The sequence below is a fragment of the Triturus cristatus genome, chromosome 9 (assembly GCF_964204655.1).
Source record: "Triturus cristatus chromosome 9, aTriCri1.1, whole genome shotgun sequence".
NCBI lineage: Eukaryota > Metazoa > Chordata > Amphibia > Caudata > Salamandridae > Triturus > Triturus cristatus.
In genome coordinates, this window is record NC_140592.1 from 580,765,133 (window position 1) to 581,053,490 (window position 288,358).

At 47.5% G+C, this 288,358-nt stretch overlaps 1 protein-coding gene across 1 annotated transcript; it reads right to left on the bottom strand.

The window, feature by feature from the left end:
- Positions 1-3,224: 3,224 nt before the first annotated feature.
- LOC146798345 (radial spoke head protein 6 homolog A-like) lies at positions 3,225-202,815 on the bottom strand. The gene is made up of 6 exons (XM_085625608.1): positions 201,527-202,815; positions 194,223-194,457; positions 176,498-177,247; positions 76,230-76,377; positions 36,765-36,882; positions 3,225-3,839 (listed from the first exon to the last, which is right to left on the bottom strand). The coding sequence occupies exons 1-6, from the start codon at positions 202,798-202,800 to the stop codon at positions 3,599-3,601; spliced, it is 2,766 nt and encodes a 921-aa protein (XP_085481734.1). The 5' UTR covers positions 202,801-202,815; the 3' UTR covers positions 3,225-3,598.
- Positions 202,816-288,358: the final 85,543 nt, after the last annotated feature.

A 288,358-nucleotide genomic window follows, 5' to 3' on the forward strand; every position in this document is an offset into this window, starting at 1 on the left:
TGAAAGCCCTGTAGCCCCTTTTGTATGCTGCAAAACAGCTGTTTATATTGTTCCTTTTTTGACAAAATCTGGTGATATCTGCTCAATTTAAAAAAGTAGTCTTACTCTTGATCCCTGAACTATTAAAACTGGTGTTTTCGTCCCTCCTCCTTATTATCTTGGTCCGTATCTTCATGCTCCACACTCTCCAGGCCCTAGACCTACTGGTCCTGGTTTCCTTAGTAATCATCATGGCCCCATCTACTTGGTCCCGTTTCCCCTGATCCTCTCCATGGTCCATGCACTGCACGTTCTTGCCATGCTGGCCTCTACCTGGTAGACCTGCTCAAGATCATCCTAACTCTACTGGTGTCCCAGGTACTCTCGGTGGTCATGGTCCTCCTACTGGTCTCAATCCTCTGGTTCATGTTCCTCCTCTTCCACTGTTCCTCCTGGTCCTTTTCCTCACTTGACTAACTTCAGACGTCTTGGTCAAAGTTACTCTTCTCCTGTCTTTGTTCTCTTCCTATTTGTCCTTCACCTGGTGGCCTTCCTCCTGGTTCCTCGCTCACCTGGTGCATGATCACTTGTGTTTGGCCCCTTAGGTAGTCTCCTACTTGATTCAACCCACTCCTGTTGATGCCGCTCAACCCTCCTGCCTCGTGGAAAACTAAGTACCTCTTCCTTCTTGAGGTGATACTCTCCTTTGTCTCATACAGCCCCCTCATCATGCTTGTTTTCCTTGGATCATTGATTTGATTCTTCTTGCATCCACCATTGAGAGGTGTGGTGCAGCGGCCGGGGCAACTGACTTCGGAGCACAGGGTTCACGATTCGATCCCCGGCTCCGGAGGCAGCTCAGCTCAGCACCATGTGACTCTGGGCAATAGCTCACTTAATTTCCACTACGGCCCCCAGCGCCTTGAGACCCGTAAGGGTGAGTAGTTCGCACTTTACAAATACAAAATACAAATACCATTCTAACCCACAGGTCCACCGATGCTTTGCTACTTAATGGACCATGGGCTCTGTCACAAGCATTTTTTTAAATTGGCACCAGTCTCAAAGAGCCGCTTCTTGCTCCTAGGCCAGCAATTAGAACTGACACACTTCTGGCCAACTAGAGTCCCCTGCTCGAGTTGTAGTACTGTAGTACACCAGAGCAGCTGCTAATTGGAGTCAGCATAATATGGGTAAATGACAACTGTAGCAAAAAACGAATCTAGAAAGAGTTGTAAGGCATTGTTTCAATCTGTTGCTCTGCTATTAGCTAGGCTAGATACACCTGCCTCTTCATTGTAAGGAAGTGTGACATCCCTGGCATTTTATGTGCTGTTATGAATCCAATGCAGTGGCATTGCCATTTAAGATGTGCACCTTTTCCTACCCATGTACATCCCTGTGTCAACTAGTATGACTAGGATAAAAAGATCAGGTAAAATTCCCAAAGGACATATATACTAATATCTGCTCGCGTTTACTGGTCACAATTTGTGACCAGTAAATATTTGTATGTTTCGACCATTGTCATTACTAAAAGGTCCGTTCTCAAAAATCTAAATCAGATTGGATCGGAATATGACATACCTCATACATATTAATGAGGGGGTCGCAAACTGCAACCCACTACAATTTGTTCCAATCAGAGGTATTGTGGCCTGCTGGGGTAAGCAGACCACCACAGCTGTGATTGCTGTTAAATAAGTCAAATCTTGTTTTACCTATTCCCTCAGGGACCCCTTTCCATTTCCAATGGGCTATCACTACCTTTCACTAGTTGGTAAAATTGTAATGATTTGCAACGGGCTGTCAGTCCCAAAACATTAATACATACCATAAGGCATCTGTATTTGAAGCGACGCCCTAAACATGCTCCTTCCAAATTCTGAATGGGTATGGTTTCCTAAACCTATTTGGTGATTTAGTAAACTGTTACCAAGTCACTAAATGGCTTTATTACATTCAAAAAACAAATTCACTGGTTGCAAACCCTGCGATTTACCTAATCACAGGGTCTGCGACCAGTAAATGCATTTGTACACCTGACTCTAGGCTGTTAAACTGTTAGATGTGCATGTGAAAGGAAAATCATAAATATATATCAGGAGAGAATATTTTTGACTGGAAAGACTTCATATGATGGATGCACTGATTGCAAGAGATTTGCCTGAACATGATTGGAAAGAAAGCTAGAGGAGAGCATTTGAAATATGTGTAGAGTTAAAATGTTGTTGCTCTATCTCATGTCACTTTCCTTACTCCACCTTACCTCTTATACCTCACACTTTCCCTCTCTCTTTAACCCCTCTATCAGTACTTACCTAAACATTTCTAGGTACTTACCTCTCTGCCTCAACCCTCTTAACTTCACCTAGGTCTACCTCATTTCTCTATCCCACCTCTCTCTATCTCATTCAGGAACTCATCTTTCGCTATCACTTTTTGCCTACTGCTTCATCTACACACCTCAAACCAATCTCCCTACCTCAGCCCTCCCTACCTCACCCTCTCACCGTAGAGCTCTACTGTTTTTCTCTCACCTCTCTGTATCTCTCAACCATCTGCCCAAAAAATCCTTAAAATTGCACGGTTTCAAGCTTGTAAAGAGAAATGAGAGGCGCTCCCTGGGTTAGTTATTTTTGTGTTGATCTTTGACAGTGCTTAATTTGTGCTGAAGGTTGCAGGTGGTGGACACCTGCAATAAGCTTTTACGGGGTCCAGACATATCAGACTGCATGAGAGAGAAATGGGCAAAAGGAAGAAAGGAGGAGTAAGAGAAAGGCTGGGAAACAATGACAAGCGAAGAAAGCGACCACAGGATAGAACATAAAAGAGGGAGCTAAACAGACAGGGCGTGTAGTTAGAAAAGAGGTAGAAAGAGGCACACCGTAGTTTTTGGCAAAACCATCTAAGATGAGCTCATAAGGAATCTTTGGGCTTCTGAAAATATTGTTTGTAAACTATGCACAGACTCTGGTATGTATCTTTGGGGGCTAAACTTAACTTTATGCTCTTCGAATTTGTTAATAGACAGCCGCCTTAGTTATACATAGGTAGCTGGTAGGCTTCTGGCAGCAACAGAGTTAGACCGACATTCAGTATTAGCAAAGGACTGACCGCACATTGTATGGCATGGGCTAGTGTGATAGAGAACTAAAAATGGAGATGGGTTGATTGGTTGCCCTTGTGGTAGCCCAATTTCATGCTCTGTATTAAGATGTAAATATACATACCATGCTGCAGCATTTATTTTAATATTTTATTTTCAAATTAATCCATAACAGGAACAGAGATAAGGCACAGTGTAAAAGGGCTAAGGTCTGATTTAGGAACACCCTTGGTGTGGTTCTAATGCAGAGTCTGCAAAACACACTGTTTACCAAAAGCTAGTCTTACTTTGGTCTCAGCCAGGAAAATGTAAAGAGATAGATAAATAGAACTGTAATCAGGTATCAAAGAGGAAACTTTCTCTGCAGTATAAACAAATCATTTTAAAGGGCTCTTTCAAGAAAGATACTTTTTTTTTTAAGTGCTTACGAGATGGGTTTAAAATGTAAAGATCTTGTCAGTTATAATACAGATAATTTCTTATGGCACGAGACCCCATCCTCTCCAGTATCTAGTCATCATCCAAATTCTCTTCTTCTTCTTCTTCCTCCATTTCCTCCAGCTCCTCGGCTGCAGCCAGGGCCGCTTCCTGGGCAGCTTTTAAGGCCTGCTCTTCCTCCACAGTGGGGTCGGTGGATTCTGTGATCTCTGGCCCACTGGGGTACTCCATTTGAATAGGGGGTGGCAAGGGTGGGCTGTAATTGTCCGGGCTGTACTTCAGGCCCCAGCCGTAGTACACATTCTCAAATCTCCTAAGAAGGCAGAAGCGAGAAAAAGGAAAAGCAATGTTTTAACTTTTTAATGACAACCGTAATCAATAAGGCTACATATGAAGGGCACCGTTACATATACGTGAACGCTATATCACTTAGAAGGAGCTCAAACGATACCTTATAACAATTTAGCCAGGCACAGGCATTACAACACACTGCATCAAATTCAATGAGCTTCAGTAATTCAGCTGATCGTGCATCTTCATGACATAAGTTAGAGCAAAAAATCCAAAAGGCATAACTTTTTACTGCATGGTCTCTCGTCTTATACACGGAATTCAAATGCTCACCTTAAGTAATGTACGGATGTTTCAAATAAAATGCATTCATGTTTAAGAATGAAGCCACCATCATGCAGAAGCTTTATACTACCATATTTAATCTCTCTGCACCGCCTCTTTGAGATGTCATGGCTTATGCTCCAGAACGCAGGAGTAGCACATCAGTGCAGAGCATTTCTTGGATGCCAAATCTGCAAACTTGATCTGGCGTGACTGTGCTGAATGAAATGGGCGCATCCTGGAACTCCAGTATTCATCCAGCGTCATCACCTACAGGGCCAGAGTGACCATGTGGGAGGATTCCAGTAAAGGCTATGGATCTAAAATATGGGTATCTAACACAAGCCTGACGTCCTACAGTTTTGGTGGCAGAAGAACAAGTTACTTACCTTCGGTAACGCTTTTTCTGGTGGATACAGTATCTGCCTGTGGATTCATAACCTTGTGAATAACCCCTGCGCCAGCATTCCACTGAACTTTTTTCCCCAGCTCTCTACGCCGACGTGGACGACGTCATAATGCATCGGCTCCGCTCGCGACCCCGTATGACGTCACCGGAGCCATAAGAGAGCCACGTCGGCGTGAAGACGTCAGTTACACCCACTTTTTCCGTGCCCCCGAGGCACACAGGTGGACCAACGACAAATTCAAAGTATACACAGTATACAACATACAATCAAATATACATAGTACATAAACAAAAGGAAAGCTAAATAAAACAAGCATTTCCTACCAATGTACCAGAAAGCATAACAACATCTCAAACAAGACAACTTTTAAGGTATACAAAGGTGGACAACGGGGAGGCGGGTGGGCCAGTCAGGAATCCACAGTCAGATACTGTGTCCACCAGAAAAAGCGTTACCGAAGGTAAGTAACTTGTTCTTCTGATGGATACATCTGCCAGTGGATTCCTCACCTTGTGAATAGATTCCCACAGCAGTCCCCACCCCCGGAGGAGGGTGTCCACCTTCCTATACCAAAAAGTCTTGCAAGACAGAGCACGCGAAGTGGCCCTCCCTCCTCATCTCAGAGTCCAAGTAATAATGTTTCCAAAAGTATGGAGGGAGGCCCAAGTCGCGGATTTACAAATATCTGCCACAGGAACACCCCTGGCCAAAGCAGATGTAGATGATTTAGCTCTAGTTGAATTAGCCCTAATACCCTCAGGAGGAACCTTACCAGCCAGGGCATAGCAGATCTTGATGGCAAGGATGATCCATCTCGATAAAGTGCGCTTGTGCACCGCTCTTCCCTTAGAATGACCAACATAACCCACGAAGAGCTGATCGTCCAGACGAAAGTCCTTCGTTCTGTCCAAGTACAAGCTCACAGCTCTCTTTGGGTCCAGGCGATGAAGTCTTTCCTCCTCTTTGGAGGGATAAGGAGGCGGATAAAAAACAGGGAGAGTAATAGACTGCCCCAAATGAAACAGAGTAACTACTTTAGGCAGGAAAGCAGCCCTGGTCCTAAGTACCATCCTTTCAGCATGTAATGTTAGAAAAGGGGGTTTAGAACTAAGAGCTTGAAGCTCACTCACCCTCCTTGCCGAGGTTATGGCTACAAGAAAGACCGTCTTAAAGGACAAAAGCCTCAGAGGACAGCTATGAAGAGGTTCAAATGGGGACCCCATCAGAAAAGTTAAGACAAGATTAAGGTCCCACTGTGGCATTACAAAAGGAGTAGGAGGAAACTTGTTTGTAAGGCCCTTGATAAACCTTAGTACAATCGGAGATTTAAATAATGACGGTTGATCAGGAAGACATAGAAAAGCCGATAAGGCCGAAAGATAGCCCTTGACCGTGGCCACAGCACAGCCCTGCTGAGCCAAGGAAAGAGCAAACTGAAGCACATCAGAAAGATGGGCTTTTAAAGGGTCAATGGATCGCTCTCCACACCATTTAACAAACTTAGACCACCTATATGAGTAAATGGACTTGGTGGAGTGTCGCCTGGCCGATAAAATAACATCCACCACATCCGGCGGGAGAGAGAAGGAATTCAGGTTGCCCCGTTCAATCTCCAGGCATGAAGGTGTAAGCTCTGGAGGTGGGGGTGTAGAACCTGCCCCTCCGACTGCGAGAGGAGGTCTGCCCTCAGAGGGAGACTGAGCGGAGGGCACGGGGAGAGGTGGAGAAGATCTGTATACCACACCCTTCTTGGCCAATCCGGGGCGACCAAAATAACTTGGGCCCCGTCTTGGCGAATCTTCCTCAGAACCCGAGGAATCAAGGGTATGGGAGGAAACGCGTAAAGGAGTTGTGAGCCCCAACTCAACTGAAACGCGTCCTCCAACCCCCCCTGCATCGGAAACTGGAGACTGCAGAATGATGGGCAGAGCGTGTTCTCACGGGTGGCGAACAGGTCCACCCGAGGGGTTCCCCACGTCTGAAAGACGTAACGAACCACCTCCGGATGGAGCCTCCACTCGTGGTCGGCGGAGAACTGCCGACTGAGACTGTCTGCACGTACGTTCAGCACCCCGGCCAGATTTGCCATCAGACAAATCCGATGGTCCTGAGCCCAGGACCATAGACGCAGAGCCTCTCTGCAGAGACAATGCGACCCTCAATCCTCCCTGCTTGTTGACATACCACATCGCGGTAGTTTTGTCCGTCAGGGCTTGAACCGACTGACCGCGAAGGGAAGGGAGGAAGGCCTTGAGCGCCAAACGAATCGCCCGCAATTCCACAAGGTTGATGTGAAGCAACCTTTCCTCTAGAGACCAAAGACCTTTGATCTCCAGATCCCCCAGATGCGCACGCCACCCTAAAGTGGATGCATCTGTTATCACTGTGGCCACCGATGGAGGTAGATGGAAGGGCTTTCCTTGGGACAGATTGCCCTCCACGCTCCACCAAGATAGATCTGCTGCAGCTTCTCTGGATCGACTCCCCGAGATCTCTGTTGTGCTGATACCACTGCCTGCGGAGGCACCACTGGAGCACCCTCATGTGCCAGCGTGCATGGTTGACCAACAGAATGCAGGAGGCGAACAGACCGAGCAGGCGAAGGACCTTCAGAACTGGAACAACCGCTCCATAGTGGAATAAAGGGAACATCTCCTGAATGTCGAGAACTCTTGAGGTGGAGGAAATGCTCGACACACAGTAGTGTCCAGTACTGCCCCTATGAACAGGTTGCGTTGAGAGGGCACCAGGTGAGATTTGGGCACATTAATCGAAAAACCCAAGTCGTATAACAGTCGAGATGTTACCTGCAGATGATGTTGCACCATCTCTGGGGACTCTGCCTTCAGAAGCCAGTCGTCCAGGTAGGGGAAAACCGGAATCCCCGACCTCCTGAGATGGGCTGCCACCACTGCCATCACCTTCGTGAAGACTAGAGGTGCGGTAGTAAGACCAAACGGGAGGACCGCAAACTGGTAATGTTGCGACCCAACCGTAAAACGGAGATACTTCCTGTGCGACTTCAGGATTGGGACATGGAAGTACGCGTCCTGCAAGTCGAGCGACACCATCCAGTCTCCTTGCTGCAACGCTTGAAGAACCTGCGCAAGGGTCAGCATCTTGAACTTCTCCTGTTTCAGGTAAAAGTTCAAGACTCTGAGGTCCAGTATCGGACGCAATCTGCCGTCCTTCTTGGGAATCAGGAAATACCGGGAGTAGCATCCCTGACCCCTTTCCTGCTCTGGAACCACCTCTATCGCACCCTTTTGAAGCAAAGCTAGCACCTTCTTCTGCAGAAGAAGTAGATGGTCCTCTGAGCAGTAACCCTGGCAAGGAGGGTAAGGGGGAGGAAACTCCCGAAAGGGAAGGGCGTACCCAGTCTCCACGAGGTTTAAAACCCAAAGGTCGGTTGTAACAGATCTCCAACCTCGCAGAAAGTGGGACACCCGACCCCCCACAGGTCTTACATGTTCCAGGATGGGGGATCTAGGGTTGCTTCCCTGAAGCTTCATTGGGAGCAGAGGAGGTAGAAGATGAAGAGGGGTTGCGGCCAGAACCTCTCCGACCTCTTTGTCTTCCTCTATAGGACCTATAGAGGGGATTCTGCTGCTGCTGTTGCTGCTGCTACTGAGGCTGCCGGAAGGAGCGAAATGAAGACCTCCCAAAACCTCTGAACTTCTTAAGCCCAAATCCTTTAGCAGGAGCCTGCAGACCTAAAGATTTCACCATCACCCTGCTCTCTTTAAACCTCTGCAAGGCGGAATCAGCCTTTTCACCAAAAAGCCTCTGTCCGTCAAATGTCAAATCCACGAATGTGGCCTGAACGTCCGTAGAGAAGCCAGACGAACGAAGCCACGCTTGCCTCCTAGTGGCTATAGATGACCCCATTATCCTTGCCACCGAATCAGCTGTATCAAGCCCCGACTGAATCACCTGCCTTGCAGCAGCCTGAGTGTCCATGACCACTTCCATAATGGACGCCTTATCACCTTCTGGCAACTTAGGGGCTAACGATTTCATTGAGTCCATAAGAGCATATACATAGCGCCCTAGCAAGCAGGTGGCATTAGTGGACTTAAGCGCCATGCTCCCAGAAGAAAAGGTATTTTTGGCCACCTGATCCGCCTTCTTAGACTCCCTATCCGCAGGGGTCTGAGGAAAAGCCCCTGAAGCATGCTTCGAGCATGAGGTCTGTACCACCAGACTTTCTGGGGAAGGGTGTGAAGATAGAAAACCTGGATCCCCAGGTGCCACCCCATATCTTCTCGCCACCTGCCTGGAGACTGCCGGCGAAGAGAGTGGCTTACGCCAGACGTCCATAACTGGCTCCAAAATAGCCTCATTAAAGGGCAGCAAAGGCTCACTGGTCGAGGTAGGCGAATGTAACACCTCCGTCAGAAAGTTAGGTTTATACTCTGCAGAGGTAACTGCAAGTCCAGCAACTCTGCGGCCTTCTTTATCACAAGATGGTAAGGAGCCAGTTCCTGCGGTGGAGAGGACCTAGGGGAAGAATGCTCCCACTCCGGAGTCGTATCCAGGCCACTAGCCTCTTGAATCCCTTGAAATTCGTCGGAAGATGTATCCACCTCACCTTCTTCCACCTCCACTCTATAACGCTCCTCTTCTAAGACCCTCTGGGCCTCTCTCCTTGAACGGATCCGAGGAGCCGGCGTCGGCGGCGCCGTACACGGAGTCGGTGGAACCGAACGTGGAGCCGGAGGTGTCGGGGTCAGCTGCGCCGGAGTCGGCGGCGCCGGACGCGGCGCCAAAGGAGTCGGCAACGGCGTCGAGGAAGGCTCCGAAGAAGGTCGATCCAATCGAAGCCGAGATGGATCCCCAGACGGCACCGGAAACTGCCACGAAGGCGCCATCGGCAGAAAGGGCATAAACGGGGCCTGAGCATAATGGTGCGGCACTCCCAGAGTATATGACATAGGACCCACGGGACCAGTAGGTGCGCCGAATGGGAAGGCAGCCCGTTGGAAAATCCCATACATTGCATTTAAAAAATGCGTTGAATCCGCACCCGGAGTCGGGAACTGCGGATAAGGGAATAATCCCAGATCCTGCTGAGGAGTACCTGGTACCGGAGCCGCAGTGTCCTAAACAGGCGCCGCAGGATCATCCGGCTCTGGAGAAGGCTCTTTTTCTTGCTCTTGTTCGGTCTCCGAAGCCGAAGCCTCCACTGGAACCGGTGACTGTGCCGGTGACTGCGCCGGGGACTGCGCCGGGGACCGCGCCAGGGACCGTGCCGGAGTCCGCTTCGGCAAAGGAGATCCCTCTGGAGACTTAGATGGAGAAGGAGACACATCCTTACTTCGACGTCGAGGCAAAGTCGATCTCGACGCCTTGCTCTTCGAAGACCGGCGCCGAGAGGAATGCTTCCTCTTCTTATGATGTTTCTTTGACTTCGAAGAATGCGAAGTCGACGACTCCGGTCTCGATCTTTCCTTCTTCCTACCTCTCTTCTTTCAAGGTCTTGGGATTCATCCTTCTGCAGCTGGAACAATCTTCCACGTCGTGGTCAGATGAAAGGCACCACAAACAATCTTCATGGGGGTCTGTCATTGACATGTGGCCCCCACATTCCCTACAGGGTTTAAAACCGACTTCCTAGTCGAAGACATGACAATTTTCTCCAACAGTAACACACTACACGACTACAAAGTAGCAGGAGAGTGCTGGAAAAACCGTTGCGCGTCGACGGCGCGGAAAAAAGGGAACTGACGTCTTCACGCCGACGTGGCTCTCTTATGGCTCCGGTGACGTCATACGGAGTCGCGAGCGGAGCCGATGCATTATGACGTCGTCCACGTCGGCGTAGAGAGCTGGGGAAAAAAGTTCCGTGGAATGCTGGCGCAGGGGATATTCACAAGGTGAGGAATCCTCTGGCAGATGTATCCATCAGAACTGAAGTATCTGTACCATGATGCACAAGAGACAATTTTTTCCGATCTTCTTGAATAGTTTTCGGGCCGTATTATACAAAGTGCCTTGGGGACGCAACAGGCGTTTGCCCCCACTTTGCGTGCCCCTGCTGCACTTTGGTATTACAGAAGGGGCTGTAGACACTTGTGCGACCCCTTCTGTAATATAGAAAGTGATGGTACACATATAGCGCCAGCGCTATCATCAGAGGGAGTTCCCTTATTTGCATCGGACCATAGCCCCACGCAAATTAGGTAATCTCTTTGCCTCTGCACCCACGCCATACTATAGATGCGGGCACAGAGGTAAAGAAGCTGTAAGGAGGCACACTGATAGTGTGCCACCTAAAAGGTGGCACACTTTAAGTAAGCCCCCTGATGACAGCCCTCTGAAGGGGGTAAAGGGGGAACTATTGACCCACCTAGACATTCCCTTGGAAACAGGTGCAGTCACACACTGCACCCGCCTGCAAGAGGGTCTCTCACCTCTCTTAAAAGTGCAGGCAGGTTGCCACCTGCTCAGTGAAACTTGGTGTGGCTACTTCAACGCCACTTTGTATTTCACTAGAATGTGCTGCCCCAGGGCAGCACGACTTTGTGGCTGCCCTGGGGGCTGCGCATTCAATACAGTAGGGCGCATTTTCCTTCTTTTGCACAGGGCACATCTTTTGAAAGGTGCGCCTGGCGCAAAAAAGGAAAATCCATTGCATAGTGTAATATGGGCCATGTAGATTTTTTTTATATTCTAGTGGAAAAGCAGACTGAAGTGTACTAAGGGTGAATTAGGCACATACCTTTTTTTATAATCAGAACCACTGATGCTATTGAATCTGAGACATTTATGGTGGTACATAAAACATCTCCCTCTCCATACTGAGGAAATATTCTCCTTGTGTTGTGTAGTGCCGGAAAAAGCTGTACTGTGGGCAAAAGATTGGCTGTTCTCTTAGTTAACATTGGAGAAGACAGCAATTGTTGGTGTTGATATGAAGCAAATTCAGCATTGTGTTTGTGTAGGAAAGTGCCCCTTTTTGACATGGTCTCCCCCACTTTTTGCCTGGCATTTGATGCAATTGTGACTGAAGTGCACTGAGGTCCTGCTAACCAGGCCCCAGTGCCAGTGCTCTTTTCCTAAAACAAGGTAACGTTTTAGTTGTTCCCCAACTGGCAAGACCTTTAGCACCTCAGTAAGTCCCTAGTAGATGGTACCCCCGGTACCTAGGACAAAGGTACTAAAGAGGGTCCCTAAGGGATGCAGCATGTATTATGCCACCCTAAGGAAACCACCACCAAACTCATGCAGACTGCCATTGCAGGCTGCGTGAAATGTTGCAGACAAATGTGAAAACACAACTTGGCACAAACCCTGTGTGCCATGCCCACAGACACTGAATGCAATATATGTAAGTCACCCCCACAGCAGGACTTATAGTCCTAAGGCAGGGTGCATTATATTACATGCAAGGACATATCTGCATGAGCAGATATGTCCCTGTGCTGTCTAGTTCAGTTACTAGATTGTACAAGTGAATAGGAAAGCCATCTTAAGTGGACACTATGAAGCCGGCATAGAGGGGACTGCTCTAGACTGGATCGCATCCTACCTTCAAAACAGAACTAATGTCATCCATACCCCACTTTTCTAGTCAAAACCATACTTCACAAAAGCGGGGATCCTTCAAGGCGATCACTTCGCCCATGCTTTTTAACATCTACGTGAAGCCATTACCAGTACTAATCAATCAATGTCACCTCACGAGCTATAACTATGCAGATGACACACAAATACTGCTTCAACTGGAATGCCCCAAAGACATTGGAAACTCAACAATTTTCAGTTTTCTCAGAGCCGTGGATCAATGGATGACTTGGAGCCATCTCAAATTGAATGCTTCCACAACGGAAATACTCACGTGTGGCGATTTAGCCTGTTGAACTTGGATCATCACCTAAGTCTCGAAGGAAGTAAGAAAACTCGAAATGACCATGGACTGCAAGCTATCGATGAATGCCCAGGTGGACAAGATCAAGATCAAGCTTTGTTACTATAAAAACTCTGCGACAAATATTCCCCCATTTGGGATCTCCACACAAGGTCCAAGCTATCATCTCCCTTGTTCTGTCCAAACTCGATTACGCAAATAGCCTGTACCACGGATCACCTCTAACGACCATGAAAAGACTACAACCGATTCAGAACTCGTCTGCCAGACTACTCTTGCATATAAAACCGTGAGACCACATCTCCCCTGCCTTGAAGGCCCTGCATTGGTTACCGGTTGCCAGAAGATCCACGTTCAAGCTGCTTTGTATCACCCACAATGCAATACATGGAATGGAAACACTCTTCATCAGGAATAAAATCACCAAACACATTCAACAAAGGAACCTCCTCTCTAGAGTGGCACCTTGCCTCAAAATCCCAAGATACAAAAAAAAACATGGGTGGCACATCCTTCTCTGTTCAAGCAGCCAAACTATGGAACTCTTTACCGCCCAAAATAAGATCCACGGACAACCACCTTATCTTCAGAAAACTACAAAACCACAAAAGCACCATACGCAAACAGAAATATACAGCATATCCCTCTGTATATAAGCAATTATTTGTACTATAGATATGTACCTATATATATATGTGTACTGCTTTCCCTAAACATGTAGAATAATTGTTTTAAAACAAAATAATAAAATACATTTTTAAGTACAACAACACATGAAAGCCAGAGTTTATCTAATACATCTTTAATCTACATATACTTACATCCTTTATGCATCGATATACTTTCCATTATGGATCTATATATGTATTACTTTCTTCTAATTCAGCATACCCAATGCACTGCCCTTTTTCTCACCCTATACCTCCCTCAATGTATCTTCTACCTGAACTCTCTGACTCATCTCAAACCTATTTCTGCTACTCTTTCCAATGCACTAACTATCATATTTCTCACCCTATACTTCTATCAATATATCCTCTACATCCACTCTCTTTCATTCCAAACTCCATACCACTACTATGATACCCAAAATAACCCTTTCTAGTCTCTCCCCTACTCTACCCCTCCTTGCATCATCTGACACCCCTTTACTATACCGATCCCCTAAAACAAGCCTTTCTAAACTTCCATCTAACTCTTCCCCTACACATCCCTTTTTACTCATCCCAAGCCTCCTACTGCAATGACCTCCAAAACAAAAACAAAAAAACAAAAATGTCTAAATAACTGACTAACATACCCACTTATCATAATTTCATGTTTCAGTATACTAACTCACCACTAAGCCTTTATGGGTTCCAGAGTAGCGTTCTACTCATGGAAAAAGCACTTCAACACCTCATCAGGGGCAGCAAGCACTATATAAATGCTAACCTTTTTACCCCTTCTATCCCTTCGCTACCCTTCTCTATCCAAATTACTGAATTACATACCCACCACTCAAATTACTTTCATATTTCACTATACTAATTCACCACTAATCCTTTATGGGTTCTGGAGTAGCGTGCTACCCGCCAATAAAGCACTCCGACGCTTCATCAGGGGTAGTAAGCGCTCTATAAATGCGATTACAATACAACACAATATTCTGTTGAACTTCAGAAGCCAATAAGCTGGGAACATATGAGGAGCAATAAATGATCAGTAGGCCTTCGATGGACAGTACTAGATGAGTAGATATTCTGAGCACAGTACGATAGACTACGATTGATGGCTTGAACATTCTTTATCATGGTAAATTAGGTGCACATTCTCCGGACACAATAACTCCGAGGGACATGTTCATGTATGCAAATGTTTTTATAAATATACACTTGCTTCATAAACATTAGTAATTATGTCATTTATTATATAGTATTTATTCATCATATGACCTGCATAGTGTGTCATCATGCTGTTCTCAGAGTACGGAGCCTCTAAAGAGCATAGTAAATCTGGATTGGCATATTCCGTAGCGCTCGAATTTTCATGGACATAGTCTCTGGCAGAGTTATTTTATGATACAATATATTTCTTAAAAATGATGTATGATGGCTATTAATGCTCTAAGCATGTAGCCCGTGATTGTTTTTTTTTTTTTACTAGTGGCAATATTTTTCAGTAATGCGCGTTTTCATAGCCGGCACAAAAATAATTTGCTGCTGTGATTGCCTTTTTTGTACTGAGCTTAGAGTGCTTCTGATGGGAACCTATTTTTAAGTGCTTGTAACATATATAAGGATTTCTCCAAAGTATAAGCACATTGCCAACATGATCTGATCCGTAAAATGTTGGTATAGGTCCACAGCATTTCTAGGGCGAAAATCTGAGGGCATCTGGTAGGGGGATAAAAGAAGGGGTTAAGGTGGGGTGTATGTAGGAGATGATGGCAAATTCCGACCATCACAAGCAATTAAGAGGCCGGTTGAAATTCAAAGAATCATCTATGGTGGGCCTTTGTTGAGCGCTCCTGGCTATGTACAGTCAGATGCATTGTTCTTTGGTTATCGGACTGTGCGACCAGGACATGAAATTCAGCCCTAGTAGTTCTTGCACCAGCACTCCACCTCTTTGGGGTTCAATGTTGAACATCACGGACAGGTGTGGGAGCAACTGAACAGAACAGGCCTTATGAATCACATTTTACTGATCGCTTTATTGCTGCTTATTGACTGGTACATTAAGATGATGACAGTTTATTAAATATCTCAATGAGTAATTATGCTTTTAACAGTTTCTGAACTGAATATGGCTGGGCTCTGCTCTTGGATGGAAATTGTCCCTAAATGTTGGGATCCTATCGATCTGTCTCTGTGCTTCAACTATTTCTAATTTTTGTTGGAGGTCATATATCTTCATGCTTTACAGCACTGGCAGGTATGAATTGTGGCACAATGGCTCTGGGATAACCTGTAACTTTGTTCCAGTAGGACTAGCAAATGGTGTGCATGTCTCAGTCGAACTAAGGATGCAGAATTTACTCCAGGCAGGGGGCCCACAAATTTTTTATTTGCTTTAATGTAGATAAATGTCATTTGTGAGAGATCCGTCCGATAATAAGCGTATCATTATTTAATAAGCTCCCGTACAAATGTGTCTCTAAAAATGTTTTTAGAACTAATATTGTTAAATATAACACTCCTGCATCAGAGCCGGGCTTAGGTGATGTGATCGGTGCCACTGTACTTGGTGCCAATTTCAAGGCGGCACCATTGGACAGGAGTGGGGGGACAGAACAGACACGCCTGGAGAGACAAAGGCAGCCTGCAGAGATCTTTCTATGCCCATCAATTTTTAGGGCATGATAATAATTTTTAAGATAACTCTTGTGATTAAGGTTTATTGCAGGAAAGATCTGTATTTGTCTAGTCAAAGTTTTGAGCCTACACAAATTAGCAGAGAGTGCCTGCTGAAAAGCAAGACATAGAGTAGTAGAAAATACCAGCTGCAGACCACAGACAGGGGCCCCTCCGTTAAGGCGGAGGAGCATCGGCCCACTGAGCAGGTCAAAAAGGAAAAAATAAAATTGTTAGAAAAACCCACTCCCACACCGGAAGGGTGGTGGTGGTGTTCTCCCAGACACGCTGTGGTAGCTTGGCTCGAGCGGTAAGGAAAGCATACGACATACCCACACAATAACCATGCGTGCATCCGTTCCAAAAACGACACTACACCTTAAAAATTATATTGAAAATATATCTCTTGATCTTCTTTTCTCTTAGTTGCTGATTAAATAAATAATAATACAATCACAGTACACAAGGCTTTTCCTGTGGAAGGGTACGTCAAATGAATAATACTTCAACGATTCAATAAATAAGGTAGATCATAAATAATCAAGGCATAAATATAAGTGCATTACATAACAGGCAATTAAATATTATGAGGCAATAAATACTGCGAGACAATAAATATTGTGCGACAATAAATACTGTGAAACAATAAATACTGTGAGGCAATAAATAGGATAAATACAATAAATACAGTGCTCTCAATAAATAATAAAAGCCAACAGTGACACTTGAAAATCAGTTCACATTCCTGAGGTACTATGGGATGATTTGACCCAATCCCAGCTTGTAGAGATTTGGATGGCCTGAGGGGTATACTCCCTGGCTTGGACAAGGCTGAGGCCTAAACTGAGGTAGATCAAGGGGGAATCTAGAGATCTGGCTCTCCCACACTACACAACCCCTCTGTATTAGTCTCAGCTCACCACTGGCACAATCAAGCTGGTTCCAGCACCTCTCTAGCCCCTAGGATAGTCTCTTAGGGCTTCACAGGGCCTTAGGCGCCCTCTATTCCACTTACTGCCCTTTTTATGAAGCTCCGACGCCGCTGGAGTCGTGTCGACGCCGTGAGGCGGTTCCGGTTCGATGTCGGCGGCCTCGGCGCAATGTCAGTTCTTGACGACGTCGATAGGCGGTTCCGGTTCGATGTCGGCGGCCTCGGCTCGATGTCGACCTCCGGTTCGATGACGTCGGGCAGTCTTGGCTCGATGTCGACTTCCGACGGCTCCGGTTCGATGTCGGCGGCCTCGGCTCGATGTCGACCTCCTGTTCGATGACGTCGGGCAGTCTTGGCTCGATGTCGACTTCAGTCGGCTCCGGAGTGCGATCTCCACTCCCGACCTCCGGTGCTCCTTTCCTCAGGTTCCGGCGACTCCGGAGTGCGACCTCCACTCCCGACCTCCGGTACGATTCTCTTCAGGTTCCGGCGACTCCGGAGTGCGATCTCCACTCCCGACCTCCGGCACGCTTCACCTCGGTCTCCGGCGACTCCGGAGGGCGGACTTCACTCCCCCGTCGACGCCGCACACTCGACCTCGGGTGACTTCCTCCACGACCTCTGGTACTCTCCACGACCTCCGTCGGCGCCCTCTCTCGACCTCTGGCGACTCCGGGTACGACGTCTGCTTTCCAGTCAGCGCCGCTTCTCCACCTCGGGCTCCAGGTCTCTAGGCTTCTCGACGTCGGACTTCAGGTAGATACCAGTAACCAGGTCAGGTACTTGCTGTTCTTTACTTTTAAGGCCTGTTCCTGCTGTCCAAGTCCTTAAGATGGTTTTTCTTGCTTTCTCCCACACAGGGCTCCAGGCTGGGCTCAGTCAGTAGGGACTAGTATCAAGGGTGGGTTTATGGACCCCACTCCAGGCACAAGTTTCCACCCCTGCTGCCTCACTCCTTCCTCCTTCAGGTTTCTGCTGCTCTCTCTTCACCAGTCAGGTGCCAACTGCCAGCTCCAACTGTCAACTCTGGCTTAGCTTCCCAACATTCCAAACCGCCTCCAACTGTCACAGGGTTCCAGAATGTTGCAGAAGGTTCTAGTAGGTTCCAGTGATGTCACAGGTGACAATGGGTGGCCACCATTTTGTGCTCCAGGCCCTCAGACAGAAGTTCCAGGGGTAGATAAAATGGCTCCCTGAATCTGCATCAATACTAAAAAGTCTGGTGGTTCCCAAAAAGGAAAAATACTAACAGGGTTTGAGGCAAAAGTGGGACAAAATAAATAATGATGAGGAGGGACCACCCAAAGGGCTGACAGGTCTAACAAAAATGATTGTTATTATCATTTTATTTTTACGTTGTTGCTCAGCTAGGTAGGGGCCGGGGAGAGCTGGGCTCTCATAGAGGAGCTGTAGGAGAAGTGGTTCGCACTCTTTTAAGTGCGCATTACGGTTTGGCCAGCTGTAATTCATTAGACTCAATTCATTATGACAAAACAACCCCAACACCATATCATTATCAGATAAAAAAACATCCACTAGGTCCTTTCGCTTTTTACACTGATAAGTGTTTGTCTAGTATTAATCACCTTTGAAAAGAATGTAGCTACATGGTAGCAGACTGCCACATCTTTTAGGTCATATGGATACTAAAATTCCGTCCGATGGTTACAACTTATTTATTTGATAAAAAAGCGGTTTAAGATATTGCTTTCTATGTGTCAAATAAAATCTGCAGAAAAGTACTATGTGCTGGGTCGACTGTTCAGATCTGTCATCGCAGGGACATTTTCGGGTCAAGGTGCTGCAACCCTTTCTTTCTTGGAAAAGAAACTATGCAATGAATAATGAGGAAATAGAAGCATGTTAAAAGATATCTGTGGTAAGTGTTATGGGTTAAACTTAGGTAAGATTTACATCCGGACTGGTCATTCAGTGCCAAATCTCTTCCCACAGATGCCTCATGGTGGTCTAACAGGACCCTTTTTCTCTTGACAAGCTTTAAGTGTATACTCCCTAAGATCTCTTTTGGGGTGACCAATGATGTCCACCGGGTGTACCCATGGATCCCTCTCTGTCTGTCGAAGCCCCCTCAAAGTGTTCTTGATGTACCATAGCCAAAGGATTTTGCAAGCCTGGTGAAGTCCTCGACAGTCTTTTAAGATTAATCTAGGGAAGTGGGTTTCTTCTTTGGACCATACAGAGTGCCATAATAAAAGGGGTTTGATTTCTAATGTGTCTATTATAAAAACCCACTCCTAGCTTACTATGGATGATGGTGTTTGGTATTGATTGGGGTACCACTAGGAGTCTTCTAAGGAACTTATTTTCATGTGTTTGTATTGTTTTATTATTCCCGCACCACAAATTCCAGCTTATAATTGTATTTATTTAGTGCTTACTACCCCGATGAGGCGTTGAAGCGCTTTTTCGTCAAGTAACACGTATGTTATCGCTGAGACCGATTTGGCCTTTTTAGGGAATACTATGATGTCTGTTTCTTTCCATGAGTTTGGAGGGACTCCATTATACTGTATACCTAAAAATAAATCCAACATTAGGGGGGTAATAATTTCCTTCAGCAATCTGTAAATCTCCAGGGGTAATTTATCTGAACCAGGGGCCTTACCTGCCGCTAATTCATTCATTGCCAAATCTACTTCTTCAATGGTTATCTCTTTTTCCAGTTCAGCTCTCTCAACTTCCCCTAACTTTCCCACTGAATCTATTTCCGCTATTCTATTCAGTAATGCTTCAATTTCTTGTGGTTTTTCAACCTCCTTATTCTCATAAAGTACCTGATAATATTTTTGGAATTCTTTGACAATCCCTGCTGCATCTGAGATAATATGATCTCCCTGCTTGATATTGGTTATTATATTCTGGGTCTGGGTCTGTCTCTGCCGAGTAATGAACGCCAATCTCCTTCCTACCGTCTCTCCATTTTCAAAGGCTTTGTTTCTTGTTAAAAAAGATTTCTCCGCGGCTTCCTTCGCCAAATAACTATTGAGTTCAGCTTTTAGAGTCATTTTTTGCTGATGTGTTTCGGGTACCCTTCTTCCTTCTGCAATTTCCCTTATATGTTTTTCCTCCACTTGAGTGAGTTGGCACATAAGCGTTTCCTTTCTATTAGCTTGAGCTTTTCTTTCCGTTGCTACAAAGCTCACAGTCTCCCCCCGAAGTGCAGCTTTAAAAGTATTCCAGACCGTATTACGGCCAGCACTAAATCTATTACAGTTAAAGAACTCTAATGCCCATACTCTGATGTGGTCGACATATTTAGTGTTAACCAGAAGTCTTTTATCGAACGACCATCTACTTCTTTTCTTAGAATGGCCATGTAACTCCAAGGTAATAGTCAGGGGGTTATGATCAGATATTACTTTTGGGAGTTTTTTAATAACTGCTTCACTAACCAGGCTCCTAGAGATTAAGAAATAATCAATCCTCACATACTTACTATGAGGGTGGGAAAAATAAGTATAGCCAGCATTCTGGGGTTTCTTAACTTTCCATACATCCTCTAGGCCATGGGTTTCTTTTAAATTTGTTAGTGCACTAAAAACCTTAGGCTTCCTACCCACATAACTAGTCTTACCAAAGCCATGTAGAGAATCATTAACCGGATCTATAGATATATTAAAATCTCCGCATAGGATTACAGGGGTAGGCCAACCTGCTAATTCAATCTCCAGTGACTCCAAGACTACGGGATCGTCTTGATTAGATGCATATATAGTGCCTATTGTAACCCCGATCTCCAACTCAACCAGGGCCCATCTACCCATACAGTCGGCTGCCTTTCTTTTAACCAATCCCAATGCAGATCTCATCAAGATAGCCACCCCTCTAATCTTAGAGGACTGGGACGAGCAAACCACGGTCTTATAGCCCAGAATGTCTATCAAGCTTCTGCTAGCCCAAGGAATATGTGTCTCCTGAAGACATACTATATCGTAATTGATTAGTCTAATATAGTTACGAAGGCGGTCTCTCTTAGCCCTGTCATTCATCCCCGCCACATTAATCGTACAAATTGTTACACTCCCCGTATTTTCACGTAGTATTGTCCTGACTTCTTACCTTTCCAATTCTTCCCAAATTTAATGTGCTTTGTTGTAGGTCTACTGATCCTCACTACCTCCATCCTCATTTTCTTTTCCAAAAACGTATTTCTTGCTCTTTCTTTTTGCCCCCCTTACCAACCCCACCTCTCCCAGACCCCTCACCCCGCTCACCCTGCCCCACCCCCACCCTTTCCCCGACCCCCCAACCCCCCTCCCTTTTGGTGAAGCACAGACAAGGTCTGTGATTTGATGGTCGCTGAGCACAGATTTGAGAGCCCATCCACCCATATAACCCAATTCCTAACCCTTCTTTACAATCTTAATGAATATAACTATTTCACGTTGTTACTTAAGTACAATAATCAGGCCAAGTTATCTACAGGCTAACTAAAAACTCCTTAGCTTTGACCTCTGATGAAAAAAAATGTGTTTGACCCCCCACTATAACCTTGAGTCTTGCTGGGTTATTCAAATAGGCCTGGGCATTCTTATCCTGAAATGATTTGATAAGCTGGCGAAGATGCCAGCACCTCTCAACCGTAGCGTGACAGTAATCAGGGCGTACAAAATATGAGATATCTCCTCTAACTCTTTTTGCCTCTGGTCTAGCCTTTTCATAAATCAGCTGCTGTAATAAGTAATTGCCCACATAGATCAAAACTGCCCTAGGGAAGGCTCCTTCCCTCTCGGATTGCTTCTGTTCAAAAGGAAATCGGTGCACACGTTGCAATTCGGTATTCCAGTTCCAATCTTTTAACTCCGGGAGGGTGTCCTTAAACAAAGTCAGCATATATCCCCGGATGTCTCCCCCCTCGACCCCCTCGGGAATGCCTAATACACGGAGATTGTTTTGCCGCTGGCGGTTTTCAAATTCTTCTAATTTCCAATTTATATCAACCAGCTGTGCTTCGTGGGATTTATTTCTCATCAAGGTAATAGATATCTCTTCCTCTGCTGTTGCAATTCGCGACTCCATCTCCGTTACCCGGGCCCCCATTGCACTGCAAGTTTTGGACAGTTTTATTGCCACATCCTGAAATTTTCTTAGGGCGATCTGCATCTTGCGCCCCCCCATGCGTGTCTCCTCCCTGTGCATAGTTATAGCTTGAAGAATGACATCTAGAGATGGAGGTGCAGGGCTAACATCCGAAGTTTCTTTACCTAAACCGGTAAGTTGTGTTGGGGAACTATAGTCTCAGTCCAACTCCTCCTCTCCAGCTTGCTTTTTCAGCTTCTTTGTAGTCTTTAGACCCGTTCGACCATCACACTTTCCCTCCGATCCCTCACTGTCATTACTCTCCTCTTGACTACTGCTGGTAATGGATGGAATACCTGACTGCGTATCTGACCAGCCTCCTTCATCCGAGAGAGAAAAGAAAGTGTCACTATATATTTTTTCCCCATGTTCGTTATTCTGTTCACATGGTTTATTAGTCAGGAGCGCCCCTTGCTTTGTCGTGGGTCCAGATTTCTCTATCGGTGCTGAGGAGGCACTATGATCAACCGAGACCCCTGCACCCCCCACAGCTAGTGGGGTATCAATCTCCAGCTCCAGATCAGGCGTAATTGATTTACTCAGCCCTCCACTCCCAACATCCACTACCTCGGCTATAGTATGTATCATTGTACCGGATAAGGATTCAAAGATGTTGTGATTTACTTCGGAGCCAGGAATGACAGAATTGGGTATAGTAACCTCTAAGCCTTTCCCCCCTTGATTAGAGTTCTTAATTACAGCAGGGGTCTTAGAACTGCTCACCGTGTCGTTGGCTTGGGTCACAGAGTCATTCTCTCCTGGTGCCTCTCCTAGATCCGCTCCAGACCCAGTCCCAGGCTCTGCTCGCAGCCCTCCTCGGGTGTCACCCTCTGCCTTGTCACCTTCAGCTCCGGCACCAGCTCCAGTATTATCGCCTGTTCGCTTCAGCATATCTATTACAGACCGAATGGGTTGACGAGGCTTGCTCACCGCCCCTCCTCTGCTTTTTTTCTCTACCGTTTTGTCAGCAACCTCGACGGCTGCAGCTGGCCTCGGCATGCCCGTCTCGGCGTAACTAGTGAGGCCATTTCCTCCGTCTCCACAGCCGAGTGAGCCGGCTTCGATTTCCCGGTCACCTGCACTACCTTGTGATGAATTTTAGGAGCCATAGCCTCGTGTCTCCTCCTCTCTTGCCAAGACCTCTCTGCACCGCAAACACAGCACATGCCGCCCGGGAGCTCCTTCGCCTTCCCCACACACAGCAGAAGAAGTCGGGCCAGAACAATCAGCGACTCCGCTGCCTCTTGCAACCTCAGGTGCGTTCCCGCCAGTCCTGCGGGATTGAACAGAGCTGCGCTGATGCTGCCAAACGGCCTCAAGTATTCCAGGTACTCCTCTCGGCCCCCTGTAACCGCTGCTGCCATCATATTTCTATAGTAAATATTCACTATCTCGGCCTCCTCCAAAATCCAATGTTAAGATATTACGGCATCATCCGCTATTCTTTTCCCAGCCCCACTTCAGACGGGCTCTCAAAACATGCTGTGTCTCAGCTACGGTCTCAACAGACCGCCATCTTGCCTCCCGACACCCCGTCCTCATATCGTCCAATTTCCCTGATAAATTCAGATAACAAAGTATATTCTAAGATCTTGGCTAACCGATTAGGGAGGATCATGGATACCTTGGTCTCCCCCTGGCAGCATGGATTTGTCCCCGGAAGGGACACGACGGACCATGTTCGCAGAGCAATCACGCTTTTTGACATCATGATGACGGGGGGAGGCCGATGGCCATGATCCTCCTTGATGCGGAAAAAGCATTTGATAGGGCGTCATGGTCGTTTCTCTGGGAGGTACTTCGATATAAAGGCCTCGGCCCCAACTTTATTGGAGCCATAAGAGCAATGTATGACAAACCTACAGCACGGATCCAACTTATGGGTTTGGAGTCAGGGAATATAAATATCTCCAGAGGAACAAGGCAGGGGTGTCCCTGTTCCCCTATACTGTTTGCTCTGTACCTAGAACCGTTGTTGACAATGATGATGGCTAGCGAGAAAATTATTCCTGTTAGAACGGGGGAATATGAAAGTAAGATATTCGCATATGCGGATGACGTAGCAGTGATTATGACCCATCCTACGGAAGCCATACAAGAAGTAGAACAGTTGGCGGAAGAATTTGGAGTTTTATCAGGCTATGCACTGAATAAGGGAAAAACAATATTTTGTTTGTACGCAGAATTTAATATTTAACGATACTAGGAGAACCGATAGAGCAACATATTTAGGGGTCTGTATCTGTGCCAATGTTAAAGATACTATGGAATGTAACTATGAACCCCTTATTGAGACGATCGGAAAGGATCTCCGGCGGGTCAATAACTTACATCTAACACTTATAGGGCGGGGTAATTATATAAAAATTAATGTTCTTCCTAAGCTGCTCTATCTTTTTCGTTGTATACCGTTAGCTATGGATGAATCAACTATGAAGCGGATAGAGGTTATAATATCAGGATTTATGTGGCAATATGGGAAAATAAGGCGTTCCCTACAATTTCTGTCGCTGCCCTTAGATAGAGGAGGTCTACAAGTGCCAAATATTAGGCGTTATTACTATGCTGCCTTTTTGCAACAGGTGGCACCATTATTCTCATATTCTAGTATTAATATGTCGACCATAGGTGTTAGAATACCACCAACCTTTGAGCTATCAATGGGAAAAACATATAGGAAGCTTTGTTTAAAACATATGGATAGAGGTTTTATAAACAAACAAAGCTACAGACAATACAAGGAGTTTGGAAAGTTTGGAAATGTGTGATCAATCTGATAGAAATTCCTAAGTTAAATAGGTATACCCCCTTATGGGATTTGCCAATGCTCTCTGTGTTATCTGGAGACGTAGTCAGTAAAAGGTGGGGGGGAAAGGGTATAAATACAATCGCGGATCTCTGTGATCAACAAGAACTGATAACTTTTCCAGAACTGCAACAGAGATATGGCCTACCAGGTGGCCACTTTATAAAGTATTTTCAATTTATGAGCTGCATAACAATAAATCGATCAACAGAGAAGGTTGGCGAAAAAATAAAACTACTGGAAATATTGAGCAAGAAAGAAAGAAGAAAACAAGTTACTTACCTGTAACTTTGGTTCCCCAGTATTGGTAACTTTCATAGATTCTCATGCTTTGTATCATTCCCCGTCGTCGGAATGGGAGCCTCGGTAAACAAAAAAAAATATATATATATATCATAACCATAGAAACAAAAGAGAAAAATAGGCCTAGGCCTCATCTCCTTTTGTAGTATATGTCATGCCCCGGAGTCCTGCCTGCCCCGGAGTCCTTTCCTGACGAGGTTAGGGGCGTGCATAAAAGGAGCGTAAACGCTCCCGAACGCGCTTAGCGTTCTAGTTCTGGGCCCCATTTCCGTCCTCAGTCACTTGCCTGACTTCCGTTAGCTGATTGCTTCCTGTTTTCGTCGTGGGTACGCGTTGCCGGCGTTTCCTTCGTCGGAGCGCGTGTATTCTCCTTCGAGCCTGTTGATTGTTGGTGCCATCAGTACAACTTTAGGTCTCCTTAGTAGCCACCATTCCCTCCAGCTGTCTTCCCCCTGCTAGTAGGAGACATCAGTTACACCAAACGCGGTATCCGCGTTCGAATCTCCGCCCCTCGGGTGTTTCACCCGGAATTTCGGAGCCATCGAAGCCATCACCTTCCAAAACAGGGCTCCGTATCCCCGCCTGTTGTGACAAACAAAGAGGCAATTAATTCCTCGCCTCGCATCCATTCCCCTTTTTGTTTCGCTTCTTGATAGTTTTGATTTCTCCTTTGTTAGTCCTTCCTCGGCCCCGTCTACACTTGTGGGGTTCCTACTTTAAGTACTTATTTGTGAGAAGACTTGGGAAGACTTGTGTGAACCACTCGGTGATAACGGATTGCAGCTTCTGAATCACGGTAACGGCGCTTTTGCGCTGCCTTTTGTTTCTACTTTAATGACAGCCCCGATTTATGTGTGAGAAAGGACAAAGAACTGTGTGAAGATTACTTGTGATTCACTGACCTATATGCTTTACCTCTACATTAGGTGTAATCCATCCACTGGTAGCTGAGGTAATCCTAACACGTTTCCTGTTTCATCATATCATAGTGGGGGTAAGTGGGGAATCTTACACATACATGAGTCATAGTGGTGAAAGCAACGTCAGCCTTAATACAGGTCTTTCTTTTGTGCAGGATCCTCTTTAAGGGTGTTCTACGCATGTCCTGGTCATCTGGAATAGACAGCAGGATACAGTAGTGTTCTTACCGGCTTAGCAGTAGAATGGTATGTGAGACAAGGGGTTGGAATTAAGACATTGGAGAAGTCTCATGCTTGCAATACTGCATTAACCTTTCTTTCTCTGCAGTAATATTCAGCCTCACCTGCACCAGACGTGGAGCTCTTGGTCTTCCTGAGGTTTTCCCGCCTTCCCTTGTTTTGTTTCCCTGTTTTCCCCGGGTGTATCCTCCGTTTCTCTAGAGTTTGATAGAGTCGGGGGGTCGCCGGGGAAGGCTGTGGTATTCTCTCCGGATTCCTGGCGCTCCTGCGGAACCTACTGGTATTCCTTACATATATCACCCTCTTTGTGCAAAAGAGCCCAAACTTTTGCCAGGACCAATCAGCACAGCCTCACCCTCTGGAACCTTCCTGAGAGAGCTCAGAGCCTCAGATTTTCGTAGCCGTTGTGGCAACAGCCACTACCTCAGTAAACCGGCAGAGCTTTCCCAGGGGAGGTGGGTGGGCGCATGAGAATCTATGAAAGTTACCAATACTGGGGAACCAAAGTTACAGGTAAGTAACTTGTTTTCTTACCCCAGTATTGGAACTTTCATAGATTCTCATGCTTTGTATCAGAATAGTTAGCAGTACATCAGAAAAGCACATTTGGAAGACACATGGCGTTACCCAACCACCTCAGTGTACATGAAAAAACAATCATTACTGAAACCAAATGTGCTTACCAGGATGGCGGGATTGTAGGGAAAGCTCACCTCTCATTGAAAAAGATTCCGGAGGACTGCTTGACCAACAGCAGCTTCATCTCGTCCCACCGATTCCAGGCAGTAGTGCTTCGTGAAGGTGTGTACACTGCTCCACGTTGCTGCCCTGCAAATGTCCTTGATCGCCACTCCAGCAAAGAGAGCCACTGAAGACGCCATCGCTCTCGTAGAATGAGCCCGGGCCCTTTTATCCAAAGGTTTGCCCGCAGCCTGATGACAGTATTGAATTGCACTGGAGATCCAGCGGGAAATGCCACTCTTGGCGAGCGGCAACCCCTTCCGTGGTGCACTGTAGGCAATAAATAGCTGAGTAGACTTTCTGAAAGAGCGTGTGCGCTCGAGATAGAATTTCAGACATCTCTGGACATCCAAAGAATGCAATGTTCGTTCCGCCTGGGTGGAAGGACGCGGAAAAAAGGAGTTCAAAATTAAGGGTTCATTCAGATGAAACTCCGAAGGCACCTTCGGGATGAATTTTGGGTTGGTTCTCAAAATCAGCACATCCCTCTTGAACTGCAGAAAAGGCTCCACTATAGAGAGAGCCTAGAGTTCACTAACCCTCCTAGCCGAAGTTAATGCCAAGAGAAGGGCTAGTTTCCACGACAGGAACTTCAAGTCCGCCCTGTGAATTGGCTCAAAGGGCGCTTTCATCAGTTGAGCCAGTACTAGGTTAAGCTGCCAGATAGGAGGGGGTGGTCGGACCGGAGGAAACATCCAAAATAACCCCTTAAGGAACTGCTTAACAATCCTTGCGGACCATAGAGATGGCCCCGATGTCTTCCGTCGAAAATGGGATATGGCAGCCAGATGTACCTTGACCGAAGAGTGCGCCAGACCTGATTTAGCCAGAGACAGGATGTAAGGCAAAACCTGATGTGGCCGGGACTTATAAGGATGGAGTTTATTCCTGTTGCACCATAGACAAAATCTCTTCCATTTTGCCCTATATGTCTTATTAGTGCTTGGCCCCCGCGCCTGAGATAAAACATCCCTGCACTCCTTGGAGAGATTCAGATGACGGAATTCTCTGTGTTCAGGAGCCACGCTGTCAAGTGAAGTGACTTCGGATCCGGATGGAGCACCTGCCCCTGATCTCGCGACAACAGAGATGGAATCAGTGGCAAGCGAATCGGGCGATCCTGGGAGAGAAGCAGGAGTTCCGTGAACCAGAACTGCCGCGCCCATGCTGGAGCAATGAGAATCATCTTGCATGGTTCCGCCCTGACCTTCCTGAGAACTCGAGGAATGAGGGGAATGGGAGGAAAGGCGTAGCAAAATGCGCCAAACCAAGCAATCGAAAGGGCATTCCCCAGAGACCCTTGATGGGGAACCTTGCTTGCGTAAAACCGGCACTTGGCGTTCTCCGGAGACGCAAAGAGGTCTATGGTCGGAGTACCCCATCTCTTGAACACTGCCTCCAGCGTGGCCTGATGTAACTCCCACTCGTGAGTCACTTCCGCTTGTCGACTTAGAGCATCCGCTGTGATGTTGAGACACCCTGCTAGGTGCTCGGCTTGCAGAGTGAGCTTGTGAGAGATCGCAAAATCCCAGATCGTCTGAGCTTCCTTGGACAGAGTCCGTGACCTTGTTCCCCCTTGCTTGTTGATATAGTGCATGGCCATCGTGTTGTCTGTCCGGACCAGCACTGCACGATTCTGAAGTCTGGGAAGGAACGCCAGCAAGGCTAAGTGAATGGCCCTCAGCTCCAAGAGATTGATGTGGCGTAGTCTGTCTGCTGGACTCCAGTGACCGCTGACCTGAAGCTCCTGGAGAACAGCTCCCCATCCTTCTAAGGAAGCATCTGTGGTCACCACCATAGAAGAAGGAGGGATCCGAAACGTTAATCCTCCTGCGATGTTCTCCTTCACCAGCCACCATTCGCAGGCTTTGCGCATAGCAGGTGTTATCGACACCTTGTCGTTAAACGACCCTTCTGCCTGGCGCCATTGTTTGTCCAACTCCTCCTGCAGAGGGCGCATATGAAGCCTGCAATGCGGTATTAAAGGTATGCAGGATGAGATCGATCCGAGTAAGGACTTGTACTGTCGAACCGATACATGTCTCCTGTGCAGCATTTGACGAGCAGAGGTGGTCAGTTTGTCTTGACGCTCCTCCGATGGACGAGCCGTGCATAGGTTCGTGTCCAGAATAGCCCCAAGGAACTTTCGTGACCTGGAGGGTATCAGCACCGACTTGGACCTGTTGAGCTGAAGACCCAAATGGGCAAACAACCGTATGCAAGTTGACACGGCCTGAGACGTTGCCTTGAACGTCAGGAGCCTTGACGAGCCAGTCGTCCAAATATGGGAACACTTCCAAGGACTGCTTCCTTAGAAAAGCAGCGACTGGTGCCAGCATCTTCGTGAATATTCGAGGTGCCGACCGAAGGCCAAACGGAAGCACCTTGAACTGGAAATGGCTCTTGCCTACTGTGAAGCGTAGATATTGCCTGTGAGCTGGGTGGATCGGAACGTGGAAGTATGCATCCTCCAAATCCAGGGACGCCAAAAAATCTCCCGGATTCAGTAGTCGTAGAATATCTTGGAGAGTGACCATCCTGAAAGAGAGTTTGATGAGATAGGTGTTGAGCTCCCTTAGGTCTAGTGTAGGACGCCATGCATCTTCCGTCTTCCGAACCAGGAAGAACCTGAAATACAACCCGTTGCCCCTCTGCGAAAGAGGTACGGGCTCTATCGCCCACTTGATGAAAAGTTGGTGGGCTTCGAGATGCAACAGTCGGAGATGTTTTGATGGACGGGCGTCCGGAGCTCTTGTTGGAGGAAGATCTTGGAACTCCAACGTATGGCCACTCTGAGCAATATTTAAGACCCACCGGTCCGATGTTAAAAGAACCCAGCTGTCCAGACAAAAAGAGATCCTGCCCCCAACCGGTGTTCTTGGTAGGGGAGGAACAGTAGCCAGAGCCAGGAGGCCGCTATTGCCTCTTGGCGTTGTCTCGTCCCTGACGATTCTGACGTCCTCTCTGGGACTGACGAGAGAAAGACGCCGAATGACCTTGGCGCTGACTGGAGTATTGACCTTTATAGGACTGTCCTGATTGTGTGGAATATTGACGTTGGTTTCCTCTGTAATTAGAAAACCCCCGACCACGTGCTCCTCTGAATGGCACCTTGCGATAGTTCAAAGACCCCAAGGACTTAGCTGTGTCCGTGTCCTTCTTTATGCTTTGGAGGGCGTCATCCACATGCTTACCAAAAAGCATCTCCCCGTCAAAGGGATGGTCCAAGATCTTATTCTGGACCTCCTGGCGAAACCAGGTCGCCTTCAACCAGCCTTGACGGCGCAAGACCGCTGACCCTGCCAAAGCCCTGAAAGCAGTAGAGGCTATGTCCATCGCACAGTCAATGACTTCCGAAGAGCATCTTTCCCCTTCCATCAGAACCTGCTTGGCTTCCTCCTGACTCGACTCTGGTAGCTGGTCCATAAACGGCTCCATGTCGCACCACATCTGGCGGTCGTACCTGCCTAGAATAGCCAGAAAATTAGCCGCACGCACCAACAAGCTGGCCATGGTGGAGAATCTTTTTCCCACATTGTCCAGCCTCCTGCCTTCTTTATCCGGAGGCGTGGTTAACGGAGTGGACGGATTCTTTGACTTGCTCTGTGCGGCCTGAGATATTACGGAATCCGGCTTAGGTTGTCCTAGGAGACATGCAGGACTGCCCTCAGGGGCCTTGTATTTCTTCTCCAGCTGGGGAAGAACCGGGATGACCGTCGCAGGATTCTGCATCGTTTTAATTCCCTCATCCCAGACATGTTCTATGATGGGAATTGATCTGACCGACTTCCTATATTGTGCTTTAAAGTCATAAAGGAAACAGTCGGACTGCTCCACTGTAAGGGGCAGACCAAACCTCTTGGCTGCCCGTTCCATCAAATTATGGAAACCACCAATATCTGCTGGAGGCGATATATTTGTCTCCCGACCCACAGCATCCGGATCCTGCATACCAGTGTCATCAGGGTCCCCATCCGGATCCCCTGGATCAGTAAGGGGGATCACATGCCCCTCATCGTCCTCATCTGTATCCAAATCTTGTGTGTCCTGATTGGCAGGTTCCGAATATGAAGGCTGAGGAACCACTAACGGTACCACCGCAGAAGTGGTACGAGGTATGTCCTTAGGCAGAGGTGGCAAATCCATTGCCATGTCTCATGGCACCACAGACGTAGAAGGACGCACCGGTGTGAGGTCTGGTAATGACGGAAAACGAGCTTTATAGTCTTGCAGCATCATTTGCAAATCCGTCACTAAAGCCACTGGCAAGGCTATTATATCCTGCCTCAGAGAGCGGGACTGTATTTCCTGTGAAAAGCTTTGTCGGCCTTCCTGCACTTCAGGACCATAAAAGTCCTCAGTATCCGTGTCCTGCTGTTTCACATTCACGTCTGAAGGGCTGTAGGCGTCCCCATACTGCCCATCCTCTTCCTCCTCCTCCTCCGAGTCATCGAGAAGCATGGATGGTGGCAAAGGCGTGACCCGCCTAGGGGAAGTCATGTCCGGCGTAATTTTTAACCTCTGGATGGCAAATCCCGAATTCTTCGTCGTCGACGGTCCCGTCGACGGAATCGTTGGCAAAGGGATTCCATGCATCGACGAACTCGACGACGACATCGTCGACTGAAGGGTAACTGTTGTCGACGGGGCGAGAATTGTCGTCGACGATGAGAATCTCGACGATACTGGAATCGTCGTCGACGGTAAGGTCGTCGACGGAGCCTTCTTCTTCGTCGACGGAGCATGTTTCATCGTCGACGGGACAACCGTCGACGCTCTCGTCGACGAACTCGTCGTCATCAACATCGACGAACTCGTCGTCGTCGTCGTCATCGTCGATGTGGTCTTCGTCGTCGACACCGCCGTCGAAGACGAGAAAGAAGCCATCGTAGACGATGAAGTAGATATCGTCGACGGTCCCGTCGACGACCCCATGGAAACAGTCTTAACTATGGAGATCGTCGTCGACGTACCTGCTTTAGCCAGCGTCGACGGGCGCTGTTTCTTCACTGGAACTGTCTGAGGAGTTCCTGCAGCATGTTTCTTCACAGGTTTCTCCTTTTGGGACGGAGGAGAGGATGTTGTAACCTCCTTCTTGTCCCTAAGGGCTACGTCCACACCAGCAGCCCGTCCCTGCCTCTCCTTTACACTTCCGTGAGGAGATTTCATGGGACCAGCCTCCTCAGACCTATCTGAGATCCCGTGAGGGGCTTTGAGAGGGGGTTCCGCAGAGGTGGAGGGAGATGACCTACCCCTCTTCCTAGATCTCCTGGAGGAGGTACCAGAGATTGAATCCTCCTCATCCGAAGAGAGAACCTCCGTCCTGGTCTTTAACTTCTGCAGCCACGTCAGCAACCGACCCTCTCTGTCTCTCAAGGTTTTGGTAGAGAAGGTCTGACAAATTTTACAGTCTGTGGCCTTGTGCTCCGGGTATAAGCATTATATGCAGTTTTCATGCTTATCTTCCACAAACAGTCTCTTCTTCCCACAAGAAGCACAAGGTCTGAATAAGGCTTTCTTCTCCTTTTCTGACATTATGTCACAAAAGATAGCAAATAAAGATGTCCAATAGTAAAGTTCTGAGAAACTGAGCAGAGCTCAGTGGAGACTCCCTAGCACAACGTGCGGTAGAAAAATCTGAGGCTCTGAGCTCTCTCAGGAAGGTTCCAGAGGGTGAGGCTGTGCTGATTGGTCCTGGCAAAAGTTTGGGCTCTTTTGCACAAAGAGGGTGATATACTACAAAAGGAGATGAGGCCTAGGCCTATTTTTCTCTTTTGTTTCTATGGTTATGATATATATATATATATATATTTTTTTTTTTGTTTACCGAGGCTCCCATTCCGACGACGGGGAATGATACAAAGCATGAGAATCTATGAAAGTTCCAATACTGGGGTAAGTAGGATTGGTTAATTGTATAAGTGCTTACTGGAAAAAATTCCTGATGACTTAGACAAGAATGAGATAGCCTGGGCTAGTAAATTAAATAATCCGGACGTGGATATCGACAAGTCCCTTGCCCTATCCAGGCATATTTTATTAAGCACCAATTTGAAGGCCCAACTCTATAAAACGATATATAATCTATACTATACCCCGGCAAAACTATATAGCTGGGGAAAGAGAAACGATGACAAGTGTATTAGATGTGGCGAAGGGCCGGCAGATCTTAAACATATGGTATACGATTGTGATAAGTTGAAAGTTATATTGAAAGAGATATCAAGGTTTTATGGCGGATTATTCGAACAGCCATTGGAGACAACACCAACCCTAATGATTCTAGGTTATGATTGTTCTGTGGGCCTGGATAGGAAACAGGCATACATCTTATTTATAGGGGCAGCAGTGTATAGGATACTTTTAACCGCACGCTGGAAAGATGTGGAACCCCCAAATTGTCAAATGTGGCTGTCTAGACTGTTGGGAATTTATAACCAGGAAAAGGCCCTGTATGCATGTAGAGGGGTAAGATGTAATGTACGGGGGAGGGAGGTTTGGGCTTACATCTCAGAATGGTATAGGGAAAGATTAGGGATTGGATAAGCAATAATATATATATAAGGATAGAGTGTCATCACGCTGCTTTACAGGGGCCTATTCAGCATGAACTGTAAATTGGTAATTTTGCGTATTTGCACATATGTATTCTCTACCTCTGAATCATGGAATCTTGAAGTCCGAATATATGTATTGTACTTATACATTTTTTGTGCTCTTTCAATAAAATTATTTAAAAATTTTTTTAAAAAGAGACCGATTTGACATTGTATAGGATTAGCATCACTCTGATTGGCTTAGAACCTAGCTTGAGCCCAAAATGTCTTCATTACTTCTGATCAGGTTAGAAACGCATGTTTCCCTGTGATGCTTCCAGTCCCCTTTTGAAGAGAACTGTATTCCTAGGTAGATAAAAGTTTTTGTACTTTTTCTTTTACTCCAATTGATGTAAAAGGTGTTAGTCTTTTCCCTTGTTTGGCCACAACTCATGGTAAAAGTTTTCTCTAGGTTACTATTCAGATTCAGGTTTTGCAGGCTTTTGGGGGTTAATGCCAGGATGGCCGCATCGTTGTTATATAAAAGTATAGGTATTTGCCACTTACCGACTCTAGGGGTCTCTGCTCCTACCGACTGCAGTTTGTCGTCTACACCATTTATATATAGGGAGAAGAGGAAGGGTGCCAGCATGCATCCCTCCAGAACCCCTCTCCCTATATTATAAGATGGGGTTAGTTCTTCCTTTGTCCCAAAGCAGACTTTGGCAGTTAAGTTACTGTACATGTATGCAAGGAGAGAGTTTATTTCTTTTAGCACCCCCATTTTGTTCCATACAAACCCATAGTTTATTGTGGTTAACCAAGTCAAATGCACAGAGCCCTTTTTGGCAAGGGTGTATTTCCCCATCAGTAAGTTTAGGATGAGAGACTGCTCAACCGTCCCCAAGCCTTTAATGAACCCGTATTGGGCATTTGTTAGGATTTCGTTTTCTTCAGCCCAGCTTTTCCAATCCCTAGCAGGACCCTCCCCAGTAATTTGGCAGAAGAGTTAAGTAGAGAGATGGGTTGGTAACATTTCGGGTCGTTCCTTAATCCCGTCTTGAAGATTGGAATAATGGGTTGGCCCAGGATGGGGGTAAGTGTCCTGCTCCTGCTGCATTTATTATCTTGGTCATGAGCGGGGACCAGAGGGGAAGTTCAGACCTATGTTATGTTATGTTAATAATGTTTTGTAAAGCGCTCGTTCACCGGTTGGTTTCTTGGCGCTGAATCTAGAAAGTGCCGGAAGGTTTAAAAGATCAATTGTAAGCCTGAATGTACAACCAAGTTTTAAGCAATTTTCTGAATTTCAGTAGAGGACCTGATTTCCAGAGGGATAGAATTCCATAACTTAGGGGCCTGAGTTGCAAACCTGGCTCCTCCTTGTCGCTTTAACTTAAAGGTAGGTGTCTATAAGTGTCTATTGGGTCCTGTTGGGGCCGGGGTGCCTTCCCTCTAAGGGCTTTTATTCAATGCTCTTACTACCTCCTGCAAGGTAAAAACCATATTGGTTAGCGGAATAACCACAGAAAGTCCTAATCTGTTCTCCTGCGTCTCTGGTATAAGAAAAACTGTACCAAAATGGTCCACCCATTGTGCAGGAGTGATTGAAGATTCCAAGTCAGGTCCTAGCCCCTTGGTGAACAGTGGGGAGTTAATAGTTCTCCAAAACATGGTGCTGGTCTATGCAGCTTTTACTAAGTTATCCCACGCTTCCGCTTTCAGTTCTTTCTTTCTGTTGTTATTGCCTTTTTGTAATTAAGTATAGCTTTCCGGACTGCCATGGATCCCTATGACTCAGGAGAAATATTTGAATGAGGTCACTTCATGCCTGAGAGCATGGGTGGTTAAACCAGCCTTTATTATCCCTCTTTTGTCCATTTGACCTCACTGTTAGTATTTCGTTGATTTAGTTAGATATGGAAATATGGGATTCCAGAGTTTCCACATAGTTGTTTTTGGTGCCAGGCCTATCATGAAGGATTCCAGGTTCCTAGCTACCAGGTCATTTCAAAAGCTGGAAGGATCAACACCCGCCCATTTTATTTGTATGCCTTTCAGACCAGCTGGAATAATATTGTTGGTTTTACCTGCATCAGGAGTTATGTGCAAATTAATCCTGAGTTAATTATAAGGGGGGTATGGCCACTTATACAGTTTGCCACCACCAGTGATTCCTGTAGAATATGTCTGCCACTATACGAGGAAAGGAAGTGGTCGATGTTACTATTACAGCCTCTCCCTATGAAGGTTGGAGGCTAAAGATGGCTATTAGGGCTGCAAGGATCTGCTATTTTCAGATTGTAATTCAGCATAAAATCATTTAATGCTCAACCACAAGATTTTTTTTTAAAGTGGGCCATATCATTTCCCCTGATGTTAATGAGACCGCACACCTGTTTAGACGGAAGAGGGATGTTAAAATCCACAGCCCAGACCACATAGTAGTCTTTGCTGGACTGGGCAATGAAATAGTCCAGACCTAATTCAAGGGCTTTGAACACATCGGCCCTTGTGGAGTCAAAGACGTTATTGTAAAAATGAATTATTAAAATGTCCATGTTACCTTCTGATGTAAACAAAATAAATTGGTAATACGGACAAATTAAGAAACCTTTTTTGACTCTTGGTGCAAAGCTGATAGAGATTAGTGCAAGAAGGCCTCCCTTGGCCATACACAGATTTGAAGGTTTAGCAACGATACAAAATGACACAAACCCATCGAAATCTATTGATTTTGTAGACCAAGTTTCTTGAATACATACTACATGAGATTTTTTACATATTTTACCCAGTCCTCTAAATCAATTTTGTTAGCAAGACCAGCAATATTCCATTCAGTAATGGTAAATTCACAAAGGTCGGGATTATTGAATGAGAGATTCTCTTCCCCTTGTATAATGTGTCCAACGATTGTGGGTTGTGCACTATGTCTTAGGTAACATTTCCCATACAATGATTTGCACCCTTGTATAAATCATTACCTCTGTATAATATCTATGTGATGTAAAGCTCAATGATACCCTACATTAGGATGAGTAGGGCTATAAAAAAATGTGAGAGAGAGGCAGGAGGGGCACCACGGGAGGGTCATTAGTGAGAGAATCAGTAGTGTAGGCGGTCACTTGGAGGGTGCCATCAAAGGAAATCCCACCAGGCGACGCCAACACTAAAGTAGCACTCTTCAGCAATCACCCTTTGCTCCATTTCTTCAAACTAATCTTAGCAATGTTACTCACCCTGCAAACATCCCTCAAAGGGCCTGTTTTGTTCACAGAGCTTGTTCACTCAATGGCTCAGCAACTCTTAAAACCGTTTGTGCTTTGGGTGCAATGCCATTGGTCTGTGGAGTAACTTCTTATTATGTGTTGCCCCAATTTAAATACATTGGTTTACTACATCCATTCTGCATTCCACAAGCAGCTACTTACTTGCCAGAAGCGAAGGCAAAGGCACCAGGCCACAGATTGGATTGAAGAACCGCTATAGCATATTGAGGAATTATATGTGTAGAAAGTTTTGCCGTCCATGGAGGAGTGAGCTTAATCTCTGTCAAGAAAACAAAAAAAATCATTCTGAATGACAAATGGGCAGTAATATAGCCAGGGGTAGAAACAGAGGGAGAGACAAGATAATTAGGGTTAAAACTTCCTCTGGCAATCACATCGCTAAATTCCCTCAAACATTAAAATAAAAGGCCAAACAAAAATACTAAAACGAATTATACAATAAAAAATACCGGTTAAAATTATGCATGGACGTCTTTCAGGGGTCTGAATCATCTCAACATGAAAATGACAACAAGTCATAGAAAATACTCTACAGGAAAGTAAATCGAGAATACTCCAAGAAGGCGGCATCAACAACATCACTTTCTCCAGAAATGTACAGGTTTCCATGACTTCTTTTTTTATGCTGATACCAGAAATATACAACATATGATAATGAGATGGTACATTTAGATCATGGCCCATTTAGTTTTCTTGGTATTTTTCATATTCTTACTACAGGTTTATTCCAACATGGCCGCTGCTTTTCTCTGCTTGTATGACCGTTTCAGAATGTTCTTACATCTCACACCATTGCACATGTAAACAATGTGCCATGCAACATTATTTATATTATTCTATAAACTAATTGGAAAAATAAATCACGGCACAAGATTAATAGATTTTGCACCAGAGTACTATATTCAATACTTCTTACACAACTACAAGATGGCTGCCCCTTTGCCCTACATCCCCACATGACCTTCCACTTTTTCCTTTGACCCCATCCAATAGTTCTTTTATTAGCAACCTCATTCCTTCCTCTAAATCTCTTGATATAACTACACTGCATGACCGCATTTTTTTCTGCACTTTGCATTGCAGAGACTTGTTGCGCTCTCTTTCACAGACTTAATGAGTTAAGTGTTCGCTCACGTTTATTGATTTACCATAATGGGGCACCCCCTCATTTTCAAATGCCAGAATTTTCGTTCCCCTTTTTACAGTGGCGGCTCCTCCGCTATGACAGAGGTGTGCCGCCCCACTGCTTTTCGCAGTGAAAAATGGGAAAAACAAAAGGATAATAGCTCTACGTTTTTATAATTTTATTTGTTCCCGCTGCGATATCTCCACGGGGCGGGGAGGAGTGGTGGGCACTATGTAAGTTCGCATGAATGTTTGACTGCCCTCTCGGGCTAGCCAAACATTCATGATTACTTTGCGTGTTCTGCATGCAGGCGTCATTACAGCCTGCGTGGAGAACATACCCAGGCCCCCATTCAGTGGCTGAGCGCCGAACCACGGTTGCTCAGACCAATCAAAACCCCGCTGCCTTTTTAAGTGTCACCTGCACAGCGTTTGTGAAATCTCCTGTAAATTAAAAACAAGCATTGGCAAAGCCAATAGGTCTCGGCAATCTGAGAGATATAGGCGTTAGCAAGGTTAATGTCTTTTAGCTATGTGTATGGAGTGGGGTGGATGTATATGGTGTGGAGTGGAATTATGTGGGCTGGAGTGGAATTGTAGAATTGTGTGGCATGGAATTGTGTGGTGTTGAGTGGAGTTATATGTAGTGGAATTATGTGGCATGGTGTGCATTGAAATTATGTGGTAAGTAATTATGTGGTAGTGACTGTACTGGAAATATTTGGAGTGGGATTGTGTGTTATGGAGTGAAATTATGTAGAGTAGTGTCATGTGTCATGGAGTGGCATGTAGTGGAGTGGAATTATGGTGTGTGGTCAATGCTTAATTTGAGCTGGTGGTTTCCATGCTGTTCGATACTGGCACTTAATTGTCAACACCGTCGCTTGTAACAGTCTGCCACAGGTGGCACTGTCTACCTAATTTAGATATGACCACAACAACAGGTAATTTGTAATTCAATATACATTAAAAATCACTATTACCTGCCACCCAAGCTGTTCTTATAGCTTTGCGGACCTGGAATGGTCACAATTGTCACACTTCTAGAAGTGTGATGGTTAGCAGTTGTGTGGTTACTATCATTGACAGCATGTGGTGCAAGATGCAGTGGCCTCCTGACGAGAGCCCTGGCACTTATTTGTTCTCCAAATTAAGCACTGGATGAGGTGCTGAATTTTGTGGAATCATGTGGAATTCTGTGATGCCGTCAACTTGAGTGTTATCACTGCAAAGAAAGGATTATTTCGGAGAAGCCGAAATGATATGCACAAAGTAATTTGGGACAACAGATCTTAAACTGAGCTGAGACAAATGAAAACTAATTCAAAGTAATCAGCTCTATATCTGTGATAGACTCGCTTTCAGATTTCAGAAGCTTAAGCATAACATTTTGAGCATCAATTTAGTGTGCTTCCTAAGGGATGGCAAATGAACTGCAAATAAACATATGGCAAAAAACACAAGCTGGGGGAAGCCAAGCTTCCTTGGGTCTTCCACTGCAATGATCCAATAAAAAAACATTGTAGATGGCCCACATGTAAGCGTATACGATTATAACCGGTTGGGCCATTTTGTCTTATAGCACGCCACTGCCAACCATAGCAACAAGACCTTCGACCAAGCTTCTGGGTATGCTTAATGAGCATATGTGAGTAGTGGAGGGTTATTTAACAAGTCAACACGTGTGAATACCCCAAAGATATTAAGGTGAAAAGAATCCAAGTAACAAACGCTTTGGGGCAAAAAGGAAAATATTGAACAATTGTTTTCTGTAAGAATCAATAATATTCCGTCTAAATTAGCAGGCTTAGAATGTATGCCTGAGGATATTAACTTGCAAAGCAGCAAAATAAGGCTTAAAGTTAAAAAAAAAAAAAGCGCTATGATAAATTAAACAAATGTCTCCATATTTTTAGCTGAAAACATTTAGGTGGATTAATTAAAGTATATTTTTATTTAAGGAAAGTGTGCCTTGAAGCAAAGCTTGTGAAGGATAACTGTGGTAGGATAGAAAATAAAATAAATAATAAGCAAAGTTTGCCCCTTCCTACTTCGGCAGATTGTAAAAAAAATATATATATATATAAAGTTACAAAATTGGCGAGTCTGTTTTCTTGCCAGTGTAAGATTGATGAGCTTGCGTTTGGCTCCGACTGTAGCAGTCATTACAACAAGCATTGGCAAAGCCAATAGGTCTTGACCATGTGAGATGTATTGGCTTGCTAATGTTTTTTAACTATATTGCAAATGGGTGAAAGTAATGTATAAAAACTGTATGACACAGCCAGTATTGTCTGTTATAGAGCTTTTTTTATTTTTAGTTATGCTGCACTGAAGGTAGCACTGCCGTATAATATGGCTAAAAAACATTGACAAAGAAAACAGATCTCACATAGGTGAGACCTATTGGCTTTGCCAAAACTTGGTATGGAATGTCATATTGTGAGTTATAAATATTTATATAGTAATTACAACAGCTGAAGTGCTAATGTAATAGAATGGAGAATGCCCTTGCCAAGGTGTTAGTGTGTTCAGATTCAGAAGCATTTTAGGACCATACAAAAATTGTGAAAAGGTGCCATACAAATTCTCTGAATGTTACATAAGTTGTAGGTAGAAAGAACAGTCCAATAGATTACAGCTTTTTTCATTGATTTTTTAGGCAATGAGTTACTTTGGCTGCATTGGTTACAAAAGAACCAAAAAAGCACTCCTGGCTGCTCGTTCTTCAGTGGGTTTCCTAGACCTTTTGGTCCCGGTGCAACAGCACCTCCTGCATCATTCAAATCATGACCCTAGTGCCTGCAGGGTAACTGCACTTGGCTTGTTTAGCAGTAATATATATAGCAATAATCAGTGTTCAGTGGATTTCCTAGAGCTTTTGACCCCTGTTCCACTGCACCTGCTGCACCATTCAAATCATGACCCAAGCGCCTGCAAGGTAGCTTGACTTGTGACTTCTTGTTTAGCAGTACAATATTGCAATAATCAGTGCTCAGAGAGTTTCCTAAACCTGTTGGCCCTTGTGCCACTGCACCTGCTGCACTATTGTAATCATGACCCTAAAGCCTGCAAGGGCAAATTAGGAAATTGTTTATTATCAGTAATATATGTGTTCCAAAAAAGGCACAGTTGCAGACGGAATACATAATTATTGTGTAGCTAAACAAACAAAAAAGAACACAAAAGCTTTCATAAAAAGTGCATTTAAACTTCTCCAACTCTCCTAAATGAGTGCCACACATTTTACAGACATATGCTTTACACATCAAAGTGAAAACCAAGCTTTGTTAAATTGTGTGTTGAAATATGGTTGGCTCTTTCCAGTGAAAAGATCTTATCCTGTGCTTGACAGTGAATGGGTCATAAACAGTGTAAATTGCCCAAGATCACCATATGTTTGGCTGAGACTGAAATGCGGTTTTGTACTTTGTTCCTCAAAAGGCAGATTCACAAATTAAATGGACTCATCAAAGAAGAGTAGTTTTTCAAAAAATGTGCAAATGTTTTGTGCAGCTGAAGAAAGATATACCATTTCAGATGGCTATGTTTAAAATAAAATTAAGAAAAAGGGCACAAGCAGGCTCCATTGAGAAAGTAAGCTGAATTTCTCTTTCCTATAAACGTTCTCACTTTGAAGTCAGCCGAAAGCAAAATACAAACAAGGCTCCCATGGAAACACAGCTTGACATTTGACCTTGATCTTTGAATGCCAAGCAAATGTGTCAAAATAGCCAAATTTAATGGCCTGTTTATTACGGAATACGAGTTTGTGGAAGAATACTGTGAAAATGACTTTAGCATGGGGAGGTACAAACTCAATCTGCACAGCCAAAAGCATAAAAAAAACAGCAAATGGAAAACCACAAAGGCAATAGCAAGCAATGGGCGGGATGCATTCCCAGGTCAATTTTCTGAAAGTCCTCAAGATGTCTTTCACATAGCCAGAGAGCTGAGCTGTTTGGTAGGCGGCATCCTAAAAATGTAAACAAAGTGCCCGAGCAGCAACTGGTTGAGCCCAGCCCCCACAACTGCTCCCCAGCCTGGACAATTCCTTGGTGCGTGCCAAACCCCCACAGCATCCTGATTATTAAACAACATGCCTCGTGGAAGAAGATTAGTTGAACATTTATTAAAGCCGTAACCGTGTCCCCAGAGGAAGAGTCAGCACAAGTCGTGCACAACCCGCGAAACAGCAGGTAACGAACTTCCTGGCCACCCGATGAAGCATAGACAATAAGACTAAAGGTACCATTGGACCTCATTAGAATCTGGTTAATATACCTTGATCCATAGAGACCCCGGCAAATATCCAGTCTTTATCCACAAGAGACCCCTACACACAAGGTCTCCATCACTTTTCTTCTTTTTAGGTCGTGAAGAAAGCCCACTTGACCCGCTTGGGCAACCACGAGGGCTGAAACATGTTGACCTTTTTTATGGACACCCCAAGTGCTTTAGATTCCTAATTAATCTTCCCACCCACAAAATAATTTTAAAAGTATCTCGAACCCAGGTCTAATAAAATTACAAATCTGGTTATACAAGCTTTTTAACATCACTATTTTGTAACTCACTGCACTAGGAAACTCAATTTTTTCCCTGATCACTACTGTACTAACCAGTGGTTTACCTCCAGGTGGAGGAAGCATAACAACTAACCCGATGATGACGCTGTCACGTTCGTAAGAGCTAGGTGGAGAATCAAGATATACCGCCCATCCAACCTCTGTACATGAATGAGGGTTTATATCGGTGTACTACACGAAAACTTACAAACCCTGGTTACTCAGGTCAAGTGATCCATTCCCCATTTGATTTTTCATTTATTAAAGCCTTCACTGGTGCAAACAGCCTCTCTCCTCTAAGTCTGGTGACGTACACCTAGGGAAAAATCCGATATGAAAGATAGCGGTCCCATTAAAGTAAAACTCCATGGACAATTGCTGCAGGTATTCTGATCCACCTACCCTACTTATAAAACACACTCCTGAAAAACTCACTAAATGTATTTGGGCTCATGTTGGTGCAGGGAAGTCTAAATCATGATGTACCATTAACACAAACCAGAGGAAGTAAGTGCCACCGAAACTAAAGCTATGTAACAAAAGCAATGGGTGTTTTGGGACGGTGGGGGCGGGTGGGAGGACCCAGCTGGTAAAATAAGGAGCACTCTTCGCGTAAATTTGAAGAGACTGAAATTTTGTTAGAAACCACAACCATAATAAAACAACTCCATTAAAAAATGCAGAACACACGGCCGAATATCACTGAAGCTCTCCGACTATGGAGGCACAGAGAGGATCTGCAAGAAGACTGGTGTGTAGCTGTTTTATGTCGGATGTTTTAAGGAGCTGAGATGCTGGTTCCAGAGTGGGCTCTCTTTGTTGATTGAACAGTTGGGGGAGTGGGTGAGGAGGGACTACAAGAGCCACTTCAAAGCACTCTTTGTCAAGGACCTCTTGCAAAATTGATGTCGAGCCCCAAATCTGCCGGAGATCAGTGTCCCCTGATCTCCAGCTCGCCCAGATGGCCGCGTAGTCCCAGGAGTGATGCATCTGTCACTGCTGTGAGATCTGGTTGGGGAAGGGAGAGCAGTCTGCCTCTGACCAAATCATGGTTCATCAATCACCACTGTATAGTTTTGGCAGTTCCCTCCGAGATCTGGACCACGTCAGAGAGATTCCCCAGATGCTGCGCCCACTGGAACTTCAGGTCCCACTGCAGAGCCCGCATGTGCCATCTGGCGTGTTTTACCAACAGGATGCAGGAGCCCATGAGACCCAGTAGCCTCAGAGTCAGTCTCACTGAAATCCAGGTTAGAGGCTGAAGAACAAGTTACTTACCTTCGGTAATGCTTTTTCTGGTGGATACAGTATCTGCCTGTGGATTCCTCACCTTGTGAATATCCCCTGCGCCAGCAACATTCGGAAACTTTTGTAGCAGTCCACGCCGATGAGGTCGAAGACGACGTCACAGAGACACGGCACCGCTCGCGACTCCGCTGACGTCACCGGCTCCATAAGAAGACCTCGTCGGCGTGATGACGTCAGTTCCGCCTTTTTTCCGTGCCTTCGAGGCACACGGACGGACTGACAGCAATATATACACAGTATACACAGTACATGATATGCAAAGCACACACACAGTGTGGAGAATAAATAGCAAGGCACAAGAAATAACATAATGCCTTTGTCAGTAACAAAACACATTTGAAATACCATCAATAGAATTACAGGTATAGAAGGATGGACAACGGGGAGGCGGGTGGGTCAGTGAGGAATCCACAGGCAGATACTGTATCCACCAGAAAAAGCGTTACCGAAGGTAAGTAACTTGTTCTTCTGATGGATACATCTGCCAGTGGATTCCTCACCTTGTGAATAGATTCCACAGCAGTCCCCATTCCCAGAGGAGGGTGTCCACCCTTTTATACCAGAAAGTCCTGAAGGACGGATCGCGCAAAGTGTCCGTCCCTCCTCACCTCGGTGTCTAAGCAATAATGTTTTGCGAAGGTGTGGAGGGAGGCCCAAGTTGCCGCCCTACAAATGTCCTCCATAGGAACACCCCTAGACAAAGCAGACGTGGAAGACTTTGCTCTAGTGGAATGAGCTCTCAAACCCTCCGGAGGTTCCTTACCAGCCAGGGAGTAGCAAATCTTGATGCACAAGACAATCCACCTGGAAACGGTGCGCTTGTGCACCGCTCGACCTTTCCTGCAGCCAGCAAAGCCCATGAAGAGCTGGTCATCAACCCTGAAGTCCTTTGTCCTGTCCAGGTAGAAGCTCACCGCCCTCTTAGGGTCCAAGCGGTGTAGCCGCTCCTCCTCCTTGGAAGGGTGAGGGGGAGGATAGGAGGAAGGAAGGGTAATGGACTGCCCCAGATGGAAGGGAGTTACCACCTTAGGCAAAAATGCAGCCCTGGTCCTGAGTACCATTCGTTCAGCATGAACAGTCAAGAATGGGGGTTTTGAACTTAGAGCTTGAAGCTCACTTACCCTCCTTGCCGAGGTGATTGCAATGAGGAATACTGTCTTAAAGGACAACAGCCTCAAGGGACACTTGTGTAAGGGCTCGAAGGGAGAACCCATAAGATAAGTTAATACAAGGTTTAAGTCCCATTGAGGCATAATAAAGGGAGTTGGAGGAAACTTGTTTGTAAGGCCCTTTATAAAACGAAGAACAATAGGTGATTTGAATAATGACGGCTCATCCGGCAAACAAAGGAAAGCTGACAAAGCAGATAAATATCCTTTCACAGTTGCCACAGCAAAGCTTTGCTGAGCAAGAGAAAGGGCAAACTGTAGAATGTTAGATAGACGAGCCTTCAAGGGATCAATGGACCTCTCTCCGCACCAAAGCACAAATTTAAACCACCTATATGAATATATAGATTTGGTGGAGTGTCGCCTGGCCGATAAAATAACATCCACCACATCTGGCGGGAGAGAGAAAGAATTCAGGTTGCCCCGTTCAATCTCCAGGCGGAGGTGGGGGTGTAGAACCTGCCCCTCTGACTGCGAGAGGAGGTCTGCCCTCAGAGGGAGACGGAGCGGAGGGCACGAGGAGAAGTGGAGAAGATCTGTATACCACACCCTTCTTGGCCAATCCGGGGCGATCAATATGACTTGGGCCCGGTCTTGGCGAACCTTCCTCAGAACCCAAGGAATCAAGGGTATGGGAGGAAACGCGTAGAGGAGTCGAGAGCCCCAACTCAACTGAAACGCGTCCCCCAACGCTCCCTGCATCGGATACTGGAGACTGCAGAATGACGGGCAGTGAGCATTCTCGTGAGTGGCAAACAGGTCCACCCGAGGAGTTCCCCACACCCGAAAGACGTGACGAACTACCTCCGGATGAAGCCTCCACTCGTGATCGGCGGAGAACTGCCGACTGAGACTGTCCGCACGTACGTTCAGCACCCTGGCCAGATGATTTGCCATTAGACAAATCTGATGGTCCTGAGCCCAGGACCATAGACGCAGGGCCTCTCTGCAGAGACAAAGAGACCCCACTCCTCCCTGTTTGTTTATATACCACATCGCAGTAGTGTTGTCCGTCAGGACTTGAACAGACTGACCGCGAAGGGAAGGGAGGAAGGCCTTGAGCGCCAAACGAATCGCCCGCAATTCCAGAAGGTTGATGTGAAGCAACCTTTGCTCTGGAGATCAAAGACCTTTGATCTCCAGACCCCTAGATCAGCACCCCACCCTAAGGTGGATGCATCCGTTATCACTGTTGTCACCGATGGAGGTAGATGGAAGGGCTTTCCTTGGGACAGATTGCCCTCCACGCTCCACCAAGATAGATCCGCTGCAGCTTCTCTGGAGATCCTCACAGACTCCCTGAGATCTCCCTTGTGCTGATACCACTGCTTGCAGAGACACCACTGGAGCGCCCTCATGTGCCAGCGTGCATGGTTGACCAACAGGATGCAGGAGGCGAACAGACCGAGCAGGCGAAGGACCGTCAGAACCGGAATCACCGCTCCGTTGTAAAATAAAGGAATCATTTCCTGTATGTCGAGAATCCTTTGAGGAGGAGGGAATGCTCGACAAACAGTAGTGTCCAGTACCGCACCTATGAACAGGTTGCGCTGAGAGGGCACCAGGTGAGACTTGGGCACGTTTATCGAAAAACCCAATTTGTACAACAGCTGAGTTGTATCCTGCAGATGACGCAGCACCTTCTCCGTCGACTCCGCCTTGATCAGCCAGTCGTCCAAATAAGGGAAAACCGAGACCCCCGACCTTCTGAGATGGGCTGCCACCACTGCCATCACCTTCGTGAAGACTCGAGGTGCCGAAGTAAGACCAAACGAAAGGACCGCAAACTGATAATGTTGCGACCCTACCGTAAACCGGAGATACTTCCTGTGCAACTTCAGGATGGGGAGCGACACCATCCAGTCCTCCTGATTCAGCACTTGAAGAACCTGCGCAAGGGTGAGCATCTTGAACTTCTCCTGTTTCAGGTAAAAGTTCAAGATTCTGAGGTCCAGTATCGGACGCAATTTGCCATCCTTTTTGGGAATCAGGAAATACCGGGAGTAGCATCCCCGACCCCTCTCCTGCTCTGGAACCACCTCTATCGCACCTTTTTGAAACAGCTTCAGGACTTCCTCCTGTAGGAGAAGACGGTGGTCCTCCGAGCATGCACCTTGACAAGGAGGGTAATTCGGAGGGAACTCCCGAAAGGGAAGGGCGTACCCATTTTCTACAAGATCCAGAACCCAGAGATCTATAGTTACAGACTCCCAATCTTGCAGAAAATGGGTAAGCCAGCCCCCCACAGGACCAGCATGATCCGGAATGGCGGATCTAGGGCTGCTTTGCGGTGGTGGGAGGGGCTAAGGAGGAGGAAGAGGAGGAGGAGAGCTGACGGCCACGTGAGCGACCCCTGATTCTTCCTCTGTAACCTCTAGACGAGGAACCTTGCTGCTGCTGCTGCTGGGTCTGCCTATAGGTTCAAAAAGATGTCCTTCCGAAACCTCTATATCTTTTAAAAGACCCCCTCGACTGAGACTGCAGGCCCAGAGATTTAGCTGTCGCCTTGCTGTCTTTGAATCGCTCCAGAGCAGCATCTGTCTTTTTGCCAAACAGGCCAGAACCATCAAATGGCAGGTCCAATAGAGTCGATTGCACATCCTGTGAAAACTCCGAAGATCTTAACCATGCACTCCTTCTGGTGGCGACAGAAGATCCCATGACCCTCACCACCGAATCCGCCGTGTCCAATCCACTCTGGATCACCTGGCGTGCAGCCGCCTGGGCATCCGACAAGATCTCATTGAATCCAGCCCTATCCTCCTCAGACAGTTTCGGCGCCAGTTTCTTAGCCGAATCCATAAGCGCATGCACATATCGTCCCAAAAGGCAAGTTGCATTTGTCGATTTAAGTGCCATGCTGGCCGATGAAAATACCTTCTTGGCCGACTGATCTAGTTTCTTAGCCTGGACTTCCCCGAACAAGCTGCCTGAATCACCAGGCTCTCAGGCGAAGGGTGTGATGTTAAAAACTCAGGGTCCCCTGGGGCTGCTCTGTATCTCCTAGCAACAGTCCTGGAAACTGCAGGAGCAGAAAAAGGCTTACGCCAGACCTCTAACACAGGGTCAACAATAGCCTCATTGAAGGGAAGCAATGGCTCTGACACTGCCGTAGGAGAATGCAATACCTCAGTTAATATATTTGACTTAAACTCCGTAGTTGGCAACTGGAGATCAAGCAGCTCTGCAGCCTTCCTGATAACCGCATGATACGGCGCTGCATCCTTTGAGGGCTCATCTGATGGAGGAGTGATCTCCCACTCCGGAGACAAATCCAAACCACTTGCGTCCTTTAGCTCCTCATACACCTCATCTGACTCAACCAACTCTCCCTCTTGAGGTTCAGCTTCCTCCAAAAGATACCTCCTTTCATCCACCACTCTCTGTGCCTTCCTTCTGGATCGAATCCGCACCAGCGGCGTCGGCGGCGCCGTGTTCGAATCCGACGGCGCCTGCAGCGGCGTCGAACGTGGATCCACAGGAGCAGCCGGCGTCGAACGAGGTCGAGCCGGTAAAGAGGGAAGCGGAGTCGACGTCCTCGGCGCCGGCAGATGCCAAGACGGCGTCGCTTGAAAGAACGGCATGAATGGAGCTTGAGGATAGACCTGCGGCACTCCCAAGTTAAAAGCCATTGGACCAATCGGACCCGCAGGTGCACCAGTGGTATACATGGCCCTCGAAAACACCCCATACATCGCATTCAGATAATGCGAGGGGTCCTGACCTGGTCCAGGGAAGGCAGGGTACTGGTCAGGCATCACCGGACTCGGGCCTACCGGCGCCGACGGTGGAATAAGCGGCGTCGCAGGCTCACCCGGGACTGGAAGATCCTCAACCGGGGCTGGCGACGGAGCCGGAGATGAATCCGGAGCCGGAGATGAAGCCGGCGTCGGGGATATCACCGGAACCGGAGATGAAGCCGGAGCCAGCGAAACCACCGGAGAAGAAGGAACCAGAGGTGAGGCCGGGACTGGAGAAGGAGACACGGATTCCCTCCGACGCCGAGCCGGCGACTTCGACTTCAGAGCCGAACCCTTATCGGAGTGATGCCGTGAAGAATGCCTCCTCTTCTTCTTATGCATCTTGCCTCTCGAAGCATGTCCCGAAGTCAATTTGGACGCCGACCTCGACCTCGACTTTCTCCTTCCTCTCTTTTCTTTCTTCATCCTGGCGATGAAAAGCTTCGCCTCCCTTTCTTTAGAACTCATCTTCCGGCAACAAGAACAACCATCCACATCATGGTCGGACGAGAGACACCAAACACAGTCTTCATGTGGGTCTGTAATTGACATGTGCTTGCCACATTCCCGACAGGGCTTGAAGCCCGACTTCCTTGTCGACATATTTCTCGAAAGAGAAACAGAGAAAACCAGAAAAACACAAAGTAACAGTGAAGCTACCAACAGCAATTCCCGAAATCCTTGGCGTCGACGGCGCGGAAAAAAGGGAACCGACGTCATCACGCCGGCGAGGTCTTCTTATGGAGCCGGTGACGTCAGCGGAGTCGCGAGCGGAGCCGTGTCTCTGTGACGTCGTCTTCGACCTCATCGGCGGACTGCTACAAAAGTTTCCGAATGTTGCTGGCGCAGGGGATATTCACAAGGTGAGGAATCCACTGGCAGATGTATCCATCAGAAACATCTGTATCATAACCTGAATATGCTAGACTCACTGCTCGGGAGGATAAGCCTGAACCTACAGTGTCCAGAACAGCTCTGATGAAAGGAAGCATCTGAGAAGGAGTCCGGTGTGACTTTGGCAAATTTAGAGAGAATCCCAGCGAATGCAGGAGGTCCGCAGTAATCTGAAGGTGAGAGATAACAGCCTGGGGCAAGGATGCCTTCAACAGTCAGTCGTCGAGGTAGGGGAGGACTGGAACCCCTAACCTGCACAGATGAGCTGTGACCACCGCCAGCCATCACCTTAGTGAACACCGAGGGGCGATGGTAAGGCGAAAGAATAGCATGGTAAACTAAAATTACTCGTGGCCTACCCTGAACCCCAGGTGACGGCTGTGGCCCGGCAGGATTGGGATGTGAAAATACGCATCCTGCAAGTCCAACGCTACAAGCCAGTGTCCTTGATCTAGGGCAGACAAGACCTGAGCCAACGTGAGCATCTTGAACTTCTCCTTTTTGAGGAAGCAACTGACGGTCCAAAGATCTAAAATGGGTTGTAACCCTTTGTTCTTCTTTGAAATCAGAATGTAGTGGGAATAACAACATCTGCCTACTTCTGAAACCGAAACCCTCTCTATAGACCCCTTGGCCAGGAGAGCTGTAACTTCCTCTTGGAGTAAAGTCAGATAATCCTCCGCTAGCTGTTCTTGAAGTGGCCTAATAGGAGGAGGAAAAGAAAGGAAAGGCAGAGAATAGCTCTCCTGAATAATCTGCAAGCCCCACTTGGCCGATGTTATGGACCTCCAATGGAGGAGATGATGATGATGATTTCTCCCTCCAACTGGAATAGCATGGTCTTGCAAACTCAAACTAGGTGTGCTTGGAGGCTGTGGCTGCCGAAGGCTGGGTGGCACATGACTTCAGGCTTCCATTCCGAGGTCGGAATGAGCCGCGTCAAAGTCCTCGCACAACTTGGGAAGTCTGAGCAAGATTGTGGCTGGGATACAGTTGGTGTGGCTGAAAACCCCTTCTGTTGCCACAAAAGGGTCAAGAGATAGACTAGTCACAGGGTGTTACTGAGAGGCCAAAGGATCTGGCCATAGCACAAGAGTCCTTGAAGCTCTCCAAGACCAAGTCTGCCTTCTCTCCAAAGAGACGAGAACTGTCAAAAGGCATGTCCATCAGATTAGCCTAGACATTGCCAGAGAAACCAGTTGTTCTTAGCCAGGCTTGGCACTTTATGGACACCGTCCACGAAACCGCTCTGCCCAGCATGTCAGTCATGTCAAGGTCACACTTAGTGGTGAATTTTGCTGCATCTTTCCCGCCCTTCACCGACTGGGACAGTACAGCTCGGGGCTCCTTTAAGACCTGTGGCAGCACTTGCGCAACCGTCTCCCAAAGGGAGTGGGAGAAACGGCCCAATAACCATGTGGTAGTCACCAACCGCAATGCGAGGCTGGGGGAAGAAAACATCTTCTTCCGAAGTGTGTCCAGCCTCTTGGATTAATTATCCGGAGGAGCAGAAGGGATAGCGCCATGGGAAGTTGAAGCCTGTACCCCCAAGCTCTCAGGGGTGGGGTGTTGGCTGAGAAACCTTGGGTCGCCCGGAGCCGGGCGATGGTGGCGTGCAATCATCTTATTCACAGGAACCCCTGTGCTAGGCTTAGACCATGAGCCTATGTTAGTGCTTCATCAAAGGGCAATAGGGGTTCAGAGATGGAAGCCCTAGGCTGAAACACTTCAGTCAGAAGATTAGTTTGTGACCTGCGCGGAGGGCAACCCCAGTCCAAGGACCTTACCATCATAGTATAAGAAGCCTCCTCCTCCGTAGCCAGTCAACGGAGAGAGCATTCGCCAGTATCTGGGTATGTATACAGTCCACTGGCTTCCCCAAGTTCCTTATACAAGTCCATCTGTTCTAAAGGGTCCATAGAACCATTCCTAGTCCTCCATTGCGCTTGAAGAACAAGTTACTTACCTTCGGTAATGCTTTTTCTGGTGGATACAGTATCTGCCTGTAGAATCCTCACCTTATGAATATCCCCTGCGCCAGCATTCCGCGGTAACTTTTTCCTAGCTCTCCACGCCGACGAGGTCGTCACAATGCCATGGCTCCGCACGCGGCTCCGCATGACGTCACTGGAGCCATAAGAGGGCCACGTCGGCGTGATGACATCAGTTCCACCCATTTTTACTGTGCCACCGAGGCGAAACGGGAGGACCGACCATATAGACAATGCATATATAGTACACAGTATTCACACAAATACACACAGTGTGAAGTGAAAAAGCAAAGCAAAAGAAAGCAGGCATTTCCTATAAGCCTACACAAAGGCAAATAGAGGCAATACAGAATAACAATATGAAACAACAATATAAACCAATACCTCTTTCAATGGTATAAAAAGGTGGACAACGGGGAGGAGGGTGGGTCAGTGAGGAATCCACAGGTAGATACTGTATCCACCAGAAAAAGCGTTAGCAAAGGTAAGTAACTTGTTCTTCTGATGGATACATCTGCCTGTGGATTCCTCACCTTATGAATAGAATCCCACAGCAGCCCTACTCCCGGAGGAAGGTGTCCACCCTTTTGTACCAAAAAGTCCTGCAAAACAGAGCGCGCCAAATGGCCGTCCCTCCTCACTTCGGAATCTAAGCAGTAATGCTTCGGGAAAGTGTGGAGAGAGGCCCAAGTTGCGGCCTTACAGATGTCCAGCACAGGAACACCCCTGGACAAAGCAGAAGTAGATGATTTAGCCCTGGTGGAATGAGCTCTAATGCCTTCAGGAGGCTCCTTACCAGCCAGAGTGTAACAGATCTTGATACACAAGATGATCCACCAGGATAGAGTGCGCTTGTGCACCGCCTTGCCCTCCAACGTAGTGCACAAAGAGCTGATCGTCCAATCGCAGGTCCTTCAATCTATTGAGATAAAAACTAACCGCCCTCTTAGGATCCAAGCGGTGCAGCCTCTCCTCCTCCTTGGAAGGGTGAGGGGGAGGATAGAAAGTAGGGAGGGTTACGGACTGCCCTAGATGGAAGGGAGTTACCACCTTAGGCAGAAAAGCAGCCCTGGTCCTGAGAACCATCCTTTCAGCATGAATAGTCAGAAACGGAGGCCTAGAACTCAAAGCCTGAAGCTCACTCACCCTCCTGGCTGAGGTGATAGCCAAAAGGAAGACCGTTTTGAATGACAGCAGTCTCACGGGACAACTATGCATAGGTTCGAATGGGGAACCCATTAAGAAAGTTAAAACCAGATTTAAATCCCACTGGGGCATAATGAAGGGAGTAGGTAGAAACATATTAGTAAGACCCTTAATAAACCTTAAAACAACCGAAGATTTGAAAAGAGACGGCTGATCAGGCAAACAAAGAAATGCCGACAAAGCCGACAAATAACCCTTAACAGTAGCCACAGCAAAACCCTGCTGGGGCCAAATGCAGTGAAAAACAAAGAACATCAGAAAGATGAGCCTTTAAGGGATCAATAGACCTCTCTCCACACTATTTAACAAATCTTGACTGTGAGAAGTTGGCCTGATATATGATGTCACAAATTCTAGTGTACACCCTGTATCAGTCCAAACAACCCTTATGGTGATTGGTTGTAAAGTCAACCTTATAGACCAGCTATCCTAGTGGTAGCATGGACAAGAGCAGTCTTAGGCTAAACTCTGAATGGCATGTGAAGCCAGCTGTTATACCATATGTAATCCCTTGAATACCAAATGAAAGGACACCACAACAGATATATATAAAAATAGAATGTATTTATTCTAGGCAAACCTTCAGCACTCTTTATGAGATTCGAGGTAAGTACAACACAGTCTTATTTAAGCATACATTAAGTCACACAGGTAAGTAATACAGTTAGGCCCTAGGGGCCACGCAAACCATATACTAAGTAAGTGCTATAAGAACCACTGTCACGAACACAGGATAGGCCTAGGGAATCGCTGGGGCTACACTACACTACCAAAGGTTAGGAAGTGGGAGGCCCACGGGATTCAGGTGCAGAGTGGAAACACTCACGCGTAATGCGTAAAAGTCGATAGAATCACTAGCAGTTAGAAATAAGCAGTTTTAGGACACTTCTGGTATAGCTAGAAAGTCGAGACTCGGAAACTAGACCCTAGGATAGTCAATACCCTTGTGAGCACCGAAATACCCAAGTTACCTAGCCCACGGGCTGCGGGTGCATAGGTGTGAACTTGCGTCGGGTTTCGTTGTGGACTTCTATGGATGCCTGAAGGAAAGTTGCTGACAGGCAGTCAGTGAAGAGTGTCCGGTGGATCCCAAGGTGGGGATCAAGAAGGAAGGAACCTGCAAGCAGAAGGGACAGAGTCTAGGTCACCAGCCAGGAGCCGGGAAGGAACCAGGCGATGTCGTGAAGATGCAGGTGAAGAGGTGAAGCTTGTCACAGCAGCCACGGGTACCAGGAGACGTCGAGGATGACCAGCACCAGGAGGTGAGCTGTCCCACGAAGGCTCTTGCTGTCGGCGGCGTCGAAGTCGAGTCAGGACCCAACAAGCCTTGGCAAGCGGAACCCACGCAGGATGGAGGACTTCCTTCTGGTGCAGACCAGGAAGGTCTGGGGTGCTTCTCTTTCACAGAGGAGCGGGTGCCAGTCTGGCCATGTCTGAACTGGGGTGGCAGAGTGGGCTAAAGAACGGTGATGGATCAAACCCAGATCTGTTGACTGGGTGTGAGTGTTTGATTGGTTCTGATGCTCCGTCCATCACCAGCCCTTTTTGTACCGCCAGTCTGGAGGAGCCGGACCAGCAAGATGAAAACAAAGGTTCGTCGTCGCAGAGGCTACTAGCCAACGGGCCAGCAACCGGACAACACGTCGAGCAACCCAGGTGCAGAAGGGCCACACGCAGAACACGTGAAGTGTGGGGAGCTGATCTTCTTTGCAGATGGTGCACGGGAGTGGGGCTTCTCAATTCCCCATGCACAGCCTCGAGGGAGCCTCGGAAGTCGCGCTGGTCAGTTACTAGCCACTTTTCCCAAGTCGCCGGTCCCACGTCCTTAGTCGCCTCCACGGGTCTCAGCTTCGCTGGAGATGTGGATCTGGTTCAGGGGTGTCTGGAAGTCTCGGCGCTGGTCAGTCTCTGCAGTCGTCCCTCGTAGGATTCAGTCGCAAAGCAAGCAGCGGTCGCCGGATGGTGCCTGGTTGCCCAGGGTGGTCACTCCTTGGCCACTAGGGAGATTTCTTCAGTCTTCTTCCTGAGGTCGAATGTCGAAGGTCCAGAGTTTCTGTTCAAGTTGCAGATTCAGGTTAATCTAATTTAGCAGGGCCCAACTAGCTACTAATATACTGGGCTAGTGGGCTGGGCTACCTGCGAGGTCCCTCCTATGGGTGGGACCAGGAAGGGGAGTGGCTACACCCCCTTTCCTTTGTCAAGTTTCGCGCCAGAGCTGGGGCTGGAGTGCCCCAGTACCGGTTTGAACTGGACTATGCATGGGACACCTTGTGTGCCCCAGGCAGTGTCTCGTTTCATTCAACCCTCCCTGCCCCAATACACTAAATCCTGTCTAGGGTGGTGCTCGCACCTCCCAAGGCAGGAAACCTATTGTCCAAGCCTCCCTCGCTGGAAGGACTCCCAGCAGCAGGAGGTCAGACTTGTGTCTGTGGCAGCAGCATCCATTTTGTGATGCTGGGGCTCTGGTTAACTTTAACCGCGTAAGTAGGTTTCAACATGTCTTCTCCCTCTAGAAGGGGGGAATAATATCCTCATTGCCAGAAATGGTATGGGGGTATTATTCCAAAGTGTTAGACACCTTACACGACATGTTTCGATAAAGCCAAACCATAGTTACCATAACCGTTTAAGATTATAAGGTAAGAGTATATGGTAGGCTATATCATAGAAAAAGCTATAAGGACATGGTTCCGAAAGCTGCAGACAGGCTCAGCTCAAGTTAGAGCACCATCTCACATGTTACCAAGCACTATGCCTCCAGGATTGTTAAGGCCTGCCATAGGAGTGGCTGATAGGTACACATGTGTCTATATATAAGGTAGGTATAGGAATACTACACCTAAGCAAGGGGTGATTACACGACCTTGCCCCAGCTGAGTGATCAGCCAGTTGTGTCATAATGGAAGGCCAGGCCAGGGGTGGCATAATACATGCTGCAGCCCCTGGTAGGCCTAGGGTACACCTATGCCCTGGGTACCTAGGGTACACTGTACAGGGGCCAATAAGGTGATCCTATCCAATTGGGTTATGCACCTAAAGTACATAGTATCAGTTTAGAGAGAGAACAGCTGGGCTGTGGTTCTGATTAGCAGGCCCACAGCCACATCTAAGTCGAAAACCAGTGGAGCAAAAGCAAAAAGTGGGGGTGAACATAGAAAGCAGACCCTACTCTCCTACATTGACCACCTGTAGGAGTAAATCGATTTGGTGGAGTGTTGCCTGGCCGATAAGATAACATCCACCACGTCAGGAGGGAGAGAGAAGGAACTCAGGTTGCCCCGTTCAATCTCCAAGCATGAAGGTGCAGGTTCTGGAGGTGGGGGTGAAGAACTTGCCCTTACGACTGCGAGAAGAGGAAACTGGAGACTGCAGAATGAAGGGCAATGTGCGTTCTCGAGAGTGGCAAACAGGTTCACCCGAGCAATCCCCCACGTCCGGAAGATGTGTCGAACTACCTCCGGTTGAAGCCTCCACTCGTGGTTGGCGGAGAACTGCCGACTGAGACTGTCCGTATGCACATTTAGCACCCCGGCCAGATGAATTGCCATCAAACAAATCCGATGGTCCTGAGCCCAGGACCAAAGCTGCAACACCTCCCTGCTGAGAAAGTACAACCCTACACCTCCCTGCTTGTTGACATACCACATTGCAGGAGTGTTGTCCGTCAGGACTTGAACCGACTGACCGCGATGGGAAGGGAGAAAAGCCTTCAGCACCAAACGTATCGCCCGCAATGCCATAAGATTGATATGACGCAATCTTTCCTCTGGAGACCAAAGACCCTTGATCTCCAGATCCCCCAGATGAGCACCCTGCCCTAGGGTAGAGGCATCCGTTATCACCGTGGCCACCGATGGAGGAAGATGAAAGGGCTTTCCTTGAGACAGATTGCCCTCCACGCTCCAGCAAGACAGATCGGCTGCAGCTTCTCTGGAGATCCTGACTGACTCCCTGAGATCTCCGTTGTGCTGATACCACTGCCTGCGGAGGCACCACTGGAGCGCCCTCATGTGCCAGCGTGCATGGTTGACCAACAGAATGCAGGAGGCGAACAGACCGAGCAGACGTAGGACCTTCAGAACTGGAACAACCGCTCCATTGTGAAACAAAGGGATAATTTCCTGAATGTCGAGAATCCTTTGCGGAGGACTAAAAGCTCGACACACAGTGGTATCCAGTACTGCCTCTATGAACAGGTTGCGCAGAGAGGGCACCAGGTGAGACTTGGGCACATTTATCGAAAAACCCAATCTGAACAACAGCTGAGTTGTTACCTGCAGATGACGACGCACCATCTCTGGCGACTCTGCTTTTAGAAGCCAATCGTCCAGGTAGGGGAAAGCCGTGATCCACGACCTCCTGAGATGGGCAGCCACCACCGCCATCACCTTGGTGAAGACTCGAGGTGCAGTAGTAAGACCAAACGGAAGGACCGCAAACTGGTAATGTTGCGAACCAACAGTAAACCTGAGATACTTCCAGTGCGACTTCAGGAATGGGATGTGAAAATATGCAACCTGCAAGTCGATGGACACCATCCAGTCCTCTTGTTGCAGCGCCTGAAGAACCTGTGCTAGGGTGAGCATCTTGAACCTCTCCTGCTTGAGAACCAGATTCAAGATTCTGAGATCCAGGATGGGTCGTAACCTGCCATCCTTCTTGGGAATCAGGAAATACCGGGAGTAGCATCCCTGACCCCTTTCCTGCTCCGGAACCACTTCTATCGCACCTTTTTGTAACAGGACAAGAACCTCTTTCTGAAGAAGAATTAAATGATCCTCCATGCAAAACCCTTAGCAAGGAATGTAAGGAGGAGGGAATTCCCTGGAGGGAAGGGCGTACCAATTTTCTACCAGATCGAAAACCCAAAGGTCCGAAGTGACCAATTTCCAATCCTGTAGAAAATGGGTAAGCCGGCCCCCCCACAGGACCTGCATGATCCAGGATGGCGGATCTACGGCTGCTTTCCTGCATATCCAGGAGGGGTTGGGGAGGTGGAGGAGGAGGAGGAGGGGGGAAGAAGGCTTACGACCCGCTCCACGAAGGCGACCTCTGCCCTTACCCCCGTAGGACTTGTACAAGGGGTTTTGTTGCTGTTGCTGCTGCTGCGGCTGAAGGGAACCACGAAAGGAAGATTTCCCAAAGCCATGGTATCTTCTATAGCCATAACCCCTTGCCTGAGACTGTAGACCCAAGGATTTCGCTGTGGCCTTACTGTCCTTGAACCTTTGCAAAGCAGAGTCAGTTTTTTCTCCAAAAATCATAGATCCGTCAAAGGGAAGATCTAGAAGGGCAGCTTGTACATCAGGTGAGAACCCAGAAGACCTTAGCCAAGCATGTCTTCTCGTAGCAATGGATAAGCCCATCACCCTGGCCATTGAATCTGCCGTGTCCAGGCCAGACTGGATGACTTGGCGAGCCACAGCCTGCGAGTCCGCCAGTACCTCACTTAAATTTCCCCGGTCTTCATCAGATAATTTTGGAAGAAGCTGCTTGGCAGAGTCCATAAGGGCATGAATGTATCTATCCAAGAAACAGGTAGCGTTGGTGGATTTTAGAGCCATACTCGCTGACGAGAAGACCTTCTTTGCAGATTGTTCAAGTTTCTTTGAATCCCTGTCAGCAGGAGCCTGAGGAAAAGTGCCCGTAGACTGCTTTGAACATGCAGCCTGTACCACCAAACTCTCAGGTGAAGGATGAGAAGAAAGGAACACAGGATCTCCAAGGGCAGGCCTGTACCTTCTGGACACTGACCTTGAAACTGCAGGAGCAGAAAGAGGACTGCGCCAAACTTCAAGGATCGGCTCCGTCAGGGCATCATTGAACGGCAAGAGTGGTTCAACCACAGAGGACAGAGAATGAAGCACCTCTGTAAGAAAATTAGGCTTATACTCAGCCATAGGGAGCTGCAGATCCAAGAGCTCTGCAGCCTTCCTTATCACAGTATGTTAAGGTGCAAATTCCTTCTAAGGAGAAGCTTTCTGAGAAGCAAAGTCCCACTCTGGGGAGGTGTCAAGTCCACTTGCCTCACACAGACCCTCGAACTTATCCTCAGGCTCATCAATTTCCTCTATAGCTTCAGCCTGGTACTGTTCTTCCTCTAGCAACCTTTGCGCTTCTCTCCTCGAGCACATCTTCGGTTGCAGCATCGGCGGCGCCACACGCGGCGTCGATGGCTTCAGGAGTGGCATCGAAGGCGGATCCGCAGCAGCAAACTGCGTCGAACGAATCCGTGAAGAAGGTTCGCCGGATGGAGCCGGGGACTGCCCATACGGTGTCGACATCCTCAATGCCGGAATTTGCCATGACGGCATCATCGGCATGAATGGCACAAAGGGGGCCTGAGGATATTGATGATGCACACTCAAATTAAATGCCAGAGGACCCACGGGACCCGCAGGTGCACCAGAAGGGTAGGTGGCCCTGGAAAACACACCATACATCGCATGTAAAAAATGCAAGAGATCCAAAACTGGCGCCGGGAATTAAGGATACTGAGCCGGCTCGAAATCCAAACGAGGCACCTCCGAAGTCGAAACCACCGGGGCCACAGGAGCTGAAGGTGTCTCAGCATCAGCCAGATTTGATGAACCTTCCGGAGCCGGAGAAAACCTCAGCGTCGGAGACTGCGCCAGAGTTCCCTTATACGAAGGAAAATGGGCTGGAGTCACCTGAGGAGACACTGAAGGTGAAGGAGAGACGAAGTCCTTAACACAACGTCGAGGAGCCAGAGAAGGCGACATCGAAGCCACAGGCTTTGTCGAACGGCGTCGAGATCCATGCCTCCTCTTCTTCTTGTGCTTCCTCCTCGAATCATGTGAAGTCCACGACCTCGACTTCGAACGTTTTCGACCCCTTTTTTCTTTTCTTACTTTAGCAATGTACAGCTCGGCTTCTCGTTCCTTCAAGGCCTTCGGGTTCATCTTCCTACAACAAGGACAGCCCATGACATCATGATCTGAAGATAGACACCACAGGCAGTCCTCATGGGGGTCAGTGATCGACATATGCCCCCCGCATTCCTTACAGGGCTTGAAACCAGACTTCCTTGGAGCAGACATGTCAAAACCACAGAAGGAAACCAGACAAATACAAAGTATCCAGGAGAAAGTATGGAGAGTCCGTAGAAAAACCGTTAGCGTCGACAGCGTGGAAAAAAGGGAACTGACGTCATCACGCCGACGTGGCCCTCTTATGGCTCCCGTGACGTCAGGCAGAGCCGCGTGCGGAGCCATGGCATTGTGATGACCTCGTTGGTGTGGAGAGCTAGGAAAAAGTTTCAGCGGAATGCTGGCGCAGTGGATATTCATAAGGTGAGGAATCCACAGGCAGATGTATCCGTCAGAAAGGTCCTCAAAATGACCAGGTGACAACATAGAACCTCTGGGTTTTGTCAGCGCTAGTGTCGAGTGACGTCGATCCAACTCTGAGTCGTCGGGAATAAGGATGGGGCTGCCACTGTTGGTGGGCGCCAGTGGCGCTGATGGCACTGACTTCAGGTCAGAAGTTAGGAAGGAGGCGTTGGCATGACAGGCGTCATACTGGATCATATCCATGAAGCCCCACCGGCGCCGTGGCCAGAGCTGACAATGTTGAATACAATGGGGTACCTTCAGACCCCAGGAGGCCCGAAGGCTCATCAAAGGGGTTGGCCCGAACAAATATGCGCATAGCCTCGTAAAATTAATTCATTTGAGCTAGGGCCGCTCCGGCTCCCGGAAACAGAGGGATGCGTGGAATCGAACCTGGCTCCTGCTCCGTAGAACCGTGAATAGAGTGTCGGTGCTCCTTATCTCATTCATCGACGGACAACAGCTTAGGCGAAGATGAAAAAACTAGTTAGTTATCTTTACACTATGGTTCTCCAGTATTATCTTTCATAGATTCACATGCTTGTATCTTCCCCGTCGTCATGATGGGAGTCTCACGGTAACAGAATGACCACAGCAGTACTAGAAAAAACTGCATAGGAAAATCCCATAGGGAATCATATTATTTGGTAACCAAACCCCATCATTATTTTGTCCAAAACTCAGCCAATCAGCTGCCAGCCCTGACATCACACTCCCCAGCAGAGCCATCCTACCTCAGATTTCCAGCCCCGAGTGCGAGACAAGGGTATATCTAGAGATAAAGAGGTTCTACCTGAGAAATGGGGAAGTGGGTGGGCCATATGTGAATCTATGAAAGATAATACTGGAGAACCATAGTGTACAGGTAAGTAACTAGTTTTTTCTCCATTATTCAATCTTTCATAGATTCACATGCTTGTATCAGAATAGCAAGCAGTACTTATCCCAAACTGCATTTCCAGGATAGAACCCCAAATAGTCTGTGGACTCTGCTCTTCTGTGTAGAACATTAATGTATATTACAGGCTCCAAAATATATCAGAAAATAATTAGATGAGAAGACATATAAACATTTGTAATATGTGAACTAAAACATTTACATATATATATATATATATACACATCCATATATATTTTAATAAATATCTTATTGAAATAGATGCTGTAGAACTGCCTGTCCCACCGCTGCATCTTTTTTCCATGCTGTGTCTAGACAATAGTGTCTAGTGAAGGTGTGCGCATTTTTCCACGTCGCAGCTCTGCAAATGTCCGGCAACGACACCCCTGCAAATGCAGCTGTAGAAGTTGCCATCTTTCTTGTGGAATGCGCATGTTCCTTGGCGTGTAAAGGTTTTCCAGCTTTGACATGACACAAGGAGATCGCCAAAGTTATCCACCTTGAAATACTGGATCTGGAGAGTGCTAAACCTTTCCTGGGACCAGAAAAGGCTACAAAGAGCTGGTTTGTTTTTCTGAACGATTTTGTTTTATCGATGTAGAATTTCAGACATCGTTTAAAGAGTGTAGTGCTCTTTCTGCAGATGATGAAGGATCTTTAAAAAATATAGGTAAAACCACTGGTTCATTCAGATGAAAGTTGGAGGGGACTTTAGGAATGAACTTTGTGTTCGTTCTCAGAATAACTCAATCTTGTCTGAATTGTAGAAATGGTTCTGCAATTGAGAAGGCTTGGATCTCGCTGACCCTTTTGCCGACGTGAGAGCTAATAATAATGCCGTTTTCCATGAGATAAACTGTAAATCAGCCTTATGTACTGGTTCAAATGGCGGTTTCATGAGCTGTGCAAGAACCTTATTAAGCTGCCAAGTAACCACTGGTCTTTGTACTGGGGGAAACATCCTGAAAAGCCCTTTTAGAAATTCTTTAATAACTCTTTGAGACCAAAGAGATGGGTGGTCAGGAACTCTCGTGTACCTTGATATAGCAGCCAAATGTACTTTTATAGACATATGAGAAAGTCCAGATTTGGCCAACTTTAATAGATATGGAAGAATTTGTTCCGAGGAAACGTGAAAAGGATGCAGATTTTTAGATGCACACCAATGACAAAATCGCTTCCATTTAGCCGAATATGTTTTATTTGTAGAGATTGCTCGAGATCGTGACAGAATCTCCCGGCATTCCTGAGGGATAATCAAAAGTTGGAACTCATGTTCGTGAGGTTCCATGCTGACAAGTTCAGCGATTTCAAATTTGGATGCAGAATTTGACCGTTGTTCATAGTAATTAGATCCTGCACTAATAGAAACTGTATCCTGGGTGTCACTGATAATTTGAGAAGTTCTGAGAACCACGCTTGTCTCGGCCATGCTGGGGCAACTAGAATCAGATGGCACGGCTCCGATTTCATCTTTCTCAAGAATTTTGATATTAGTGGAAATGTGAGAAATGCATACGCAAACATCCCTGTCCAGCACATCTGCAGAGCATTGCCCCACGACCCTTTTTGTGCAAACCTGCTTGCAAAGTGTTTGCATTTTGAATTGTGGCGATCCACGAACAGATCTAGCGTTGGAGTGCCCCATAGCTGGAATACTTTGAGAAGCTGTCTTTGGTCCAATTCCCACTCGTGAGAATCCTTGGACGATCTGCTCAATACATCTGCTCTTGTGTTGTCCACTCCTGGAACGTGTTGGACTTGAAGTGATATGTTGTGATTCAGAAGCCACTTCCAAATTTCTTGCGCCTGCTTCGACAATATTTTTGATTTTGTACCCCCTTGTTTTAGAAGGTAAAACATGGATGTTGAGCTGTATGTCTCGACAAGTACTGTTGAATCGTGAATCCTGGGGAGAAACGCTTTTAGACCCAAGAAAATAGCCTTTAGTTCCAGCAAGTTGATGTGGAGCTGAGCTTTGCGCTTTGACCAGTGACCCTGAATTTTGAGCTCCGGGAGATGCGCTCCCCAACCTTGTAGTGAAGCGTCCGTCAGCATCACGAAACTGTAGTTCTGTGGTTCGAAAGTCAGTCCTTCCGTTAAATGATCTCTGATCTTCCACCATGACAGGACCTTTAGGATCTGAGGAGTGATAACTATTCGATCTTCGAAGGATCCCTGAGACTGAATCCATTGCTTGTCTAGCAGTTCTTGAATAGGCCTAAAGTGAAGTCTGCAATTGGGAAGTAGGGGAATACAGGAAGACATCATCCCCAGCAATGATTTGTAGATTCTCACTGAAACGTACTTTTTCATTTGCAAATGCGACGCCAGATTTAAGATTTTTTTAATACGCTCCTCTGAAGGATAAGCTTTCGCCTCCTTTGTGCGAATTATAAGTCCCAGAAATTGAAGGGACTGCGATGGCATGAGATGCGATTTTTCTAGGTTGACTCTCAGACCTAGATGACTGAAAAGGTCCGTGCACACTTGTAAAGAATTTTGGGTTTCCCTGAACGAAGAACCTTTTATGAGGCAATCGTCTAGATAAGGGGAAATTTGGTGACCTTGAAGTCTTATATGTGCCGCTACTGGCGCCATACATTTTGTAAAGATTCTTGGCGCCGACTTTAGACCGGAAGGCAATACTTTGAATTTATAATGGCGCCCCGCCACCATGAAACGAATAAACTTTCTGTGATTTATATGAATTGGGAAATGAAAATAAGCATCTAAGAGGTCCAGGGATGCCAAATAATCTCCCTTGCAGACCAGAAGAAGTATTTCCTGCAGGGATAACATTCGAAAAGATTTCTTTTTGATGAATTAGTTCAAACCTCTCAGGTCCATTACCTGCCTCCATTTTGATGTGTCTTTTTTCTTGATTAAGAAGAAATGCGAATAAAGCCTTTCCCTCGTTGAAGGCGCGGAACTTCTTCTATTGCTTCCTTTTGTAGAAGAGATAACATTTCCGCCTTGAGGGCTGAAAGATGTTCTTGTTTCCTGCGTATAGGAGGAGGATTTGGAGGCTTTTGTATGAACTCCAGGATATGGTCTTGTTGAATCACATCCAAAACCCATTTGTCTGTTGTTATTGACAGCCAAGCCGGAGGAAAGGTAATGATTGTTGATGTTTGAACATGTGGCGGGCGCCTTGACAGAGTCACTATCGTCTATTAGATTGTTGCGATTTACCTCTCGCAGATGATCTCCCTCTGGACTGTTGCTGGTATGTGTTTGAGGAATGAAATTGTTGATTACTGGAAAATTGGCGCTATCCCTGCTGATTGTACAGCTGATATCTATTGGATTGGAAAGAAGATCTTTGCATATTTTGTCCTCTAGATCCTCTTCTCCGAAAGGACTGGAATCTGCCCTGCTGAAGAGACCTCAATCCACGCGCTGTATCCGTGTAAGTTTTGATACTTTGGAGGGCATCATCCACATGCTTTCCAAATAGGTTCTCTCCGTCAAATGGCATGTTCACTATTTTCGCGGCCATTCTTGCCTTCGTAGGGCCACTGCACCTGCCATTTGCCTGAACGCCACTGAAGACAAATCCATCGCAATGTCTATGGATTCCGAGGCCGCCCTAGCTCCATCCTGTAAAATGGCAGCCGCTTCCTCTTTCTTATCCTCTGGCACATGAGCCAGTAAAGGTGCTATATCTGACCACATCTGCCGAATGTATCTGCTAATGAGAGCTAACGCATTTGAGGCCTTTATGGAAGACCCTGCCATCACAGCAAAACGCTTCCCCGCACCATCCATTCGCCTCCTTTCTTTATCCGGGGGAGCTGCAGAAGTGGAAACCGGATTTTTGGAGTGTCTTTGAGCGGCTTGCATCACTACAGACTCCGGCCGCGGATGTCCAATTAAACAAGCAGGAGAAGATTCTGGGGCTCTATATTTCTTCTCTATCCGGGGCACTGAGGCAGCTACCGAAGCCAGGTTCCTCATTATTTTTAATCCTTCATCCCAAATGTGAGCAATAATTGGAATAGAGCTAATGGATTTCCATGAATCCTCTTTGAAATCATAGAGGAAACACGCAGCTTCTTGCACTGGAAGCGGAAGCTCAAACCTTCTTGAAGCTTTCTCCATGATATCATGGAAACCTTCAATATCTTGTGGCAGAGAGTTCGCCGGTGAAGGAGATGGAGACGGAGTAGTTGGAAGAATGCATTGATCCCATTCATCCCCAAACTGAGAATCCTGAAGAAGTTCCCCTTCTTCCGGTTGATCTGCGTCACTCTCCTCTAAATCATCCCTAATTGTAACAATAGGGGGAGATTGTATTTTCTGAGTTGAAATTTTGGGAGATGAATGAGGTGGTTGAACTTGAGCAGGCGTAGATGAAGTTTTAGAGGTTTGAATGTTAGCATCAGGAAAACGTAGATCATAATCGTTTATCATAAGCCGTAAGTCTGTTACTAGAGAAATTGGCATTGAAATAGTGTCCTCTCTCAAATCAGATTGAGGTTCTTCCTCCTCCTCGTAGTCATATGACTGCTGAAACGATTCATATCTTCTTGATTCTTGTGCAGGACGATCCTGGAAAGAGAATACTTCCTGAACCTCCTGATATTCTTCATCATCAGTCTCCTGGCTCTTTATTTGAAGTTGAGACGGACTATATGCCACTCCTGATGATTCTTCATCTTCTGACTGTAATTCCAGCAGATAAGATGGAGGAAGCAGAGAAATCTTTGTCCAGCCGGTAAAATCTGAAGATTTCTTCATCGTCGAAGAGCCCGTCGACGATGGAATAGATTTTAATGAAATTGTCGCCTTTGCCTTGGGAGACTTAAAAGATGCCGTCGATGGAGCTCCCGTCGACAGAGTTCTTGTCAACGAGGAAAGATGAATTATCGTCGACGAGGTGGTCGTCGACGAAGTCATCGTCGACGGAGTTGTTATCGCTGTCGCGGACTATGAAGTCGTCGACGAGGTCGAAACCGGCCTCCCTGTCGACGGGGTCTTCGATGGGCCTTTCTTTGATGATGATGTCTTAGTCGTCGCCGTCGACGCAGCTGTCGTCGTCGATATGGTGTCGACGTTTTTATTGAAATCAATGCCGGCGACGTCCCAATTGTCGTCGACGGAGCTGAAGAAACGTCTCTGGACTCTGTAGATTTTTAAAGAGGAGTATGAGGAAGCGAAGACGAAGAAGCCTCTTTGTCTTTTGTTTTCTGCTTTTTAAGCTCTATCTTCTCCTCAGAAGCAGAAGATTTCCTCTTTGTAGATGATTTGGATTCCTCTTCAGAGTCAGAATCTGAAGTGACCTTCTTCTTTTGAAACCACAACAGTAATCGTGCCTCCCTGGCACGCAGGGTTTTCGCAGAAAAGGTTCTGCAATGCTTACAGTCCTTAGGCACATGTTTTGGGTGCAGACAATACAAGCAGTCCTTGTGGGGATCTTCAGAAAACAGTCTAGGTTTTCCACAGGATCTGCAGGGCCTGAAGAGCCTCTTTTTAGAGCTTTCAGCCATAGTTAGCAAAAATATGAAGCACAGTACCTCAAATCCTGTAAACAGAAAGAACTTCCAGCTCAACAAGAGGTCAAAAGTTCACACAGGAATAAAACTGAGCAAGGCTCAGGGAGACTCCTCCTCACACGAAGGCGGTTGGAAATCTGAGGTAGGATGGCTCTGCTGGGGAGTGTGATGTCAGGGCTGGCAGCTGATTGGCTGAGTTTTGGACCAAATAATGATGGGGTTTTGTTACCAAATAATATGATTCCCTATGGGATTTTGCTATGCAGTTTTTTCTAGTACTGCTGTGGTCATTCTGTTACCGTGAGACTCCCACCATGACGACGGGGAAGATACAAGCATGTGAATCTGTGAAAGATTGAATACTGGAGAAGTCTGCTTAGACTTCTTCTTTTTCTTGTGACTCTTCGCTTAATGTTCCAAAGACCTCGAGTGGGAGAAAGAGGACTAGGGGCTCGGGAAGCAGTCCTGCGACCTCCTCTTCTTTGATCAGGACCAGGATCTCAGCGGAGTCTCGCTGGTTGGTTTCGACTTCTGGGCTGCAAGGAGTTTCATAGCTTGCTCCCGCAAGGCCTTCGGAGCCATAGACCGACAGTCCGAGCACGACTTAAAGTCGTGGTCTAGCTTGATACACTAGAGACAGATAACGTGGGGTCCGTTACTAACATGGGGCGGTGACAGGCGACATACGGTTTAAACCCTGACTTTCTAGAAGATATCACTCGACACACAGAAAAAACATTGTTCAAAAAAAATCAAAAAAGCCTGTCAAAAAGAGTCAGAGGGGTAGTTCTTTTTTAGATCAGCGCTTAACTGGAGCGGAAATAAAAGAACTGACATACTATTGCCTTTGTGGAGCCTGTATAGGTGACCACAATGTCATAATCTGCGATGTCACACAGAGCCAAATGGAGCCACCCGACAGCACTCACATGGGGTACTGCTCAGTTTCCAGATTCAGCCTGACGCCTGGGAAATTCAAAGGTAAGGAATCTGCGGCTAGAAGTCTCTATCAGATAATTTATGTTTCAATGTCCTTATTGAGCTAACAAAACCGTGATTTTAAAACCCTAACCTTTTAAAGCCCTAAGGACCTTCAGCCCTTTCTGATAGCTGAAAGATCAAGCTGGTGTGTGCAGGAATGGTGTGTAGCACTGCAAAAGCACTTCTGCCGATTTTATGGCTGTGATGTTCTGTGTTCTAAAGTGGTGCATATTCACTGAGATGCATGAGTTTTGGGTGATTTGTGCCCTTGTGAACTGTGATGTGTGTTACTTGCATACCTTTCTTGCAATGTTTGTTATGCGCATTATATGTGGTGCGTGGATTGTGTGTGCAACGTTAATGTATGTGGTCTGTTTTGTGTGTACGCAGTGTGGATTTTCACCCACCCTTTTTTTGGTACTTTAAGCCATGTTGCACAGCCGCTAACCTGCTGTGCAACATGAAAAAAAAACATAGCCAAAGCCAATAGATTTTGCATAGGCAACACCTATTGGCTTTGCCAATGCTTGTTCCTTTCCATCAGTGGGACATGTTGCCAGTAGGCTATGAAGATCAGGATAAGTAGTATGACCAACACTGCAAGTATAATAGAGCTTATTTTAGGACTGCCATGATGGGATATTCTTTAACAACACCACACTGCTTTGCTCATTTGGTATGCCCAACCTAAATAGTGTCTTAAACTTCAAATTTCATGACTACATTATAATTACTTTTTAGGTTTCAACTGCACACCGCTTGCGCTGTGCTTGTGAAATCTCTTGTATTTAATATATCTTAAAAGGGGATCTTATCATTTCCCAAAGCCAAATTAATGTGTTCAGAGGCGTTTGTGTGGAACTTTTTTTTTGTTAACTTCCCATGGCTGCATGCATTTACAATACTTCTACTAGAGCTGGTTACACTGTTTGAGACCCATTCACTGTCAAGATTGGATCTCTTCCCAGAGAAAAGGCAGACAGCTTCTAACAGTATGCTGGAATGCTTGTTTTTTTTTGCTTAGTTGTGTAAAGCAGATGATTTAGCCTTAGAACTTTTGTGGCAATTCCTATTCACGCCTCAGTACCTTTCTTTGTACTTTGTAGGCATTATCGGATTGGATTTTTGCAACTTATTCTATTTGGTCAATATTTATGATCAAATTCTAAATGTTGTTATAAAAATTGCACATTAAAAATAAGGTTAATATACAAGAGCAATGCTATATTTTACTACTAAACCGGCAGCAGCAAGTGCAGTTACCTTACAGACAACAGGGATATGATTTGAATGGTGCATCAGGTGCAGTAGCACTGAGCTCAAAAGTTGTCAGAACTAATCTAAACACATAATATTGCTATATTTGACTACTAAACAGGCAGTCACAATTGCAGTTACCTTGCAGTTAAAAGGGACTTGATTTGAATGGTGCAGGAGGTGCAGTGGCACTGGGGCCAAAAGCTCTCGGAACCTCACTAAACTCAGATTAATGCTAAAATTGGAAACTAAACAGGGAGTCACAAGTGAAATTACCTTGCAGACAACAGGCTCATGATTTCAATGGTGCAGCAGGTGCAGTGACACCAGGACCAAAAGCTGTAGGCACCCCACTAAACACCTAAACTTGCTATATTTTACTACTAAACAGGCAGTCACAAGTGCAGTTACCTTACAGACAACAGGGTCATGATTTAAATGGTGCAGCAGGTAAAGTGGCACCGTGCCCAAAAGTGGTCAGAACTCCTCTAAACACATAATTTTGCTATATTTTACTACTATACAGGCAGTCACAATTGCAGTTACCTTGCAGTTGAAAAGGACTTGATTTAAATAGTGCAGCAGGTGCAGTGGTACCGGGGACAATAATCGTCAAAACTTCACAAAACACCAAATATTGCAATATTTCACTAATAAACAGTCAGTCATAAGTGCAGTTATCTTGCAGGCAACAGTGTAATTATTTGAATGACGCAGTAGGTGCGGTGACACCGGGACCAAAAGCTCCAGGCATCTTACTAAACCCAGATTATTGCTAAAATTTAAAATTAAACAGGCAGTCACAAGTGCAGTTATTTTAGAGTCATGATTTGAATAGTGCAGCAGGTGTTGCAGCACCAGGCACAAAAGTTTTCAGAACTTCTCTAAACATATAATATTGCTATATTTGACTACTAAACGAACAAGTTACTTACCTTCGGTAACGCTTTTTCTGGTGGATACAGTATCTGCCTGTGGATTCCTCACCTTGTGAATATCCCTTGCGCCAGCAACATTCGGAAACTTTTGTAGCAGTCCACGCCGATGAGGCCGAAGACGACGTCACAGAGACACGGCTCCGCTCGCGACTCCGCTGACGTCACCGGCTCCATAAGAGGACCTCGTCGGCGTGATGACGTCAGTTCCGCCCCTTTTTTCCGTGCCTTCGAGGCACACGGACGGACTGACAGCAATATGTACATAAACAGTATACACAGTACACAATATGCATATCAACACACTCGGTGTGGAAAATAAATAACAAAGCAGAAGAAATAACATAATGCCTTTGACGGTGATAAACACATTTGAAACCCATCAAAAGAATTACAGGCATAGAGTCACTGGTATAGAAGGATGGACAACGGGGAGGCGGGTGGGTCAGTGAGGAATCCACAGGCAGATACTGTATCCACCAGAAAAAGCGTTACCGAAGGTAAGTAACTTGTTCTTCTGATGGATACATCTGCCAGTGGATTCCCCACCTTGTGAATAGATTCCACAGCAGTCCCCACTCCCGGAGGAGGGTGTCCATCCCCCTATACCAGAAAATCCTGAAGGACGGAACGAGCAAAATGTCCGTCCCTCCTCACCTCGGTGTCTAAGCAATAAAGTTTTGCGAAAGTGTGGAGGGAGGCCCAAGTTGCCACCCTACAAATGTCCTCCACCGGAACACCCCTAGCTAAGGCAGATGTGGAAGACTTTGCTCTGGTAGAATGAGCCCTCAAACCCTCCGGAGGCTCCTTACCAGCTAGGGAGTAGCAGATCTTGATGCAAAGCACAATCCATCTTGAAAGGGTGCGCTTGTGCACCGCACGACCCTTTCTGCAGCCAGCAAAACCCACAAAGAGCTGGTCATCAATCCTGGAATCCCTTGTCCTGTCCAGGTAGAAGCTCACCGCCCTCTTAGGGTCCAAGCGGTGAAGTCTCTCCTCCTCCTTGGAAGGGTGTGGGGGAGGATAGAAAGAAGGAAGGGTAACGGACTGCCCCAGATGGAAGGGAGTTACCACCTTAGGCAAAAATGCAGCCCTGGTCCTGAGTACCATTCGTTCAGCATGAACAGTCAAGAATGGGGGTTTTGAACTTAGAGCTTGAAGCTCACTTACCCTCCTTGCCGAGGTGATTGCAATGAGGAATACTGTCTTAAAGGACAACAGCCTCAAGGGACACTTGTGTAAGGGCTCGAAGGGAGAACCCATAAGATAAGTTAATACAAGGTTTAAGTCCCATTGAGGCATAATAAAGGGAGTTGGAGGAAACTTGTTTGTAAGGCCCTTTATAAAACGAAGAACAATAGGTGATTTGAATAATGACGGCTCATCCGGCAAACAAAGGAAAGCTGACAAAGCAGATAAATATCCTTTCACAGTTGCCACAGCAAAGCTTTGCTGAGCAAGAGAAAGGGCAAACTGTAGAATGTTAGATAGACGAGCCTTCAAGGGATCAATGGACCTCTCTCCGCACCAAAGCACAAATTTAGACCACCTATATGAATATATAGATTTGGACCATAGACGCAGGGCCTCTCTGCAGAGACAAAGAGACCCCACTCCTCCCTGTTTGTTTATATACCACATCGCAGTAGTGTTGTCCGTCAGGACTTGAACAGACTGACCGCGAAGGGAAGGGAGGAAGGCCTTGAGCGCCAAACGAATCGCCCGCAATTCCAGAAGGTTGATGTGAAGCAACCTTTGCTCTGGAGATCAAAGACCTTTGATCTCCAGATCCCCCAGATCAGCACCCCACCCTAAGGTGGATGCATCCGTTATCACTGTTGTCACCGATGGAGGTATATGGAAGGGCTTTCCTTGGGACAGATTGCCCTCCACGCTCCACCAAAATAGATCCGCTGCAGCTTCTCTGGAGATCCTCACAGACTCCCTGAGATCTCCCTTGTGCTGATACCACTGCTTGCGGAGGCACCACTGGAGCGCCCTCATGTGCCAGCGTGCATGGTTGACCAACAGTATGCAGGAGGCGAACAGACCGAGCAGGCGAAGGACCTTCAGAACTGGAACAACCGCTCCGCTGTAAAACAAAGGAATCATTTCCTGTATGTCGAGAATCCTTTGAGGAGGAGGGAATGCTCGACACACAGTAGTGTCCAGTACCGCACCTATGAACAGGTTGCGCTGAGAGGGCACCAGGTGAGATTTGGGCACGTTGATCGAAAAACCCAATCTGTACAACAGCCGAGTTGTATCCTGCAGATGACACAGCACCTTCTCCGACGACTCCGCCTTGATCAGCCAGTCGTCCAAATAAGGGAAAACCGAAATTCCCAATCTTCTGAGATGGGCTGCCACCACTGCCATCACCTTCGTGAAGACTCGAGGTGCCGAAGTAAGACCAAACAGGAGGACCGCAAACTGATAATGTTGCGACCCTACCGTGAAACGGAGATACTTCCTGTGCGACTTCAGAATGGGGATGTGAAAATACGCATCCTGCAAGTCGAGCGACACCATCCAGTCCTCCTGATTCAGCGCCTGAAGAACCTGAGCAAGGGTGAGCATCTTGAACTTTTCCTGTTTCAGGTAAAAGTTCAGGATTCTGAGGTCTAATATCGGACGCAATCTGCCGTCCTTTTTCGGGATCAGGAAATACCGGGAGTAGCATCCCTGACCCCTCTCCTGCTCCGGGACCACCTCTATCGCGCCTTTCTGAAACAACTTCAGGACTTCCTCCTGCAGGAGAAGACGGTGGTCCTCCGAACAAACCCCTTGGCAAGGAGGGTAATTTGGAGGGAATTCCCGAAAGGGAAGGGCGTACCCATTTTCTACAAGATCTAGAACCCAGAGATCTGTAGTTACAGATTCCCAATCTTGTAGAAAATGGGTAAGCCGGCCCCCCACAGGACCAACATGATCCGGAATGTTGGATCTAGGGCTGTTTTGCGGTGGTGGGAGGGGCTGAGGAAGAGGAAGAGGAGGAGGAGAGCTGACGAGAGCCACGTGTGCGACCCCTGATTCTTCCTCTGTAACCTAGCAGTTGCCTTGCTCTCCTTGAATCTTTCCAGAGCAGCATCTGCCTTTTTCCCAAATAGGCCAGACCCATCAAACGGTAGATCCAGTAGGGTCGACTGTACATCTTGAGAAAACTCCGATGTTCTCAACCAAGCATTCCTCCTGGTCGCAACAGCCGACCCCATGACTCTTGCCACAGAATCAGCAGTGTCCAGACCACTCTGAATCACCTGCCGCGTAGCCGCCTGAGCATCAGCCAAGATGTCGTTAAAACCAGATCTATCGTCCTCAGGCAATTTCGGCGCCAGTTTCTTAGCCGAGTCCATCAGCGCGTGAACATAGCGTCCCAAGAGACATGTGGCGTTAGTCGACTTCAAAGCCATGCTGGCTGATGAAAACACCTTCTTTGCCGATTGATCCAGCCTTTTTGCCTCTCTGTCCCCAGGGACCTGTGGAAAAGCACCTTTAGACTTCCCAGAACAAGCCGCTTGAATCACCAGACTCTCTGGTGACGGATGGGACGACAAAAATTCAGGATCTCCTGGGGCCACTCTGTATCTCCTTGCGATCGTCTTTGAAACCGCAGGAGCAGAAAAAGGTTTGCGCCACACCTCCAATACAGGCTCCACAATGGCCTCATTAAATGGAAGCAAAGGCTCTGACACCGCTGTGGGAGAATGCAAGACTTCAGTCAAGATGTTTGACTTAAACTCCGTTGTTGGAAGCTGGAGATCAAGCAACTCCGCAGCTCTCCTTATGACTGCATGGTAGGGTGCGACATCCTTGGATGGCTCATCAGATGGCGGAGTAATCTCCCACTCAGGAGAAAGGTCCAAGCCACTAGCTTCCTTAAGCTCGTCAAAAGCCTCATCCGACTCTACCAATTCTCCATCCTCCGCCTCCTCTTGAAGGTATCTCTGCTCCTCAATAATCCTCTGAGTCTCCCTCCTGGAGCGAATTCGAATCCTCGGCGTCGGCGTCGGCGGCGCCATAATCGACTCCGACGGCGCCGGTGCCAGTGGAGCCATCTGCGTCGAACGTGGATCCAGCGGAGCCTTCGGCGTCGAACGAGGTCGAGCCGGAGCCAGCGAGGATGGAAGCGTCGTCGACGTTCACGGAGCCGGAGGATTCCAAGACGGCGTCGCCGGATAAAATGGGTAAAAAGGAGCCTGAGGATACACCTGCGGCACTCCCAAGTTAAAAGCCAAAGGACCCATCGGACCCGTAGGTGCACCAGGGGCTTACATGGCACGAGCAAATACCCCATACATCGCATTTAAATAATGCGAAGGATCCTGACCTGGCCCAGGAAAGGCAGGATACTGGTCAGGCCCCACCGGACTCGGGCCAACCGGCGCCGACGGTGGATTCAACGGCGTCGCAGGCTCACCCGGGACTTGAAGCTCTTCCGGGGCCGGAGATGGAGCCGGAGCCGGAGCCGGGGATGAGACCGGCGTCGGAGTCCGGACTGGAACTGGCGAAGCCGGAGACAAAGGGACCACTGGAGATGAAGGACCAGCTGGTGAACCCGGCACAGGAGAAGGAGAGACGGAGTCCCTTCGACGCCGATCAGGTGACTTCGACTTCGGCGCCGTACTCTTGTCAGAATGACGCCGAGAGGAATGCCTTCTCTTTTTCTTGTGCTTCTTAGCTCTCGAAGCATGCCCCGACGTCGACCTCGAAGCCGACCTCGACTTTGATCGAGACCTCGATCTTGTTTTCCTCCTCCCTCTCTTCTCCTTCTTCATCCTGGCAATAAAAAGTTTTGCCTCCCGTTCTTTCAAAGCTTTTGAGCTCATTTTATGGCAGCTGGTACAACCATCCACATCGTGGTCTGAGGATAAACACCACACACAGTCCTCATGTGGGTCAGTGATGGACATATGCTTGCCACACTCCCGGCAAGGCTTAAATCCAGACTTCCTCGATGACATCTTCAAAGAAGACAGGAAACAGCAATGAAAATACACAAAGTATCAACGACGCTAACAACAGCGATTCCCGAAATCCGTTGGCTTCGACGGCGCGGAAAAAAGGGAACTGACGTCATCACGCCGACGAGGTCCTCTTATGGAGCCGGTGACGTCAGCGGAGTCGCGAGCGGAGCCGTGTCTCTGTGACGTCGTCTTCGGCCTCATCGGCGTGGACTGCTACAAAAGTTTCCGAATGTTGCTGGCGCAAGGGATATTCACAAGGTGGGGAATCCACTGGCAGATGTATCCATCAGAAAGGCAGTTACAATTGCAGTTATCTTGCAGTTAATAAAAGGGACTTCATTTGAATGATGCAGTAGGTGCAGTGGCACTGACGCCAAAAGCTCTAGGGACCCAGCTAAACCCAGATTATTGCTAAATTTTACTACTAAACAAGACAGGCACAAGTGCAATTATTTAGCTGGCAGTAGGGTCTTGATTTAAATTGTGATGCAGGTGCAGTAGCACCAGGACCAAGAGCTCTGGGCACCCTTCTAAAGACCAAATATTGTAATATTTATTACTAAACAGGCAGTCACAAGTGTAGCTACCTTACAGGCAATAGGGTAATGATTTGAATATTTGAACGGTAGAGCGGCACTGGGGCCAAAAGTTGTCATAACTCCTCTTAACACCAAAGATTGCTATATTTCACAACTAAACAGGCAGTCACAAATGCAGTTATCTTGCAGGCACTAGGGGCATGATTTGAATGGTGCAGCGGCACCGGGCCCAAAAGGTGTCAGAACTCCTCTAAACACATAATGTTGCCATTACATCAATTAGCTCCATTATTTCCCTCTTTCATTTTTCCAAGTTTTGCTATTACTTACCCGTACTATACCACTAGTAACAGCACAATATATTGCCTTTATGTACATAAACAAGTCCTAACACTTTAACAGACTTTCTATAACTATTATTGCACAACTACTCGGCAAGCTACAACTTACAACAAAAAACAGATTATTATTAATCACTTTGAGTGAAACCTAATGCATTTAACAATACTTGTTCTATAGGCCAATGTATTTCTTTTAGGTTCAAACACTCTGGAAACATGTCTATGATCTGAACCAATACGTGTTGACATCACACACTCCAGCGCCCGAGGATCAGAGGATTGGAGCCACAACGAAAGTTCCCAGCTCTCGGCTCCCAGCTTTTCAATGCCCCGATTGACTCCCTGGGGTCGCAGCGAGCTAGCTGGACGGAGCTGGGCAGAACAGGTTCAGGAGACTTGGGAGACAAGGTGTCTTGGTCAGCTTCAGTGTGCGATGGAATGCAGGTGAGGCCCTAGGGCTGCTTTCCTGTCTGTGTAGGCGGCAGAAGCGGCTGGCGTTAGGCAGGTGCAGCTTTCTCCCATTGGAGGGCCGTGAATATTTTTTCTGTCTTTTAGCTAAGCATCCTGTTGGGTAACCATAAGCTTTAGATGTTCATCATTCATTCAGTCATTTAGAGTGGTGAACACATCCTCAAAGAAAAATCAGCACACTTGGGGTACCATCATCCTCGAAGAAGCTAGTGGATAAGGTATACTCTGAAGCAAGCATGCTGTTAGATAGGCCTTTACATATTCACACAGAAAAAAGACCTGGAGAGAGAATTTACATTGCCCGAGAGAAGGACTATCAAATGTAATATACACATGCTCTGAGAAAGAGGCCAGAGGATTTTGTACCTGCATCCTCAGAAAGAGGGGTCAGCAGAGGAGGTCCCACTTCTGGCTGTGGTTCATCAGGCTCTTCCCCTTTCTCTTCTTCCTCACCCTCCTCTTCTTCCATCTCCTCTTCAGATTTCTGGGCAGTGTTGACCCAGACACAGCGGCCCTACAAACAGCATGAGGGAATGTTAGGCAGAAGCTGGAACACCTTAATTTACTATTGCAACTCATCCTCTATCTTGTGTATCCTCATACATATACACGGCAAAGGATGACAATAACACCTCAAAATTCAGTTGAAAAACATCATGCTCCACACACCATATTGTATCTGCTGGTTATCATCCACCTTTGAAAACTCAAATTAATTATTTTTTATGACAGCCGAGAAAAATGGTTTATTGCAAAGACAAATTGCCTAAGTGGACCGTGCCTGAAACGTTATGTTACAATTACTGAGGAAAAACACTGGTTCTCCATATGGAAATGTGCAATTCCTGCACATATATTATGCTACAGGGGGGTGGAGTAAGAGAGCCAGCTCCCAAGATGGCTGTGTGAATGTCAGTTATTAGAATGCTATCCGTTACTGCAGGTTAACAACATAAGCTTTCACAACGTAGTATGTTTACATCGCAGTTTAGTTGGTAAGTAATATTTTTAATGCACACATTATACACGCACACACTATATATATATATATATATATATATATATATATATATATCTATATACACATACATATATATATATATATTCTTGCTCCAACTTCACCTAAAACCAGCGCACTTGTGGACGGGTGCTCATAACGCGGAGGTGCATCCGCGTACAATGTGCACGCTCACTCCCTTCTCCTCTGTCTCGAGAAAGCACTCACAGAGGTCTTTGCCTTTTCCAAAGTTGCTTTAATTCATACAATCTACAGTCAACATGACGCGTTTCGGCTTACGCCTTAGTCAAATGTTTAGAAGTTACACGCAGAAATGCGGCAAACTTTTAAAATACACGTATAAGGTCACATGATGCATTTCTCATTGGAAACCAAAGAAGGACCATCCTACTTACAAAATCAGGCGTCATATTGGAGTGTATATTGGCAAGTTAAATCCCTGTAACTAAAGCAAAAGTTGTATACATTGCTAAGCTACCAAGACTACATACTCTGTAATCTCATCTAAATGTGTGCAAATCTCGTAATTATTCCATATCCAGAATTAAAATTGAAATCCAATAACACACAATTTTATCGGGATAAAAAACAATTCCTAAATTATGCCGTGTATCGGCTAAGGTTCCCGAACCAAAGTCCTTCAAATTATGCCGTGTATCGGCTTAAATTTACAATTGGTGTCATTCCTAAAATCATAAAAGACCATAAAAAAGGTACACAAATCTGACATCATAGTTACATTGTACAATCATTAATCAAATTTAAATTTAATCCTCTAGATGGATTGCTAACTGTTCCCCTATATTCATGCCTTTAGGGGATTAAATTTAAATTTGTCTTTCTCGAGACCATAGAGGAGAAGGGAGTGAGCGTGTATATATGTATATATATATATATATATATCTCCAAGAAAACAGTGTGTCCATGCACAGAAGCGCACTCGAGCCAGCGTCGGTTTGAGGAAACCTTTATTCCGGGAAAACTGCTGATGTCACGGGAAGTTAATAAAAGCATAATAGTGGCGCCAAGTTCACGACGCGTTTCGGGCTTATCCCTTCTTCCTGGTGAGACGCCACTGCAGCTACCCACACCTGCATACATTTAGTCAAATCGGCCCTCCAATGGGCCAATCAGGTAAGTAGACCTCTTCATATATATATATTACCTACTGGCAGTCGCCAGTAGGTAGTTATAGTTAGGACCTAATTTCGATAGGAAATCCGCAACATTCTATTTGGAATAATGTTGGCGCCGATTGACGAATCTTCGCAAAATCTTCCAAACTTTTGGCTAGCTCCGGGTCGCTCCTATCCTGAAAATTTCACGGTGATTCGTCAAGCGGGGGCAGAGAAAAAAGGGAGGTCCCAAAACGCGTTTTCCCCATGCATTTTCCCATAGGACCTGTTGACGCAGCTACAGCCCGAACTGCTGAACGGAATTACACCAAATTTGGCAAAGAGGTTATCCTCAGTTCAGACTCGTGCCTTTTGCTTAAATGGTGTAAATCCGTTCAGTAGTTCCTGAGAAAATTAGAGTAAAAAAGATAGATATATCTGGGCGGAGCCTAACCACACATCTCATCGTGAGATCTGATTGGCTGTCAGTAGTACTTCATCCAAGAAGTGTTGGCAGCCATCTTGGGACCAATATACATGATAGCACCTCATTAAAAAGCATTGCAGTTAATAGAAGGTTTTAAGACTTTAGTTACATTATAAATCATTTGTTGATGGTACCATGCTCATTTTAGGAATTGTGGTATGTTCTAAGGTGATTTTACCATGTGAAAAAGCCTTCTGCTGGGATATCATGAATCATGTTTGAGAGAAAACTATTTTTTCATGCTTTTCCCACAGAGGTTTGGAAGGTGATCTATAAGCTAAACTGAGAGCATAGTTTCTGTAAATTCACATTATCTTTCTCAGTCATGTGAGAATGAAGTCTGACATTCTCAGTAAAACATGTACATCCAACAAGGGCAGAGACTGTCAGTTGATTCCTTTGTGTTCTACTGCAGCTTCCCAGAGTGTTCCAAAGAACAACTAGAGCGCTACCACTCCTACTTATGATAAACGTATGGCACAACTGAAGCCATCTTGATTGGAATAAAGTGGTAACTCTTAAAACATTTCATTTAAAAAGGAACAAAATGAGAGGGTTCATTTTGCCATAGAATGTATGATTAGTGCTGCAGAAAGAAACATTAGGGCACATTTTGAATGACTTCTCAAATTCTCTTCTATTTCATTAAAGAATTCTGACATGCAGACTGAAACATGCACTTTGAATACCAGCAGCAGACTTCCCTGGTGAGCAGTAGCTTTACTACAGTGATCTAATGAGGAACTAGAGTGCTACCATTCAGAATTTATGGCAAATGTGTCACATCTGAATGCCTTCTTGATGGAACCAAAGTAAACAAGCATTGAAAATGCAATAGGTCTCGCCCTCGTTTAAGTTAAAACAATTCTGTTTGTAATTAGGTGGCTTTTTAGCTTTGCATTTATTAGTGTTTTTCAAAATTTCATGTACATAACATGCATATATGTATATGTATGCATGCATTTATATTTGTATTTATATAGATATGCAGATTATATATATGTTTATATATGTATGTATATATATACACATACATATATATAAATGCATATGCATATATGTGCATATGTGTGCGTGTAGAGAGGTAGAGAGAGGTAGAGAGAGGTAGAGAGAGGTAGAGGTGTAGAGGTCTAGAGGTAGAGACGTAGAGGTAGAGAGGTAGAGGTAGAGAGTAGTAGAGAGAGAGGTGGAGAAAGGTAGAGAGGTAGAGAGTAGAGGATGAGTATTAGAGAGTAGAGAGAGAGTAGTAGAGAGTAGTAGAGAGAGTAGCAGAGAGTGAGTAGGAGAGAGTAGTAGAGTGAGTAGTAGAGAGTGAGAAGTAGAGAGTAGTAGAGAGTAGTAGAGCGTGAGTAGTAGAGGGAGTAGTAGACAGTAGTAGAGAGTGAGTAGTAGAGAGTGAGTAGTAGAGAGTAGTAGAGAGTGAGTAGTAGAGAGTGGTAGAGTGAGTAGTAGAGAGTAGTAGAGAGTGAGTAGTAGAGAGTAGTAGAGAGTGAGTAGTAGAGAGTGAGTAGTAGAGAGAGAGTAGTAGAGAGTAGTAGAGAGTGAGTAGTAGAGAGTGAGTATTAGAGTGAGTACTAGAGAGTAGTAGAGAGCGAGTAGCAGAGAGCAAGTAGTAGAGAGTGTGTAGTAGAGAGTGAGTAGTAGAGAGTGAGTAGTAGAGAGAGTAATAGAGAGTGAGTAGTAGAGTGAGTAGTAGAGAGTAGTTGAGAGCGAGTAGTAGAGAATCAGTAGTGGAGAGTGAGCAGCAGAGAGTGAGTAGTACAGAGTGAGTAGTACAGAGTGAGTAGTAGAGAGTAGTACAGAGTGAGTAGTAGAAAGTGAGTAGTAGAGAGGGAGTAGTAGAGAGGGAGTAGTAGAGCGAGTAGTAAAGAGTAGTAGAGAGTGAGTAGTAGAGAGTAGTAGAGAGCGAGTAGTAGAGAGTGAGTAGTGGAGAGTGAGTAGTGGAGAGTGAGTAGTAGAGAGCGAGTAGTAGGAAGTGAGTAGTAGAGAATGAATAGTAGAGTGAGTAGTAGAGTCAGTAGTAGAGAGTGAGTAGTAGAGATTAGTAGAGAGAGAGTAGTAGAGAGTGAGTAGTAGAGTAGTAGAGAGTGAGTAGTAGAGAGTGAGTAGTAGAGAGTAGTAGCAGAGTGAGTAGTAGAGAGTAGTAGAGAGAGAGTAGTAGAGAGTGAGTAGTAGAGAGTGGTAGAGAGAGTAGTAGAGAGAGTGAGTAGTAGAGAGTGAGTAGTAGAGAGTGAGTAGTAGAGAGTGAGTAGTAGAGAGTGAGTAGTAGAGAGAGAGTAGTCGAGAGTAGTAGAGTAGTAGAGAGTGAGTGGTAGAGAGTAGTAGAGTGAGTAGTAGAGAGTGAGTAGTAGAGAGAGTAGTAGAGTGAGTAGGTGAGAGTGAGTAGTATGGAGTGAGTAGTAGAGAGTAGTAGAGAGTAGTAGAGTAGTAGAGAATGAGTAGTAGAGAGTAGTAGAGTGAGTAGTAGAGAGGGAGTACTAGAGAGAGTACTAGAGAGAGAGAGTAGTAGGGAGTAGTAGAGAGTGAGTAGTAGAGAGTGAGTGGTAGAGAGTAGTAGAGAATGAGTAGTAGAGAGTGAGTAGTAGAGAGTAGTAGTAGAGAGTAGTAGAGTAGTAGAGAGTAGTAGAGTAGTAGAGAGTAGTAGAAAGTGAGTAGTAGAGAGTGAGTAGTAGAAAGTAGTAGCGAGTGAGTAGTAGAGAGTGAGTAGTTTAATTTAAAAGGAACACAATGAGGAGGTTCATTTTGCCATAGAAATTATGATTAGTGAGGAAAAAAGAAAAATTAGGTCACATTTTGAGTGACTTCTCAAGTCCTCTTCTATTTCATTAAAAATTCTGACATGCAGACTGAAACATGCACTTTCAATACCAGCACAGACTTCCCTGGTGAGCAGTAGCTTTACTACAGTGATCTAATGAGCAACTAGAGTGCTACCATTCAGAATTTATGGAAAATGTGTGACACATCTGAATGCCTTCTTGATGGAATCAAAGTAAACAAGCATTGAAAATGCAATAGGTCTCGCCCTCGTTAAGTTAAAGCAATTCTGTTTGTAATTAGGTGGCTTTTTAGCTTTGCTTGTATTAGAGTTTTTCAAACTTTAATGTACATACCATGCATATGTATGCATATATGTATATGTTTGCATGAATTTATATTTATATAGATATGCAGATTATATTTATATGTTTATACACCGTGAACAAGCTTATTGCGAAACGCGTTGGTGAAGGTTATCACTTACCTGGATTAAAAACTTGGTGAACAGCAGCCTTGGGTGTCCTGGATTTCTTTTCGTGATTTTCGGAAAGGTGCGTGTGTAATATATATATATATATATATATATATACACAAATACATATATATAAATGCATATGCATATATATATGTGCATATGTGTGCATGTACAGAGAGGTAGAGGTGTAGAGGTAGAGAGGTAGAGGTAGAGAGGTAGAGAGTAGTAGAGAGAGAGGTAGAGAGGTAGAGAGCGAGTAATAGAGAGTAGAGAGTGAGTAGTAGAGAGTAGTAGAGAGTAGTAGAGAAAGTATCAGAGAGTGAGTAGTAGAGAGTAGTAGAGTGAGTAGTAGAGAGTGAGTAGTAGAGAGTGAGTATTAGAGAGTGAGTAGTAGAGAGTAGTAGAGAGTGAGTAGTAGAGTGAGTAGTAGAAAGTAGTAGAGAGTAGTAGAGAGGGAGTAGTAGAGAGTAGTAGAGAGTGAGTAGCAGAGTGAGTAGTAGAGAGTAGTAGAGAGAGTAGTAGAGAGTGAGTAGTAGAGAGTGAGTAGTAGAGAGTGGTAGAGAGAGTAGTAGAGAGTGAGTAGTAGAGAGTGAGTAGTAGAGAGTAGTAGAGAGTGAGTAGTAGAGAGTGAGTAGTAGAGAGTAGTGGAGTAGTAGAGAGTGAGTAGTAGAGAGTGAGTATTAGAGTGAGTACTAGAGAGTAGTAGAGAGCGAGTAGCAGAGAGCAAGTAGTAGAGAGTGTGTAGTAGAGAGTGATTAGTAGAGAGAGTAGTAGAGAGTGAGTAGTAGAGTGAGTAGTATAGAGTAGTTGAGAGCGAGTAGTAGAGAATCAGTAGTGGAGAGTGAGCAGTAGAGAGTAGTAGAGAGTGAGTAGTAGAGAGTGAGTAGTAGAGAGTGAGTAGCAGAGAGAGTAGCTGAGAGTGAGTAGCAGAGAGAGTAGTAGAGAGCAAGTAGTAGAGAGTGAGTAGTGGAGAGTGAGTAGTAGAGAGTGAATAGTAGAGAGTGAATAGTAGAGAGTGAGTAGTAGAGAGTGAGTAGTAGAGAGTGAGTAGTAGAGAGAGTAGTAGAGAGTGAGTAGTAGAGAGTGAGTAGTAGAGAGTAGTAGAGTGAGTAGTAGAGAGTAGTAGAGAGAGAGTAGTAGAGAGTGAGTAGTAGAGAGAGAGTAGTAGAGTAGTAGAGTGAGTTGTAGAGAGTGAGTTGTAGAGTAGTAGAGAGTGAGTTGTAGAGAGTAGTAGAGAGTGAGTGGCAGAGTGAGTAGTAGAGAGTAGTAGAGAAAGTAGTAGAGAGTGAGTAGTAGAGAGTAGTATAGAGTGAGTAGTAGAGAGTGGTAGAGAGAGTAGTAGAGAGTGAGTAGTAGAGAGTGAGTAGTAGAGAGTAGTAGAGAGTGAGTGAGTAGTAGAGAGTGAGTGAGTAGTAGAGAGTAGTAGAGAGTGAGTAGTAGAGAGTGAGTAGTAGAGAGTGAGTAGTAGAGAGAGTAGTTGAGCGTGAGTAGTAGAGAGTGAGTAGTAGAGAGTGAGTATTAGACTGAGTACTAGAGAGTAGTAGAGAGCGAGTAGCAGAGAGCAAGTAGTAGAGAGTGAGTAGTAGAGAGTGAGTAGTAGAGAGTGAGTAGTAGAGAGCGTAGTAGAGAGTGAGTAGTAGAGAGTGAGTATTAGACTGAGTACTAGAGAGTAGTAGAGAGCGAGTAGCAGAGAGCAAGTAGTAGAGAGTGAGTAGTAGAGTGAGTAGTAGAGAGTAGTTGAGAGCGAGTAGTAGAGAATCAGTAGTGGAGAGTGAGCAGTAGAGAGTAGTAGAGAGTGAGTAGTACAGAGTGAGTAGTAGAGAGTAGTGCAGAGTGAGTAGTAGAGAGAGAGTAGTAGAGAGAGAGTAGTAGAGAGTGAGTAGTAGAGTAGTAGAGAGTGAGTGGTAGAGAGTAGGAGAGAGTAGTAGAGTGAGTAGTAGAGAAAAGTAGAGAGTGTGTAGTAGAGCGAGTAGTAGAGAGTAGTAGAGTAGTAGAGAGTGAGTAGCAGAGAGTGAGTAGTAGAGAGTGAGTAGTGGAGAGTGAGTAGTGGAGAGTGAGTAGTAGAGAGTAGTAGCGAGTGAGTAGTAGAGAGTAGTAGAGAGTGAGTAGTAGAGTAGTAGAGAGTGAGTGGTAGAGAGTAGTAGAAAGTAGTAGAGTGAGTAGTAGAGAGTGAGAAGTAGAGAGTGAATAGTCGAGAGTAGTAGAGAGTGAGTAGTAGAGAGTAGTAGAGTGAGTAGTAGAGAGTGAGTAGTAGAGAGTAGTAGCGAGTGAGTAGTAGAGTAGTAGAGAGTGAGTAGTTGAGAGTGAGTAGTAGAGAGTGAGTAGTAGAGAGTAGTAGAGTAGTAGAGAGTGAGTAGTAGAGAGTAGTAGAGAGTGAGTAGTAGAGAGTGAGTAGTAGAGAGAGAGTAGTAGAGAGTAGTAGAGAGTAGTAGAGAGTCAGTAGTAGAGTAGTAGAGAGTAGTCAGTCAGTGTCAGTCAATGTCAGTCAGTCAGTGTCAGTCAGTCTGTCAGTGTCAGTCAATCAGTGTCAGTCAGTGTCAATCAGTGTCAGTCACTGTCAGTCAGTCAGTGTCAGCTAGAGCAGCTCTGCTGACCTGGTTCTCTGGCTCTAAAACAGCTCTGCTGACCTGGTTCTCTCTCTAAAGCAGCTCTGCTGACCTGTTTTCACTGGCTCTACAGCAGGTCTGCTGACCTGGTTCTCTGGCTCTAGAGCAGCTCTGCTGACCTAGTTCTTATGCTACAGAGCAGCTCTGCTGATCTAGTTCTCTGGCTCTACAACAGCTCTGCAGACCTGGTTCTCTGGCTCTAAAGCAGCTCCGTTGACCCAGTTCTATGGCTCTGAAACAGTTCTGCTGACATGGTTCTCTGGCTCTATAGAAGCTCTGCTGACCTGGTTCTCTCCCTCTAAAGCAGCTCTACTGACCTGGTTTCTCTGGCTCTGCAGCAGCTCTGCTGACCTGGTTCTCTGGCTCTAGAGCAGCTCTACTGACCTGGTTCTCTGGCTCCAAAGCAGCTCTGCTGACCTGGTTCTATGGCTCTAAAGCAGCTCTGCTGATTTGGTTCTCTGGCTCTAGAGTAGCTCTGCTGACCTGGTTCTCTGGCTCTAAAGCAGCTCTGCTAACCTGGTTCTTTGGCTCTAAAGCAGCTCTGCTGGCCTGGTTCTCTGGCTCTAAAGCAGCACTGCTGACCTGGTTCTCTCCCTCTAAAGCAGCTCTGCTGACCTGGTTTCTCTGGCTCTACAGCAGCTCTGCTGACCTGGTTCTCTCCCTCTAAAGCAGCTCTGCTGACCTGGTTTCTCTGGCTCTACAGCAGCTCTGCTGACCTGGTTCTCTGACTCTAAAGCAGCTCTGCTGACCTGGTTCTCTCCCTCTAAAGCAGCTCTGCTGACCTGGTTCTCTGGCTCTACAGCAGCTCTGCTGACCTGGTTTTCTGCACTCACGACGCACGCACCCGACTTCGCGAAAATATATTTAAAAATAATATAAGTTTCTTATAAGTACAAATATATTATTTTGATGAATATCTTACATAATCTCTTGCCTTAATATGTGTATTAAAGACACATACATATAATTTTGGAACATAATTTTTTTTTGCGGGAGTCGCGCACCCAGCGCGCTCCAGCACGTATATGATTCACGCGGGACCCGCAAGCGCACAAACATCTCGTGCCGTAATGCGCATGTGTCGCGAATGCGCAGGAGTCGCAGACTGGTCGCATACCAATCGCGCCTATCACGTGATATTAAATGTATATGATGTAACTGAAAAACACGCAGCCGTTGCACACCATACGCGGATCCTTCATGACTTTTCTAAAATGGCGGCTAGAATGCACGCACCCACCGTGATGTGGACACTTTGAGTGCGCGACTGCGAAAAAAATTAAGAAAATGATATAAATATATTAAAATAAAAAATGAAAACAAGAAAATTAATCAATATTTCAGTTTTAATTAAAAAGTGTTTTTTTGCAATTTTCAGAAAAATATATGTTATTTAATGAATAAAATATTTATAAATAAACAGTTAAAAAACTGTAGAAAATCAGTACAAAAAAATAGATATAACTACTATCACACTTAAAAGTTAGCATTTAAAAAACCTTTGAAATTCACTGAAAAAAAACATAGGTTTCAGAGACGTTATAGTTAGAAATTAGCATTTAAAAAACCTTATAAATTCACAGAAAAAACCATAGGTTTCAGGGGTGTTATAGTTAGCTGCCCATTTCACTCGTACAAAACCATAAAAATTCCTCCGTTATAGTTAGTTCTGCTAACTATAACTCATGCGCCCGCAATGCACTGCTGATGATGTCACATATTGCATCATTCATGACATGGTCAGTGACATCACTGATGACATCACTGATGACATCTCAAATGACATCACTGATGACATCATCCACTTGACAATCCGATACACCACATCATACACTAGTATAACCTTTCATCACTCACTGTAAAATACAGAGTACCATATTTGAAACCATTGACACACCAATACCAGTTACTACATACCCACTCACTGATTCCTAAGTCTACACACACAACTACCCATTCAACAACAGAATCATCTATACATGCAGTCATTAATTAATAGAACACTATCAAATGCACTTATACACATATATAGACATTGACACATCAGCAGTCATCTTAGTCGGTTATGTAGTCATCCTACTCACTCATGAAAAAATGTATCGCACTTAAATTTACTCACTTACACAATTATCCAACGACACCTCATTTATTCAAACACATAGTAACTCATCGTTAATATGTTAAAAAAGCACCATTACAATTATACACTCATTCATATATTTACTCTCACAATCACTGACTCTTACACAAACTTATTTATATACACCAACTCTCACATACAATGCCTTTTATTTTTTCACTTTGTTGAAGATGTACAACTAAAACATATATTCGCTCACCAACACACAAATAAATACACTCAGTCACCCAAACAACTGTTTCCACATGCACTCTTAAACCTATACACCTAGTCAATCAACCATTCACACATCTATGCATAGAGTTACACACACCTCATCCAACCACACACAAACTCAGTGTCCCATATAAATACTCACCCAACTAATCAATAACTAATATACACACTCATGTAGTTAGTGACCAACTGAGGCAGCATGTTATACAACAACAGAGACAGTGCTGCACACATTCACATAGTTTAGTTACTAATCCATGTATTAAGTGAGACACTTTTAATTACTCACTTAAAAAGACAGTCAGACAGCTACTAAATCTTCCATCCAGACAGTTATATATCCACTCAATCTTCAATACAGATTGGTATATATATAATACATATTTAAATTTCAAAATAAACCACATTCAGTGGATGATGTCATCAGTGATGTCATTTGAGATGTCATCAGTGATGTCATCAGTGATGTCACTGACCATGTCATGAATGATGCAATATGTGACATCATCAGCAGTGCATTGCGGGCGCGTGAGTTATAGTTAGCAGAACTAACTATAACAGAGGAATTTCTATGGTTGTGTACGAGTGAAATGGGCAGCTAACTATAACACCCCTGAAACCTATGGTTTTTTCTGTGAATATATATATATATATAATCTACTGGCGGTCGCCAGTAGATAGTTATAGTTAGGACCGTGTTTCCATAGGAAATCCGCAACATTCTATTTGGAATAACTTTGGCGCCGGTTGACGAATCCTCGCGAAATTTTCAAAATAGGTGGGGCGCTCCGCTCCGCTCCTACCCTGAAAGTCTCGGGGGGATTCGTCAAGCGGGGGCTGAGAAAAAAGGGGGTCCCAAAACGCGTTTTCCCCATCCAATTTTCCATAGGGACCTTTAGTCCAAGGTACAGCCCGAACGGCTGAACATAATTACTTGAAATTTGGCAAAGAGGTAGTCCTCAGGTCAGGCATGTGCCTTTTGCATATATGGTGTAAATCTGTTCAGTAGTTCCTGAGAAAATCAAAAGTAAAATCACATACGTATCTGGGCGGAGCCTAACCACACATCTCATCGTGAGATCTGATTGGCTGTCAGTACTTCATCCAAGAAGTGTTGGCAGCCATCTTGCGACCAATATACATAATAGCGCCTCATTAAAAAGCATTGCAGATAATAGAAGGTTTTAAGACTTTAGTTACATTATAAATCATTTGTTGATGGTACCATACTCATTTTAGGAATTGTGGTGTGTTCTAAGGTGATTTTACCATGTGAAAAAGACTTCTGCTGTGATATCACGAACCATGTTTGAGAGAAAACTTTTCTCACACTTTTCCCACAGAGGTTTGGAAGGTGATCTATAAGCTAAACTGAGAGCATATTTTCTGTAAATTCACATTATCTTTCTCAGTCATGTAAGAATGAAGTCTGACATTCTCAGTAAAACATGTACATCCAACAAGGGCAGAGACTGTCAGTTGATTTCTTTGTGTTCTACTGCAGCTTCCCAGAGTGCTCTAAAGAACAACTAGAGCGCTAACAGTCTTATTTATGACAAAAGTATGGCACACCTGAAGCCATCTTGATTGGAATAAAGTGGTAACACTTAAAACATTTAATTTACAAAGGAACAAAATGAGGGGGTTCATTTTGCCATATAAATTAGGATTAGTGCTGCAGAAAGAAAAACTAGGGCACATTTTGACTTCTGAAATCCTCTTTTATTTCATAAAAACATTCTGACATGCAGACTGAAACATGCACTTTGAATACCAGCAGCAGACTTGCCTGGTGAGCAGTAGCTTTACTACAGTGATCTAATGAGCAACTAGAGTGCTAACATTCAGAATTTATGGAAAATGTGTGACACATCTGAATGCCTTCTTGATGGAATCAAAGTAAAAAACTGAAAGTATTTCCTACTGAGGAGACTGCAGTAAATGAGGAAATTAGGAAACTTCATAACAAATAAATCTCCCAAGATGGCCACCAGAGACAAAAGAGCCCAAATATCACCCAGATGTAGCCCAAGTATAGCCCAATGACAGAATGTCCCAGAGTGTTCTTAAGAACAACTAGAGCGCTTACTGTCTTACTTATGACAAAAGTATGGCACACCTGAAGACATCTTGATTGGAATAAACTGGTAACACTTAAAACATTTAATTTAAAAAGGAACACAATGAGGGGGTTCATTTTGCCATAGAAATTATGATTAGTGCTGAAGAAAGAAAAATTAGGGCACATTTTGAGTGACTTCTCAAATCCTCTTCTATTTCATTAAAAAATTCTGATATGCAGACTGAAACATGCACTTCTAATACTAGCAGCAGACTTCCGTGGTGAGCAGTAGCTTTACTACAGTGATCTAATGAGCAACTAGAGTGCTAACATTCAGAATTTATGGCAAATGTGTGACATATCTGAATACCTTCTTGATGGAATCAAAGTAAAACACTGAAAGCATTTCCTACTGAGGACACTGCAGTAAATGAGGAAATTAGGAAACTTCATAACAAATAAATCTCCTAAAATGGCCACCAGAGACAAAAGAGCCCAAATGTAGCCCAAATATCACCCAGATGTAGCCCAATGACAGAAGTGTGCAAAACATTTATTTTTTGTATATTTGCAGTTTTATATAGTGCAGACTTGTCAGGTATTGGAGTGCTTTACATGAACATTGGTTACATCACACAAGATCAAATTCATTTTGGTTGTAGACATGGGGAAATTAAGTGATTTGACTAGAATCACAGAATGTTGAGCTGAAGCAGAAACTCCAACCTGTGTCCCCAGTTGCAAAGTCTGCAGCTCTGGAAGTAACACCACACCCTCTCCCCTTGGATGCAACATTTAATCAAGTGGTCAACTGGATAAAAAAACTAAGATTACAAATAATTTAAAAGTTCTTTGTCGCTATTTGAAAACTCAGAAAATATGTCCTCATTTTAGTTTTTTAGAGCACTAACCATAATTTTGATGCAAATAAGACCCTCTCATATATGTAATTTCTAAAGGAAATGCTCTAGGCATTACAGTTTTGATTACATCAAGATGACGTCAGGCATTCCACACTTTTGTAATAAATATAGAATGTTAGCAATCTAGTTGTTCATTAGGATACTGTTGAGAGGCAGAGGCCAGGGGCACGGACTCTGAAAATTGAAGGCAGGTAGGAGAGTGCAGAGGCAACAATTTGACCACACTAGGCAGGCAGGAAGGGCAGTGGCAGCACAACAGACTATGGAGGGCAGTGGAAAGGGGGGCAGGGGCAACAAACCAACAATACAGGACTGGCAAGAGAGGCTGTGGCAATATAATAGACCATTGCGGGCAGAAGGAAGAGGCAGTGGTCATACAACCATACATGCCAACAGACCCGTTTCAGCCAGGAAACGTCCAATGTTTTTAAGCTCAAATGGGCTTTACTTGATCTGTTTCCTGTCTACAATTTTCTCTTTTTCAATGTAACTCAAAGGGGAAAATCAGTACCCCAGTTTTATTTCAAAATCTCCCTCTTACCAAGTTCAAAATGTTTGCAAGTATGGTACATTGGATCATGGTAGGCAGGAGGAATTGGGGTAGGGACATGGACTCGGATAACAGAGGACAGGAGGGACATTGAGAGGTGCACCAAACTGACCCTACAGGGCAGGCATCAGGGTTTGCAGCAGCACAATACACCACACAGGGCATGGGGGATGGGAGTGCAGCACAACAATCCATAGAAAGCAATAGGGAGGGGACAGGACCATGCACATGGACAACAGACAACAGAGGGGAAAGAGGCAATGGTAGCTAGCTGACCATAATGGACAGACAGGAGAGAAAGCTGCAGCATAACAGACCATAAAGGGCAGGAGGGATGGATCAGGGGCATTACAATGGAACCGACAAGCCAGGAGGGAGGGAATAGGGGTCTGCACATGGAAACAGAGGGCTGGGGGCAAGGGGGCAGGGCAGGAGCAGCAAGATGACCATGGAGGTCAGGCAGGATGGGCACTAGAAACAAGACACACCATGGAGAGCATCAGTGAGACTATGATGGCATACACACAGACCATGGAGGGAAGGTGGGAGGGGGTCAGGAGCAGCTAGCTGGCCACACAGGGAAGGTGGGAGGGGCCATGGCAGCACAGAAGACCATGCATGGCAAGCGGGAGGGTTAGTGGCAGCACAATGGCTATGATGGGCAAGAAGGAGGGTGCAGGGGCATGCACAAAGGACCATGGAGGATAGAAGGGAGGGTCAGGACCTGGGCACAGACAAGAGAGTTCAGGGGAAGGGGCCTCACAACAGACAGCGCGGGGCAGGCAGGAGGAGCAGTTGCAGCACAACAGACCAGGGAGGGCAGAAGGGTGTGGCAGTAAAATGGACCATGGAGGACAGGAGGAAGGGGATAGGGGCATGGCATGTGGACAGGCAGGGTGGAGGTGGCAGGGACAGGTTACAGTCATCTGACAATGCTAGGCAGGTGGTAAGGGAGTGGCAGCTCAACAGAACACTCAGAGTAGATAGGAGTGGCAGGTCCATGGAACATGGTGGTCAAAAAGGATGGAGCAGGGCCATGCACAAAGACATCAGAGGGCAGGGGGAAGGAGAATAGGGGCAGCAAGCAAAGCACAGAGGCTAAGCAGGAGGTCAATGATGGGCCATAGAATTGGGCAATGGAGGGCAGGATGAGTGGACTGGTACATCATGCTAAATGCAGGGCAGTGGCAGCACATCAGACCATGCATGGCAGGAGGGAGGAGGCTAGTCCATGGATTCAGACAAAAGAGGATAGGGAGGAGGTGGATGGGCCAGCAAGCTAACTGTTCATAGAAGGTAGGTATTAGGAACTTTATTGTTTTTAAAATGTGTGTCTGTGCGAACTACTTAAAATATGAACAAGTATGCAGCATAATCTCACTTTTATTCAGGAAGAAGAGGACGTTTGGGACTGTGACTCCGGGCTCACTTGGCAGAAACATCCCCTGACCCTCCACCCCCCATCGCAAAATGTAATGCCCGCGAAAAGGGTAGGTGGACGCAGTGTTATATAGAACATAGTCCTGAGAGCACGATTGAAAATGAAAACTAGATATAGTATCTGGTATAAACTATGCACCAAAAAGTGTGATATAAGATGAACCGGGCGTGAAATATAATATGCAATACATTGTGCGCAATGACAGATTCATTGGAGAGCGCAAGATAGCACAGGCACTAGCGCTTGCTATGTGATATGCGCCTTGGAGTGTAATATGCACAGGGCAGTGTTGTGTAACCTAAGTAGTCTCTAAAGTTGTAATATAAAATATGTGCTGGGTAGTGTAACATTGCATATGCACTGTGACAAAGATATGGATCCCAGATTGTAATATGTATGGCATAGCGCTGTGCTTTATAACATAGGCATCGAGGAAGGCACGTTAGATGGGGCAATATAACCTGTGCGAAGGCAAGTGTGGCATGACATATTCACGGGGTGGTGTTACAGTGCACATGGGCTAGAGAGTGTCATAGCATACGCACTAGCTGGTGGAATACAACACAGAGGTGTGTGGCACTCGGCGGGCACTAGTGGGTGTAACACAGCATTGGGCTCAGCCAGGAGCACGCTGTGACTCTCAAGTGAGGTTTGTCTCCTTTCCAGAGAGTAAAATAAAAAGTATTACACATCCGACGGTGGATGTGTGTTTTATTAACCGTGAGGGGGTTTCTTGCATAGTTTGGTCTAATTTTTGTCGAATCCCCTTTGAATGGCTTGGTGTGCATGTGTATTAAATGTGCCCGTCAATAGCTACCCATGTTTGTATAAATAAACGACAAGGGTGTCTACTTGGAGAGTACCCACCAGCGGGGGCGCCGGGATTAGGCACGGTAGGGTGTCAGACATGTCAGAGCTTCACTAGCGGTGTGAATACATTCTACGTGGATTCATTGTATGCATAGTCGCCTTTTAATGAATATCATGCAAATCGTCATGGTGATAGGTACATACGGTTTGTCCAGCATGTCCTAGGTGTTTCTAAAAATAATTATTTTTGTAAAAAAATAAAAAACAAAGGCTGGCCCCGGGGGATGGGGTCCCGAACCATAAGTGGCCTGAGGAGGGGGGCAACACAGCCCCCCTCCTAAAGAATAAGAAAATAAATAAAAGGCCATGACCTGGGGGTTTGGGTCCCCGGGGCTAATGAATTAGAAAAAGAAAGGGGGCCACACAGCCCTCCTTCTTAAAAATAAATAAATAAAAGACCGGCATCGCGCCGGAGCCCACGCCCCCTCCTTGCAGCACTCTGCAAACGCGCCCCCTGGCCAGTTGTAAGTTGAGGAATTAATTCCCCTTCAATACTGAGGGTCCCTGAGGGCCAACTAGCCCAACAGGTATCTCCAGTATGCGCCAGGGAGCTGCGTTGCAGACACGTGTTCTGAGGCCACGCCCCTTTTTACACCTCCATGCAACGCAGCTCTGTGGCGCTTACTGGAGGTACCTAGTGGGCTAGTTTGACCCTAGGGACCCATAGGATTCAAGGGGACTTAATCTCTCAACTCAGAACGCCCACAGGCCCTGTGGCGCGTTTTTCTGTTGGGGAAATAATTCCCTTTCAATCCTGAGGGACCCTGGGGTCCAACTAGCCCACCAGGTGCTTCCAGTAAGCACCACTGCTCTGCGTTGCAGAGAGGTGGTGCAGGCCGTGCCACTTTTTACACCTCTCTGCAACGCAGCTCTGTGGCGCTTACTGGAGGTACCTAGTGGTCTAGTTGGACCCTAGGGACCCTCAGGATTCAAGGGGACTTAATCTCCCAACTTAAAACGGCTACAGGGCGTGTTTACACAGTGGGGAAGGGAGGGGACGGGGCATGAGGTGACGTGTTCAAACACGCCCTGTGGTGCGTTTTAAGAGGTAGTTTTAATCCCCTGCCCTATTATATACTAGGGGCTTACAGAGGAGGTCATGCTAATCACAGGGGGACCCCAACACATAGTGTGCCCTAGTGTATGTAGGTGTTTTCAATGTATTCTGAGTGTCTTTTAACATAGCACTGGCTCTAGGACTGGTTAGTCAGACTCAGTTACCACCAGTATCCGTCTGAAAAAGTTGAGGGTACAGGATGATTTTGCAACAAGGCTCGTTTCTGCTCTTCTGTTTGTTCTTTCTGCACGTTATACTTCTTCCTGCACTTTTCTTCATCTTTGAGGACTTCTGTTGCTTCTTTCTGCATTTCTTTTTTTTCTTTCTGTGCGTTTTTCCTTCTTTCTTCACATGTCCTATCTCTGTAGGCATAGCTAAAAATTAGCATTTAAAAAACCTTTGAAATTCACTGAAAAAAAAATAGGTTTCAGGCACGTTATAGCTAGGAATTAGCATTTAAAAAACCTTAGAAATTCACTGAAAAAGCCATAGGTTTCAGGGGCGTTATAGTTAGCTGGACTTTTCACTCGTACAAAACCATAGAAATTCCCCCGTTATAGTTAGTTCAGCTAACTATAACTCGCGCGCCCGCAATGCACTGCTGATGATGTCACATATTACATCACTCATGACATGGTCAGTGACATCACTCATGACATCACTCATGACATCACTGATGACATCATCCTTGTGATAGAGTGGCAGACCTCCTCTCCCCCTAATATAACCTTTGATACACACATTCAAAAATAGAAATTAAAAATTTCAAAACAATGGATATACCAATACCAGTTACAACAACCTATTCAGTAATTGTAAGATCCACATCCACATCCACTCATTCACCAACAGTCCTATACAGTCACTCATACATGTACTCACTCATCATATGTACTCATACACCTATACATCCTGTTACACAACGCCACTCATCCATAAAGTTACTCACACACATAGTCACTCATGCTAATAAAGAATCAAACATCCGTTTACCTGCATATACAGTTATACACACACCACCACACTTACTTCTACAGAAACTTACACATACTTAGTCTTTTTAACAATCACTTATAGAAACACATACTTATTCATACAGGAACTCTTTCAATCTCTCACTCTCACATATACTCACTTATATACACCAATAGTCACATATACTAGTTTAAAACATATGTAGTTACTCATAGAGACACTATTGAGACAGTCATTCACTCACTAACACACCCATGCACACACTCATCCACCCATACAGTCCTGCACACATGCTGTCTTCAACACATACAAACAGTGAGTCACTCATTCATGCACCTATGCACTACGTAATACCCCCCACCGAACCATACAGACATCAGACACTTATACTGATACTCAAAAAACCAACTAATAACCTATATTAACACTCATGTAGCTACTCACCAACCCATGCAGCCACTTATACACAAAGTGAGAGACTGATACAGATATTTACATATTTAAACATTACTCACTAAGCCATGTATTCACTAAGATACACTTAATCAGTCAGTTATACAATAAATTTTTCAAAAACAAATCATCCATTTAGACACTTATATACCCATTTATTCTTCCATCGACCTTGAGATATACATATATAAAACATATGTAATTTTCAGAAAAACACACATTCACTGGATGATGTCATCAGTGATGTCATCAGTGATGTCATTTGAGATGTCATCAGTGATGTCATGAGTGATGTAACTGACCATGTCATGAGTGATGTAATATGTGACGTCATCAGCAGTGCATTGCGGGCGCGCGAGTTATAGTTAGCTGAACTAATTATAACGGGGGAATTTCTATGGTTTTGTACGAGTGAAAAGTCCAGCTAACTATAACGCCCCTGAAACCTAAGGTTTTTTCAGTGAATATATATATATATATATATATATATATATATATCCTCCCAGGTGGTTCCGTTGTGCTTCGCTCCGGGCGCTACTCGGCGGGTGCGTTGCCTCGCGGTTGAACCAAACCGCCAATATTGAAACAAATCCTCCCTACGGAAGAAGTAGGTCGCACACCAACAGCTTTCCAGTTGCTTTTCTTTATTTTCAGAATTCCATAGTTTTAGCAAAACCAATAAATTGACCAACGCGTTTCGGTAAACTCCGCTACCTTGCTCACGGTCGTCGTTTTTACTAATGTTAAAACAAACTATTTTAAATAAAGATATTTGAAGGAAGTCCTTTGACACCAATTTCCTGTTCCCACCCTTGTGATGTCCCACAGGTTTATGGGTCTTGTAGTTCATATTGGAACAATCAAAAAGGTGCATGATAACATTTCAATTTGTTAGTTATTGTCCATCTATTTACTTTGCCAGTTAAGAGGTGTTACTCGTTATTGTAACGGATTTATTCTGGCCCGAGAGTGGGCATTGCAACAATTCTTTTACATGTCTTCAGTACGCAATTCACTTTGTTGACGAAGCCCTCCAGTGGGCCTTCCTGTATAATGTGTTTTCTGTACACACATGTTACACTGTTGCAACCAATTTAATTTAGTCCTTTTAGGGAGCCTTGCGTTAATTTTACGTATTTTCCAGACTCCGTTAACTTTTTTGTGTCCCAATATGCAATTGTTCTCATTGAATATTTTAGTTTAGTTTGACTACGCCAAAAAGAATCGTGTCATATTTTGAACTTGCGGTCCATGACCCCATATGGATTAAACCAATCAGAAGAATTGTACATTCATTTATGAAAGTCACCTTCCCACAGTAGGAAAAGAACCACATGACAACTGCCCACTGGAGGGCCACAACTAAAATATTCAATGAGAACAATTGCATATTGGGACACAAAAAAGTTAACGGAGTCTGGAAAATACGTAAAATTAACGCAAGGCTCCCTAAAAGGACTAAATTAAATTGGATGCAACAGTGTAACATGTGTGTACAGAAAACACATTATACAGGAAGGCCCACTGGAGGGCTTCGTCAACAAAGTGAATTGCGTACTGAAGACATGTAAAAGAATTGTTGCAATGCCCACTCTCGGGCCAGAATAAATCCGTTACAATAACGAGTAACACCTCTTAACTGGCAAAGTAAATAGATGGACAATAACTAACAAATTGAAATGTTATCATGCACCTTTTTGATTGTTCCAATATGAACTACAAGACCCATAAACCTGTGGGACATCACAAGGGTGGGAACAGGAAATTGGTGTCAAAGGACTTCCTTCAAATATCTTTATTTAAAATAGTTTGTTTTAACATTAGTAAAAACGACGACCGTGAGCAAGGTAGCGGAGTTTACCGAAACGCGTTGGTCAATTTATTGGTTTTGCTAAAACTATGGAATTCTGAAAATAAAGAAAAGCAACTGGAAAGCTGTTGGTGTGCGACCTACTTCTTCCGTAGGGAGGATTTGTTTCAATATATATATATATATATATATATATATATATATATATATATATATATATATATATATATATATATATATATATTTTTTTTTAGAAACAAAGGTAGGAGCACACAGGGGTCTTTTACCTTGATTTATTGAGCCAACAGACGCGTTTCAGCACATTTGCCTTTCTCAATGTTGGTTTCCTCAAAATTAGATGAACACATGATCGGATTTTAAATGCGTGCTGGCTGTCTTTGATTGGATGACTGCTTAAATAAGCACAAATGAAAAGTTCAATGTTCCAACGTTATTTCGCCAGCCCACACTGATTTACTCGCAGCATTTTTAATCTTTTAGTGGATGTTCTTGCTCCAGTAGCTTGCGAGCACAACAGATTATTTCCACAGAAAGCCCATCATGTCTTTTAAATCACAGTTCAATTACCCTTGTTTGCCGATATTGCCGTTTCACATCACATACCTGTTGGCAATGGTTTGGTAACCGTTATGTTCCTCATTTCGTAATGAATTACTCCGTGGTAAAACAGGAATGTATAGCTTGCAGGCTGCGGCGGTTCTGGCAGTAAAATGAAAATGTACTCCAATGGCCACTGAATGCTGCCGAACACTTCGTAACGGGTGCTTCCTCGGTGAGAGTGGCTTTCACAATACATTTTTTAGAAACAAAGGTAGGAGCACACATGGGTCTTTTACCTTGATTTATTGAGCCAACAGACGCGTTTCAGCACATTTGCCTTTCTCAATGTTGGTTTCCTCAAAATTAGATGAACACATGATCGGATTTTAAATGCGTGCTGGCTGTCTTTGATTGGATGACTGCTTAAATAAGCACAAATGAAAAGTTCAATGTTCCAACGTTATTTCGCCAGCCCACACTGATTTACTCGCAGCATTTTTAATCTTTTAGTGGATGTTCTTGCTCCAGTAGCTTGCGAGCACAACAGATTATTTCCACAGAAAGCCCATCATGTCTTTTAAATCATTGAACTTTTCATTTTGCTTATTTAAGCAGTCATCCAATCAAAGACAGCCAGCACGCATTTAAAATCCGATCATGTGTTCATCTAATTTTGAGGAAACCAACATTGAGAAAGGCAAATGTGCTGAAACGCGTCTGTTGGCTCAATAGATCAAGGTAAAAGACCCGTGTGTGCTCCTACCTTTGTTTCTAAAAAATTTATTGTCAAAGCCACTCTCACCGAGGAAGCACCCGTTACGAAGTGTTCGGCAGCATACAGTGGCCATTGGAGTACATATATATATATATATATATATTCACTTAAAAAACCATAGGTTTCACACATGTTATAGTTAGGTGGACATTTCACTCGTAAAAAACCAATGACATTCCACCGTTATAGTTAGTTCAGATAACTATAACTCGCGCGCCCGCAATCCAGTGCTCATGACGTCACATATTTCATCACTCATGACATGGTCAGTGGCATCACTCATGACATCACTGATGACATCATCCTTGTGATAGAGTGGCGGTCGCGCGAGTTATAATTATCTGAACTAACTATAACGGTAGAATTTCATTGGTTTTTTACGAGTGAAATTTCCACCTAACTATAACATGTGTGCAACTTATGATTTTTTAAGTGAATTTGCAAGGTTTTTTAAATGCTAATTCCTAACTATAACGTGTGTGAAACCTATGGTTTTTTAAGTGAATTTGTACGGTTTTTTAAATGCTAATTTTTTTTAATTTTTTTTTTTAATGGTTTTTCACCGTGTGCGCACCGTGCGCGCACCCCGCGATTTAAAAAAAAAAATAATAATGTTTTTTCACCCTTCGGGGTCCTTTAGGGACCCCCTGACAAAGGCCAGGGGGTCAGGAACTCTCTACCCTGCCCCCTTTTCACGTTCGCCACCTCTCTTTTTCACTCTCGCACCCACAACAAACAAAATGGCGGCCAACACTTCCTGATTTCGACAGATTCGAACGTTGACTGACATGTAACCACCAATCAGAATTACGCTCGAGCACGTTAGGGTGCACGCACGGTGCGCGCACGGTGCACGGCTATAGATATTTATGTGCTTTAACTGCAATTTTCTCAGGAACTACTGAACAGATTGACTCCATATATGCAAAAGGCACTTCCCTGACCTGAGGACTACCTCTCTGCCAAATTTCAAGTAATTCTGTTCAGCCGTTCGGGCTGTACCTTCGACTAAAGGTCCTATGGGAAAATGCATGGGGAAAACGCGTTTTGGGACCCCCCTTTTTTCTCGGCCCCCGCTTGACGAATCACCCCAAGACTTTCAGGGTAGGAGCTGAATGGAGCGCCCCATTAGTTTTGAAAATTTCACGAGGATTCGTCAACCGGCGCCAAAGTTATTCAAAATAAAATTTTCAGATTTCCTATGGAAACACGGTCCTAACTATAACTATCTACTGGCGACCGCCAGTAGATAATATATATATATATATATTTATATTCACTGAAAAACCATAGGTTTCAGGCACGTTATAGTTAGGAATTAGCATTTAAGAAACCTTAGAAATTCACTGAAAAAAACCATAGGTTTCAGGGGCGTTATAGTTAGCAGGACATTTCACTCGTACAAAACCATTGAAATTCCCCCGTTATAGTTAGTTCAGCTAACTATAACTTGCACGCCCGCAATGCACTGCTAATGACGTCACATATTACATCACTCATGACATGGTCAGTGACATCACTCATGACATCACTAATGACATCTCAAATGTTTTTTTCTGTGAATTTCAAAGGCTTTTTAAATGCTAATTTCGTACTATGCCTACAGAGATAGGACATGTGAAGAAAGTAGAAAAAAACGCACATAAAGAAAAAAAAGAAATGCAGAAAGAAGCAACAGAAGTCCTCAAAGACGAAGAAAAGTGCAGGAAGAAGGAAAATGTGCAGAAAGAACAAACAGAAGAGCAGAAAGAAGCCTTGTTGCAAAATCATCCTGTACCCTCAACTTTTTCAGACGGATACTGTTGGTAACTGAGTCTGAGTAACCAGTCCTAGAGCCAGTGCTATGTTAAAAGACACTTAGAATACAGTGAAAACACCTACACACACTAGGGAACACTATGCATTGGGGTCCCCCTGTGATTAGCATGACCTCCTCTGTAAGCCCCTAGTATATAATAGGGCAGGGGGATTAAAACTACCTCTTAAAACGCGCCACAGAGCGTGTTTGCACATGTTACCTCCGGCCCCGTCCCCTCCCTTCACCACTGTGCAAACATGCTCTGTGGCCATTTTAAGTTGGGAGATTAAGTCCCCTTGAATCCTGAGGGTCCCTAGGGTCCAACTAGCCCACTAGGTACCTCCAGTAAGTGCCACAGAGCTGCGTTGCAGAAAGGTGTAAAAGGGGGCATGGCCTAGTCCACCTCTCCGCAACGCAGCGGTGCTTACTGGGAGCACCTGGTGGGCCAGTAGGCCCCCAGGGTCCCTCAGGATTGAAGGGGAATTATTTCCCCAACTTAAAACGCGCCACGTGGCGTGTTTGCACACGTCTCCTCAGGCACCGTCCCCTCCCTTCCCCACTGTGTAAACACGCCCTGTGTCCGTTTTAAGTTGGGAGATTAAGTCCGCTTGAATCCTGAGGGTCCCTATGGTCCAACTAGCTCACTAGGTACCTCCAGTAAGCGCCATTGCAGAGAGGTGTAACACAGGTTATTTTCTTTTTTTTAAAAAGCCCCGAGGGGTGGCAGTCCCCGGGGCTGCAGGGGGGCAGTGTGCCCCCCGCATTCACAATTAAGTAGAGCCTCGGGGGTTGGCGGTCCCCGGGGCTTAAGGCCGCCTAACATTAAACTAAGAATCCCCGGGGTGTGGCGGTCCCCGTGGCTGCATCACAATTAAGTAGAACCCCGGGGGTGGCGGTCCCCATTACATAAAAATATTGCCCCCGGGACTTGGCCCCCGGGGGCTAAACAGTATTGAAACGCGGAAGCCCGCACTTCGTTTTTTTTTCCCCGTGGCTGGATCCGCGGATCCTCCGCAGATTTTCCAGTTTAAAAAAAAAAAAACTTTTTAGGGGACCCCCTAAGCAGGCCTAGGGGGTCAGGGTGTTTCTACCCTGCCCCCTTTTTGCGTTTAGTGCACTTGTATGACTGATTTTTTGTGCCTCAGTTTTACCGAGGCACAAGATGGCTGCCAACAGTTCCTGGTTGGAGTGTTGATAGCCAATTAGCATACAACTCGTGATCGGGAGGGTGCGCAGATCCTGAAAGTTTCGGGGTGATTTGCCAAGCAGGGCCCGAGAAAAAAGGGGGGTCCCAAAACGTGTTTTTTCCATGTTATTTTCCATAGGAAACTTTAGACACGGCTACAGCTCGAACTGCTGAACGGAATTACACCAAATTTGGCAAAAAGTAGTGCTTGCTTCAGAAATCGTCCTTTTTTTAAATGGTGTTAATCCGTTCAGATTTTTTTGAGATATTAAAGGAAAAAAATCTTTATATATCTGGGCGGGACCTAACTACACAAGCACAACTTGGCTCTAATTAGCTGCCAACACTTCAATCCAGGAAGTGTTGGCAGCCATCTTGGTGCAATGCTTTTTAGGTCTCGCCTAGCGACGCAGCGCATGCGCTGCCCACTACAAAAACACCACTGCACTACCCTAAACACTAAAACAATACCCCAGCATGACCCCCTACACTACCCAAACACTACTGTACTACCCTAAACCCTAAAACACGACCCCTGTACTACACAAACACCACTGCACTACACCAAACCCTAAAACACTACCCCCAGCATGACCCCTACGCTACACAAACACCACTGCACTACCCAAAACCCTAAAAAACTACCCCCTACACAAACTGCACTACCCTAAACCCTAAAACACTACCACCAGCACAACCCCCTACACTACCCAAACACCACTGCACTACCCTAAAAACTAAAACACTACCCCCAGCATGACCCCCTACACTACACAAACACCACTCCACTACCCTAAACCCTAAAACACTACCCCATACACTCCACAAACACCACTGCACTACCCTAAACCCTAAAACACTATCCCCAGCACGAACCCCTACACTACACAAACACCACGGCACTACCCTAAAACCTAAAACACTACCCCCAGCATGACCCACTACACAACCACTGCGCTACCCTACACCCTAAAACACTACCCGCAGCACGACCCCCTACACTACCCAAACACCACTGTCCTACCCTAAATCTACCCCTGGCACAACCCTCCATTCCTACCCAAACACCACTGCGCTACCCTAAAACATTACCCTCACCACGACCCCCTACGCTAACCAAACACCACTGCGCTACCCTAAACCCTAAAACACTACTCCCAGCACGACCCCCTATGCTACCCAAACACAACTGCACTACCCTAAAACACTACCCCAGCACAACCCCCTACGCTACCCAAACACCACAGCGCTACCCTAAACCCTAAGACACTAGCCCTAGCACGACCCCCTACACTACCCAAACACCATTGTGCTACCCCAAACAATAAAACACTACCGCCAGCACGACACCCTACACTACACAAACACCAGTGCGCTACCCTAAACCCTAATACACTACCCCAGCACAACCCTCTACACTACACAAACACCACTGCGCTACCCTAAACCCTAAACTACTACCCCCAGCACAACCCCCTACGCTAACCAAACACCACTGTGCTACCCCAAACCCTAAAACACTACCCCAGCACGACCTCCTACACTACCCAAACACCACTGTGCTACCCTAAAACACTACCCCCAACACTACCTAAACACCACTTCACTACCCTAAACCATAAAACTCGACCCCCTACACTACACAAGCACCACTGCACTACCCTAAACCACGACCCCCTACACTACACAATCACCACTGCACTACCCTAAACCTACCCCCGGCATGACCCCATACACTACCAAATACCACTGCACTACCCTAAACCCTAAAACACGACCCTGTACACTACAAAAACACCACTGCACTACCCTATACCCTAAAACACTACCCCCAGCATGACCCCCTACAGTACACGAGCATCACTGCACTATCCTAAACCCTAAATCTTCCCCCAGCATGACCCCTACACTACCCATACACCACTGCGCTACCCTCAACCCTAAAACACGACCCCCTACACTACACAAACACCACTGCACTACCCTAAACACCACCCCAGCACTACCCCCTACACTACACAAACACCACTGCACTACCCTAAACGCTAAATGTACCCCAGCATGACCCCCTACACTACTAAACACCACTGCACTACCCTAAGCCCTAAAACATGACCCCCTACACTACACAAACACCAGTGCACTATCCTAAACCCTAAAACACTACCCCCTACACTACACAAACACCACTGCACTACCCTAAATCCTATATCTACCCCCAGCACGACCCCCTACACTACCCAAACACCACTGCACTACCCTAAACCCTAAAACACTACCCCCAGCACAACCCCCTACACTACACAAACACCACTGCGCTACCCTAAACCCTAAAACACTACCCCCAGCACTACCCCAACACTACACAAACACCACTGCGCTACTCTAAACACTAAAACACTACTCCCAGCACTACCCCCTACACTACCCAAACACCACTGCACTACCCTAAACCCTAAAACACTACCCGCAGCATAACCCCCTACACTACCAAAACACCACTGCGCTACCCTAAACCCTAAAACACTACCCGCAGCATGACCCCCTACATTACCCAAACACCACTGTCCTACCCTACATCTACCCCCCCGCACAACCCCCTATACTACCCAACCACCACTGCGCTACCTTAAAACTCTACCCTCAGCACGACCCCCTACGCTAACCAAACTCCACTGCGCTACCCTAAAACACTAGCCCTAGCACGACCCCCTACACTACCCAAACACCACTGCGCTACCCTAAACAATAAAACACTACCCCCAGCACGACTCTCTACACTACACAAACACCACTGTGCTACCCCAAACCCTAAAACACTACCCCAGCACGACCTCCTACACTACACAAACACCACTGCACTACCCTTAACCCTAAAACACTACTCCCAGCATGACCCCCTACACTGCCCAAACACCACTGCACTACCATAACCCTAAAACACTACCCCCAGCACGACTCTACACTACCCAAACACCACTGCGCTACCCTAAAACACTACCCCAGCACAACCCCCTACGCTACCCAAACACCACTGCGCTACCCTAAACCCTAAAACACTAGCCCTAGCACGACCCCCTACACTACCCAAGCACCACTGCGCTACCCTAAACCCCAAAACACTACCCGCAGCACGACCCCCTACACCACCCAAACCCCACGGCGCTACCCTAAACCCTAAAACACTACCCCCAGCACGAACCCCTACACTACCCAAACACCACTGTCCTACCCTAAATCTACCCCCCGCACAACCCCCTATACTACCCAAACACCACTGCGCTACCCTAAACCCTAAAACATTACCCTCACCACGACCCCTACGCTAACCAAACACAACTGCGCTACCCTAAACCCTAAAACACTACCCCCAGCACGACCCCCTATGCTACCCAAACACAACTGCACTACCCTAAAACACTACCCCCAGCACAACCCCCTACGCTGCCCAAACACCACTGCGCTACCCTAAACCCTAAAACACTAGCCCTAGCAAGACCCCCTACACTACCCAAACACCACCGCGCTACCCTAAACAATAAAACACTACCCCCAGCACGACACCCTACACTACACAAACACCAGTGCGCTACCCTAAACCCTAAAACACTACCCCCAGCATGAGTCCACACTACCCAAACACCACTGCGCTATCCTAAAACACTACCCCCTACACTACCCAAACACCACTTCACTACCCTAAACCCTAAAACAAGACCCCCTACACTACACAAGCACCACTGCACTACCCTAGACCACGACCCCCTACACTAAACAAACACCACTGCACTACCCTAAACCCTAAATCTACCCCCAGCACGACCCCCTACACTACCAAACAAGACTGCACTACCCTAAACCCTAAAACACGACCCCCTACACTACACAAACACCACTGCACTACCCTATACCCTAAAACACTACCACCTACACTACACAAACACCACTGCTCTACCCTAAACCCTCAATCTACCACCAGCACGACCACCTACACTACCCATACACCACTGCGCTACCCTAAACCCTAAAACACTACCCCCAGCATGACTCCCTACAGAACACGAACACCACTGAACAATCCTAAACCCTAAATCTTCCCCCAGCACGACCCCCTACACTACCCAAACACCACTGCACTACCCTCAACCATAAAACACGACCCCCTACACTACCCAAACACCACTGCATTATCCTAAACCCTAAAACACGACCCCCTACACTACACAAACAACACTGCACTACCCTAAATGCTAAATCTACCCCAGCACGACCCCCTACACTACTAAACACCACTGCACTACCCTAAGCCCTAAAACACGACCCCCTACACTACCCTTACACTACACAAACACCACTGCACTACCCTAAATCCTAAATCTACCCCCAGCACGACCCCCTACACTACCGAAACACCACTGTACTACCCTAAACCCTAAAACACTACCCCCAACACTACCCCCTACACTACACAAACACCACTGCACTACCCTAAATCCTAAATCTACCCCCAGCACGACCCCCTACACTACCGAAACACCACTGCACTACCCTAAACCCTAAAACACTACTCCCAGCACGACCGCCTACACTACCCAAACACCACTGCACTACCCTAAACCCTAAAACACTACCCCCAGCACGACCCACTACACTACACAACCACTGCACTACCCTAAAACCTAAATCTACCCCCAGCACGACCCCCTACATTTCCCAAACACCACTGCACTACGCTAAACCTTAAAACACTACCTCCACTATGACCTCCTACACTACACAAACACCACTGTGCTACCCTAAACCCTAAAACACTACCCCCAGCACTACCCCAACACTACACAAACACCACTGCGCTACTCTAAACCCTAAAACACTACCCCCAGCACTACCCCTACACTACCCAAACACCACTGCGCTACCCTAAACCCTAAAACACTACCCGCAGCATAACCCCCTACACTACCCAAACACCACTGCGCTACCCTAAACCCTAAAACACTACCCGAGCATGAGCCCCTACACTACCCAAACACCACTGTCCTACCCTAAATCTACCCCCCGCACAACCCCCTATACTACCCAAACACCACTGCGCTACCCTAAAACTCTACCCTCAGCACGACCTCCTACGCTAACCAAACACCACTGCGCTACCCTAAACCCTAACACACTACCCCCAGCACGACCCCCTACGCTACCCAAACACCACTGCGCTACCCTAAACCCTAAAACACCAGCCCTAACACGACCCCTACACTACCCAAACACCACTGTGCTACCCTAAACCCTAAAACACTACTCCCAGCACGACCCCCTACACTACACAAACACCACTGCGCTACCATAAATCCTAAACTACTACCCCAGCACGACCCCCTACACTACCCAAACACCACTGCGCTACCATAAACCCTAAAACACTACCCCCAGCACAACCCTCTACACTACCCAAACACCACTTCACTACCCTAAAACACTACCCTCAGCACAACCCCCTATGCTACCCAAACACCACTGCGCTACCCTAAACCCTAAAACACCAGCACTAACATGACCCCTACACTACCCAAACACCACTGCGCTACCCTAAACAATAAAACACTACCCCCAGCATGACACTCTACACTACATAAACACCACTGCGCTACCCTAAACCCTAAAAAACGACCCCAGCACGACCTCCTACATTACACAAACACCACTGCACTACCCTAAACCCTAAAACACTACTCCCAGCACAACCCCCTACATTACACAAACACCACTGCGCTACCATAAATCCTAAACTACTACCCCAGCACGACCCCCTACACTACCCAAACACCACTGCGCTACCATAAACCCTAAAACACAACCCCCAGCACAACCCTCTACACTACCCAAACACCACTTCACTACCCTAAACCCTAAAACATGACCCCCTACACTATAACAAGCACCACTGCACTACCCTAAACCCTAAAATACTACCCCAGCTCTATCCCCTACACTACACAAACACCACTGCACTACCCCTAAACCCTAAAACACGACCTCCTACACTACACAAACCCCACTGCACTACCCTAAACCCTAAATTTACCCCCAGCACGACCCCCTACACTACCAAACACCACTGCACTATCATAAACCCTTAAAACACGACCCCCTACACTACACAAACACCACTGCACTACCCTATACCCTAAAACAATACCCCCAACACTACCCCCTACATTACACAAACACCACTGCTCTACCCTAAACCTACCCCCAGCATGACCCCCTACACTACCCATACACAACTGCGCTACCCTAAACCCTAAAACACTACCCCCAGCATGACCCCCTACAGCACACGAACACCACTGCACTATCCTAAACCCTAAATCTACCCCCAGCACAACCCCCTACACTACCCAAACACCACTGCACTACCCTCAACCCTGAAACACGACCCCTACACTACCCAAACACCACTGCACTACCCTAAACCCTAAAACACTACCCCAGCTCTATCCCCTACACTACACAAACACCACTGCACTACCCCTAAACCCTAAAACACGACCTCCTACACTACACAAACCCCACTGCACTACCCTAAATTTACCCCCAGCACGACCCCCTACACTACCAAACACCACTGCACTATCATAAACCCTTAAAACACGACCCCCTACACTACACAAACACCACTGCACTACCCTATACCCTAAAACAATACCCCCAACACTACCCCCTACATTACACAAACACCACTGCTCTACCCTAAACCTACCCCCAGCATGACCCCCTACACTACCCATACACAACTGCGCTACCCTAAACCCTAAAACACTACCCCCAGCATGACCCCCTACAGTACACGAACACCACTGCACTATCCTAAACCCTAAATCTACCCCCAGCACAACCCCCTACACTACCCAAACACCACTGCACTACCCTCAACCCTGAAACACGACCCCTACACTACCCAAACACCACTGCACTACCCTAAACCCTAAAACACTACCCCAGCTCTATCCCCTACACTACACAAACACCACTGCACTACCCCTAAACCCTAAAACACGATCTCCTACACTACACAAACCCCACTGCACTACCCTAAACCCTAAATTTACCCCCAGCACGACCCCCTACACTACCAAACACCACTGCACTATCATAAACCCTTAAAACTCGACCCCCTACACTACACAAACACCACTGCACTACCCTATACCCTAAAACAATACCCCCAACACTACCCCCTACATTACACAAACACCACTGCTCTACCCTAAACCTACCCCCAGCATGACCCCCTACACTACCCATACACAACTGCGCTACCCTAAACCCTAAAACACTACCCCCAGCATGACCCCCTACAGTACACGAACACCACTGCACTATCCTAAACCCTAAATCTACCCCCAGCACAACCCCCTACACTACCCAAACACCACTGCACTACCCTCAACCCTGAAACACGACCCCTACACTACCCAAACACCACTGCACTACCTTAAACCCTAAAGCACAACCCCCTACACTACACAAACACTTCTGCACTACCCTAAACTCTAAAACACTACCCCCAGCACTACCCCTACACTACACAAACACCACTGCCCTACCCTAAACGCTAAATCTACCCCAGCACGACCCCCTACACTACTAAACACCACTGCACTATCCTAAACCCTAAAACACTACCCCCTACACTACACAAACACCACTGCACTACCCTAAATCCAGCCCCAGCACGACCCCCTACACTACCCAAACACCACTGCACTACCCTAAACCCTAAAACACTTCCCCCAGCATGACCCCCTACACTACACAAATGCCACTTCACTACCCTAAACCCTAAAACACTACCCCCAGCATGACCCCCTACACTACCCAAACACTGCACTACACCAAACCCTAAAACACTACCCCTAGCATGACCCCTATACTACACAAACACCACTGCACTACCCAAAACCCTAAAAAACGACCCCTACACTACACAAACTGCACTACCCTAACCCTAAAACATTACCACCAGCACAACGACCCCCTACACTACCCACACACCACTCCACTACCCTAACCCCTAAAACACGACCCCTTACACTACAAAAACATCACTGCACTACCCTAAAATCTAAAACACTACCCCCAGCATGACCCCCTACACTACACAAACACCACTCCACTAAAACCTGAAACACTACCCCCAGCACGACCCACTACACTACACAACCACTGCACTACCCTAAACCCACCCCTAGCACGACCCCCTACACTACACAAACACCACCGCACTACGCTAAACCCTAAAACACTACCCCCACTATGACCCCCTACACTATACAAACACCACTGCGCTACCCTAAATCCTAAAACACTACCCCCAGCACTACCCCAACACTACACAAACACCACTGCGCTACCCTAAACCCTAAAACACTACCCCCAGCACGACCCCCTACACTACCCAAACCCCACGGTGCTACCCTAAACCCTAAAACACTACTCCCACTATGACCACCTACACTACACAAACACCACTGCGCTACCCTAAAACACTACCCCCAGCACCACCCCAACACTACACAAACACCACTGCGCTACCCTAAAACACTACCCCCAGCAGGACCCCCTACACTACCCAAACACCACTGTCCTACCCTAAATCTACGCCCTGCAGACCCCCTATACTACCCAAACACCAATGCGCTACCCTAAACCCTAATACACTACCCTCAGCACGACCCCCTAGGCTAACCAAACACCACTGCGCTACCCTAAACCCTAAAACACTACCCCCAGCACGACCCCCTACACTACCCAAACACCACTGCGCTACCCTAAACAATAAAACACTCCCCCAGCACGACCCCCTACACTACACAAACACCAGTGCGCTATCCTAGACCCTAATACACTACCCCCAGCACGACCCTCTACACTACACAAACACCAGTGCGCTACCCTAAACCCTAAAACACTACCCCCTACACTACCCAAACACCACTTCACTACCCTAAACCCTGAAACACTACTCCCAGCACGACCCCCTACACTACACAAACACTACTGCGCTACCATAAACCCTAAAACACTACCCCCAGCACGACCCCTACACTACACAAACACCACTGCGCGACCCTAAACCCTAAAACACTTCTCCCAGTACGACCCCCTACACTACCCAAACACCACTGTGCTACCCCAAACAATAAAACACTACCGCCAGCACGACACCCTACACTACACAAACACCAGTGCGCTACCCTAAACCCTAATACACTACCCCCAGCACGACCCTCTACACTACACAAACACCACTGCGCTACCCTAAACCCTAAACTACTACCCCCAGCACAACCCCCTACGCTAACCAAACACCACTGTGCTACCCCAAACCCTAAAACACTACCACAGCACGACCTCCTACACTACCCAAACACCACTGTGCTACCCTAAAACACTACCCCCTACACTACCTAAACACCACTTCACTACCCTAAAACTCGACCCCCTACACTACACAAGCACCACTGCACTACCCTAAACCACGACCCCCTACACTACACAATCACCACTGCACTACCCTAAACCTTCCCCCCCGGCATGACCCCATACACTACCAAACACCACTGCACTACCCTAAACCCTAAAACACGACCCTGTACACTACAAAAACACCACTGCACTACCCTATACCCTAAAACACTACCCCCAGCATGACCCCCTACAGTACACGAACATCACTGCACTATCCTAAACCCTAAATCTTCCCCCAGCATGACCCCTACACTACCCATACACCACTGCGCTACCCTAAACTCAAAAACACTACCCCCAGCATGACCCCCTACAGTACACGAACACCACTGCACTATCCTAAACCCTAAATCTTCCCCCAGCACAACCCCCTACACTACCCAAACACCACTGTACTACCCTCAACCCTAAAACACGACCCCCTACACTACACAAACACCACTGCACTACCCTAAACACCACCCCAGCACTACCCCCTACACTACACAAACACCACTGCACTACCCTAAACGCTAAATGTACCCCAGCACGACCCCCTACACTACTAAACACCACTGCACTACCCTAAGCCCTAAAACATGACCCCCTACACTACACAAACACCAGTGCACTATCCTAAACCCTAAAACACTACCCCCTACACTACACAAACACCACTGCACTACCCTAAATCCTATATCTACCCCCAGAACGACCCCCTACACTACCCAAACACCACTGCACTACCCTAAACCCTAAAACACTACCCCCAGCACAACCCCCTACACTACACAAACACCACTGCGCTACCCTAAACCCTAAAACACTACCCCCAGCACTACCCCAACACTACACAAACACCACTGCGCTACTCTAAACACTAAAACACTACTCCCAGCACTACCCCCTCCACTACCCAAACACCACTGCACTACCCTAAACCCTAAAACACTACCCGCAGCATAACTCCCTACACTACCAAAACACCACTGCGCTACCCTAAACCCTAAAACACTACCCGCAGCATGACCCCCTACATTACCCAAACACCACTGTCCTACCCTACATCTACCCCCCCGCACAACCCCCTATACTACCCAACCACCACTGCGCTACCTTAAAACTCTACCCTCAGCACGACCCCCTACGCTAACCAAACTCCACTGCGCTACCCTAAAACACTAGCCCTAGCACGACCCCATAGACTACCCTAACACCACTGCGCTACCCTAAACAATAAAACACTACCCCCAGCACGACTCTCTACACTACACAAACACCACTGTACTACCCCAAACCCTAAAACACTACCCCAGCACGACCTCCTACACTACACAAACACCACTGCACTACCCTTAACCCTAAAACACTACTCCCAGCATGACCCCCTACACTGCCCAAACACCACTGCACTACCATAACCCTAAAACACTACCCCCAGCACGACTCTACACTACCCAAACACCACTGCGCCACCCTAAAACACTACCCCAGCACAACCCCCTACGCTACCCAAACACCACTGCGCTACCCTAAACCCTCAAACACTAGCCCTAGCACAACCCCCTACACTACCCAAGCACCACTGCGCTACCCTAAACCCCAAAACACTACCCGCAGCACGACCCCCTACACCACCCAAACCCCACGGCGCTACCCTAAACCCTAAAACACTACCCCCAGCACGACCCCCTACACTACCCAAACACCACTGTCCTACCCTAAATCTACCCCCCGCACAACCCCCTATCCTACCCAAACACCACTGCGCTACCCTAAACCCTAAAACATTACCCTCACCACGACCCCTACGCTAACCAAACACAACTGCGCTACCCTAAACCCTAAAACACTACCCCCAGCACGACCCCCTATGCTACCCAAACACAACTGCACTACCCTAAAACACTACCCCCAGCACAACCCCCTACGCTACCCAAACACCACTGCGCTACCCTAAACCCTAAAACACTAGCCCTAGCAAGACCCCCTACACTACCCAAACACCACCGCGCTACCCTAAACAATAAAACACTACCCCCAGCACGACACCCTACACTACACAAACACCAGTGCGCTACCCTAAACCCTAAAACACTACCCCCAGCATGAGTCCACACTACCCAAACACCACTGCGCTATCCTAAAATACTACCCCCTACACTACCCAAACACCACTTCACTACCCTAAACCCTAAAACAAGACCCCCTACACTACACAAGCACCACTGCACTACCCTAGACCACGACCCCCTACACTACACAAACACCACTGCACTACCCTAAACCCTAAATCTACCCCCAGCACGACCCCCTACACTACCAAACACTGCACTACCCTAAACCCTAAAACACGACCCCCTACACTACACAAACACCACTGCTCTACCCTAAACCCTCAATCTACCACCAGCACGACCACCTACACTACCCATACACCACTGCGCTACCCTAAACCCTAAAACACTACCCCCAGCATGACTCCCTACAGTACACAAACACCACTGAACAATCCTAAACCCTAAATCTTCCCCCAGCACGACCCCCTACACTACCCAAACACCACTGCACTACCCTCAACCATAAAACACGACCCCCTACACTACCCAAACACCACTGCATTATCCTAAACCCTAAAACACGACCCCCTACACTACACAAACAACACTGCACTACCCTAAATGCTAAATCTACCCCAGCATGACCCCCTACACTACTAAACACCACTGCACTACCCTAAGCCCTAAAACACGACCCCCTACACTACCCTTACACTACACAAACACCACTGCACTACCCTAAATCCTAAATCTACCCCCAGCACGACCCCCTACACTACCGAAACACCACTGTACTACCCTAAACCCTAAAACACTACCCCCAACACTACCCCCTACACTACACAAACACCACTGCACTACCCTAAATCCTAAATCTACCCCCAGCACGACCCCCTACACTACCGAAACACCACTGCACTACCCTAAACCCTAAAACACTACTCCCAGCACGACCGCCTACACTACCCAAACACCACTGCACTACCCTAAACCCTAAAACACTACCCCCAGCACGACCCACTACACTACACAACCACTGCACTACCCTAAAACCTACCCCCAGCACGACCCCCTACATTTCCCAAACACCACTGCACTACGCTAAACCTTAAAACACTACCTTCACTATGACCTCCTACACTACACAAACACCACTGTGCTACCCTAAACCCTAAAACACTACCCCCAGCACTACCCCAACACTACACAAACACCACTGCGCTACTCTAAACCCTAAAACACTACCCCCAGCACTACCCCTACACTACCCAAACACCACTGCGCTACCCTAAACCCTAAAACACTACCCGCAGCATAACCCCCTACACTACCCAAACACCACTGCGCTACCCTAAACCCTAAAACACTACCCGAGCATGACCCCCTACACTACCCAAACACCACTGTCCTACCCTAAATCTACCCCCCGCACAACCCCCTATACTACCCAAACAGCACTGCGCTACCCTAAAACTCTACCCTCAGCACGACCTCCTACGCTAACCAAACACCACTGCGCTACCCTAAACCCTAACACACTACCCCCAGCACGACCCCCTACGCTACCCAAACACCACTGCGCTACCCTAAACCCTAAAACACCAGCCCTAACACGACCCCTACACTACCCAAACACCACTGTGCTACCCCTAAACCCTAAAACACTACTCCCAGCACGACCCCCTACACTACACAAACACCACTGCGCTACCATAAATCCTAAACTACTACCCCAGCACGACCCCCTACACTACCCAAACACCACTGCGCTACCATAAACCCTAAAACACTACCCCCAGCACAACCCTCTACACTACCCAAACACCACTTCACTACCCTAAAACACTACCCTCAGCACAACCCCCTATGCTACCCAAACACCACTGCGCTACCCTAAACCCTAAAACACCAGCACTAACATGACCCCTACACTACCCAAACACCACTGCGCTACCCTAAACAATAAAACACTACCCCCAGCATGACACTCTACACTACACAAACACCACTGCGCTACCCTAAACCCTAAAAAACAACCCCAGCACGACCTCCTACATTACACAAACACCACTGCACTACCCTAAACCCTAAAACACTACTCCCAGCACAACCCCCTACATTACACAAACACCACTGCGCTACCATAAATCCTAAACTACTACCCCAGCACGACCCCCTACACTACCCAAACACCAGTGCGCTACCCTAAACCCTAAAACACTACCCCCTACACTACCCAAACACCACTTCACTACCCTAAACCCTAAAACACTACTCCCAGCATGACACTCTACACTACACAAACACCACTGCGCTACCCTAAACCCTAAAAAACAACCCCAGCACGACCTCCTACATTACACAAACACCACTGCACTACCCTAAACCCTAAAACACTACTCCCAGCACAACCCCCTACATTACACAAACACCACTGCGCTACCATAAATCCTAAACTACTACCCCAGCACGACCCCCTACACTACCCAAACACCACTGCGCTACCATAAACCCTAAAACACAACCCCCAGCACAACCCTCTACACTACCCAAACACCACTTCACTACCCTAAACCCTAAAACATGACCCCCTACACTATAACAAGCACCACTGCACTACCCTAAACCCTAAAACACTACCCCAGCTCTATCCCCTACACTACACAAACACCACTGCACTACCCCTAAACCCTAAAACACGACCTCCTACACTACACAAACCCCACTGCACTACCCTAAACCCTAAATTTACCCCCAGCACGACCCCCTACCCTACCAAACACCACTGCACTATCATAAACCCTTAAAACACGACCCCTACACTACACAAACACCACTGCACTACCCTATACCCTAAAACAATACCCCCAACACTACCCCCTACATTACACAAACACCACTGCTCTACCCTAAACCTACCCCCAGCATGACCCCCTACACTACCCATACACAACTGCGCTACCCTAAACCCTAAAACACTACCCCCAGCATGACCCCCTACAGTACACGAACACCACTGCACTATCCTAAACCCTAAATCTACCCCCAGCACAACCCCCTACACTACCCAAACACCACTGCACTACCCTCAACCCTGAAACACGACCCCTACACTACCCAAACACCACTGCACTACCCTAAACCCTAAAGCACAACCCCCTACACTACACAAACACTTCTGCACTACCCTAAACTCTAAAACACTACCCCCAGCACTACCCCTACACTACACAAACACCACTGCCCTACCCTAAACGCTAAATCTACCCTAGCACGACCCCCTACACTACTAAACACCACTGCACTATCCTAAACCCTAAAACACTACCCCCTACACTACACAAACACCACTGCACTACCCTAAATCCAGCCCCAACACGACCCCCTACACTACCCAAACACCACTGCACTACCCTAAACCCTAAAACACTTCCCCCAGCATGACCCCCTACACTACACAAATGCCACTTCACTACCCTAAACCCTAAAACACTACCCCCAGCATGACCCCCTACACTACCCAAACAACACTGCACTACACCAAACCCTAAAACACTACCCCTAGCATGACCCCTATACTACACAAACACCACTGCACTACCCAAAACCCTAAAAAACGACCCCTACACTACACAAACTGCACTACCCTAAACCCTAAAACATTACCACCAGCACAACGACCCCCTACACTACCCACACACCACTCCACTACCCTAACCCCTAAAACACGACCCCTTACACTACAAAAACATCACTGCACTACCCTAAAATCTAAAACACTACCCCCAGCATGACCCCCTACACTACACAAACACCACTCCACTAAAACCTGAAACACTACCCCCAGCACGACCCACTACACTACACAACCACTGCACTACCCTAAACCCTAAATCTACCCCTAGCACGACCCCCTACACTACACAAACACCACCGCACTACGCTAAACCCTAAAACACTACCCCCACTATGACCCCCTACACTATACAAACACCACTGCGCTACCCTAAATCCTAAAACACTACCCCCAGCACTACCCCAACACTACACAAACACCACTGCGCTACCCTAAACCCTAAAACACTACCCCCAGCACGACCCCCTACACTACCCAAACCCCACGGTGCTACCCTAAAACACTACTCCCACTATGACCACCTACACTACACAAACACCACTGCGCTACCCTAAAACACTACCCCCAGCACCACCCCAACACTACACAAACACCACTGCGCTACCCTAAAACACTACCCCCAGCACGACCCCCTACACTACTCAAACACCACTGTCCTACCCTAAATCTACGCCCTGCAGACCCCCTATACTACCCAAACACCAATGCGCTACCCTAAACCCTAATACACTACCCTCAGCACGACCCCCTAGGCTAACCAAACACCACTGCGCTACCCTAAACCCTAAAACACTACCCCCAGCACGACCCCCTACACTACCCAAACACCACTGCGCTACCCTAAACAATAAAACACTCCCCCAGCACGACCCCCTACACTACACAAACACCAGTGCGCTATCCTAGACCCTAATACACTACCCCCAGCACGACCCTCCACACTACACAAACACCAGTGCGCTACCCTAAACCCTAAAACACTACCCCCTACACTACCCAAACACCACTTCACTACCCTAAACCCTAAACCCTAAAACACTACTCCCAGCACGACCCCCTACACTACACAAACACTACTGCCCTACCATAAACCCTAAAATACTACCCCCAGCACGACCCCTACACTACACAAACACCACTGCGCGACCCTAAACCCTAAAACACTTCTCCCAGTACGACCCCCTACACTACACAAACACCACTGCGCTACCATAAACCCTAAAATACTGCCCCCAGCATGACCCTATACACTACCCAAACACCACTGCGCTACCCTAAACCCTAAAACACTACCCCCTACACTACCCAAACACCACTTCACTACCCTAAACCCTAAAACACAACCCCCTACACTACAAAAACTTCACTGCACTACCCTAAAATCTAAAACACTACCCCCAGCATGACCCCCTACACTACACAAACACCACTCCACTAAAACCTGAAACACTACCCCAGCACGACCCACTACACTACACAACCACTGCACTACACTAAACCCTAAATCTACCCCTAGCACGACCCCCTACACTACACAAACACCACCGCACTACGCTAAACCCTAAAACACTACCCCCACTATGACCCCCTACACTATACAAACACCACTGCGCTACCCTAAATCCTAAAACACTACCCCCAGCACTACCCCAACACTACACAAACACCACTGCGCTACCCTAAACCCTAAAACACTACCCCCAGCACGACCCCCTACACTACCCAAACCCCACGGTGCTACCCTAAACCCTAAAACACTACTCCCACTATGACCACCTACACTACACAAACACCACTGCGCTACCCTAAAACACTACCCCCAGCACCACCCCAACACTACACAAACACCACTGCGCTACCCTAAAACACTACCCCCAGCACGACCCCCTACACTACCCAAACACCACTGTCCTACCCTAAATCTACGCCCTGCAGACCCCCTATACTACCCAAACACCAATGTGCTACCCTAAACCCTAATACACTACCCTCAGCACGACCCCCTAGGCTAAACAAACACCACTGCGCTACCCTAAACCCTAAAACACTACCCCCAGCACGACCCCCTACACTACCCAAACACCACTGCGCTACCCTAAACAATAAAACACTCCCCCAGCACGACCCCCTACACTACACAAACACCAGTGCGCTATCCTAGACCCTAATACACTACCCCCAGCACGACCCTCTACACTACACAAACACCAGTGCGCTACCCTAAACCCTAAAACACTACCCCCTACACTACCCAAACACCACTTCACTACCCTAAACCCTAAAACACTACTCCCAGCACGACCCCCTACACTACACAAACACTACTGTGCTACCATAAACCCTAAAATACTACCCCCAGCACGACCCCTACACTACACAAACACCACTGCGCGACCCTAAACCCTAAAACACTTCTCCCAGTACGACCCCCTACACTACACAAACACCACTGCGCTACCATAAACCCTAAAATACTGCCCCCAGCATGACCCTATACACTACCCAAACACCACTGCGCTACCCGAAACCCTAACACTACCCCCTACACTACCTAAAAACCACTTCCCTACCCTAAACCCTAAAACACAACCCCCTACAAACACCACTGCACTACCCTAAACCCCAAAACACTACCCCCAGCACTACCCCCTAAACTACACAAACACCACTACAATACCCTAAACCCTAAAACACTACCCCCTACACTACACAAACACCACTGCACTACCCTAAATCCTAAATCTTCCCACCAGCACGAACCCCTACACTACCCAAACATCACTGCACTGCCCTAAACCCTAAAACACTACCCCCAGCACGAACCCCTACACTACCCAAACACCACTGCACTACCCTAAACCCTAAAAACACTACCCTCAGCATGACCCCATACACTACCAAAACACCACTGCACTACCCTAAACCCTAAAACATGACCCCCTACACTACACAAACCACCACTGCACTACCCTAAACCCTAAAACACTACCCCCAGAAGACCCCCTACACTACACAAACACCACTGCACTACCCTAAACCCTAAAACACTACCCCCTACACTACACAAACACCACTGCACTACCCTAAATCCTAAATCTTCCCGCCAGCACGAACCCCTACACTACCCAAACATCACTGCACTACCCTAAACCCTAAAACACTACCCCCAGCACGAACCCCTACACTACCCAAACACCACTGCACTACCCTAAACCCTAAAAACACTACCCTCAGCATGACCCCATACACTACCAAAACACCACTGCACTACCCTAAACCCTAAAACATGACCCCCTACACTACACAAACCACCACTGCACTACTCTAAACCCTAAAACATTACCCCCAGCACGACCTCCTACACTCCACAAACACCACTGCACTACCCTTAACCATAAAACACTACCCCCAGCACGACCCCTACACTACACAAACACCACTGCACTACCCTAAACCCTAAAACGCTACCCCCTACACTACACAGACACCGCTGCACTACCCTAAACCCTAAAACACCACCCTCAGCACGACCCCCTACACTACACAAACACCACTGCACTACCCTCAACCCTAAAACACTACCCTCAGCACGAACCCCCAAACACTACCCAAATACCACTGCACTACCCTAAACCCTAAATCTACCCCCAGCACGAGCCCCTACACTACCCAAACACCACTGCACTACCCTAAACCCTAACTTTACCCCAGCACGACCCCTTACACACTAACCAAACACCACTGCACTGCCCTTAACACTAAAACACTACCCCCAGCATGACCCCCTACACTACACAAACACCACTGCACTGCCCTAAGCCCTAAAACACTACCCCCAGCACAACCCCCTACACTACACAAACACCACTGCACTATCCTAAACCCTAAAACACTACCCCAGCATGACCCCCTACACTACACAAACACCACCGCACTACCCTAAACCCTAAAACACTACCCCCAGGACAACCCCCTACACTACACAAACACCACTGCACTACCCTATACCCTAAAACACTACCCGTAGCACAACCCCCTACACTACACAAACACCACTGCACTACCCTAAACCCTAAAACACTACCCCAGCATGACCCTCTATACTACCCAAACACCACTGCACTACCCTAAACCCTAAAACACTACCCTCAGCACGACCCCCTACACTACCCAAACGCCACGGCACTACCCTAATCCCTAAAACACTACCCCCAGGACGACCTCCTACACTACACAAACACCATTGCACTACCCTAAACCCTAAAACACTACCCCTAGCACAACCCCCTACACTACCCATACACCACTGCACTACCCTAAGCCCTAAAACAGGACCCCCTACACTACACAAACACCATTGCACTACCCTAAACCCTAAAACACTACCCCCAGCACGACCCCCTACACTACACAAACACCACTTCAATTCCCTAAACCCTAAAACACCGCCCCCAGCATGACCCCCTACACTACACAAACACCACTGCACTACACTAAACCCTAAAACACTACCCACAGCACGACCCCCTACACTACAAAAACACCACTACACTAACCTAAGCCCTAAAACACTATCCCAGCACGAACCCCTACACTACAAAAACACCACTGCACTACCCTAAACCCTAAAACACTACCCCCAGAACGACCCCCTACACTACCAAAACACCACCACACTACCCTAAACCCTAAAACACTACCCCCAGCATGACCTTATATGCTACCCAAACACCACTGCACTACCCTAAACCCTAAAACACTACCCCCAGCACGAACCCCTACACTATACAAACACCACTGCACTACTCTAAACCCTAAACACTACCCCCACCACGACCCCTACACTACCCAAACACCACTGCACTACCCTAAGCCCTAGAAAAGTAACCCCACCCCATGCCCAATCCCCCTTACCTGTAATTTGCCATTTGTTAGTCTTTATTTCGATCAAATTGATCATAAAAGACAAAAAATATTAACATCATTACAAAGTACATATATCAAATCCATATCTCAACAAGGACTGTACACTTGTTAAAAAAGACAAACAAATAAATAACTATTAAAAGACTAATCAATAAATGTCCCCTATTCCAGTAAAAAGCTGAGATCTATACAAGCTAAAAGAACAATTCATAAAAAATTCATAAAATATTTTGTACTGACTGGGCCCAATCCAAGGTGAAACTAATTTAAAAAAAAATATGTAGATATAAAAATATAAAAGGTAGTATAAAACAGGGCTGAAGAACTAAGCAGAAGACAGAGCATTGTTGAGCACTGTCGCAGTCTGCTTGTTTACAATCTTATATCTTATTCTCCACGCCCACCCGAAGAACTTCGCTATAGCGATCACAATTGCCTCTTGTGTACTGGTCTTTAGTAATCGTAGCGCTGTGGCACTCGACCTAGTACCCAGATTCTGACAAATTGGTTTGAGCCATTTGCTCCGTGGAGAACTATATGCAGGGCAAGTGAATAATATATGAGGAATTGTTTCATCCATACTCTGACAGAATAAGCATTTGCTATCTTGAAAATGATGCCAGTTTTTAGAGAAGACTTTGGTCGGTAATGTTCCTATCTGGAACTGAAAAAAACGTTTCCTAACATTGGGGTTGGTTATAAGGTCCCAAAAATCTTCATACAGTGGTTCGGGCTTATGATCCAAGAAGGTACTGGTCAAAGATGGAGATTTAGAATGGCTCAAAACACCCGAACTGATCGTGGCCCAGTACATTTCTTTAAAAACTTTTTTTGAAGGAAAAGTTTTATGTTCTGGATCTTCCCATAAATGTCTCATGCCCATATTTACCAGGGAACTCTTCACCTGTTGTAGCCATCTAATCTTAAGGGAAGTATCGGCTCCTCTAATATCTTTGAGAGCTAGTGCAAAATGGGCTAATTCCAGGGTGGACCAGAGTCTTCTCCAATAGGCCAGTGGTTTAAACCTAGTAGCCTCTGTCAGAGAATAGAATCCCATATCAAAATTTAAGGGGGGTAAGAGGGGAACTTTGGGGGAGGCCAACCAGACCTCTCAAAAAACTATTTTGAGCCTTAGCTATTGAGGACAGATTTTCAAACCCCCCCCCCCACAGTTCCGCCCCATACGGAATAGACCCACAACCTTAATATTATATATCTTGTGTGCAGGGCCAACTGGCATTGTCTGAGAGAGACTATATTCTTTCATGATCGCACCTGCTAGCTGGGAGTGCTTAAGCGCCATTAATTCTATCTGTGGTTTCCAATAATTTACGACTAATATTCACTCCAAGATAAGTAAATAAGTCTGTTTGCTCCAAAGACTCATTGTTTATAGAAACCCTAGATTTAACAACTTTACGGTTATGCAGCACCATGAATTTAGTTTTATCCACATTTACCAATAACTCATGTTCCTTACAAAATGTCTCAAAGCGTGTCAATGCTTTCTGCAGACCTACTTGGGATTTAGATTAAAGTATCATCCGCGAACATGAGTATTGGTATTTTAATGCCAGCAACAGAGGGAGCATAGGTTGGATAATCAGAAAAATAATTAACCACACCATTTATAAATAATGAAAACAAAGTGGGGGCTAGTACGCACCCTTGGCGTACCCCTTTAAGAATTGGACATTTCGGGGTAATATTCCCTTGCGCACCCCAACCAACCTGTGCATAGTTGTGTTTGTGCAATTTAACTACAAGTTGCAAAAGTTCAGAGGGTATTCCTAGATCTCTCAATACTGCCCAGAGTTTGTTTCTCGGGACCGTATCGAATGCTGCTTTGAGATCTACAAAGGTGGCATAAATAGTTCCACCCGCTACAACAAGCCAATAGATTAATACAAAATAAAAGACTTGGGGCCATATGTAGGTAGCCCAATACCGGTCGGTAACGGCCGATTTTCGGTAATTATACCGTTACCGACCGGTATTTAGGCTTTTGATATGTAGGGGGATCATTTCTGTATTCGGTAATTTACCGAATCGGTAATTTTACCGATTCGGTAAATACCGAATACAGAAATGAGATGTAGGGGGAGTGTGTGGTGGGTGTGGGGATTCGTTATTTACCACCAACTGAAAGTTGGTGGTAAATGACGAATGACTCAGTAAATGCATGTTTTGGCCCTTAGATGTGTGCAATGTGGCAGACACACATGCCCTCAGGGCATGTATGTGTGCCACATGTGCACACATGCAGGAATCAGGGGTGCAACAGGGTGTCAATGTGACACCCTGCCACCCTTGATTGAGCTCCCCCCATTACCGATTCGGTATTTACCGATTCGGTAATGGTAACTGGCTTCCCATTGATTCCTATGGGCCTCCTGGCCCATAGGAATCAATGAGATACAGGTTACCATTACCGAATCGGTAAATACCAATTCTAAAATACCGACACTTACCGAATCGGTATTTTTTTACCTACATTACATTTACCGATTCATAAATACCGAATCGGTAAAATTCGGTATTTAAGAATCGGTAAATGTAATTTACCTACATAAGGCCCTTGATCTATAGTACTTACAAGGGCCCTAAAACCTGCTTGGAAGGGGGATAGTATGTTGTTCTCTGTTATTCAAATCTGGATTCTATTCAGAACCAGCCTAGCCATGATCTTTTGGGTGGAGTCGATCAGGCTGATGGGCCTGTAATTAACAGGACTATAACGGTCCCTCTTCTTATCGATAGGCAGGATCTCGGCCCTTCGCCAGGAGTCGGGAATGGATGCACCACTGGCAATCACATTTGCAAGGATCAAAATATACTTGAGCCAATTATCTTTGTCGGACAAAAATAGATCCGCCGGAATGCAGTCAGGTCCGGGGGCCCTTCCTTTTGGTGCTGAAATCACAGCGATTTCAACTTCCCTTAAGGAAAATATTACCGGTGTCACTACATTAGGGACTATAAATGGAAATGAGTTCTCAGCTACAGCGAATTGATGCTCAAAGAAAGATATCCATTTGTCAGGGGCAATATGATTTGACCTGCTCTGCCCCATTTAACAAGCTGTCAAAACGATTGTGTGTTTCTCATCTTGCTAGCTTGCAAAAGCTCCATCCACCTTTGTTCGGCATAGACCTTTTTTGCTAATGATTGCGTAATTTTGTACTGCTTACGAGCTGTTCTTATCCTATCAATGTCGTTAGTTTTTATAGCCTGGGACAGCTGCTTATAAGCTGCCATACATGCCTTGTTGTACCAATGGCCATGGATTGATGACTGTCTCTTGTGGGTCTTGTGAGGTTTGACAAAAAAGCGTCTGATGTTTTCAAACATAGTCTCATGGGTGAGTATGATATTAGAATTAATTTCCTCCTTGTTATTACATTTTTCAAAGAGTTCTAGCGTGTTTGTCACCTCCGCTTTCATGTTTGTGAGAGAACATTCGTTCTCAACCACCCGGGACCATTTGACCCTCATCATATCGTTACTGATTATAACATCAGCAGTCTCAGTTACATCAGCTAGGGGCAAGAGTACAGCATGAGCTGGGCTATTGAGTTTTAACAATAGTGGATCATGGTCACTTTCGTTCCTTGGGCAGACCTTCATGTCCACTAAAGATGACCAGTTTTCTATATTAATGAAAATATAGTCGATTTGGTTATTTCTAAGGCCACTATTATAAGTGTGAGATCCTAAGCGGTCTGAGGCTGTACGACCGTTTACTGCTCTCACACCCCTCTCTAGACTAAAGTCTTTCAACTGAAGTGCTGCCTCTGTCCATTTTTTAATTGGTGGGATTTCTAACTGGGGGATACCCCACTGGGCATCTTCATTTGCACTTAGGTTGCCATCTTCATGATCCAATGGCTCAAATGTAGTATTCAAATCACCAGCAATATTTATATTATACCCTTCACCCTTGCTAGCTAAAAAATTGAGATAAGTGATTGTCTTCGAGGACCTACCACCCGCAAAGCCCCTGACATAAACATTAGCTATAAGTAAATTTGGAGAATGCTTAGAGCTAATAAGAAATACCATAATGTCGATATTTTCAATCTCCAATTCAACTATCTTGAAGGTGGGGCTCTGCCTTACACATATTGTTAACCCTCCAGAGGGTCTGCCTTTATGACCACCTACCGCAGATTTATGGAAATTTAAGTAGCCAAGATGAAAAACCGGAGCCAATGCCCAGGTCTCCTGAAACACTATAATGTCCTGTGTTCCTATAAAATCTGTCCAATCGGATGAGTGAATCTTATAGGACAGCCCTGCTATATTCCAGGATACTAGTTTCAGTAAGGATGTATCATAGCGGTCCATAGTTTTGACTGGGCTAGCCTCCACTATGATGCTTGTTTTGGGGGTAACTGGAAGTGAGGTAGGATTTTCAGTTTGGCTAGAATTGCCTGTTTGACTTTAGGGAGCAATTAATGGTGTCACTAGGGTCCGAGACAATTCTCTTTCACAATCCGTCCCATCATATTCAATTCTGGGTGTAAAACTTAAACAAAAGCTTTCAATCCTTCCTGTTGGAATTGTTGCCATAGATCTTACTTGGGAGCGTGGATCAATCAAGAGTCAATCTATATTTTGAAGGGACACATCTCCAATTCACATGGGTTCGGGGACATTAATAGATGAATGATGGGCAGAATCAGGAGGGTTCAATTTCAACCTAATATTTGTGTGTATCAGATGGGAGGTTCTTAATTCGAAAGCCAACAGGTTTTCTACCAGCGATGGTGAGGCTAGGGTAAGACATACATAATCGAAATCGAAGGCCATCGAAGAGTGTCGTACAGCAGAGGATATATCCTCCCTGATTATTGATCTACACTTGTGCACGTGTCTTAGCCACTGTGTGCACTTGTTAGTCAGGGACTGCTCATCCTCCTTAATTAGAGTTGGCAAAACTTTAGGAACATTAGTTAAGAAAATTTGCGACATAGAAGGACGGTGACCGGAATTACTTACAATTTAGTCCTAGGTTGAAATTTGGGAGCATGCGGGGTATACATTTCACTTCTAGTATAAGCCTTGGACAAAATGGTAGGTCTACTCACTGCCTCTTTGATAACCATAGATTTTTGCAGGATATTTGGGTCAATAATCGATTTTTTTGGGAATTCTCTCTATTTGTCCAATAGCTATGTTTTTAGTAGTTAAACAGCTTACATTTCTTTTGTTGATATTAGGTATACTACTAACTTGTGTCTGGGTCAAGGCTTCTGTGGCTGCATACTCCTTGCTTGTACTTGTTTGCAGTACTAAGTTAAGACTTTCTATCAAGCTCTTTAGCTCCTTAACTTCCTCCATAAGGTGCCTAGTCTGATCTTTTAGTTCTGTTATCTGATTTTTAAACATAGCTGGACAAGAACACTGAACCCTATTATTTATGTCATCGCAGTTAGTGCTTACACCATCAGACCCCTTTGGGTGTTGCTGAACATTTTTATTCCTGGGAAATTTGCAATAGGGGTAAAAATCTATTTGAACATATAATAGCAGGCTCATTTACACAAGTTGTTGAAAGACATGGGCTTAACAGCGAAGAATTAATATTCTCTTCAGAGTGAGAATGTTCACAATTGGTAGTTTGTTGGCCCTTTAGGGGAGGTTTTTTAAACATATCAGGAATAGCCAGGACAGTTTTTTTGATGGGTGATGTCGATATAAGGGGTGATACACTGGTCGTAGTAGAAGAACTACACAAACCGGATGAAACAATTAATATCTCCTCACAATCATCAATAAGATTGGCAATACGATCCATGACAGCATGGGTTTTGCTTAACAATTTGGAAGTTTTGTTTTCCTTTTTTTCCATTCTTTGTAGGCCCCCCATCCCTGGTTATCCAAGGCTTTCCTTTTCCCCATTGTATTCAGCCAAAATTAAATGATTAAGATCAAACAATTATAAAGTAATTGAAAACAGAAATTAAATAATATATATAGGCAGTAATAACAAGTGATAAGAAGCAGTAAAACAATATTCAAAATACCAATATGTGCCTCACAGTTAGGTTAAAAAGCTTAAATCTTTGATCGTCCATCGCTTATGGAAATCTCAGTATAAAAGAGGACAAAACATATGGGTCCAGTGCTCGTTAGAAGGAAAAAAAGTACCTTTAGGGTGGATGTTCAGAACTGCCGATGGTTTAAAACACAGGGGGAGTAACCCTGCCCTGTCGCGTCTGGCGCAGGCCATGTATATCCGCGTGCGTCCCGCGCTGCGGGAGGCCGTGGCAGATTTTATAGCACCTCCAGGCGCTTTCAAGTGCTGCATGTGATGCGTGCAGGCAAGGCAGGCTGGGCGATTAAGTCCCCCTGGACCTCACAGCAGAGATGATTGCAGGAGTGGGACCCCGCGGCAGATTTTATAGCGCCCCTGGGCGCTTTCAAGTGATGCAGGTGATGCGGTGCAGGCAAGGCAGGCTGGGTGATGAAGTCCCCCTGGACCTCACAGTAGAACTGATTGCAGGAGCGGGACCCGCGCTGTGGGAGCCCGCGGCAGATTTTATAGTGCCTACGGGTGCTTTCAAGTGATGCAGGTGATGCAGTGCAGGCATGGCAGGCTGGGCGATGAAGTCCCCCTGGACCTCACAGCAGAGATGATTGCAGGAGCGGGGATTTGTTCAGCATTAAGTCCATCATTTGTGCAGCATTTTTCTACAACTTTTTGACTGCTTAAGGGCAGAGTTGCCATGCCTCAGCTTCCGCAAGATTACCCGGGCAATCAGTGTCCCTGCATACATCATGCAGTCCTCCGGGAGTGCTGCCTGGCTGTCAGGAAATCACAAGGACACCCACGTCTGGGAAATGGCTGAGTGCCCAAATGCCAGCCGGGGCATGCTTCAAGTGGGAGGGATGCAATGCCTGTTCAACACCTTCCAAGCCACAGCAGCTGCTCGTACAGGGAGGCCTGGCTTAGCTCCTCGTGGTTCCTACTTCACGCCGTCTCTGAGGGGCGGTGCATGCCGTTGTGAGGAAAAGGAACAGCCTATGTTTCCTTACAACGACGTGGTGCGTCTACATTTTTTTAGAACGTATGGTCATTTACCATCCATACCGTCACAACGAAATTCGTTGTAAAGCCATGCGTGGTAAATGCTCATGCGTTCTAAAAAAAATGCATAGTAATGACTTCGCGATGTACAACGCATGCATGGTAATGCATGCGTTGTATTGGTATTGGGAAGTAAAAAAGTCGAAGAAGGCCCCTGTTCTTCAGTGATTCTTTTATTTGATTAGAAGGAAGGAATGTGTTTTTTTTGCCGAAAAGTGCATTCCTGGCTGTTGTATTGTGAAAGTGTCCGCGTGGCCTGGTTTCACTTCCGGTGAGAGAGTGGAAGAGTCGGTTTCGATCTAAAAAGTTCTGTTGTTGGACGGGGCCGGCGCGACACGTCATCAGAAAACACAGCTAATGGAAAGCGTCCTCCCCGTAGTGTGGAGCAGTGCCATGAGAGGTCAACGAGTGTGCGTCCCACCGCAGTTTGACCGTACTGTGCCGTTCTAGGTTACGGGAGGCAGAAGCGGCATCCATCACAGGTCCTCTTGTACACTAAAAAAGGACCAAATGATGCTTTCCTTTATTTTCTTCTTCTGCTGCACCATCTGTTCTTCCTCCTCTACTGCAAGTGGATCAACTTCGGCAAAACTAGAAGCCATAGTTGTATTAAAAATAAACACAAAAAAGGTATATCAATATAAAGAGAAGCAAGAAACAGGTCTTCTCTCTATCAAGGACAAAAAGTAAGGGAAATATCAGAAGGATGGATCCTCCCTCTTCAATCAGATTCCTTTTTTCTTTTGCTGACATGAAGTCGCTTAGGGTGCACGCACTCGTCACGCACCCGCGAAAATCATATATATCATTATACACTATAAATAAAAATTTCTATAAACTTTTAATAAGTATATTAGCAAAACTGTTCAGTCTAATATCATATTCAAACTTTCTATCGTAATTTTTTCAACTTTAAAATTATGCCGAAGTCTCGACTTCGGCTCGATCTCAGCGCGATCACGGCACGAATCCGGAAATATACGTGGGGAGGTGTTGCGCACATTAAGCGGCTACACCGCGCATTTCGTAACTTTACTTTCATCAAAATTATATTGAAAATAATACTTTAAAAATACTTTTATTAATAAATTTAGACAAACACTTTAAGGAAAACATTTATTTATAATTAATTTAAAGATATTTCATACTTTACAAACTACGCCAAAGTCGCGACCCCAGCGCGACTTTTCAAAATGGCTACCGGAATGTGCGCAGCCATCGTGTAGGATGCGAGAAGTGTGCGTGACTTCTGTATAATATTTTGTTTTTTAAAAGAATGAATATAGTTTTCCTAAATATAAATTATTCACAATTTTTTTTAACCCCTTCAGTGCCACGCCCTTTCCCCCTCCTGTGCCGGGCGTTGCACTAGTGGGTGGGGTTCATGACGAGATAGTCTCGTCATGGGCACAGCGCAACCGTGCTCCATGACGAGACTATCTCGTCATGGGCACTGAAGAGGTTAAATTATATATGTATAGAAAGTAAAAAAAACATAGGATTGAGGTACATTAGACTTACACATTTTCATTTAAAAAACCTTTGAAATTCACAAAAAAAAAAACCTAGGTTTCAGGCACATTATAGTTAGAAATTAGCATTTAAAAAACCATAGAAATTCACTGAAAAAAACCATAGGTTTCAGGAACGTTATAGTTAGTTGGACATTTCACTCATACAAAACCATAGAAATTCTGGTGTTCTAGTTAGTTCAGCTAACTATAACTCGCGCCCCCGCAATGCACTGCTGATCACGTCACATAATTACATAATTCGTGACATGGTCAGTGACATCACTGATGACATCACTGATGGCATCTCAAATGACATCTCAAATGACATCACTGATGACATCATCCACGTGAAAATCTGATGCAACTCCTCACACCTGAATATAACCTTTGATACACCCACTCTAAAATACAGACCACCATTTTCGAAAAAATAGACACATCAATACCAGTTACTAAATACGCGCTGACTGATTCCTAGGTCTACACACACATCCACTCATTTACCCATACAGTCACTCATACATGCAGTCACTCATCAATACAACACTATCATATGCACTCATACACCTATAGAGACACTCACACACTGCCACATATCCAGAGTTACTCAAACACCAAGTCAGTCATGCAAAGAATCAATCATACCTCCATTTACTCACCTATCCAGTTATACAGACACCTCCTCACTTATTCATACAGATACGAACACATAATTACTTATAGAATCACTGATACAAATACACACTCATCCATGCAGCCACTCTCACAATTACTGACTCTCACATATAGTTATTTATATACACCATAACTCACATATACTGCCTTTTACATATGTACTTACTTGCACATGTACCACTGAGACATCCATTCACTCACCAACACACCAACACACCCATACACACACTCACCCACCCATACAGCTGTTTCCACATGCACTCTTGAACCCATACACCCAGTAAATCAACCACTCACACATCTATGCACACAGTCACACACCTCCCACCCACCCACACACACAATCGGGCAGCCATACAAATACTCAGGCAAGCAATCAATAGCCCATATAGACACTCCTGCAACTACTCACCAACCCATGCAGCAGCTTACACAACAACAGACTGACTGATACAGACTTTCACACAGTTTGGTCACTAACCCATGCATTCAGACAGACACATTTAACCACTCACTTATACAGTCAGTCATGTACCTACTAAATCCTCCATATAGACACTTATACACCCACTCATTCTTCAATACAGCTTGGCATATATATAAAACAAATTTAAACCTACGGAAACACACAGTCACTGGATGATGTCATCAGTGATGTCATTTGAGATGTCATCAGTGATGTCATCAGTGATGTCACTGACCATGTCATGAATGATGTAATATGTGACGTCATCAGCAGTGCATTGCGGGGGCGCGAGTTATAGTTAGCTGAACTAACTATAACACCGGAATTTCTATGGTTTTGTACGAGTGAAATGTCCAACTAACTATAACGTTCCTGAAACCTATGTTTTTTTTCAGTGAATATATATATATATATTTTTTTATATGTGACAATATAAGGTGGCAGTTGTGACTGTGTACTTATAGTTAGGTCAGAGTTTCTACATGAAGAGCGTTTTCCCCTGTTGGAAAACCACACTCCCACTCTGGAAGGGTGGTGGAGGTCTTCCGGACACACTGTGGTAGCTTGGCTCGAGTGGTCAGGAATCAGGCTCCGTGCTAAGCATACGACATACCCAAACAATAACCATGCGTGCATCCGTTCCAAAAACGACTCTACACCGTAAAAATTATGAAAATATCTTTCTTTATCTGCTTTTTCTCTTAGTTGCTGATTGGATAAATAAATAACAATCACAATATACAAATAGTGCAGGTCAAATAAATACTGGCTTAATGATTCGATAAATAGAGGTGATCATAAATAATGAAGACATAAATATAAGTGCAATACATACAGGCGATTAAATATTCTGAGGCAATAAATACTGTAAACCAATAAATATTGTGCATCAATAAATACTGTGGACCAATAAATACAGTGGAACAATAAATAGGTTAAATACAATAAATACAGTGCCCCTAATAAATACTTAAAAGCTGACAGTGACACTCATGGAATCAGATCACTTTTAAACTCCTAAGGGCTGATTTGGCCCAGGCACAGCTTGTGGGGATGTGGAAGGCTTGAGGGTGTCTACTCCCTGGCTTGGACCAGGCTGAGGCCTAAACTGAGGTAGATCAAGGGGGGAATACCAGAGTCCTGGCTCTCTCTCTCCACACAACCTCTCTAGATTAGTCCCAGCTCACCCCTGGCACAGTCAGGTTGGTTCCAGCACCTCCCTAGCCCCTTAGAGCAGTCTCTCAGGTCTCCACAGGGCCTTAGGCGCCCTCTACTCCACTTACTGCCCTTTTTCTGATGCTCCGACGCCGCTGGAGTCGTGTCGATGCCGTGAGGCGGTTCCGGTTCGATGTCGGCGGCCTCGGCACAATGTCAGTTCTTGACGACGCCGGTAGGCGGCTCCGGTTCGGTGTCGGCGGCCTCGGCTCGATCTCGACCTCCGATTCGATGGCGTCGGGCAGTCTTTACTCGATGTCGACTTCGGGCGGCTCCGGTCCGATGGCGACCTCGGATTCGATGACGTCGGCCGGCCTTGCCTCGATGTCGACTTCCGGCGGCTCCGGAGTGCGATCCTCACTCCCGACCTCCGGTGCTCCTCTCCTTAGGTTTCCGGCGACTCCGGAGTGCGACCTCCACTCCCGACCTCCGGCACGATTCTCACAGGTTCCGGCGACTCCGGAGTGCGATCCTCACTCCTGACCTCCGTTACACTTCACCTCGGTCTCCGACGGCTCCGGAGGACGGACTTCACTCCTCCGATGACGCCGCTCACTCGACCTCGGGTGACTTCCTCCTCGACCTCTGGTACTCCTCACGACCTCTGACGGCGCCCTCTCTCGACCTCTGGCGGCTCCGGGTACGACGTCTGCTTTTCCAGTCAGCGCCGCTTCTCCACCTCGGGCTCCAGGTCTTAGGCTACTCGACGTCGGACTTCAGGGAAACCAGTTTCCAGGTCAGGATCTTGCTGTTCTCTTGTTTCTAAGGCCTGTTCCTGCTGTCCAGGTCCTTAGGATGGTTGTTCTGACTTCTTCCCACACAGGGCTCCAGGCTGGGCTCAGTCAGTAGGGACTAGTATCAAGGGTGGGTTTATGGACCCCACTCCAGGCACAAGTTTCCACCCCTGCTGCTTCACTCCTTCCTCCTTCAAGTTTTTGCTGCTCACTCCTCACCAGTCAGGTGCCAACTGCCAGCTCCAACTGCCAACTCTCTGTCTTAGCTTCCCAACATTCTAAACCGCCTCCAACTGTCACAGGGTTCTGGAATGTTCTGGAAGGTGCTGGTAGGTTCCAGTGGATGCTGGTGATGTCACAGGTGGCCACCATTTTGTGCTCCAGGCCCTCAGACAGAAGTTTCAGGGGTAGCTAAAATGGCTCCCTGAATCTGCAGCAACACTAAAAAGTCTGGTGGTTCCCAAAAAGGAAAAATTCAAACAGGGTTTGAGGCAAAAGTGGGACAAAATAAATAATGATGAGGAGGGACCACCCAAAGGGCTGACAGGTCTAACATCCCCCCAGTAATACCTTTGGTGCAAACTGACGAATTTTCACAAATCTTTCAAAACATTCATCCACCTCAGCTCCCTCCTAGAAAGTTTTGCCTGCATCAGTCAAGCGGGGCTAAGAAAATGGTGTTATACCAAAACATTGATTCCCATTTCAAATTTTGGGAAGCAAGAAAGAAAAAACTGCTGACAAGACTACACCCATTTTGGCAGAAAGCTGGTGTCTAGATATTCTCCGATTGGCCATTTTAAAGGGGACTAGTCAATCCTGATTGGCTGACCACAACATGAACAATATATTGTGGCAGCTATTACTGGACTCAGTGGCATGATCTTTGCATGCTGAAAAAAAAAATAAGGGGGCAAGGTGAGCACAACCTACCCCAAGGGGCATTTGGGGGTTCCCAAAGTTAACTGTCCAAATATTGGTAGGTGATAACGTGGACAACATATTGTGGCAAACATTGCAGGTCTCAGGGATGTTGTCCCCACTGAAATACATTGTAGTGAATGCCACGTTTTGAGGGTCACAAAAAGGAAGACACATAAAGGGCGATAACAGATTTTGGTCACAAAATAAATTAAACGAAACTGAAACTCAGTTTCACAGTTTTGGTGCTCGTGGGGCTATTTCAGCCCCCCGACCACTGAAACACATGGGAGAGGTATCGTTGGAAAGGGGAGAATCTCCCCTTACCAATTGTACTCTTCCCTAGTGGATCCCAGCTTGGAGATCGCCCAAGGAGGGCAATCCCCAAGCAGAGATCCACCCACTAGCCACCAGAGAGGTGGGAGCGGCTCCTCGGGCAAGAGCTTTGCTTCCCTCATTTTATTCTGCCACAACCAGTCTTTCTGCATGGGGGCAGTAGTCCCCAATCTGCCCCCCTGGGGGGCAGAATGCACCCTGGACACCAGGGATTATGTTTTTTATAGGCCAGGGGTGGGGGCGGCCCAAAATGGCCATGCCAATGCCCCCACCCTTCCTCCCCAGATAAGGCAAAATAATCCCCCCCAGGAGGCAGATGGGGCAGTAGGCCCTGATCTGCCCCCGGGGGGCAGAAAGCCCACTAGGCACCAGGGATTGTCTTTCTTTTATACGTAGGGGTGGGGGCTTCCCAGAATGGGCCTGGCAATGCCCCCACCCCAAAAAAAATTGCCACAATCTTTCTGCCCCCCGGGAGGCAGATTGGGCAATAGCCCCATATCTGCCCCCCTGGGGGGCAGAAAGGCCACTAGGCACCAGGGATTTTTTTCCAAAGTTCGGGGTGGGGGCTGCCTAGAATGGGCATGCCAATGCTCCCACTCCCCTCAAAAAATGCCAGACTTTCTGTCCCCCAGCAGACATTTCGGGGCAATAGACCCTGATCTGCCCCGGGCCCACTAGGCGCAAGGGATTACACTGTCTTTTTTGTACGTAGGGGTGGGGCCTGCCCAGAATGCGCATACCAATGTCCCACGCCCCCAAAAAATAGTCACAGGTTATAGACAGGTGAGCACCTGTATTTTTGGTCCCTGGTTTGCAGACTTCTAACAGAATCCCCTGCAAACCTCAAATTTTGCTGAAAAAAATCAAATTTTTCTCAAATTTCTGTGTTGGAAAGATGTGGGATCAACAGGCTGGCACAAATTTCCTACCACCCAGTGTTCCCTCAGGTCGCCGATAAAAATGGTATCTCACTTGTGTGGGTTGGCCAAGTACCCGCGACAGGCAAGGGCCCAAAACGTATTGTGGAGACATCAAAATTACCTATCACAAAGTGACCTGGCTTTGCAAGGGGGGCACCTGTGTTTTTGGCCCGTGCTCAGCGGCCATCTAGGGAAACCTACCAAACCCACACATTTCTGAAAACTAGACACCATGGGAAGTCCAGGGAGGTATGGCTTGCGTGGATCACCCAATGTTTCCCAACCCAAAACCGCCTGCAAACCTCTAATTTAGCTGAAATAAATCACGGCACAAATTTCCTACCACCCAGCGTTCCCCTTCTTCTCCAGATTTTAAATTATACCTCACTAGTGTGGGTGGGCCAAGGACCTGTGACTGGGAAGGGCCACAAACATAGAAATTAAGAGTCTAGCACAGCAAATTCTAAGCGCTACATTTTTTTTAAAATACGTCTTTTGCCGATTCTGCATTGGACAGCCACACAAGTGAGGTTTTCAGGTTACTCTGAAGAGGAAGAAGTAATAGGAGAACAGGTTCCACCAACGCAAACTCCTTTTCACGAGGAATTCTGTTTAATCCGCCAAACGTGGTTGCGCGGGGGCAAAGGCAAACCTCTGGAGCAAAAAGGAAACGAAAGACGAGAAGAGGAGGATGGAGGCGGCACTGGAAACATTCCCAATCGCAATACTCGGAGCAAGAGGGGAACGAAGAAGTAGTAAAAACTGAAAATCTATCTATTGTGAATTTGACAATGAAACAACACAATAAATCAGGGGAACAAATTGGGACTTACCTTTAGCCCCGCATCAAATTTGGAGTATACACAAACAAGAATTGACCTGTTTAAGTTTTCAAGGAAATTGAAACTTTATAAATATTTCAAACTGAAAGGATTACATAGACAAAGAACAACACAAAAACAAGTGGGGACGCCACAAGATAATCTAACAGGGAATGATCTTGACACATTGGCACTATTAGAAGAATTACAAATGGAAGCAACATCATAAGTTGAGGACATTCGAGACAACATCGATAGAGTGGAGAGTTTGCGAATAATACAAGTAGGAGGATGTACTGCTTTTAAACCAACATCAAAGTTTATGCCTCAAACAACCACAAATGCAATCGATGTTTTCTCCAACAGTGTGAACAAGAAGCTTTTGTCCCTACGTATGGGGAAGGACAAGAATAAAATTAAGACCAATGTAACAAAAGAACAAAGACAGGCTCTAACTGATTACAAAAACGATCATAGGATTGTCTATAAACCCTCAGATAAAGGAGGGAATATTGTCTTGCAAACGAAGGACAATTACTGCAAAGAAGGCTTAAGACAACTAAGTGATAAAAACAACTATATAACAGTCACTAATCAACATTATCAAAACAGTATAAGGAATTGGCATGCCTTGATCCAAAAGTGACATCAGAGAGGCAAGAAAAGGTTTCTATTAATGTCTCTTCCTATACAAATGAACAGGGGATCCACCTCTATATATATATACATTTTGAAGTCACAATTAATTTGAAACTATTCGTTTCCTGCCTTTAGATTGTATTAAAACAATGTATTTAATTCCCCACAGATCAACCCCAGCTTTTTATGGGCTTGAGATTTTCTTGCCTTTTTTCTGGTCCTGAGGAAGGTGGTTCTCCACCGAAACGCGCGTAGACCAAGACCATCTGTTATCCTTGAGGAGTGGCCCCTCGAGACACATTATCATCAGATTTAGTCCTTTGATCTGTTTTGCCTCCATCCACCAATTTATTGGACCCCCTCTATGATTGAATTGCTCATTGTTGTTTTTAATAAGTATTAGGATGTATGAAGAATGATTGCAGTAGTGAATGTTATGAGATTGTACTTTGGTTGGTAGCTGTGGGGTTGTTTCATTCAATTAATGATTATTTTGTTTACGATATTGTGCTATGTGAATCTGAGATTTTTGATTAATTATTAATTGTAATTTGAATGTGCATTAATGTGTATTTTTTCAATTGAATTTATTTAAATAATACTAAGTGTTAATATTTGTGCTTTTTTGATAAATTTAAAAAAAAGGAAAAAATAACAAAAAATGAATAATAAACATGAATTTAAAGTAGCTTTTTTTTATTTATTTTGATGTATTTAGTGTCAATGATTATTTGCTGGCAGGATAGAACCTGAATAGGTCTGATTGAAAGCAATATAGGTCTAGATAGAGGTCCCTTGTTGGTTTTCCTCTTGTTCCTTCCCCCTTCCTCTTAGACCTAAAAGTACTTTTAGGGGGAGCCTTTTTCTTTATAGTATTTCTACTCGGTTTTTACCGCAGGTTTTTCTTTTCACTTAGAGCAATCTTGTGACTTCATTTTACTTGGTGTGATCCCGTTTTTGTTTTGTACGTTTGTTGGTTCTTTTCAGTGGCGCACTTGCTGTTTTTCAACTCTTACTTTGAACTTTCTGGGGGAAAAAAGTTTTTTAGTTAAGATGGAAGGTTTAAAAACTTTTGGGTTCACTGATGAACTTTTTTCAACACTCAATGGGCAAATAGCAGGCGCCAATGGAGATAGTAAAGGTAAAATAGGTGACAATAGCGAATGGATGAAACTTCAGAATTTGAGGAAAAAAGCTAGGAGAATGGAATCTCACGCCCACTTTATGCTAGAATATTTAAAAGCAGGGGCTATACCAACTGGTTTGAGGGTTAGAAATGTTCCAGCCTTGTTTGTTGAAGTACGCCAGTTCCTGCAGCGGTGGTCGCATATTGCCAACCGCTGCTCCAGGGACTGGATGATCCTCATTATTGAGACAGTTAAGGAAATTATACAGATCCTTAATAAAGAGATCTTGGAATTGGAAGAAAAACTGAAAATGAATACTAGTGTGGATGAAGCTAAAGATAAACTACACAGTATTAATCAAGAGCTTTAGGAATTCGAAGATTATCTGATAAAGAAAAAAACTGATAAATTGAAAAAACATAATCGTTGGTTCACGCAAGAAAAAGTATATCCTTATCTTCAGAGCTCTTATTATCAGGAGGATCATTTTGATAATGGTACATTTAACTCACGTACTTATAGAAGACAGACGATACCAACTCGTCAGATTCAGATTTTGAAGGTCCGAATATCAGCGATGACACACCGAACAATTATAGACAACATAGAGGCAATTTCCACAATCAATACGCACAGGGACAGCTACCTTTTTTTACAGGTGGGGAGGGGCAGAGGTCGGGTAAGATTCCAGAGACAGGAGAGGAATCATTACCCTCAGGCAGAGCCAGTACATCCACATCCATATATGAGGACCCGAAACCATCAATATTGGAAATTGTAGAGAATTCGAAACATGACAATATCCCTATTTTTAATCTGTCTAGTCATCTACTATCCTCAGCAGAAGTTAATATTCTGAGCAGAGGATTGTCATTTGTTCCCAGCACACAGCCAGACATTTTTAAGCTCAATAAAGATCTTTTTTCTTTTTTTCGTAAAATTCGGTTGAAAAAGTATATGTCTGGTATTAATCCACCAGAACAAGAGACTAACTACTCTGGATGTAAGCCTCCTTCTAAATTCACTCCATCTTTAGAGATGGTAGGCCCGGAAGTGGCAGTCTTTGAAAAATCTGTTCTTAGGGAAATCGAAAGGATTACTAAATATGTTCCGAGATCTATACCCAATTTGACAGTCTCTGAGAGAAAAGCTCTTAACAGCTTACAAAATAATTCACGTATTACCATCAAGCCTTGTGATAAGGCTGGAGGTATAGTGATAATGGATAGTGACATTTACACAGTTAAAATGGAAGCCATGTTGGCAATAACAGAACATTACCAACGTACCCATAGATCGGTCTTGAAAAATTTGTCAACATTGATTAAAACTAGTACAGCTAAAGCTTTTAGTGATGGTGACATTTGCCAAAAGGAATTTGATTTTCCTAATAAAAACTCTACAGTCGTTCCTGCACTATATGGGCTTACCAAGACAAATAAAAATACTACAGACCCACCTATGAGACCTATTGTTTCATCGATTAATTCCTGTACTGAACCACTTTCCCAATACGTGGACTCATTTTTGTGTCCTTTGACTAAAATCTATGCCTCCTATATAAAAGACACGGGGCACATGATAGAGACCATAGAGCACAAACCTTTTGATAGTAATACTCAATACCTGGTCACTCTAGATATAAAATCATTATATACTAACATCCCTTAAGACCTAGCAATAGAGGCAGTGGCAGCCCTACTAGCTAGAACACCTGGAGACAGACCTAATGATTTTATTCTGGAATGCCTTGATATTGTACTATAGCCTTATAGCCCGCCGTAGCGGGCTATACCGGCTGTTAAAGGCCCGCTGCAGCGTTAAAGGCCCGAGCCGAAGGCGAGGGACTTTAACAAAGCAGAGGGACTTTAGAAGCCGGTATAGCCCTGCTACAAAGGGCTATAAGGCTATTAGAACATTCTGCCACTAGAGGGCAGAATGTTCTAACAAAACAAAGCCTTCAGGGAGCGTGAGGGGATTGAAATCCCCTCAGGCTCCCTGAAGCCTTTGTTCACAGCCAGAGCTGTGAACAAAGACACATTGGAATGTTGGTGCTCCAGGCTTATACCAGCCATTAGAAGCCCGGAGCACTCCATTGTTTTCGATGGAGCTTCCAACGTTCCAATGTTCTAATACATCATAATTACTTTGAATTTAAAGATAATCTTTTCCATCAGATCAAAGGTACCAGTATGGGCGCTTCGTGTGCGCCGAGTGTAGCGAACATGTATATGGGTGAGTTTGAACTTAAACATATTTTTAATGAGGTTGCCCCTTTTTATGAAAACATAGAGGTTTGGCATAGATTTATTGATGATATTTTTTTCATTTGGTCAGGTGATGAACAAGATCTTTTGCAGTTCATAGAGTGGCTCAATCTCAGTGATAGCAACTTGAAGTTTACTGCAAAATACTCATCAGAGAAAGTAGAGTTCCTGGACATTTGGATTATTAATGTAAATGGCAATATTGAAGTGAGACTATATAGAAAACCTACGGCCAAAAATATGATCTTACAGCATAGCAGCTTTCATCCAACATGCCAAAAAGACTCTATCCCCTTTGGGGAATTTTTAAGAATCCGGCGCAATTATACCAATATACATGAGTTTAACACACATGCGGAACAGCTCTTTAAGAGACTCCTTTTGAGAGGTTATCCCAGACGGTTGGTCCGACAATCTATGAAGCGCGCTAAATATTACAACAGAGATGCTTTGATTGCCGGGAGAGACAAACAACCTCTGGACAAAATAGTCTGTGTAGTAAATCACTCCAGTCTGAATAATAAAATTCAACAGGTACTTCACAAAAATTGGAAAATCCTTAACGTCAACGAAGATGAGGAAACTCTGTCTCAACCTATTGTGGCCTTTAGGGGAAATCCTAATTTAAGAGACAAACTGGTACACAGTAGACCAGTCCTACATAAGAAGGAGGACCAGAGGACAATAGACGGACTCCCTCCTATTCTAGGCAATCATAGATGTGGCAATTGCCATGCCTGCTCTTCAGCAATTACTACTCAGACCTGGACCTATGGTACTAAAACAGGCAAATTGAAAAGTCATACCAACTGTAGGAGTAGTATTATAGTCTATTTGATACTCTGCCCTTGCGGATTAGGGTATATAGGAGAGACAGGGAGAGAGTTTAGATTCAGATTTTCAGAACATAAATCAGCTATTAGGACTGGCAAAACACAGGCACCTATGCTAAAACACTTTGTTGACATGAAACATAGTGAAAATGAGCTTGAATGGCTCATTTTAGGGAAAGTTGTTCCTAAAGCTGGACTGGATACAGACAAAGTTAGAAAAAACAGAGAAATTGTTTATTGCACTTTTGTACTAACAGATGACATTAGAAGATCGTATTGTCATAGTATGAGCCTTTATTTTATTCCATGTTTCCATACTTTTAGATTTTTAAAGTCAATTTGGATAACCAACCTATGTATGATTTATGGCATGCTATTGTCTATCTAGCATATCTTTTTCATGTCGACCTTATTTGATTGACTAATATCTGCTACAAAAAAGAAAAAATAATTTCTTTGATGTTTTTCAACATCGAGGATCAAATAGGTTATAAAACCATTCTGAAATAATTTGATGATTGTTAGACCTGTCAGCCCTTTGGGTGGTCCCTCCTCATCATTATTTATTTTGTCCCACTTTTGCCTCAAACCCTGTTTGAATTTTTCCTTTTTGGGAACCACCAGACTTTTTCGTGTTGCTACAGATTCAGGGAGCCATTTTAGCTACCCCTGAAACTTCTGTCTGAGGGCCTGAAGCACAAAATGGTGGCCACCTGTGACATCACCAGCATCCACTGGAACCTACCAGCACCTTCCAGAACATTCCAGGAGATTCCAGAACCCTGTGACCGTTGGAGGCGGTTTAGAATGTTGGGAGGATAAGAGAGGCAGTTGGCAGTTGGAGCTGGCAGTTGGCACCTGACTGGTGAAGAGAGAGGAGCACAACAGTGAAGGAGGAAGGAGTGAAGCAGCAGGGGTGGAAACTTGTGCCTGGAGTGGGGTCCATAAACCCACCCTTGATACTTGTCCCTACTGATGGATCCCAGCCTATAGCCCTGTGTGGGAAGAAGACAGAAGAAAACCATCCTAAGGACCTGGACAGCAGGAACAGGCCTTAGAACCAAGAAAACAGCAAGTTTCTGACCTGAGAACTGGTTTCCCTGGAGTCCGGCGTCGAGTAGCCTGAAGACCTGGAGCCCGAGGTGGAGAAGCGGCGCTGACTGAAGTAGCAGACGTCGTACCCGGAGCCGCCTGAGGTCGTGAGAGGGCGCCGACGGGGGTCGAGAGGAATATCAGAGGTCGAGGAGGAAGTGAACCGAGGTCGAGCGAGCGGCGTCATCGGAGGAGTGAAGTCCGCCCTCCGGAGTCGTCGGAGACCGAGGTAGAGGTGAACCGGAGGTCGGGAGTGAGGATCGCACTCCGGAGTCGCCCGGAACCTGAGAGGAGGAGCACCGGAGGTCGGGGGTGAGGATCGCACCCCGGAGTCGCCGGAAGTCGACATCGAGGCCAGGCCGGCCGACGTCATCGGAGTCGAGAGCGCCATCGGACCGGAGCCGCCCGAAGTCGACATCGTGAAGAGACTGCCCGACGTCGTCGAATCGGAGGTAGAGATCGAACCGAGGCCGCCGACATCGGACCGGAACCGCCTACCGGCGTCGTCAAAGAACTGACATTGTGCCGAGGCCGCCGAGACCGAACCGGAACCGCCTCACGGCGTCGACACGACTCCAGCGGCGTCGGAACATCAGAAAAAGGGCAGTAAGTGGAGTAGAGGGCGCCTAAGGCCCTGTGGAGACCTGAGAGACTGCTCTAAGGGGCTAGGGAGGTGCTGAAACCCACCTGACTGTACCTGGGGTGAACTGGGACTAACCTAGAGAGGTTGTGTGGAGAAGGAAAGCCAGGGCATTGGTATTCCCCCCTTTGATCTACCTCAGTTTAGGCCTCAGCCTTGTCCCAGCCAGGGAGTAGCCTCCCCCCTCAAGCCTTCCACAACCCTACAAGCTGTGCCTGGGCCAAATCAGCCCTTAAGAAGTGAAGTGTCATCTGATTATATGAGGGGTGCTGTATACTTTTAATTATTTATTGGGGATACTGTATTTATTGAGTTTTTACCTATTTATTGCTGCACTATATTTATAGGTCCACAGGACTTGTTGGTGTACAATATTTATTGATACAGTATTTATTGCCTCAAAGTATTTAATTGTCTGTATATATTGCCCTTGTATTTATGCCCTGTTATTTATGATCACCCCTATTTATTTCATCAAACAGCCAATATTTATTTGACCTGCAGTATTTAAAATGTGTATATTGTGATTGACCTATTTATTTTTCCAATCAGCAACTAAGAGAAAAAGATAAAGAAAGAATATTTTCATAATTTTTACGGTGTAGAGTCGTTTTTGGAACGGATGCACGCATGGTTATTGTATGGGTATATTGTATGCTTAGCACTGTGCCTGTTTCCTGACCACTCGAGCCAAGCTACCACAGTGTGTTCGAGGAGTCCACCACCACCCTGCGGAGTGGGAGTGGGCTGTTTCCAACATAAATTGGTGTTCAGTGGTGGGATAGAGCTGTGCCTACATATACTCAACAATAACTGTGGGTAGTCCATAGGCCTACACCGGGAGTTTTCTCACAGCGGCCTTCCAAATTGTGGGTTTTTGTTTTTTCCAAATTTACTCTGGTGGTGGGAGGAGGTATTACTAAAGGTACCCCCCTGCATTGTTACTGCACAAAACCTGACCTCTAACCTGAGTGGGCAAGATGGAGTTTGTACTGGAAGATTTAGAAACGTACACTGTGGCCCAACTCAGGGAGTTTTGCCAGCGGGAGGGGGTGTACTGTCCCCCAGGAGCAAAGAAGGGTGCACTCCAAACCAGCTTAAGGGCTTGGGGGGAGGCACGCCGAGAAAGCAAGGCTGAGGAGGAAGACAGGGATGGAGAGCCTAACCCCGAGGGGGCTGAGATGTACCAACCTGAAGTGGGGAACCTGTCAGCAGGGCCCAGGACACTTTCTAGGAAGGGCAGCACTGTCTCTAGTGGGGGCTTATCCAGCGTGGAGTTAGCAGATCGGAGAGAGAAAAGACAGCTCACATGGGATTTAGCCAAGCTGGAGAAGGAGAAGGAGGAACAGAGGTTGGCTCATGAGACGGAGAAAGAGAGGATGGCTCATGAGATAAGACTGAAAGAGATAGAGCTTCAGATCCTAAGAATAGGGGCACAACCTGTTCCTAATGGTGGCAGCCAAAACCAAGAGGTCACCAGGGAATCCAAACCTTACCTGCCAAAGGACATAGTAGCTAGCTATGGGGCGGGTGACGACATCGCCAAGTGGCTAGCAGCCTATGAGGTCTCGTTGAGGGCCCATGGGGTTCCAGTGAAGTACTGGGGAGGGGGATTGTATAAGTACATGCCTCCAGCTGGTAGGGATGCTTTATTGGCCCTCGAAGAGGATGAGCAGACCCACTACCCCGCCATGAAGCTGGCGCTCATCAGAAAGTTTGGACTAACACCTGAAAAGTACAGACAGAAGTTCAGGGGTAGTCACAAGCTGGGCACACAGAATTGGGTGGACTTCCTGGACTATGCAAAGAAGGCACTGGAAGGTTGGATTCAGGGCAGTGAAGTAAGGAACTACGAGGAGCTGTTTGACCTAGTACTGAAGGAACACCTACTCGAGAAATGTTTCCCTGAACTGCGGCAACACCTGGTGGATAGCAAGCTGACCAGCCCCCGGAAGCTTGCTGAGGAGGCGGACATTTGGGCTAGTACCCGGGTGTCCACAAGGGGGACTGGAGGGGACACTCAAAAGGCCGGACAGGGCGCCCCCCAGAAGAAGGAAGGAGGGGAAAAGAAAAAGGAGTTCTCCAAAGGCCCCCAAAATAACTTCCAAGGGAAGGGAACAGGATTCACCTCTAAGGCTAACCCACCCAGAAACCCTAATCCTGGCCAGAGTCAGCAGCCAAGGGTTGTCCATTGCTACGAGTGCGGTGGCGTTGGACACTATAAAGGAGATCCGAAGTGTCAGAAACGATCACCCCCTCCCACTGGAGGAAAGCCCCCCGGAGTAGCTAGTGTAGTGCTCGGGGAGGAGATGCCCTTAACTAAGGGAAGGGAGTGGGCGGGTGTCACTTTAGTGTCCCTGGGAGAACGGGAGATGGTTCCTAAGATCCAGGTGCCCGCAAATACCGCGAAGTATGGGCAGTGGATCACCATCAACGGCCAAAGAGGGGAGGCTCTGCGAGACACAGGAGCCAGTATGACTATGGTGCGTAGTCAACTGGTGTCTCCAGAGCAGGTAATTCCCGATGTACTCCACCCAGCCGCGATGGCTGACGGCAGAACCGGTCACTATCCAGTGGCCGAGGTTCCCTTTGAATGGGGGGGGGTTGCAGGTTCACTTCGAGTTGCCGTAAGCCCTGCCGTGCCAGTCGATTGTCTGCTGGGCAATGACATGGAGCACAACGCTTGGAAGGAGGTGGAATACTGGACTCACACCGAGATGCTGGGTACACCTGACTGGGCCTGTGTTAGCACAAGGTCCGTGACTACCCGAAGAGGGAGTTCATTTCGGCTGGAGCCTGGAACAAAGGCCCAGCCGGCTGCCAGTCAAGGGAAGAACCGAGGACAGGAGGAGCCTGCCTCGGCGTCTCCACCCCGTAGGACGGATAGGCCACCGGAGGTGGTGGACCAGGAGTCTGCGGAGGGGGACGTTACCAACCTGGAGGACCTACCCATCCCGGCCGAGTGGCACGTGGAGGGAGGCCCGTCCAGGGAGGAATTCTGCCAGGGCCAGAGGGAGTGCCCTACCCTTGAGGGGCTGAGGCGACAGGCCGAAGCCCAGGCAGCAGGGAACGTTGAAGGGAACTACAGTGTTTACTGGGAGGATGGCCTCCTCTACAGTGAACCCAAGGCACCCCTACATGGATCGTCACGAGCCTTGGTAGTTCCTCAACGTTATCGAGCCTTCCTTTTAGAGTTGGCTCACGAGATCCCCTTGGCAGGACACCTGGGGCAAGACAAGACCTTCGCCCGTCTTGTCCCACACTTTTATTGGCCTCAGATGAAAGTGTCGTCCGATACCTACTGCCGGACATGTGTGTCTTGCCAAGCCAGTGGGAAAACAGGGGTGAAGCTGAAAGCTCCCCTGGAACCACTTCCTGTCGTTAGCACCCCCTTTGAAAGGGTGGGCATCGACATTGTGGGTCCATTAGATCCACCGACTACAGCTGGTCACAGGTTTATCCTGGTTCTGGTGGATCATGCCACACGGTACCCAGAGGCAATACCTCTGAGGACCATAACAGCACCTGTTGTGGCTAGGGCCCTGATGGGAATCTTTACCCGAGTGGGTTTTCCCAAGGAAGTTGTGTCCGACAGGGGGACCAACTTCATGTCAGCGTATATGCGGGCAATGTGGAAGGAGTGTGGAGTGACATACCGGTTCACCACTCCTTACCACCCCCAGACAAATGGTCTGGTGGAGAGGTTTAATAAAACCTTGAAGGGCATGATCAGAAGTCTGCCTGAAAGCCTGCGGAGGAAATGGGACGTCCTCCTACCCTGTTTACTTTTTTCTTACAGGGAAGTGCCACAGAAGGGAGTGGGCTTCAGCCCCTTCGAGCTTCTGTATGGGCACCCTGTACGTGGACCTCTCAACCTGGTGAGAGACGGATGGGAAAGAACTCCCAGAAAGCTCCCCCAGGATGTGGTGAGCTACATGCTGGCCTTCCGGAGCCAAATGGCTAAGTTGTGGAAGCAAGCTTCTGACAACTTGGAAGCCAGCCAAGCAGTGATGAAGGCGTGGTATGACCACAACGCTCACCCGGTGGAGTTGGAGCCTGGCCAGAAGGTGTGGGTGATCGAACCCGGAGAGCTTAGTGCCCTCCAGGATCGCTGGTCAGGACCCTTTGAGGTGTTGGAGAAGAAGGGTAAGGCTACCTACTTGGTGGACCTGAAGACCCCTCGTCAGCCCCTGCGGGTGCTGCATGCCAACCGCCTCAAACCCCACCACGAGAGGCCCGAAGTCATCTTGATGATGGTGACTGACGGAGGAGAGGACGTGGAAAGCGAGCCTCTCCCTGATCTGTTTGCGTCTCAAGAGAAGGATGGGTCGGTGGAGGGAGTGATTCTCTCCCCATCTCTAACTCCTGAACAGCAGGAGGACTGTCGCCAGGTCCTGGGGCAGTACTCTTCGTTGTTCTCCCTTGTCCCGGGTAGGACTCACCTGTGCGTCCATGACGTGGACACAGGAGACAGCCCACCTGTGAAGTCCAAGATCTACCGGATGTCAGACAAGGTGAAGGCCAGCATTCATAGTGAAGTCACTAAGATGCTGGAGCTAGGAGTGATTGAACCTTCTAGCAGCCCCTGGTCTAGTCCGGTGGTGTTAGTACCGAAAGCTGCACCACCGGGTGCCCAACCAGAACTGAGGTTCTGTGTGGACTACCGGGGACTGAATTCAGTGACAAAAACTGATGCTCATCCGATCCCTAGGGCGGATGAATTGATTGACCGGCTGGGAGCTGCCCAATATCTAAGTACCTTTGACCTTACTTCTGGGTACTGGCAGATCTCTTTGACTGATGGAGCAAGGGAAAGGTCAGCCTTCTCCACGCCCAATGGCCACTACCAGTTCTGTGTGATGCCCTTTGGGCTCAAGAACGCGCCTGCCACGTTTCAGCGCCTGGTAAACCAGATCCTCACCGGAATGGAGAGTTTCTCTGCTGCTTATCTGGATGACATAGCCGTCTTCAGTAACAGCTGGGAGGATCACTTGCGTCACCTGCAAGCTGTTCTCCAGGCCCTGAGACAAGCTGGATTGACGATCAAGGCCAGCAAGTGCCAGATCGGGCAGGGGTCGGTAGTGTACCTTGGACACTTGGTGGGTAGGGGAACGGTGCAACCCCTCCAGGCGAAGATCGAGGCCATCATGGCCTGGGAACCCCCCAAGACACAGACTGAGGTCCGAGCATTTTTGGGCCTCACGGGATACTATCGCCGCTTCGTGAAGGGGTACGGTACCATCGTAGCCCCTCTCACGGAGCTCACGTCCAAGAAACAACCTCGACGGGTAGTCTGGACGGAGGCTTGTCAGCAAGCCTTTGAGAAATTGAAGAAAGCCATGTGCGAGGCCCCGGTCTTAAGGGCCCCAGACTTTTCCAAGAAGTTCATTGTCCAGACAGATGCATCAGAACATGGCATTGGGGCAGTGTTATCGCAACTCAACGAAGAGGGTCTGGATCAACCCGTGGTCTTCCTATCCCGGAGACTACTTCCCAGGGAACAGAAGTGGAGTGCAATAGAGCGCGAAGCCTTTGCAGTGGTATGGGCTCTGAAGAAGTTGCGGCCATACCTGTTTGGAACGCACTTCCTGGTTCAGACCGACCACAGACCCCTTTGTTGGCTGATGCAAATGAAGGGGGAGAATCCCAAGTTGTTGAGGTGGTCTATTTCCCTACAGGGGATGGACTTTCAGGTGGAACATCGGCCTGGAGTGGACCACGCCAATGCAGACGGTCTCTCAAGGTATTTCCGCCTTAGTGATGAGAACTCCCAAGGGGTTGGGTAGCTCTCCCCACTTTCAGCTGGGGGGGACGCGTGTTAGACCTGTCAGCCCTTTGGGTGGTCCCTCCTCATCATTATTTATTTTGTCCCACTTTTGCCTCAAACCCTGTTTGAATTTTTCCTTTTTGGGAACCACCAGACTTTTTCGTGTTGCTACAGATTCAGGGAGCCATTTTAGCTACCCCTGAAACTTCTGTCTGAGGGCCTGAAGCACAAAATGGTGGCCACCTGTGACATCACCAGCATCCACTGGAACCTACCAGCACCTTCCAGAACATTCCAGGAGATTCCAGAACCCTGTGACCGTTGGAGGCGGTTTAGAATGTTGGGAGGATAAGAGAGGCAGTTGGCAGTTGGAGCTGGCAGTTGGCACCTGACTGGTGAAGAGAGAGGAGCACAACAGTGAAGGAGGAAGGAGTGAAGCAGCAGGGGTGGAAACTTGTGCCTGGAGTGGGGTCCATAAACCCACCCTTGATACTTGTCCCTACTGATGGATCCCAGCCTATAGCCCTGTGTGGGAAGAAGACAGAAGAAAACCATCCTAAGGACCTGGACAGCAGGAACAGGCCTTAGAACCAAGAAAACAGCAAGTTTCTGACCTGAGAACTGGTTTCCCTGGAGTCCGGCGTCGAGTAGCCTGAAGACCTGGAGCCCGAGGTGGAGAAGCGGCGCTGACTGAAGTAGCAGACGTCGTACCCGGAGCCGCCTGAGGTCGTGAGAGGGCGCCGACGGGGGTCGAGAGGAATATCAGAGGTCGAGGAGGAAGTGAACCGAGGTCGAGCGAGCGGCGTCATCGGAGGAGTGAAGTCCGCCCTCCGGAGTCGTCGGAGACCGAGGTAGAGGTGAACCGGAGGTCGGGAGTGAGGATCGCACTCCGGAGTCGCCCGGAACCTGAGAGGAGGAGCACCGGAGGTCGGGGGTGAGGATCGCACCCCGGAGTCGCCGGAAGTCGACATCGAGGCCAGGCCGGCCGACGTCATCGGAGTCGAGAGCGCCATCGGACCGGAGCCGCCCGAAGTCGACATCGTGAAGAGACTGCCCGACGTCGTCGAATCGGAGGTAGAGATCGAACCGAGGCCGCCGACATCGGACCGGAACCGCCTACCGGCGTCGTCAAAGAACTGACATTGTGCCGAGGCCGCCGAGACCGAACCGGAACCGCCTCACGGAGTCGACACGACTCCAGCGGCGTCGGAACATCAGAAAAAGGGCAGTAAGTGGAGTAGAGGACGCCTAAGGCCCTGTGGAGACCTGAGAGACTGCTCTAAGGGGCTAGGGAGGTGCTGAAACCCACCTGACTGTACCTGGGGTGAACTGGGACTAACCTAGAGAGGTTGTGTGGAGAAGGAAAGCCAGGGCATTGGTATTCCCCCCTTTGATCTACCTCAGTTTAGGCCTCAGCCTTGTCCCAGCCAGGGAGTAGCCTCCCCCCTCAAGCCTTCCACAACCCTACAAGCTGTGCCTGGGCCAAATCAGCCCTTAAGAAGTGAAGTGTCATCTGATTATATGAGGGGTGCTGTATACTTTTAATTATTTATTGGGGATACTGTATTTATTGAGTTTTTACCTATTTATTGCTGCACTATATTTATAGGTCCACAGGACTTGTTGGTGTACAATATTTATTGATACAGTATTTATTGCCTCAAAGTATTTAATTGTCTGTATATATTGCCCTTGTATTTATGCCCTGTTATTTATGATCACCCCTATTTATTTCATCAAACAGCCAATATTTATTTGACCTGCAGTATTTAAAATGTGTATATTGTGATTGACCTATTTATTTTTCCAATCAGCAACTAAGAGAAAAAGATAAAGAAAGAATATTTTCATAATTTTTACGGTGTAGAGTCGTTTTTGGAACGGATGCACGCATGGTTATTGTATGGGTATATTGTATGCTTAGCACTGTGCCTGTTTCCTGACCACTCGAGCCAAGCTACCACAGTGTGTTCGAGGAGTCCACCACCACCCTGCGGAGTGGGAGTGGGCTGTTTCCAACAATGATATTATCCATTTTCGCTTATTAGCGGCATTGGAACAATAATTTGTTTTATTAGTTGGGTTTTTGCGCCAGATTTAGACACTCCAATATGGCGTTTGTGCTTTCACAATGTTGCTTTTCTGCATGTAATCGCATTATGAATTTTCTCCGCACCATCGCGATCTTTCCTGGAATAATAACTTGTTTATTACTTGGGTCTTGGCGATAGATTTAGACACTCCAATATGGCGCCTGTTTTTATTTAAACATTGTTTTTGTGCGTGCTATCGCATTACGAATCTTTTTCGTACCATCGTGATCTTTCCTCGTCCAATCAGATCCCTCTATTAGTTTTAAAATCAGCCGAAGTTTGAATTTCTCTGATGGTCGTCCCATATTTATCATACGCGGTGCGGATAATTTGATGGATGAGTGCCAGACGCAGGTAAGCATATCCAAAGACTTGAGTAGAAGCCATCTTTAAATTCTCGGTTTCCTAATATATACTTAGAGCTATGCTTTTGCATAGTAATGGCGGTGATTTCTAACTTTGTTTTTTTCGCCATTAGTGAGGGGTGTACTGGCATTAGTTATTACGTTGTTTAGTAACTTTGTTTCTACACTATTAGTGATGAATAGTGAGTCCTAGTACCCAACAAATCTGTCTGTGCATCATCGGTTCTGATACAGAGACCTTTCTGTGAACTACTGCATGCAAGCGAGGCTATTATCAATTCGTCTCTTGAGTCAGTCTTTTCCCTTGTATTCACTAAGGATAACATAAAATAACAAGAGTAATCTTGTAGCTTATAATAGCATCAGATCTGAACAGTCAAATTCTATGTCCTAGAGGAGTCATTTGATAGCTATGACCGTGTTATTATTTTTAATAAAATGCAACTTTATATCTTAAGGGACACAAACAACTGTTTATTAATAATGGAGTACTAGCTGTTTGTTGTTGAGATAATTAAATGCGCTTTTGCGTATGAGAGGAGTGACGATTAAATAAAGATATAATTTGTTTGTGCTAACATCCCAGTGATTATATCTTACTAAATTTCAAGCTAAATAGATATCGTGAGGGTCATTGTTTCACATATCAGTAGTAGCTACTCTTCTAAGAGTATCTTTACATGGGACAATATTCATTCTATGATAGAAACATATCATAGGTTTATGACAGTGACAAGCCGGTTTTGTTTATTTCTCCCGTAGCGGGCAGCTCAACTGATTTATCTTTCATAATAGAGTGCCTACCTAAGCGGGGACAATAAATTCGACACAGACTATGATCTGATTTGTCAACTCTGGACATATCTAGTTTGACTCTCATCTTAAAAAGGGTAAGCAGAATCCACCAACAGAATAGATACATCAGTGATATATTATGAAGGATAATTATGCATATCTGCCTTCTCTTTTAGAGGCGGATGCGAGTTTTTCCGGTTTGGTTAAAATTTCAGTTTTTGGGCATTTAAACTGCAAGGACGATTAGAACCAGTTTTACATGACGTTTGCTGATTATAATATGGTATAATATATGGAGTATTAGTATGTCAGTTATGGGTATTGTTAGACCTGTCAGCCCTTTGGGTGGTCCCTCCTCATCATTATTTATTTTGTCCCACTTTTGCCTCAAACCCTGTTTGAATTTTTCCTTTTTGGGAACCACCAGACTTTTTAGTGTTGCTGCAGATTCAGGGAGCCATTTTACCTACCCCTGAAACTTCTGTCTGAGGGCCTGGAGCCCAAAATGGTGGCCACCTGTGACATCACCAGCATCCACTGGAACCTACCAGCACCTTCCAGAACATTCCAGAACCCTGTGACAGTTGGAGGCGGTTTAGAATGTTGGGAAGCTAAGACAGAGAGTTGGCAGTTGGAGCTGGCAGTTGGCACCTGACTGGTGAGGAGTGAGCAGCAAAAACTTGAAGGAGGAAGGAGTGAAGCAGCAGGGGTGGAAACTTGTGCCTGGAGTGGGGTCCATAAACCCACCCTTGATACTAGTCCCTACTGACTGAGCCCAGCCTGGAGCCCTGTGTGGGAAGAAGTCAGAAAAACCATCCTAAGGACCTGGACAGCAGGAACAGGCCTTAGAAACAAGAGAACAGCAAGATCCTGACCTGGAAACTGGTTTCCCTGAAGTCCGACGTCGAGTAGCCTAAGACCTGGAGCCCGAGGTGGAGAAGCGGCGCTGACTGGAAAAGCAGACGTCGTACCCGGAGCCGCCAGAGGTCGAGAGAGGGCGCCGTCAGAGGTCGTGAGGAGTACCAGAGGTCAAGGAGGAAGTCACCCGAGGTCGAGTGAGCGGCGTCATCGGAGGAGTGAAGTCCGCCCTCCGGAGCCGTCGGAGACCGAGGTGAAGTGTAACGGAGGTCGGGAGTGAGGATCGCACTCCGGAGTCGCCGGAACCTGTGAGAATCGTGCCGGAGGTCGGGAGTGGAGGTCGCACTCCGGAGTCGCCGGAAACCTAAGGAGAGGAGCACCGGAGGTCGGGAGTGAGGATCGCACTCCGGAGCCGCCGGAAGTCGACATCGAGGCAAGGCCGGCCGACGTCATCGAATCCGAGGTCGCCATCGGACCGGAGCCGCCCGAAGTCGACATCGAGTAAAGACTGCCCGACGCCATCGAATCGGAGGTCGAGATCGAGCCGAGGCCGCCGACACCGAATCGGAGCCGCCTACCGGCGTCGTCAAGAACTGACATTGTGCCGAGGCCGCCGACATCGAACCAGAACCGCCTCACGGCATCGACACGACTCCAGCGGCGTCGGAGCATCAGAAAAAGGGCAGTAAGTGGAGTAGAGGGCGCCTAAGGCCCTGTGGAGACCTGAGAGACTGCTCTAAGGGGCTAGGGAGGTGCTGGAACCAACCTGACTGTGCCAGGGGTGAGCTGGGACTAATCTAGAGAGGTTGTGTGGAGAGAGAGAGCCAGGTCTCTGGTATTCCCCCCTTGATCTACCTCAGTTTAGGCCTCAGCCTTGTCCAAGCAGTTATTAGGGGCACTGTATTTATTTTATTTAACCTATTTATTGTTCCACTGTATTTATTGGTCCACAGTATTTATTGATGCACAATATTTATTGGTTTACAGTATTTATTGCCTCAGAATATTTAATCGCCTGTATGTATTGCACTTATATTTATGTCTTCATTATTTATGATCACCCCTATTTATCGAATCATTAAGCCAGTATTTATTTGACCTGCACTATTTGTATATTGTGATTGTTATTTATTTATCCAATCAGCAACTAAGAGAAAAAGCAGATAAAGAAAGATATTTTCATAATTTTTACGGTGTAGAGTCGTTTTTGGAACGGATGCACGCATGGTTATTGTTTGGGTATGTCGTATGCTTAGCACGGAGCCTGATTCCTGACCCATCGAGCCAAGCTACCACAGTGTGTCCGGAAGACCACCACCACCCTTCTAGTGTGGGAGTGGTTTTCCAACATAAATTGGTGTTCAGCGGTGGGATAGAGCTGTGCCTACGTATACTCAACAATAACTGTGGGTAGTCCATAGGCCTACACCGGGAGTTTTCTCAAAGCGGCCTTCCTAATTGTGGGTTTTTGTTTTTTCCAAATTTACTCTGGTGGTGGGAGGAGGTATTATTAAAGGTACCCCCCTGCATAGTTACTGCACAAAACCTGACCTCTAACCTGAGTGGGCGAGATGGAGTTTGTACTAGAAAATCTAGAAACGTACACTGTGGCCCAACTCAGGGAGTTTTGCCAGCGAGAGGGGGTGTACTGTCCCCCAGGAGCAAAGAAGGGTGCACTCCAAACCAGCTTAAGGGCTTGGGGGGAGGCACGCCGAGAAAGCAAGGCTGAGGAGGAAGACAGGGATGGAGAGCCTGACACCGAGGGGGCTGAGATGTACCAACCTGAGGTGGGGAACCTGTCAGCAGGGCCCAGAACCATTTCTAGGAAGGGCAGCTAACAGACCGGAGGGAGAAAAGACAGCTCACATGGGACCTAGCAAGGCTGGAGAAGGAGAAGGAGGAGCAGAGGATGGCCCATGAATTACGACTGAAAGAAATAGATCTTCAGATCTTGAGAATCGGGGCACAACCTGTTCCTAATGGTGGCAGCCAAACCCAAGAGATCACCAGGGAACCTAAACCATACCTGCCAAGGGACATAGTAGCTAGCTATGGTGTGGGCGACGATATCGCCAAGTGGCTAGCGGCCTATGAGGTCTCGTTGAGGGCCCATGGGGTTCCAGAGAAGTACTGGGGAGGGGGATTGTACAAGTACATGCCTCCAGCTGGTAGGGATGCATTATTGGCCCTCGAGGAGGATGAGCAGACCCACTACCCCACCATGAAACTGGCGCTCATCAGAAAGTTTGGACTAACACCCGAAAAGTACAGACAGAAGTTCAGGGGTAGTCACAAACTGGGCGCACAGAATTGGGTGGACTTCCTGGACTATGCACAGAAGGCACTGGAAGGTTGGATTAAGGGAAGTGAAGTGAGGAACTACGAGGGGTTGTTTGACCTAGTACTGAAGGAACACCTGCTCGAGAAATGTTTCCCTGAACTGCGGCAACACCTGGTGGATAGCAAGCTGACCAGTCCCCGGAAGCTTGCTGAGGAGGCGGACATTTGGGCTAGTACCCGGGTGTCCACAAGGGGGACTGGAGGGGATACTCAAAAGGCCGGACAGGGCGCCCCCCAGAAGAAAGAGGGAGGGGAAAAGAAAAAGGAGTTCTCCAAAGGCCCCCAAAATAACTTCCAAGGGAAGGGAACAGGATTCACCCCTAGGGCTAACCCACCCAGAAACCCTAATCCTGGCCAGAGTCAGCAGCCAAGGGTTGTCCATTGCTACGAGTGCGGTGGCGTTGGACACTATAAAGGAGATCCGAAGTGCCTGAAACGACCACCCCCTCCCACTGGAGGAAAGACCCCCGGAGTAGCTAGTGTAGTGCTCGGGGAGGAGATGCCCTTAACTAAGGGAAGGGAGTGGGCGGGTGTCACTTTAGTGTCCCTGGGAGAACGGGAGATGGTTCCTAAGATCCAGGTGCCCGCAAATACCGCAAAGTATGGGCAGTGGGTCACCATCAACGGCCAAAGAGGGGAGGCTCTGAGAGACACAGGAGCCAGTATGACTATGGTGCGTAGCCAACTGGTGTCTCCAGAGCAGGTAATTCCCGATGTACTCCACCCAGCCGCGATGGCTGACGGCAGAACAGGCCACTATCCAGTGGCCGAGGTTCCCTTTGAATGGGGGGGGGTTGCAGGTTCACTTCGAGTTGCCGTAAGCCCTGCCGTGCCAGTTGATTGTCTGCTGGGGAATGACATGGAGCACAACGCTTGGAAGGAGGTGGAATACCGGACTCACACGGAGATGCTGGGTACACCTGACTGGGCCTGTGTGAGCACAAGGTCCGCGACTACCCGAAGAGGGAGTTCATTTCGGCTGGAGCCTGGAACAAAGGCCCAGCCAGCTGCCAGTCAAGGGAAGAACCGAGGACAGGAGGAGCCTGCCTCGGCGTCCCCACCCCGTAGGACGGATAGGCCACCGGAGGTGGTGGACCAGGAGTCTGCGGTGGGGGACGTTACCAACCTGGAGGACCTACCCATCCCGGCCGAGTGGCACGTGGAGGGAGGCCCGTCCCGGGAGGAATTCTGTCAGGGCCAGAGGGAGTGCCCTACCCTTGAGGGGCTGAGGCGACAGGCCGAAGCCCAGGCAGCAGGGAACGTTGAAGGGAACTACAGTGTTTACTGGGAGGATGGCCTCCTCTACAGTGAACCCAAGGCACCCCTACATGGATCGTCACGAGCCTTGGTAGTCCCTCAACGTTATCAAGCCTTCCTTCTGGAGTTGGCTCACGAGATACCATTGGCAGGACACCTGGGGCAAGACAAGACCTTCGCCCGTCTTGTCCCACACTTTTATTGGCCTCAGATGAAAGTGTCGTCCGATACCTACTGCCGGACATGTGTGTCTTGCCAAGCCAGTGGGAAAACAGGGGTGAAGCTGAAAGCTCCCCTGGAACCACTTCCTGTCGTTAGCACCCCCTTTGAAAGGGTGGGCATCGACATTGTGGGTCCGTTAGATCCACCGACTACAGCTGGTCACAGGTTTATCCTGGTTCTGGTGGATCATGCCACACGGTACCCAGAGGCAATACCTCTGAGGACCATAACAGCACCTGTTGTGGCAAGGGCCCTGATGGGAATCTTTACCCGAGTGGGTTTTCCCAAGGAAGTTGTGTCCGACAGGGGGACCAACTTCATGTCAGCGTATATGCGGGCAATGTGGAAGGAGTGTGGAGTGACATACCGGTTCACCACTCCTTACCACCCCCAGACAAATGGTCTGGTGGAGAGGTTTAACAAAACCTTGAAGGGCATGAACCGAAGTCTGCCTGAAAGCCTGCGGAGGAAATGGGACGTCCTCCTACCCTGTTTACTTTTTTCCTACAGGGAAGTGCCACAGAAGGGAGTGGGCTTCAGCCCCTTCGAGCTTCTGTATGGGCACCCTGTACGTGGACCTCTCAACCTGGTGAGAGACGGATGGGAAAGAACTCCCAGAAAGCTTCCCCAGGATGTGGTGAGCTACATGCTGGCCTTCCGGAGCCAAATGGCTAAGTTGTGGAAGCAAGCTTCTGACAACTTGGAAGCCAGCCAAGCAGTGATGAAGGCGTGGTATGACCACAATGCTCACCCGGTGGAGTTGGAGCCTGGCCAGAAGGTGTGGGTGATCGAACCGGGAGAGCTTAGTGCCCTCCAGGATCGCTGGTCAGGACCCTTTGAGGTGTTGGAGAAGAAGGGTAAGGCTACCTACTTGGTGGACCTGAAGACCCCTCGTCAGCCCCTGCGGGTGCTGCATGCTAACCGCCTCAAACCCCACCACGAGAGGCCCGAAGTCATCTTGATGATGGTGACTGACGGAGGAGAGGACGTGGAAAGCGAGCCTCTCCCCGATTTGTTTGCGTCTCAAGAGAAGGATGGGTCGGTGGAGGGAGTGATTCTCTCCCCATCTCTAACTCCTGAACAGCAGGAGGACTGTCGCCAGGTCCTGGGGCAGTACTCTTCGTTGTTCTCCCTTGTCCCGGGTAGGACTCACCTGTGCGTCCATGACGTGGACACAGGAGACAGCCCACCTGTGAAGTCCAAGATCTACCGGATGTCAGACAAGGTGAAGGCCAGCATTCATAGTGAAGTCACTAAGATGCTGGAGCTAGGAGTGATCGAACCTTCTAGCAGCCCCTGGTCCAGTCCGGTGGTGTTAGTACCAAAAGCTGCACCACCGGGTGCCCAACCAGAACTGAGGTTCTGTGTGGACTATCGGGGACTGAATTCAGTGACCAAAACTGATGCTCATCCGATCCCTAGGGCGGATGAATTGATTGACCGGCTGGGAGCTGCCCAATATCTAAGTACCTTTGACCTTACTTCTGGGTACTGGCAGATCTCTTTGACTGATGGAGCAAGGGAAAGGTCAGCCTTCTCCACGCCTAATGGCCACTACCAGTTCTGTGTGATGCCCTTTGGGCTCAAGAACGCACCTGCCACGTTTCAGCGCCTGGTAAACCAGATCCTCACCGGAATGGAGAGCTTCTCTGCTGCTTATCTGGATGACATAGCCGTCTTCAGTAACAGCTGGGAGGATCACTTGCGTCACCTGCAAGCTGTTCTCCAGGCCCTGAGACAAGCTGGATTGACGATCAAGGCCAGCAAGTGCCAGATCGGGCAGGGGTCGGTAGTGTACCTTGGACACTTGGTGGGTAGGGGAGCGGTGCAACCCCTCCAGGCGAGGATCGAGGCCATCATGGCCTGGGAACCCCCCAAGACACAGACTGAGGTCCGAGCATTTTTGGGCCTCACGGGATACTACCGCCGCTTCGTGAAGGGGTACGGTACCATCGTAGCCCCCCTCACGGAGCTCACGTCCAAGAAACAACCTCGACGGGTAGTCTGGACGGAGGCTTGTCAGCAAGCCTTTGAGAAATTGAAGAAAGCCATGTGCGAGGCCCCGGTCTTAAGGGCCCCAGACTTTTCCAAGGAGTTCATTGTCCAGACAGATGAATCAGAACATGGCATTGGGGCAGTGTTATCGCAACTCAACGAAGAGTGTCTGGATCAACCCGTGGTCTTTCTATCCCGGAGACTACTTCCCAGGGAACAGAAGTGGAGTGCAATAGAGCGTGAAGCCTTTGCAGTGGTATGGGCTCTGAAGAAGTTGCGGCCATACCTGTTTGGCTCGCACTTCCTGGTTCAGACCGACCACAGACCCCTTCGTTGGCTGATGCAAATGAAGGGGGAGAATCCCAAGTTGTTGAGGTGGTCTATTGCCCTACAGGGAATGGATTTTCAGGTGGAACATCGGCCGGGAGTGGACCACGCCAATGCAGACGGTCTCTCAAGGTATTTCCGCCTTAGTGATGAGAACTCCCAAGGGGTTGGGTAGCTCTCCCCACTTTCAGCTGGGGGGGACGCGTGTTAGACCTGTCAGCCCTTTGGGTGGTCCCTCCTCATCATTATTTATTTTGTCCCACTTTTGCCTCAAACCCTGTTTGAATTTTTCCTTTTTGGGAACCACCAGACTTTTTAGTGTTGCTGCAGATTCAGGGAGCCATTTTACCTACCCCTGAAACTTCTGTCTGAGGGCCTGGAGCACAAAATGGTGGCCACCTGTGACATCACCAGCATCCACTGGAACCTACCAGCACCTTCCAGAACATTCCAGAACCCTGTGACAGTTGGAGGCGGTTTAGAATGTTGGGAAGCTAAGACAGAGAGTTGGCAGTTGGAGCTGGCAGTTGGCACCTGACTGGTGAGGAGTGAGCAGCAAAAACTTGAAGGAGGAAGGAGTGAAGCAGCAGGGGTGGAAACTTGTGCCTGGAGTGGGGTCCATAAACCCACCCTTGATACTAGTCCCTACTGACTGAGCCCAGCCTGGAGCCCTGTGTGGGAAGAAGTCAGAAAAACCATCCTAAGGACCTGGACAGCAGGAACAGGCCTTAGAAACAAGAGAACAGCAAGATCCTGACCTGGAAACTGGTTTCCCTGAAGTCCGACGTCGAGTAGCCTAAGACCTGGAGCCCGAGGTGGAGAAGCGGCGCTGACTGGAAAAGCAGACGTCGTACCCGGAGCCGCCAGAGGTCGAGAGAGGGCGCCGTCAGAGGTCGTGAGGAGTACCAGAGGTCGAGGAGGAAGTCACCCGAGGTCGAGTGAGCGGCGTCATCGGAGGAGTGAAGTCCGCCCTCCGGAGCCGTCGGAGACCGAGGTGAAGTGTAACGGAGGTCGGGAGTGAGGATCGCACTCCGGAGTCGCCGGAACCTGTGAGAATCGTGCCGGAGGTCGGGAGTGGAGGTCGCACTCCGGAGTCGCCGGAAACCTAAGGAGAGGAGCACCGGAGGTCGGGAGTGAGGATCGCACTCCGGAGCCGCCGGAAGTCGACATCGAGGCAAGGCCGGCCGACGTCATCGAATCCGAGGTCGCCATCGGACCAGAGCCGCCCGAAGTCGACATCGAGTAAAGACTGCCCGACGCCATCGAATCGGAGGTCGAGATCGAGCCGAGGCCGCCGACACCGAATCGGAGCCGCCTACCGGCGTCGTCAAGAACTGACATTGTGCCGAGGCCGCCGACATCGAACCGGAACCGCCTCACGGCATCGACACGACTCCAGCGGCGTCGGAGCATCAGAAAAAGGGCAGTAAGTGGAGTAGAGGGCGCCTAAGGCCCTGTGGAGACCTGAGAGACTGCTCTAAGGGGCTAGGGAGGTGCTGGAACCAACCTGACTGTGCCAGGGGTGAGCTGGGACTAATCTAGAGAGGTTGTGTGGAGAGAGAGAGCCAGGTCTCTGGTATTCCCCCCTTGATCTACCTCAGTTTAGGCCTCAGCCTTGTCCAAGCCAGGGAGTAGACACCCTCAAGCCTTCCACATCCCCACAAGCTGTGCCTGGGCCAAATCAGCCCTTAGGAGTTTAAAAGTGATCTGATTCCATGAGTGTCACTGTCAGCTTTTAAGTAGTTATTAGGGGCACTGTATTTATTGTATTTAACCTATTTATTGTTCCACTGTATTTATTGGTCCACAGTATTTATTGATGCACAATATTTATTGGTTTACAGTATTTATTGCCTCAGAATATTTAATCGCCTGTATGTATTGCACTTATATTTATGTCTTCATTATTTATGATCACCCCTATTTATCGAATCATTAAGCCAGTATTTATTTGACCTGCACTATTTGTATATTGTGATTGTTATTTATTTATCCAATCAGCAACTAAGAGAAAAAGCAGATAAAGAAAGATATTTTCATAATTTTTACGGTGTAGAGTCGTTTTTGGAACGGATGCACGCATGGTTATTGTTTGGGTATGTCGTATGCTTAGCACGGAGCCTGATTCCTGACCCATCGAGCCAAGCTACCACAGTGTGTCCGGAAGACCACCACCACCCTTCTAGTGTGGGAGTGGTTTTCCAACAGGTATGTTTGGGCTATAGACTATCCCTTCTTTCTTTTTTTTCTCATCAATTCTTCATGTGTAGCTGTTTAATTGGCTCACTATGTTCACACTAAGGTGTTGGCTTTTGTTGTAAATCTTATCTACTCATTTTTCCCTTCTTTAAGCACACTTGATGTGGAAGCTTTCTATTAATGTCTCTTCCTATACAAATGAACACGGGATCCACCTCTAAATATATATACATTTTGAAGTCACAATTAATTTGAAATTATTCCTTTCCTGCCTTTAGATTGTATTAAAACAATGTATTTAATTCCCCACAGATCACCCCAAGCCTTTTATGGGTTTCAGATTTTCATGCCTTTTTTCTGGTCCTGAGGAAGGTGCTTCTCCACCGAAACGCGCGTAGACCAAGACCATCTGTTATCATTGAGGAGTGGTCCCTGGAGACACATTGTCATCAGATTTAGTCCTTTGATCTGTTTTGCCTCCATCCACCAATTTATTGGACCCCCTCTATGATTGAATTGCTCATTGTTGTTTTTAATAAGTATTAGGATGTATGAAGAATGATTGCAGTAGTGAATGTTATGAGATTGTACTTTGGTTGGTAGCTGTGGGGTTGTTTCATTCAATTAATGATTATTTTGTTTACGATATTGTGCTATGTGAATCTGAGATTTTTGATTAATTATTAATTGTTATTTGAATGTGCATTAATGTGTATTTTTTCAATTGAATTTATTTAAATAATACTAAGGTGCCGATTCCGATCCGCTAAAAAAATTTACCGTCCGACTCGTATCCGTATTTTTTTACGTACGAATCGTACAAGTCCCGTATAAACGGCGAAGTACGATCTGTACGTGAAAAATACATACAAAGGACCTCGGGAAAAGTCTATGAGACGTCGCCGGACAGTTTTACGTACGAGTCATAAAACTGAAGTCCGAGTGCACAAGTCCGATCCGTACCGGCGCCCCAATACACAAGCGTATGGAAAACGTCCCGTACAGAGCGAACTGTGCACGACCCCTACCCCGGGTACACTTGTGCCCGGGGTACGAGTCGTACAGCCCCCCCAGCCTCCCACCCCTCCCGCGTACGTATGTACGGTGCGTACCCCCCACCACCCGTATGTATGCGCCGTACCCCCAGCCCTGTATGTACGCGCCGTACCCCCAGCCCCCCCGTATGTACGCGCCGTACCCCCGGCCCCATATGTAAGCACCGTACACCCAGCCCCCCCGTATGTATGTGCCGTACCCCCAGCCCCGTATGTACGCGCCGTACCACCAGCCCCATATGTACGCGCCGTACCCCCAGCCCCCCCGTATGTACGCATCATACCCCCGGCCCGTATGTACGCGCCGTAACCCCAGCCCCCCGTATATACGCGCCGTACTCCCAGCCCCGTATGTACGGGCCGTACCCCCAGCCCCGTATGTACGCGCCGTACCCCCAGCCCCGTATGTACGCGCCGTACCCCTGGCCCCGTATGTATGCGCTGTACCCCCGGCCCGTATGTACGCGTCGTACCCCCAGCCCCCCGTATGTACGCGCCGTACCCCCGGCCCCGTATGTACGCACCGTACCCCCAGCCCCATATGTACGCGCCGTACCCCCAGCGCTACGCACTGGGTGTACGGCACGTACATACGGGGCCGGGGGTACGGCGCGTACATACGGGGCCGGGGGTACGGCGCGTACATACGGGGCCGGGGGTACGGCGCGTACATACGGGGCCGGGGGCACGGCGAGTACATACGGGGGGGCTAGGGGTACGGCGCATACATACAGGTCCGGGGGTACGGCGCGTACATACGGGGGGCTGGGGGTACGGTCCGTACATATGCAATGTTGGGGTACGCACCGTACATGATGACACGTACGATGTGGGTGATGGCATGTACAGCGCGTACCGGGCCCCCTTTTCCTCGTGCATCGCGGCGTACTTAGCTTTTCCGGTACTTTTTGGCTCCCGTAAAGATATAGCGGTGCGGAGTGCTGTGGGTACGAATCGTACTTGCTGGTCCGTAAAACGCTGCCTGACTCCATGCGGACGTCGCGGACGCGCTGTCCAGGATCGAAATTGTATGTATTTTTTCGCCATACGATGTTTTTTACGATTTGTACGGAAATGGTATTTCTGTACGAATCGTACTTGCTGGTTTGTACGGTGGAATTCCCGGGTACGAGTCGTACGGAGAAAACGCTCCGTACGACCATTTGTACCCGGGTTTTACAGGATCGGAATCGGCACCTAAGTGTTAATATTTGTGCTTTTTTGATAAATCTAAAAAAATGAAAAAGAACACAAAATGAATAATAAACATGAGTTTAAAGTAGCTTTTTGTATCTATTTTGATGTATTTAGTGTCAATGATTATTTGCTGGCAGGATAGAACCTGAATAGGTCTGATTGAAAGCAATATAGGTCTAGATAGAGGTCCCTTGTTGGTTTTCATTTAAGTAGAGGAACCTCAAAGGGTTCCTAGGAGTCCGCAAATTTACCAGGCAGCGGACATCACTTTTACGCTCCACCACCTCAAAAGGCCCAGTCCACTTGTTCTGCACTGCACAAGGTTCCACTGGGACCATGATCCACACTTTCTGGCCAGGATGAAACTCTACCAGAGTGGCATTCTGGTCGTACCAGTGTTTCATCTCCTCTTGGCTTGCTTCCAGGTTCACCTGAGCAAGATTCCTGAAGTGGGCAGTTTGGTTCCTGAAGGCCAGCATGTAGCTAAATACATCCTGGAGAGTTTTCCAGGGAGCTGCCTGCCAGCTGACCTTGACCAAACTAAGAGGTCCTCTCACAGGGTGCCCATACAGAAGCTGCAAGGGACTGAACTCTAGAGACTTCTGTGGTACCTCCCTGTAGGCGAGGAGAAGGCATGGCAAGAGGAATTCCCACTTAAGCCTCATGGGTTCTGTTAGGCCCTTGATCATGCCCTTCAAGGTTTGGTTGAATCTCTCCACCAAGCCGATACCATGTGGGTGGTAAGGAGTGGTAAACTTGTAGGTTACACCACTCTACTTCCACAGGGATATTATATACTTCGATATGAAATTGATTTCACTGTCAAAAACTACCTCTCTGGGGAAACCCACTCAGGAAAAGATCCCCATTAATGTCTGGCCCACCACTGGTGCCGTCATTGTCCTGAGAGGAATTGCTTCTGGGTACCAGGTGGCATGGTTCAACAAGACCAGGAAGTACCTGGTGCCCATGGCTGTCGTTGGATCCATTGGCCCCACAATGTCCAACTAAACCCTTTCAAAAGGGGTTCCAACAACTGGAAAAGGTTGGAGAGGAGCCTTAAACTTCCTCCCATCACTTGCCTGGCAAGTTTGGCAAGACCTGCAATGTCCATCTGACTGCCTTCGCATCTGGGGCCAAAAGAAGTGGGTGACAAGCCTGTCTAAGCTTTTCTCTCGCACCAAATGTTCTGCCAAAGGCACGTCATGAGCCAGACCCAGTAGGAAGGTCCTGAAGCACTGGGTTCCACCAGCACACGGGATGACCCAGTCTCAGCGGCCTTAGGCTCGTGTACAGAAGACCATTCTCCCAGTAGATCCAGTGTGATCCAGACTGATCACCAGCTGCCTAGTTAGCAGCCTGCTGCCGCAAATCCTCCAGAGAAGGGCATTCTTACTGCTCCCTGCAGAATTCTTCCCTGGTGGGACCACCTCCTTGCTGCCAATGGGTCAGCTCAGATAGATCCACCAGTTCAGCTACCTGTTCCCCTGTAGGTACCGGGGCGTCCCCCTCAAGGTCAGCCTCCTCCCGGACTGTGGAAACCCTCAAGGAAGGGTTTCCCACACCCCCCTGCCTTTTCTCTTAGCAGGAACTGTTTCAGGCTCCAGGTCCTTCTGACCACCCTTTCCGATTGCCATAGACCGAGTCGTCACGCATGCCCACTCTAGCAACCAAGCACCTCCAAGTGAAACCTGAGATAAACATCATTCCACAAGGACTAATCCAGGTCATTACCTAGCAGACAATCTACAGGCATAGCAGGGCTCACAACCACCCTCAAGGGACCTGAGACCCCCATTCAAAGGGAACCTGCACCACCCTACACTGGTGCTCTGAGTTGTCCACAGCAACTACTTGGTGGAATGCCCCGGGTACTACTTGCTCTTCAGAGACCAGGTGACACCAGACTGAGGTCACACTGGCTCCAGTATCTCTGACAGCCTCTACCCTTTTCTCATTGATTATTGTCTGAAGAGTAGGATTTTGAATGTGCCAGGAAGTGTGGCGCCTTGCTATGTTTGCGTTTGATATGTTTGCTATAACTGTGACACAGTGCAACCAGGTTTGGGAATCACCCTATAACCCCTAATGTGTGTGGGTGGAGACCAACACAAATTTCAGAAAAATAATGTCCCGGGCACACGTTACAGGATAAACATTATGGTTAGTAAAGTTCTTGCATCTGGAAAGTTTTCAAATACTGTCCACTCAAGTAGTTTAGAATTTCTTCAGTTATTTAATCTTAATCATTAATGGACACAACCAGCCAACACGTGTTTCGTCACAATGGGGAGTATCCTGTGACTTCTTCCGGGCTGTATGGGAAAGCGCGGATGTCTTTGAGAAATCGATCTGCCGGTGATAATTCCGACCTGGCTGGTCTGGTTTCAGTATAAAATGATAAGGAATAGTCCTTAGAAATGTAGAAAAGAAATAGGAAGCTCCGGTGTTCCGGAGATCCCAGGAAGCAATGTTACCGCATTTGGGCTAAAGTCGCACAGGCTCCAGGATATTTAGGGAGGCGTGGAATAAACTCTTGTAAATGCTCCTTGTTAGAATGGGGAACCCCTGGTTGGCACAGGTAGGTACTTGTGACAAGCAGCGGTCCCTTCTTCTATTCAGGGCGAGGGAATTACCCCTTCAGAACAACCCCTGCTCACCCTATAGGTAGTGTGGCGCGAGCAGTCAGGGCTAAACTTCAGGGCGCTAGTCAGTTAAGCATTTATGATAACACACAGTAAATCACAACGATCCCCCACAAACGGACACCAGGCGTAAGTTGTATCAAAAATACGGATGCTTTATATAAAAGATTCTTTGTTACGCAGGCATGTACAAGACCATCAATAACGGTTGCGAAATGGAAGCCACAAGATGATAATTAGGCACTGTTCTTGTCTTTGGTAACTTATTCGATCACGAGCGCTTCACAGGGCTCGGTTGAGTCGGTCCAGTCACGAGGATGCGCAGGGCACCCAGGGTACAGGGATACGGGGAAATCAGAACGTTGCGGACCCCGAGTCCGATAGAGAGTTCACTGTACCTGGGAACGTGCGATGTGCTTGGACGAGACTTCAGGAGAGATGCAGGTTCTGCACCTCGTGGGTCTTCCGGATCAAGAATTCAGCGGGCGGCTCTCGGTAGACAGGTGCGGCCCAGGGCCTCCGACACAGACTGTGCGGGAGGTCACTGCGGAGGGCGGCACGGTCAGACTCAGGCTGGGAGGTGAAGCGGGGCGGCCGGATACGTTACGACGTACGGGCGGCCGTCCGAGGCTGGATTTCACTTCCCCACTAGAAATCCGGCGGGAGGGCGAAAGGGCACCAAGCGCGCTCCAGTAGCAGGCAGGTGACAGGGAAGCGGGACGGCCAGACTCGATGGGTCCAGAGCGACTCAGGTAGAGCGGGGCTCTCGGCGAGTGGAGGCGGCCAGGCTTCTGGGTGTCACGGCCCTAGGAGGGATGCGAAGGTGCGCAGGGCACTCCGGCGGGAGAAAGCACACGGCTCGTATTCTCAGACGAGCGGAGACACGGTGAACCCACTGGTCCTGGGGTTCAGTTCAGGGGGCAAGCTCTTCTTCCAAGCCCTTGGAGATAGTTGAAGAACAAAGTGCAAAAGTCTCTTTCAGTCTTTTTTCCTCTCCTTCCTTAGCAAGGCACCTACTGCAGGCCAGTCCCTCAGGTCAGGGAAAGTTACTCCTCCTTCAGCTTCTTCCAGGTCCTTCTAGTCAGGCAGAGTTCCTTCGTGGTTCAATCTGGATCTGATTTCTTAGGAGCCAGGCTCCTACTTTTATACAGGGATTCTTTTGTTCTTTAGCGCCAGGGGGCCTGGGCCTGGCTCAGTCCAGTTTTGGAGCACTCTGTTGTGGTGACTTGGCTTGTTCCTTTCAGCAGCAGGGCAGAGACATCAGCCGCTCCACAGGGGGCGGCGCCGGCTTTGTGGTGGCAGAGCACAGGTCTATTCAAGAGTCAGGGTGCACTCCTCCCACCCATCCTGGGGTAATCTCCCTACCCACCACCTGGCAGCCAACCTGTCTCCTGGAATCCCCCAGCCCTGCTCCTGTACTGTTGCTAGGCAGAACACACACACACAGCAGAGGCAGACTGAGATGGTTAGGCACGCAAAGGCTAACTTTCTAAAAGTAGCATTTGCAAACCCAGGATATTAAAATAACCTTTACTAAAAGACGTATTTTATTATCCTGAGTTCAGGCATACTAAACATGACTTTCTACCATGCTCTCTGAGTCCACTGGGGTCACAGCGTGTAGCGATCCCAGCAGCCCATTCTGGCCTATGGAGAGCAGGTAGCCTTCAATAGTGAAAAACGAAAATGGCTGTAATTCACTATTAAGACATGCCACACCATCAGGGCATGTCCTACCTTATACCTACAATGCACCCTGCGCTCAGGCCTACCAGAGGGGTGACTAACATGTAGTTAAGGGAAGGTTTAGGGACTGGTAAGTGGGGACACTTGCTCAGTCAGCGCGACGGTACCAGACCGCGCGCAGGGTCTGCCGTGGCAGACCCTAGACACATTTTACCCCGCTGCTTCGGTGGGTGGCACAACCAGTGCTGCAAGCCCACTAGCAGCATTTGGATATACGAGCCCTTGGCACCCCTGGTGCACTCTACTAGGGACTGATAGTAAACCAAATAAACCAAACGTGGAAGTCAATTCACATAATACATTTTACCATAGGGAGCACTTGCACTGTGGCACTGGATGGCAGTGGCACAGCGCCCTGAGCAGCTAACACCAACACAAAAACACATTGAGGCACAGACAAAAATGGAAGGGTGACCCACGCCAATGGTGCCAGGTCTAACACGTGTCCCCTCCAGCTGAAAAGTGGGGAGAACTACCCTACCCCAGGGAGTTCTGCATCACTAAGGCGGAAAAACCTGAACAGACCGTCAGCATTGGCGTGATCTGTGCCAGGGCGATGCTCCACCGTAAAGTCCATACCCTGTAGGGAGATGGACCACCTCAACAGTTTTGGGTTCTCACCCCTCATTTGCATCAACCATCTGAGGGGCCTGTGGTCGGTCTGAACCCGGAAGTGAGACCCAAACAAGTAGGGTCTTAGCTTCTTCAGCGCCCAGACCACAGCAAATGCTTCTCGTTCTATCGCACTCCACCTTTGTTCCCGGGGAAGTAGCCTCCTGCTAATAAAGGCTACGGGTTGGTCAAAGCCCTCCTCAGTGATCTGTGAGAGAACAGCCCCTACACCATGCTCTGATGCATCCGTCTGCACCAGGAACTCTTTGGAGAAGTCAGGAGCCAAGAGCACGGGCGCCGTGCACATGGCAGTTTTCAGGGTGTCGAAGGCTTTCTGACAGGTGTCAGTCCATATCACTTTTCTGGGCTGCTTCTTCGAAGTCAGCTCTGTCAAGGGGGCAACGATGCTGCCATACCCCTTGACAAACCTCCTGTAGTACCCGGTGAGTCCTAAGAAGGCCCTCACCTCCGTCTGGGTCTTTGGGGGCTCCCAAGCCAGGATGGTTTCAACTTTGGGTTGGAGGGGCGCCACCTGGCCGCTCCGGTGTCCCAAGTACACCACTGAACCCTGCCCGATCTGACACTTGCTTGCCTTGATCGTGAGGCCTGCCTTGCGCAGCGCCATCAACACTTCCCAGAGATGTTGCAGGTGTTCTTCCCATGTGCCGCTGAACACTGCGATGTCATCCAGGTAGGCGGCGCTGAACTCGGTCAGCCCAGCCAACACCTGGTTGACCAACCTCTGGAAGGTGGCAGGGGCATTCTTCATCCCAAAGGGCATCACCCGGAACTGGTAATGCCCATCTGGCGTAGAGAATGCGGACCTCTCTTTGGCCCCATCAGTTAAGGCGATCTGCCAGTACCCAGACATTAAGTCAAACGTGCTGAGGTACCGTGCAGCCCCTAACCGATCGATGAGCTCATCAGCTCTGGGGATGGGGTGCGCGTCAGTCTTCGTGACTGAGTTGAGTCCTCGGTAGTCCACACAGAACCGGAGTTCGGGCGTGGCACCCGGCGCTGCAGCCTTTGGGACCAAGACCACTGGGCTGGCCCAAGGACTGCTGGAGGACTCAACCACCCCTAGGGCAAGCATCTTCGAGACCTCCTCTTTGATGCCGGCCCTGACCCTGTCAGTTACCCGGTAGGCCTTGTGCTTCACAGGTAAGCTGTCTCCCGTATCCACATCATGGACGCACCAAGTTGTGATACCAGGAACCAGGGAGAACAGGTCAGGGAACTGCCCCAGCAGCTGGCGACAGTCACCCTGTTGCTCAGGGGTCAGGGTGGGTGAGAGGTTAACTCCATCCACTGACCCGTCTCGCTCTGAGGCTACCAAGAGGTCAGGAAGAGGCTCGGACTCCTCTTCCATCCCGTCATCGGTGGCCAAGAGCATGCCCACTTCGGACCTCTCCAAGTGGGGCTTCAGTCGATTGACATGTAGGACCCTTAAGGGGTTCCTAGGAGACCGCAAGTCCACCAAGTAGGTGACAGAACTCTTGCGCTCCACAATCTCAAAGGGTCCTGTCCACTTGTCCTGGAGTGCACAAGGCTCCACAGGGGCCAGGACCCACACTTTTTGGCCAGGTTGAAGCTCAACCAGAGTGGCATTCTGGTCGTACCACCGCTTCATTTCCTCCTGGCTGGCTTCCAGGTTTGCCTCAGCAAGTTGCCTGAAACGCCTAGTCTGGTTCCGGAAAGCCAGCATGTAACTGTATACATTCTGGGGAGGTTTCCTGGGAGATTGCTCCCAGCCTTCCTTGACCAGACTAAGAGGTCCTCGTACTGGGTGGCCATACAAAAGCTCAAAGGGACTGAACCCTAGAGACTTTTGTGGCACCTCGCGGTACGCAAAGAGAAGGCATGGTAAGAGGACGTCCCACTTACGCCTCATGGGTTCCTCGAGACCCATAATCATGCCCTTCAGGGTTCGGTTGAAGCGCTCAACCAACCCGTTTCCTTGGGGATGGTAAGGTGTGGTGAACTTGTAGGTTACACCACACTCTTGCCAAAGGGATTTCATATATTTCGATATGAAGTTGGTCCCCCTGTCAGACACCACCTCTAGAGGGAATCCTACTCGTGAGAAAATTCCCATCAGTGCTCGTCCCACCACGGGGGCCGTCACTGTCCTCAGAGGGATGGCTTCAGGGTACCGGGTGGCATGGTCCACCAAGACCAGGATAAACCTGTTGCCCATGGCTGTCTTGGGGTCCAGCGGCCCCACAATGTCAATCCCCACCCGCTGGAATGGGGTACTGACCACAGGGAAAGGTTGGAGTGGAGCTCTCAGCTTCCTTCCACTCTTGCCACTTGCCTGGCAAGTCTGGCATGTCCGGCAGTGAGTGTCAGAACTCCTGCGCATTTGGGGCCAATAAAAGTGGGTGACAAGCCTTTCAAAGGTCTTGTCCTGCCCCAAATGTCCTGCTAACGGTACGTCGTGAGCCAGCCCCAGTAGGAAGGCTCTGAACTTCTGGGGTACCACCAGCGCACGGGCTGACCCAGGTTCAGCAACCTTAGGCTCGGAGTATAGGAGGTCGTTCTCCCAGTAGATCAAGTGAGTCCCGGACTGATCACCATTGGCCTGGGCTGCAGCCTGCTGCCGCATACCCTCTAGAGAGGGGCACTCTTTCTGCTCCCTGCAGAATTCCTCCCTGGTGGGGCCTCCTTCTTGCTGCCAATGGGTCAGCTCAGGCAGGTCCCCCAGTTCGGCTATCTGTTCCCCGGTAGGCTCCAGGGCATCCCCCTCAAGGTCTGCTTCCTCCTGGGCCGTGGGAACGTCAGGAGCCGGATTCCCGGGCCTCCCTTGCCCTCTCTCTAAGGCCGGTTCCTGGGCCTCTCCCTCAGGCTCCAGGGTTCCTTCAACACCCCTACTGGCTGCCATCGACCGGGTGGTCACGCACGCCCAATCAGGCAAGCCCACCATCCGCAGGTGAGTTGTCTTCTCCACCTTTTCCCAAGGGGAGCTCTCCAAATCGTTACCTAGGAGACAATCAACAGGCATGGCCTCTCTCACAGCCACTTGCAGAGTACCAGAGACCCCCCCCCACTCAAAGGGAACCTGAGCCATTGGACACTGACTCTCTGTGTTGTCAGCGTTGACAACACGGCAGAATGCGTGCGGGACAACCTGCTCTTGAGACACCAGGTGTTGCTTGACAGCAGTCACACTGGCTCCAGTATCTCTAAGAGCCCCCACCCTCTTGCCATTTATGGTCACCCACTGCCCATACTTTTGAGTATTGGGGGGCAGCTGGGCCTCAGCGACCATCTCACTGTCTCCTAATGAGACTAGGGTCATCTGTACGGGATCCCCCGCCCCTTGGACGTCTATCTCCCTCCCCAAGGCTACACTATTCACCTGCTTGGGGGGGGGAGCACCAGAGGGTGCTGGTTTACCATACAGTGGGCACTTGGGATCCACGGAAATGTGCCCCAGGTTGTTACACTTGTAACATCTGAGGGGCCCTCTTTGAACAGGGTTACCTGTCGGGGCCCCGGTCTGCTTCGGGGGTGGGGGTGGCTGAGAACCTTTCCCTTGGTTCCCTTGGGAATTACTTTGGGGCCCTTTGTAGAACTCCCTCTGTTTACCCTTGTCCCCCCCACTCTTCTGCTGGGGACCCTGAACACCTTTGGCGGGGCCTCCCACGGGACCCTTGTGGACCCTGGTGCTGATCCAGCGGTCCGCCTCCTCGGCAAGCTTCCTCGGGTTGGACAGCTTGCTATCGATCAGGTGTTGGCGTAGCTCAGGAAAACAATTATCCGACAAGTGCTCCCATGCGATTAAATCAAACAGCCCTTGGTAATCATCCACCTTGCTACCCTTCACCCAACCATCCAGCGCTCTGCAAAAAAAGGTCACATATTCTACATAAGTGGTACCAGGTTTCTTGGTGCAATCCCTAAATCTCTGTCTGTACAATTCAGGAGTCAACCCATACCTTGTCATAAGAGCCTCCTTCATGTGTGGATAGGATGTGTGGACATCAGAGGGGAGGTCTAGCAGTGTGTCCCGCCCCTCACTCAGGAACCTTCCCCACAACCCCGCTCCCCAATCCTTCTCAGGGACCCGGTGGGAGGACATGGCTACTTCATAGGCCCTAAACCACTGCCCAATATCATCCTGCTTATAATATTCTTTGACTACATCTTTAGGAATGTGCACCCTTGACTCTGTTAAATTGCTGCCACCAGAGGGTGAGTTGTCTAAACTCCTGGCCTTGAGATCCAACTCCCTCATTTTTACCTCATGCTCCATGGCCAGTTTCTGCCTTTCTCTCTCCATTTGCAGTTTTGCCATCTCCACCTCATGTGCTCGGGCGGCACTCCTGTCGGCCAACTCCTCTGGCGACAGGCCTCTGCTAGGCTCAGAAACACCTTCTGGGGGTATCACCTCCCGGGCATTCTCTGGGAACTTTGATTCGTGCCAGGCTCTCAGCGCCTTTACGTACTGATCCTTAGTGGTTAGTCCGCTTTGTTTAATTCGGTACTTGGAGAGATATCCTTTCAAGATATCATTGTTGCACTTCCGCAGTGCGCCTTCCTCCCAATCGATGTCATCAACTCCAGAGAATACGGAGGACGCTCTGCTCCCACTGACTGAGCTAGGCATGGTTTCGTAAGGTGGAGATTCTTCTTTAGCAACAACTGTCAATCAATCTGTGGCTGCGTTATAGGTCTGCTCTACGTGGTGATCAATAGTTCACTGTATGTAAATCATAAATGCAAATTCGAAATCCCACCGCTGCCACCAATGTTAGAATGGGGAACCCCTGGTTGGCACAGGTAGGTACTTGTGACAAGCAGCGGTCCCTTCTTCTATTCAGGGCGAGGGAATTACCCCTTCAGAACAACCCCTGCTCACCCTATAGGTAGTGTGGCGCGAGCAGTCAGGGCTAAACTTCAGGGCGCTAGTCAGTTAAGCATTTATGATAACACACAGTAAATCACAACGATCCCCCACAAACGGACACCAGGCGTAAGTTGTATCAAAAATACGGATGCTTTATATAAAAGATTCTTTGTTACGCAGGCATGTACAAGACCATCAATAACGGTTGCGAAATGGAAGCCACAAGATGATAATTAGGCACTGTTCTTGTCTTTGGTAACTTATTCGATCACGAGCGCTTCACAGGGCTCGGTTGAGTCGGTCCAGTCACGATGATGCGCAGGGCACCCAGGGTACAGGGATACGGGGAAATCAGAACGTTGCGGACCCCGAGTCCGATAGAGAGTTCACTGTACCTGGGAACGTGCGATGTGCTTGGACGAGACTTCAGGAGAGATGCAGGTTCTGCACCTCGTGGGTCTTCCGGATCAAGAATTCAGCGGGCGGCTCTCGGTAGACAGGTGCGGCCCAGGGCCTCCGACACAGACTGTGCGGGAGGTCACTGCGGAGGGCGGCACGGTCAGACTCAGGCTGGGAGGTGAAGCGGGGCGGCCGGATACGTTACGACGTACGGGCGGCCGTCCGAGGCTGGATTTCACTTCCCCACTAGAAATCCGGCGGGAGGGCGAAAGGGCACCAAGCGCGCTCCAGTAGCAGGCAGGTGACAGGGAAGCGGGACGGCCAGACTCGATGGGTCCAGAGCGACTCAGGTAGAGCGGGGCTCTCGGCGAGTGGAGGCGGCCAGGCTTCTGGGTGTCACGGCCCTAGGAGGGATGCGAAGGTGCGCAGGGCACTCCGGCGGGAGAAAGCACACGGCTCGAATTCTCAGACGAGCGGAGACACGGTGAACCCACTGGTCCTGGGGTTCAGTTCAGGGGGCAAGCTCTTCTTCCAAGCCCTTGGAGATAGTTGAAGAACAAAGTGCAAAAGTCTCTTTCAGTCTTTTTTCCTCTCCTTCCTTAGCAAGGCACCTACTGCAGGCCAGTCCCTCAGGTCAGGGAAAGTTACTCCTCCTTCAGCTTCTTCCAGGTCCTTCTAGTCAGGCAGAGTTCCTTCGTGGTTCAATCTGGATCTGATTTCTTAGGAGCCAGGCTCCTACTTTTATACAGGGATTCTTTTGTTCTTTAGCGCCAGGGGGCCTGGGCCTGGCTCAGTCCAGTTTTGGAGCACTCTGTTGTGGTGACTTGGCTTGTTCCTTTCAGCAGCAGGGCAGAGACATCAGCCGCTCCACAGGGGGCGGCGCCGGCTTTGTGGTGGCAGAGCACAGGTCTATTCAAGAGTCAGGGTGCACTCCTCCCACCCATCCTGGGGTAATCTCCCTACCCACCACCTGGCAGCCAACCTGTCTCCTGGAATCCCCCAGCCCTGCTCCTGTACTGTTGCTAGGCAGAACACACACACACACAGCAGAGGCAGACTGAGATGGTTAGGCACGCAAAGGCTAACTTTCTAAAAGTAGCATTTGCAAACCCAGGATATTAAAATAACCTTTACTAAAAGACGTATTTTATTATCCTGAGTCCAGGCATACTAAACATGACTTTCTACCATGCTCTCTGAGTCCACTGGGGTCACAGCGTGTAGCGATCCCAGCAGCCCATTCTGGCCTATGGAGAGCAGGTAGCCTTCAATAGTGAAAAACGAAAATGGCTGTAATTCACTATTAAGACATGCCACACCATCAGGGCATGTCCTACCTTATACCTACAATGCACCCTGCGCTCAGGCCTACCAGAGGGGTGACTAACATGTAGTTAAGGGAAGGTTTAGGGACTGGTAAGTGGGGACACTTGCTCAGTCAGCGCGACGGTACCAGACCGCGCGCAGGGTCTGCCGTGGCAGACCCTAGACACATTTTACCCCGCTGCTTCGGTGGGTGGCACAACCAGTGCTGCAAGCCCACTAGCAGCATTTGGATATACGAGCCCTTGGCACCCCTGGTGCACTCTACTAGGGACTGATAGTAAACCAAATAAACCAAACGTGGAAGTCAATTCACATAATACATTTTACCATAGGGAGCACTTGTACTGTGGCACTGGATGGCAGTGGCACAGCGCCCTGAGCAGCTAACACCAACACAAAAACACATTGAGGCACAGACAAAAATGGAAGGGTGACCCACGCCAATGGTGCCAGGTCTAACACTCCTCAACAGACAGTTGGGAGACGGTGTCAGACTTACATTTAGCCCGTTGGGTTCTCGGAGCCCTCCTTGACATCGACAGAGGTGATCCCTCAGCCGAACAAACTCCTTGGCCGGGCCCCGGTCTTTGGTGAGGAGTGATGACGAGGCGGTTTCTCAGAAAAGCGTGGCACCAGGATTTCCGTACGGCACTCTTATGATGACTTCAGTCAAAGACGTTGGCAGAAACCAAAGTCCTCAGAGTCGCGATGTTAACCGAGGCACCACAATTAACCGAGGCACCACAAACAAACGGTATGCAGATCCGTGATCGACATTTGTCTATTAAAAGATCCACAGGTTTTAAACCCAGATGACATTGCTTAAAAAAGCACACTGTTCTCTGAACAATACATCAAGATGGGCCTGAAAAATAGCCTCTTAACAACTCTGGATCTGCATTGCAAGTGCAGAAAAGAAGGAACTGACGTCACCTAGTCGGCGAGGGAGTTCTATGGACTCCATCGACGACACATCCGATGGCCGAAGTCAATAAGGAATTGCGTGACTCTCTCTGCCAGTGTGTGGACGTGCTGTGGGAAACAAATTCTAGATCCAGTCTCGCACCTGGGGAGGATTCTAAAGTAAGGAATCTGCAGCTAGATGTCTCTATCAGATATCACAGTTTGTACTTCCCCAAAAAAAGTTCTGTTTAAAAGGCGAATCTTTGCATATTTTTGAGGGTGTTTGCTTTAGGTTTCTTGAGAGCTGTGCATAGATATATTGTTTTCTCACATGATGTTCTACATCCCATGTTATAGTTTGGTTATGTAGTTATATTTTGGAGCTAAAGTATAGTAAAATGTGCTTGCTTTTAATGGATTTCCACTTTGCTTCTAAATGTTTTTGGGAACCTTACATTTAAATATAATTTATAGTTGGAAAGCAGTTTTCTGTAAGCATTTACTGCACATTAAAACTGAGGAGGTTTCGCAGTGGGATAGCACATTCTGCATACCACTATTTGCAGAAGCAAGATAACAGGACTCAATAATGAGTCTACTGTGACGTTATTGCAAGGGCATTAGCTGCAGCTGCAACATTCAAAACCGGGAACAGACAGAACAGGGTTTCACAGCAGTGTTGAATAGCCAGTAATGTGTTTTCTCCCCCGAAGAGCCAACAGGGTTTTGTAAACAGCCTCAATGCTGCATATATTCTTGCAGGGAATGTCTACTATGATTTGTAGGTAAAGGGAAACATTGTGTGTCAGATCCTGATAGTGTTCTTGATGGATACATCTTGGGTCTGCCCCCTTCCAAGCAGAAGTTGGTTTATGAGATGAGTAAGTTGACACGAATATGAAAGCAGCCTTAAATTAGAGGTTAGAGCATTAAAAAAAGAATAGTTATAAAAGCCTTATTCATTTGAACTCAGCCCTTACCTGTGGTAGGATATGCTGCACATGATGCACCCAATTAGAAAGTCCATCAATCATCTCCGGAGCAGAGATACCTTCAAAGTCAGGATTTTCTTCATAGGTGTCTCGGACTGCGCCTTCCTCCTCCTCAGCTTCTTCTTCACCAAACTGAAAGAATCCCAAAGGGCTGACCTGGGTGCCAGCGGAGATTCGGGCAATTTGAGCCCGCAGATAGTTACTTTCATTACCTGGGAAAGGGGGGTAACTCACTATGGGGGCATCAAGCCGACCAGTGAAAAACTTTTTGATTTGCCTGGCCACAGTAATGTGGGTGGGCAATACAAGAGGGAGTCTCACCCAAGGTTTGCCTGGCTCATTGCAAACCAGGTAGGCATACTTGTTGGCCCCGGTCCGGTTTTCTTCCTTGGGGACAACTGGTGGGGGCTTATAAGTGGACTTGGGGGGGCCAGGATCCTGCTCCTCACCCTCCTCATCCACATCCTCTTTGAGGTCACTGGTGTCTGGTTCGGCCTCCTCCACCGCTTCCTCCTGGTCCATTTCATCCTCTCCTTCTCGGAACTCTACCTCAGCCACAATGTAGTTGGCCTCCGTTCCCAAGACTTTTCCCCAGAATCTGCACTTCTGGATGGGTTGAGAGTCAATAAGCTGCTTCAGAGCGAGGAATATATGGTAAGTCTCTTCCTTGCTCAGGCCTACTCCACCTTGCTCGAAGAAGAAAGCTATCTCCATCACGTTTGGGAGGGGAGTCTCCAGCTGTCAGAGAAAGACACTGCGTTAAGAGTGAGTCACCAACATACAGGATTAAATAATTTTTTGACTCCTAAATCAGAAGAAGTAAAAATGTCATACAGATAAATTGCCTTTTTCTGCTCTATAGGAAGCAACATTGTGTGGTTATTGAGAAGGGTTTTAATGATTGGTGGTAAAAAATACATTATCCCAATTGTTTCTTTAAAAAATATTTTGTTCCGTGCTATGAAAAATGCCTAGAGATTACATTTATGCAGAAGGCTGTTTAAAACATTTACAGCTTGTGAAGAATGCCAGAAGCAATTTTTTTTACCTACCTTTTTTCACTGGATTTTAGGTATACATTGTCCTATGTGGATGTTAAAAAAAGGTTTTAAACTTTCTAGAAACTGATAAATGTTTATATGTTATTTTCCTTTTCACCATTGTCCTTACAGCCTTGAGAAAGTCACGGTGGTGACGAAACGCGCATTGGCTGTCTTTCATGTGTTTTTTTAAACAAGGACTGGACCATCATGGAAGAAAGTTCCTAGGATTGAACCAAGCATGATTCATATGTCCTAGCCCATGTATTTTTGTATTAAATATAACACGTTGTCGATATACAAGAAATAAATCATCAATGGAATAGATGATTGCACTTGTAATGTTTCCTGTGTTATGAGGAATCTCTCCTCGTCTATTTGTCTTTGGGTCACACTGACAGATTACTGTCTCTAATAAAATTTGTTTTATTGTGAAAGTCAGGGTGTTCCTTGAAAACATATGACAAGACACTGTTGTTTCTTGTGCTATATACGCCTTAGGTAGTGGGGTGTTTTACCCTGAGTGGCACCAACCTGATTTTCCTCTATGTAATGACTATTTTTCTACTGTTTAAAGTCTACACTTTGAGTAACTTTGAGGTGCGACATTTATTAACACCACTACCTTCTTGTGTTTTTTATCTTTGAAGTAAATCCTGCCATTTTCATCCTGCTACTAACAACTGTGAGTATAGCACCAAAGCATATGATTTGCCAGCAAAGATTTGGTTCATTGTCCTTGGCAACCGGTAAATGTGCTCCCATCCTAAATTCAAGGCCAGATAGCTTGAGACATGCAGTTGTTAACTAACATCTCATGTTCGCTACCTCTAGATTGAGATGTTCGGCGTTGTTTTACAGTGCTTGAACTATGATATGTATATTGTGAGAAATTACATCTTTTCAGTGGTGCTCCCACTTTTGTTGAGATGTTGACTCTGCACTATGAGACAGTCATTCAGTCCATCAGTCATTGGCTGATCCGCCCGTAAGCATAAGAGACAATTGCTGACACCCACTTGGCTTACCTAACTGTTCAGTAAGGTGACAGTAAACTGTTATAGGAAGGCACCAATGGTGTGTACGTTAAATATCACATATGGGCTGCAGTGTAAATTTACACCACATCATGGGCGACTGGAAAAACATAACGTTGGGTTCACTATTGAAGCCTGTCTGGCTGCAGCCTAAACCCTGCAGTAATACACAGCACAGCAAAGTATTTTGACATGTAGAAAAATAGTTTTATACAATTGATGGGTCGCCCTGGACTGGACGCTTAATGTATAAAAGGGGTACATGGTATATCTTAAGAATTGCATGTCCCCACAGCGAATAGCTACAAAATACTCTTATCATTGCATAAGTAAAAGTGTAATTTCTATATGGAGAGGCCTAGTTAGGTTGAAAGTTGATTTTCACAAATCTATAGAACACATAACTGTTTCTGAGAGAAGGAAAGCTAAAAAGGAGTGATCACTGGCAGTTTATCTTAGAATGTGACAGTTGAGAGTGGATCAGAAAAAAATGGCTAAATAAAAGAACAAAGCAAAGAGCTGTTTATTGACATGATTATTTCAGAAGAGGGTGTCAGTGGGAGAAGCCTTGCAACCAGGGACCTATATCAGACATATGTCTCTGCTCCGACTTGGGCCAGAAATCTGCTCCAGCACAGCCAGAGGGCATGGCTCTGGAATATTATAGTGCACGACCAGAATAGAGTCTGGAAGCTCTGAAGACAGAAGCCCGGGCCCTACAATCCTGAACAAAGTTGCTGGGATAGTTTATAGAAAGCCAAATCAGGAACTGCTACAAATGTGGTATAGCAGACAGTGGGTTATCTGTAGGGCCTGACGCATAAAATGTAATCCAATTACCGATTAGTATACAGCATACAAATGAAAGCCCACCATCAACTCAGAACACTGCTGGGCCTGGTGAATACTGAGTAGGGGGAAGATCTTATCTAGAATTGCCTGTGAATAAGACTGAGGTGTACCATGCTCTTCACTTAAACTCGGAAGGTGGAAGTGAATTCCAGGAGTCAGTTGGCTGGCCTCCTGTATTGTCTCTAGGACACAAAATGATGAAGAAGAGACCCACTGGGAGAACTAGCTATCCATTAGGGAGTGGACTACAATAGACCTCTAAACAATACGAAATCCAAGGGATGCACTGAAAATATAAGACTAATGTGTGAAACCTCTTCAATATGAGATGTGCTGTCTTGGTGCATTATCTGTCCTGTAAACACTGTTGAAAACAAGAATTAGCTGATTGCCAAGTCCCAAGACACACATTTAGAAAAAACTGCTCAAAGCCCAGTGCTGGTTAAAGCAAAGTAACAACTTAAGTTCATCCAAAATATAACCATAAATATAGAATGGCTAATCATGAATTGTTATTTATATCAGCATGGTTATTCAAGGTATTTGAATTTTAAAAATCTTATGCATGCTTCACTTCATTATATAACAACGGGTGTGTTTCTCCCCTATGTTCAAATATTAAACAGTTCCCAATACATTTCAGGTCACTAAGACCCTTTTTCAGGAAAATACTAGAACCAAACAAAGAAGAACATGCAATAGAACTAAAATTATACAACACAGTTTTAACAGAAAACTAACACTAATGCACTTTACCAAGTGCATGTTGAGTCCCTGATAAATATCCAATACATAATCAAGAAAAGAACATCTAATAAGTAGGAAATTCCAATCCAAAGTAAAACCATGCAACAGTGATGGACGCAAATAAATTGTGTGCTTTCCCACTGTCAGTATTGATGAACAGTAAACTGTGAGTATTTACAAACAGTGAAATGTGAAGAAATGATAAGAGCCTCCATATGCATTACTGAAAAACCGTAACCAAAGACAGTTTTTTAGTTAAAGGATATGTACCTTCCAAGTGCATGAGGAGACCTTGGAAGGAGAAACCAATGGTGTTCAACATGAGGCGATTGTAAGAAGCTGGCTTTGTATATACTATACCAAAGTAAGGTATAGTGTGCACAGAGTCCAGTGGTTTTCCAAACGTAGGCAGAGGTAAAAGCAGAGAATACCGTACTCTCTTTTTGTGGTAGTGTGGGCGAGCAGTAAGGCTTTATCAGAATGTAGTACTAAGCATTTATTAAACACACTCAGGCAAGAAATGATATCACACACTCAAAGCCTGAAGTCAGACCAATTGTTTGTATCAAAAATATTTCTTTGTTGTATTTTATTTTTACAACCAAGCCAAACTTGGTGCAGGTAGGTTAAATAATACTTTTCTAATATAATACAGTTGATGGTCATTGAATGCAGTTGGTTTTGTTACAGGTAGGTCAAATGTTCAGAAACAATTGAAATTACTTTGCAGTTGCTTTTTGGATTACTTTACAGATTACTTTCCCTACTCAGTGTGATATGCCTAGATATCACACTGGGACATTTCCTGCATAAAAGGTAAGTAAGTCATTTTTTACCAAAACACACTTTCTTATATTTTCATACACTTTTCAACTCCACACAGAACTTTTTTCACAGAAAAGCAGTCAATGCAGTCCTAAGGGAGAAAATCAGGCTATCGGTTTTAAGGTAAGTACTCTGTCTTTATAGTTGAATTTATGGGGTTAGAAAAGGCATCCCTCAGGGTCAAGGATGCACTCAAAGAGCACCCTCAGCGGCACTGGGGCGGCCAGGTGCAGAGTGCTGAGGTACAATGTTATCCAATGGGGGATAGGGGTCACCCGGTTGGCGACTGCTCACAGGCAAGCCGCAGGTTTAAGGGAGCAAAGCTCATAGGGTTAAGCTTTGGGCAAAGGGGGATCTGAGTTAGCACACAAGGTGCACCCACAGTGGCACAAGGGCGGCTGGGTGCAGAGCGCTGATTTGGCATCTGGTGCCATGTTGTTTTAAATGGGAGTTGCCGGTTTTGGATTCTGGCTTCAGGCTCGGTCCGTGAAGTCTTCCGAGAGGAACCAACAATTGGGCAGGAAAGTTGGAGGGCTCGGGGACGTAGGTGCACATCGGGTTCTCAGCTCCAGAGCACAGGGCGGCTGGATGCAAGGGTGCCTTTTGAGGTCGGATTTCACATTACCGGGCGACTCGCGGTTGGGTGGGGCACTCCGTGCAGAGACTGCAGGTGACGTCGTCCTGAAGGGGTCAATCCATGGTGGTCTCAGACTCTGGAGCACCTGGGACCTCGTTGGGACCGGTGGGCCACTCTGACTCAGGCCGTCGGTGACGGGTGCAGTGGTGGTTCCTGGCGTCGGGTTTCTTTGTCTTCAGCAGGCTTGGAGACTTGTTTTGAATATTCATTTGAACAGAGCTGCTGTTAACAGGAGATCCGGTCATTGTGGAAGGCAGTCAGTCCTCCCAGGGGTTCTGAAAGTCGCAAGCTGCAGGACAAGACAACTTTTGGCACAGCATCTCTCGAAACTGCAGACGGGGTTGTGGGGCAGGGGCCAAGTCAGTTCTTCTCTGCAGTCTCCTCTGCTGGGCATCCTCTTTCACTCTTCTTCTTCTTAGGTTGTGGGAATATGCCTTCTTGGTTCAGGGCTGCCCCTAAATACTGAACTTAGGGGGCGTTTTTGGGGTCTTGAGGTCAGTAGCCAATGGGCTACTGACCTTAGGGTGACTACACCCTTGGTTTGCTCGCCCCACATGGGGGAGTGGGCACAGTCCCTAACCTTGATTGGAGTGTGCCTGCCATCCACAAGATGGTGGGCACTGAAGAGTGGGCTTCACCTCTCCTCCCCCACCTGAGGGGTGGGATTGGCAGAGGTGGGCACACCTTTTAGGCTGCTCTAATTTTTCCTGCCTATCTTCCCGTTGAAAGGGGGGTGAGACAGGAAGGGGGCCTGCTCCTGTTAGCAGGAGAGGCTGGAGGTCGCATTACAAAGGCAGCAGGGCATTTGAAGTCCCCCTGCCACATATGGCTCTTAATGCCCTGGGGGAGGTGTGAACACCTCCGCCCAGGAAAGGCTTTGTTTCTGGGCTCAGGGGGCAAAGGATATCACCACAGGGGTCCAGAAACATGTCTTGTGGTGGCAGGCTGGTGTTTAACAGTCAGGGAACCCACTAGTGGCTGGTTTTTTTCAGGGGGCATCTCTAAGATGCCCTCTGAGTGCATTGTATAGTAAACCCCACGCTGGCATCAGTGTGGGTTTATTACACTGAGAAGTTCGATACCAAACTTCCCAGAATTCAGTAAAGCCATTATGGTGCTGTGGAGTTTGTAATGACAAACTCCCAGACCATATACTCTTTATGGTTTTACTGCACTTACAATGTCTAAGAATGGACTTAGACACTCTAGGGGCACAGGGTTCATGCACCTGTACTCCCACCAGTGGCATACTGCACTCAGCTATACCATAGGCAGTGGGTTCCAGGCATGGCACACAGATATGTGTGCCATGTCGACTCTTCACTTTTCTCTACACCAAAACAATCAGCCATGCAATGGCAGTGTGTGTGTGTTAAGGTACAGGACTTCTAAGAGTGGCCCAATGTGTGCTGCAGCCCTCAGCAGCCTTCCTTGGTCACAGTGCCCTTGGTACCCATGGCACCTTTTACAAAGGACTTACATGTGGCCAGAGAGGTGCCAATTGAGGGTACAAAGGTACAGTTTTGGGAAAGAACACAGGCCCTGGGAACCTGATTGGCAGGGACCCAGGGAAATCAAGTCAGAGTGCATCAGAAATCTGGCAAAGAGTGGGGGGGGGGGGGGGGTTACTGCAACAGAAACCCACTTTCCTACAGTGATGTAATCCATAATCTTTACACAGAAAGCGTGTACAAATAACCCAGACGTGAAAGAGACCCAGAAGTGAAAAACATGTGACCACATTAAACAACTGGTGCCATCCTGTTAAGGGTTTAAAGAACAAGTTACTTACCTTCAGTAATGCTTTTTCTGGTGGATACAGTATCTGCGTGTGGATTCCTAACCTTTTGAATTACCCCATTCGCAGCATTCCACAGAAACTTTTCTCCAAAGCCCTCCCACGTCGACGAGGACGTCACAATGGAACGGCCCGGCATACAACTCCACGTTACATCATCGAAGCCATAAGAAGACCTCGTCGGCGTGCTGACATCAGTTCCACCCATTTTTAAGTGCCTTCGAGGCAAACGGGTGAACCGACAATAATTCTACAAGTATACACAGTATAAAAAAAACATGAAAGAAACTGAAAATTCTAAAACATAAAACATAGACATTTCATAGAGACAAGTATCACATCATTTCAATTATTCCATAATAAAACACATGATTCACATGTCAATTAATTTTCGGTATAAACAGGCAGGCAATTGGGAGGCGGGGGGGCTCAGTGAGGAATCCATAGGCAGATACTGTATCCACTAGCCTCCTGCAGTCCCTCAAACTCCTGCATAGGGTCAACAATCTCACCATCTTCAGCCTCTTCTTGCTGCTCCTGATATTCTTCTTCCTCCAGTAGCCTCCGTGCCTCCCTTCTGGATCTCAACATAGGGACCGGAGTCGGCAGCGCCAGACGCAGCGCTGGTGACTTCAAGATCGACGTTGATGGAAGCTCCACAGGAATAGTCGAAGGCGCCGCACGAAGCAGAGTCAGCACCAGACCACAGCCAGACGGCACCTGGGAAGACCCATCCAACAACACTCTTCCCTCCAGGGATTGCACCGGCATCGAGAACCTCAGCGTCGGGAGAGGCCAACTCCCCGGAGCCATTGGCATAAAAGGCATGAAAGGTGCCTATGTGAAGTGAGGTGGCAAACCTCCAAGGGAGTATGAAAGAGGTCCCATGGGGCTAACCAGTGCACCAGCAGGGTTAGCCACTCTGGCAAAAATGTTGTACATCACATTCAGGAAATGCAACAGATCAGTGCCTGGAGTTGGAACGGCTGGATATGCTGGAACCTGTACCACCGGTTCAGAGACCGCTCGAGGAGGCAGTCTAATTGGCTCTGGTTGCAGCGCCGAAGACACTGGAGCCGGGGGTGGAGTGGTCGGAGGCAAAGGCATCGCTTCTCTGGGCGCCGGTGAGAATCTCGGAGATGGAGACTGGATCGGAATCACCTGAGGCGAAGGAGAGACTTCATCCTTGCTGTGACATCAGAGTATCAGTGACCTCAACTTCAGTGTTTCATCCTTCGACACATGACATCTGAAGACGACTTCGAGGTATGTGGAGTCGGCAACTTGGACTTTGCTCTGGGCCTCCTCCGTCCCCTTTTCTGCTTAACGCCTTGACCATAAACAGCTTGGCCTCCCTCTCTTTCAAGGCCTTTGGATTCATGTACCTGCATGACGAACACCCCTCGACGTCGTGATCCGACGAGAGATACCATAAACAATCCTCATGGGGGTCAGTAATTGTCATATGACCCCCACATTCCCTGCAAGGTTTAAAACCGTACTTCTTGTGGGTGGCCATGATATTGCTACAATCACAGGAAGAGCCTGCAACAAAGAAACTCCAGAAATGGAGGGCCCTGAAAAAAAATATTACGCGTCGATAATGCGGAAAAAAGGGAACTGACATTAGCTCACCGACGAGGTCTTCTTATGGCTCCTATGACATCATGCGGAGTTGTGTGTCCTCATCGACGTGGGAGTGCTATGGAGAAGAGTTTCCATGGAATGCTGCATATGAGATAATTCAAAAGGTGAGGAATCCACAGGCAGATGTATCCATCAGAAACAGACAGAATGGGTTCCCCAACCATCTGTGGGATGTGCAACTAATTAGTGGGGCAGGAAACATGAGATAGATACTGGGCTCCATAGGTGCTGGGATTAACTTCTGTACAACACCATTCCCAAAGGTAAACCCCACTCCCCATGCTTGAGTGAAGTCAAACCAATACAAATACAATGTGGTATGTGATTACTTACCAAAAATACAACCAAAAAATACGAGATATAAGTTTACCGAGAAAAAATGTTTAACCTTGAACGCATTTACCGACCAAAATGCTCTTAGAAATGTACCAATACAAACAATGTCTCCTAAAGAAATAAGACATCAAGTCAAGTCAAAAAGCTTTATTTCGATAAAAGAATTATCATAAAAGCATGTACATACAAACATATAAAAACAAACAGATAATTCATCAAGAGAGCAATATTTACAGGTAATCGCAATATTTGTGAAAATGCTCCTAATCTTGGTAGCTTAGTGATTAGTTATATAAATTCATTATAAAAATGTTAAAACCAGTTTAAAAACTTAAAAAGAGGATGAAAGTGTTATAGACAAAAATCAACTACTAGGGCTAATGAGTTTACTTCTAATAATCCAAGACCAGCCCAGAAATTTGGCCACGGCACAGACTAGCACCAAGCTTGTGTCAGATTGTAGAATACGTAAAGCAGCACGATAGTTTGTAGTGCCCAGGAGGCGGCAAGCTGGGCCTAACCATTTCCTTCTTGGATTACAGTACGCTGGGCATTCGAACATGATATGGGCAATGCTTTCGACCTTCTCCACACAAATCAGACAAGTATCAGGTGTCTGGTGGGGAGGCTTCCATTTACTAGTGAACTCTCGGGTTGGAAGAATCTCTAGTCTGAACTGGAGATACAAAGATCTATCCCTTGGTTTTTGTACAAACTCGAGATAAGGCTCGAAGCAAATAGACTGCTTGTGAATGTAAAAAGCTTCAGTCAACCTGCCCGCATTAGGGTTGCTAAGATCCTCACTATCGATCCAAGCCCAATATGCTCTTTTGAGGTCCACCTTGCTCACGGGGGCTCCATGTTCCCAGGCATCGTTAAGATCAAGTTGCTTTAAAGATTTTTTGATGTTACGGAGCCAGCTTATTTTCTGGGAGCCTGGGATATTCATAATTTCTCTCAGGCCCTCAGAATATTTTTCTAGCTCCGGGGTGCGCCAAAGACGGGCCCAGAATAGCAAAGGACGCAGCCTAGAAATATCTTTGATCGAACGCCTTCCCAGATCACTAAAAAGTGGTTTCAGAGGGGTTCCCCTAGGCATTGAGAGTAAATCTCTCATGAATTTGTTCTCGGACAAGATGATATCTTCAAGATTGTCAAAACCCCATAGTTCGGCACCATATAGGGCCGAACCAACTGCTTTGGCCTGGTAGATCACTAAAGCGGGAGTGACTGGCTTACTCTTGGAAGATCGATGTTCTTTAGCAATCACACCCGTGGCTCGTTTAAAGTTTAGTAGCATCTTAGTAATATGGGGTCTCCAGCTTAAAGTGTCGGAAACTCTGATTCCTAGATAGTCAAATAATTTGACATGTTCTAGGGGGGTTCCGTCAGACATAATAGATACGCTGGGTGATTTATGTGATTTGAAGGAGAGGAGCTTTGTTTTTGATGTATTAATAGCTAAGCCTCTCAATGAACAGAACAAATGAAACCTGTCTAGGAGCTTCTGTAGGCCCATTGGCGTCTTCGAAATCAAGAGAGTGTCATCCGCAAAAAAAAGGGTGGGAACTTTTTCGCCCGCCAGGGCTGGGGCGTCAGCTGGAACATCTTGTAAGAATTTCACCACTCCATTCACAAACAAGGAGAAGAGGGTGGGCGCCAAAACACAGCCCTGGCGGACACCTCTTTTGACTGGAATCTTATCAGTTTTCTGTGCCTGAGTTCCCCACCGCACCCTTGCGAAGTTACCCTCATGAAGTCGAACCAGAAGGTCCAAAAGAGGAGACGGGAGACCCATTTCTTGGAGGACAGACCAAAGACGGGCACGAGGGACCAGGTCAAAGGCAGATCTCAGGTCTATAAAGGCCAAGTGGAGGCTGCCCCCGCCAATCGAAACAACCTTCCAATATAGCAAAAGCAGCCTGAAGACCTGGTCGATCGTGCTCGTACCCGGTCTGAACCCAGCCTGGAAGTGCGAGAGAACACTATGCTCAGTAGCCCAAGATAATATACGTTCCAGCAGGACCCTGCCAACCACTTTCTGACCAACGTCAATAAGACTTATTATTCGGTAGTTGGCAGGATCCTCCCTGGAGCCCTTCTTATATATTGGTACTACTTCCGCTCCTTTCCATGACTCAGGGATGGGTGACCCCTTGAGGATGGCATTCAGTAAGATGGTAAAATAAACAGCCCATGATTTAGGATCGGAGCGGAACAAGTCACCAGGCAGGCCATCAGGGCCTGGAGCTTTAGCCGGGACTAATCTATTGATGGCAGTCACAACTTCTGCCTCTGTGAACAGATCATAGTTGGACAGAATGGGAACTGTTGGAGCAATGAGGGAAGGTATACTCAAAGTTTCGTTGTCTACGCCCGAGTAAAGGCTCGAGAAATGGGCGAACCATTCGTGATTTGCAATGTGATTAGAAATTGTATCGGGGTCAGAGCCTCTTGAGTATCTGCACAGATTCCAGAATGTGACTCCATCCCTAGCTAGGCTAGCGGTTGTTAAGGCCTGCCAATGAGATTCCTCCCAAGCAGACTTAGCTTTGGTAACTGCCTTCCTATAAGCAGACCTGGCATATTTAATAAGGGAACAATCCTTAGTTTTAATAGCGGTTATGAGCTCCTTCTTACTTGACCTGCACTCAGGGTTAAACCAAGAGCCAGGTGATTTATGTTTATTGGTTTTAGTTGTAGAAGAAGATGTAAAAAGGGCTCCGATCAGCTCAGTTGTGGCAACATAAATAGATGTAGCCCTTAGACTCTGGTCAGGTTCCTCATAAGCTTCCCTAAGTTCTACAGTTTTAGATGACAATATTTCTTTTATTGAAAGAATTTTTTGTTCATCTAGGGCAATTTTAGGCCATTTCAGAAACCTTTTGCAGTTTGATAGAATAATATCTTTGGTGGGCAATGGAAAACAAGGATCTAAAATTGGTTGTTCTGGTGGCCACAAATTCTTTAGCGTTAAGCAAAGTGGGTTATGGTCACTGTCAGTAGTTGGAACTATGACCAAGTCCACCGCATGACACCACAGTCTACGATCGATTAGGATGTAATCGATTCGAGATGGACTAGAAACTCTATTAAAGGTGAAGGCTGCATGGAGGTCGGAAGGAAGTCGACCATTGGCAGCTCTCAGGCCAAATTCCATGGCCAGAGCATTTAACTTAATTACCACCGGTGTCCATCTCTTCACTGGGGGAACAGACAAAGAGGGTATCCCCCATCTGGCATCTTCCTCATCAATCTCCAAGATGTCTTCAGAGGCAAGGGGCTCGTAGGTGCAGTTCAAGACTCCTGCAATCAAAATAGGTGAGTTAGATGGACAAGAGGAAAGCTGTTCTTCCAGGAGGGTGACAATTGGTGATTTAGATCCTCCTTGGGTGCCTCTAACATATATGTTGAAAAGCTCAATCGAAGGCCCCCCTTTTAAACCGCTCAAAGTTATGTGCATCATGTCCGGTGATGGACTTTGTACTTCATGGACTCTACAGGGAAGGGCGATATTTATCCATATTATGACGCCTCCAGAGGGGCGGCCATGGCCGATAGATCGGGCAGGAATACAATAACATGTATAGCCAGATTTGTACAGGGGTTTTAGGCTCCAAGTCTCTTGGAATATGCAGATGTCAAAAGTGGAAATAAAATTGTTCCAGTCTGGCAAAATGAGTTTAGCTTTCAAGCCGGCAATGTTCCATGAGATGATTTTGTAACTCATTGATGGAGCTAGAGGTGGAGTAGAGTCACGATCCAAAGTGAGTGTAATTGGGGCTATGGATTGTATCCCGCCTTCCCCCTTGGCCCCACTAGAAGTAGAAGGAGAAAGTGTTTGGGTAGACATCTTACAATTTACAGCCAAGATTGCGTGAGGTACTTCACCAAAAGTTGATGGAGTATTTTTTGCCGGGATGAGTCAATCATTTAATTCTAAATTAGATACACCCTCCGAACCTTGATTTAACAATCCACCCCACCTCCCCGTACGGGCTTGGCTTACTGTGAGGAAGCGTCTAAATTGAATAGAAGACGAGTCCGGGGAGGAAGATCTATATTCAAGTGCTATAAGGCCATCAGCTAGATGGTGATTAGCTAGGGTCAGCTCTATTACATCTGTATGGTTGTTGTCAAGTCTGAGTCTGCGGACCCCCAACAGATCATCTCTTATAAGGGATCGGCAGCCTCTGACATGGCGAATCCAGTGTATGATCTTATTTTTTAGAGATTCTTCGTTCTCGTGACCGGCAGTCATGGGAACACCCACCATGTAAACAGTAGGTTGTGAGCAGACTCTCGGCTTTAGCACGGCAAGAGGTGGAAGGGACGGGTCGTAAGTTTGTCTTTGGGCAGAATAGGGTTGGCGAGTGGCAACATGGGGATTTATAATTGAATGAGGCTTCATGTTAGTAATAGAATGGTTGGGCCGAGCTCAGGTGGGTAGTGAAGAGTTTGATCTATCCTGCATAGATAGAGATGTTGTCGTCTGGGGCAATATAGATAAACTAGGATCAGGTATTTGGAGGGAAGATGCTTTTGTCTTTGGGTTATGCACAATGGTAGATAAGGTTGATGGTGGTTGCAATAATTGGCTAGGGAGTTTTTTGACTATAAGCAGTAATTCTGCGACAAATGCTTTCAAGTCACTAATCTCAAGTTTCAGGGACATAATGGTTTCTGTGATTGAGCCTGAAGCTGTAGTAGTACTTCCTATTGATTCTTGGTGTAACCTATCCCCTTCTACCTGTAGCCCAAGTCCTAAGCCCCGAACTGAACATGAGTTAAATATTGCAGGTACATCAGAGCTAGCAGTGCTAGTAATAGGCTCAGCATAGTCATTATCAATGTCAGATAATGGCTCAAAGCGATTTGAGCAAACAATGACAGTAGGATCAAGAGGTACTGAATTAGCAAGAGGGAAACAGAAGCTTGCATCCTCGGTGGCTTGTTTAGAATTGTCACTGTTACTCTGCGAATCGTCCCGTACCGTAGTTTTTTTGCTGAACATTTGTGGAATGATGACAGGGCTTGGACAGCAATTAGATGAAGGCAATGAGAGTGGGGTTGTGGAAGATGAGTCAGATTCTAAAATGGTAGAACAATCATCTACTAACAAATCAATTCGATCTAATGTAGTAGCAGACGTGGATTTTTTGTTAAGCTTTCTGGCCTTGTTCCTTTTGGCCACATGGCCAGTTACACTGGTCGTTCCCCCATTCACATCAGAGATTTTCCTTTTACCCATCGTAGCCCAAGCCCGAACACTCGACAAAGTGCAATATAAAACGTAGTTTATGCAATGAGCCCTAGTAAGCACCGAAGCAAGGACCCCTCGATGGCGGCACAGTACCTTATAGTAGAATTGGCTGCACGTTGATAGATGGCACAATCAGAAATGGAATCTATGCGTTGGGGAGGGGGGCCCAGCCCAGCCTCCTCCGGCCCCGGACGGCCACAGACGGTCCCGCCCTTGTCCCGGGCTTCTCCCGGCGCCACCCGCGCGCGTCCCGCGACGCGGAGGGAGCCTCGTTGATTTAAGCGCCTCCGGGCGTGAGTGCGGGCGGAAGTGCCCCAGCGCCGCTGAGCAGGCTGGGGGATGTAGTGCAGCCCTGTCACCGTAGATGTGAGGTCGCTGGTAGGGCGCCAAGCAGCGTCGGTGATCCAGGCGAGGCAGCGGGACTCCAGGTGCCCCAGGTACGTGCTAGTGTATGGCTCACTGCGTGAAGCCTGGTGTCAACGAAATGCTCCCCCCCTGGTGTCAACGAAATGCTCCCCCATAGACTCTCATTTATCCCCTTGGGATGCAAGGTGTTCCACAACTTTGTTCAAACTATTTATTTTTGGAGACGTTTTTTGTTATTGTCAGTTCTTGGATTGCAGTTGACAATTTCCAAAATCTGAAACTGCAACTGGCTGATGTTATGTCCATGTTCTATCCAGTGCATAATACAGTTGATCTCGCCAACGTAAAATAAACTTTCAAAAAGAGAATTTGCAACAGTGGGTACCCTGAATCAGTTCTGTCTAGCTCCATTGAGCGTGCAAAGAACATCAACAGAGAAACATCACCGCAAAAGTCTGGAAGAGTAAAAACATCCAGAATTACCTTCGGGTTCAAATTCTCCACCAAGTCAACCATCATTAAGGAAATCATAAACAGGAGATGGGAAGTATTGAAAGTTGAACCAGAATTTGATGGGTTATTTAAAGACCTACCATTCTTTGCATACCAAAGCTCAAATAACATTAAAGAGGTCCTATCATCTAAAAACAATAAATCCACAAAAGCATTTGGGCTCAGTGAAATGCAATAATTGTGCATTGCAATAATGTCATTATTGGCAATACTGTCACTCACCCCCATATACAATTCAAGATTCCTCTATGATGCTCAAGAGATTGCAACAGCAAAAACAGTATATACTCATTGAAGTGGGTGTGAGTTATACATGGGCAGAACTATAAGGAAAATCTAGATTTGAATATTGGCACAAAAATGTAACATTTGAATCGCACACAAGAAATCCAGTGTGGCAACAGATTTTGGACATTGTCAACCACAATCTAACAACGGACCATAACAAAAAACTTCTCCAAAAAGAAATAGTTTGGACAAAGTTGTTGAACACCTTTCAAGGGGATGAATAAGAGACTGGAGATATTTTTTAGGTAATTGCATACCATGTTGTATTTGTTTTGAGGTCACTCGAGCATGTGGGGTGGGGTGGAGTTTATGTTTGATAAAGGTGTTTTACAGAAGTTCATTCCAGCACTAAGGGAGCCAAGCTTCCCTCTGTTTTCTACCCCATTAATTAGTCACACATCCTGGACATCGTTGTGGAGCCCTTTCTATCATTCTGACACATGATTCTAAACTCTTAACAAGATGACACCCGTTTTGTTTATTTTGGTCACACGTTTCTCACTTCCAGGTCTCTTTCACTTCTGGGTTAATTTCACACGCTCTATGTATGAAGATAGTGGATTGGCTCGCGTTGACACGGTTGGTTTCTGTTCCCAAGGTCTCCTGATGCACGTGGAAGGTAAATATCCTATAATTTAAACACTCTCTTTGATTATGTTTTTTCAGTAATGCATATTGAGGTTCTTATCACTTCTTCATATTTCAATGTTCGTGAAAACTCACAGTTCAGTGGCAAAGCATACCATTTATTTTCAGTCATCACTGTTACTAGCGGTTAGCGTTTTACCTTGCATGTTTTTACTTTACACAGGCATTTCCTACTTATTGGACATTCTTTTCTTGCTTATATATTGGATGATTTCAGGATCTCAGCATGCACACATACTGTTACTGGGTGAAGTACATTAGCGTTTGTTTTCAGCTCAAACTGTGTTGTATAATTTTAATTATATTGTATTTTCTTCATAGTTTGGTTCTAGTATTCCCCAGATGAAGGGTCTCAGTGACCTGAAATGCATTGGGAAACGTTGAATATTTGAATGTAGTGGAGACACCCACTTGTCGTCACATAATGAAGTGAAACATTCACAAGATTTGCTTTGGAATTTGAATATCATGAATAAATATATGAATAGGAATAGTAAACAATGATTACTCACTGAAGATTTTTGCTTATATTTTGCATGAGCGCAAGTTGTTGCCTTGCTTTAACCAGTACTAGCCTTCAGTCCGTTTTCTTTGACAGTGTGTTGGGACTGTTATTAATTTGCTGCATTCAACAATCTTTTATAGAGGACTACAATAGACCACGTGGAAGACCTAACTGGACAGAGAACTAAACACTAGGAACCTTTGTTGGAATCCAAGGAACTGTGGGAAGACCAGGATTGACTTTTCCAACATCATTTATAAACTGTGTTGTCATAGTTTTACCTATTAAGGACCAAGGCTTTTCTGTAATGGTGCACCTTAGCTGTCTAAAAACTGTCAGTTTTGCATCTTCAGGGCTTTTTCCAGCAGGGTTTAAGTCTAATGTGGAACAACCAAAGAGAAGTATGCAATTCTCCTGAGCCTATGTCAGTCTCCTGTCTGGCCTCCCTAAAGATGTCTGAGAACCAAAAAAGTGAAAGAGTCTGAACATAGGTCTTGGGAAAGGGACAACAAGGCAAAGCCATCCCAGCTGTGAAACAACCTTGGCTGCTACAGAATCCACCTTTGTTCCTCTTTGAACAGGAATGATGAAAAGGCACTTCCCTCTGCATGTCCATTTAATTAGCCCTCAGTGGGCCTCACAGGTGAAATAGAAAATAAACAGAACATTTTCATCTCGGAGGCCCGCTGGACGACTCTTTATGAAATGAACAGTTTGACACAGCACAGAAGCCTACTAAAGGAATTTTGAAAGTGCACTGCTGATCCCAGCAAGGAACACTTAGTTGATTTCACCTGTGAGGACCACAGAAATACTGCACCAACTTATTTAAATAAATAGACTACTTTTGACAATTTGCATATGAATTGGATGAAATATCGTACTGCAATCAAACTATGACAAAACTGTCAAATGTTTATCCATCACTGTTTAACATATGGGCCTAATAATACTAAACCAGGGAATGTTATCAACGTTAGAGCCATGGTCCCGACGAAAAAAGACTACAAAAAATAAATAATGCCCATTCTTCCAAAAGGGGAACAGTGGCCACAGATGACATTTCCTTCGAGCCTTGATGTACTATATAAACCACAATAGAGACCCACAAGGGTGCAAAGGAAGAAGGTTGCACCAAAAGCAGAACACGTTCAATCTCAACACAATGAAGGCAATGTGTAATATTTTTTTTTTAAACAGCCTCCACTCACCATTTCTTCATCAGCTTCTTGTTCTGACCCTTCTCCAGCTCCCTTAAGGAAAAGGGTTTTGTGCTTCTCTGCCATTTCATATGCTGGGAGCACTTCATATTCATCCCGCAGTGTGTCCAACTTCTTGTGAAACCTCAACCACTTAGCATCTTTGCTGAGGTCCTCAAAGATGTCCACCACATTTTCAGGACGCTCATCCAAAATCTTAGTGAGAACTTTGGCAAGGTGATCATATCTGCAAGCAGGAGAAATAGACAATGGAGTAAGCATACAAAACTCTATCCACCCTGTGTGAAAAGAATGTGCGTTGGTTCTACTGCTTTGCTACTTCCCTTTGCCCCTACCTAGTAAGCACAACTTCAGGCAGCTCTACGTTCACCTCACCCTCAATCCCTGTAGGTTGCAACATTTCTTGGAGTTCACTTTTGTACCCTTTCCTCCAGGGCACTTTACCGAGTTCTTTTATCTTCCACAACATACTTTGTGGTGTTAATTCTATCCCAACTTCTCAGTTCTCCACTAGGTTGGTTGCTTCCCCTCGGAGAACATCCCATGCATGTGTTTCAATAAGACTTCTCGATTTCCATGCCTACATTCCTAGCAGTGCCAATCCACACTGTGTTTATACTTATAAAAATGCTACAAGGGGGCGTGGCCGGATTGGTGACCAAAATGGCCGCTTGGAGCTGAAGCTCTGTGCAGACCCTGCGCGCCATTGCCCAGAACTGCATCCAGTTACAATCAACCCCGGTGTAAAACGGAAAATCAGCAACCAGAATGCATGCAGGAACAGTGGAGCCTGGAACCGCTGCCTGAATTAAGCAAATAAGCCTCATATCGGCTGTTACGCGATCCAGGACACGGCTGATAAAATGGCGTCCCAGGCCGGCAGAGACCGGAACCATCCTGCTGGCTTAGACCAGGTACTGGGACGGACCCTGGAAAGATGACCGGAAGGTAGACATCTGCTTGTATCTTCGGAGACGACCCCACCCTGTAAGTGCCGCTGAAACCGGGGACTGAATTTCGTGGCTTTGGAGCTGGGGGAGGCGGTGCAATGCCGAAACGCAAGACACTGGCCCAGGCGTGGGCAGCGGCGCAGTGAGCCGAGAACGAAGCTGAAGGTGGGGCATTAACGCAGCTCTGAAACGCCACCTGCTTAGCCTTTTATAACCATCTGGGTTGCGAGTGCCCAGCTCAGATCCGTGGCATTAAGTGAATCTAAGGAAGCCACTTCATGAACTCTTAGCCACATAGAATTATCGAAACTGGAGCTAGGAAGGCGAGAAACATGTTCCTGGTCCCCCGGCTCCCCGAATCATGGCATTTAGAACCGGGACAATCTAGCAAGTGCCAGTTAAGCCCGTACTGGATTGACGCGGGCAAGATACCTTGCAACCGCAAGAATTGTTAATTAGCTGACTGGGCAACTGTTGGTCCAGAGCACTGGTGCGCAATCAGACAACAGAGGTGCCTGGATACAGCAACTGGTGAGTGGCTGCCCCCTCTATCCCAACCCTGAGACGCATGAGGGATTTAAGGCTTTAGAGGCAGAGGGGGGAAGCACTCCTCGACATTGCCTGGAACATGGGAGGACCAGAAAACACTTGGGGAGGGATACGTTGACAGCGCATGTACATCCATCCCCGGACACCAGTTGCCAATCCTGGGCGACGCCTTTACTCTCAATCTGTGACCACTCTGCTGTGGGAATCTGTGGATGTGGGAATAACTACCTGCTTAAGAGTGAACCCCGCACTGCATTTTGAAACTCTTGCAAAGGCAGATAGCCAGCAACTCACAGAGATGGCTGCGGAGGCTGCCGCTGGCGCTGCTGGATGCACTGCACCACCGGATAACTCAGCCCTGTTGTTGGAGCTGCGCTCTGGGTTTAAAGCACTAGATACCAGATTTGACGCGCTGGACCGGCGCCTGGATGGCCTGGGAGAGAGGATTGACCACCACAACGCCAGATTGGACGCGGTGGAGGGTCGCACATCGGATCTGGAGGATGGAGCAGCTCAAACTACCAAGCGGGTAGAACGATTGGAACGCATACTGAAGACGGTCGCCGCAAAGAATTAAGGTTTGGAAGCAAGAAGCCGGCGCAACAATGTGCGCATCATGGGAATCCCTGAATCGACCAATACCGGAAGGCTGGACTAATTCGTGGAGCGACTACTGAAGGACCTGTTCGGAACGGAGCACTTTACAAGCACCTTTACTGTAGAACGAGTCCACAGAACACTCGGTCCCCATCCTAACCTGGGACTTCCACCAAGATCTATCATGGCACACTTGTTAAATTTCAAGGATAGAGACACGCTGCTTGGACTTCCCAGAGAAGCGAGAACATTGACATGGCAGGACTCCAATGTTTCATTCTTTCTGGACTTTACTGCACTAGTACAAGAAGCCAGGCGTAAGATTGTGGGGGCCAAAGCAGCGGTCAGGAAATTGGGTCTCTGCCTCGGCCACTCTGTACCAAGCCCGGCTTAGAATTGATGTTAATGGCAAGTTGAAAATCTTTGACAATCACGACGAGGTACAGAACTTCTGCAAATATTACGCTGGAACTAACGGCGCAAAAGGCGGATCCTACCCTGGGGGAGCTTCTCAAGAGGCCCTAATGGGGATGAGTGCAGGCTTATTTTCAGCAAGCTCGAGGCGGTTACTGGGAGGATGAACAATATGCAGCAGTGAACACTACTGGCCTAGTCTTGACGGTAACATTCATGGGCATAGATTCCAGCTAACACTACGAACACTTATTAATATAAACTGACTTTGGTAATGAGGGGTAAAACGTTAATTCATTGCCTGGTGCTCGTGGTCCCACGTGGCGTTGCCACCCCCACCCAGTTGAAACACAATGATTCTGATCAGGGTAGAATTGCCATGTTGGCGTTTTGCACAGCAACAGTTCATTAGAGGGGTTGCAGGGGTATCACCTGGTGGACAGCCGCCAAGTGAGGGTGGGGGAGGGGCTTAGAATTGTATTGCCATTTATTTGATGCAGGTTTAAGATTGCACTTGTTAGATCGTGGTAACACTTTACAGATGCAGGAGCAGCACACACACATAGAATTCCCGATATGGCCCACAAGATATAAACACGGCGCAGCACTACTATTACCCTACTGACCTGAAATATCCGCAGTCTGAATAGCCCTAGGAAATGTAGACTAGTACTTCAGTATATGTGGCAACACGCGGCCGATATAGTATATCTTCAAGAAACGCACCTATCACCTTCGCCCCCAGCTAAATTTGCGTCTACTTAGGGATCACGTCGATATTTCTCCAACTACAGCTCATAAGTACATGGGGTGGCCATATTGATTAGCCGTAGGGTACCGTTCACACACTTAGCCACTATATCTGACACAGGTGGATGGTTCCTGATAGTAACTGGCACACTAGAGGGCCATAAAATTTTACTGGTTAATGTGTATGCCCCAAACACTGACAACGTCACCTTTTATGAACAGCTGCAGACACACATAGACAGGCTATTGACTGATCACATAGTGTTGGGAGGATATTTAAACATAATACTGGACCCACTACCAGACAGCACTTCAAAGACCCCAGCAACTAAACCCCGCTCTCGCACAGTGTTACAAGACATGTGTCAAGACCATGACTTAGTGGAAGCATAGAGGTATTTGCACCCCACTGACACTGAATACACCCATTATGCGCAACAGCACGGCACATGGGCGAGGTTAGACTATTGGTTGATCACCAGGCCAATTATTGCATGGGCACAAACTGTGAGGCACTTACCCCGTGCACTATCTGACCATTTCCCAGTATCTCTTCATTACACTTTCCTGCAGAAGGTAGTTTCGAGAAGCAATGGAGGTTCCCCTCCATGGCGCTGAAAGACCCAGTCTTTAAAGACGAATTACGCACAGCAATAGTGGATTATTTTGCTAAAGTTGTGGGATCCGTCTCAATGCAGGCAGTACTTTGGGTGGCCTTTAAGGCCTGCATGAGGGGGTATGCATTTCCACACAAACTGGAGTATTGAGGGATTTGAGGAAACGGCTGGCTAGGCTAGAGGATGACCTACACCTACTAGACAGGGAAAACATGACGGGAGCCGCTCGCGACAGCGAGAAGTATATGCTCCGCAGAACGGAATTATTGGCAGAATAAATTGACGAAGCTAGTTGAGAGGCATTGTATCTAGGGAAATACGCCACAGCTCAAAGGTACGGGGAAGGAGAAAGACTTGGCCATACCTTGGCAAGACTATTCCGGCCCCGGTATTCCCAGAATTACATTACCAAGCTGCAAGATGAAGAAGGGTGTATAGTAACCGGAAATACTGCCATCGGACACACACTCTTGACATATTATACAGATACGCTCTCTCATTTTCAGTGGGACAGATTAAGGGATTCTGGAATCTTGTGAACCCAGAATAACGTTGCTGGTGGACAATGCGCTGGCCCCCCAAGACCGAAAAAAGACCAAAAGTACTGGAAGGTATTTCGAAGCATGACTGACACTGCAAGCCCAGACAGTGTCACCTTGACACTGTAGCGGTTTTCATAAAATGGCCATTCAGGAACAGGAAGCCCAAGTCATGGGCATGAACACACCTTAGAGCCGTGTCACACTTCACCAAATTGGCAACGAGGAAGGACTCAACAGGGTCATTTTACTGTAGGAGAGCAATGAAAGGCTGGGGTAGGCTGCAGCCCAGGGCCCCGGATAGAAGGAGACCCATCGACTACACAGTTTTGAAGGCAATACTGGGCACACTAAACGGGATATGTGCACGACACTACGAGGTGGTGTTGTTCAGAGCAGCTTTTGCCTTAGCTTTCTTCTGAGCTTACAGAATTAGCGAGCTGGCGGCTCCGGCCAAAGGGATTCCGGGTACGGCATGTGTGTACACAGAGAACATATACATGGGGAATGGATACATGATAGTGCACCTGAGACAGTCAGTTCAGTTCAGTTCATAAGGCTTTATTCGGAGCTTAAAAACAAAGTCCATAAAAGCACAAACATACATAAAACTTCATCATTTTAACAATCAAACATATAAATACTTTAAAAACAATTTAAAATGACAGATTAGGCCTCGCTTTAATAGCCCGTAAAAGGAAAGAGACAGTCAAACACAGACCAGGAAGGCAGAGGGAAACACACAAGGATCAACTGCATAGAGGACAGGGCGTGCTGCCCGGAATGCCTCATGGAGGAGTTTATAAGACAGGGGGTCCACACCGCAAGGCCACTGATCTCACACAGGGATGGGTCATGCCTCAGCCGATTTCAATTCACAGCAGTAATGAGGCAGGCTTGGGAAAGGCAGGTCTCCCTCCCAGAGAGTTTGGGTCGCACTCATTTCGCATAGGGGCGGCAACCACCACGGCCCACTTGAGGCTCTATGCCGAACTGATTAAGAAACTGGGCTGGTAGGCATTGGGTGCGTTTAAATGATACATCCGCCCTGTCGGGATCTGAACTATCTCTCCCACCAGCAGGTCCAATGGGGGGTCCAGTGTACGGTGTGGATCCTGGGACTTCTTCATCACACGGGCACAACAGCGGACAGCGGCGCAGAAAGATTTCAAGAGGATCTGACTACAGAACACAGCGGTGACATGGTTGGGACGATCGGGCATGAGGTGGGAGCAGCTGCTCCCTGTCGTTCAAGAGGCACTGCGATTCAGAGAGGTGCCAGATGCCGTAGTTATTCACCTAGGGGAAAACGACCTGGCAAACATGGGGAGGAGAGAGCTGCTGGGGTAATGAAAGCGGGGCTAGTGGCCCTAGCAAGGCTGATCTGCCCGGCAGACATCATATGGTCACAGTTTATAGCCCACCGGGTATGGAGAGGCGCAGTCGACCAGGGGGCAGTGGACAGGTCAAGGCATAAACTAAATCTCACCATGAAGGGGAGAGAATGTAGCCTTATGGCTAGAGCGGTCGACCTCGAAGCTGGGTAACCGGGTTCGAATCTTGGCAACGACGCTCAACATCCTGAGGTTCTGGGCAAAATCACTTAATCTCCCCGTGCCTAACAAAAATGAATGTGTCCCTCTGTAACGAAACTGGTGCTCATGTAAAGCGCTCTGATACCTGCTAGCTTCGGGTATAGTTTGCGCTGTACAAAGCCCTAAAAAAAAAAATGTGTAGAGCCAACGGCTGGGGTTTCGTGCGTCACAGGCTGATCAACCTCAGGACACCAGGTTACCACTTGGAAGATGGGGTACACTTAACCGGGGTTGGCATGGACATGTTTCTACTTAACATAGTTGGAGTCCTGGAACAGCTGGATTTCTCCTGAACGGGAAGAAGGGGGAGCTGCCACAAATCAGTAAACCGCTGGTAGCGTGGCAGAGACAGCACAAAAGGGGACCAAAAGAAAAGAGTAACCTAGTTAAAAGAGCTGCTCAAACAGTGTCTTTGGGATGCCTCACGGCAGGGACACGGGGGAGCAGGTGACAGCACACAATGACAGCCAGAATAGAAGAGCTGCTCAGACATTGTCCTTGGGATGCAACACGGCAGGGACAGGAGGAGCAGACGAGTGGTCAGAAGGGTCCAGGGAAGTGGAACGGCACTTGCAGTCTGACGGCCACCCACAAGGTCGGTAGCAAGGTAAGCCTAGAACCCGTTAGAACCTGAGACACCAGCAAAAGGGTCCATCGCACAGGGCAGAGTGCTGTCAGACAGAAATGGAGGCAAAACCAGTGGACAATATTCGGAGTGATAAGTGTGATATGTAATAAACAAACACGTGTCTCGAATGACCAACCAGTAAGTTGCAAAATGTATGATCCATGTTCTGTAATAAACTGTGGCCTTTATGAACCACAAACCGTTGGCCCCTGAATGATTGGAGGGAAGGGGACGATGCATGGTACGGCCAAGAAGGAAGGGGGGAACTCACGCCTGGGAAGGGTTCTGTAAAGTCAAACCTCTACAGAGAGTAAAGTCGTGAAAATAAAGAATTAGTGTATGGAATCTTCACTTAGGGCTTCTGTTTCCAGTCCTTCCACAGGTCACTGCCCAATAGCACTAGATACGTGATTTGCCCTAAATCGCACGATAGCCCGTTTCAAGCTTCCCCTTGTTGGACAATTCCCACCTAACCCCGTGCATTTCCCTCTCCTTTATGCTGCTGCCTTCCTTGTCGTGCCTGGAATTATTAACCTCGGTCCCACACGACATTCCCTGCGGATACACACATACTTCCATAAAAAAAACTCATCGCCTCCTCAGAACACCTCACTCAGACTCGCTACGTCACACCACCTCCCCCCTCGATTGCTTACAGACTGAGCCCGTTACTCCCGTCGGTCTTCAATAGGTAGGCCTTTGCGTTTTGTATCGCCAACTCCCTGGGCACCGGTGGTATCTCCAATTGTTCCTCCGACATCCTTGCTGAGGAGCTGTGTCCATTTGGTAGCATCTCCAACTGTCCCCCTGACATCCTTAGTGAGAGTCTGTGTTCGCTTGCAGACGGGGGTACCTCAAATTGCTCCCCTGATGCTATTGTTGAGGCTCTGCGCCCACTGCCAGATGGTCTTAACTGCAATTGCTCGCCAGACGCCCTCGTTGTGGGTACATGCCCACTGCCAGATGGTCTTAACTGCAATTGCTCCCCAGACGCCCTCGTTGAGGTTATATGCCCACTGCCAGAAGGCCGCAAATGCTCGCCTGACACCCCCGTTGAGGTTCTACGTTCACTGCCAGAAGGCCGCAATTGCTCGCCAGACACCCCCGTTGAGGTTCTACGTTCACTGCCAGAAGGCCGCAAATGCTCGCCTGACACACCCGTCGAGGTTCTACGTTCACTGCCAGAAGGCCGCAAATGCTCGCCTGGCACCCCCGTTGAGGTTCTACGTTCACTGCCAGAAGGGCGCAAATGCAATTGCTCGCTTGACACCCCCGTTGAGGTTCTACGTTCACTTCCAGAAGGACGTAAATGCAATTGCTCGCCAGATCCTCCCGTTGAGGTTCGATGTCCACTGCCAGGTGGTCGTGAGTGCAATTGCTCGCCTGACACCCCCGTTGAGGTTCTACGTTCACTTCCAGACGGTCGTAGCCGCGATTGCTCTCCAGACACCCTCGTTGAGGTTCTACGTCCACTTCCAGGCGGTCGTAACTGCAATTGCTCGCCTGACACCCCCGTTGAGGTTCTACGTTCACTGCCAGATGGTCGTAGCTGCGATTGCTCTCCAGACACCCTCGTTGAGGTTCTACGTCCGCTGCCAGGCGGTCGTAACTGCAATTGCTCGCCTGACACCCCCGTTGAGGTTCTACGTTCACTGCCAGACGGACGTAACTGCGATTGCTCGCCTGAAACCACTGTAGTTGGGGCTCGGGGTCCACTGACAGACGGTGGTATTTCTGATTGGTCAACCGACCCCCTTGTTGAAGCTCTATGTCCACTCGGGGCCAGTGGTATCTCCAATCGCTCCCCAGACGGTCTTGTTGAACCCTCGGGTCCACTAGTAGTCGTTCGTATGGCTGATTGCTCCTCTGACAGCACCGAGGCTCTGTGTCCTCTAGCACTAGGTGGAATATCCGGTTTCTCCCCAGACATCCTTGCTGAAGCCAAAGCGTCTCCTAGAGCCTATCCGTCTCCCCGGCAACGGACGCGAGAAGTGGGCGAGGCGTCGCTAATGTAAACCGTCTCATAGCCAGGTGACGCTGATGGGCGTAGCGGAATGACGTAATACTACGGAACACTGCTTACGATTGAAGCAATCCCGATGCAGCCAGCTGGTCCAAATCGAAGGATAAACGTAACGCTCAGAGTGCTAAGCAGGGTTTTTTTTTCTCGCATAGCTGCCAAGGTTTCAGTGCGCTAGTATGAGTGACATTTCAATGACTATGCTGACACTTTCTCGCAAGCAAAAATCAAGCAATGAATACGAGGGAAACAAATAGATAACAGAAATACCCATTTGAGCAACAAGAAACTCTAAGAAGATCTTGAAAATGCTTTAAAGCACCAGAAATGGGAGGGCACTAACCTAGTGCCCTTGTAACCTGATCGTACTGTTAAAGAAATGGGTAACCTGATATAGACTGGCAGACAGGGACTGCAATACAGAGGAGCTGTAAGTTTACTTACAGTACAGACTGAATGATGACACCCGGTGTAATGTTTAGAGTGCTGGCATTCTATTCTGCTAGCAGAAACTGTACCCACGTCATCCGCAGGCCAGGCCTGGCCTCCAGGGTTAGAATAACAAGCATTGGCATAGCCAATAGGTCTCGCCTTTGGGACCTTATAAGTGTTTAGCCATGCAACAGTTGCATAACTAAACACTTATAAGGTCCCAAAAGTGAGACCTATTGGCTATGCCAAGGGGCTGCAAAAGTGAAAGTGATCGCGATCAAATATCAAAGCGGCCCTGCGGCCGCTAAAGTGAAAGTAATCGCGGTAAAAGTGGCGCGCGCGCCCGCACACATGCACTGTAACTCTAGGCTGGCCTGGTAGCACTTTTTGGAGCCCTCTCAATAAGTCTCGCCAGACCAGCGCATGCGCTGGGTCAGGCGAGACCTAAAAAGGGTGATCCCGTACGTGGGGTCATCCATGGGCGTAGGAAGTGTGGGGGACGCGGGGGATGTATCCCCCCCAGATTTTGGAGTGGGGGGGACACGGGGGACAAGGGTGGGGGGAACGAGGGGACAAAGGAATTTCCCCTCTCCCTTCTGTTATCGCAGGGCCATTAGCACGTGAAAGCGCTACCTAATGGCCCTGCACTTGACCTGCCTGGAGTCAGAGGCCACCCGCCCTCTGCCTTTTGTTATGCTGCAGGAAGGCTCAGCAGTTCTGGGAAGGGCAGAGAACGGAGAAAAAATAAACGCTGTCTCTTTTCCTTCATGGCAAGGACCGTGTCCACTACTCCTGATCTGCCTTTGGCGGCTGCCCTCCTCTCTTTATTCCTCCATCTCTTTCTGTCTCTGTCTCGCTCCTGCTTACGTGCTGATTTCAAGAGGCAGCTCTTAAGGTACTCTCTCTTGCCTCTCCTTTTCTTTATTTGTTCCCCTGTGAAATTGATCCAAAAAAGGCTGAACACTTTGGCTGTAAATGTCCTCATTTTCTGACCGTTTTCTATTGAAATGAAAACCTCGGAATGGAGAGAAAAAATAGTTAAATACCTAAATAAAGCAATACAGAGTGGACAGCAGACAGGCCAGACTGTTATTTATACCCACACACATTAGCGCCGCTTTACAGAGTTTGCCAGTGAAAGCGCTACTTTATTTTATCTTCTTTCTTTGAACAACATTGTTTTCCCAGGGTGGGTAAGTGCGCCATTCCTAAAGGGACTGCAATACCTGGTTGATGGGTAGAGTGGAAACGTTTAATATGATCGTTTTCAACTTTTTAATTATTTTAGCTTATAAAATGCGGCTCTGTGTTTGGGGATGTGGTCTTTTTTAAACCAAACTGCATACATTTTGAAAGGATATAAGCAATGGACATTGAAAGGGGTCCCTTCCTGGTCCTGTAGCCATGTCTTGAACTTTTCAGGCAAAATCACTTACTGATTTCTGAATAATGAGTTTAAAACCGTTAAGGTAACCATGTTTTTTTCTGATTACAGTTCACATGCTTTGCTTATTCTTGCATTCCCTATGAGTGTTTGCTTTTTCCAGGGTGTTATTCATTTTTTTCAGGCAATATTTTCCTGTTGTCCAGTGCATAATTTGAATTTAGTCGCAGCACAATTGAGTTGTGCTGAAGTCAGTGCGAGTTTCTCTCAGTGGGGCAGTATGGTGTTCAGTGTGGGATAGAATGTGGCACTCTGGCCAGAGCTGCTGAATTTGGAACTGTAGAACCATGTTCAGACCTTCATGACCAGTTCACCATACCACACTCCTGACAGAGCTTATTCCGATGCTACACCTTAGAAGGCCCGATAGACCTTAGAAGCCCAGGTGTCTTAGCACCCGCAGGTGGACCTGTCCACCACAATCCATACTGCAGTTCACTTCCAGTCTTACGGGCAGGCATATGAAGAAGCACATCCTAGATCGACAGTGAATCTGTCACTGAGGTCACAAGACCCTTGAGGCCAGTTCACCTCACCCATTGGTACCTCCATTGGCCTTTTTCCAGCACTAGCAGTGCAACTTGCCAGGGGTTGGCAATGTAGGATTTGCATGCACACCAAACTTAGGGGGTGATTATAATGGCAGTGGGACCGCCACGTCACCCCATCGGTGGAGGTCCCACTGCCATTGGTGACTGCATCACAGCCCGTCATATTACAATGGCGGGTGGTTACCTGGCGTTCGGAAAGACCAACCACCACGCACCCGACGGGCTTCTTGAGCCCGCCGGTGTGGTGGAGGGGCTCGTGGTTCCTACAATGCTGGTGGTGCTTACCATGCACCGCAGCAGGGATTACAATGCCCCTTACCCGCCAGCTTATCAATGGCGGTTCACCTGCCATGGAAATGCTGGCGAAAGGGACATTGGGGGCCCGTAGCAGGCCCCTTTACCCCTGGCCCCAGACATGGGTCCTGGGGGGCATCTATGATGCCCCACAACATATCACTGCACCATGTGGCAGGCACCGATATATTTAACATGTTCCTTTTTTTTTTTACTTTGCAGCGGATGATGCAGCTTGCAGCACCTGCTGCAATGTAAAAGATAGGCACTGCGAACACCGTAGTGGTAGTCGCATTGTAATGCCTATCGTGGGGCCTCCACCTTGAAGTCCAGCAGTCCCATTCCCCGATTCAATGGCGGTGGTACTGAAGTCCGCCTGCCATCGTAGTCAGCCCCTAAGTTTGCATTTTATGAATATGATTCAGCGGGAAATAAATTGATGTTTGCAATTTAATTGACTTTGGTTGGCCTCTTATCTATGAGATTTCCCTGTTGAATGTGCCTTTACATTATACATTTTCGGTTGTATGAATTGATTGCATACTACACTCTCCTACAGGTATTAATTTGAGTGTCATTAGGAGTGTCTGGGACCAATTGTTTTCTTAGGAATTGTTTTCTTTACTAACCTTTGCAAAGGGCCCTAAACTTCACAGCAACACAAGTCACATTTCTTTTAGTAATTTGGGATCCTTTTAGAGCTACAAAATTGTTTTGCAGGAAATCGTTAGATTATGCAGCAGATGATGTATTATGTGGCAAATATGATATAGCCATAGTTAAGTGGAAAACATTTTTCCACTTAATTTTGCCCCAACATTGTAGTTGATCAATTTGTAAGTTCCCCAAACCCAAAAGTCGAGTTTGGGCACAATTTGCATTTTAAAAGCAGCCCTATAACACAGGGCTACTTTTAAACTGACCTCAGGCTTCAGCAGTGCACACATGCAAGCACAGAAAGGGCTGCTGGCCTCTAAACTGCCATGCCTTATTATATTCTAGGGACTTAAAAGTAGTTCTAATCCCCCTGCCCTATTATGTACTAGGGCCTTATAGGAGAGGTCATGCCAATCATAGGGGTACCCTAACCCATAGTGCACCCTAGTGTATGTAGGTGTTTTCACTGTATTTTAAGTGCCTCTTTCAGAATAGCACTGGGTGTTTAGGCAGAGGCCAGGGTCAGTCAGTCAGGTACCACCAGTACCAGTCAGCAAAAAGTTGGGGAGTGCCTAGGGCGGCTTTGCAACACTAGAGAAACACAAACTCAGAATGTAAAACATAACACCATGGTTGGGGGGTTCTCTTCAATAATCAGAATTGATTTCTATCCTAATGAACCCATTTTCCAACATTAGGATAGGGAAAGACTGGGGAAAAATCATAACGTTCTAATCTATACATTGAAGTTTTTATGCAGCTCTTTGATGACGGTTAATAGCTCACTGTTCAATGTTAGGATTTTAACTTATAAACTTCAAATACCAAAAGAATATCTCAGACAAAAGCAGTAACTCACTGACCTTTTGAATTAAAACTTTCACTAGACAAGCCTTCGATCTCTCTCAAAAAAAGAACATTAATTACCAAAGTTATCTTCACATTTTTATTGTTGCCTGAAAATTGCTGGAGACCAGGAATGCAGCAGCAGGTACTTTTCAAACCATAATGCACTTGCAAACACGGCGCCCCCACCCTAAGTCAGCGGCCTTTGTTTGCTTTGTGCATTAAGATGCAAGATTCATATATATGTTTTTTTTAAACATTTGGGGCCACATGTAGGTAGCCTCACATTTACCGATTCATAAATACCGAATTTTACCGATTCGGTATTTATGAATCGGTAAATGTGATGTAGGTAATGATTCGGTAAAGTTTACCGAATCGGAAAAATTCGGTAATTTTGAATCGGTATTTACCGATTCGGTAATGAGGCATACCTTCCCATTGATTCCTATGGGCCTGGAGGTAAATACCGATTCGGTAATGGGGGGAGTATATACAAGGGTGGCAGGGTGTCACATTGACACCCTGTTGCACCCCTGAATCTTGCATGTGTGCACATGTGGCGCACATACATGCCCTAAGGGCATGTATGTCTGCCACATGGCACTCTTAAATCAGCAAAATATTGCTTTTTGCAAGGTATTCGTTATTTATCACCAACCTGTATTTGGTGGTAAATAACGAATTTCTAATACTAATTTTCACTCTTGAGAGTGCTCCCTACATCTGATTTCTGGATTCGGTATTTACCGAATCGGTATTTTACCGATGTCTTAATTTCCGATTCGGTAAACACCGAATCCAGAAATCAGCCCCCTACATCTCAAATAGCTAAATACCGGTCGGTAACGGGATATTTACCGAATTTCGGCCGTTACCGACCGGTATTTAGCTACCTACATGAGGCCCTAAGTCTCATTACTATATGAATGTAAATAACAATAAAGCATACATGCAAACTGTGACTACATGCCTGCTTTTCTCAATATTTCACTTCAAAAGTATGCGATTGTATTTGTTTAACGGGCGGTGATTTGTATAGGGTCACTGGAAAGTGCACAAGGTTGTCCCTGTCCCCCCCAGAATTTTAGTGTCTCCTACGCCCCTGGGGTCATCTCCCGATAATGGTGAACTGTGTGTGTGCCCATTTATTTTATAAGCCCCATAATTAAACATAAGTTCGGCCCTACCTGATTGCTCCAGTTTCAGGCCAGCACATTTGCGACGAGGGGGGCTGTAACCCTCGCCTCATTCGGCTGCCCCATCTGCGACGACTGCCGCGCCGAAGACCTGCGACCGTCACGGTGCCTGCATTATTGTTGGTGTGGTGTCGCGACCTTACGGGTGAGTGCTGCCCGCTGTGGTGTCCCGCTGGATTGAGGAGGCTCCCCAACGCCCTCCGGCGCCTGCCCTGCTTACCCGACGAGCCGTTTTGCTGATGCGCTGCTCACTGGTCGAGCGCTGTCTCTGCGGGCGTGGTGCGCAGCGGTGGGAAGGCTACCACGCCCTGGGAGACGAAGACAAGCCCCTAAGCTGGTGCGCTCATGCTTGAAGCGATGTCAGACCCTGAGGAGCGCGGAGGGAGCGCGTGAGCCCCTGCACGTCTGGAGTGCTGCTGGGGAGGCAGAGTGTTTCCTGGAAGCTGGCCTCCAGTAGGTCTGGGCACAGGAAGTGAAAGGTCACAAAGGAGAAAAAAAAATAAACACCAAGAAAAAGGGGAAGAAATCAAACCCAGAGGAGAGGCAACAGAAACACAGACTGGCAAGATAAAGATAGGCCTCAGTTTCAGAGTGGGAAGCCAAGAGTGATTAAACACACAGCAAGACAAAGAGGAGGCATATCCCACTGGTGGGGCTGACAAGGCAATACAAGGCAGTGGGAGCACAGGCAGCATGTCTGCAACACTACACACTAAGGTGGAAGACAAGAGGGCGCACAACCAAAGAGGAGACACCAGGGAAAGTGTCAAGAACACTACACATACCAAGCGGACAGGAACAAAGGAGAGGGAAAAGGGCACCTACCCACAGGAAATATGGGTGACGAGCACCAAGCACAGGCACCACATAGAATCCCAGTCCAACATGCACTTACCGGGGTATTGCCACCCTTCAGCAAACCGAAAGATCCGGCCACAGGGTCCCCGAGGTGGAAAATATGGATAGAGCACCTGAATAACTATTTCATAGCCACCAGGGAGCGGTGAAGAGGTTGCTACTTCTCCACTATGCCACAGACGAAATATTCAAGCTGTTTAAACACTGGCCAAATACTGGTCTTGGCACAGATTACAACGCCGCGGTGGCAGCTTTAGACGCGCGCTTTGACCCCCAACTTAATCTCGAATTTGAACGATTCAAGTTGCACCAGGCCCACCAGAGGTATGGGGAGTTGATTGATGCATTCTATACTCGCCTGCGTGAACTGGTCTGCACGAGCACGATCAACCAAAGGAGATCAGAGCCCAGCTCATCCAAGGGTGCCGGGACAAGACGCTCCGAGGCCTCATCCTGCACCAGCCAAAAATCGCCTTGGAAGACATACTCATACTAGCAAGGACCCATGTTCTATCTGCATCTAGGGCCAATGAGATGTACCAAGCCCTGACAAAGCCTCAAGAAAGGCCGAAGACCAAAACGGTGCCGGCTGATGCCCTTCGAATGAGGCCGTGGTGGGACACACCCAGGAAGACAAAGCCTAATGCGTCCAAAGCGCGGTGTGGGTAGTGTGGGCATGAACCACATGCAGCAAAAGACTGCCCCGCGCAAGGAAAAACCTGCGCTAATTGTGAGATCCCCAACTACTTTGCAGCAGTGTGCAGGAGGCGGAATCAAGGCAGAGACACCCGAGGGCAGAGACCACCATCCCGGGCTGTAGGTCAACTGTCTCTAACCGACTCCGGACAGAAGGAGTAGCCACCAAGGACGAGCCAAAGGTATCAAGGGCTGGAGGATTCATCCACGGAGGAAGACGAGGTAGAGACACACTTGATCTCGTTCACACGAGAGCTCAAACGCCGCAGAATTCCTCAACCTACCTGCATGGTGCGCATCGCAGGATCGGAGGTAAAGGCAATTATCGACACAGGGGCATTGGTAAATGTGATGGGCCTTCAGCCATACAGGCACCTCCGACCTCGACCACCGATCACCCCGTCCCGGACCAAGATATCTGCATACAGGAGCCACACCCCTCTGCCACTGAGGGGCAAAATATCCGTCCCGATCAGGTCGAACGACCAGGAGGTCACCACCATTATACACGTAATAGATCATGAAGCGGACACCCTAATCAGCAGTCACACAGCAGAAGACCTAGGCCTAGTGTCTTTCGCCAGGAGAGCCCAAGCACACCAGGTCGATGAGCTCCTCAACCAGTTCACGGAACTCTTCCAAGGGCTCGGACGCATCAAATGTGATCCCATCAAGCTCCACATTGACAAATCCGTCACACCAGTCACGCTGCGACACTTGAGGCCCTTGGTGGAAAAAGAACTAGAAAATCTTGAGAAGCAAGGATTAATTGAGAAGCTTTCGGGACAGACGCCCTGGGTGTCCCTGATGGTGATAGCGGAAAAGCCAAAACAGCCAGGCGCCATACGCCTCTGTATCGATATGAGGTTGCCTAACCAGGCCATCAAAAGGGAGCGCCATATCATGCCAACGATGGATGACATAATTGAGGATGTCAACGGATCGAGGTGGTTTTCTAAAATCGAACTGAACGCAGGGTACCACCAACTGCCTTTAGTGGAAGAAAGCTGCTATATTACAATGTTTAATACCCACTTAGGGTTGCATCGTTACAAACGACTGAACTTTGGGATATCCTCAGTGGCAGAGGTATTCCAGAACACAATCCGCGAAATGCTATCCGGGCTGCCCGGCATGATAAACGTCAGCGATGACATCTTGATCCATTCTGCTACGGATGCTGATCATCACAGACATCTGAAGACCACGCTGCGTTGCCTCAGTGAACATGGCGTGACACTCCACCTAGAGAAGTGTCAATTCTTCCAACCATCTTTAGAATTCTTTGGGTATGTGTTCGGCCAGAACGGCATCCAAGTGGATCCCAAGAAGTCACAAGCCATCCGAAGGGCTCCAGCCCCAACCACACCTACCGAAGTGAGGAGTTTCCTTGGCATGGCCACTTATTGTGGAAGGTTTATCTCCGATCTTGCTACTCATGCTGAGCCGGTGAGGGCACTCACGAAGACAGACGTCAAATGGCACTGGGGACCGCGAGAACAAGAGGGGTTTCAGAGCGTCAAGGACGCGCTACTGGGAGAGTCTACCCTCGCCTATTTCGATCCGTCGAAACGGATGGAACTATTGGTAGATGCAAGTCCCATGGGGCTGGGAGCGGTGCTTGCCCAGCAACAGGAGCCAGGTCATTGGGCAGCCTTATCATTTGCCAGAAAATCACTGAACCCCACTGAAGCAAGGTATGCCCAGATTGAGCGGGAGGCGCTCGCTATAAAGTGGGCCTGCAACCATTTCCACTTGTACCTGATGGGCCAGCCATTTACCATGGTCACCGACCATCAGCCTCTGGTCCCCCTTTTTAATAGGACAACCGTACCAGATGGACGCCGGGTATCGGCCTGGGGCGAAGCGCCGCAGATTTTCTGTCTCGACACCCAGCTCTAAAGGAAGAAGGGACCGGCCCTGAAGGGTCAGAGCAATACATAAACATGATCTCAGCAGCAGCGTGCCCCCAGGCAATGACGCTCGAGGAAATCAAGGAAGCCGCCAAGCAAGACACTATATATACACGGACTCTCCAAGCGGTCCAAGAAGGGTCGTGGAGGAACTACCTCCAACAGACTAACACAAGGGCTCCAGAAGACCGAGAAGAGCTGACTAAGATTTGGAGGGTGAGGAGCAACCTGAGCACCAGGGCAGAGGGAATACTCCTGAGAGGCTCGAGGCTGGTGATACAGAAAGCTCTGAGGCACCAAGCGACCCAGTTGGCCCATGGAGGGCACCCAGGCGTGACTAAAATGAAAGCGAGGATGAGGCACAAGGTCTGGTTTCCAGAACTCAAGGAAATGGTTGAAGACCTGGTACGCCAGTGCATGGCCTGCCAGATAACCAGCGCTCCTGAGAGGCCGACCCGAGTAATCACCGAAGAGGCCTTCACTCTACCGTGGTCGAAAATAAGCATGGATTTTGGGAGTTTCCCCGAAGGGAAACACACACTCGTCCTTGTGGATGCATTCTGTAAATATCCCACAGTGGAACCAGTCATGTCGACCGCTTTCGCGCATGTGGCCCCAGTCCTGGAGAAGGTGTTTGCCACATTTGGGTTTCCCCTAGAGGTCCGGAGTGACAATGGACCACCGTTCCATGGGGCTGAGTTTGCTGCTTTCCTCCGTCAGTGAGGGATCCACCACCGCCGTGTCACGCCTCAATGACCACAGGCGAATGGGGACGTAGAGCGTTTCATGAGGACTCTGAACAAAATGCTGCACATTGCAAGTGTGGAGCAAGCGGATCCGGAGTGGCGTCTTCACAAGTTCCTCCAGGAATACCAGAGCACCCCACACTGCACCACGTTACGGAGTCCATTGTCCCTTATGTGCAATGGCCCACGGAGGGACCTGATCCCCATGTGTCCAGGGTGGACACCCCCGCCGCTGGACGTCCAGGAAACCCAGGCGAGGCAAGAGCGACAGAACCATTGAGCAAGCATGCGGTGCCATGCTGCACCATGGTCACTCCGACTCGGTGCCTCAGTCATACTCAAAGACCGCCGACCCGGAGGAAAGTTCCGGACCGCCCATGAACCAGGCACCTGGACAGTTGTTGCCAGCAATGGAATTATGGTGACGGCTCGGAAAGGGAGTGAGGAACTCTCACGTAACAGCTCCTGGTTCAAAGAGGTCCCGACAGAGTCTTCAGAGTCTGGCCCTCAAGTCCCACTGAGCCCGAGCAGGAACGTACAGAGCCAGGAAGAAGACAGAGACAACGTACCGGACCTAACCCCCAAGCCCACTACCTCCCAGTTCACCTCCAAATAGGTCATTGGCCAGTGAACCACCCCTAGGAAGACAACCTCATCGATACAGTTTACGACACAACCCTCGCCCTAGCCGACATCTTCAGGATTTTGCGTTTTAAGAATCTAAAGACTGATGCAACTGAACTGTGTATGTTAACTGGACTTTTCGTAGTTGTGTTTCAAGAACCACGTTGGAGAGGGAAGTAATGTTTAGAGTGCTGACGTTCTAGTCTGCCAGCAGGAGCTGTACCCACGTCATCCGCAGGCCAGGCGTGGCCTGCGGGGTTAGAATAAAAGGGGAGAGCCCGCACGTGGGGTCATCTCCCGACACTGGTGAACTGCGTGTGTGTGTCCGTTTATTTTATAAGCTCCATAATTAAACATAAGCTCGGCTCTACCTGATTGCTCCAGTTTCAGGCCAGCACATATGGCACTCCTCTAAAAGTAAAGTAAATGTAAATAAGTGACACAACTTTGTGCAGACTGACTGCTGCAGCCAGACTAGTGACTGCAATTCAGAGCTCAGCACACCTAACTTTACTTAAAGTGCAGGCTAAATGAAGACGCGCAGCGCTCCTCTAAAAGTAATCTGCAAATTCAATGAGGTTAGATGAGTGATACTTGTCAGCAAGGGCCCTAACGGGCTAGCCTTGCATATTTAAACTTAATTGCCATCTGTAACAAAAGTTCTGAATTGTCATCCTCATTTTCTGCTGATGCTTTAGCGATTGCCCTTACTGCCTACTCTTTCAATGGGAAATCGATTTGTAACCTATGCTTCGAGTATTCTGGCTCTCCTCCTCATTTACTATGCTTTAGCATTAATGTAAGGTAGGCATTGTGGCACTTCTGCATCCACCAACAGAGTTGGGCCAGCTGCGATGTCTGTTGTGTCCTGCTGGACACGTTCTAGTGTCTCAGAAGGCTCTGGTCTTTCCAGCCACTCCCTCGAGGCCTGGACACACATGCACCTGACATCCATCCATCACAGGCATCATGAGTGATGTGAGCCTGTTAATAAAAGGGCCCGGGTGCACGGGCCCCTTTTACCATGCCCAAGCAGGAGCCCCAAGGGGGAAAAGGGAACACTGACCTTCACAGCCACACCTCACCCCGTGCCGATATCCTTCTCCACAGCGCCTACGGGACAGCACGGCCTGCAGCAAGAGAAAGGTTACCGCGGCTATGTGAAGAGCATCTGCGCCGCCTGGTGGTCAATTGAAGCGCCACATCAAGAGCAGCGAAGGAAAGTGTCTGGCGTGTGCGCTACTCACACCGGCATTCCCTGGACTGGCAACCCGCTGGGGGAGAGCACTCCTTTGCACACAGGGCGGACCCTGGAGGGATACAGTGGCGTTGCACTAGCCAATGTTCCCCCGCGGGAGCTTCGAGTTCCAGGACAAAGCGAAACTGCCCACGGAGAGGAGCCCGCAGCGCTACATGACGAGTATTGCCCCCACCGCACCCAGCTCACAAAGCCCTGCAGACACATAGAAACGGCCCCAGAGTGCGAGGCACACTTCCAGGAGCCTCCAGTTTCAAAGAGGCAGCACTACAGACTGAAGGGTCTGAGTGCCTCACTATATTCAGATAGCACAGGAAAATCTCTGCACCAGCAGCGTCGGGGAAGCTGCTGGGACTCAAGAATAAACCTGCATTGCCACCTGGTGGATTTTTCTGGTTACCACACTGGCAGGAAAACAAACACCGACACTGCTTCACCCAGCTCACAATTTCTGGGTAGGGACTACACCCCCGGTGGTCAGACTGTCATTTGAAAAGGGGGACAGACTAAGAGAGACTCAGCTGCAGGAAACCCACCATTGCAGTGGCAGAATTCAAAGAAAGGCATAGGAAAGCGAAGCAGCATCCCTAGCCAGCAGGCGCCAGGACAGTACCCCCTTAATGCCAAGACAGGGGAGGTGAAACTAGTCAAGTGAGCACAATATGCCCCATGGTGGCTGACTTTCACTCGCGGCAAGAGGACCGAGCAAGGGAAGTGTCACACCACGCGGAGGCGGTGGGGACCGTCCCGAGCCCACATAGCCTGTAAGGCTCACGCAAAGAGGAAGATGGCCGTGACCAGAGTGCAGCGTCACCTGGCTGTTGCATACCTGCACCGTGCCCCAAGAAGCCAAACAACAGCGAGGACATGGAGGCCCACGTGAACTGCTGCAAGCGGTGCATGAAGGAGCCCCCAGAACCTAAAGCTAACTGTACCGCTGTGTCTCTGAGAAGGTCAATGAGAAACCACCCTACACCCCAGACAAAGACCACCGTTCCAAGGGTAGAGATGGATCACCCTGTCAAGGAGCCCCAAGAACCCCCACAAGCTGCAACAGTGTGAAGCAGACAAGAGCAGCAAAGCCCATGAAGGAAAGCAAGACCCACATGGGAGTACGACTCCTAGTTGCTGTCTTACCCCACCTCAAGTGAGAAGAGTGCACCACACACCCATGGGGGTGAACGTCCACTACAGCAAAGGAAGAAGAGCCGGCACATCAGGTGCCAGAAGAGGGCACCCGGGAGATAGAGACATCTCCACAGAGAAGAAGCAGTGCTGTAGGCAGCAAGAAGAGCCCCCACATCTCCACTGCACAAGTGAAGCCCCGCAGTGGGCCGAAGACAGCAGAGTGTCATCCCTTGCACTGCCTCAAGACGGAGTCGCCAGTGGCCCCCGTAGACTCACACACACTACGGGGGAAGCTGCCACCGCAACATGTGCCCCACGGACATGTAACACGTGGCCGGATGCCACATCGCACCGGAAGCAAGGAGCACGTCACTTGAAGTGACCAAGCATGCCTGAACGGAAGCAGGATCAAGTGCCAAGATTGTGCAGCCTCAAGGCGCAAACACAACACCCCGGAGCGAAGAAGGTAACGGTAACCCTAGCACCAGCAAAACTCCCTGAAGAAGAAACACGGAAGTCACATGGCTGTACACCACCCAGCACCCAGGAAGAAGAAGAGAAGAGAGTAGCTGGAAGTTTCACCCGCATGGTCCAGAGACCGTCACAATTGACCTGATTGGAAGAAGGTGCATGCAACTGTGCCTGGAAGGAAAATAGAAAAGAAGTGTGACAATCCTGTCACCCGGAAGAAAGGACAACCACAGGTGCATTAGGGAGAACAAGAGGAGAAGCATGAGGACACCCAGAGACATCAGACAGCCACCAAGGCGGACCGACGTCCCTCGAGACAGCCTCATTAGAGAACCAAACGTAAGCCGCAGCAAGCGCGAATCGTGTCTCTCCCCAATGCTACCCAGTGCGACCGTCCATCCCTGAGTGTCGGCAGTCTAAGTCAGACGGCATTCCTGCTCCTGACCACAGATGCCAGAGGTGAAAGAACAGCGTCAGCAAGGCAGAGACCTGTAGCTGCGAAGTCCCTCCAGGAACCTCCTCTCCTAGAAGATCGTCACCACCTGTCGTCCATGTCCAATGGCAACTACATCATCATTGCCACGTGCATGACACCGCACTCAGCAGGAAATGTGGAAGTGTGACCGGAGGGTCTACACTAAGAATTGGACAACCGACCAAGTTCAGGAGGGAAAGTCGTGAGTGGCCGGGCCAGATGTTGAAGAGAACCCAAGCTGCTAAAGGAGCGCATCCCGACACACCAACAGCAAGTGAAGGGGTTGACAACCAGTGAATGAACTGGCGCCTGCTCAGCGGCGGACTGAGAGTAAGCCGCAAGTCTTCATGAACAGAGTCTCATGCCTCACGTCCCTTCAGCGTGTCCGTCACGCCACTGTCACCCACGTCCTCCAAGTTCAAGAAGTCCAAGTGAAAGGATGCAGATGTCTCCCAAAAGGAAATGGAAGCACCTGGCCACCCCCGCTCCAGGTGATCGACTCAAGCCTGAAGGCCTGCAACCACCACAGGAAGTCATCACCAACTGTTGTCCAGGTTCACCACACGGCTGGCAATGCCATCAGTCCAGTCCTTGTCAAATGAGTCCAACACTACCATCTCCAGAGTACCGATCGATTGGAGTCCCACACCATTGCCACACCCGCCGACAAGCAGACCCAGAGACTGCCTGCTAACCTGACTTACACCTGAACTGTGGCAGCAAGAGCATGTCTTGACCAAGACTCATCCACCCATGAGGTTTGTGCGAGCGACTGGGTACTGGCTTCTCGGTGGCCTTGCAGCTGCCCCACGTCAGCACACATGCAGCCCCAGCGCAGCTTACAAACAGTCCAGTGGCAAACCCGACAAAGGGCCTCCCCAGGCGGGAGAGTTGGATGAGACATTGCCCCATCGATGGGTTACAGGATACAGCAACGTGTTCTAACAGAGACTTCAGTCAATCAAGCAACACCTTCGTGAATCTTCACCGTGGACTCCAACCATGCTCTTGACGCACTCTGTTTGATAAAATGTTAGTACCCACCACAGACCATCCTCAACGCCAGCGACGGGGCGCCACTTCAGACCCAAAATACATGTTTTCACTGGCATGGTACAAGAGTGCGGCTGACATCTCCAAGCCAGCCTTCGTGTCCTGAACCACTCAGGTTAAATTATGAGGGCCAGCTGAAATCGTCCTGCTGCAGTCACCAGTCCCTGCCTGCTGTCTTCCTGCTGCCTGACACGAGAAGCTGATGGACCCTGTGGTGTATAGTTGATTGTTGTTTACCCCTATAGGTTGGACTAGTGTTTGTTTTGTCTTCATTAAAATTTGGGAGGAATGTTGTGTCCTGCTGGACATGTTCTAGTGTCTCAGTAAGCACTGGTCTTTCCAGCCACTCCCTCGAGGGCTGGACACACATGCACCTGACACCCATCCATCCCAGGCGTCACAAGTGACGTGAGCCTGTTAATAAAAGGGCCCGGGTGCACGTGCTCGTGGCCAGTTCCAGTAACATACTATCGTGTCTGCGTGATCATTATCCCGGCATGTGGGCCTAGGGCCCAGGACACAACAATGTCCACTGGGCAGCGCCATGGTTCAGAGGACAGCATTCATGGCTCCAAACACAGGACTGCAGTGCAGGGTGGCCGCGCTACAGTGCTAAGGCACAAGACCATCACTCCGGCGGCCGCCGCCATCTGCAAGGCGTCAGGTGATCCTGATTAAGCCCCGGCTGGGCCACGCTGCCAACATGGTGGAACTACATCAGCAGCGTGCCACACTGCACAATGCAGTGGGAGCTACAGTAGCAGTGGGCCACGCTTAACAGCAGGCCACACTGCACAACGTGGTGGAGCTATAGCAGCAACAGGTCGCCCTGCACAACGCAGCGAGAGCTAAAGCAGTAGCGGGCTGCGCTGCCTACCAAAGCTAAACTGTGCCGCACTGCTATCGGCCTATAGGTGTATCACAGTCAGGGTGTCCTGGCAGGCTGCGTCAGCAGCAGGCATTAGGCTTTGACACTCGTGACACCCTGAGTTAGTCAGATGTGCCTGCTGGGGTGTCTAGTGAATGTTTTACATTCTAGCCAACTAGCCAGCCCCCAAGCCTGTCGCAAGCAGCTCGCGGAGGTGCTGCTGAAGAGCAGCTTTGCTCTCTCAGTGTGGTACTAATTTGCAGCACTCTTCTTGCTGCAGCGTCTAAGGAGGCGCTATAAATGCGTGACAATGCATTTCAGTGCGGTGATGCGTGGTACTTGGCAGGGCGGCTTGTGTCTGCTGGCCATCGCTAGATGTTGGAAATGAAGTACTGGGTATTTTAAGCCCAGCGGTGCAGGGGAACACACCCTATGACTTCGGGGTTCTTCCTGTTTCAGACCTACAGAAACACAGAGTCTTCTGGGTGAAGTCAAAGATCAGTTTATTGGCTGCAGACCAATTACAGGCGTCTTAGAAGTACAACAGCGTGTATGTTCTCAGGAGACTGCTGAAAATCACAAAAACGGGCTTCTTCTTAAATACAGAATATCCTGCCTCAGGCATACATTCCTTAGTTTTATGGCATGGTCATATAAAGTATACATTACAAACGAGAAAGCAGAATCATGATGACCATCCCACATTCCAGTTAAGCCAGCCCGCAATTATTTACACAGCAAGGCTCAGATCCCACATCAGATATCAATAGGCCCCAATAAACATGAGCATCTCCTGTTTTGGGAAACAAGCCATAAAGCAGGAACAGTCAGATGTGAAAGAGATTAGCTGGAGGCTCGTGTAGGATGAAAAGACTTTATGGTGTGTCAAGCCCTGATGCTAATCACAGGTGGCCAGAGGACTGGGAACTCGTGAGACCAGTTTGACCTGGGGCAGCGGAGCCAAGCTGCCCAGGTCACAGAAAAGTCAAGGAAAGGCACATGTGCTCTAAAAGGCCTGTATTCGCTTCATGCTATATAGCCTATGTGAGGGCAACCATAAGATGGCCACCGTTACAAAATGGAACCCACGTAGTGATGTGAAATAGCGTATACACAGTGCATTCATAGCTAAAACGTTATACAAAGCACTTGTACGTACCGCATTAACCATTCGCGGTTCACTATTACCGGGATTGACAGGGGTAGGGCCTTGCCTCCTACGCGGTCCCAAATTCTAAAGTACGACAGAAAACCCAACCCCACACTTGTAAGGAAAGCAAGTAGACCAGTATTTTATATTACGAGCAGCCCGAAGAATAGGATCATCCAAAAACCAGGACAGTCACAGGCTACAAACACATAGTGCCGATATAGGTAACTCTCACGATGCATGATGACCATAGCATGCAATGCAATAAATAATCATACAAAAACAGTTTTTTGGTAAAACAGTTTGCTGCAGGTTTATTTCATACAAGAAGTATGCTCACGTGGTGGGTTAACTTACAGGCGATCCAAGGGCAGGCACCAGTGAAAAACCTAAACTGCCCTGCCAGCCTGATGAACCAGACTGCACCCTGGCCAACCCAATCAGTGATACTATGGAAGATGGAAACAGATTATGCCATTCCAGGTTACTGAAATACTTTATTCACAGCTCACCCACAACATGGAGCGACCTCCTGGCTTGCCCCTCGAACGACAACTCAGGGAAGCTGTTCAAACACCCAGCCAGCGTCTGCTCCATGCACAGGCCATAGTCAAAGCATAACATAGAATATACATTGTAAAGCACGCGCACCATGCTCACACCAAACGCTGATCACACGCAACACATTACAACACCTTCCCCCTTAAAACGAAAACTAAAATAAATACAAACAGACACAAGTGACCAGAGATAAAGAACAATTCACCCTTTAGTATCTAATGAAGTCGTCAAATTGTTTTGGTACTCTCTTCATACGACCGCACAGTTAGTCATTCACACTACTCGTGGTGGCAACACCTTCCCCCCTCTTTGGACGTCAGCCCATTTGTCAAGTGCTCTTCCCAGCCAATTGTTTCAGGCACTATTTCTGACCTTGGCTGCAACCAATGTGCCCAATCTTGATCCTCCACCCACTTTCCTCTTTGACGCATGATCATTGCTTGTTCGGGCGTCAGTTTTACCAGTTGCCTTTTGTTCCACCAACCTTTGCCCACCATAAACGTTGCCCCTTTACTCACTTTGTCCACCTGTTCCAGCCTAGAAAATTTGGATTCTCCTTTTCTCACTTTCAGAGGATTCTTAATCAAAACCCAGTCACCAGCTAACACGTCACTTTTGCCCAGGTGACACTTCATGTCAAATCTGTCTTTCATGGCAGCTTGCTTCTCAACTACCCTGGCAGCAACCTCTCCAAACTCAGGTTTGACATGCTTTTACATGTTGTCTAACCAAGACGGGAACAAAGGACTGTGTACCTTCCTGGCTTTGAGCAAGGCGAAAGGGGTTACCCCTGTTGTGGAATGAGGTGAAGTGTTATAGCACCACACTTTGCTTTCAATTAACTCTCTAACATCCGGCAGCAATTGCATTTTGGAATCCCACTTCCATAACTTTGTTTCCTCTTTTAACTAGCCCGTTTAATCTGGGTGAATACAGAGCGACCTTTAAGTTTTTTATGTCCCTTGAATCAAAAAAGTTTCGCATTTTCCCAGACACAAAATGTGTGCCATTATCTGTGACTATGACTTTGGGCGCGCCTTCCAACAAAAATATTTTACTCAAGAATGTCACAGTCGAATCAGTGTCAGGTGCCGCCACAAAACTATAGTAGAGATCCACTCAGAAAAATAGTCTTTTGTTAAAATCAAGTACCTCATGTCAGAGTTCAGTACAGAATATGGGCCCGAAAAATCTAATCCTACCTTTTCCCATGCTTCCTCCGGGGATTTAGTTGGATGCAAAGGAGTCCGCACAGTCCTCCAATGCTTGACCGACAGGAGGCATTCCGGACACTTGTCTACTAATGACTTGACCTGACTGTCCATTGCAGGCCACCAATAATACTGTTTTTGAACCATTCCGGTTTTTGTAGAACCAAGGTGTCTGTCATGTGCTTTGTTAATGATTGTTAGAATTGGCATCTTTTGGTGTGTTTCCCCTGTCCTTTTGCTTTCTGACCTCCCTGTTTTTGCCGGGTTAGTGTCTATGCGCACTTTCTCAATGCTGTTCAGTGTTAAAGTGCAAGTGCTCCTGTTGTGTGTGCCCAGTGCTTGTAAATCAAATGCTGCTAGTGGGCTTGCAGCACTGGTTGTGCCACCTACATAAGCAGTCCTTCAGAGGTAGCTCAGACCTGCCACTTCAGTGTCTGTGTGCAGTCTAGCACTGCCATGTCGACTTGGCAAGTGCATTCACTTGCCAGGCCCTAACATTCCCTTTTCTTTTTTTTCTTCTTTTTTAATTAACTGCATCACCAGATATACCTTCAACAAATAAAACAAGATACATAATTCTTTATTTGACCTCATACAATTTAAGTCTAAATTTCTTAAATTAATCGACTTCTTATAATAGTTCATGTTGATGCTTCTTCTAAATAATTAATCCAATACTACTAAGCTTGATTCTAAAACATTGGCAATTACAATTATCATACAATATTTTTCACCAAATGTCCCAATAAGCGCAAATGGCCCGCTAATACAAGCTAGGAATTTAAATTGCTAAAGTATTGTCTCCAGCAAAACGTAATTAATCACTGCTTACTGCAGGCCCGTTACCGTCTTGACGGCTTAACCAAATTTAGTTAAACCGCTTGATGGCTCCTATTCTCTGTGCATAGAGAAGCTCATGCCAATACACTTTGTCCATCTTCTTGCACCATTTATTAAAGGTAGGTATTTCAATAGACTTCCAGTTTGCTAATACTAATGATTTAGCTACCAAAGATGCTATGAAACAAAGCTGCTTCAGTTCAGTGGGAAAATCATAGACTGCCAACGGGACGCCAAAAAGAACTCCGATTGGAACTGGTAATAACGCTCTACCTACCCAATGGCTCATTTTAGCAAAAATCCCTGTCCAAAACTCCTTCAATTTAGGGCAGATAAATATCATATGAAGACAATCACCAGAATGAGATCTAGACCTAAAACAGACGGATTCAACCGTATGATACATTTTGTTACGTTTTGCAGGGGTATAGTAAAGCACCCATTTACAGTAAAAGCTCATACGCTTAAAATCGGCAGCTCGAATAGCTTTGTTACTAAGACAATTATAGTAACCCCGAACTGGTCTTGTAATGCTACAACCTGCAACCTGCCCTATGTTATTAATATGCTTCGATATTACTTCGAGTCCTAAGTATTGATGCAGCAGCCTGTACCAATTATCAATTCCTCTAAGCTGTGCAATAAAAAAAGCGTGCCCTATTTTCTGTGACGTAGCAACCACTTGCCAGGCCCTAACTTTCCCTTTTCTTACATGTGAGCAACCCCTAGGTAGGCCCAAGGTACACCTTGGGACAGTGATCAGTGTTTGTGAAAGGTTGGACATGCCCGTATGTGAGTGCCATGTTCTGATAGTGAAATACTACCAATTTCGTTTTTCATTATTGAAAGGCTATCTGACCCATTGGAAGCATGGGAGTTAATTTACAGCATCTTATAAATATAACTTCCCACTGGGACCAGATAGGAAAATAAAGTTTAGCATGACTGAACTCAGAATCTGAAGATGCATCTTTTAGTAAAGGTGATTTTTACATTCTGTGTTTGAAAATACCACTTTTAGAAAGTAGGTATTTTCTTGCTTAGCCATCCTGTGTGCCTCTGCTAGGGTGTGGATTGTTTGTCTGGCTTTGGAGTGACAGGGGCTGGGGATATACTGTGGATCCAGAGAGTCTGATGGGTGAGGGCTGGGCTGCATGAACCTGGGATGCATTTAGAGTAATGGGAGGAGGTTTCCTTGCACCTGAATGGGCCTGGTCTGCCTCCCACAATGCTGTCTCCACCCCATGCCAGGAAACTATGCCAGAGAGGACAGAATTGGTTCGGACTAAGTACAGACATTCTCTGCCTGAGAGCACAAATTAATTTGGGGTATAAATATTGGGGCCCAGAACTACAGAACTCTTTTGGAACCTAGAAGACTGCCAAGAAGAAGAGCTGGAGAAGCTGTGGGGAGGGACTACCACTTTGCTGTGTGCTTTGCTGTGTTGCCTGTAGTGTCTGCTTCTGTCTTGGGCAGGGAAAGGACTGGAATTAACTTTCTGCAACTTCCTTTTTGTGAGGACTGTGTGTTTTGTGCGGCAATAGAAGAAAAAGCAACCCGACGCCGTATATGATGCCGTTGTCGACTCCGTGTCCTGAAGGTACCGGCACACGACGCACCGCAACCCTGGTCTCACCGACGATGCCACCGAGCTTCTGCTTGCACCATGACCTGTTGGCACCGCACTTTGCACCGCCTCGCTTCACGCCACCGCCTTGGTATCCCCGATGACACTGCTCCACACCGACATCTACGCCGCTGCTTGCACCGTGATTCGAGGACACCACTCGTAAATTACTCAATGCACCGTCCTCATCCTGCACTGCAGCCTTGGCCTACCGACGCCGGCACCATCGACTCCAGTTCATCAGCTGACGACAGCACTTCAGCAACGATAATGCTGCTGCTTGCACAGTGACCTTCCAGCACAGCGATGAGCACTGCATCACTTTGCACCACAGCCCTGGTATCACCGATGCTGCTGGACGACCATCACCGAGCCGTTGCCTGCACCGCGACCTGAGGGCACCGCACGCCGCAGTGCTGCACTTCACACCGCTGCCCCGACACCTGTCGACGCTGGTGCTCCCGACTTCAACCGCAAGGAGTTCGATCTGCAATGCCTGTGACTTCAAGGGCCCGACGACTTCTGCACCGACCTCCGGAACCGACACCTGCGGAAGCTGGCCCTTCGTGGCTCATCGAGAGGTTGGCGATGCCCTACATTTCTGAGGGTACTGTTTTGCGGGTCTTCCCGACGCCATCGCTGGCCCACGACACTGAGGTCAGCCAGAACTGTTTGGATTTGTTGTTCACTTCACCGTGATAGCCCCGGACAGCACTATTGACTTCAAGAAAGTGTATTTCAAGCCTATTTTGATTATTGAAGAATTCTGGGAACTGTATGGTGGATTTTTTTTTCCCTTTGGTCTTTGTTTATATATAAAAATATTGGATATTTTTCTAAACTGGTGTGGTGTCCTTTTGTAGTGCCTTCACTGTATCACTGTTGGTTATGTGCAAATGCTTTACACACTGCCTCTAAGAGAAGCCTGACTGCTCGTGCCAAGCTACCAAGAGGGTGAGCAGGGGTTATTTTAGGAGTGTAACTCCCTTATCCGGACTAGAAGGAAGGGTCCCTACTTGAACAAAGGTGCAAACCCTTGCCAACTAAATGAAATGAAATGAAAGAGACATTTATAAAGCGCATGGCTACCCATAGGCCTCCCAGCGCTAAGTACCAAATCAAAATAAGAGAACACTGATTAATCAGTTGGGAATAGATAGGTCTTCAAGAGTCTCCGAAAGGAAAGATGGTCCTCCTCCAAGCGGATGGCTTCTGGGAGGGCATTCCAAGCTCTGGAGGCTACATAGGAGAAACAACGGCCTCCGCTTTTGGACCTGAAAATTCTCGGGACCGTGGCCAGGCGTTTATTTCCGGAGCGAAGAGCTCTTCTGGGACAGTATGGAGAAACAATCCTCTGAAGAATTGTAGGACCCTTGGCGGCCATGATCTTGTGAGTAACACAAAGGGCCTTAAATTTGATCCTCTCTGCAATGGGAAGCCAATGCAGCTGTTTAATTGCTCCTCTCGCTGATTCTCTCCGCGGAATTTGCAGGAGAATTCTTGCTGCACAGTTCTGGGCTTTCTGGAGTATGCTTAATGTTGATTGAGGGACTCCCAGATAGAGGGCATTAGCATAATCAGCCGCGACAGAATTAATGCCTGGAGAAGCAGTTTTTTTGCCTTGAACGGAAGAAGGGGCAGCATTTTCCGAGCTGTTTTGAGTATTCCAAAACAGCATCCCGCTACCTTTCTAGCCTGGGTCTTCATATCAAGTTTGGTGTCCAGCCAAACTCCTAGACTCTTGATGTGATTTTTTGGGGTAGGAGCGTTTCCCATACAACCAGGCCATGCAAGAGGCAGGCCTGGAGGCAGGGGCCTACCCAGCAGCATGAGGTCAGTTTTAGTTCCATTTAACTCAAGGCAAGATTGTTTCATCCACACTGAGATTTCTTCCAGACACCTGGAAAGGTTACTTCCAGGCTGTCCAGGATCTTTGAGGGAGACTATCAGCTGGGTGTCATCGGCATATGTAACAATTTGTATGCCAAACACCTCCACTATATTTGCCAACGGGCTCATATAAATATTAAAAATAGTGGGGCTTAGTGAGGAGCCCTGAGGCACTCCACTCTTCAAAGGCACAATCTTGGAAATCACATTATCCTCAAAGACCTGGAATGTACGGCCTTCCAAAAAGGAAACTATCCACCTCAATGCGGTTCCCGTCACCCCCATCTCATGACTGTGATCGTGGGCGGTCGGCGGGCTGGAAATGCAGGCAAGGAGGCCGGATATAGTGGGCAATATTGTCCTTTTATTGCACACAAGGTAGTTCTTACAACAAGAGAGGAAACCAAGATATGGCTCAAAAAAAAGGGTTGTGCAGTCTTCTTCCGCCTCTGCCGGATGGGTTGGGGGTCCAGTGGGTTTCCCGGTCTTGGGGCAGACGTCTGTAGGAGGTCGGGAAGGCTCCTCGGAGGGCAGTAAGAGAAAGAGAAGGAGCCGTTAGTCCTACTAGGGCTAGAGGCCAGGTACCGTAACCATAACCAGGGGTGAGAAAGTAGAAAAGATCGTGAGGAAAAAGGGCGGGGAAGGACAAGGAATGGCAAAGAAAGAGGGGTGCTCGAAAAGGTTCATGTGGGGGCAGTATTTACACAGTGTAAGGTGCTGTATACTATATACAAGGTGTCTAACCGTTATAAGTGGCGTGTCTAAGATAGAGGGAGTAATTACACAGGGGCCGTACTGTTTACACAGGGCACCTAGCGTGCTTTTAAGAAGGCAGCTGGTACTCACGCGCTCCGCCGTAACTCTCCTCCGAGTTACGACCGCTCTTCAGCCACCTCCGGGGGATTCCACCAGTCTTCGGACCACTCCTCGATTTCTCCACTCCCGTCCTCTCCTTCCGCCGCAGCTCCAGTCGAAATCTCCTGCCACGATACTCCGACCTCTTCTGCCTCTCGTCTTCCGTCTTTTCTGTGTCCGGCCCTCAGCAAGGAGGGGGGGGACTTCCGGGGTCAAGGGGTGGTCTTTCCGGTCCGTCGTCTCTCCAGATTGGATCCTGCAACAGAGAGAGGGGCGGGGTTCCCGTTGTCATGGACGCTTTTGTGGTTGTTTCGGATTGCGCGCCCTGGAAGGGAGAACATCGGAGGGGTGATAATCCTGGCGGGGTGAGTAAGGGTCTCGGGACCCGTGGGGCTATATCACAATGACATCTAGAGATGAGAGTTTGATGGTTAACGGTATCAAAAGCCGCACTGAGGTCAAGGAGGATTATTGCCGCTGATCCTCCTGAGTCCATGATTTTTCTTGCCTCCTCCACAACCGTGATCAGGGCCGTTTCAGTGCCCTGAAGTGTTCTAAAACCGGTCTGTGTCTGATGTAAGCAATCGTGCTCCTCCAAATAGGAGGAGAGAATAGAGAAAGACCTCCATTTCTAACATTGGTGGCAGCGGTGGGATAGGACTTGCGTTTGCACTTGACTTACAGTGATTGGTGTGTACTACTACCATATCGCAGACCATTACGTACCACATACTGTTTTATGGTGGTCTATTTTTGCGTTTCCATCGGTCTTGAACTTTCCAGTACAACATGCCTGAATCAATTGCATCATCTGTTGCATCATTGGAAGGGGCCTTTGAGGAGTAAAGGGTAGAAATCTACAACATTTTGATGAAATTGAAGGCGATCTGCAAAAATCTCAAAGTCCAAATCAGGGGCCTCACCAGAAAAGAGGAGCTACAAAAGGTGCTGAGGGCCTGGGTAGCTATCACATGCAAAAAAGATAGATACGGAGGAATTAATATCTCATTTTATTTTATCATAGGGAACACTCAATTACCCTATCATCAGTCTAAAATCCTATACAAATATATTGTCCAAATTACTTTAAAGTCCACATTTGCAATGGGACCGATCTTTGAACAAAAATCATTATAACATTCAAAAGCACAAGGACTTACCAAAATACATATATAAAAAACACAACAAACAATTATAAACTCAACTCTACGTTGCCAATACCCACAAATATTTATATAACTATTGTTCACGCATTTATTCTGGGTGATCCACTCAGAGGTAGTCTTTTGAGCACATAGGAAAAGACACCTCATTTCCCTTAACTCTATTGTGCCACAAAGGGTTTTAAATCACACTTTTGTTTTTATAATGATTCCTCAAGAAATTGTCGACGCGGACGCGTTTCAGCCTTTAAATTCTTCTTGTCCTCCTCAGGACAAGGGCAATGGAACCATACTAAATAAATCCATAAAATATATGTATATTAGCATACACATCTATCCTTTTAATTATACAGAGCATGCTGGTTCTCCAAGCTAATCCAAACACAGTAATGTATCACAGAGCCACCAAAGAATTCAGTACAAAAAATGGGAATATAGAAAAATAAATATATATATGCCCATATCATATGCAAAATGACCTGTAAGAGGCTCATATCATATGCAATACGACCAGTGAGAGGCTAGTGACCCAAGAAATAGCTACCAATTAGTACCAACGTGAGTCAGGAATGCAAGACCCAATGTGTGCACCCACTAAAACCGTACTGCGCTGACTCAATTAAGTGAATGTCAAAAAAGGTATCATACTTCACTCACATTTTGATATCCTGTCCTGGTCGCGCAAACCACTGAATCTTAGAGCCACGGGTTGCACCTCAACCCGAGGTACAAGCACCTGGAAAATAATGAACAATGCGGGCTAATTTTCTCCTCCGTTATGGAAATAGTGCATTATTAGGTCTTGAAGTCTATGTCAGAAAAAAAACTTAATCATCACCTACCTCTTTCAATGGTGAAAACTAATCTTAATGGGTCCTCCTGATTCAATTCCGGATGCCGCTTTACCTATAGATTAAACGGTGCATCCTGTCACTCGACTTATTACTGAACAGAAAAACGCTGCTTGTGCAACAAAGAATATACAAAGACCAAGCAACTCCCTTCTCACCTTTGCCCGCCGAGTAATATCACGATAAATCCCTCGGTCCTCCAATGCTACGTTCAGCGCGTGCCACACCAAAACATTAAAACCGCAATGCTTTATGGGAGGCCAGTCGGCGTCTCAACAGCGTGAGCACGTAGAACCGAACGTAAACACAGAAAACAGACTCAATATAGACTCTACCACTTCTGATGCGAAAACATCCAGGCATATCCCTCAAACTCATTTATCTCCCATCTAAAACAAAGCTAAAACTGATAAAGATAATAATTAAAATACGGAAACACATATATATGGCTAACCATAAATGACGGGACGAGATATAGAGCTCCCACCAATGGGGTCCACAAAGGTGCAACCGGACTCGCTAAGGGGTATACTTCAAAACCAAAAATATACATGAATATGCATAAATTATCAAAAATTATTGTCATCATCAAAAAAAGGCACTGTGGTGCAAGAGTGCTTATCATCTAATTTCCAGCATGCTATGTAGAATATAGGCTTACATTCTAATGTGCATACAAACAATTAATACAAAAACAAAATATGTGGAAAAACTGTGCTCATATATACAGTGGTCAAACATTATTTACAGAGCAGGAAAAACTTTCTTCATCAGAATCCTAAACATATATACAATCGCAGCAATATACAAATATATATATACAATGTTATCACTAATACAGAGACTCTACAGCTCAGCCTATTTCTAGTGGTGGTTATACATTAAATCAACACCCAGATTTCATCACGATCATTAAGTTCTTCTGTCGCTGTATGGTACTTTTCGATCATACAGGCCTCAAGACGGTTCAAACTCATTTGAAGGTCGACTTTATTTTGTGATCTCACTACTAGCAGTACTGACCAACTTATATCGTTCTCATTGTGGCCACATTGTACATAATGTTGGACTAATGGTGCTCTCTGTGTTTTGCATCGTATGCACGATTTATGTTGTAATATTCGCATTTTAACGGCCTGAGTTGTCTGCCTGATATATGCTTTCCCACAAGGGCATATCACAGAATAAATAACATTTTTTGTGTTACAATTCGACAAACTTTGTTGAATGTGTTTTTGGTGTTAACCTAGATGGATTTAGAGTCATTAGTTTGTGGGTATGTAGCGCGGTTATTGCATCTAAAATGCCATATCAGCGCTGGAAGGCCCAATAAGCCCCTTAGATCCTTTTTCGCTGGTTGTGAGCGTGCTGCTCTCACTAGATGTTGTCAGAAATTTCTGCCTCTACGAAACACTAAAAGTGTTTTTGGAATATTGAGATGTTCAACCAACTGCCAGTTACGTAAAATGATTTGTTTAACCTTATTAGCCTTCGGGTTAAATGTGAGAACACAAGTCAATTGTTCAGAGTCCTGTTTAGTCTTTGGTGCTAGGAAACTCTCCCATGGAGTGAACCAGGCCCTTTTAAGTGCCACTCGAACCAATTTTTTTTGGGTAACCTCTCTCACTCAATCTGTGTTGCAAAATTTCTGCATTTTTAAAATAATAATTATATTTATAATAATTTATTCGAGCAATTTCGACAGACTCTCAAAAACTGCCCGTAGGGTAGGTTGTCTTTGAGATTTCTAGGACCCGAGGTGTATTCCAACAAAGTATTCCGATCGGTTGGCTTTGTGTATATTCTCGCTTCCAGTTTTCCATTGTTCTCAATGACCATAACTTCCCAAAAATTAATTCGCACATTACTTGATGATTTGGTAAACCTCAGATCTAAGGTGCGGGAGTTGAGCCACATATGAAACTGTTCCAACTCTTCATTCTTGGTCCCCCTTCCATACCATAAAGATATCATCAATAAATCGCACCCATTCAATTATGTCCGATTTGAAGGGGGTAGTCTCTTGAAAAATATATTTCATTTCGAAACAATCCATCACAAGGTTGGCTATTTCGTGAGCAAAGCAACAGCCCATAGCCATGCCCTTGACTTGTAAAAACAAAACATTTTTGAAGGCAAATAAGTTGTTTTTCAGACATATCCGGGCTAATGCTATAAAACATTCCTTTGGTAATTGGTGAGGTCTCGGTCTCTTATCAAGGACCATAGTCATGACCACCAATGCTTCATCTTGGGGAATGTTTGTGTATAATCTTTCGATGTCGAAAGAGACCAACAGCTGTTGGTCCCTATCGAACACTGAACGTTCGATCTTGGAAATCAGATCCATAGTATCTCTTATGTATGCTCTCGTCTGAACCATGAATGGTTTCAGAAAAAAATCAACATACTTGGCCAAGGGTTCCAGCAGAGAACCGCAGGCCAAAATAATCGGTCTACCTGGCGGTTGTAGGGTATTTTTATGTACCTTAGGAAGTACATGTATATTAGGTATTTTTTGTGTAGTGAAATTAAGATATTCATATTCCTTTTTACACAAGTACCCCAACTCCAAAGCGTCCGTTGTAAAGTGTAAAATTTGGGCTTTAAGCCGAGGGGTAGGATTGTCTAGAATGGGACGGTAATGTTCCTGATTGTTCAATTGGTACATAATTTCTTCATCATATTTGTCACTATCCCACAGGACAATTCCCCCTCCCTTATTGGCAGGTTTAATTACCGTAAGGGGATTCTCTACCAGATTTCTTAGCGCAATTTGTTCATTTTTGGAAACATTTGGTTTTTATAAAAAATCCGTTTAGCATTTGATTTGTCAATTTCCCGCAATATCTGATCTTCGAATAATATAATATCATTCGGCATGGTGTCACTTTCAGGACAGAAAGAAGACTTTTTCTTAAGTCCAATGATGTTTTTCTCTGGAACTTCACTATAGTCTGAGAAAAAGCCTTTAAGTCTAATTTTCTGTAAAAATTGAAGAACCTCCGTTTTAGTGTTTACTGGATCTTGTAATGATAGTGGGACAAATGATAACCATTTTTGTAATACTCTTGTTTCAAAGTCTGTTAAAGAGTATTTAGATAGATTATAAATAGGCATCAGCTCATTGTTAGTTTGTCTTTTCTGATTCAAATATTCAATATCGCCTGTATATTCTCTGTCTTGTCCTGAAGTAGCCCTGCTCCTGATTTTGTTGTTGATCTGGAGCTCACCATCCCCCTCCGAATCCCCTGCCCCTGTTTCCACCGCTGTCTAAAAAAGGAAGGGCCCTGGGATATTGATAGTATGGTTGGTATGGCTGCTAATAAGGTCCAGATCCCTGGTCAGAATCAGAGGAAGAATCTGAGAAGGTCAAAAACTTAGTCCGTGATCTCCCTCTATACTGCAGATTTAAAGTGCTAGGGTTATTATTTTGAAAGAAATCCTCTTTCAGATAAGGACAAACCAAATCCAATTTAAAACTCATAGGGGCCTAATAGTATGGCGGGCGGTGGCACCACTGCGGTGCTGGGGGTGGCAGAAAATGCTTTTTTCCGCACGCCAACAGCGTTCCTCACGGCCACCGTATTAGCATGGCCAAACATAGCCCTTTTCCCGTCCGCCGCGGTGCAACGCGGACCGTCATCAAAGTGCGCCCGCCACCGCGGCGGTGGGAGCCAATGGAGACTCACCGCTCTAATCCCAATGTATATTAATATTTTCCTAGCTGTAGCAAAACTTAAAGCGATAATACTTACCATGTTATGACTTTTAAAGCCCAAACGATCACAAAGCAACATAAATCATTCAATTTTACTATTTCACCACAATCTAAGGTTAGTTTTGCGTACCGTAGTTAATTAATTGTTCTGCCATGCAATTAGCAATTTAGTCCCACGTGTATTTATGTTTATCAAGGTGTAAAGGTTGATTAATAACACTTCCACTGCAAACATTTTATTATAAATTAATTTTAGAATGATTACGTAATTAATTTCATGCAAATTAGAGGAGGTATACAAAATTTTGCTTTACCTGCTCCATCACTACTTCACAGGAGTATGCCAGCAGCACAACCCACAGGACCCATTGACACACTCAATGACTGTCAAACACAAGTAGGAATCTCCACACATCTCCCTCACACCTGCAGCACACAAAACCAGTGTCAGACACACAGAAGGGTGTCAATAATGTCCAGTCAATACACAGGCAAACAATCACACTCCCTGGGGGTATCCACAAACATCACACACACACAGGGATGCCAGAACCAATGATTGCACAAAAACAACAGCCAAACACATAACTCAACAAAAACACACATAGAACCACAACAAGACCAGACATGACCTGTGCAGCAAAACTGTGGAAAGGCAATGGGATCACAGACAGAAAAGGTGTGCACAACCTCATCAGTCAGGAACAATGCACAGACAACATACCACAACACAGACAAGAAGTGCACCATCACAGAACAACACAGCCACATCAAACACATATCAGATGCACATGCCAAACAATCACATAGCAAACACAGCAGGACATCAGGGGATGCACACTAGGCAAGGACAAGGCAACATACACCCACAGCACTGCATGCACAACAAGCAGTGTGTGCACACAAAACATAACAGTCCCACACAGATATGAGTGACACACCATGAACACCCACAATAACAATCAAAACAGCACACTGACAACATCACACTCAGGAAGTCAATCAGTACCTCAGCATACACACATACACCCAAAACAACACCCAGAGTTGCACAAGTCTGGGACACAAAAGTGGAAACAACTTGACCAGAGGACTGGGCAGTACAAACAGTTGAACTGCATATGAGCAACCATGACTGCTAAACAGTACAAGAACATCACATATAACCAATTGTGAACATTTCCTGAGTGGCACATTGCTCCTGGGCAAAGCTCCGCACCACAAAGCACAGTGTCACAAATGAAGTGATAGGGAGGCACTCACACAGGCAAACAAAGGGGATAGCTGACATCAAAGTGAAGAGTTGTGCAAAAAAGTAGTGGACATGGCAGGAGTGTACCATACACAAATAGAGGGAGTGCCGACTCACAATGGGTAGGCATCTGAAGCACAGATAGAGGATGGTATGACACCACACACAACATGCCATACTGGAGGCAATAAAGCACCATGTTATGCTGGAGCGGGTAGTACAACATTTTGTATACCCCCCATTCTGCATGTTTATATTAATCTGAATAATCAATTAATTGTAATATTATTAATTTATTTGAAGTGATAACTCACCAACTATATTAACAAAAGAATTACACGTGGGAGTTGCATCTTGCATGGCTATATTAATTGTAAACTAAATTGAGTACGCATATTAATAGTAGAAAACTAGAATATTGCATGTTATATGTTGCTTTGGTGATGTATTTGTGATTTGTGCTTTATTCAGTGAGTATAAACCGCTCTAAGTGTTGCTTCTGCTAGATAAATACTCACACACATGGGTATTAGCAAGGGGATAACATTTTATTAGCCATTTCTATGTTATAATTACGTTTTTGTGTTTCTTTTGCTTTAGTAGACCATTTCGGCCTAAACAAGATGGCTGAACGAGACGTTAAACGTGACTGCCCTGACAACACGAGGTTCTGGGTGAAGTGCGCAGGCGTCACCACCAGCAGCAGTGGCCTGGACCTAACCCCGGGAGAACATGTACCCTTCAAGGACGCTCTGGGAACCCATTCAAGACCAAAGACAAAGCTCAGTTTAAAAGCCGGAACAAGCAAGTATGATGACTTCATCATTCAACACCCTGAGAACTGTACCCCGCTACCCCAAGTTGACCAATCAGGACTCTCTAAACCCCGATCTTGATACTTTTTGACATTATTTTCATTATAAAAGTAGGTAGGGAATTGAACAAATGCTAACGCTGATACTGAGGGCTTGCTCTTCTTTGACGAACTCGATTTCCTGACGTTATGCTGACGGAGAGGACGGTGACACTGCTGGACAGCTGTTATCCTGAATCTTTGAGAGACTGAATTGCGGCCTAACTTTGCTGAATAAAATTCTTCTTGACTGACTGACTTAGAGGACGACTTTAGCCAGAATAGGTAAATATGATGCCCTAAAATGCTGATGGTGATTTCTAACCTTTCTTGCAATATTTCTTAGATAAAGAATATTTGATTAATTGACAAATGTGGCATGTCGATTATTTGAATAAGAGAGCAACAGTAAAGAAGTAATGTATAGATAGACGAGTTTATTCATTAAAACCATAGATAACAACTAAATGATCCATCTCCTTATGAGAGGGATATCTGAGAGAAAGAGGACAATGTGTTTAAGGGTAAGGTAAAGGTATTCCTCTCATGTCAGTGTTTGGAAGCATATTTTCCCCTCAGAAAACAGATCAACGGAGTGTAAGTATATTGGTGTTATGGGTCCCACCAATGAATGTATTTGAGTGAATTGGATGCCGAGGTAGTTGGTCTGTGCAGATGGGGGAAATTTGACGTGTCACGCTGCAACAGTTTTTATGGTAGCAAGACGATGGTTATTATTGTTTTGGTTTGGTGATTATTGCTTGTAAATAGCTTATTGGTTATTGATATTGGTTTATGTACTAACACTTTATGATGAGTCGTGTTGAGTTTTATGTTGTTTGCACGGCTTCTGGGATGTAAGAAGTCGGAAGTTTGTAACGGTTCCGTAGTAGAGCAGAGGTAAGCGCTGTTCTCGGGAAAGACGGAATTGTTGTTATCCTGTAAGTACACAGGAGAAAACGTGTGACGATTGAAGTTGCACGACGCATTGTCTGGGTTCGATTCGGTGACATCGCCGTGTGTTGCCATTAGATACATTTTCTGTGTGAGAAAAGTGCATATGATAGCGAAGGTTACCTGTGAAATTCTTGTCTTAGGTACCAGGGATCCAACTGGCATTCCGATAACGCTTATCACTGGAAAGGTAATAGGTACTCTCTGAGCTTGTTAGAAGGACAAAGGAGAGGTAAGCACTGCTTTGTTAACGTATGCCATAATTCTGTAGTAGGACAGACTGTTCGCTGTTCTCGGGAAAGACAGGATTCTGTGTAAATGTACTACATTTTCTTGTGTGAAAGTGCGTGAACGAAATAGTATTCAGGTTAATTGTGAAACTCTGGGTTTATTTCTCAGGAGCATTGGGTCTCCAACTATGTGTCTTAAATACTAGAGAAACGGTTAGCTAATGCTTGTTAGAAGGGTGAAGTAGAGGGATGTGCTACTTAAACAACGGAAGTAACGATTCCGTAGTAGGGCAGAGGTAAGCGCTGCTCTCGGGAAAGACGGAATTCTCGTGAGAAAGGTCTATTTCTATTCTTTGGTTAGCGAAGCGGACAATGGAGACGTTTTTATGTTGTTACTAACAGAATTATAGAAATTGAAACAAAAACTTACTGAGCAGATTTGTAAAGGAGGGGTAGACAGGAGCAGGAGCTGCCGCAGCGGCTGCTGACGTCAGAACGACCGCGCTGGGATTGGACAGTCGGTCGGAACTGTAAAATGCTCCGGATTGGTGCGTTAGTGTACGCCGCTCTAGGAGTGGAGAAATACAGGGTGACGTAAACGCTCCCTATTGGTGCGTTAGTGTGAGTCGTGCTAGGATTTGAGAATTGTGACAGTGACGTAGACGCTCCGGATTGGTGCGTTAGTGTGAGTCGCGCTGCAATTGGACAGAGTAAGCGGTACAGTCGTAAGGAGAAACTAGTGAGATACGAAAGAAAGGAAAATGTATTACGATCCACCAGAAAAAGAGAAAAAATCTTGATTTGGTAGAATTAAGAAGTGGTTTAAGAAGGACAAACCGATCATAACTAGGGAAGGACAGTTACTTCCTCCACCGAAAACCCCTGCATCCTTTATGGTTGCGAAATATGGATATCACACTTATATTTGGTTAGACAACTGGGTTAAGTATACGGAGAAAGACGGAGTGTTGGCTTTCCCAGAGCATGGTTCATTTAATTTGGCTGTTTTGAGAAATTTGAGAGAGAAAATGAGGAATTTAGAACCAAGTCCTAGACCGACCCAATTTGAGGCTTTGACGGAGTGGAAAGACGAAATGCATGACCGAGAAAGACAGAGAAATGGTAGAGGATATAGGTACCTGTTTGGTAGATCATACGGACATGAGACGCATGATGATCGAATGAGAAGGTGGCGAAATGCGAGTATGACTGAGGGTTTGTTTCCCGTAAGAACCGCAGGAGAGAATGAAGGACGAAAGTGTGTAGAAAAGAGGCATAATATGGAGTCGAGAGGGTACGGAGTGAATGAGTCCGAGGATGATGTTCTTGATGATATGTTCTATAAGAATCCACCACCATACCGACCAGAACCAGAAATATTAACTCCAAGTGCCCCAATAAAAGAAACAGTACGAATCATAAAATCGGAACCAGAGTTCCAAGATTTGGGAAGAAACAATCATATTAGAGAGGTAGAAAAGAAGTCTGGAGGGAAATTGGATGGAGAAAATTCAACAGAATTAGCCAAAACAACCCTAGAATTAACGAAGAAAATAAGAGAATTGACTAAGAATTTAGAAGCGGTAACTGTACCAGTAACGATAGGTCCAGTAATGCCTATTTTTGACAAGCAGAAATACAGCGAACATTGTTTGACAGTCCCTTATAAAAGTAATAAACCGGTTGAACAACCAAGAATGAGTCAGAGTGAGAGTCCATGGAGACAGACTATGAGTATGATTGAACCGAATTTATCAAATAACCCGTTTATAGGACAAAACTGTGCAGAGAAAAGTAAGACAATGATAGAGACAATGATAGAAACTCAAAAAGATTTTGGACAAGGAAATGTAGAGAAGCCAGTAGGACCATCTACAGAGGAGTTGAGTGAATGGTTGAGGAGTTTGCAAAAGAAAGACAAGGAATCCCAGTCAATAGATGTAGCTAAATTACGAATGGTATTGGAAGAATTAATAGTAGGAACTATCCCGACAGAGAAGTTAAAAACTTACCAAGATGAGGAGTTGTTATTTCTGTGCAAAAACGTAACATGGAGAGCGAAAAGTCTTCATGAAAGATTAGAAGAAGTGGCAAATTAGATGGGTATTGATATTGAAAAGGTAAAAGCCTTACAGAAACCCTATCGAGTAGATTTCACCGAAAAAGACATTGAAAACATGAATACCACAGGACGAATAGGTCAGATTAAGGATATAATTATTTTGTTGAGAAAATGGAGAGATGTGGACAAATGGAAGAGCAGATGGTATCGTAAGCGAGACAAAGTTTCAGACAAAACGTTTTCAGCCTATCCAATGCGAGAAAAAGAGAAGGTTGTGACAGAGTACCCTATGAGAGAGATTCCGGGAGGAGGATATGTGCATGTCCCATGGACCAGACAGGCTATTTTGTCATTTACGAATGACTTCCCTCAACTGCGTGAAAAACCCGTCGAGTGGTATAGACAGGTGGACAGATTTGTGAAGCTATCCAAAGTATTGTGGATTGACCTGAATAGCTTGTTTGAGATAATAGTGCCAGCAGATCTATGGACAGAATGTAAAATAGTAATAGACTGGCCGACACAGGAATACCCAAGGGATCCTAAGACAGGAGCTCCAGACCCTGAGGTAATGAAGAAATATGAACAGGTGATGGCATTCCTGAAAAATAAGGTACCGCCTAAAGAGACAGATTGGGTGAAAATTGACAGAACACATCAAGAAAGCACAGAATCAGTACATGCCTATTATGAGAGGTTCATCTTAGCCTTGAAAGAATTCAGTGGAGATGAAAATTTGAGTGACAAGGATTTGAGTCATTTTGTATATAGGTTTGTATATGGTCTTCGTCCAGAAATTAGTGAAATGATAAAACAGCATACGGTAGATTGGCAAACCAAGAAAATAGATGAGGTATTGAGACATGCTAAATATTTCAGTGATGAAATTGAAGCAAAACAGCGAAAACTAAAAGAGAAGGCAATGTGGGCACAGGTAAAAGTAGCAGAGAGACAGGAAGCACAATTAGTGTAACAAGCTGGGTCAAAACAAAGATTTAATCCTGGGAAAAATAAAGGGAATATTGAGGAAGCTAAAAATAAATTTCTGTGTCATAATTGCGGTAGGATAGGGCATTGGAAATCTGAGTGTAAGAATCCACCAAGTACTAATGATGAAAATTCATCCTTGAATCCACAGGTGCAGAATGAGGTGAGTGGTCAACAGCAACGACAACAGCAGGGTGTAACACAACAGAATCAGGTGCCAAAACCACCTTTTCCACAGAACAAAAATTGCCAGAAGTATAGTAAGGAGAGTGGATTCTACAACGAAAAACAGGTAAATAAGCCGCAACGCGCTAGTGCTGCTTCGCAGTATTGGCTGCAACGCGATGAAAGCGATTCAGAAGAGGGTTATTGACGGTGCCGAAGAGAGGAAGAAGAGTGCGTACTTGGCGCTCTCTAGAGGTAGACCAGACAGGCCCATTTGTAGATGGAAAGGTTAATAATGAAAATATTACTTTCCTAGTTGATACTGGTGCTACTTGATCAACTGTTAGATCAGCTGATGTCAAGAATCTTCCTCTCTTGGATGAAACGATCCAAGTAGTTGGGGTCTCCAACAGACAGATTAAAACTTACCTTACAGAACCAGTGAAAGTTAGTATAGGGAAATGTTCTGAAATGCACAAATTTGTAGTGTGTGACACTAGTCCTGTGAACTTGTTAGGTAGAGATTTATTGTGCAAGATGAATTGCACTATATTTTGTACTCCAGATGGAATAGCCTTTGAAACACCAGATGATGATGTGCTGTACAAAATGACAATGGCAAACAGAGAGAAAGAGGTTACAGGAACCTATGCTGTATTCAACCCTGACGAACTACTGAAAGAATTGAAACAATCAGTAAAAGCAGAAGTTTGGGACTTCACAGGAGAAGATGTAGGATTGATGAGGACTGTAGATCCAGTAAAGATAACTGTAAAGGAAGGAGTATGTTATCCAAATGTCCAACAATATAAATTGACCCCTGAAATAATCGAAGGAGTTACTCCTGTGATTGAGAAAATGATAAAACAAGGAATTCCGAGATAAATAATGAGTAGCCCATGTAATTCACCAATAATGGGACTGAAAAAGCCTAGTGTGAAGTTCAGAATAGTGCAAGATCTGAGAAAGATAAACATGTTGTCCCATTGTACCGAATCCATCTGTGATTTTATATCAGATCCCTCATGATGCAGAATGGTACACAGTGATTGATTTGTGCCATGCTTTCTTTTCCATCCCATTGCATCATGACAGTCAGCAAATTTTTGCATTTCGTTTCGGTGAGCGTATTTTGGCATGGTGCCGAATTCCACAGGGGTATACAGAAAGCCCCTCAATATTTAATCAGCTATTGAAAAAGTCTTTGGAGAGTCTAGAAATGCCTGAAAATTCAGTACTAGTCCAGTATATCGATGAAAAATAATGATTTGAACAAAGAGGAGTTGGCAGCATTCAAGAAGTTGAGAGAAGGATTGTGTGAAGCGCCAGCATTAGGTATGCCTGACTACGATAAGGAGTTCGAGTTGTATTGCAGTGAGAGAAATGGATGTGCGCTCTCTGTTCTAGTACAGAAGCATGGAAAACTGAGGAAACCAATTGCATATTTTTCATCCATGTTGGACCCAGTAGCTGTAGCCCTTCCTGGGTGTCTGAAAGAAGTAGCTGCTACATGTCGAAGTTTGGAACAGAGTGAAGGAATTGTGATGGGACACCCTGTGAAAGTGTTTATGCCTCATGACGTGGCGATTCTTTTAACAAGGAGTCGTACTCAGTATATGACACACAGCCGACTTACTAAGTATGAAAAGGTCATTTTGGGTGCAACAAATGTGAGTCTTGTGAGATGCGTGAATGTGAATCCTTCAACATTGTTGCCTGATGTAGAGCATGTGGAGGTAAGAGATGAAGCAGATCATGATTGTTTGGATGTACTTGATTTTTGTACTAAACCAAGACCTGACATAAAAGATGACCCTTTGCCAGAAAGTGATTATGTCATGTTTGTTGATGGATCTTGTTTGAGAACAGATGATGGAGTGCTGAGTGCAGCATATGCGGTATGTACAGTTGCAGCTGTGATGGAAGCATCATATTTGAAAGGAGTAAGGTCGGCCCAAGTAGCTGAACTTATTGCCCTGACCAGAGCCTGTAAGGTTGGGAAAAGTGTGAGAGTGACTGTGATAACTGATAGCCAGTATGGCTACGGGGTGGTCCAAGATTTCGGCCAAATTTGGCTGCAAAGAGGTTTCCTGACCTCAAGTGGGACTCCCATTAAGAATGCTGAAGTGGTTGGAAAGTTGCTTGAGGCAATACAGCTGTCTAGGCAATTGGCTGTGGTAAAATGTGCTGCTCATAGTCGCAGTGGTGATTACATTGCCACTGGAAATAAATTCGCCAATGACATGGCACAGTATTGTGCACGAAATCAGAATTCAATTAATTGGGCAAAGGAAAAAGAAACAATTTCTTGTTTCCCAATGTTTAATAACACTGTGGGAACATGGGATGAGGTAAGACAATTGCAGGAAGAAGCAGGAGAGGAAGAAGTAAAACAGTGGGTAAAAGCAGGATGTGCACCAAGAGAGAAAGATCATGTGTTAGTCTATCGAGATGGAAGACCAGTTATGCCTGATAGCATGATGTCTGCCATGGCACGGATGTATCATGGACAGGGACATATAGGGAGAGACGCCGTGATTAGGTCTTTTAAACAAACTTGGTATAATGCCAAGTTTAGGCTTGTGGCGGAAAGTATTTGTCAAAGATGTCTAATTTGTCAGCAGTACAATCCCGGAAGAAAGACAGTGGTGAGTCTAGGAACAATAGGTCGAGAGGGAGGGCCTTTCACCAGAATGCAAGTAGATTTCATTGAGATGCCTCCTTGTAACAGGTTGAGGTATGTTTTGGTAATGGTATGCCTATTCTCTAGGTGGGTGGAGGCATTCCCAGCAAGAAGAAATGATGGAATGACAGTGGCAAAATTATTGTTGTGGGAATTTATACCTAGGTTTAGGTTCCCAGTAACAATTGAATCAGACAGAGGAGGACATTTTCATAATGAGATCATAAAACTGATTTGTGAAGCATTGAATGTACGACAAAAACTGCATTGTGCCTACCGACCAGAGGCTTCTGGTGTAGTAGAACAAATGAATGGTACTATCAAAAACAGAATAGGGAAAATGTGTTTAGCCACAGGTATGAAATGGCCCGATGTCTTGCCTCTAGTACTCATGACTATTAGATCAATACCAGACAGAACTACTGGTTTGAGACCTCATGAGATCCTCATGGGACGCGCAATGAGACATGTATTTATACCAGTCAACAAGCTGATGACAATAACTGATGACATGGTATTGGAATACTGTATAAGCCTGGCTGACACAGTTCATTCTGTGTTTCATCAGGTTGAAGCGGATGCCACCACTCTTGAAAAGAAGCCAGCTCATGATCTAAGCCAAAGTGAAGAGTTGTGCACGTCAGTAGTGGACATGGCAGGAGTGTACCATACACAAATAGAGGGAGTGCCGACTCACAATGGGTAGGCATCTGAAGCACAGATAGAGGATGGTATGACACCACACACAACATGCCATACTGGAGGCAATAAAGCATCATGTGACAGCAATGCATGAGAAAACACACCCACAATGTCAGTGTGGATCAGCAGGTCTGCACAGTGAGTACAAACACTATCAAGACACATGGCTCATCAACAAAACACAACACTGAATTGCCAGTCACATACTGTGCATACTCATAATTGCCAAAAACAACAAGTAGGAGTCAGCCAGAACTGCAAGGACACACCAACACACTGCACAGTGCACAACATACAACTCACACAATCACAATCACAGGGCTGAACAATCCAAACAGCAGGCAGCCAACTCCTGGGTGACACATGTGTGTAGTTGACATTGCAGGGGCACACACACATCAACACTTCCGACAAAGTCACTCCCTTCACAATGCACACTTCTTGACCACCCAAGTGCACACATTGAAAGTAACCCATGTGACTAGGATGACTGGCCATGACAGGATGAGCATACACCTACACTGCTGGGCACACATAAAAGCAAGAACACACATACATGATGACCCTGGCCAGCCTGCCTGCAATCCTGTGGATAGAATCCCACTACGTGCTGGCAGTGCCCCCAAACCTGACATGCGTACAATATAGCCAACATGAACAAAGAATGAAAACGATAACAGTATTTCATCTAAAAACAACATCATTGCACCCACAAGTATCAGAGTCAGGAATAACTGAAGTTCCTGTCACCCCTGTTCAAAATAAAATAAGTGAGACAAGCCATTGGCAATGTTGAAGGGGCACACAGAGCATGTGGCACAGTAAACCAGTAAACCATATACACACAGAAAAAACTTTATTGAGTAAGGACACTGACGAAACAGACAACAGGAGCAACTGTTTTTATTCACATATTGCACAGATCAGCACCAAGATTAGAGAAGAGAAAGGCACAAAATGTACAGTATGTCCATGAGAAGCAGGACAGGCAAGGGGAAAACAGCAAGGCCAGTCTCCAGTCCAAGGTGCAGAGTATGTCCATGAGAAGCTGCACAGGCAAGGGGAAAACAGCAAGGCCAGTGGCCAGTCCAAGGTGCAGAGTAAGACCAGCAGTGAACAACAAAGCTAGTGGGCAGGACAAAGTGCAGAGTGAGTCCATGAGAAGCTGCACAGGCAAGGGGCACACAGCAGTGAACGACAAGGCCAGCGGGCAGGACAAAGTGCAGAGTGAGACCATGAGAAACTAAACAGGCAAGGGGCACACAACCGTGAACGAGAAGGCCAGTGTGCAGGACAAAGTGCAGAGTGAGTCCATGAGAAGCTGCACAGGCAAGGGGCACACAGCAGTGAACGACAAGGCCAGCGGGCAGGACAAAGTGCAGAGTGAGACCATGAGAAACTACACAGACAAGGGGCACACAGCAGTGAACGACAAGGCCAATGTGCAGGACAAAGTGCAGAGTGAGTCCATGAGAAGCTGCACAGGGAATGTGTGCGACTGTACCCTGCCATGGTTAGCAACACAGTCAGGGGGGTAACAATGGGCAGTACAGGCACAGCTGTGGGAGAGACAGGTGTGTGAGGGTGTCTACCACTCAGACTTGGATGTCAGTCGAACTGGGAGCTGGCTGTGTGTCAGGGACAGGTGGAACACTTGACCGGGGAGAGAGAGGCCCAGTTGAGGTAGAGCTATCAGTGGCTTGGGAAGCCGGAGGGCTGCTTGGACCAGGTGGTGTAGTGGCACGTGGAGGTGGAGTCATGCTGACGTGAGTCACATTGTGGGTGGGAGATTGTGGAGGGGTGCCTTTCCACTTCTTGGAGATTTTAAATGGCTTCCCTGACTTAGGATTAATGGGAAGCAGTGTGGACACAACACGCACACTCACCACCTAAGCTGCATCAGGTGCAGACGCTGGCCGTCCCTCTGGGGACGTGCTGGATCCAGCGGTACGCTTCGCCTGGCCTTGCCTTAGCACCTCCATCACCTGTTTACCAGGTGTTCCCCCTACAGTGCCCTCCTTCCCTGCTTCACTGGGCTTGGAATGGGAGTTGAGGTAGTGGGTGAATATGCCTTTGAGCCCTTCTTATGTGTACCCTTGGCAGGCACCACCTTCTCACTGGGCATGGAAACTCTCTACTTGTCTTTTCGAGACGCTTTTGGGACAGGAGAGTCCTTGGCTGGGGTTGCCTCTGAGGCATGTGACCCTGAGGTCTGCTTCTTTGCTTTTTGGGCCTTGGTGTCGCCTGACAGGCTTTTGTCTCTGCGCTCTGGGGTGGATTTAAGTTTTCTGTGGGGATGGTGTCTGCGCCCTGGACCGCTTGGGCTGCTGCTGTGTGCTTCGTGTGCTGTATCGAGACCTTGAGGTCTGTGGAGCGTGGCCACTATCGTCAGACTTGGCCACTGGCAGGGGGTGGACAAAGAGACTGGAGCTGGACTACGAGATTGTGCCAGTTGAAGGTCTGCCGTTACTGCGGAGGACAAAAACTGGACAGTCCGGTGCAGCCCACCCACGTCTGAATGTATGCCCTCCATGAAAGCAACCACCTGTGCCAATTTTTTGTCATGGTCTATGAAGGCATTGAGGAGAGCTATCTGGCGCACACACAGCTGGCGCAAAAGGTCCGCAGACTCAGCACTGATGGCAGCAGGGGCAGCGGTGCCTGGGGTGAAGGACACACTTCCCTTCTTACAGGGGGCGAACACGGGCAGCACCAGAGAAAGTGGCTGGGAGGGTGGGCACTGTTCGCTGTGTGGTGGTAGATGAGGCAGAGTCCCCATCCCCTGTGCCCACCAACATTGATGCATCACCGCTGGCATCAGATGACGTTGAGCTTTGCGTCTCTGGCTGTGATTCCTCCAGCAAACTCCTGTCCCCCTCCGAGGCGCTGGTCACATCTGTGTCACTGTGCTCATGTGCAGCTGTTGTGCTTGATTCCTCACCACTGGTGTCCATCCCCTGTCCCTCCGTGACCACCGGAGATGCTGCATGAGAGAGAGAAGTAGGGTCAGTTCAGTGGCAGCAACATAACAAACATATGCATGCAAAGCACCCCTGACGATGTCTAAATCTACATGTTGCACGCCACCCTGTGCAATAACATTGTGCTAACTCCGTTTTTTTACTCAAACAGTGCATGTAAACAAGAAAACCAGGCATAAGTGAGCCATGTGATGACGACACAGCACAACAGCCTGCTGCTGGCTCCGTTCAACCAGACACACAAATAGCTCAGAGCACACCTAGGGTCATGATGGGGACAAGGATGAAGCCTACAACATGTTGCCACTGTCAGATCTGGATGGAGCAGGAGGGGACAACACAGATACAGACTACAACATGAGATTCCACAATGGACATGAGCCCATGCCATCCACCATGTTGCACTTTGGGGCACATTGGTGACAGATGTCTAAGCCTCACAAATCTGAGGTCAGGCAATGCACGCATTGATGAAAGCACACACAGAACAGGCACACTGCCATTCACTTCCATGGGATTTCCCAGACTACCCCAATGCAGACGATACCTGAAGCCCATGACTCAGAATGCAATGGAAATGCCCAGTACTCAAATTACTTTAGGAAGTACAGGTAGGGCAAATGCATGACAGCTGCACCCAGCACAGAGGCCACTTACAAACCACTGCATCACACTACCAACATCACATAGGCCAGCGCTGGCACAGGCTGTGTACATATGCAGCCACTCACAGCCAAAGTCACCCTTCCCAGAAAACTCACCCCAAGCGTGCTGCTGATGCTCCTTCAAACGTGCATCCAGCTCAGGCTGTGTCGCGTCCAAGTTGCGGCCCATCAGTGGTGTCATGCTGCGCCATGCCAACCTGCCAATGCAAGGGAGCAGCCCCAGTGTAATCCCCGCCACGTTCTTTGCCAGCCGGCAGATGTCATCCCACCTCTTGTGGCAGTGGGTGCGCCGTCGGTTAGAGACACCCAGAGCCCGCACCTTGGTTGCAATGGCCCTCCACACGGCCTTACGCTGGTGTACTTTGAGCTGTAGTTATGGGAGACAAGAGTGGGAAAACATCAGTGACATAGTGTTATGTAACAAAATCCCTCAGTACATTAGCATGATAATGACTCATCACAAATCCACAGATCTGTTTTTCGGAGACAAAAATGCATCTCACATTGTACATTTAATTTGCATGGGAAAAGCACACATAAATGCATGCAGGTGTGTGGGCGGACACAGTACCTGCACATCTCATACACATGCAGGATGCCAGCACAGAAAGCCATGTGTAGTCTGCCCACATCTACTGTCCATATCTAGGTTGAGCAAGACATACATCACATATCAACATGTGTTTGGGGGTAGACTCACTGTGTCCAACACTGCGCAGCCCTCAATATCTTTGCCCTGTGAATAGCTCACTGTGTCATGGATGTCACATTGAGGGACATGATCTCACAAACCCACACCCTTCTCACGAGGCCTATTGTGTGCAATCTACAGGGCTGAGATGGCTCATTGCTGGAGTGCAATGAGATGAGACACATGTAAAACTCTGTAAGTTCTGTGATGTGTCCGTGTCATTTTGGGCGGTGACTGTGCAGGCCAGGTGGGCTCACACTGAGATGGACAACAGGGACCTACACAGCCATTCACACAAGCAATCACTGTCCTGACTCCTGCGTTGCCAACTTGCTGCGTCACTGTTTGGCTGACAAGACAACACATGTCCCTCAAATCTTGATGTGCAGGCAGGGAAACGTGTGGAATAGGGTACACCCACCTTCCCCCTGGAGAAAGCATGTTAGGCAGTGCATGGCACAACCCCACACCCTCAGGCACATACTGCATCAGACCAACTACATATGTGCCCACCCTGCACTCTCACTCCCACTGTTGAAGACTTAGCACAACATTAGGGGCACCATATAGCCTTGGGTACTGTGTGACCACCTCGTCCACCAGGACCTCCAGCTCTTCGCTGGTGAAGGGACTGGCACGGATATCAGTCCTTGCCATCACTGTGGACAAGAGACAACAGCGGTGGCAGCAGCAGGTGAGGGGTCTCAGGCAGCAGTCCCTGGAAGAGGCAGCAGATGAGGGGTCACAGGCAGCAGTCCCTGGATGCAGCAGCAGGTGAGTGGTCTCAGGCAGCAGTCCCTGGAGGCAGCAGCAGATGAGGGGTCTCAGGCAGCAGTCCCTGGAGGCAGCAGCAGATGAGGGGTCTCAGGCAGCAGTCCCTGGAGGCAGCAGCAGGTGAGGGGTCTCAGGCAGCAGTCTCTGGAGGCAGCAGCAGGTGAGGCAGCAGTCCCTGGAGGCAGCAGCAGGTGAGCGGTCTCAGGCAGCAGTCCCTGGAGGCAGCAGCAGATGAGGGGTCTCGGGCAGCAGTCTCTGGAGGCAGCAGCAGGTGAGGGGTCTCAGGCAGCAGGCTCTGGGAACAGTGGAAATGTGAGGCACTCTCCCACACATATATATCCCCCTGGGGTTGTTTCAGTGGTGCTAAGGTGCTGCAATTGGTGTTCCAGGTCTGCCTTTTTCAAATTCATCCAATGACCGGCTCCGCAGTGGCGGAGCACGACTACCGCGATTTTCAAAATTTCATCATGCTACCGCGATTGCACTTCCCATTGGCTGTAAGGGCATGGTCCATGGCGGTGACACACCGCAGGGGCCAAGCGTGCGTTACCGCGGTGGTGCATCTTTCAATTGCATTCAATGACCGGCCCCGTGGTGGCAGAGCATGCCTACCGCGATTTTCAAAATTGCATCATGCTACCGCGATTGTGCATCCCATCGGCTGTAAGGGCATGGCGGTGCCACACCGCTGGTGCCAGTCGGTAACTACCGGGATTTGGGTGCCATACATTGATATGGATGGCCGGGATTTGGGTGTCGGAGCATGCCAACCACAATTTTGCGATACATATGTACCTATCACAACCGCGATTGTGTTATGGTCCATGGCGCTGACACACCACTGGTGCCAGACGGTGGCTACCGGGATTTGCGTGCCATACATTGATATGGGTGGCCGGGACATGGGTGGCGGATTACTTTGACAGCACCAATGGGCACATCATGCTTTGTCAATGGCCATCTGGCAGTCATCAACAGTGCACATTGGCCACATGGTTAATGGCACATCATTGTGCACACAATGCCAATGTTCCATTTACCCCACTGCTGACTACACATGCCGTGTTTGTGTATGTGATTTTATAGATTAGCATGTACTCCCTCACATGTCACTTGTGATATTGATGGGCCTGTACACAGGACAGTGTTTTTATGGACTCTCCAATGTGTAAACATGTCAATGTGTTGAAGTGCAGTGAAAATCACAGCGATGTTTGTCTCAATGAAGAATGTTCAGATTTGCCTGTCCTCTTATGTTTGATCATGCACACACTCGTCATTTATGCTCAGCCTGTGGTCATTGTGTTGTTGATGTGTGCCAGGTTCAACTGACGCCTAAAGGTGTGTCAGGTACAGCAGCTAGGCATGAGACAGTGGTGTTGCATTTTTACACATATGCTGGATGATACACTCAAAGGCGTGCCCATGGTAAATGTGGCCATATCCCTATGTGCATTCTCATAGACCGAGGTTGTTTTGGAGGTACTTGCTGTGTGTAAGTTGACAAGTGTACGATTAGTGTAGCGGAAGGTGTCCCTACATGTAAGCTGGTCTGTAACTCAATTTTGATGACAATCATTGTTGGCGTTGTGTCAGCCAAAACGTGAGATGCTGTGCCGATCTCATGATGTATTGCATTGACATGTGTCCACTTTCATCTCAACTAGGAGGAGACCGAATCTGCATCATCCCTTCACAGTGCTGGCAGACATGGAGGATGAGGCGATCATCCGGAAATTTCGTCTGGATAGAGCCACCCTACAGACCCCTAGTGCTATGTTGGTGCCCCACCTACAGCCTCGCAGAACATATCCAACAGCTTTCACCCCAACGTCTAAGGTGATGGCGGCCCTGCATTTTTTTGCCACTGGATCATTCCAGCACATGGTGTTCAGCGCAGGTGGGATGTCGCAACCTATGTTCAGCATGGTGCTGCGTGATTTCTGTCCACTATGATGCTCTACAAGGACAGATATATCCATTTCCCCAGGGGGCCTGAATTGGTGGCTGTGAAGGGAGATTTTTATCCCCTTGGACACATCTCCCATGTTGTTGGTGCCATTGATTGCACCCATGTTGGGCTTGTACCACCACAGGCACTTGAGCACATCTACAGGAATTGTAAACATTACCAATCCATAAAGGGGCAATTGGTGTGCCAGGCAGATATGATCATCTCACACGTGTGTGCCAAAATTCCAGGCTCGGCCCATGACTCATACATCCTGCGTAACAGCATTGTACCACAGCTGATGGCTAATCTGCTTCCCGAGCGATCATGGATTGTGGATGGGTATGCCTAGTCAAATAGCGTGCTTTGTGTGTGACCTGCTGTCCTCTGCCACAGCAACATTGCAATGTTTATCTGTGTTTGTCACACCTAGGTGACTCTGCATATCCCAATGGTCCTTGGTTGCTGAGCCCATGGCGGAATCCCAGGAAACCAGCTGAAGTGCATTACAATGATGCCCATGGGAGGACACGTTGTGTGGTGGAGCGTACTTTTGGTCTGCTCAAGTCACATTTCCGCTGCCTGGACAAGTCCGGAGGTGTACTGATATACTCGCCCAAGAAGGTGTGTCAGATTGTAGTGGCATGCTGCATGCTCCACAACCTAGCCATTCACAAGGAGATCCCCCTGATCCAGGATGATGATGAGCAGCCAAGGCCCCCGCCTACAAACCAACCCGTGTCCAGTGATGAGGACAGTGGAGAGGAGGAAGGTGTTGACCTGCATCAACAGCTCATCAACCGCTACTTCACTTGAAGGTGAGTGACACTGTACAACGGACCCATTGTCTGGTTATGTTGCTGTTGTTGTGAAGGTGTATGTGGGATTTGTGACTGCAGCCGGTTGTTGACTCAGTGGTGGCTGACAATGTTTCCGGGACAGGTTATTTTGGAACATCTACATGATGTGTATGTTGGCACTTGTTGCCAATTTTGATGTATGCATGTTGGATTATCTTGATGGTAAGTGTTGTGTGATGTCTGTGATGCCAAACCCAGGCTAGTGAATGTTGTTCTGTTGTGTTTTCCTAGGTGCCTTCAACCTCTCCTGGTACATTGTAATCATGGTGAAGACTGCACATCCTGGAATAAAGACGGAGCAGAAACAACGACATGTATGTAAGGAGTATTTATTTACAATGGTGACATGTGAGGGTGGGTGAACATTTACATTGATGTGATTGGTGACGCAGTGAGTTGACAGTTATGGTAAATGAGATAATTGAGTAGTCACCACATTGATGTGGTGGCCTAGTCCAACAGACAGATGCCATTCACAAGGCAGTGTGGAGAAGGACAGTCCAAAAAGTTAATGCAGTGGTAAAGAGGGTTGCCATCAGGGCTGGCTCCGTGTCTGACGTTTGGCAGGTGCTTTGCCATGGGTTACTCCCAGGGATTTCTTGGGATGGCCCCTTCGTCGCTTGGCAGCGGGGGCCTCTGCTGTAGGGTCAGTGGGGTCTGAGGACTCACCCCTCTCTGTGGCCGCAGGGGAGGATGGTGAACTGTCATGCTGCAGACCAGCAGGGGGAGGTGGAGGTGTTGTCTGTGGCGCAGGCCTGTCCCTAAGTACCGCCACTTGCTGGCCCAAGAGTTCCACAATTTGGCCCATGCGGTTGTCGATGGACCTCATCAGCAGGATGAGCTCGCGGAACACTTCTTCAGACCGGCCTGTTCATCCCTGGGCCTGTTCATAGGCCCCAAATACTCTGTTTTTGTGGTCCTGGGATTGGGTCCCAGCCTCTGGTTGTCTGTGAGTGACCCTGCCCCTCCCACCTGCCCTGCTGTCACGGACCTGTTGCCTCACCACTGTAGGCACCTGCATCCTCTCCCTGCCCTCCTCAGTTGTTGGGGTGGGGTGGTCATCCTCTGGGACAGGGGGAGTGTTGCAGGCAGCACTGGTGGTGGTGATGTTGGTGGTGGTGGTAGTGATGGTGGTGGTGAAGGACACACAGGCCGTAACAGCAGGGGTCTGCAGAGACATTGGTATTTCAGCAGATGTGGTGGGGGGCGATGGGTTCCTGGGACCTGTTGCGCCCTGACACACCAGATGGGCCGGCTTCGAGCTCCTCCTCCAAGGGGGGAGACTGGCTCTGCAGGTTGCTGGTGTTGTCCTTTGCAGTCAGTTATTGGTCACCTGTGGGTCAGATGGTAAATGGTCATAGTAGTGCACCCCGCAAGCTTTGTGTTAGCTGTGTATCATTCACTGTTTGTACACCACACAGTTGACTAATCATCACATTGTTTTCTATGTGCACTACTGTGCCTCCTGACATGATGCTGTGGTACATGCATTACTTGTCCATGGTGTGAAGTGTCAATACATACCACACCCCACATGCAGAATTTGTGATTACAGGGACATGTTGCTATCTAGGGACTAGCGCAACAAAGATTTCCTGTGAGGACTCTTTGTTGATTACTCTGCCCTGGTAGATGTTACATCTGGGCATGAACTGGCCATTGTCAGGTCATGCATACCTTTGTCTTGTCATGTGCATATCTTGATTTGTACTACCAACCATGCTTTGTTTTCATATGGTCCTTATTGCTCTGGCCCAATTGCACTTTCACATGTCATTCAGTGCTGTATATGATTTTGCACAGACTTCTTCTACATGTGCATTGGTGTGTCACAGTTTGGTTGCTGTGACAGTTTCATCTGCTTAGCTGTCTGCACACAGTGAGTGGCAATAGGATCTGTGTGTATGTTTGTGCAATGAGAGGGCTGGTGTTGTCATATGGCACCATGCTTTTTGAGAAGGCTGGGTGCACGTACTGGCTACTTACCTGTTATGTTTTCACATTTGGCCTTGTTTTGTGACACATCTGTGTGTGTGTGTGTGTGGTGGAGGCTTTCATCCTGCTCAGGGGTGAGAAAAGAAAGCACAATATGTCTACCTACCTGTTTGTTTGTAGTGATAGTATGGCTGCCACATGCATCTGGGTCGGAGGAAGTGCTCCATCTTGATGAGCTGGGGGACAAGGGGGCATGGTGGGAGTAGTAGTGCATGCCTCCCACCTCCAAACACCCTCCATCTGAAGATGGCTGCCTACCTGTCAGTTTGAAGAGAGCAATGCTATGGCTGCCACATGCTTCTGGGTGGGGGGAGTGTTCCATCCTGCTGAGCTGTGGTACAAGGGGGCCTGGTGGGGGGTGTAGTGCAGGCCTCCCACCCCCAAACACCCTCCATGGCAAGATGGCTACCTACCTGTTAGATGAAGGTGAACAATGAAATGGCTGCCACATGCTTCTGGGTGGGGGTGGTGCTCCATCCTGCTCAGGGGTGGGACAGGGCTACCTGGTGGGAGTTGTAGTGCAGTCTTCCCACCCACAGACACCCCTCCCTGGGAAGATGGCTGCCTACCTGTTGGTTTGTTTGGGGAGAAACAATGGCTTCCGACTGCTTCGGGGGGGGTAGTTCTTCATCTTGATGGGCTGGGGGACATGGGTGCATGGTGGGAGTAGTAGTGCAGGACTCCCACCCACAAACAGTACAACCCTGGTAACTGGCTACCTACCTGTTAAATTGTTTGTAGTGATAGTATGTCTGCCACATGTATCTGGGTGGGAGGAAGTGCTCCATCTTGATGATCTGGGGGACAAGGGGGCATGGTGGGAGTAGTAGTGCAGCCTCCCACCCCCAAACACCCTCCCTGTGAAGATGGCTGCCTACCTGTGAGTTTGAAGAGAGCAATGCTATGGCTGCCACATGCTTCTGGGTGGGGGAGTGTTCCATCCTGCTGAGCTGTGGTACAAGGGGGCCTGGTAGGAGTTGTAGTGCAGGCCTCCCACCCCTAAACACCCTCCATGGCAAGATGGCTACCTACCTGTTAGATGAAGGTGAACAATGCAATGGCTGCCACATGCTTCTGGGTGGGGGTGGTGTTCCATCCTGCTCAGAGGTGGGACAAGGCTACCTGGTGGGAGTTGTAGTGCAGTATTCCCACCCACAAACACCCTCCCTGTGAAGATGGCTACCTACCTGTCAGTTTGAAGAGAGCAATGCTATGGCTTACACATGCTTCTGGGTGGGGTGGGGGTAGTGCTCCATCTTGCTGAGCTGTGGGACAAGGGGGCCTGGTGAGAGTTGTAGTGCTGGCTGCTTGTGCACATGCTCCCATGGTAATGTTGCTAGCTACGTTTGGGGTGAATGTGAGGGAGTGAATGTTGGATCTGTGAGGCATGTGTTGGGGAGTGTGTGGTGCAGAGGAATGTACTTGGGCCTAGGAGGTGTAGCTTTGTAGTTGTGCAAGACAGCACATAGCAGTGTGGTGGTAGTCATTTGTTTGTACTTACCAGCCTCCACTTCCCCGGCTACTCCTGTGAGACTCTCTGGATGCAGTATGGCAGGCACCTTCTCCTCCCATGCATTGAATGTTTTTGGTGGGATGGGAGGGCCACCACCAGTCCTCTGAGCCAGCTCACGGTTCTTGCTCCTCTTCTCTTTCACAACCCTCTTCAGGTCATGCCACCGCTTCCTGATTTCCTTTTTTGATCGCGGGGTGATCCCTACTGCATTGACCTTATTGAATATCCTTGCCCACATTTGCTCTTGTGGCTAATGGTGTCTGTTGGACCAGGATACCAAACAGTTGTGGTTCCACTCTGACTATCTCATCTGCCATGACCTTCAACTCACTCTCTGTGAATTTGGGCATTTTCTGTGTTGCCATGGTGTGTGATGTGCAAAGGGGTTATGGGTGCAGGGGTGTGAGTGGTGGGGGTGGTGGTGATGTGTATGGTGTGTGATGTGCAGGGGCATTAGAGGTGCAGAAGTGGAGGTGGTGGTGGTGGTGGTGCTGTGTGTGGTGTAAGTAGTAATGGTGTGTTGATGTGCCTCTCCTTTGTGTTCTGGTGTTGGGCCCTTTAGTTGTGGAGTATTGCAAAGGATCGTGGTCAGGGAAGGGGCTGGTTTTATACCCAGCTATGTGGGTGTGTCCAAATGGGGTATTGCTGTCAGGTGTGTTGTGTGGGCTCTCCTGGGATTTGTATTTTTGTATTTGCCATGTGGTTGTGTCATTGGGGTGTGTTCTGTGTTTTTGGGTGGCATGGCTAGTTTGTTGTGTGCACTTTGTGGCCTTGTTGTGAGTTTTTTCTGTCGACTGCCATATTTGTCACGGAGCGTCCGCAGCGGTGGCTATGTTGCTGCTCTTCCGCCGGATCTCCCATTCTTCACTATTTGTGACCGCGGCAGTCATAAACAATGGAAAGTACCGCGGGACCATCGGGGATATCCTAATTTTCCGTGCGGGGTCTCCGCTGTCCTGGCGGCGGTTTGATTGTTTTCCGCCATGTCGGATGGGTTTTGGCAATCTCCGTCCACTACAGACAGTTTTTCTTTGCCTCGTTCCACCGCGGTCGGTGTTTTTGGGTGGTTGTTCCTAATTTAGCCGTCGTTTTTCCCCTGGTACCGGCGGGCGGTTGATTTCCGCTTCCATGGCTGTCGGGGTGGTTTTCCGACCGCCATGCTAATAGACCCCTAAATGTCTTTTGTTACTTTAGCGGTTTTCAGATTCACAGTATGGGTTTTAAAGTCTGTTAGTGTTTTCTCAATGGTCTCTAATAATGATTTAGCATCAGCTATGGTTGTATCACCCCCAATTTCTTCCTCCAATTTTTTGATTTCCTTAAGTTCTTCTTCACTAATTCTCAAGGCTGTCTGGATAGAAAGTGCAATCCAGTCCCGGGAGCACTTAGTGCCTACCCCACTGAAATCAAGCAAATATGCTTTATCGTTCACAAAAATGACAGGGATATTTTCACCTGCAGTCCTGCAGGAATAGTATTAGTCTTCAAGTATTCTAATAATACTTGCGCAAGAAGTTGTGTTCTTGTATTTTTCTTTCTCAGTTGTATGAGCCGATCTCCCTTATCAGAGCTTAAATTACCTGCTCCCACCAAATCTCCACCTAATAAAGATGGAATTTGCTTCAGTTTATTTATATCTTCCTCAGAATAACTAACCATATGTGGCTCTGTCATTATATCTAGCCTTGCGTGTGTGTAAATAATACAAACAATATAATACAACAAATAAGAATCCAATTATTAAACGTCAAAGACAAGAAACCACATCATGTGAACTAATTTGTGATAATTTGTCTTATAAAACAAAAATAGATTATTTATATTCAAGGCCGTCACACTTGAAAAAGTGTAATAAATGATATAACAATGCAGAAGGGGTTTACCCAAATCACCCTACTATACCTGGGTATAGAACACTATCACATGCAAAGAAGATAGGTACGGAGGAATTAATATCTCATTTTATTTTATCATTTTTTTTTTTTTTTGCAAAAACAATTTTTATTGCAGAACTCAGTTACAGTTACCAACAACAACGATCATTATAGCAATGGTCATCTCCCGCGTGCAGGGACCAGCGCATAGCACAGCCTAAAACACTTCCAGCTACAACTGCACTGTCCCCCAGCACTCCCCTATGCAAATGCCCCCTCCCCCCACCCACATGTCAGTGTGCCATAACATCAGGTACCAGGATAAGTCTCTCTTTTAAGTAACCGTGTTAGTGGCTGCGGGCTACTCCCCATCCCCATAGCCAGGCTCAGAGCAGTAAGGAGAAGGAAAGCCCCTCATTTTATTTTATCATAGGGAACACTCAATTATCCTATCATCAGTCTACAATCCTACATAAATATATTGTCCAAATTACTTTAGAGCACACATATGCAATGGGACCGATCTTTGAACAAAAATCATTATAACATTCAAAAGCACAAGGACATACCAAAATACATATATAAACAACACAACAAACAATTATAAACTCAACTCTACATTGCCAATACCCACAAATATTTATATAACTATTGTTCACGCATTTATTCTGGGTGATCCACTCAGAGGTAGTCTTTTGAGCGCATAGGAAAATACACCTCTTTTCCCTTAACTCTATTGTGCCACAAATGGTTTTAAATCACACTTTTGTTTTTATAAGGACTCCTCAAAAATTGTTGACGCAGACGCATTTCAGCCTTTAAATTCTTCTTGGCCTCCTCAGGACAAGGGCAATGGAACCATGCTAAATAAATCCATAAAATATATGTATATTAGCATACACATCTATACTTTTAATTATACAGAGCATGCTGGTTCACCACGCTAATCCAAACACAGTGATGCACCACAGAACCACCAAAGAAGTGAGTACAACAAATCGGACTATAGAAAAAAATATATATATATGCTCATATCATATGCACAACGACCAGTAAGAGGCTCATATCATATGCAAAACGACCAGTGAGAGGCTAGTGACCCAAGAAATAGCTACCAGTTAGTACCAACCTGAGCCAGGAATGCAAGACAAAATGCGTGCACCCACTAAAACTGCATTGCGCGGACTCAATTAAGTGAATGTCAAAAAAGGGCCTGGGTAGCAGCCAGACATGCTAGTGAGCTGTCTGGGGATCTTGGCATGGAGGCGTAGGAGCCTATTCCAAGGGTTGATGTGCTTTTGGAGGGGGGGCACCCTCTGAGCCAAGCAGCAGTGGCTTGCCCTGAGGAGCTGGAGGACAGGCGGGAAGCAAGGAGAGTTGTAATGGAACTGGAGAACCTTAGGTTAGCCATGGAGGAGAAAAGGATGATGTTAGGCCATGAGATCAGGATAAAGGAGCTGGATCAGAGAAGTAGACCCGGCTCAGATGGTGGCAGCAATTCATCAGAGCAGGCAGACAGAATTGTGCACATCCACAAGAATGTAGGCATGGAATTCAAGAAGGGGGATGACATGCAACTGTGGTTTCAGGGTTACGAGGCATCTATACACATGAATAGGGGCCCTGAGAAGAATTGGGGGACAGGATTGTGGCCTCTTTTCCCGGAAGAAGCAAGGGACAGTTTAGTGGCATTGGGTAAGGGATAACCGCACCTATGCTGACATAAAGGAGGCCCTTCTCACCAGGTATGGTCTCACTCCTGAAAACTACAGGGACCAGTTTAAGTCCATTAAGAAAACTGATGCCAACACTTGGTTGGAATGTGTGGATTAATTTGCAGGTCACTGGATGGCTGGGTGAAGGGCAGTAATGTGACAGATTATCAGGGGCTCTACAATTTGATTGCATGGGAGAACTTGTCTAGTCTATGTTTTGCAGAGCTGCGCCAGCACTTGGTTGACAGTAAGCTGACTGACCCCAGGAAGCTTGCTATGGAGGCGGACTTCTGGGTGAGTGCCAGGGTCCACAAGAAAGCATTTGGGGAGACTCAGCCAAAGGTGAGCAGGGTCCCCAGCAGAAATTTCGGGGGGAGAAGGGTAAAGCACAGGCGTTCTCTATAGGGCCCGAAACTAATACCCAGAGTAAAGGTTCCCATACCCCAGGAGATAGGAAACAAGGGGTCTCTTCAGGAAAGCCTGCTGAGACCGGCCCCCAGACATTCTTCGCCTGTAAGCAGGTGGGTCACATAAGGGGGGATACCAAGTGCCCCAAGAGAGACCAGCCACCCACCGGTGGGCAGACCAATGTTTTTTTTAAATGTGTTGGCTAGTGTAGCGCTTGGGTAGGAAGGGTGCCCACAGGATGGTGAGGATCCCGCAGAAATGACCCTCGTCTCACTAGGGTACAGTGAGATGGTCCCAGGACACTAGGTGCCCCTAACACAAAGAAATACAGCACCTGGGTGAGCATCAATGGGAAAAGGGTAGAAGCTCTCAGAGATACTGGAGCCAGTGTGACCCCAGTCCGGTGTCACCTAGTCCCCGGGGCATTCTACCAAGTAGTTGCCATGGATAACTCAGAGCGCCAGTGTACGGTGGTGCAGGTTCCCTTTGAATGGGGGGTCTCAGGTCCCTTGAGGGTGGTTGTGAGCCCTACCATGCCTGTAGATTATCTGCTAGGAAACTACCTCTAGCAGTTCTTGTGGAAGGATGTTGAGCTCAGGTCTCACTTGGAGATGCTTGGATTGGTAGAGTGGGCATGCGTGACCACTCTGTCAATGGCGGCCAGAAAGGGTGATCAGAAGGACCTGGAGCCTGAAACAGTGGCCCAGGTTCCTGCCAAGAGAAAGGGCAGGAGGCACAGGAAACCGTCCCCAGTGGCTTCCACGGTCCGAGAGGAGGCTGACCTTGAGGGGAACGTCCCGGTACCTATAGGGAAGCAGGTAGATGAACTGGGGGACATCTCGGAGCTGGCGCCTTGGCAGCAAGAAGGTGGTCCCACCAAGGTAGAATTCTGCAGGGTGCAGAAAGAAAGCTCTTCTCTGGAGGATTTGCGGCAGCAGGCTGCAAACCAGGCAGCTGGTGATCAGTCTGGGTCACACTGGATCTACTGGGAGAATGGTCTCCTGTACAGCGAGCCTAAGGTCACTGAGCCTGGGTCAGCCCGTGGGCTGGTGGTACCCCAGTGCTTCAGGACCTGCCTACTGGGTCTGGCTCATGACGTGCCTTTGACCAGGCATTAGGGGTGGGACAAGACCTTTGACAGGCGTGTTACCCACTTCTTTTGGCCCCAAATGTGAAGGCAGTCAGATGGACATTGCAGGTCTTGCCAAACTTGCCAGGCAAGTGGTAAGAGTGGGAGGCAGTGTAAGGCTCCTCTCCAACTTTTTCCAGCCGTTGGAACCCCTTTTGAAAAGGTTGGATGGACATTGTGGGGCCACTGGATCCCCAGACAGCCATGGGCAACGGGTATATCCTGGTCTTGATGGACCATGCAACCCGGTACCCGGAGGCAACCCCTCTCAGGACAAGGAGGGCGCCAATGGTGAGTCAGGCGTTAATGGGGATCTTTTCCCACGTGGGTTTCACCAAAGAGGTGGTTTCTGACCATGAGACCAATTTCATATTTAAGTATATGACATCCCTGTGGAAGGAGTGTGGTGTAACCTACAAGTTCACCACTCCTTACCACCCCTAAGGTAACGGTTTGGTGGAGAGATTCAACCAAACCTTGAAGGGCATGATCAAGAATTTTACAGAACCCATGAGGCCTAAGTGGGATGCCCTCTTGCCATTCCTTCTCTTTGCATACAGGGAGGTACCACAGAAGTCTCTAGGGTTCAGCCCTTTTGAGCTTCTGTATGGGCACCCTGTGAGAGGACCTCTTAGTTTGGTCAAGAAAGGCTGGGAGGCTGCTCCCAGGAAAACTCCCCAGGATGTATTTAGCTACATGCTGGCCTTCAGAAACCAAACTGCCCACTTCAGGAAACTTGCTCAGGCAAACCTGGAAGCAAGCCAGGAGGGGATGAAACGCTGGTACGACCAGAATGCCACTCTGGTAGAGTTTCATCCTGGCCAGAAAGTGTGGGCCATGGCCCCAGTGGAACCTTGTGCCTTGCAGGACAAGCGAACTGGGCCTTTTGATGTGGTGGAGGGCAAAAGTAATGTCACCTACATGGTGAATTTGCAGACTCCCAGGAACCCTTTGAGGGTCCTCCACGTGAACCACCTCATGCCGCACTTTGAGAGGCCAGAAGTAAGCATATTCTTGGCGACAGATGATGGGGTGGAAGAGGAGAGTGAACCTCTCCCTGACCTCATGTCTGCCAAGGAGCACAATGGGTCAGGGGAAGGTGTGATCCTCTACTCTACGCTGACCATAGAGCAGCGGGATGATTGTCACTGGTTGTTGGGACAGTATGCCACACTGTTCTCTCTGACCCCAGGTGTTACTCACTAGTGTACTCATGACGTGGACACTGATGACAGCCCTCCTGTAAAACACAAGATTTGCAGGTTGACTGACCGGTCAGGGCCAGCATCAAAGAGGAGGGCTCTAAGATGTCGCCGTTAGGGGTGATAGAGCCCTCCAACAGTCTTTGGGCCAGCCAAGTGGTCTTGGTCCCAAAGGCTGTTGCACCCGGTGCCACTCCAGAACTGCGGTTCTGTGTGTACTACTGTGGGTTTAATGCCGCCACGAAGACTGACGTGCACCCCATCCCCAGAGCTGGTGAGCTCATTGATCGGTTGGGAGCAGCAATGTTCCTCAGCACATTTGATTTGACGTCTGGGTAATGGCAGATTGCCTTAACCGATGGAGCCAATGAGAAGTCAGCATTCTCAACTCCCGAGGGGCATTACCAATTCCAGGGGATGACATTTGGATTGAAGAATGCCCCTGCCACGTTTCAGAGGTTGGTCAACCAGGTGTTGGCTGCACTTGGCATGATTCTGGCTTGGGAGTAGTTAATCAGTTTTTTATTCAGGGGAGGGTGATCACCTGGGAAGAGGTTCAGACCAGGTGTTACAATCGCAACAAGCCATTATTCTTTGAATATTTACAAATAATTCACTTCTTAAATAAATATAATTTAATACTAAGTTGCTCCCCCTCAAAGGTAATAAGGCTCTCAGAGCTGTCAACTTTAAAAGAATGGCCTTTCTTTCTCACTGGATGGCCTACTACACTCCAAAGGCTTTAAACAGAATTTATCATGAGGTCGTAAATAGGTTTTTTCGCTGTCTCACCCCATCTGAAGGGGGATGGAGGCACATATTTTTTACCTGTCCAAAACTGGGACTGTTTTGTGAAAAATTTTAGGGGTACTTTAGTCAGACAATCCAGAAATCGTACGCTCCAATAGCGGTAGCCGCCCTGTTTGGTATAACAAATCAGGAGGCTACGCTGTCTGAATCAGAGGGGCATTTTCTAGCTATTTCAATGCTCGTGGCTCGCTCCTTAATTTTACAAAACTGGAGATTGTTGAAAGTACCTTTGTTTGAGAAATGGCTTAATAAGATGAAGCGTACTAAAAAATTTGAAGAAGCTTATGCTAAACGAGTGGGGCCAATTAAAACATTTTCTTTGACATGGAAATATTTTGCTGAATGTGAAACTTGAGTTTTTCGTTAACGGATGATAAAAGTAATCTTGATTGGTTAACGATTTTAAATCAAGGTTTAAAAACTTCTTGTATTTTGCTTAACAAGCTGTATAATGCGATATACTAATCGATGATTTCTTTTGAATAGTAATTAAGGGTAATTTTCCTTTTCGTCCCGTTATTACTTTATTTCTAATATGTACATATGTATTGTCTTTCCTGAAAGCTTTGCTCAATAAAAAAAGAAAAAAAAAGAAATTAACAAATAAATAAATATTCTGTAATAGAAATTAATTTTAGTTAAAAAAATTAATTATCACATAAATGTAATTTTTTTTCTACCCTATAACACCACACAATTTACAACACACATCTACATTTTAAAAAAGTGTACCTCCATAATTAACACAATTAATTACCAATTAAACAAATATTAAGAATTAAAAAACATATTTAAAAAGGTAAATATGGGAGGAGCCTAGCGTGCAACCAAGATGGCCGCGTAGGTGCGAGGCTCCCGAGGACCTCCGTGACCTCCTACATAAATCCTGAAAATATCCTGTCCTAGATGAGGGGACTGTGTTGGTGAGCCCGAGCTGAGGTGTCACCCGTTTTCCGTTTCCAACCTGGACCTCGGACACCGGCGGGAGCACCGATTGAGGTTTGCGGCCTTCTCCACGCCGGCCCCCCGGATTGGAGTCGCGGGGCGATCCGGAGACAAAGTGATCAACAGCGGCGGGCAGGGCTGGGCGACTCGCGTACCCCGCACTTTCACTTTCGCTTTTGCACCCTCCTTGCTGCTCGGGCGAGGTTGGGTTGCGGGGCGGTGTGCGGAGGTGTGGCCTCGTTGGGGTGCCCTGCTAGCCCGCCGGCTGTGCTCCGTCCTGCGGACCTGTGGTGGCCCCCCCCCGGAGCCCGTGAACTGGTTTGTCGGCCTTTTCCGAGGTGATTGGCACAATTTGGGGACTGAAACCATGTCCACAAAGCAAGATGGCGACCGGGCAAAGGTGAAATCGACCCGCCGTGGTGCGGCCCATCAGTCCAATAGCATGGACCGCTACACCCTCCAGAAGGGATCTCCCGAGGTGCCGCATCGGTCCCCTGAGGGCCCGACTGATGCTCCCACGCTGCCCGCGGATCTGACCCTGCGAGATGTTATGGGCGCTATCGCCGAGATGAAGGCCTCGGTGGACCAGCGCTTTGACACATTGGCGCAAAAGATTGACTCGGTCCACGTGGATGTTGGCCTGGTGAGGGCCGATTTATCCAAGACCAATGACCGGGTCGATTCTTTGGCCCACACCACTTCGGGCCTTACGGCGGACGTGGCGGCCCTCCAAAAGGAGGTGCGCCGGCTCGGCCAGGCGAGCGCCCTGATGGATCGTCGACTGGAGGATTCCGAGGGTCGGGCCCAGAGGAACAATGTCCGCATTGTCGGGGTGCCGGAGGGACGTGAGGAGGCGGCGGCGGACCTGTTTGTGGAGGATCTGATTCTCACCCATCTCCAGCCCCGGGGGCTGAGTAAATTCTTTGCGGTGGAACGTGCCCACAGGGTTCCCGGAGGAAGACCTAAGGCCGGAGCCCCTCCGCGGCCTCTCATTGCCCGGATTTTCAACTTTCGGGACAGAGACGCTATCCTTCAGACTTCTAGGCAACAAGGACCGGTCAGACTCGACAATATGGATGTGAACTTCTATCCTGATTTCACCCCAGCGGTCCAGAAGCAGCGACTGAGCTTTCTCGGAGTCAAACGTCGTCTACGGGACCTGAACCTCAAGTATGCAATGCTTTTTCCAGCTAAGTTGCGGGTGGAGGTGGATGGCCGCACGCACTTTTTTGATCGTCCCGAGGCAGCCGGGGACTGGTTGGACTCCTTGCCCGGGGATCGGGGCCGGGGGGGTGGGGGGGGCGCGGTTGGAGGGGAGGGCTCGCCGGATCAGGACTGAGGGACTAATAGTAGGCCTTGCTCTGGACAACATTGTCGTCATTTTTGACTGTTCGTCAAGTCTCCCTCCTGTGGAGGTGGTACGGGATCTCTTGGGGGCTCTCCCTCCTCCTCTGGGGGACTAGTTAGTTTAATCATTCATGGGGCGACAGGCACACTGCACTTTGGGGGGGCTATTTGGGCTCATGCAGGGGTGCAGGGAGGGGGGAGTTCTGTTGGGATGGGTGGGTTGGGGTGGGGTGTTGTTTGTTTTTCCCGCAAGGCAAATCCTTTATTGTATTTGTGTTTTTAAGGTGCTCTCGGGGGGACGAATGATGGCTTCTGTATGTGATGGGGGGTAGGGACCTGACTTTATTGTCCTGGAACGTTAACGGACTGGGGGACAGGATTAAGCGAGGTGTGGTCCTGCAGTATTTGAAACGACTTTCGCCAGATGTGGTCTTTCTGCAGGAGACACACCTTATTGGTAATTCCTTTTGTGCCATGAATCGGCGTGGCTATCGTTTGGTGGCCCACTCGGGCTTCACGTCAGGCTCAAGGGGGGTGGGCATCATGGTGAAGAACTCGCTCCCGTTGGAAATAGACGAGGTGCGCCATGATGAGAGGGGACGCTACACTGTCTTAGTGGGGAGAATGGAGGGTAAGGTAGTTGTCCTTGTATCAGTGTACGTCCCACCAGGGTTACAGTCCACGACTTTTGCAGACCTAGGGCGCCTCCTCCTTGACCTTCCGGGGGGGCTTCTGGTGGTTGGGGGGGGACTTCAATGCGGTGGTTTCTGGGACCGTGGATCGTCACCCCCCTAGGGACCTCCCCCGGGCGCAGGCGTGGCTGTCCGGCTTCTTAGATACACTGGGATTGGTGGACTGCTGGCGCTTAAAACATCCCACGCAGCTGCAGTACACTTTCCACTCGGGTGCCCATGGTAGCCTCTCACGGCTTGATTATGTCCTTGTCCCTGCGGCCTATGTTGGGAGGGTAGGAGAGGTGCGCCATTTGGCGCGGGGTATTTCAGATCACTCCCCGCTCCTGTTGCACGTTGATGTCTTCCCGAGGGGGGAGGGCAGAGTAGCTCCAATCAATGCCTGGTACCTGCGCGACCCCACCATTCGTGCTGATTTGATTAAATCCTTGCAGCGGTATTTCGATGAGAATGTGGGGTCCGTCCCTTCGGCTATCTCCCTGTGGGAAGCTTTCAAAACAGTTCTTAGAGGGGAGGCCCTCTCCTTTATTTCCCATGCCCGGAGGCGCGAGCAGGAGGAGGTGACCCGGGTGGAGGCCGAAATCGCTGAATTGGAGGGTGATCTGGAGGGTGGGGTGACGGATGCTGCACTACATGTCCTACAACTTAAGCAGGCGGCCTACAGGGCCCTCGTCACGGAGGCGGCCAGGGGCCTCTATAGAGAGCAACAGGGGCGACTGTATGATGTGGGTGATAAGGCTGGTAAACTGCTTGCATGGTTGGATAAAAAGGAGAGAGCGAGTCGTGTGGTCCCGCTGATTGAGAGGATGGATGGGGTGCGTGTCACCGAGCCAGAAGACATCGTCTCTTGTTTCGCGGATTATTTTCGCGAGGTGTATTCCCCGGTTTCTCCCTGCTCGGAGGATGATTCCCATGCCCTGCTTAGGGATATCGCGCTGCCTTCCCTTTCGGTGGAGGACAGGGTGTCGTTAGATGCCGCTCCTACCGCCGACGAAATTGCCCTCGCCATACGCTCGGTCGCATCCGGCAAGGCCATGGGCCCGAACGGCATCCCTATCGAGTTGTATAAGCTGCGACCGGATGTACTGGCACCCCACCTCCGTGCGATGTTCCTGGCGGCCCACTCGCTGGGCTCCCTCCCGCCGGACCAACGTCTGGCTACAATCGTGGTGATCCACAAGGAGGGGAGACCTCGAGACCGGGTTACATCCTACCGGCCTATCTCGCTCTTGAATGCGGAGCCCAAAATCCTCGCCAAGGTGCTAGCCAACCGGCTGGTGGGCGTGGTGGGCGACCTGGTCCACCAAGACCAGTCCGGCTTTATTCCCCATCGCAACACGGCCCTTAATCTGCGGCGCTTGCACGGGGTGCTTGCGCGTGTCCCGTTTGTGCGGGAGTCCTTAGACGCCACCATGGCGTTTGACACGCTCGAATGGCCATACATCTGGGCCATGCTGGCGAAGTTTGGATTTGGCCCGGGGTTCATCAGCTGGGTCAAATTGTTGTATTCGGGCCCATTGGCGCGGGTGGTGGTGAATGGAAGAGTATCGGTCCCATTCGAGCTGGGACGGGGCACGCGACAGGGCTGTCCCTTGTCGCCGCTTCTGTTCGCGCTGGCCTTGGAACCCCTGGCGGAGTGGCTGCGGTGGCACCCTTCCATCCGTGGTCTCCGGTGGACCCCCGAATATGAGGACCGCGTGTCCCTATACGCTGACGATATCCTTTTGTACCTAGCCTCCCCGCGTAAATCATTGATTGTCCTGGTTGATGTTTTGCGCTCATTCGGCTGCAATTCAGGCCTTGTCATCAACTGGGCGAAATCATGTGTGTATGTGCTTTCCGGGGAGGCTCCCGTCCTCCCGCGGGGCTGTCCGATCCAGATTGCCTCACAGGGGTTTCGGTACCTGGGGGTTTACATTACTCTGGACCCGGAGGCCCGCTACGAGCGGAATCTGCTTCCCCCCCTCCAGCGCTTGAAGGAGGACGTCGCGCGCTGGCGGCGCCTGCCGCTTTCGCCGCTCGGCCGGGCGGCATTGTTTAAGATGATGTCATTGCCACGCTTCCTGAACGCTCTCCAGAATACTATGGATTTAGTCCCGGCGCGCTACTTCCGTGAGGTGGAGAGTCTACAGCGCCACCTGTTCTGGGACGGGAGGCCGCGTATTGCCCTGGCGAAGTTGACGCTCCCATGGTACGACGGGAGGATTGCCCTCCCGGATATTAAACGGTATTACTGGGCCTCCCAGCTGGCTGCAATTAACCATGGCCTTTACGGGCCCGCCTTAAACCCGGCATTTGAAATGGACAAGATGCTCCTGCCTGGTGGCGATAATAATCGAGCGCTCTACTCTGGCGCGCCCGGCCCCCGCCTGACGGGACCTACGCGTGTCATGGTACGAGTATGGCACGCGGCTAACGCAGCTATGGGGTGGAAGGACCGTTTGACCCGGGCATCACCGTTGTACGCGTCTGAGAGATTGGGCTCCCTGTGGACCTCGAAGGGCTTCGAGAAGTGGGACACGATCGGCATCAGTAAAGTGGGGGACCTCTGGACGAGAGGGGGATTTAAAACATTCTAGACGCTGCAGACGGAGTTTCAGCTGCAGGGCAGTGAATACTTTCGGTACTTGCAGGTCCGTCACGCGCTGGGCTCAGTCTTCCCAGACGTCGCCTCCATCCCGGAGTCTTCCCCCCTGGAGGATAGAGTGCTGGATGGCCACGTTCCGGACAGCACGATCTCCCTTATTTACAAAAAATTGATTAATGACCGCTCGGGCCTGCTGACTGGCCTCCGCGAGGCTTGGGTTGCCGACGGGCTGGAGTTGGACGACGAAGACTGGATTTCCGCGGTGGCCTCTCCGAAGGAGGTGGCCATACCGGCTCGCCTTCGCTTCGTCCAGCTTAAGATACTCCACCGGGTTTACATGACGGGGCCAAGGCTTCTGCGTATGGGCTATGCTGAGGATGGGTTGTGTAAGCGTGGGTGTGGTGCTTTGGCGACTTTTTTGCATATTTTGTGGGAATGCCCGAAGGTGGAGCGCTTCTGGGGTGGTGTGCATGAGGTGCTGCGAGTGGTTACGCATGTCGCGCTGCTGCCTGAAGCGAGGAGATGCCTGCTGAATGTGTGGGAACCAACTGACTACTCGGTTCCGCAGACGCGATGGGTGACTCTGGGATATATGATAGCTAAGCGTGACATTGCTCAACTGTGGGGATCCCAGAGGCCCCCGGCGGTGTCGGCCTGGAAAGAACACATGGATTGGTGCATGTTCCGAGAAAAGGTGGTGTATGTGGCGAGGGGTAAGCCTGGGGCATGGGTGAAGGTATGGGGCCCCTGGAACGCCTACCGCGGGGGTATCTGCGTGCCGCCATTGCTGCCTGCGGCCTCACCAGCCCCGTCCCCTTAGTTGACTCCTTTCCTAGCCCCGAGCACGGAATTCCCCCAGTCCTCGCTCGGTTCCCCTTCCCCCCTTTAGACTCCTGTGGATGGCTGGGGTCCCCCATTCGGGGAGCACGTGCTGTTACTGTCGATTGCAGGTTGCCTTGCGGGTGTGGTTTTTGTGTTGTTTGTGTAAAATGAAACCGTATTGTGGGGTCAGAGTGATGTGGCCCACGACGCTGATACCTCCTGATTTTGCTCCTCTGCAACGCCCAGTGTTTTTGTATATATGTCATATGCTCCTGTCATTCTAGCGGCCGGCCGGAAGGTTGTAGGCCCATACCTGTATATTCTTGAGATTGCAATAAACGGTTTCAAAAAAAAAAAAAAAAAAAGGTAAATATTCATGTACTAACCAAACTTTACAGCTATAGAACCTAAATCCCCAAACAAAATAATAAACAATTAGCAAAAATATTTATCAATTAATAAATGAATATTAATGATCAAGTAATAATTAAAATAAAATGTAATACATATTATAAAAAAATATTAATTAATGTATTAAAATTATATTACTTGCCACCCTACTCCCCTATCAACCCACAAACTGCTTCTAAAAAACATAACACAATTAATATAATTACCAATTAATTAATATTAAATACCATCCAATTAATGAATAAATAATAATAAATAAATTCCCACAATTAACAATATAAAATATTAAATCAATAAATAAATATTATGTAATAAAAAATAATAATGTAATTATAATTAAATTACTTCCTACCCTATTCCCCTATTAACCCACAACCTGCTCCTAAAAAAAATGACACACTTAACAAATGTATTAATCAAGAAAAATTAACAGTCGAATATTAATTAATAATTTAATTCCCACAATTAACACTATAAAATCAAAAGTAAATACATTTTAATAAATAAAAATTAATATTCAATTTATTATAATTAAATTACTTTCCACCCTATTCCCCTATAACTCCACAACCCACTACGGAACTAAAACGCAAAATTTAAATAAAATAAAAAGTATAACTTCTAAAAATGGAACACATATTAAAAAACAAATGCAATACTTTGACAAAAAAATAGAGCACATACATTTAAAAAACATAACACTAACTAAAAAAACAAGATTTTTAACAACTATATTTTTGCTAACGATGTTAATGACTTCGATATTTTCGAAAACGATATTTCTTATCTTAAACTTGATATTCTTGACCACGATATTCTTGCAGTCATTTCCAACTCAATATTCTGACTCTTTACCGGTGTACTTGGAACACCAATTAGGAAGCGACCAGGTGGCGCCAGTACAGCCCAAGATTGACACCATTCTGGCTTGGGAACCCCTGTTAGAATGAAAATGTTTTCTTTGTGTTGATTTTGTACTGTTCTATGTAAGTTAGCATTCGCAGCACCATTTTATGTTTGGCCGCCATTTTGAACCATGATCGAAACTAATCTTTCCCTTTCCCAAAAACACAGCTTTTAGTAAGTCTCATTTCTCCAAGGTTGGGCCTTGCTTTTTCTCTATGAATACACTGTTCTCATTAGCGCATACCTTTGCCACTAGATAGAGGCCTTCTCCCACTAGTCTAGCGGTGGGCACGGACGGAACGACCTTGAGTAGAAGATAGTGTGTGCCTGGCCTCAGAATCGAAACTTATTCTTCTGTACTTCTTTGTGTAGCTGCATCTGCCTGGAAAATTCCATTGTGGACGAGCCTTCATTGGTTCTGAATCGTACATAATGTATCACCGTGTTTGCTGATGTCCCTCTGCAGCAATCCTAAGAGACTGGGCAGACTGAGCTCCACTTGAGTATAGCTGCATAAATATATTGGTTTATATTCTGTAATTTCTGACTGACTCTTCATTTGTATGGAAGGCTGAGAGGTGGTCGTGAGTGACCCGGGTGACCCTAATCGGATCACTTCCTTAAGTTGACGCCCAAACAGGGACTCCATCGGGTGAGTGACCCATCCCCTCCTGAAGACGGGTGGGGAGGTCGAGGCCAGTGTCGGGTCGGACGGACGGATCAGGGATCCCTGCACGAGAGAGTTCCTGTACTCGCAGTTGCCCCTTCTGTCCTGCCGGACGGTGTCTCGCCCAACAGTCATCCCAATTGGGGTCCTGAACGGCAACACCCTTGGATCTGACCATTTGGTCCGAAGAGTCGGCAGTGGAGAATAAATTTGTTTGACCTGCATGCATCAGGTGAGTTTGTTTTGTTTCTTTGTGGATATGGTACCATTTTGGTTTGTATTCGGTACGGTATGAGGACCGATTTTGGGTGAAAAGTGTTTGCAAATACTTAGCCAGGCATAAGCAGCAAATTTGTTTTCTTTTGAGAATGCCTTGAATGAGTAACTGGTTTCTTTGTGCTATCGTTGTTGTTCTGCAGATGCTCGACTGGAGGAAAGTCAGCCAGGGCCTCCAGAAGGCACTCCGAATTTTGATATGTGTGCGAAGCATGGCTTTGGCCCTATTCTGTTGAGTACATTAAGGCACAAATATATGAGAGACAATGCCAAGTTGCAGTGGCCTTTGAAAGTCACTTTTAATGAGCAAAAGATTGAGTAATTACAAGAACAATTGTTTGGGAAAAGAAGTAGACAATCTATGTTTGATTCCCTTAGAACATGGCAAAAAGCAGCTAAACAGAGGTGAAGGAAAGCAGAGAAAGAATCCCGGAATAGGAGAATGCAGATGTTGACTCAGGAGGCTGTAGCATATGACAGGGAAAAGCAGGACAAGGGTATTGAATGTGACGATAGAAGGTTTTGATTACAGATTGATAAATCTTATGTGGCCCAAGAAGTAAATGAAACTTGCCCCACACAGGATATATCCAGCGAATTCCCTCAAAGTCCCAACCACCCGTTTCTTCTGCCTCTGCTGTTTCTGCTACTGTTGATCAGACTGCTTTGGCCATGGCACCTCCTGTCCTTTCTTTGTCCTCGCCGTCTGTGGCAATTATTTTTGTTAGTACTCCTGCCACACCCATTGTTTCAGCATCCCTCTTGCCAGCTCTTACACCTACGACGCAGCCAGCAGCGACGTTAGTGCTTGTTACTTCCATTGCTACTCCCACTGTGTTCTTCCATCCCCCGACATTACTGAGTAGTAGGACACCAGTACGTGTATTTGAGGATAGAGACTGGACGAAATTTAAGGAACGTATGTAGCCATTGGTACGATCAAAAGTGGGAGATGAAGATAAAAGGGTAATAGCTAATCAGGCTGCCCAGTGGGCTCATAATCCCATTTAGAGGATGTTTGGGGAACAATGTGAGGTTTGGAGCCCTTTATACAGCAGCATGCTTTTAAGCACATGTTGGCGACTTTGATTGGTCCTTGGCAGCAGTGTTTTGAATCAGAAGCGCCTAAATTTTTACTTGAAATTAGTGATCGTGTGTATATGTGAGTGACTTGAGCCAAGAACACGTTTTCAGTAATGTCATGACAATAATAGCCTATAGGGGAAGATTGCATAAGAACAGTCCCAAGACGGTGACTCAGTTTCCAATGCAGGAGGTTCATCCTCTATACCACCCAGAATTACCAGAAGTGCAAGATGCCCGCGGTAATGTTATAAGGGCCAGGGAGGCAGCACGTTTTCAGGAACAATGGGTTTACACTCTGTGGAAACAGAGTGAAGTTTTATCTTTTAGGTTTAACTTTGTTTTATTAAATTTGACGACAAAACAAGGACATTGTAAATCACATCTGTTACTCTGTTAGTACAATGCGGAAGAACCCCCAGGTACCCCCCCCCCCGCTCTCCACCACCGCAGGCCATAGCAATAAGTCAATAAAGTCCCGAATGTCCCTGGGTGCAAGCAGGGTCAAGGTTCCAATGCCCAAGCCCCAATCCTCCCCAACCAACAACCCCAACCGCAACCCCCCCTTCCCTGGGAGCCCCCCCAACCCAACCGGTGTGCCGTGTCCTGTCTCCTGAGGCCATCACCTGTGAGCACTGCCCTCTATTGGTTGTCAGGAGCGGCTCTGGAGGCTAAGGTATCGGTAAGGCGCAAAAGACGGAGATATTTGGGACAAGTGACTTCATTAAATTCAGTTGATAGGAGTGATAGGATAGGTTGCCAGACCGTTTGAAAGGATGCCGTGGACTGTGTGAGGGTTGCTTGTATGCGTTTCATTCCCACTGTATACCATAATCTATGCAGCCAGCCCGTGTGAGTAGGTCGAGTGCGCGTTCCCCAGAATGAAATAATGTGCCGTACCGCTGCGCCCAGGGCCTGGCCCATCTGACGTCCCCGGAGCGATTTCAAAGGGAAAGTGAGTGCGTTGGGCAGCCCTAGAAGTGTATAGGCCGGGAATCGGGGAATTTCGGTTTAAAAATGTTTATCAACGTCATTAAGAACTGCTGTCCAGTAATCTGTCACCTCCCTACATTCCCACAGTAAATGGGTCAGAGTGCCCTCCTCCCCACATCCCCTCCAGCATGCGGAACTGCGGCTAGGGTTGCCTTTATGTAACCTAACCGGAGTCAAATACCAGTGAGTAACCACCTTCACTGCGGTCTCTTTGCTAGCAGTGTTCCTGGCTGTATGGTAGGCCCTATAATATATTGCCTGCCAATCTTCCACGGAAAGGCTTCTCCCTAGCTCACGTTCCCAGCGCTGTTGACCTGCTGAGGGGCACGAAGTGACCATCGGGCAGATCATCTTATACAAGTCAGTGATCAACTTCCGGTCCGAATCTCTAGTAAGAAGCCATTTTTCAAAGGGGGTCAGTTTTCTACTAACTTAGGGGTGTATTGCAGGCTGAGTCAACCAATGCCAAATTTGAAAATACTGATATCGGAGTGGAGCCATGATGCCATGATACCGTGACAGATCACTAAAATGAATGAAGCCCTCAAGGTCAAACAGATGACCCGCGGAGCAGCATGGGGACGATCGCCACTTCTGAAAAGCCCCCTCTCTAATCCCGGGGTAAACTCAGGGTTATCAAACAGTGGTGTAAGCGGTGAAGGAAAAGTGGTGAGCCCCCTCCGAACTGCGACAGTGTCCCACACTCGCAGTACTGTACGAGTGATGGGGGACTTCTGGAGGTAGGCCGGCCTATCAGGGCGCTTTAGGAAGGGTACCTTCCAAAGCGATCTTTGCGCCATCGCCCTCTCTTGGAATAACCATCTCTTCTCCTACTCTGGTCTGCTCCACTCCACCAGGTATCGCAATTGCGCTGCCTTATAGTAGTGTACTAGGTTTGGAATCCCCAGGCCTCCCTCATCCGGAGATCGGTAGGAGAGGTCTCTACGCAGACGCGGCTGTTTCCCCGCCCATATGAAGAGGTGCACTGCATCTTGTAATTTTTGTATGGTGCCCAGAGGTGGAAGCACCGGGATGGTCTGAAAAATATATAGAAGTTTGGGTAATATAGACATCTTCACTGCAGCGACGCGCCCAAGCAAGGAGAGGGGTTGCTTCTGCCATCGCCTGTGTTCACCCTGAACCTGGGAAGAGATATTCGTGTAGTTCAGACTGACTGTCCGCTCAGTGGAGGGGGTAAGAACTATCCCCAAGTACGGGATGGAGTCCTGGAGCTGCAGACCCCCAAAACCTGAGACTGTGTCGCGGACTGCATGCATGTTGCTGCCCAAGGGGAGGAGCATGGACTTCGCTTGGTTCATTTTAAACTCAGAGACCCTCCCAAAAGCCTCCAGCTCCTGCAAGAAGGCAGGCACAGACCTCTCCGGATTGTCCAGCGCTGCCAGGATATCATCTGCGTATAAAGTAAGGGTGTGCTGTTCCCCCCCGAAGGTGACGCCGGTAATGTCAGGGTTGTCGCGGATCCGCTCTGCCAAGGGTTCGACGTAAAGCGCAAAAAGGAGGGGCGAAAGCAGACACCCCTAACGCGTGCCCCTCCGGATGTCAAAGGGCTTAGAGCTGATACCATTGACACGGATAGTCGCTCTAGGTGTGTCATAGCAGCTAGCCACCCATGCACAGAAGCGGTTCCCGATTCCGAAGTGGGTCAGCGTTTTATCTAAAAAGCCCCAGTCCACCCTGTCAAATGCCTTCTCGGCGTCTATAGACAAAAGCATGGCATCCAACCCCTTAAAGTGAGCCTTATCTATGAGGTGCAGCAGGCGTTTAGTATTGTCGCTACATTGTCTACCGGGGATGAAGCCAGATTGGTCCGGCTCGATAATACCGGGTAGTCGTGGGCCAAGTCTGGAAGCTAGCACCCCCGTGAATATTTTAAGGTCCAGATTAAGTAGGGAAATAGGCCTATATGCGGCGCATTGGGTAGCATCTTTACCCGGTTTGGGTAATACAATGACGTCGGCTTCCAACATATCAGGAGGGATCGAGCCAGGCCCCTGGAATGAGTTGAAAAGTCGCATCAGAAGAGGTGCGAGCACCGGGCATAAAGTTTTATAAAACCCAGCGGAGAAGCCATCCGGCCCAGGCGACTTCAAGGGCTTGAGGCGAGAAATCGCCCCCACCACCTCCTCTATTCTAATCGGCGCATCCAATGCAGCGGCCCCGGCCGTGTTAAGCGCCGTCCTTGCTGCCCCCCTCAGGCACTCCTCCCCGTCTGTGTCAAGGTACCGATCAGTGCTGTACAGCGAAAAATAAAAGACTCTAAAGGCTTCAGCAATTTGGTCATCACTGACCAATTTCTCTCCTTGGGCGTTATAAAAAATTGTTATCTTCAACCGCTCTACCCGAGCTCTCAGCGCACTGGCAAGGAGGCGTCCTGTTTTATCGCCCCCCACATAGTATGCATGACGCAGCCGCAAGGCGGCATATTCTGCTCGATCAATATCGAGGCCAGCAAGTTGTGCCCTGGCCATCTTCAATTGCCTCCACACCCTGGGAGCCCCGGTACAACTGTGCACCCGCTCAAGTTTAACCACCTGAGCCGTCAAGGATTCCCGCTTCTCCCTACGCTCTTTGGCCTCAGCCGCCGAAATGGCGATTAGTTCCCCCCGGATGACCGCCTTCAGCGCCCCCCAAACCGCCGTCAAGGGTGTGTCTGGCTTATCGTTAAGCACCAGGTAGTCTGTTATGCGTTTGTACAGCTGTTGGGCCACCCCATTCTGCTGCAGGAGGGTCTCCCGCAGGCGCCATCTACACCCCGCGATCTTAGTCCGGGGGACCGCAAGAGACACTACCACTGCGTCATGGTCCGATACAGCGGCAGGAATAATATCTATGTCCCTTACAAGCAGTTGGACCTCCAAGGAGCCTATGGAGTGGTCCAGCCTAGCATAAGTATGGTGCACATGTGAATAGAACGTGTAGTGGGTCCTCTGATGGTGCGCCTCCCTCCACAAATCCACCAGCCCCCGTTGAACCGAAACGGCAACCAGATCTATCGGACTCCCCATCCATGACTAGGTTGACATCGCCTCCCACCAGTGTGTATCGGTTTTGGGAACTTAAAATTTCGGACAAAGCGTCTTTTAGAAAGGGTCCTTGACCAGAGTTAGGGGCATAGAGAGACCCTACTGTCATGTACAGACTACCCACTCGTATGGTTTAAGCGATTAGCCTACCTTTAAGTTCAGCAACTTTATCTCCCACCTGGCCATTGAAATGTTTAGCAAATAAGATAGCGACCCCAGCTTTCTTATCAGTGGTGGAGGAGTAAAGCTGTTGAGGAAATGCCCGAGAGCGCATCCGGTGCCAATCTTTGGCCAAGAAATGAGTTTCTTGCAAAAGACAGATCGGGGTGCCGGAGTTCTCTAAATATGATAAAATAGCGCGTCGTTTAACGGGGTTGTTGAGCCCTCTCACATTGAGGGTAATAACTTTCAACGTTGCCTCTGTCATTTGCACGCCCATGGAATGGGAATGTCGTCTAAGGGGAACCCGCCTCTATGTTGCCTTTGCCCAGGAGCTCCCTTCCACGTGGCACACCGGTTCTCACCCCCTCCTACCGCTCCCAGGCCCCCCGTCCCCCAAACCCACCACCCCCACCCAACCCCCGCACCAAACTTTGAACCAAAACCGCTTCTCCCCCCACCCTAGCCCCAACAGAACTTTTCCCTCAGGAAGCCATAGTCCAAACCCGCCTCCTTACTCCGCAGGCTGGTGACAAGGTTACCGAATTGACAGTGATACTCTAGCGACTCCAGCCCCCCGCTCCCCCCAGCCAGCGAATAGACCATGCGTATGTGTCCCCGATGTAAAGAAAGCTATTCAGTAGGGGAGATGTCTCTAAGCACCACATGGAGGGCCGCAGCCCGTTCTTGCAACATAGTCGTGGGGCCCGGCTTCAGTGCTGCTATGGGGCGGCGTCTGTGGCCCACACGGTGCCAACCGTCCTGTAGGTTTTTGCGAACGAGTGGGGGAGGCCTCCGCTTCTCTGTGTTCAAGACCCAACAGAGAGCATGCCTCCTGAAATGACTTCAAGTGGTGCAACGCCCCATTCCATTTGAAGATCAGGCGGAAGGGTTGACCCCAGGCATAGGTTATCCCTTTGTCTCTCAGGAACGAGGTAACCTGCCCGAACGCCCTCCGCTTTTGCAATGTAATGACGGACAGATCCTGGAAAAGCGCCACTGAATGGCCTTGGTATTGAAGAGGTTGTTTCTTGCGCGCCTCCCGTAGGATCCGCTCTTTCAAGGGAAAGTCCGGTAGAAAGGCCAAAATGTCTGAGGGGGGAGCAGGCTTGCGCCGCGGCAGACCCACTCGGTGCGCTCGATCGATGCGGACTTCAAAGTCAGACCCCTCTCCGAGGATCTCGCGGAAGAGGCCTTGCAGATATTGGGTGATATCAGTCCCCTCTGCAGCCGATGGAACACCCCGGACCCGAATGTTGTTGCGGCGCGACCTATTCTCAAGGTCCTCCGTGTGCGCTTGGAGGTCCACCTGCTGATCCCTGAGGCGAAGAACTTCTTGTTGGAGGAGTTCTAGTTCCTCACTTCCGGTGTGATCATGATCCTCAACGGCAGCTATCCGCTCCCCCAATCCCTCCACCTCGTGACGAATCTCCCTGACCACCCCCGCCTGCTTGAGCGAGTGGAAGTCATCTCGGAGGGAGTTAAAGAGGGTCTCCAGGAACGCACGGGTGATCGGCACCTCCCCGTCTCCATGGTTTGGGTCGTGCTGCGAAGGGGTGGGGAAGGAGGTCCTCTGTCGCCTTTGCTAGGGCCCTTGAGAAGCATGTTCGTTAGCGTGCGGTCCCCTCTTTTGCGCGTTGATGCCATGACCAAGCTCCCCCCGAGGATCGCCGATGACTGCGCCAAAAACCATGGACCCCAGTCCGTGGTCTGGTAAAGTTACAGTGTGCCTCTCTCCTGGGCCTATGTAGAAGCTATTGTCCCACACCAGTGCCAGGCAGATGCACTTCTTTAGGGAGAAGGCCTGGGAAGAACCCACAACCTCCCAGTATCCAAAGCAACTGGGCAATCACGCGGGGGAGGCCCAAGCACCTCACCGGCGACCTATGGCATGTACTGCGCAGGGCCCCCACTTGCAACAGGGGCAGCAGAAACACCGATGTGCCAAAACAAAAGTTCAAGCCCGCTCAACCCCTTATCCCAGGCCACAGGGCTCTCAGAAGACGACCAGACTGAAGCTCCGGTCAGGCGGCGGTAAAGTCAGCTGGCGGGAGGAGGGGGCCCCCCCGACGCCCCTCTCGGTAGTATCCCAGTGCCTCAGGGCATGTCCACATGGTCCCCCGCCGCACCACTCCCCCGGGCCTCACCCACAGCTGATTAGTTGAACACTGCTGGCCGCCAGCCCCGTCTTCCCGCCGCAAGTAATGGCGGAGCGATCGTCAGAGCAGTCCTCCGTCACGCTCCAACCACCTGCAGCGGGCCGGCGCGCAGCACCCGGGGGGCAGACACCGCAGGGCCTCAACTCCTGGTGCAGCGAGGTCTTACCGCTCCGCCGCACTCCCGATCTGGCTCAGTTTCCCGTACCGCGGGAGGGAGCACCGTCCGTCCCGCCTCCGCGGGCCCAGCAGCCGCGGCCTGTAGTAGGAAACGGCACGGGGAGCCCCGGGCAGCCCCCAATCCGCAGACGCTCTCACCTGGGGGGCCGACACTTCACCGCCTCCCCGCCGCCGCCAACCGCCCTCCGATGCGCGAGAGGGCTGCCACAGATCGCTGTGAGGTTGTCGGTAGACGCGCTGGGTGAGGGCAGGAGGCTTCTCGCTAACGGCCGGTCCGGGTGGGTGCCATTTCATGCAGCCGGACCTGGAGGAAAGCGACGGTCTCGCAGTCAGATGGGGCCACCAGCACCGCTCTCGACCACAGCCTCGGCTCTCACCACCGCTCCGGCGGTAATTTCGTGCCAGTGCGGGGACAATGAAGCACAAAACAGCCGGCTGAAGGGGTAAGGAGCGAGGAGCTTTGGCAGTCCACATCTGTTTAGGTTGCCATCCTGACCACGCCCCCAAGTTTTATCTTTTAAGACTCATTTGCCTGATCCTAGGAAGAATCCAACTGCATATTATAAAGAATTGACTGAAGCCGCCTCCTCCACTGTGATGACTCTGGCTGCTATTGAAATGTTTTGGGGTTTTCTTGTTCCGGTTGATATTTGGAGACAGGTGCGTACTCAAGACAAAGTTGCAGAGTTGGGGGGTATGATGGCACCAAATGAAAGTGTGGGATCAGGAACGGAAGCCATGTGATAAGCCTAGGCCGTATCATTACGTATATGCATTCTCTTATTCCACCAAGGAAGGTCGATTGGGACAAGTTAACAGCTTGTCGACAAAAGAAAGATGAGAGTGTGTCTGATTTTTTCACTCTGTTTGAAGATATATTCCTAGATTACAGTGGGCAGAATCTGTCTATTGAGGGAGGCATGCGGTTGTTTGGTAATAGATTTGTTTCTAATTTGCTTCCTGAGATTGTGACTAGATTGCAGGCTTCCAAAAGCACCTGGTCCACCTCTTCTCCTTCTGTTATTTTGAATATGGCACAGTACTATGAGCATAGGGATAATGAGGAAAAGGAGAGGACAGAGAAAAAGCATAAGGATTTGAAGTTGCCGGTGTTGTTGCAGCAGGCTTTTAGAGGGAATGGCAGAGGACGTGGTGGTTTGGCCCGACAGCTTCCACGCACTAGTAGGCAGCCAAACACTATGCCCCTGAGTCTGAATCAGTGTGCGTATTGTAAAGAGGAGGGACATTGGTGTAGCGAGTGTCCTGTGCTTTTGCTGAAGGTGGCGGTCCCCAGGGGACAAGGTTCTCGTGGAAGGGGTCGTGGAGCCAGTGGTGCAGGCAGGGCTCTGAACGCTGCAGCCTCAGAGTCGTTCTGATAAAAATTACTTTGATGACCCTTGGGATGGACAGTACTATCATGATGATTATGATGTGGATGAAGTGACAGGAATGTCTTACAGCTAGAACAGCCAGGGACAGAGTGGGGGACCAGCTCCGATACCTGTTGACCAGCGTGGTCCTTATGTCACAGCGGAACTGTAAGGTTCGACTAAGGAACTTTTAGTGGACACAGGTGCGATGAAAAGTTCTGTTTCTCGAAATATGGTCCCTGGGGTGGCTCTCTCCGGCCATAATAATATTTTGGCAGGTTTTTCTGGTGTACCAGTTGTAAGCCCCATTTCAAGACCCCTTGCATTGACTATCGGTGCTTTCACTGTGGATTCACAATTTTTGCTGACATCTAACTGGTGAGAATTTGATGGGTTTGGATCTGTTAAAGAAACTGCATGCTACCATTTATTGTACCCCAGCAGGTGTCTACATGACAATGGGTCCAGATGTTGTGTGCACTAAGCAGTGTCTGTCTAAAGATGCGCCCCTTCCTGTTGAATTTAAAGATGTGCCACACACTCTGTGGGCAACGGGCGACATAGATGTGGGATTGTTGCAGATATCGCCTGTTTTGATACGCATTAAGGATGGTGCTATTTTACCTCGCATCCCTCAATATAAAATACCACAGGCAGGAGAGCGAGCCTTGTTGCAAATTGTGCAGGATTTGATTAAGAAGGGAGTGGTTGAGGAGACAACAGCTAATATTTGTAACAGCCCTATCCTTCCCATTCTTAAGCGGACACCCTCAGATTCTCTTGATGACCATGCAGAAAATAGTGATTCCCCAGTTTCCGATGGTTCCCAACATTACCGCTCTTGTGAAAATGATTCCCTCTTCTGCTAAATTCTTTTCTGTCATCGATTTGAAAAATGTGTTCTTCAGTATTCCTACTCATCCTGATAGCAGATATCTGTTTGAGTTCACCATAGCTGGTAGAAGTTTTAGACTCTGTCGCGCTCCTCAAGGCTATACAGAGAGTCCGAGCATCTATAGTCAGGCATTGAATGGTCAGCTGGATTCTTTGTCGCTCCCTACAGGTAATGTAGTGCTACAGTATGTTGATGACTTTCTCATCGCTTCAGATACAGAACAAGGTTGCAGAGACAGTACAGTTAAATTATTGTTGCATTTAGCTCAGCATGGCCATAAAGTATCCCTTTCAAAATTTCAGTATTGTCAACAGGGGTCACCTATTTAGGTCACCTACAGTCGAAGGAGGATAGGAGATTGACCCCGGAGCCTATTAGTACCATTGTTCAAATGCCAGTTTCACAAACCCAGAAAGATGTACGCGCTTTTATAGGTATCACTTCCTACTGTCGTCAGTGGATACCTAACTATTCCCTACTAATTAAGCTACTGCTTGCACTAACCACGAAAGCAGTGCATGTGCCTGTACCTTGAACGTCTGAATGTCAGCAGTCTTTTGAGCAACTAAAAACTGCTCTTTGTTCGGCTCCAGTGCTTGTGACCGCTAACTACGCCAAATCCTTTGTATTATGTTCATGAGATGGCTGGTTGCACGCTTTCTGTTTTAACACTGAAATTTGGAAATAAGCAACGGCCGTGTGCTTATTTCTCTGCTGTGCTTGATCCTGTCGCACAAGCCCTCCCGAGCTGTCTTAAGAGCGGTCGCGGCTGAGCTGTCTCGATAGGACAATTGGCTGGACTCATACTTGATACTGACCTCACAGTCATGGTATCCCATGCTGTGGATACCCTTTTGAACAAGACAAAGACACAGCACCTCACCAGTGCACGTCTGAGGTTATGAATTAACGCTGTTTGCCTAACATATCATGATCAAACGATGTGCCACTCTGAACCCAGCCACGTTACGGCCCCTCCCTTCTGAGAATGATGGGATTGATAAACAGGATTGTTTCTTCCGGACAGAAGAAGAAATGAAAGGATGAGTAGACTTGACTGATGTTCCCTTATCTGACCCTCAAGGAGAACTGTATGTCGATGGCTCTTGCTTTAAATTACCAGATGGAACTACAACTGCTGCATATGCTATTACTACGCTGCGTACAGTAGTTGAGACATCACAAGTCCCCTATCAGTCCACCCAAGCTGCAGAGCTCGTTGCCCTAATACGATCTTGCACAACTTTGGGCAAATCTGGCCAGAGAGAGGGTTTCTTACTTTGCTTGGTGCCAAGATACAGCATGGGCACCTTATACTGAGGCTTTTGTCTGCTTTGACACTCCCTAAGAAATTGGCAATAGTGAAGTGTAGTGCTCACTGGAAAGTCACTGATGATGTAGGTAGGGGAAACGCTTTTGCAGATCAGGCGGCTAAGGATACGGCCCAAACTAAAATGAAAAGAATGTGTGTAGCAGGTCCCGCTAGGTGGGTGCCTGAATTCACCATGTTTGAGGATCCACTTGAGAACATGAAGGAGATACAAAGTGAGGCCATAGTAGAGGAATTAGCAATGTATCAAGAAAGTAAAGCACAGTTGAACGATGAGGGATATTGGATTAATAAGTCAGGGAAGCAGAGATGGATGTTGCCAGAAGCATATGTTTTCCCTGTAGTTACAATGGCCCATGGTCCAGCCCATATTAGTGCTAAGGGTATTTGCAAGTTGTTAGATCCTGTATGCCAAAATGATAACATTTCGAAAACAGATGCACATTTAGTGATTTACTGCATGGTGTGCATGATGCACAATCCTGGGAATGGTACTCCTCCACCTTCCGGTAATTTTGCACCACCCACTTTCCCTTTTGAGGTCATCCAGATGGACTATATAGAACTAGATAGGTGCAATAATTTGAAGTATGTTTTGGTGGTTGTTTGTGCATTCAGTAAGTGAGTTGAGGCTTATCTCACTAAAGATAATACAGCCATGAAGACTGCAAAGGTACTCCTAAAGGAGTTCTTTCCTCGTTACAGCTTGCCCCGTTTGATCTGGAGTGATAACGGATGTCATGTTAATGCCAAGGTCATTCACTTAATTTACGATGGTTTGCACATAAAGCAGAAACAACAGGGCTACAGTCGCCAGATGCTTTACCATTAGCTCTTTTATTGACAAGAACAACAGCACATTCTTGGACAGAATTGTCACTGTACACGGTCGTGTTTGGATGCTCGGCAAATGTCTGGGCGTCCCGCGTCCTTGCAAGTTCTCAGATATTGAATACCCATTATGGATTGACTACCTTTTGCCAGTTACCTGAAAAATGTGCGTACTATCCACCAACAGGTCTGGGAAGCCCTGCCAGTCGCAACAGAGGGGCCCGGACACGACATTCAGCCTGGCGATTTCATCCTGATTCATAATTTTCAGAGGAAGAAAAGTTTGGAGCCACGCTGAAAGGGACCATAACAGGTCCTTCTGGCTATATGGACTGCAGTCAAGGTCGCTGGCCGAAAGAATTAGGTGCCTGGCACTCATTGCAAACGGGTGCCTCTGCCTTTGCTTTATGACCAGTGGATCAAAGACAGAGGAGGGGTCTCTGAGTGTGAGACAGTGCCTCAGTTTGTCCCCTTTAGTGATGCTAAACTGACCTGGACGCAAACGGATGTGGAGAATGATGAAGTGCTGAATGCAGCAGTTCCACCGGAGATACAAGCTATCCAGGAGCCCCTTTTTGTTTGATCCCTCTATGCCTGGAGTCACCAGGTACAATCTGCGTCCTCGACTGAGGAATAGTGCACCAAAGGAGAAGCCAGATTAGCCAGGGATGAACTGTGTAAGTGAGGGTGTAGTTTGTTGTAGCACCAACGTAGTTAGATTAGGGTGATGTGAGATTGGTGCAATGTTTTGACATTGGACAGGATAGATTGAACATGCTCCCTTGGAGGGGGTACATTATCCTGATCGGCGTGGGAAACATCATGAGCTTAGGACTGAGCAAGCTCCACCGCCGGTGTTCAAGAGCGCCAACGTTTGATGAACAATAGGAGCCTGTACCAGTGAGGCTCTGACAGACACTGGGAACACTTAACTTTACTTTTTGTTGCATTTCTTTCCTTGCGTCATAATGCATCCCTTTGGTCGGCCTATTGATGAGAAGGAACATGTGCACCATCATGTTTAGCACGGGGTTGGTCAATAAAGAGTAAAATAGTTTGCATATTAATTGTTGTGATTGCAATAGTGACAATATTTTGAATATCCTGGTTTCTAGAATAGACATTTCCTGTACATTCCTTGGTAGGTACAACCCCCACTCCTCCTGAACACATTTGTGTTACTCTAGCCCCACACAAAGTAGCACACAGGCAGTCCTACACTGACAATGTATTTATACAAATGTTGCATCATACTCATAATGTGTCCAATACAACTAATTGTTGGGTTTGAGGGTTGCTCCCTTCGGTCACTCATAAGAGCGACAATTTGTTGTCAATGCCATTGTCATATATTGGCAGCTGCGAGGGTTGGTATCAATTGTTTCGACTGGTGTACTTCCAATTTCATCTTTCTACTTTGGATATGACATCTACTGATTCTCACACTGCAAATGAATACGCTTCTACCTAGGGTTTACCCCCATAGGACCGGCAAGAAAAGGGACTCTAGGGACAATGTCCTCAAAGTCTTGCTTGAAAACGTACCATAGAGTAAAAGACAATGCCTGGTTTCGAATGGAAATGGCTGATTTCCAATGGTTTAACACCTCTGAGTACTTCCAATTGTTCCAAAGTCAAAATCTTACCAAAGATAAACTGATACCTGTGCCAGTGGTCAATAAGATAGCTTATTTTAGTGTCCAGGGGACTGGGGAGATAAAGATGGGTGAGAGTAAATGTAATTTTACCTACAAGCTAGATACGACTAATATTCTGCCCTTCATCCTACCCCATAATGTCTATTTTGTCTGTGGGTCACAGGCTCACATCTGGCTCCCGAGGGGAGGGTCAGGCACATGTTATCTTTCCTTCCTTTTTCACCCTGTATATGTTGCCCCGTCTAATTATCACAAAACTTATTGGGTGCAACGTAGAAGTGCATTCCTGGCCCGAGTAAGAAGGGTTGCTGACACAAAGGATATAGATCAGACAGACACCTCTGCACAGAAATTTGGAGACGCTGTGAAGGGCCTGCTACCTTTTTGGGGCCCAATGGCAAATAGCAGTCATGTTCGTCAGTTAACTAGAGTTGTTGAAGCAGATATTCATACAACTGCTGGGTTAGTGACGAATGTCACTGCTGAGCTCCAGGCTACGAGATTAGTCACTTTGCAGAACAGGATGGTGTTATACGTTATCCTTGCAGATCGGGAGGGGCCTGTCGCGTCATAGGCAGCAGCTGTTAATGCTCCCAATGTTTATTCAGCTATACAGAAATTACATATGATATCGGCTGAGCAGCAGGTACTTGGACACTGTTGGGGTGGTTGTCGAACACGTTAATATCTTGGGATTTGAAGATCCTCACTTTCTTGGCTGTGGTTGCCGGTATTTTCTTTACCTACAGTGTCTCCCAGCTTGTTGTACCCATTGTGTTAATGTTCTTGTTAGACCTGGCACCTTGGCGTGAGTCTCCCTTCCTCTTTTTGTCGCTGTGCCTCATGTGCTTTTATGGTGTTGGCCGCTCAGCGCGCTGTGCCACTGCCAACCAGTGTCGCGGTGCGAGTGCTCCCTTGTAAATTGTATATGTTGGTTGGATTCCATGATTGGATTGTTTGATTTACTGTCAGACCCCAGTAAAGTGCGCCAGGAGCGCCAGGGCAGGTAAATGCAAACACCGCTGGTGGGCTTGCAGCACGGGTTGTGCCACCCACAGAAGCGGCCGGTAAAATATGTCTAAGGTCTGCCATCGCAGAACCTGCATGCAGTCTGGTACTGACATGCTGACTGGCAAGTGCCCACACTTGCCGGTCCCTAAAACCTTCCCTTAGCTGCATGTTAGTCACCCCTCTGGTAGGCCCACGGGCAGGGTGCGTTGTGAGCCTAAGGTAGGACAAGCCTAGATGCGTGGCATGTCCTAGTAGTGAATTACCGCCATCTTGTTGTTCACTACTGCAAGGCTACCCTGTTCTCATAGGCCAGTATGGGCGGCCTGGATTGTTACACCCTATGATACTAACCGACCCAGGGAACATGGTAGGAGATCGAGTTTAGTATGCCTGAACTCGGAATAATAAGGTACATCTTTTCGCAAGGTTTATTTTAATATTCTGGGTTTGCAAATGCCGCTTTTAGAAAGCTGGCCTTTGCTTGCCTAAACATTTCAGCCCGCCTCTGCGCGATGTGTATCTGATGTCTGGCTGGTGTGAGTGACAGGGCTGGGGGAACCCAGATGGGCAGGGCTAGGTAGCCTGGTGGTGAATAGGACGATCGACAGGTAGATGGGTGGGAGGAGTGCTCCTAGGCTCTGAATAGGACAGTGCTCTGCCACCTCAATGCCGGCTCCGCCCCCTGTGGAGCGTCTGATGACTCTGCCCTGCACTCTGAAAGAAGAAGCCTGCATCGTGTAAACAAAGTGCTCAGAAACCGGACTGGACTAGGCAAGGGCCCCCCTGGCCTGGGAGAACAAAAGATTTGCTGTATAAATGGAGGAGCCCTGCTCCTAAGAAACTAGATCCGCTTTTGACCAAGAAGAATCTCTGCCTGAGGAGGAGGCACCGGGAAAGCTGTAGGAGGAAGACTGTCCCTGTCCTGGGGGATTGGCCTACAGTGGTGACCTTGCTGCCAAGGGGGAGAAGAGAAACTGTTGCTGAAGACTTTGCTTTATTTTTACTTTCAAGACTTGTGCTTTTCCAAAACGATCTCCAAGGGCTTGGAACTGAGCTTGCCCCCTGAACTGAGCCCCAGGACCATTGGGCTCTACCTGATCTTCACTCGCCTGCCGCTGGACTGTGGTGCCCTTTCCCTCGCCGGAGCTGTGACCCTCGTGCCCCAGTCCCTCCCTGAGCCGTGACCAGGACTGCTTAGCCGCCCCCGCCTTGAGAAGAGCCTCGCTCGATCGGAGCCGCTCCCCCTACGCTGTGCTGGGCTGCCCCTTGTCACCTCGCTCGCTGGAGGCTCGCTGTGCACCTTCACCCTCCCGCCGGAATCGGCGTTGTGAGCATCTCCAAGCCTCGGACGGCCCGGACGTAATCTGCGTGCCCGGCTGCCCCGCTTTGTTCACCCGCCACCTGCAACACCCCGCTCTTGTCGTGAGCCTGAAGATCAGACACCCATCGTGAAGTGTGGGAGCCTCGGACGCCGCCTCGCCCTTCTGTCGAAGAGCCGCTGAAATCCCGCGCCCGCCTTCGCGTCAAGAAACAAGGTACTGTACTTACGAACTCGACCGCGAGCTCACATCGGATCCAGGGTCCGCAACGTTCTGATTTCCCTGTCATCTGCCGTGTGCTTCCCGGTCGCCGCCTCAGCACGAAGTGCGCTGAGGCCTACAGTTACCTTGTGCCCGCCTAAAGAACTTTCCGTAACAAAGAGACTTTACCGTATTCCAAGAATTGTGGCCCCATCAGTTCAACGTTACTGGGCCTTGTATTTGAATCTGCTGAATCTACATAAAAGCTTATTTTTATATACTTCCGGATTGGTGTCTGTTTGTGGTGCATGCAAGGGGTTTACTGTATGTGTAATTGCATTTGCTTAACCGTGTACGCCTGAGACTTAGCCTAGACTGCTCGCGCCACGCACCTAGAGGGTGAGCAGGGGTTATTCTGAGGAGTCATCCTTCGCCCTGACAAGAAGTAAAGGGTCCCTGCTTGTTGTGGGTACACACCTGCGCCAACCAGAGCCCCCTCATTTCTAACAGTTCTCATCACCAAACAGAAAAAATCAGTTCATGATACTAATGCTGCAATTATGTTACAAAATACATTGATGAGTTGATGCAGATAGATGAGGGTATCTTTGAGTATTGACTATATGAACAACTCCTCATAGTGATGTCTCTTATCTTTCCAAATTCTATACTTTCCTTGATAACAACTTAACATGGTTAGCTGATGCTAAAAGGGGTGTCTGTTAGAATGAAAATGTTTTTGTTGTGTTGACTATGTCTTGTTCTATGTAAGTTAGCATTCACGGCACCATTTTATGTTTCGCCGCCATTTTGAACCATGATCCAAACTAATCTTTCCCTTCCCAAAAACACAGCTTTTGGGAAGTCTTGTTTCTCCAAGGGTGGGCCTTGCTTTTTAGGTCTCGCCTTACCCAGCGCATGCGCTGGTCTGGCGAGACGTTTTGTGAGGGCTCAAAAAAGTGCTACCACTGTAGCCCAGAGCTACAGTGCGTGGGCGCCTCACTTTCACGGCCGCTTTGATGTTTGATTGCGATTGCGATCATTCACTTTCGGGGCCGCACGGCCGATTTGATGTTCTCCATGAGCCAGTTTTTTAGGTCTCGCTGAGCCCAGCGCATGCGCTGGCTCGGAGAGACATTTTGTATGTGGCTTTTTTAAGTGCTGCTGGCTGGCCTAGCGCTTGCGCGCATGTGAGCATGCACACGCGCTGCCGCCATGCGCTAGGTCAGCCAGCAGCACTCAGGAACGCCATTAGCGCGTCATCGCGATCACTTTCGCTTTCACAGCGACCGTGATCGCGATGACTTTTGTAGCAATGGCCGCGCACGCACACAACTCCCGCTTCTCCCCCTCCCCCACCACATATCGCGTCTCGCGGCCCCGCGCGCGGCCAATGCTTGTTATTTGTGGAGCCTAAAGCCTAACGTGCGCTGATTGGAGGGCTGGATTTCACATAATGGGGACATAACCTACAGAAGACCATCCTGCTGTCATTGAGACTGACCGAAACCTGTTGTTCAGCTTTCAGACCTGGCTTCATGACCAATAGAACACGTGTTCATATGTTGACTATCCTTCACCGGCCAACTAGATGCATTACGCGGCTCCCTGCAAACGATACAGCTCCTTCCTAGCTGTGAAATGCCAGCTTTTTACCGACATTTAATAATTACGGAGAGGCAGATCGTAGCAGATCGTAGCCTAGCACGGGCAGGAGGGTGTAGGGGAAGGCGACCTTAAAGGGAATCCTGAAGGTTGCCCACATGTATGATAAATATCGTCAGGGCTGGGGCAGCGTCAGTCTCCTGTTCGGTGCACTAACAAACATTACCTCCTGGAAGCCATGAGAAAGAACCAGCCTGACGTCAGTGGGCTGTGACAGTCAGTTTAAAGTCAACCGCTGCCTCACATGTGACTGACGCTACTCCTGCTCTACCAGCCATCAGGGAGCCCCAGCCTGACAATTCTATGCGTTAAACTGAAGTCCTTACCGACGAATATCGAACGTGCTCCCTACCTATCCTGTCTGACTTTAACGTCTTTCCTCCTCATAAAGCGGCATTATTACCATTCATGGCGCTTTACAACTTCCTACGTTATCAAATAACTAACTTCAAGGTTTTCTTGGGCTACCACGCGTCAGGCATGACGTGAGTGAGTCTGTCCCAGCCCTACTGGCTTTCTAGTAGCGGTGCCCTAACACTATCTTGTGAAATCACTCTTCCTTAAGCGGCAGGTGTCAGTCACATCCCAGGCTCCACCTCGCTGACGTGCAACTGACCCTGCCACAGCGCCTAAGTCCTTTCAGAGGCCCTGGTCGTGCAGCAATCTGCCGAATTCCCCTTTGCTGTGCGTGCATGAAGATTATTACCTATGAAACGGGGGGCGAAGGAGGGACCCGCGGCTGCAACCCCCGGGTATCTGTCGGGCTTCCACGGTGACGCAGGGTGGATGCCAGAAGGATGGCGGCGCCCCCGAGCCCAACCTTTACAGCGGCAAATCCCATGTTCCATCCCCGGCCTATTATTGTTTGAACGCGCACAAAAATACCCTTGTAATGCCGGGAGCGACCAATGGGCGCCGGGACCCTCCGCCCCTCCCAGGGCTCTAGGAGGGAGGCTCACGGTGCTCTTCGTTCTAAACGAGGGCTTAGGGACTACTTGTAGGCGGGCCTGGGGGAAAGGGCACCGTTCACACATCAGACAGCAAAGCCTGATTCAAGGGTGCAGCTACACTAAAGAAGGCA

Coding starts and splice junctions, on each gene's coding strand:
- LOC146798345 (XM_085625608.1), bottom strand. CDS start 202,800: ATGTCTGGGGAGAAACCGGATATTCCACCTAGTGCTAGAGGACACAGA. Junction 76,378..176,497: donor TGCAGCATATCCTACCACAG/GTAAGGGCTGAG, acceptor TGCTGTTTGTAG/GGCCGCTGTGTCTGGGTCAA. Junction 3,840..36,764: donor TTTGCCTTCGCTTCTGGCAA/GTAAGTAGCTGC, acceptor CTGCCTTCTTAG/GAGATTTGAGAATGTGTACT.